The 206,378-nt window shown below is 35.5% G+C and overlaps 11 protein-coding genes and 3 long non-coding RNA genes across 43 annotated transcripts; 8 read left to right on the top strand and 6 right to left on the bottom strand.

Moving 5' to 3' along the window:
• Positions 1-31,023: 31,023 nt before the first annotated feature.
• On the bottom strand, positions 31,024-41,809 carry LOC132794878 (uncharacterized). 8 transcript variants are annotated; one of them, XR_009633350.1, is made up of 6 exons: positions 41,182-41,809; positions 38,844-38,949; positions 38,192-38,413; positions 38,009-38,134; positions 37,728-37,931; positions 31,024-31,471 (listed from the first exon to the last, which is right to left on the bottom strand). It is a non-coding gene; the product is annotated as an uncharacterized LOC132794878 (long non-coding RNA). The 8 variants fall into 8 exon arrangements; XR_009633352.1 differs by lacking the exon at positions 31,024-31,471 and adding an exon at positions 37,504-37,640 and having other exon boundaries at positions 38,192-38,410; XR_009633347.1 differs by lacking the exon at positions 31,024-31,471 and adding an exon at positions 37,507-37,640.
• On the top strand, positions 32,773-50,003 carry LOC132794874 (growth/differentiation factor 8). Of its 7 annotated transcripts, none has more exons than XM_060805160.1 (7): positions 32,773-33,010; positions 34,419-34,449; positions 41,759-41,801; positions 42,538-43,603; positions 47,004-47,431; positions 47,496-49,616; positions 49,722-50,003. In XM_060805160.1, the coding sequence occupies exons 1-6, from the start codon at positions 32,989-32,991 to the stop codon at positions 47,862-47,864; spliced, it is 1,959 nt and encodes a 652-aa protein (XP_060661143.1). In that variant the 5' UTR covers positions 32,773-32,988; the 3' UTR covers positions 47,865-49,616; positions 49,722-50,003. The 7 variants fall into 7 exon arrangements, with proteins under 7 accessions (XP_060661143.1, XP_060661142.1, XP_060661144.1 ...); XM_060805159.1 differs by lacking the exon at positions 32,773-33,010 and adding an exon at positions 33,315-33,354; XM_060805161.1 differs by lacking the exons at positions 32,773-33,010; positions 41,759-41,801 and having other exon boundaries at positions 34,227-34,449.
• A 183-nt stretch (positions 50,004-50,186) lies between these two features.
• Positions 50,187-65,440, top strand: LOC132794871 (slo-interacting protein 1). 8 transcript variants are annotated; one of them, XM_060805156.1, is made up of 6 exons: positions 50,187-50,344; positions 50,551-51,033; positions 51,849-52,184; positions 52,952-53,921; positions 53,985-54,157; positions 64,685-65,440. In XM_060805156.1, exons 1-6 carry the CDS (start codon positions 50,291-50,293, stop codon positions 64,694-64,696), a joined length of 2,028 nt encoding a protein of 675 aa, XP_060661139.1. In that variant the 5' UTR covers positions 50,187-50,290; the 3' UTR covers positions 64,697-65,440. The 8 variants fall into 8 exon arrangements, with proteins under 8 accessions (XP_060661139.1, XP_060661138.1, XP_060661137.1 ...); XM_060805155.1 differs by having other exon boundaries at positions 64,667-65,440; XM_060805154.1 differs by lacking the exon at positions 64,685-65,440 and adding an exon at positions 58,654-59,074 and having other exon boundaries at positions 50,788-51,033.
• On the bottom strand, positions 59,363-63,373 carry LOC132794879 (uncharacterized). Its single transcript, XR_009633355.1, has 3 exons — positions 62,949-63,373; positions 60,079-60,214; positions 59,363-60,008 (listed from the first exon to the last, which is right to left on the bottom strand). It is a non-coding gene; the product is annotated as an uncharacterized LOC132794879 (long non-coding RNA).
• A 173-nt stretch (positions 65,441-65,613) lies between the features above and the next one.
• On the top strand, positions 65,614-115,098 carry LOC132794875 (uncharacterized). The gene is given in 8 exon segments (XM_060805167.1): positions 65,614-65,698; positions 110,090-110,231; positions 112,416-112,696; positions 113,001-113,117; positions 113,181-113,308; positions 113,311-113,632; positions 114,245-114,680; positions 114,799-115,098. Coding segments are annotated over 7 exon segments (1,536 nt in total). The 5' UTR covers positions 65,614-65,698; positions 110,090-110,210; the 3' UTR covers positions 115,030-115,098.
• On the top strand, positions 65,638-79,121 carry LOC132794889 (RNA-binding protein MEX3B). The gene is made up of 3 exons (XM_060805180.1): positions 65,638-65,698; positions 67,455-67,907; positions 79,033-79,121. The coding sequence occupies exons 1-3, from the start codon at positions 65,638-65,640 to the stop codon at positions 79,119-79,121; spliced, it is 603 nt and encodes a 200-aa protein (XP_060661163.1).
• LOC132794876 (uncharacterized) lies at positions 72,443-80,520 on the top strand. The gene is made up of 2 exons (XM_060805168.1): positions 72,443-73,014; positions 79,033-80,520. The coding sequence occupies exon 2, from the start codon at positions 79,142-79,144 to the stop codon at positions 79,760-79,762; it is 621 nt and encodes a 206-aa protein (XP_060661151.1). The 5' UTR covers positions 72,443-73,014; positions 79,033-79,141; the 3' UTR covers positions 79,763-80,520.
• Positions 96,766-105,135, bottom strand: LOC132794877 (calsyntenin-1). Its single transcript, XM_060805169.1, is given in 15 exon segments — positions 96,766-96,954; positions 97,029-97,152; positions 97,765-97,895; positions 97,956-98,039; positions 98,096-98,110; positions 98,112-98,657; positions 99,316-100,351; positions 100,353-100,403; positions 100,405-100,497; positions 100,558-100,620; positions 100,622-100,666; positions 101,397-101,897; positions 101,963-102,105; positions 104,347-104,497; positions 104,921-105,135. Coding segments are annotated over 14 exon segments (3,036 nt in total). The 5' UTR covers positions 104,477-104,497; positions 104,921-105,135; the 3' UTR covers positions 96,766-96,880.
• Positions 115,099-121,132: 6,034 nt separating the features above from the next.
• On the top strand, positions 121,133-125,052 carry LOC132794931 (uncharacterized). The gene is made up of 5 exons (XM_060805250.1): positions 121,133-121,223; positions 121,520-121,636; positions 121,700-122,153; positions 122,769-123,204; positions 123,323-125,052. The coding sequence occupies exons 2-5, from the start codon at positions 121,558-121,560 to the stop codon at positions 123,551-123,553; spliced, it is 1,200 nt and encodes a 399-aa protein (XP_060661233.1). The 5' UTR covers positions 121,133-121,223; positions 121,520-121,557; the 3' UTR covers positions 123,554-125,052.
• An 11,616-nt stretch (positions 125,053-136,668) lies between these two features.
• On the top strand, positions 136,669-152,579 carry LOC132794949 (uncharacterized). The gene is made up of 3 exons (XM_060805280.1): positions 136,669-137,595; positions 137,664-137,872; positions 152,415-152,579. Exon 1 carries the CDS (start codon positions 136,777-136,779, stop codon positions 137,533-137,535), a length of 759 nt encoding a protein of 252 aa, XP_060661263.1. The 5' UTR covers positions 136,669-136,776; the 3' UTR covers positions 137,536-137,595; positions 137,664-137,872; positions 152,415-152,579.
• On the bottom strand, positions 145,675-146,673 carry LOC132794915 (uncharacterized). Of its 2 annotated transcripts, none has more exons than XR_009633373.1 (2): positions 146,014-146,673; positions 145,675-145,965 (listed from the first exon to the last, which is right to left on the bottom strand). It is a non-coding gene; the product is annotated as an uncharacterized LOC132794915 (long non-coding RNA). The 2 variants fall into 2 exon arrangements; XR_009633374.1 differs by having other exon boundaries at positions 145,675-145,956.
• On the bottom strand, positions 147,052-176,942 carry LOC132794948 (ATP-binding cassette sub-family D member 1). Of its 5 annotated transcripts, none has more exons than XR_009633389.1 (9): positions 176,845-176,942; positions 171,068-171,727; positions 162,563-162,661; positions 162,336-162,475; positions 150,077-150,249; positions 148,231-149,108; positions 147,565-147,654; positions 147,365-147,509; positions 147,052-147,254 (listed from the first exon to the last, which is right to left on the bottom strand). XR_009633389.1 is itself a non-coding variant. In XM_060805277.1 (9 exons), exons 2-9 carry the CDS (start codon positions 171,652-171,654, stop codon positions 147,155-147,157), a joined length of 2,193 nt encoding a protein of 730 aa, XP_060661260.1. In that variant the 5' UTR covers positions 171,655-171,727; positions 176,845-176,941; the 3' UTR covers positions 147,052-147,154. The 5 variants fall into 5 exon arrangements, 4 of the variants coding, with proteins under 4 accessions (XP_060661260.1, XP_060661259.1, XP_060661261.1 ...); XM_060805277.1 differs by having other exon boundaries at positions 147,365-147,490; positions 176,845-176,941; XM_060805276.1 differs by lacking the exon at positions 176,845-176,942 and adding an exon at positions 176,624-176,760 and having other exon boundaries at positions 147,365-147,490.
• A 2,462-nt stretch (positions 176,943-179,404) lies between these two features.
• Positions 179,405-191,132, bottom strand: LOC132794947 (uncharacterized). 4 transcript variants are annotated; one of them, XM_060805273.1, is made up of 5 exons: positions 190,946-191,132; positions 190,582-190,712; positions 188,956-189,555; positions 183,855-184,093; positions 179,405-183,795 (listed from the first exon to the last, which is right to left on the bottom strand). In XM_060805273.1, the coding sequence occupies exons 3-5, from the start codon at positions 189,447-189,449 to the stop codon at positions 180,008-180,010; spliced, it is 4,521 nt and encodes a 1,506-aa protein (XP_060661256.1). In that variant the 5' UTR covers positions 189,450-189,555; positions 190,582-190,712; positions 190,946-191,132; the 3' UTR covers positions 179,405-180,007. The 4 variants fall into 4 exon arrangements, with proteins under 4 accessions (XP_060661256.1, XP_060661255.1, XP_060661254.1 ...); XM_060805272.1 differs by having other exon boundaries at positions 190,952-191,132; XM_060805271.1 differs by having other exon boundaries at positions 190,582-191,132.
• Positions 191,133-193,319: 2,187 nt separating this feature from the next.
• On the top strand, positions 193,320-195,096 carry LOC132794909 (adapter molecule Crk). Of its 2 annotated transcripts, none has more exons than XM_060805203.1 (6): positions 193,320-193,464; positions 193,632-193,754; positions 193,842-194,016; positions 194,119-194,247; positions 194,497-194,655; positions 194,725-195,096. In XM_060805203.1, exons 1-6 carry the CDS (start codon positions 193,433-193,435, stop codon positions 194,980-194,982), a joined length of 876 nt encoding a protein of 291 aa, XP_060661186.1. In that variant the 5' UTR covers positions 193,320-193,432; the 3' UTR covers positions 194,983-195,096. The 2 variants fall into 2 exon arrangements, with proteins under 2 accessions (XP_060661186.1, XP_060661185.1); XM_060805202.1 differs by having other exon boundaries at positions 193,842-194,046.
• Positions 195,097-206,378: the final 11,282 nt, after the last annotated feature.

The following is a 206,378-nucleotide window of genomic DNA, read 5'->3' as shown; positions in this document are numbered from 1 at the left end:
TAGTATGTACATGCCTAAGGACGCTATTTAACGGGTGAAGTGAAGAAATATATTACAGTATTACTGGCAATCCGTATAAAAGTAAATCTCCTTCTCGGCAGGAAGTTGTGCCCAATCTGTTGAAGACTGTTTTGCCACGTGCCGACACTGGAAATGATGGAAAAGGATATTTTAGGGTTGCTGGGCAGAGCTTTTAAGATTTTGTCTGCATTGAGCCGGATCTCGATACGGATTCGTATCCGCCTCCTGGACCATGGTGTGACGGACGTAGATAGATTCGCTTCAATGATTGTTAATATATGAAAAATATAAAATATAATAATATAACTTTTAGTTATACATGGGCTTTCCAGAAAAAGGCCTACAGAGCAAAAAAAGAGATTAATTCAGTTAATTAACTCGAAATTTTATTTACGCAATAAAATCCAAAAAGGGAGTAATTGTTGATCTAAACAAATGGCAAAAGTAATACAATACAATACCATAGTTTAATATAAATAGTGTAGTTTAATTCTTGTGTTAAACCACTACAAAGATGTATCGAAATATTTGCAACCAAAAGTCGTTTTCATTTTTAAATATTTTGTTGTACGATTGTAACGTGACGACACATTGGAAATGTCCATAAAAATATACTTTGGAGTCGATTTTTGGTACACTCAAGAATAAAAAATATATTTCAACCGATGCAATTAAGACCCGACAGCAGCAGCCGTCTTTGACCTTACGTAATTCCTTCTAAAATAAGTTATAAGTTATTGTAATAAATTAATAAAAATTTCAGTATATGTATGCTGCCAATTTTACGGTTTAATCAGGGTGCGGATTAAATGTATACAACTAATGTTATTTAGAATGAAATAAAAAAAAAACAATTTAACAATATAATTTAAATAAAATTTGATATCTATGAAAACTGTTTTTGAATGGCTCGTAAGAAATCAAATATTATAGACCTAAAAAAATACGTTGAAGAATACTTTTTATTTTTACCCTATGGATAGCGGGGTATAATAACTTTGTGCCTGTCTCTTGTTATTTTAACACGCAAATCAAGTTTGTATCAAACTTTTGACACGCCCACAATTGATCGAGTAACAAGCGTAATTTGAAAGTTAGAGTTCTGATTATTTATGATTCCTGAGATATTGGACAATCAGGTCTTAGTTGCATTGGGCGACAATCTGAAATATTATGTACACTATGTTATATTTGGAATGTAGTACTACAACGATACTATATACCAAATACGCCCTTTGGCATATTTTTGTATTTTTCGATATTTTAAATTGGTATATTAATGAGAACATGATTTTATTGAAAATAGGTAACAGGAAACAGGCACACTGTAACTTTCTTACTTGTTTTGTACGCTGTTAAAACCTCTTTAAAGTCGTATTATATAGCTAATTCGCTCCACTTAACTTTAGCTTTATAACTGCGAAAATCTGCGAAACAATGGGCACATGATATCCTGTAGACCAGCACGCTCTATTGCTTTCGTCAAATTTCGCTCAAAATGTCACTGTTGCTTGATATGGTCGCCCTTTAAACGAGGTCCTCTGCGTGAACTCTTGCGACCAAGCGATAACGACAATGCCCCATTATTTAAAGTTAGCAGCCAGCTGAAGCTGAAGTCGATCAAGATATTTATGTTGGATTCGACGCTTACGCACCCACACTCTCACAATTTAAACGATACTATTTGCTCTAACAGTCTTTTGTATATTAATATTTAAAGAGGCAACTGATTGAATACTTGATTAAAATGTATATGGCAGAAGGACAGAATTTGTCCCGTGCGAGACTCTTTACAGTGCACTGCAGTGAAAATAACATAAACTGAAACAATTTTAAAAATAAAAGAATGTTATTCTTAAAGCTTTAGATAAGCACTATATTTAGAGCTGAGATTGATTTTAGGAACTTGTTCTGTTTTACGATAATATATATAGATTCGTTCATTTTTTGGTTTTGCGTACGAATTTGTTAATTTTTGCAATTATCAGAACAGAAAACAAAACCGAATGAAAATTCAAAAACCATTCTTAGCTCTAATTGAAGTACTTATCTAGAGCTATAAAAATACCCTTTTCTTATTTTTAAAATTGTTTCAGTTTATGTTATTTTCAATGTAAAGGGTCTCGCACGGGACAAATTCCGTCATGGAATTACCCATATCATGTTGAAGTAAGTATTGAAGCTGCCATAAATATTGTAACTCATGATATGGCTCACATTTCACGCAGAAGGGTGACACTTCTCCAAATACAAAGAGAGTATGAAATAATTTCGGTAATGGTCGTCTACTATCAAGTAGTAGTAGTAGTTTTTAGAGCTCATGCAGGAGTAAATGCAAATTTGTTGATTTTGAATAAAAATGCATGAGCATAAAAGTTATATTCTTGTTTTCAGTAAATGTAAATAGTGAGTGCTTAATACATAATAAATCAGTACAATTATCACACTTTAAAATCCTAGCTAACTCAACATAAAGCGTGTTATATTTATCATCTGAAGCTAAAGCGTTTGTTCCCCTCGGGGAATTCAACTAACGAGCCATTAAACAATTAGAGTATCGTTCACACAACTCGTGGCAGCAGAAGCACCAATTTGGTTGTCAGAGAGGAAGCCGGTCAATTCTATGGCTAGAGGGACGCATTTGACCAGCCAACCAAATGCAAACAACCAAAAACACATATCTGCAATACAAAAAGGAGGAGGGGGATGAGAGATGGAAGATGACAGCGGGATGTTAGCAAACAACAACAACAGCATAAATTTAAAACTCGCATACCGCTCTTTCTGGGTCTTCGCGACCGCTCCCACTCCTATCAAGTATATGAATATGCTTCAATTATTATAAGCATTCCATGTAACCTCCTGAGGTACATACATATGTATGTATGTATGTATACCTCGTGCTCATTGTGTAAAGACAACCACTGAGCAAAAGCCTTTGCTAAACTCCCGCCCCCATACTGAACCGGTTATTTTCCTACAATATCAGTATATGGAAAATTAAATAGAATATGAAAAAGGGGCGTTGCACAGGCCGATGAGTGGCAGTTAAGTATGCGAACGTAATTAAAAGGACCCATGCTGAGTGCAGCCAGTTAAGAATAAAAGTTTACAAATATGTATCTCAATCTCGTATTTAGACCATTCGCTGCATGCAAATTCCTTCCCAAAACTGTATCAAAACTTAGAAATTGTTTTTGAGCTGTTGACACTAATCACTTAGAATATTTTATATACGATAACGAGGTTGGCGTTTTTAATTGTAGCCTTACTCGCAGATATTGTTCTTGATTAAATCATTTATTGAGTAATACATAACATAAGAATAAGAAATGCAAATCTCCAAAATACCAAAAGGTATATTTGTTTTAACGATATACGAATAAAGTCCCAATATGCCACCAGATTGTTAACCAATGCAATTGTGCTACAGCAGCTGTCGTCTTAAAACACTTCTAGTTTTTCTATTTGATCGGAATCATAAAGAACACCATCCATGAATCGAAACTTAGACATTCTTTTCATTTCGTTCCAAAAAAAATTTGATTTCCGTACAATAATAACAAATGTTGTCAAACAAATAGTAGCTCAATGTCATATATGTAGGTCTGAAATCGATTCCTACATGGTTGTAACGTCTAGACTTGTGACGTCGATCAAGAATATGTACATATGCATATACAGTTTATGGTGTCGGTGTCGGGTCGTTAACAGCTAATGTTGCCATAATACAAATATGAAATCCCGTCAACCAATAATTAAAACAAAACCTAATAAAAATAACTGTTGACGAAAAACGGAAGAACTTTTTAAGGTAGTCTCATAAAATTACGAATAGCAATATTCCTCAAATAGCCGAGACAATGTGAGACGTTGTGATCCGATAAAATTTGTAGAAGTTTTTAAAGAAATCATTTTATATAGAAAACAACTGCTGCTGCAGAGATCTGAATTGCTTTGGTTGACAATCCAGTAATATTTTTACTGTGTATTTTAAATGTTATGGTAATATGTAAATTTGAATTAGCTCTAAGAAATGTGTACTATACACGAAGTTTTATTTTTGCTGACTGCAAGTACATAAGCCTACAAAAAGCCAATTGCAATTAGAGTAAATTAATTGTCTATTGTTTTGTTCCTATATGAATCCGACGTTCAAAATCGTCGGCTGCAAACAAATTTAGTAATGAGCATGAGAACAGGGGAGTAACACAATAATACATACAACTAATAAGGCTTTGTAGTATTAATGTACTCATAACATACAAATATTTGCAATTTAATAATGCTTCAAAATGAAACATTTGTTTTAAGAAACATGATTACGGATTGAAGATTTGTAAGTTTTCAGTTATAATTACAAATCCTACAATGGATATTAACAGTGTGACGTGTAATGTATTTGATATACATAAGTCATAACATAATCTTAGATTAAATGTAAAAATATACATTCTCAATCAGCGTCAACAACTGAGAAAAATTTTAGAGTCTATAGCACATGGCAAACTCTTGTTGATGCATACAGCAGATAGCATTATGACACGTTTTGAATGGATCATCATTTAAATTTCTCTTTGTCAATCCCATACGCCAAGACTGCGGGTTATAGTCATAGTCGCCAATGCAAATTTTATGTATTTTCGTTTAAATTTCAAGAGGCTTTAGTTAACTTTTAAGCGTTTCGAGTATTTAAAGTATTTAGTATTTAGATTATTTTATTATTATAATAGTAGGTATATATGTACATATACTTCATTTCTATGTCTTATTAAGGAACGACAGCAGGTAAATACCATATTAAATTATTTTTTGAATGATTTCATCATTATTAATATCAATCGCAACCAAATTATGAGAAATCATAAAAACGGCAGTTATTATTGTGTGTACCATAACTTATTTCGATTTGTGGGGGCGAAAGTGCGTGTGGTCTAAATCTAAAACAAACTTATGTAACAGCAAATACTTTGAGCAAATAGTAGCACTGTCTCTATATTCTCTGAGAACTATGTGTTCATACGCACAGACCGACAGTCATAAGTACATCGTTTCGGCGGTTGACACAGATCAGGAATGCATGTATTTTACACCTATTATGTGTAAAGGGCTTTCTTGATTTAACTTTTGTGAGCTCTTGTTATTTATGCAAAATATCAAACTATTTGATCTTGGAGAAAAATGTGTAAGGCGCGCAGCGTGTGTTGTGAAACCAGCGTGATATTTACTGGATGAAATGATTTTTTTATGTTATTTTAGAAAAGGAATTGCCAATAGAACCATTAAGCATCCCTCTTCCAGAGAAAATAAATTCAAGAACAAGACTATGGCTATCGATTCTCGTGTGAAAACATGCAATTACGGTTTATTTGTATATATTGTTCGGACTTATTGTGTTCTTAAGTTTTCGTGTATTTAATGCATGCGTTAAGGTTACCTGGTGAAAAAAAACAATAAATAAGGAAAACAGTTATAAATGAACCTTAAGGGACTTAAAGCATATTAAATCAGTATAACTATTTTAATTTGATGTTAAGTTTATACGACAAAGTTAAAGAAAACAAGTGAGTAAGTTACAAATGTCCTCGACATTAAGTTGACCAGAGGAGGTTTATCGTCGACAAGCATCTACATATTTCTCAAAATTCCTACTCGATTTTATGTCAAAGGAAAATTGAAAGGCTTTATAGCTACTTGGATTTTTAATCCCTGATAGAACCATTAAAAGAAATTCTCAGCAGATATTAAATTAATTAAAATTCAATTATTTGGAACTTTGATTTAGTAAGCAACTGAAAATGTTAATAGTTAGACAAAGGTCTAGTTGTAATAAAATGTGTATATTTGTTATATCGATATAGTACCACATTCAAAATATACCATAGGCGGTACAATATACCAGATTGTCGGTCAAAGCAACCCAGACCCCTAGTTGGGCATTTTTGCCCATACAAAAGTATTTCTTTAATAACTTCCACAATTTTTATCAGATGGCAATCAATTTCAGGAAACATAAATACTATAGTTATTATTGTATACACCAAAATTTGCAGCTCTCGCTTTTAAATTACGCTCGCTATTCGATTTTTTTATTTGCGGGGCGGAAATGGGCGTAGTAAAAACTTGAAACAACTTGTTCTGCGTGCAAACATAACAAATGAAGTCGAAAAATTATAGCTTTATTTCTTATAGTCTCTGAGATCTAGGTGTTAATACGGACAGGCGGGAAGACAGACAGACGAACATGGCTAGATCGTCTCGTCTGCTGACGCCTAGATCGTCTCCTTCTACCGGTTACATATATTTCCTGCCGGCACAAAGTTCTAATACCCTTTTACCCTATGGGTAGCGGGTATAAAAATATTGGAACCAATTGAAAATAAAGCGCTTTTCCCCGATGCCAGATTAATTATGTATATTGTATCGTGATCTTTTTAGCAGCCGTTGTGAATGGTAAAAAATTCATAGCTACACCAACAAATTGCAGGTGCTCGTGCGCAAATAATAATAGCCCCCGTGCTACCTTGCACTCATCATCTGAAACAATCGTTTATTAAATAAATTAAACAGATAAACTCAACTTCTTTGCCTATTACTATGGCTACAATATACACACAATATTTTATGGCAACGTGGTTGCAATATTTGTTTGATTTTAAATTTTATATGCGTTTCCAGTTTTTTAAACTTCCACATGCTTTTTTCAATGCTTTTAAACAACGTTGTCGATTCTTTCGTCTGTGGAACAGCTGATTTGATCCACATATATTCCTAAGGGGTAGAAGGGTATTATAACTTTGTACCGGCAGGAAATTTATGTAACATGCAGAAGGAGGCATCTGGAACTCTGACTCGGCCTCAACAGCCGCGACGATATAGCCATGTCCGTCTGATCGCCCCCCAATTGTGTTTCGTGTCATGCCAAGACCGAGACTGCAAGAATTTTCTGTAGATCGTTAGATGACTCGTCTTGTAGAATGCTTCTTGCAATGAGTCTTAGCGCAACGCGAAATTTCCCTAACGCCTACTTTTCTCGAACATGTGCAATTTTGTGTATCATTTGTCATTTGTTTTGTGAGTGTTGTACAAGAAAGTTGATTTTTTCCTGCGCGTCTTTTATAAAACAATAAGAGGTAAGTTGTTAATATTTTTAAACTTCTATTCTAATCTGATTTAAATTAAGAAATATATTCGTATTTATATTTACAGTTTTGAGGACCACGAAAGATCTATGTTGGATGATAAAAATAGAAACTACAAGGCATTGTCCAGGGCGAATTAATTTTTTCTTTTAGCTATTAGATTATTTAGTTATAAGTAAAACTGTTTAGATAATATATAATTTTAAGTACTTATTGTTATAGTTTAAATACATTTAATTTGAAGTACAATAAACATTTTATTTACTGCATATATTTTTGAGCGTATTTTTATTTTGCATATTCTGAACTACGCACTAGAATCTAAGTACAGATTTTCGGCAAGAGCTGGACCGCATATTTTCTACAAGAAACGCCGAGTACAAATTCTGCCAGCGCAGCCGAGGGAAATTTAAATTTCCCTCTGCAAGAATTTATACTCGACGTTTCTTGAATAAAATCAGTTCCGCATATACGGCAAACTGAAATGATAAAGTCATTTCGCATCTTGTGTCTACACATGACGGGACTGGAAGAAAACTTGTATATTGGCTACGAATAAAACACAATCGGGCCGTCTGTCGGTCCGCCAACTTCCGCCCCCGCAAATAGACAAAAATCGAATAACAAATGAAATTTTAGAGCTAAAGTCGCGAATTGGTAATTGGTACATACAATAATACAGTCTTTATCATTCAGTCGAAGATATTCAAGAAAAACTCTTGTATCGAGAAATCGGCTTCTTTCTAGATGTTTTAGTTGCTTTGTCTGACCATCTGGTATATTTTTCACTATATGGTATACACTACTATATCAATAGTTTGCGGTGTATTATTTTGGTATATTGGTTGTTGCGCTAGGATTGTAAAAACGAAATGCCACAGCGCACAGCTGTTTTGAAGGAACAGCGCAGAAATAAAGCGTTCTAGTATATCTGGAACCAGCGTTGCCGCGTAGACTTTTTTATATGGAGTTGCACAAAATTACAGTTATTTAGTTTATCTAGGAACAGCACTTAAACAGTAAGGTAATTCAAATACTAACATAAGTTAACATAAGAATTTGAATTAATTAGACATATTTTATTACACATAAATAGTTGATTTTTAATTAATTTTTATTTTCGGCGCCTTGCCCTTAAAATTGCTCAGTGCTGCTTATATGCTGTTTGGACTGACCTGCATCATTGAAATTTCCGTTGAGTAGAACCTTCCCCCGCATTATTTCATAATCGCCTGTAAGAGAGTGTTGATTCTGAAAATGTGGCCGTATTTTGGTTAATATTTTGGTATATTTATCGAAAAAGTGCGATATCGATTGAAATCAGATAACTCCACTTTTAAATTTTGGCGCCTTCAAATTATTCAATATTTTATAGCAATTCTTTAAATAAATTTTTAGTAAATATATAGAAAATGTTAAAAAAAAAATGGACAAAACTATCAATTTGACCACTTTATACAGAAATATAATCATTTCAGAGCGAACCGATTGAAATCAACTGGGTTATTCACTTGCGAGATTTAGCGCCTTAAAATTATTTCAAATTGTTTTGCAATACTTAATAAAAAACCAAAAAAAAGAATGAAAATAGACGGAGGGCTAAAAAAAAATGTTAAAAGACAATAATTAAGATGATCAATTTGACCATCCTGTTGCTTATTATAATGTAAACCGAAATAAATAGAGTCAATTGATAAATAATAAATAAAATTTATATATATATTAATTTTTAAAAATGGCCTCAGTGCCGCATAATTTATTAAATTTTTAATTTTTGGTTGATTTGTTTGAATTCATTTTGATATTCTTCTTCTTCCTGGCTGAGCTTGTTTACTTTTTTCCCTAAACAGCTGTTCAAGTGATGCAGTTTTGGTGCCAAACACTTCCATCGTAGGACTGCATTATTGAAGCAGATGCACTTGGTCAACAATATTATTATTAGCTGCTTTGCCTGACTATCTGGTATATTTAGACCTCTTTGGCATATTTCGAATGTATAACTTCATAAATTTACCACGCACGGCCATCAGTTTAGATTTCAGTATATTTGAGTTCTATTATTTGGTAATATTAGCTTTCCTATTTGTTTTTTATGGAGTTGTACAAAGATAGGCCGATTTAGTTTTTTTTTGCCCTAAAAATTATTTAACATTTTTCTTATTTGTCTTTTAATTCAGTCCTGCGTTCCAACCGTTTTAATAAATGACATTTCTCGTCTTTTAATTGTCTTTAAATTTATCATGTTTCATCATTTATATCATAGCGAAAAAATAAGTTGTCTATTCGTTTGTCTGCGGAACAACCGATTAAACATCCACAATCATTCCAGTATCGGAGTATCAATACCCTTTTTCTATTTTTTGTTTGGAAGGACTGACAGAAATGACGCTTCTAACTTTATTGACGTGCGTTTTTGTTTTTGTCATATGAAGTTACGCGGAAAAACGCGATTTCGCTTATCTGGAAATAGTGCCTATACGAAAGTATTAACCAAATACGGCCACATGCTCAGAACCATTGCAGCATTAATGATGCTGCACCATTAACGGAAAATTCATCTCAACCGAAATTTATAATGATGCTACAAAGTAAGCAGGTATTAGTTTATCCGTTAACAGCGGTTATAGGTGAAAATTAAGCGATGATTGTAATATCGATATTTCTCAGACTTAAAATTAAAACGCTACAAAAAAATGAATTTATTAATTAGGCGAATGTTTCAGTGGTGGTTTTACTATTTCCGTGCCAATTGTAATTGCACAAAGGTGCTAAAAACTTTAGTTTTTTTCGTAGGCAGCTTTAGTGGCAAAACTGAAACAATCGACGCTAGAAATATATGTACCTATTCCAAAATATATTACATTCACTAAACTTGCATTTCAAATTGAAAAGAGTTATGAGTAAACAATTATATTGTGTAATAGTTTTATAATAATTCAGAGTGCATGTGCTGACGAACAGACGTTCGACGAAATTTCTATGGACTTCGACCATTAACCATATAATACATGGTTATATGGTTAGTGCTTCGACCTAATTAATATACAGTATAGACTAGCTATATCATTAAAAAATTCTAAAAAAGTAACCTTAGTGGCATTGTTCGATAAACAGCTCTGTGTTGTATCCTTTTTCCACGTTTCGAACCGACTTTTTTTTCTTATGGGTTTTTACATTGAGCGAACGTAACATTCGACCTGAACGAAGAAAAACCGAGGTTTTCTGGTGCAGTGGAAATAGGCTATAAGAGAGAGACGGTTGATGAAGCCTCATCACTAATATTGCGTTGTTAGATTTATCGAAAATGCGTTATCGATAGCAATCACCTTATTACTGCAAGAAGAAATTGTATACTCAATTTAGATTAAGTGCATCCGCTTTATACTCTATTTAGACTAAATGCATCTGCTTTATACTCTATTTATATTAATATTATTATCATCTAATTCAATGATATGGTTGTACGTTGCAAGGGCTTACTCCAAAACTACGTCATGCGAACAGCTGCTTGGGGGAGAAAAAGTAAACTAACCCAGGCAGTAAGAAGAAGAATTTCAACGTCAATAGAAACAAATCAACCAAAAATTAAAAATTTTATAAAATAGTAGTATATATAGATTTTATTTATTATTCATAAATTGACTTTTTTCTTCCAATGTACATCATAATAATCTGCAACGATCATATTTCTATACAAACATTTCTACAAAAATATTTTCTTATGACGCTGACTATTTCCTTTCATTTTGTTGACATTGGACTATTTTTTAAGAACTGCAAAGCAATATAAATAAATCATTTGAAGGCGATATCTCACAATATACCAAAATATTAGTCTAATACCCTCTTTGCACTGGGCTGCATAATTAAAAGACTGGGACGGCTGCGTAATGATGATGCGAGTGATGATAAGGCAATGATTCTGAAAATGTATCTGTATTTTGAATAATATTTGCCATCGAGGAATGGATTCAAGTTTCGGATTGAACTTGAAGAAGGAACCTGCTGCTTGGACTGCAGACAGTGATATTCCTTCGGAAAGATTTGTCGTTGAGCCATGACGACTAGTCGCTGTTAGACTCGTGACAGCTCGTCCGCTTGGACCACGGTCGAGCTTGGAACTGCCAATTTCCGAATTCTATCGATAAACATGAAAACCTAGGCGGAAGTGCGAAGTGCTCTGCCAAATTAAGAGAACTTACTCAGGAAATCAGGAGTAGAAGGTAACTTGGCGAAGTTACACCTAATCCGCTGCTCCAGCAGAGCCTCCGGAATGGGATTTGGAGATGTTGGCCATTGGTCCGGTTGGAGATGGAGCCACTCTGGTCCATACTACCACAAAGGGTTATGAATCAATTCTTGTGGCAGGACACCTCGGCTTCCAAGATCTGCCGGATTGTGCTCGGATTGCACATGCGACCAATTCTTGGAGTCGCTGGCTTGGACTATTTCGGCCACACGATTGGCCACAAAGGTTGTCCATTTGCAGGGTGGCTTGTTCAACCAAGCAAGAACAATTGTCGAATCAGTCTAAAAGAAAGTCTGGAAACTTTCTGCTGGAAGATTTAGGAGGAGGGCCGAAGATAGCTCAGCCAACAGGACTGCGCCACAAAGTGACTTGGCAGGAGCCACCCACTTGACCCAAATCCACGTACTCCTGGAGAACGGCATTGTACTGCTCCTTTAGAGAATCGGTTCTTGACAAACAATTCTCGTTCTTGAGGAACTGATCCAGCGCTATGGATCTGGAATGACCCAGTTTAATGCCATCGGGCTTCCAGAATGAAAGAGTCACCCGATGTCTGCCACATTTGCTACGAGAAGTAGTCTTCACGAAGTTTTCTTCGCAAACGAAATCTGACTCTATCATCAGCTTCGCTGGAATATCCTCCACTTCCCAAAATTTGGAAATTAGTTTGTCGAGCTGTTCGTCTGCTTGGAGGGCGACTCTTCTCGAAAACGCAGAGACAGCTGTCGACACATTCTGGGACACGGGGCCGTTGAGAATCGACCCAAAAACGGTTTCTTACCCAAGGACTGACGGAAGGATATCCGCGCCACTCTGTGGACGGGATGGTTCAGCAGTCGCGTTCTGTGAGTTGGCAGTTTGTTTCACGTCCTCAATCGCCTCGAGCGTACAATAGCGCTCGTTGAGGAACGTGCTCATGTCCTGCCATGCGAGAATTTTGGACTTGTCCACCAAAGATTGCTCCCTCAACGAGAGTGTGAGCTTGGAGAGTTTGGATGAGCAGAGAAACACTAAGATGCAGTCTGCGAAAAGACTACAGACGAAAATGTCTGAATGCTCAAGAGCGGTCAAGCAACGCTGAATCATGCTCTGCAGCTCCTTAATCGCTGCCCCCGACTCTTGTGAAACCGTGAACAGGTTGAAAAGTATTTTTAGTTGGCTCGTTATCAACAAGAGCTTGTTTTCAACACGCTCGCAGAGAGCACTGCAAGCCGACGCGAAACCATCGTTCGTCAGCGCGGTCATCTGCGGTTTTTGAATTGAGATGGAAAAGTTTCTCAAAGATCACGGAAGGCGGCCACCGCAAGTAATCCCCACGGAATACTTCGGTGTTGACTGGAGGGAGCCGGCAGCCACTGTCAAAGGAGGAGCGGATGCTTCACTCCTGACTGACCCGGAAACTTGGGTAATTGCCCCTTCACACGGGCGAGACACCGCTCATACACTGCATAGCAGTGGTCATATTTTGCCTCCATGCCTTCGTTGTCGACGTCTCGATGCAGTGCATCAGCTCACGAGGCATAAGTAGCCTCGATATTGTCACAGAGGACTTGCAGCAGGTCACGACGGATCTCGTGCGTGTGTACATGGTCGTCTTCAGCTGCAGGCCCTCTGACCCGACTCTCGAAGTGCACCACTCTGTCAGAGACGGTGACGAAATTGCTGAGAGTCATCGCACGGGTTTTGCTAAGTTTAGCCTGGACGGATTGTGTAGTTGCCTGACTACGCGCAGCAGTTGGAAATTTAGGCAACGACGGAGCTTTGGCCGACGAAGAGGCAGATGACGACGGACGATATACTTTAATACGCAGTTGAGCGGCAGGAGTGGCCTTTCCCTTAACGGATTTGGACCCCGAAGGAGCGGGCGAAGCGAACGACAGGCAACGAGCTGTGGTCGGAAGCTTGAGTGAGTGCTTGGAATCTTTCTCACCCTTTTGGCTTTCTTACATACTGTGCTTCGGCAGTCACTTTACAGTCTTTTTCTCGACAAAGACTCAAAATAAAGCAGACAGCCGACAGCAAGCACAAATTGTCGAGGAAATTCGGTTATCACAGGATAGTGAACAAGGCCGACAGAACGCAGACGGAAATATCGCTGTTGGAAAAATGTTAAATAAAACACAAACAGCAGCGTGAATCTTTATTAACTCGATTGATTACAAGTTGCTGCTGTTTATATAAATATATATATGTGTGTTATGGATGTAGATGTGTGAATATCTGGATATATATGGATAAAAGTATATAAATGTAATATATGTATGATATGGATGATGTATGTATGTGCGTGTAAACGGACGGATGTAAATGTGTGGTTGGATATATATATATGTCGTGTATATACATATGTATAAGTTAAGCTTAACAAAACGGTCTGAGTTCGCTGACCGAATACGATACTGGCCAAATAGCTGAATGAGCATTTGACCGGATGTCGTTGCATAGCCGGCAACCACTGCATATTTGCCGCTATGAAGCGATCTCGTAACCATAAGTTGCGGGATTGCTTTGCTTGACATGTTATGTTAGTTCTTTTCTTGACTTAAGCAGAGGCACATCGGCCCTGCAATAAACGATAATAAAGAAAACACTCCGCCTTTTTAACCCCAAAATCTTGGTTTCAGGCGTAATTAATTTAATCAAATTCATTGGTTAAAATTAAACAATTTAATTGGCGCCCAACTAGTGGTAATTTTGATTACCCGCGCGTGGGTGAATATCGCGTTTGTAAAAACAAAACAAAAAACAAGAAATCAACAACGTTGTTCAATCAGCAACGGCAATAACAAAGTGACAACACTGAAAGTAAAAAGCAACAAACACAGTGACAACATTAACAAGTAAGAAAGCTACAGTCGAGTGTACTCGACTGTGAGATACCCGCTACCCATTTTGAACAAAAGCTATATATTTTGCATTATATTTCTCAAAATATACCAAATATACTGCAAAAATTCTAAAAAATATACCAAATGGTATATGTGGTATATCGATATAGTACCGCATTCTAAATATACCATAGACGGCACAATATACCAGATTGTCAGCCAAAGTAACTAAGACCCCTAGTAAGTAGGCGTTTTTGTCCATACAAAAGTATTTCTTTAATAACTTCGACAATTTTTATCTGATCGCAACCAAATTTTCAGAAATCATAATTACTATAGTTGTTATTGTATAAACCAAAATTCATAACTCTAGCTTTAAAATTACGCTTGTTATTCGATTTTTTTGATTTGCGGGGGCGGAAGGGGGCGTGGCAAAAATTTGAAACAAACTTGATCTGCGTGCAAACATAACAAATGCTGTCGAAAAACAATTATACCACTATCTCTTATAGTCTCTGAGATCTAGGTGTTCATACGGACAGACGGACAGACACACAGACGGACATGGCTAGATCGTCTCGGCTGTTGACGCTGATCAAGAATATATATACTTTATAGGGTCGGAGATGCCTCCTTCTACCTATTCCTGCCTATTTCCTGCCGGCACAAAGTTATAATACCCTTCTACCCTATGGGTAGCGGGTATAAAAATAAAAAGCAACAAAAGCAGTGACAAATACTGAAAATAAAAGACCAAAGTGACAAACACTAAAAATAAAAAGCAACAACCACAAACCAGTGACTGCTGCGCGGGAACTATACCCTACAACAATAACCACAAACCGGCGACTGCTGCGCGGGAACTATACCCTACAACAATAACCCCTATAAAATTCTCTTAACAAATCATGTAAGTGGAGTTCCTTGTAGCAAAGTGTTTTTAAGTCTGCAACTTAAATCTGTTAACTAACATTAACCATAAGCCCTATATTTTGTAACTCACAGTTTAATATTCATTGTTGAACAATAAACACCTTCTTTTGGTTGATTGTGAATAGGCTCATATTTATTTTTAACATCAGCAGATTATACGTTCAGTGCATCAACTCATGAGCTCGCCGTTCCGTAATTACAGAAACCGTGAACAAGCAGTTCAGGGTCAGACTCTGAAAGCCACATTAGAATTCTTAGAGGTAGAGTTATTAGAAGTAGGCACAGTCACAGAAACCCTCAGGCAGCCATGGACCCAGAGCAACTTAGAATTGTAGTCGAGGCAGCTATCGCCAACGCTTTAGCTGAGCAGGCAGCCTCAAGCCAGCGGGAGAAACAAGAACTGGTAAACGTTTCGCGTTGAGCAACCAGAAGTGCAGACATATGCTGCAATAGAGATAAGAAACGACATACGTTGCGACGAGCCATTGGATGCCGTCAAATGCCTGCAAGAATTTGCAGGGGTCCAAGAGTCGTTTGTCTCTTGGAGACAAGTGGCGTTGGCCGTCTACGACATTTTGAAACCATATAATGGTAGTTCGCGCTATTATCAGGCGGTAATCATAATTACGAGTAAAATTCGAGGCCCTGCCGATGCAGTTCTTGCCTCTTTTGGTACAGTTTTGAACTTTGAGGCAATCATAAGTCGCCTTGACTTCACATACAGTGGCAAGCGCCCATTGCATGTCATTGAACAAGAACTTGGTACGTTGAGGCAGGGTAACATGCCACTTCTCCAATATTATGATGAGGTCGAGAAAAAACTCACTTTGTTGATAAACAAAGTCAACATGAATTACGATCCAGTCCTAGCGGAGGGCTTACGTGACAAATTCCGTGACGACGCATTGCGATTTTTTGTTTCCGGGCTTAAACGTAATCTCACAGATGTACTTTTTGCTGCCTACGGCTTTGGCCCTTGCGCAAGAGATTGAATCAAATCACGAAAGGTACGCTTTTGCGGCTAACTTCGCTAAAAGCTTAGAGGAAAAAGCCAACAGAGCGGAACAAAAGATTCAAGGGAAAGACCAAAAATCGAACTCGAAACAGTCCAAGTCCACACATTTTAAGCAGCAGCAGAGTAGCAAGCAAGGTGACCAGGCACAAAACAGACCAAAAAGTTCAGACACGCCTGAGCCAATGGACGTAGTCCAAGTTTCGACAACAAACGGCGTTTTCAAAGCCAAGTCCCTCGGGTAATAACTACACCCAAAACCAGAATCGATCCGCTTCTCAGCGCACGTCTGGACAAGCTCAGCGACAAAGAGTCGATCACATTACACCAGACACATCACAGGTACAGACGTTTCCCTCCTACACTGAAACAGCCACTGCAGCCGTCAGCAATTTTTTAGGGGAGAGTCCCTGCTACCGTTCATTCAGCGGGGTCAGCAGAAAATTTTTAATCGACACGGGCGCTCCAAAGAGCTACATAAAGCCATTTAAGCAACTAAAATCCATTACCCCTGTCGATAAGCCATTCTCGATTTATTCAATCCATGGCTCAAACAAAGTTACCGAAAAATGCTTGTTACAAATCTTCGGCGAAACCGCCCCATTTTTTTTTTACTAAACAACCTGTCAACATTTGATAGCATTATAGGCCATGACCTCCTAGCTCAAGCAGGAGTCGAGTTATGCTTAAAAAGCAAACAATTAAGGGTAGGCTCCAAATCCGAGACTATCCAGTATCATAAATGTGTAAGCGTTAATCTCACAACAGCAGCAGATATAGAAGCTCCATCATGCTAAAGCTCAGGGTCAAGGCATTCGCCGACCCAGACGAGGCATTACCGTTCAACACTTCGGTTGTAGCGACCATATGAACGGAGGACGAGGAGCCTGTATACTCTAAGCTTTACCCTTACCCTATGGGCGTGGCCGACTTCGTCGATTCGAAGGTAAAAGACCTCCTTAAAGAAAAAATCATACAGAAGTTCAAATCACCATATAACAACCCAATTTGGGTTGTTGACAAAAAAGGTGTGGACGAAATGGGTAACAAGAAAAAACGTATGGTAATAGATTTCAGGAAGCTGAACTCAAAAACCATTGCCGACAAATACCCAATGCCAAACATATCAATGATATTGGCGAACCTCGGACAAGCAAAGTACTTCACAACACTGGACCTGAAGTCAGGCTACCACCAGATAACTCTGGCGGAACGTGATCGTGAAAAAACCTCATTTTCCGTAAATGAAGGCAAGTACGAATTTTGTAGGCTTCCGTTCGGTCTGAAGAACGCGGGAAGCATCTTTCAGAGAGCCATCGACGATGTGCTCCGCGAAGAAATCGGTAAGACATGCTACGTTTACGTAGATGTCATAATTTTTCCAAAAAACGAAGACGATCATGTCAAACACGTTGGCGGGATTTTGAAAAGATTAAGTGAAGCAAACATGAGGGTCGCTAAAGAAAAATCTAAGTTTTTCAAAACAAGCGTAGAATACCTTGGTTTTATAGTCACTGATCAGGGAGCTAGAACTGACCCCGAAAAAGTAAGGGCCATTCAGCATTACCCTGAATCAAAAAACCTATACGAGGTTAGATCCTTCTTAGGTCTAGCCAGCTACTATAGGTGTTTTGTGAAAGACTTTGCTGCCATCGCAAAACCAGTGTCCGACATCTTAAAAGGTGAAAACGGCACAATCAGCAAATACAGATCAAACAAGTAAGAAAGCTACAGTCGAGTGTGCTCGACTGTGAAATGCCCGCTACCCATTTTGAATAAAAGAAAATATTAAAAATAAATATGCATGTTGGCGTTTTTCACCTTATAAAGGCATCGACCAGTTCTCGGTCGGGTGCTTAAGGAGCGGCCAAATAATTCCCCCCTGCCCATGGGTCGGGTGGTAACTTAAAACTCAAAAAAAAAAAAAATAAAAATAAATATGCATGTATTTTCGATCGGGATTTGAACTCGACCACCACCACCGACCGGGTGGTTAAAAAAAAAAAAAAGTTTGTACTTCGAGTGGGTTTGAACCCGGGCACCACAACATGCTCGGCTTGTACTCTACCACCTGAGCTATCGCATTGCTTATGAACCCCCTATGCATACAGATGCTAATATAGACGAGCATGTATATACGTATACGCATACATACACAGCAGGCGGTTTTGCTCATACAAAATATTTCTTTAATAACTTCCACAATTTTTATTTATAATTGTTGTAAATACGATTAAAAAACTTTGTACCCCGAGCGGGCTCGAACCCGAGTCCGTAGGGGGGACTCCTTCATACGGACAGACGGACATGGCTAGATCGTCTCGGCTGTTGACGCTGATCAAGAATATATATACTTTATAGGGTCGGAGATGCCTCCTTCTACCTGTTACATACATTTCCTGCCGGCACAAAGTTATAATACCCTTCTACCCTTTGGGTAGCGGGTATAAAAAATATGTGTTTTAACGAAAAACAGCGCAACGCTTTCGAAAAACTGAGAAATATTCTGGCATCCGAAGAGGTCATGCTAATGTATCCTGATTACAAGCAGCCATTCGATCTGACCACCGATGCCTCGGCGTACGGCATTGGGCGGTCCTCTCACAGAATGGCCGTCCAGTCACAATGATTTCTAGAACTCTCAAAGACAGAGAGGCGAACTACGCTACTAACGAGCGTGAACTCCTAGCAATTGTATGGGAATTAGCAAAGCTTCGACAATATGAGAAAAATCAACGTCTATACAGACCACCAACCTTTGACCTTTGCAGTTTCTGAGGGTAACCCCAATGCAAAGATAAAGCGTTGGAAAGCCCGGGAAAGAAAACCACGTAGCTGATGCACTATCACGGCAAAACGTGAATTCCCTCGTGATTGAGGAGGCAAAGTACCATTTAACAAGGAAAGTCATATTGTTCCGAGAAAAAAACACGGCATACGCTTCATTTCGTAGACAGGGAATCCTTAATTAGGGAAATGAAAATTGCGGTCAACCCCAAGGTGGTCAACGCGATCCAGTCCCTTCCACACGGGGAATATGTTACACATAGACATCTTTTCCACTGACAAACAATTTTTCCTCACCTGCATTGACAAATTCTCCAAGTAGCCCATTCCGTCAGAACCATTGAAGATCTGAAGCCGGCGCTTCTTCAATTGATGAATTTTTTCCCAAAAGCTAAGACAATCTATTGTAACAATGAGCCGTCGTTGAACTCACAAACAATTTCAACAATGCTGGCCAACAATTTCGGCGTCAACAAATACTCCACCGCTGCACAGTGTTTCGAATGGGCAAGTAGAGCGCTTTCATAGCACCTTGCTAGAGCTTGCTAGGTGTCTAAAAATCGACAAAAAAAAAATGAGTGACACAGTAGAAGTTATTTTGTTGGCGGCAACGGAGTATAATAAATCGATCCACTCTGTCATTGACAGAAGTTCAGGCGCGTTCGGACGAACCGCAAGACCAAATCCAAAACAAAATCAGGAACGCTCAAAACGCGCTAAGGAGCTGGGAAAATGCTTCGCGGCAGAATAGAGTCTTTGAAGTTGGCGAGAAAGTTTTGATTAAATCCCACAGAAGACTGGGAAACAAGCTGACGCCGTTGTGCGAAGAAAGAGCGCTGGAAGCGGACCTGGGGACCACGGTCCTGATTAAGGGGAGGGTGGTCCATAAAGACAACATAAAATGACCCCTTTCTTTCTTTTTTTTTAAGCCACTAGGCATTTATATTTTTTAACCACTAGGCATTTATATTTTTTAGCCACTAGGCACTTGTATTTTTTAGCCACTAGGCATTTATATTTTTAGCACTAGGCACGCTAGTATTAATCAGTAATAGATTCATCAGCCACTAGGCACATTTGTATTTAGCCACCTTGGCATAAGTTCCTTCAATCTTCCATTTGGTGCTGGGTAACCTCTCTGCAGATAAGAAATAGCCAAAGTAAAAATAAAAATAAAACACATTTCACCCTACAGGTTTGAACTCATACATGTCTTTTTTTTTTTGTCGCTGGCTTCGGCGCACATCACCGACTACTCGCACGCCAAGTACATCCCCATCATAGATGAACAGGTCCTGGTTTGGGAAGAATTTGCTTATGTCAAACATTCCGCGAACTTATCGGAGTACGAACGAGTTGTAGAAGAGACAGTCAAGCTCATTGACGTTTTCCCACAGTCTCATATGAAGAAGCTCCTGGTCGTAGATACAGTGCATCTGCAGGACTTGCTGAAGGCCTTGGATACGCACCACAGGGTCGCGAGAAGCATAGACTTCCCAGGGTCCATACTAAAGGTTGTGGCAGGTACAGCTGATGCAGGTGATTTAGAAAGGACTTGGTTCATAGAGATGCAGTTGATAAATTCCAACAATAGGCAGATAGAAATAAACACTAGAGTTCAGGACTAGATAAATAAACTAATCTCCACAGTCAACCAAATTTTAAAAGTAACTCAAAATTCACAAATCGACACAAGCCACCTGTACGAAACTTTATTGGCTCGAAATAGAATGTTGTCGATGGAGATGCAAAATTTAATGTTGGCGAAAGCTAACATAGTTAGCCCTAACATTTTAGATCATACAGACTTGAAATCAATTTGGTTAGAGGAACCCACCAACAATCCGATAGGTGACCTTATGTCTGTCTCGTCCGTAAAAATTCTTCAGTCCACCAACTCATTGCACATCATTATTAAATTTCCCAAAGTCAAATTTTCATGTAAAAAAGTAACTATTTACCCTGTCGTCCATAAAAACTTCATTCTGAGAATGCCGGACAACGACATAGCCGATTGTGATGGAGAGACTCATAATCTTCAGAGCTGCACCGTTTCGCCTGGGGCCACATTTTGTCGCTTGGCGCTAGAGACCTCATGCGCAAAGGAGATACACGCAGGGGGCACGGCGCATTGCGAGATTCCTAGCCTAGCGACCTGGAGGCTAATCCAGCAATGATTCAAGTCGACAACGGTACCGAGATCAGAGTGCAGGGCACACACCTCATCACCTTAAACGACAGAGCCAGAATCAACGGGACTCTATTCGTCAACCACAACAACGCCCAGGGTAGAGTCCCTGGGATCGCCAATTTCCCTATCTTGAATATCACCGCCCGCCAAGATATTCTGAGCCTCCCGTTCCTTCATCGACTAAATGAACGAAACCTGGAGATCGAGAAATTCAAGGAAGCAGCCGGAACGCATCGCATCTACAACGTGGCGGCCGTGTGTTGCGCGCTCATCTGTGTCGGCCTCGCCTGTCGACGCGCCATCACTGCGAGGAAGTCTGCAAAGCGGCTGAGCCACTGCATATTTGCCGCTATGAAGCGATCTCGTAACCATAAGTTGCGGGATTCCTTTGCTTGACATGTTATGTTAGTTCTTTTCTTGATTCAAGCAGAGGCACATCGGCCCTGCAATAAAGGATAATAAAGAAAACACTCCGCCTTCTTAATCCTAAAATCTTGGTTTCAGGCGTAATTAATTTAATCAAATTCGTTGGTTAAAATTAAGCAATTTAATATGTATGGAGTGAATATACGCGCGTTTTCGGATGATGCAAACTTTATTGTTATTTAGTATAAAACAACACTAAGAGTTTGCACTGGAGTGTGTTAATAGCAGACAAACGCGCAACGACAGAAATGTAACTACAAAGTACATACATACGGCCAAGCGAAAATATAAGCGAGTTCTTTAAACTATGTAGATATTCACACGTACATATATATGTATATATATATATATATAAGGTACGCGGAAAAAATGGCGCGAACACGACATTTGAAAAAAATGTATAGAAAAAAGTGTATTACTTATCTTGAAACCAATGCTGTTGCCGGGGTCGAGCGATCCGGCTCGAAGGACCAAAATGTGTAGGGGGTGTCTTCAAAATAAATGTAAACACTTGCACTTTTATATTTTTACTTTGTAAAACTTTACAAAGCACGTTTTTATTATCTCCCTTGAAAAAACACTTGTAGCGCACAACGAAAGTAGTGGAGAACATATGGTAAAAAAGGAAAAAGCACTAAAGTATCCAGGGTGACCATCACGAGAGGAAACCTAGATCAGTATAGCTGCGCACAGCATACTAGCTTTTGTCGCTATCGAAAACACTCGATCGCGACCACACTGTCAGCTGGTCTGAGTGGTCACACCTGCAGTCATCTGTCATCAACACCAGTATTGATAACGGTTCTCTCTTTGTAGCGAAAAGTCGTGTTGTTGTGATTATCGCAATATCTTTGATTGTTTGAATAACCGGTGTTCTTTTAATCTTAAACATTATAAAAATTTTAACCTGCTTGCTACTCGTGGATCATTTAAAATATAACTTTTTAAAATCGCAATTTTTACCTCATTTGATTTATTGCGCCCAATTTTCTTTTACTTTGCAATATTTATTTTTCTGAAATTTTGCACAAGGCTGCTTATCATTTGTTGTGAAATATTTAATGTTTTCAAAATTGTTGGCAAACTTTAATAAAAATTAAAATTTATGAAATAATCAAAGCTTGCCTGATGTCTACTATTCTTGACCCTCTGTCTTTTCAAGTTCTTGTGCACATTGCTGTAGTGGTCGCTTGGGCCGCACCTATTTCTTTGATTAGTCTAATGGAAAAACTCCAGCGCCACGGCTTTGTCTTTATAAAAAAAGTAGTTAATTTAATATATTTATTAAAGCTATGTTTATACATATATGTTAAAAATACAATTTTTTTCAATTAAATGTTAAATGTAGAATAATTGTTAGTGTTAGTATAAACTTTTAGGATATTTGTATTTTGTAAGCCATAAATTTGTGAGCGTCATCTATGTGTGGGGCTTTGCAACATCGCTTACAGATTTTTATCGATAGATGCATCTTAAGGCAGTGAATGTCAAAGAATGAGAATATAAGAATGCATCAAAGTTTAATGTCCTATTGACATGGCACCTCTTTTTCTAAAAATCAGAACGGCACGCAGTCATACATTTTTCTTTAGCATGTTGAGTTCGAATTTAAGCCACCAAACGAATTACTACATCCACTCCGCATCGTCACAAAAGCTTGTAAAGCTTCAGCGGATCAGCTGATAGCCGTGAGCTGCAAGCAAGAGGCCAATTTCTGTGATCTGGCAGAAATTAAGAGGAGGGATTTGCAGCGATACTGCGACGACGCCACCTCAAATTTCACTGGGAGTTTTCTCCGAGAGGGATAACAAAAACGCCAGCATTACCACCCTGCAGTTCTGAGCGCTAGTTCACTGTTGTATTGGTGCAATTGGCCGTACGACCAAATGCATAATTGTCTTCGTACATCCCGGGATTTGGCGCAGCTGATGTCCGTGCTTATGGATGTTTTTGTTATTTAATGTACATCGGCGTTGTTCTTTTTGGGCCTTCTGCCATTTAAATAGTGCGTCTTTCTATTCTATTTTGTCCAATTCATGTATTGTTTGCGTACATGAATATATGGTAGCCGAAAAACTGTTTTCGAATTTGAAATGGAATTCCCAAACGCAGAAACTCGGGCAATTTTAAAATTTTATTTCGCACAGGAAAAAACTGCTGCGGAATCTCGCAGACAGATAGTTGCTGTCTTAGGAGATAACAAACTTTCGATTCAAACCGCCGAACAGTGGTTTAGACGATTCCGAAGTGGCAATTTTGATACCGAAACACCCACGCCTTCCGGACGACCAGTGACCGTTAATACGGATAAAATCAAGGAAATAGTGGATCGAGATCGTTATGTGACTATTAGAACCATCGCAGAGGAGCTGCAACTAAGCACGGAAACCGTCCATAGGCATTTAAAGTCGAAAAATCTTTTCGACCGTGTATCAATCTGCGAATCTTTGTTGCACCGTAATAAACTCGACTCATTTCTGGATCGGTTAGTCACTGGTGATGAAAAATGGATCACATATGACAACATAAAGCGTAAATGATCCTGGGCGAAGCACGGTGAGTCGTCTCAAACGGAGGCAAAGCTAGGACTGACGGCTCAACAGGTGTTGCTGTGTGTATGGTGGGATATCAGAGGAATTATCCATTATGAAGTGTTGCCCTATGGCCAAACCATCAATTCTGGCCTCTACTGTGAATAACTGGAGCGATTGAAGACTCCACTTAAACAGAAGCGGCCAGCCATGGTGAATCGTAAGGGCATTGTGTTCCATCATGACAGCGCCAGGCCCCATACATCTTTGGTGACGCGTCACAAGCTGCGGGAGCTTGGTTGGGAAGTGTTAATGCATCCACCTTATAGACCGGACATTGCCCCAAGCGATTACCATCTGTTTTTGGCCATGCACAATTTTTTTGATGGACAAAAATTGAGTTCAAGGGAGGATTGTGAAAATCGAATCGCCGATCAGATCGTTGTCAAAAATCAATAAAAAACCGGTATGTCATTACCAAACAACCTAATATTTTGCCCGTAAACACTTTTGTTTTCTGCGAAGATTTGCGATTTTAAAATTGTATTTATATTTGTTTACAAAACAAATGGAACGTCTGTCATAAAAGCTCAGATCCCCATCTAGTAGAAAGCTTTTGTCAGAGCTTTAAATTTATGCTCCACAGCTGACACAACAACAACAAAACAACACACACCCACACACATATCACCGGCTGTGAAAGATCTTTCGCCACTGGAGAATGATGTAAGTGAGCTTTTCATACATATCTTTTTCACATATTGTTCGAAACATTGAATCTGTTGAATGCAAGATTTACAGTCCGTAAGAAGTTTTTTGTGTTGCTAGCAGCTTAATTTCGGTGCACCTGAGAAACCTTAAGTTTCTTGGGAATGAGCATTTGCCGGTGGTCCATTGTCAAGCTATGATATGGATTCATATTTAAATAGTTTTTTTTAATTGTATAAAAACTACGAGTAAATATCCATATCTAAATATTGCCGTATGAGTGATTTTCTATTTATATCTATAACGCATATTTATTCTATTTATCTATTTATTTAGTTTTAAGTATTTAAGATTTATAGGCATGCTCCGGTATTCACTTTTCGTTTTCGGTTTGAGACCAAAACCGAGATTTTCGTTTTTGGGTGCACCGGTTTTCACAAGTTTTTGGTCATCGTTTTGCTATCGGAACGTTGCATATTTTACTGCTGAAACAGCTGACTTGTGTTTTGGTCAGAAGTAAACAACGCGAAAAATGCCCTTCGTTTGTCCAATTTCCTGCGTGGATAGAACTCACTTAAGCATATTTTTATCCTGCATAGTTTATTTATGCTTCCCCTGAATGAAATATATTTGCCTTTTGTCTTTTTTGCAAAGAAAGATTTGAAACTTTCTTTAAAAAAATCAGTTGAACGGCAATCAGCTGTTTCCCACAAAAAAGGGGATGCCACCTTTTTAATGGATTTCATTCCGGTGATTTCAACAATTTTTGTTATACAGTTTTAGCACATAAGTAATTAAATAAATTAATTTTTAAAAAACATATTTTACCCAAGTATTTTTAACTTGCTTTTTCATTCCATCGAAAGTATGGCAGCTTAGGCGATAACTCATGGTGTCGGACTTATCGGTCGCTCACCAAAACGAAATTTGTTGTTGTCGACGGCAAACTTTTATTTTAAAATTTGAGGTGGGGTCAGAAATAATATTGAAAAATACATTTACTTTTCATTTCGGCAAACAAATTTTCTCGTTTTGCAAATCGAAAGAATCTTGTGAAAGTGAAAACGGGAGCACCAATTTTTTCATTTTCATTTTCACAACGAAAACCAAAAGTGAAAACCGGAGGATGCCCCATAATTTAGCTTTAATATTTCCACGTATTTCTTTCGTATTCCGTCCATGTTTTCTTTGGTTGCCTTAATTGCCGTTTCTTTATGTACATATCTTAGTTTAAATAAATTGTTTTTTTTGTTGTGTTAGTGATTTTTCAAATTTGGAACCATGTACCGTTTGTGTGAGGAGAGTTGAGTGACGAGGAGTTTCTCTGAGGGATCCTGTCATTTAAATTGATTTTTACGTTGGCTTTGCAGGATCATGGTAGGGTGGGCGTTTGCACCAATGAGTGCACCGCAAAGGAGAAGTGCTCCAAGTCGAAGGTAGATCCCTAACTTGTCTTTCCTCTAGTTTTCTTCCAACTCTCTTGTTTACTGTCCTTGAATGCCCCTTCCCCTTTTTCCTCTCCAACTTAGGTACGCAAATATTTTAATAATGTAGTTAATCTATGGAAGCATAGCGTTACACTTACACCAGCTTCACTCAGCGAACCACCTTCGTTACACATTAAATGTTTATGCTTCTCGCGTGTCTATCGTGAACCCTTAGTGTCTCCGTTAACGTCCTAATGTCTTATAAGTCTTCAGTTATTATTTGTCTTAGATGTATTTGTTCCACTAAGGTCAATTGTTTCTCTGTCTCTTCACAAATACATCGTATGAAGTCAAGTTCGTCGAATATCCAAGGTGTCTGTACTCGTCGCAAACTACTACGACCCCATCTACTATCGGTATGTAATTAGCATTAGAGTAGTCTGTCATAGTTAATTCTGATTCCGTCCGTGCAATAAAGGTCCCTAGTCTCCAGACGCTTTGCGTGGTTTATTTATTTATTTACTTTAATTTAACTTAATTTAATTTAATTTTGATGTCAATGGTCACCAAGTTAACCGAATGTTATTGTATTTATTATTGTCTTTTTATTTGTTTGACATGCGCGAAGGCGCACACTAACACACACTGTTAAGCGCGTATTTATTGTGAGATTTTTACGTACGGTGTTCCGTGCGCACAAAGTTTAACACGTACGAATTTTAACCCGTTGGGCGCCAATTAACTAGATTCGAATATAAGTTTTAAAAGGTTTACTTTTTATTCTTTATTGAAAGCGACTGCTATGGTTATGGGTTCGGTATAAATTAAAACTTGACAAACTTCAGATTCATTTATATTACCCATGCCCATGCCAACGGCAACCACCAGCATCAGCACTTTTTACTAGCTCTCTCTGAGCCGCCAGTAGCAACGGGATATGTGTCAGAAATACGTTCGGCAATGACGTAAGTTGCATCAGTTGCGGCGTCAGCCGCTTTAGCTTGCCCGTGGCCTTGGTTAGCGAGAATTCGTTCCAAAGCCAGCGCAAGCATTTTAGGAGTCAATGCACTTAGGTTAACTTATATAAGGAAGATTTGTAACAATTTTTGTTGAAATCGTTACAGCGGTTTTTGAGAAAATTTACCTTTTGTTAACCCGCAAAATCAAGTTCATTTCGCAGGTGCATGAAATTGCTGGAACCAGCGTTGAACAAGTCAGGCCAGAGCGGACTCAAAGCGGAAAACTTTAAGTGTTAAATAACACCCTTTGGACTTTGGCGGGACTTAAAATATTTGCAGAAAATAACTAAATTAAACAACTATAACTATTATTTAATATTTCACTTTAATATTCTATTTACATATACATTGATTTATTATAATTAAAATATATACGCATTTCATAATCGTATTTAAATCGTAATTTTTCAGTTCACTGTTAGCGGCAAAACAATATGTTAACACTATCAAATTATTCTTCATATTTGCAGAACTTGTCGGCCATGTCGCGCTTTTTTATTCTATTCGAATCAAATAGACAAATATTTTGCTTTTTTTTATTGAAATTATTAGAGCAGTTTTCGAGAAAATTCAACTTTTGTGATTATTGCGAAAATTACAAATCAATTAAATTTGGCATCATAGCAACGCTTAACATCCGCGAAGCTAGTACAAAGTTAGCGTCGAATTTTTGTTTTGCAGATTTTTCAATATTTTGACTATGTACATCTGTATATATATTTATGTATATACACGTGGCCCTCGCTTAACACGGGGGTCACGTTCCTAAAAATCCTAGTGTTAAGCGAAACATGGATTCAGTACAAAATAATGGGTTACGTTCGCAAAATTCAAAATGCATAACATTCATATTTTCAAAATTAAAAGTTGGTATTAAATTAAAAAAGTTGCTTCAGGTGTTATCTAACACTAAAGTTTTCCGCTTTGAGTCCGCTCTGGCCTGACTGGTTCCACGGTTCCATCTATTTGATGCACCTGCGAAATGAACTTGATTTTGCGGGTTAACAAAACAAAATTTTCTCGAAAACCGCTGTAAGGATTTCAACCAAAATTGCTACATATCTTCCTTATATCTACGAACGCATAATGCGCGCTATGGGCGACAACAAATTAAAAAAAAAATGGCCATTAATCGGCAAAGTTAATTTTTTGTGCTCTTTTTGTATGGGACTGGAGCTGAGGATATTGTACTTTTCCAGAAATATCGCGAAAACGGCTCTAGCGAAATTTATGAATTTAATGGGTATTCATAAAACTATACTCTATAACTTACTTGTCATAAGCCGATTTGGTCGACAACTCGTCAAAGTCGAGATATAGGCAAAAATGTTGCAACTTCAATTTTTCATTTACGATTTTAGTGCATAAATACTGCATGCAATTTGACGAACACGGATTTAATAACTTTTCTAATTTAAGATTAAATATCACGTAAAAAAGCGAAAATAAAAGGTTTTTTTATCCGATATTTTTATACCCGCTACCCATAGGGTAGAAGGGTATTATAACTTTTTGCCGGCAGGACATGTATGTAACAGGTAGAACGAGGCATCTCCGACCCTATAAAGTATATATATTCTTGATCAGCGTCAACAGCCGAGACGATATAGCCATGCCCGTCTGTCCGTCTGTGTGTCTGTCCGTATGAACACCTAGATCTCAGAGACTATAAGAGATAGAGCTATAATTTTTTTCGACAGCATTTGTTATGTTTGCACGCAGATCAAGTTTGTTTCAAATTTTTACCATGCCCACTTCCGCCCCCGCAAATCAAAAAAATCGATTGACAAGCGTAATTTTAAAGCTAGAGTTGCGAATTTTTGTATAGACTATAGCTACTATAGTAGTTATGATTCCTGAAAATTGGTTGCGATCAGATAAAAATTTTGGAAGTTATTAAAGATATACTTTTGTATGGGCAAAAACGCCTACTTACTAGGGCTCTTAGTTGCTTTGGCCGACAATCTGGTACATTGTGCCGTCTATGGTATATTTTGAATGGTGTGCTGTATCAAACATACCATTTGGTATATTTTTAGTATTTTCGGTATATTTTTGAAAATAATACCGCAATATTTTGCCCATATTAAAAATGGGTAGCGGGTATCTCACAGTCGAGCACACTCGACTGTAACTTTCTTACTTGTTTTGTATCGATATGTGACGGTAAAGTTGCGGTGCTATCTTGACGTACGTCGCAAATACATTTAAAACTAGAGTAGATGAATTATAAAATAAGCTATATTTCAAGCTATAAGCAAATTTTACAAGCTTTTCTATTTTCAAATATGCTAGAACTATATAACTAAACTAGCAAAACTGGTACAAATATATATTTGTTTGTGCCGATAATTTTATATAAATCTGTTCAAGGCAATATAAACAGCAATATAAAAAGAATTCCATATAATGCATCACCTGTACGTGATCATGCACATGAGTCCTTAGGCTTTTTACATAGCTTTCCTGGTATCACAAAATTCTAGTAGCGACTATACAAGAGATCCTGCACTAAAGGATGTTTTCCAATTTTTATCACTGTTGGGCTTTGGAAAAATCACGAGAAAGTATAGAAAACGACGAAGCGACACAACAATAGCTTTGCACTATGGTCCAAGAGTCCGATTTTTTGGCATAAAGTCGAAATGTTGATGATAATGGTTTTTATTTTTGATAATTTCTTAAAGTTAATATATCAAACATATAAAATCTTAAAAATATAGCTTTAAAGGCTTAGCTGAAACTTTTTATGAGCTTTTAATGTACACAATCGATTAGCTGCTTAAGATTAAACAAGTAAGAAAGTTACAGTCGAGTGTTCTCGACTGTGAGATACCCGCTAACCATTTTTAATAAAGGCAAAATATTACGGTAATAATCTCAAAATATTAAAAATAAATATGCATGTATTTTTGTTCGGGATTTGAACTCAAGCACCACCGACCGGGTGGTTAAAAAAAAAAAGTTTGTACTTCGAGCGGGTTCGAAACCGGGCACCACAACATGCGCGGCTGCACTCTACCACCTGAGCTATCGCATTGCTTATAAACCCTAGCTTTCTTACTTGTTTTTATACCCGCTACCCATAGGGTAGAAGGGTATTATAACTTTGTGACGGCAGGAAATGTATGTAACAGGTAGTAGGCGGCATCTCCGACCCTATAAAGTATATATATTCTTGAAATACTTTTGTATGGGCAAAAACGCCTACTTACTAGGGTCTGAGTTGCTTTGGCTGACAATCTGGCACATTGTGCCGTTTATGGTATATTTTGAATGGTGTACTATATCGATATACCAAACATACCATTTGGTATATTTTTAGTATTTTGTAGTATATTTGGTATATTTTGAGAATAATACCGCAAAATATATTGCTTTTATTCAAAATGGGTAGCGGGTATCTCACAGTCGAGTACACTCGACTGTAGCTTTCTTACTTGTTTTTTAGAAAACTAACATGCATCATGGAACAAAACTAACAGTGAACAAAACTAAAGCCCCAACCTCTACTAACAAGAGCAAAGTACGACAGCTTGTACAGATAAATGTCATCATTCATTGCTAATTTACACTTTTCCCCCTTTACTTAAAGTTTCACAATATTCAGGAACGTTCGAGCTTTATCATAGCGATCTTATCGATATGCGGCTGTGCCAAATAATCGCAAAATATCGCCCTTGTCAGATTGGATTTTCGAAAAATTTACAAATGAAAAAGGACAAAAACTTAGATCAAATAATAAATAAATAAACAACGGAGGTTACGTCATATCCTTTTTATATACCGAAATATTTTTATTTTATTCAAAATGGGTAGCGGGTATCTCACAGTCGAGCACACTTGACTGTAATTTTCTTATTTGTTAAAAGAAAAACTTGTAAATTGTAACTATATGGTGGAACGTTTTAAGTCAAAGTGTGATAAATGAAATAAATTATTTTGCATTGAGTCTTAATAATAATGTGGAGCCAATGTGAAGTAGCAATTTCATAGACCATAGTGCATTGGTTGGTTTTGCAGTGTATACGAGTACAAATACAAATGCAGAAATTCAAGGGCAAGGGATTCTGTGACACTTCTACTTGTTATGTTGATTTCTTTCTTTTTATACCCGGTACCCATAGGGTAGAAGGGTACTATAACATTGTACCGGCAGAAAATGTATGTAACAGGTAGAACAAAGCATCTCCAACACTATAAAGAAATATAAAGAAATGTAAATATTAATGTAATAAATATAATTGAACACGTACAACTAAAATATGTTACCAATCAAAAAAGCAAAATGTCGACAGATTCTTTATTTCAATTGCCAAAGCTATTTCGACTCTGAATTACAATTACAACTTGGTAACCAAAATAATCGAAACCAATATACACGCAACATACTGACAAAATAATCTATACGTAACGAAGTTCGAATGTTGCTTTGCACCGTTGGGCGCAATCAAGTTTTTTCTGAAGGCCAACAAATGGCAATATATTCGTTTCCTGTTTGAAGTAAAATACAAAAAGGGTTAAGACGCAAAACCAGTTAGGTCATCAAAGTGTCATTATCGGACCAAATAAGAAATAGAGAATACATATGAAAACCAAGAAAATCAGTAAGAAATTTAGAGCAATAATAAGCAAAAATAAAACATATGCATGTATTTTTAATTATCACGACAGTCCCATGATTGGCTTTGTGTTTTCCAATCCGATAGATTTGTATAATTTTGAGTTCGGATTAGAGATGTTTTAACTGGCATCACTTACTGCTAATTAGTTAAAAGTATTAGATAATTTTTATTAAAAGATGGGGTACAGCTCAAATCTAGCAACATCGTGTAATCACCAAAAATCACTTGAAGCAATAGCTTGTAAGTATGCTGAATAGAAAAACAATCAGTGTATAATGACTAATGTTTATAAATGTAATTTATTTTTTATTATAATGATAGAGTTCCATATCACTTTGGTTCACAGATATTTAAGAGAAACATTACAATCTGCAATGTAATGTCAGGCCAACCCGAATACGAATACGTGCATTATGACTGATGATATGCTTTAAAACTCCCTGTATTTTTGTGCAACAATACAAATAAAATACAGTATTTAATGTTTATGACTTAGTGACCGAAAATATTGACTTCAAATTCATTGCGAATTTGAACTTAGGCAGGGTATAGAGTTCAGGAGCGTATCGGAGGTAACTTTCACTTCATCAAATCATTTAGGTATTGACTTTATTTAAACTAGGTACATACGTTTAATTTCCGAACCCTAAATACAGTTGTATGTATATATATAAATATATATTAAAGCGATGCATATGTGTATATATATATATATAATAATAATAATATATATTTATATATATATATATATGTATATGTGTATGTATGTCTACAACTACCCACTACCCAAGACCGAACGGAGCGGAGCTGATCACATATTCATCCTCAGCAAGCATCTTGCTGTTGATGGCTGTGGGATGTGGGATGCGAGTCCGACAGTTAGTCAGTTGTATGGCACGATCAGCCTCTGTTCTGTCTGTTGTTTGTCGCAGAATTTTCGTTTTCTGTCGCTGAAGCTACTGCTGCTGCTGTTGCTGTAGTCTGCTTGAATGTGCGTGCCTGTGCTGTGTTTTTCTTTTACCAAGGCAAAAAACGCGTTGCGATTCAATTTAAACCAACGAATAATTGTCACATACCGTACACCCATACATGTGTGTATGTATGGACATGTGTATGTAGTGTACTTATATATTTGTATGTAAGCGGGCATGTACTCTTATGTTTAAACATATATAAACATATGCATTGAGAACACATGACAAAATGTACAAAATAGATTACACCTGAACTGTCCAACTTATATATGTATATGTGTATGTACATTGAATATTTAAGCATATCCATAATATGTATATAGTTATATATATATACATAGATGGACATATATGTATAGTAATATATGTTTGTATATTATAAACAAGTATACAAAAATATGCGATGTGTGGAAATAATTGTTCTCTAGCAAATAAATGAATCAATGTGTGCTTCGTATGGCGTTTGTGTCTACATACAATCGTATGTTTTTATTATACATATGTATGTATATTCTCGAAATAAAAAATTGTCATTTTTTACATTGGTATGGTATACGTATATATTTATGTACTTACATACATATTATGTACATTATGGGTACTACCCATATACATATGTATGTATGTACATATTTTAAATAGACTTATAACTTAAATAAATACATACATACATACATATGTACATATGTAAGAGTAATGAGTGTAATGCACAACCATTTGTATTCAAGAAATGCTGCACTTCCAGAATTGAACTGAAGTTCAAGAGCACAAAAATGAATTATAAATGGTTTTAATTGAATACAATAGAGTGCGAGTGACCATTGTGAATGAGTGCACAGTAGTCACATACTTACATTCGTATGTACATAAGGACGTATGGATATGTACATTGACACGTAAATACAAACATGTACGTACAATGTGTATCCATGCAACCTCCATGCATACACAGTGTGTATTACACACACGCTGATATTGCATACACATACATACATCATATGTATATAATTGTGCATATTTATAGCATACAATAAAATTAATCGTTTATTCCACGCATCCACTGGCATATTCGAACGTGATGTGTAATATATGTATGTATATACATACTGATACATATGTATGTATAGCATGTGTAGTATTTAATTTTATTATAAAAATTGATCAAAAATAATAAATAACAACAGATAAGTGTCGGGCACATGCATGTACATATGTTGGTACATCCATACATACAACATGTATGTATATGCATGTTTATATAGATCGCTAGATGCAATTTTGACAACGCACATATGTATATATGTACATACATGTGTAAATACAAACAGATGTACCGGTGTTCGAAATAAAAGAACATATTACTATATAATATCAATAAAAATACACAACATACATATCTACATACATACATACATATGTATATGTCAACATTCATATGCATGCAGCCCGTTGTATCCATACACAGTAACGGATATGTCAACAATTTAAAAACAAAATCAACAACATATTAAATATGTATGCCAATCAATCATTTCTCAATTAAAGCTGCTGAATATTTAACTCGGATGGAAATAGAGTGAGTGTAAAACAATTGAAGCTCCCTAATTTTTTAAATTGGATAAAATATTAAGTGAGTCAAAACCTAGACATACATAATTATGTTTTCGGCTAATTACAATAACAATACACTAGTACGAAGAAAAATCCATTTTTATTTTAACAATTGCCGGCAAAACTGTAGTCTAAGTTATGGTAAAAAAAAAGTTATGTTAAAAAAAAGTTGTTAAAACATTGTTCTTCCAAACAAAAAAAATAAAAAAAAAAAATCTGTGTAGTAACGAAAATTGGAAGGTTTAAGCATAAACCGCGTTTTGTCAATTTCATAAAATATTGAATTTGGACTAATTCCACAGGAACATATTGGGCGCATTGAAAATCCTTAGTAGTCTCAAAGCTCTTTAATAGTCAGCTTCTATTACGTCGACTCACAAAAACAACCATATTAGTTAAAAACGAAAATTTGAATGATTTAATAATTTTTTTTTTTTTATTTTCAAAATAATTTGAACACTTTCTACCATATGTTTTCCCAATCTATAAACTTCGTATTCGTCTAATTTTGCATGCTTTGGTAAACAGATTAGCTTGCATTCTAATTTAATAAGTAAATTCTTCAAAGAATGCTCATTCAATGATGAAATTATGGAAATTCGCTTTCTTTTAGCAGAGTGAGGATTTTGTCTAACGATTTGTTGCAGAAGAAACTACCTTATTGATTTGCATTTTGTGAGTAATAATTTTATTACATCATTAAGATTTATTTTTTGCAGAAAAGAATGATTTACCTGTTACCCGTCTGTCCAATGAACACCTAGATATCGGAGACTTTAAGAGATAGAACTAAAATTTTTTCGACAGCATTTGTTATGCTTGCACGCAGATCAAGTTTGTTTCAAATTTTTGCCACGCCCACTTCCGCCTCCGCAAATCAAAAAAATCGAATAACAAGCGTAATTTTAAAGCTAGAGCTAGAGCGCATTTTTGTGTATACAATAATAGCAATAGCATTTATGATTTCTGAAAATTTGATTGCGATCAAATAAAAATTGTGGACGTTATTAAAGAAATACTTTTCTATGGGCAAAAACGCCTACTTACTTAGTTAGTTGTTAGTCTTAGTTGCTTTGGCCGAGAATCTGGTATATTGTGCCGTCTATGGTATATTTTGAATGTGGTACTATATCGATATAACAAATATGCCGTTTGGTATATTTTTAGTATATTTGTATTTTGGTGTATTTTGAAAAATTACCGCAATAGTTTGTATAGTAGTTAAAAAAGGAGCCCATCAATTTTTAGCGTGTTAGCCAACACAAGTTTGCATGTACGTATTTACATATACATACACATATACCAGTCAACTGAGTCCGCAGCTTCAATTGCTTTCATTTTTAATGCAGAGTAAATTCCTTTTATTTTTCTCAAACTAATAAATTTGCTTGTTCACGATACTCTTATTGTTGTCAGAAAATTGCAATGTTCGTTATATTCCTCGGTACATACAAATCAAAAAGGAAAAGTACGAACTTGTTGCTCCAATTCCAATTAAAATGACTTATACCGATTGGGTATTGTAGATACATATGTTTATTTGCAGTATGCAAAACACAACCAAAGCAAAACGATATATTTATATTTTGTTATTGACATTGGTATTGGAAATAGAGCTCTTGTGCTTTGGAAAAACAAAGTTTTATGTATATACGAGTGCAAGCGAGTGTGCTCGTTGATCATGTCTGACACAAAGATGCACTCAAATATTAGATTAATTGTTCATCTGCATTGCAAAAGCAGAGAACAGATCTCAACTGCTGAGAGAGCAAAGGGACTATTATGTGAAAACATTTGAAGCATTTGCAGAACAGTTTACGAAAAAAGCTACTTATGATAGTATGCGCGTATACTTTTCACTTTAATTCATTGTAAAGCAATTAACTTCCTATGTACTGCCGTTTGGGCTGCAGTTTGACAGCCACCAGTAACTGTAACTAGTCAGGACAAAATTATTTAAATACTATATGTATATATGTATGTATACTAAGTCACTGTCGAAAGTGATATTAATTACACAGAGCGATATGTGGGGCCAATGTGTTTGCAATGGCTGGGCGTACTGAGGTTGCCAACATTTTTTTTTAGTAATGAAGTATATCCTTATGAACATACATATGTAAATGAATAGATGTAGGTCTGAAATATATTTAATTTCGCGCTCACCTTATAAACCGAAGAGTGTGCTCGATAGTATCTCACACTATCTACCTATTTTGAATAAATGCAAAATATTCCGGTATTATTTTCAAAATATTCCAAAATTGTACTATAAACTACTAAAATACCAAATGTTATTTTTGTATATCGATATACCATAGACTGCACAATATTCTCAGCCAAAGCAACTAAGCCCCTAGGAATTAGTCGTTTTTGCCCATACAAAAGTATTTCTTTAATATTTTCGACAATTTTTATGTGATCGCAACCAAATTGTCAGAAATCAAAATTACTATAGTTATTATTGTATGTACCAAAATTCGACGATACGATTTTTGTCAATTTCTGCGTGCAAACATAAAAAACGCTGTCGAATGAAAATTATTGCTCTATCTCTTATAGTCTCTGAGATCTAGATGTTAATACGGACAGGCGGTAAGACAGATAGGCGAACATGGATCGTCTCCTTCTACCTGTTACATATATTTCCTGCCGGCACAAAATTATACCCTTCTACCCTAGGGGTAGCGGGTATAAAATGTACTAATATACCCAAGGCTAAACTTGGTATATCGATATAGTACTTGTTGATCCGCGAGCAAACGTTACAAGTGCTGTATCTCTGATGGTATAGCTCTATCTCTTATAGTTCCTGGGATCCAGTGTTTCACACGTTAAAGCTCTATCCCTTATTGTTATTGATATCCAGACAGACGGACATGGCTGCATCGTATCGTCTGTTGACTCTGATCAAGAATATTATTCTTTATAGGGGCGGAGATGCCTTCTTACACACGAACAAAGTTATAATACCGTTCTACCCTATGGGTAGAGGGTATAAAAATATAAACAGCCAAATTATCAATATCAAATTGACCCGACAGCAGCAGTCAGCCCAGTTTTGCATATGTAATTATTTATTCTTCTTCGTTTGTATCATATCGCAACCAAATCAGGAATCATCATTGTATGTATGTAAAGTTATTGTTAGATTTTCTTGTATAGAGAAGGAAGGGCGAATGAATAAAATGTGATCAAGAATACATACGTACATATATACAATTTAGGAAATTAGTTACATACATTGGACTGTAGAAGACCCGTTGTATTATTTATTTTTAAGTTCGCACCTACAAAGGTAGGTAGATTGGTAGGACCGGCTGCACCTACTAGGGGCAGAGCATAGACCAGTGGTCCGTAGTCGTGCCGGTATGACGTATCTTCTTCTCAGAAGTCGTACAGTATTGATGGATTTTTAGCAAAAGCCGGCAGCAGCCTAGGTGGTAGCTGTAAAACGTCACAAAAATCATTAAGGCACGGCGAATCGACTAGTTAAAATGCCGAGAGTTAGCCTGTAGTCTTACCTTGAAAGCTGTAGGACGTATTTGATTTAGTTAGTGTTTATTGAAGCACACATCAGCCTTGCAGTTTTGCAACAGTTGCTATTGCATCAACTCATGTCCCACTGAAGCACACTTCAATTTCTCTGCCTAGAGATTTCAGACATTAATAGTACAATCTGTTCAACTTAATTGTAGTACATGTACATTGTTTGTATATTAATTCAATCAATTGCTCTCTTTAACTCAATTGTCTCATTGAGTGTGATCCTCGCTTTCCAGTCGCTTTGCTTTATGTCTTAAAAATTATTAAACAAACACCCTAAAAATTTCGACAAATATACACTAGTAAACATATATATTCATATTAGCTTCTTAGATTAAACTGTCATTCATAGCTGCATAATAGCCGTCAACTCGTTTTGTCTTCTAAAAAAAAAAAACAAAAATAAAGAAATCGATCTACTATTAATTTCAAATTACATCGAAGATTACAAAATATAGTAGAAAAAGCGCCAAAAGGCATTTTGCAGTCGATTGAAACTGAATAGAGAGATACCCGCTACCCATTTTGAATAAAAGAAATATATTTTGCGGTATTTTTCTCAATATATACCAAATATACTACAAAAATACTAAAATATACCAAATGGTATATTTGGTATATGGGCAAATCCCAGAAACAGTCCACCAGCGACTAATTTTTAAATTTCACATTTTGTAATGTTTCTTTATATGGAACATTAAAGTAGATATCGAATTTTAAGAATTTAAAGCAAAAAAAGAAATTTCGATCATTATAAATACAAAAATTTTTATCAAACCCAATTTTCATTATAATTTTCATAATTTTACTTACATTCGTGCTCTGCGCACACCTTCAAATCCCTTTTGAATTCATCACAATTTTTTGCCTCAGCTTGGGCTCATATACAAATCAAAAGTAAATCACGTTGAAATAATTGCTAAGCACATTTATGAATATAATAAATAATGTTTAGTTTAAATAAAAAGATTTTTGTCTTATGTTTATGCCAGCGGAAAAAGTGTAGCGTGCGACACGTAGCGTGCGACACAATGGGTTTACGGCTTTGCTAAAAATCTATAAACATTATTAAGACCAAATGATCGGTTTTTGTCTTCTAATATTCTTAACTTTCTTTAGGATATTAACTTTCATAGGGTTTATTTTGCAGAATTCGCTAAAAATTGCGTTTGAAATGAAAATTTTGAAACTAACTTCCACTATGTGTAGCGTGCGACACGTCACAATTTTATTAATTATTTTCAAAACAGTGACTCCAGTGAAATTGAATCTTATACCCTTCGAAAGTACTCTCAATTCACTCTAAACACATAACAAAAGTTTACGGTAAATCTTTAAAAAACCTCCCAAAAAATTGATTTTCATTAGCTAAAATCGTGCGAATGTAGCGTGCGACACGTGGGATTTGCCCATATACCGTATTCTAAATATACCATAGACGGCACAATATACTAGATTGTCAACCAAAGCAACTAAGACCCCTAGTAAGTAGGCGTTTTTGCTCATACAAAAGTATTTCTTTAATAACTTCGACAATTTTTATCTGATTGCAACAAAATTTTCAGGAATCATAACTACTATAGTAGTTATTCTATATACCAAAAAAGAAACTCTAGCTTTAAAATTACGCTTGTTATTCGATTTTTTTGATTTGCAGGGGCGGAAGTGGGCGTGGCAAAAATTTGAAACAAACTTGATCTGCGTGCAAACATAACAAATGCTGTCGAAAAAAAATTATAGCTCTATCTCTTATAGTCTCTGAGATCTAGGTGTTCATACGGACAGACGGACGGATGGACAGACGGACATGGCTATATCGTCTCGGCTGTTGACGCTGATCAAGAATATATATACTTTATAGGGTCGGAGATGCCTCCTTCTACCTGTTACATACATTTCCTGCCGGCACAAAGTTATAATACCCTTCTACCCTATGGGTAGCGGGTATAATAAAATATTTGTATTGTTTTTTTAACTTTCATTTTACACTTTACAAGAGTTTCAATTATTTTAGTTTAGTTTTTATCGAGCTTTTTGGTAAAAATGACTTTCTATTTATTCATTTATATAATTAAAAAATAAAAATATTGATTTGTTTTATAACTGTGGAAAATGTAGAGGATTCACATAAGAACTAAAATCTAAGGGGCAATTTCATATACAAATTTTAAAATTAGCATAATTCATAATTACACGCTGGGAAAACAGAATATCAGAAATATTAAACTTTCTTTATGTAAAAATCCCAGTAATACAGAAAGTAATGTCAAATGAAAAAATGTAAATTTCGCGCTAGTTCTTCTGGCCGAAATTTCATCTCAATGCCAAAGATGGTCGGGAACGTGTTGTTGACTTGGAGCGCTCCCGACGACCATCGACGTCAGCAGATGACTAACACGAAAACACCAAAAGAATTCATTCTCAAAAATCGTCGGTTGATTGTTAAACTCTTACTGATATGATCAGATAAAGATTTCATAAAATTTTTGTCACGGAAGTAAATCCGCCCTCGAACGTCGATAAAAATCCAATAATAATAATCCAATAAGTAATTTTGAAGCTAGAGTTGCGAATGGACAATAACAACTATAGTATAGACAATAATATATGTATATAGTATTTATGATTTCTGAGAATTTGATTGCGATGGGATCAAAATTGTATAATATAGCAAAATAGTCCTACTGCAATCGGGACATAGCTGCTTGGCTGACAATCTGGTGCAGTTTGACCTTTATGATATACTAGTCGACCCGGCGAACTTTGTTCCGCCCTTATGAAGTTGTTTTTTTGTATACCCGCTACACATAGGGTACAAGGGTATTATAACTTACTGCCGGCAGGAAATGTATGTAATAGGTAGAAGGAGGCATCTCCGACCCTATAAAGTATATATCCGTCCGTCCGTCCGTATGAAACACTGGATCTCAGAGACTATAAGAGATAGAGCTATAATTTTTTTTCGACAGCATTTGTTATGTTTGCAAGCAGAAATTGACAAAAATCGAATAACAAGCGTAATTTTGAAGCTATCGTCGAATTTTGGTGCATACAATAATAACTATAGTAATTTTGATTCCTGAAAATTTTGTTGCGATCACATAAGAATTGTGGAAGAAATACTTTTGTATGGGCAAAAACGCCTACTTACTAGGGTCTGAGTTGCTTTGGCTCTGGCACATTGTGCCGTTTATGGTATATTTTGAATGGTGTACTATATCGATATTATTTTATTCATTATTATTGTCAATTTTTACATTTTTTCAATTTCCAAGATTTCGCCGATTTGTAATTTTTTTAATTTCCAAAACTTGGCGATTTTACAATTTTTTTCAATTTTAAAAATTTTTTCCGATTTTTCAAAATTTCCACAATTTTTGCCGATTTTTACATTTTTTTAATATCTAAAATTTTGCCGATTTTACAATTTTTTCAATTTTTAAAATTTTGCCAATTTTTACATTTTTTTTAATTTTCAAAAATTTTCCGATTTTGCAATTTTTTCAATTTCCAAAATTTTCCCGATTTTAAAATCTTTTTAATTTCCAAAATTTTGCCGATTTTACAATTTTTTCAATTTCCGAAATTTTTTCGAATTTTACATTTTTTTCATTTTTGCGATTGTTAAAATTGTGCCGATTTTACAATTTTTTCCGCTAAAATTGCTCGCTCACTCAACCATTCATTATTTTATTTATTTTTATTTTATTTTCTTTTCATTATTTAAGATTCGATCGTCTTGCTCGCGGCATTGCTGACTGTAAAATAAATGTAAATGTATAAATACATATTATCGTAATATCGTGTATGATACGTTACGTTCACAGCCTACTTACTGTTATTCATAACGCTGTCGAACGGGATAAAAGGTATCCTATAGGAGTCTCTTGGCTCTAAACCTCCTTACCAATTAGAATATCCAGCATACACCTGACCCCATGTCGTATTAGCCTCTTCTTATAAATCTCCCCTTGCTCCGATCGTAGAACTATGCTTGAACTAATGTTTTTGCACAAATAATTAATGGTGAACTCGATTTCTCTGAATTGACTAGCCAAATCAATTTTAAAATTAAGATTAGAAACACATGAAATTTTTTACCAATTTCCCTTCTGCCATTTCCAATTTGGGCCACTTGATGCTGCTGTCGACTGACACTTCACTCCTTCAAGTATATATATACATATGTATATTTATAGTCTCTACCCATTGGGTAGAAGGGTAACAGGTAGAAGGAGGCATCTCCGACCCCATAAAGTATATATATTTTGATCAGTGTTAACAGACGATCCATGTCCGTCATTAAAAATATCCTTCCAACGGTTAAATATTGAAGATGTATATTAACCAGTCTCTGGGATCTAGTGTTCAAGCAGAAAGACTGCCAAGCGATCGTGGTTCTAAGTTATGATGCTGAGCAAGAATAAAAATAATTACCCATTATTTCTTATTTAACTATTTAATAACTAAATTTACCTAAAAACATAATCTTTTTCTTTTATTTTAGGCACACAACAGTTCTGTTAACACCATGGCTAACATTGATGTCGCATTTGAATTGACTAAAGATCAAAGAACTAGAAATGACCATTTTTTTGAATTTTCAGTTGATCGTATAATTATTGTGGAAGACTCCAAGTCAAAGTTTTATTTAACAAATTTGTTTCACAATAGTTTTGAAAATCTTCCTTTGAATAACACCTACTGCTATTGCCCCAAAACCGAGCAACAGCTAATCAAAACAAGATGGCGATGCCGTATGCTTATCGCACGGTATATGACTTTGGCTATAATTTTAATGATGTTTATCTTGGCATCTGCACAGAATGAAAATATAGAGACTATCGTTGCTAATTCCAATGTGTTTAATGGAAGTAATTGGAACTCAAATAAAAATCAATTCCATTTTGATACAGATACGCAAAATGATAGTGATGCATTTACTAATTCAAATGCAAATAATAATCAAAATCATAACAGTAACAATGGAAAAATGACTTCAGGGCCCGGTACTCAGGGTGTCACTGTAAGCCGCAATACTTTGATTAATGGTGATACTATTTTGCAGCGGCAATTGAGAGAGAAAACTAAACAAGATAGCTTACAGTCAATTAAAATGCATATCTTAATGCGTTTGAATTTAAAAAAACTGCCAAATATAACGAAACCAATTTCAGTACCACAAAATATAATTGAACATTTTTATAAAAAGTATAATGCATCGCTTTTAAACTCTATAAGGGTACATGAAAAAGCAGAATTGGAAAATTCAGAAAAGCTATTATATGTCGAAAGGAATGGAAACAATACAGAATCAACTGAATCTAAATTATTATCTTCAAATTGGACAACAAATAGTCAGCATTTTATAAACGATTCCAATTTATTCAGACCCATCACAAATTTGACAACAGATGAAATGCAAAGTGACGATCCCAAACAGTTTGATGACTATAGATATAAACATATTATTGATCTTAATAAGGAAAAAGAAGCGAGCGTGATTGAAAATGATAATGGCGAATATGAGAGTATTTTATCACATACAAACAGCATATATGTATTTCCAGAACGTAAGTATACTTACGTATGTACGTATGTTGACCTTGACCTACTACATATGGCAAAAACGGCATTCAAAGGCAATACAAGCTACTGAATTGCGGGAGCTACCTATTGTTGATTTTGCGTTGGTTCAAATTTCATTTACTCATAAGTTTCCTAAGCAATATAAAACAAGTAAGAAAGCTAAAGTCGAGTGTACTCGACTGTGAGATACCCGCTACCCATTTTGAATAAAAGAAATATATTTTGCGGTATTTATCTCAAAATATACCAAATATACTGCAAAAATGCTAAAAATATAACAAATGGTATATTTGGTATATCGATATAATACCGCATTCAAAATATACCGTAGACGGCACAATATACCAGATTGTCAACCAAAGAAACTAAGACCCCTAAGTAGCCCTTTTTGCCCATACAAAAGTTTTTCTTAATAACTTCGACAATTTTTATATGATCGCAACCAAATTTTCAGGAATCATAACTACTATAGTAATTTTACCAAAATTTGCAACTAACTTTAAAATTACGCATGTTATTCGATTTTTGATTTGCGGGGGCGGAAGGGGGCGTGACAAAAATTTGAAACAAACTTGATCTGCGTGGAAACATAAATGCTGTCGAAATAAAATTATATCTCTTATAGTCTCTGAGATCCAGTGTTTCATACGGACGGACGAACAGACGGACATGGCTAGATCGTCTCGGCTGTTGACGCTGATCAAGAATATATATACTTTATAGAGTCGGAGATATCTCCTTCTACCTGTTACATATCCTTTCCTGCTGGCACAAAGTTATAATACCCTTCTACCCTATGGGTAGCGGGTATAAGCAAGTAAGAACGTAGCAGTCGAGTACGCTCTACTGTGAGATATCCGCTACCAATTTAATAAAAACAAAATACAATTTACAATTTACAAAAATGATAAAATTTTATAAATCGATGATATAATACCAGAATATACGAAATTGTCTATCAAATTGAAACCCGGTTTTAGCCAAGGGAAACTATAATATTCAAGACTGAATTTAATATGTAACAAAAATCAAAATTTACCTTTAAAATTACGCTTGCTCTTCGTTTATGCTTAATGTTAAAAAAAAGTTAAATGAAAATAAAAATACGCTAGATTTCAGCCTATAAGCTTTGGGTAAAATGATAAGCTTCTCCATTCTTAACAAGTAGGCTATCTACACTGACGAGCAAAACTGTAACACGAGTTCATTGTTGCAACTTCAAATCTGTAACTTTTTTTCTAATGCACGCATTTTAAAAATTAGTCTTAGTCTTGTTTTATTGGTCATATCATTTACTATTATTAAGCAAAATTGAAAGCCATTTGTTATGAGTTAAACAAAATGACACGCCAAACTGTAAAAAAAAGTCAAATGTTACAGTTTTGCACACACAATGGCAAAGCTTTGGTTTTTAGCTCTAAAGCTAAGTTAACCGCTAATGTTTATTTGTTTACATTTTACTCGCTGAGTTTTGATATTTTAAAGCCTAATGGTAATTGAATTTGTAATGGCTAGTGAAAAAAAAATAAGATCATTCTTGATATACTAGAAGCTAGTGAATCTGTCCGAAAAGTGGCTAAAAAAATTCGGTGTGACGGTGCAGCGAGTAAAAAAACACAGTCTAGGAAACAGAAATTTTAATTTATGAAGTGGCCACCACAATCTCCCGATATGAATCCGATTGAAAACTTGTGGAGACACGTGAAATCGCAGCTGGCGAAATATGCAGTTCCTCCAAGTGGAATGAAGGAGTTGTGGGAACGGACACAGGACGTATGGAATGCTATTCCCCCGCAAATGGTACAACGGTATACCCAAAATATGCCCGATCGCATAGAAGAGTTGGAAAAGTCCAAGGGGATGTGGACTCATTATTAAAAAATCATTAATAAAAATATTTGTTAAAAAAAAAAAACAGAGTGCAAAACCGTAACATTTGACTTTTTTACAGTTTGGCGTGTCATTTTCATTAACTGATAACAAATGGCTTTCAATTTTGCTTAATATTAGTGAATGATATAACTAATAAAACAAGACTAAGATTTTTAAAATGCGTGCATTAAAAAAAAAAAATTTACAGACCTTTGAAATTGCAACAATGAACTCGTGTTACAGTTTTGCTCGTCAGTGTATTTTCAATAAAAGCATAACATTGTGGTATTACTTTTAAAATATACAAAATAAATAATTCCCAAATGTTATATTTGGTATATTATACTATTACATACATATATCACATCGAACAAGATATACCTGATTGTCAACCAAGGCAACTGCCGCATCCCGTTTATACCATATCAAGTTTTTGATAAATAACTTTAACAATTTTTATTTGGATACAAATAAACCAAATCAAAAATCATAAAGACTGAAGTTATTATTGTTCGTACCAAAAAGCATAACTCTATCTTTGCTTGATTCTATTTGATTTGTGGGGGCAGAGGTGGGCGAGAGAAATATCTGTATCATTGCCTTTTCGTCTATGGTGTTGGAGTTGGTCAAGAATATGTACACTTTATAAAGTCGGAGATGCTTTCTTTTGCCTCTTACATACATTTTCTATAAAATCTAAATTTTAATACGCCTTTCTGTACCGGGTATAACAAGTAAGAAAGCTACAGTCGAGCACACTCGACTGTGAGATACCCGCATTTTTAATAAGGGCAAAATATTGCGGTATTATTTTCAAAATATACCGAATATACTGCAAAAATACTAAATATATACCAAATGATATGTTTGGTATATCGATATAGTACACCATTCAAAATATACCATAAACGGCACAATGTGCCAGATTGTCGGCCAAAGCAACTCAGACCCTAGTATGTAGGCGTTTTTGACCATACAAAAGTATTTCTTTAATAACTTCCACAATTTTTATCTGATTGTAACCAGAAAATTTCAGAAATCATAACTATTATAGTATTTATTGTATATACCAAAATTCGCAACTCTAGCTTTAAAATTACGCTTGTCATTCGATTTTTTTGATTTGCGGGGGCGGAAGTGGGCGTGGCAAAAACTTGATCTGCGTGCAAACATAACAAATGCTGTCGAAAAAAAATTATAGCTATCTCTTATAGTCTCTGAGATCCAGTATTTCATACGGACAGACAGATAGATAGACAGACACACAGACGGACATGGCTATATCGTCTCGGCTGTTGACGCTGATAAAAAAAATATATATTTTTTTATTAACTCCTCCGTACTTATAAATTTTTATGAGAATGCAGTGCAAATATTAATTTTATTTCAATAGTGGTATGGGATATCTAACAGTAGAGTTGCCTTATCTGTAAGTTTCTTACATGTACATACATATTTCCTATTAATACGTTTTAATGTTCATGTTTTTATTACTTTATTTATTTGGCTAAGAATCCCATACACGACATAACCGAAAAGCCGACGTACTCCGGTTTAAATTTGATAGCTATACGGAAGTATCGTATGTGAAATTGCATTTATATCTGCGTGGATTGGACTGGATAAAGGCGAATATACCGAACATTATCGATGGATTTGACGATAACTTTGAAGACAACGAAATTGTTGTGGATGTACATCGTGCCATACGCCATGTGAATAGCACACATAAAGTGAAAATGTTTGAGTTTCGTCACAAAATTCCAGTCGGATTTGGTCAATGGATCAGTGTTGACTTAAAACCCTTGTTCATAACAGGAGAGGATACAATGTTTAATCCTACCAGGACGAATAAAACTCAAGAAATCGTCATCAAAGGCGTTGAGCCATGGATGAAACCCTTAGTCGTCACTACGGATAACACTTCAAAAAATCCGTTGGTATACGCGCATACATAATAATATTTAGTAGTAACATTTACGAAGTTTGATTTTATTTTTGTAGACTGTCCACATTGAAATTGGTTCACAGAAAAAGCACCGCCGAAAAAGAAGCGTTTTTATGGACTGCACTGAAAGTGATCACGATATGCGGTGTTGTCGTTATCCACTCAAAGTGAATTTCACGAGTTTCGGTTGGCACTTTGTGGTGGCACCCACATCTTTTGATGCATATTTTTGTAGCGGTGACTGTCGTGTGGGTTATTTGGAGCAATATCCACATACACATTTAGCAGCGCTAACGACATCGGCTACGCCATGTTGCTCTCCGACAAAAATGAGTTCGTTGAGCTTGTTATATTTTGATGACAACCATAATCTGGTGTTGAGTGTTATACCAAATATGTCCGTCGAGGGATGCAGCTGCTCGTAGCCGATTGGGATAAACGGAACCTAGTAAACAACTTTTTATAAAAAAACTTAGAAAATAAACAAAGAATGTATAAACTATCCATTCATTGTAGATGCATAAGCAATATACATATTTGGGTTTATTTTTAACGGAATCTCACTAACATTAGTTGTGAAACATATGTACATACATACATACATACATATATAACAAGATTTTATTGTATAAAGTTTATACCAAATTGAAATGCTTCTAACAGCTGTTTAGGTGTAACAAAAAAACATTTTCAAACAAGAATATCACCGGAAATATGAATAAGTCAACCGAATATAAGTTTTTTTAAAAGTAATGCGGCAATGGTGAAATAAAAAGTATATGTATGTTCATATATATATGTATGTACATATACTTTTTATTACGGAACTAGTTTAAAAACAATGCTATTGAAAAAATTTCGCTAATTTATTTTGTTCCTTACAATTTTAGAAAAGATACAGCAACTACAGTAGAATCCGGTTATAACGACTCCGCTTATAGTGTCCGTCCGGTTATTGCGACGAAAAGTCGATAGCTTGGTTGGTCCCCATACAAACTTATATGAAAGAGCCGCCTCCGCTTAGTACGTCTCCGCTTTTAGCGACAAACCGCTTATACCGACGAAATTTTTCGCAATTCAACCGGATATTGCGACGAAAAAAAAAATACAGCGGAATAATGCCAACAAATTTAAGTATCAAACGACGCTGTAATAAATGTATGCATTTATCAGTGAATGGCACTCTTGCTTGCGACACAAAGGTTCTAACATTCTCACTACTCTCGGTTAATTTTAGCTGACGCCTTAGCTTATGCTAAGGAACATGCAGGTATACGATTTATTATGGAAAAACCATGCTATTAAATTGAATTTATAAATTTTTTGTTTTGTTTAAAAATTAATTTGTTTTATTTTAAAAATCTATTACGAACATGGCAACCATAAAAAACAAAAATTAGTTTTGCTCCTTTCGGTTAGTGCGTCTTCCGGGTATAACGACGTAAAATCGTCGGTCCCTTGAAAGTCGCTATAACCGGAATCTACTGTATATGTATATTTCAAATAAATATAGTAGGCAGGTCGAGTAGCACATGCCATCAGCTGTAGTCTTTCATGCACAATAATAAAAGTAATACCGTATTTATCTAACATTCTATTCGTTGTTTTTTTTTAATATTCATTGAAAAAAAACTCCATAGTAATAGTAATCATTTTGATGCTTTAAATTGAATTTAATTACAATTATTAAATTAAAAAATAAAAGGAAATGGACCGAAACAGAAAATATTTATACAATATAGACAAAATATTAAAATTGACCTATTATATGTACAGCAATCTGATCGTTTCAGTACGAGTTGCCTAATATGATGCCAGTTGGGAGTACATCGTTTTAATGAATATAATAATTTTATAAAATTTATAAACAAATACTATTTTTATTACTTATACATATTTTTTTTAATTGATGTTCTCATGTTTGATTGACATGATTCTATTACTAATAACCATATAATACATACATAGATACTCCAAGTTGCGATTAGAACCCCAGAGCCTTTTCGGCTCATTTCGACACAACGTACATTTCACACTCAGTTCACTAGCAGTGCACGGGCGTATTTCGTTGCGCTGTGCGATTTACATTTTTGTATTTCTTTGCTATCTTACTGACAGAAATAATATCCAATTGCGCTTTGATTTAAATTTTGTACATTTAAATATTAAAATGAAGGGTAAGTAATTTTTGCAAACATTTTGACATTTAAAAAAAATGTTGAATTTTTAAAAATTAATTTATTCATTTGCTACATTCTTCAGATAAAATTTTTTCTTCGTAGGTTTGACGAAGTTTGCTTCGCTGGACAACTATTTGAGTGATGCCACTTTAGTGAAAGTACTTGCATCATAAAAATGCATAATTTAAGCGGATGCGTCTGGTGTAAGATATAAAGATTCGGCGCGACTTATATGATTCTTTCATTTTAAGCAGGTTATTAAACTGAAATTTGACATCTATGATTATTTCAGTGATTCGTTCAGTATACACAGCATAAGGATAATAAGCTGCTATTACCTAAATTTAAGTAATTGAATAAAATTTATTTTCATGAAAGAAATTGCCATTCGTCCAAAAAATTACAAAAGTTTTTTCTAATAATTTTGCAACAAATTACATCCTCGTTTTTGAATTTAGAGACTTTATTATTGCCAAACTATAGACTGAAATTATTTTGAAGTAAAAAATTTATCGCAAAATACTGTACAACAGAAAATTGGCGACATTTTACATTATGCATGCTTTGGTCACACTAGATTAGATAGTAAACGATGTCTGTACTTGTGTTGTTATGTGGGTGTGGATTTACATCACTGCATCGAAAATAAAATAATGTAATTTGTTATCAAAATGTGCTCTAATAACTGTGTTAGCGTTGTTGATTTAGACTATGTTCTAATAAAGGTAAGTTTCAAGTACACTGATGACAATTACATGCAATTTATACAGACAATTCACTTGCATGTGCACTTATGTATTAGTCGAAAAGAATATACATTTTTTATTCTCAAGCAATATCGATATATTTAATATATCGATATCCATAATTCCTTTACATGTAAATTTCTGTAAAAATTGTATTAACCAAACAATAACAAAATTTGTTTCAGCTTAATGGTAGCGACATTTCATCGTTGTCGAGTTATGAGGTGGTTCAAATGTTCCTTCAATCTAAAGAAAATCTAGTAGTCGAATTGTCCCGAAAAACAAACCATTTACAATTTTCCGATGCAGAGCAAAATAAGTTCGATATTTATACAAAACATGAAAATATTCTACAATTACCAAAAGATACAAGAGATGGCTCACAACCCAACACAAATTCCATTTCATTTCCCCTGCCACAGAAAAATGAAATCATATTAACTTTACGTGCATTTAACAATGTCAATGTCGATGCCGAACCATTGTTAACAGATGTTGAACACGCCACCGTAGTATCAAAAGGAACTCAAACCACAACCGAAAATGGTTTTGACATTAAGCAAAATATCGATCACAACAAAGACATTGTGCAATCGATAGCTGATCATTTCATTGAGCAACAGCACCATCTATTCGAACAATGCTTGGAACCAGAAATTGACATTGAGGTGAGTAATTTTTTTTTTCCGGTTTTACTTTTCGTTTTCGTTTAGGGACCAAAACCGAGATTTTCGTTTTTATGTGCTCCAGTTTTCACAAGTTTTTGGTTTTTGGCTATCGCAACGTTACATTTCTTACTGCTAAAACAGCTGACTTGTGTTTTGGTTAGAAGTAAACAACGCGAAAAAATGGCATTTGGTATGTTCAATTTCATGCGTTGATACAGCTCATACAAAGATGATTTTATCTTGCATAGATAATTTATGCTTTCTCCTGAAATAAATATATTTGCAATAAGTTGTTTCCCACAAAAAAACGGGAACCGATTTCATTCCGGTGATCTCAAAAACTTCTTTATTCAATTTTAGCATTTAAGTTTCCCCAACTCCAACAAAATGAATGCCATCCGCCTCAATATACAAGTATTTTGAACTTGCTTTTTCATTCCATCAAAAGTATGGTAGCTTTGGCGATAACTCATGGTATCGGTCGCTCACTAAAACGAAAATTTTTTTTGCTGACGCCAAAATTTTATTTCCAAATTTGAGGTGGGATCAGAAATTAGTCGTTTTAAAAATAATTACATGCCTAATTAATCTCTTGGCGATTTTTAAAGTACAACAATAAACCAAGAGTCAACTACTTTTGCAAATAAGATCCGATTTGGTGTAGAAAAAGGTATTTACTTTTCATTTCGGCAAGACAAACTTAAACGTTTTGTAAATCGAAAGAATCTTTCGATAGCGAAAACGGGAGCATCAATTTTTTCATTGGTATTAAATTTATCACAATTATTTTGAAAAGTTTCTTGTTTGTTTTTTAGGAAATAACGCTTATTAATAAGGACTCGATTGGTGGCAATTTAGGATTAAGTGTTAGTTGTCCCAACGACTTCGAGGAAAGTATTAAGCCTGTGATACGCAACGACAACAGTAATAATACAGACTTGACAATATTAGATGAACATGATGCCTGTGAGGATGTCTTCATCAGTGATATTCAATCTGAAAGTATTGCTGATATTGATGGACGCTTAAGGCGTGGTGATCAAATTCTACGTATTAACGGTCTCGATATAAAAACTAAAAAGCACGCTGAATCGCAAATCTCAATGAACGGCAAGGCTGTTACGTTGCTTGTCAGTCGCATTTTGTATCCCGTAAGTGATATGAAAAGAACTTAATAGTTATTTTAAGTTTTATTAAACATTTAAAATAATTTCATAAAGAAAAGGCCGAAAATTCACTAAGGGCTCGTTAGTAGCGACAGGAAAGTTTTCTTTTTCTCAAAATAAATTGTATTACTTTTATAACCAATCTCCAAATTCGTTGTTTTTGCGAATTCGCCCATGGTCGGCTGTTATGTTCGAAATATGCAGCCGAGAGGATTAAGACTTTACATGTAGTCGGGTGTGGAAATTGGAACAAAAAAGGTAGTGACATGCTCACCGCTCAACTGAAGAAAACTTCCTAATGTTTTACACACAAGTTCGGTTTACAAATGGCTGCAGATCGTAAGCAGCTGATACAAAAATCAAAAGTAGCAAAAAGTCGAATGCGTTTGATTTTCGCGACTGTAACTGCCGCCGACTTTCAAAAGTCGCCGAGCGCCGCATCTGCGATTTATGTATACGATCAAAAGCATCATCAAATAGAAAGCAAAAAAAGAAAAACGATGACTGTTGATAATTCTTGTTTTTGTAGCTGTTTGAGTTTTGCCTATGCTTCAACTACGACTTCTGATTTTTTTCAAAAGAAGAAAAATCATTTGAAATTAACACTTTTTAAGCACTACACACACATAAAAAGTAGTTACAACTTAAACTTTAAAGTTTAAATACTACAAATTAAAAAACCAAGTTATTTTTTTTTACATTTTTTGCAAATAGCAATCATAATAAAAATTTTTCTCTCATTGAATATTAAGGGAGAGGACGAGGACGACGATGATGATGATGATGATATTGACAGCAACTTTGAATATGCAAACCGATTATTGCCTGACGATTATACAAATGTTGTTGATAAATTAGATACAATTCTTTTGGCCCAACAACAGCAGTCTGTACTAACCGGAAATAACTTAATTACTACTCAAACTAACTGCAAATCGGCTCGCGTTAATCCAGACGACTTGAAAAATGAAACTCAAATAAGTACTCTGAGTTTAAGAGATGAGGAACCAACGAAATTGCCGAAATTGCATCTAAAGTCAAAGTTGCAATCTGACTGTCCCTGTCAATTATCAGAAAAAAACCTTTCAGCTAGAAGTGGAGATAAGGCTTCAAAAACAGCTAAATATGGGTATGATGAAAGCGAACATATTTATGAAACAATACCAGAAGATTCGGAATCCGAGCCGCTTTACTGTTCACCATATCAGAGCTCGAACTATATGACGGCAATGGGCTCTTGTTCATCGGCTGATGTGTTGGAAATGCAACAACAAACCCAGCGAGTAGCTCAATGGCTTGGCCTTAAAAAAATTGGTTCGAGATCAATACACACTTTATCTGGACGTTTAACTAAGCAACAAAATCGATTACCAAATCGTATATGCACATTAACCAATACTACGAGCGGCTCAAGTAGTAGTGGTGCTGCATATAGTGCTTGCGGATATATTAATATTGACAGCGATCATGCAAATCAAAATCTACTCGTCAATCAAAATAAAGAAGAAATTGACACCTCATCAAGTGCTTATAATACAGGTGGCTCGAATAACAGTGCTTCTCCACGCCAAAATGGTCCGATAGCAAATCTAAACAATGAAAATTCTACAAGTTTTCAAATCATCTCAGGTGCCTTAAAGAACACTGCATCAACCATTGAACCATTTGGTAAATGCTCTCGAATACACTGTCCAGCACATGTGTCGCAAAAAGAGCAAATTGGTATGTTATCTTGAAAAATTGTTATATTTTATTAATATGAATTGTTTTCCCAATTTGTTGTAGCAAATATTTCGCAAAATAAATCACATACAGACGAACCACATACAGGCCCCTTATCCGCAAAAGCAGACGTAAAAGTTTCGCGTTTGCAGCCTACGGAGGAGCAACAAGTTCAATCCTGTCCACAATTTAATGCTCCGAACTTAAGCAGATATCACTTTGTTAGTAGCCAAGAGGTATGCTTAAACCTTTTTAAAATAAATTCATTAAGTATTTTCAATTCACTTGCGTAGTAGACATGGGATATATGGTTCTTCATCTGGTGACGGATAGATCATTCATAACCAATCAAAAATAAAGAAGATAGCTACATGTGAATGTGAGATACGTGCAATTCAATAAACATTGCGGTATTATTCTTACAATATACCAAATTAATATGCCAACAAAATTTCAAATATCACAAAAGCCATATTTGGAATATAGATATACCGTTCAAAATATACCACAGAGTACAAAGTACATCAGATTTTCAACCAAAGAAACTAAGGCCCGACACCATATAAAGCTATTTTTAAAATATTTTCTACAATTATCTGATTGCAACAAAAATTTTCAGTAGCCTTAGACTGTAAAGAATATTATGTGCTGTAAAAAAATATATCTCTATCTCTTGTAGTCTATGAGATCTACGTGTTTAAACGGGCAGGCATACAGACATGACTATATCGACTCGACTGTGTACACCTGTTCATAACATATCCTGTATTCACAAAGTTAGAATACCCTTCTTCCTTATGGGTAACGGGAAGAAAAAATATTATCGTTTCTTAATAAAAACGCGAACGTTCAATTTTAATGTTTTATTGTCGTGGTATATATGTTCGCATATGTAACCAATTATAATTTTGGCTGTGGCATGAACAAGAGTACAAGAATACAAGTAAAAATGCAACAAGTAAGAAAGTTACAGTCGAGTGTACTCGACTGTGAAATACCCGCTACCCATTTTGAATAAAAGCAATATATTTTGCGGTATTATTCTCAAAATATACCGTATATACTACAAAATTACTAAAAATATACCAAATAGTATATGTGGTATATCCATATAGTACCGCATTCAAAATATACCATAGACGGCACAATACACCAGATTGTCAGCCAAAGCAACTAGTAAGTAGGCGTTTTTGCTTATACGAAAGTATTTCTTTACAAACTTCGACAATTTTTATCTGATAGCAACCAAATTCAGGAATCATAACTACTATAGTTATTATTGTATACACCAAAATTCGCAACTCTAGCTTTAAAATTACGCTTGTTATTAGATTTTTTTCGATTTGCGGGGGCGGAAGTGGGCGTGGCAAAAATTTGAAACAAACATAATCTGCGTGCAATCATAACAAATGCTGTCGAAATTTATAGCTCTATCTCTTATAGTCTCTGAGATCTAGGTGTTCATACGGACAGACACACAGACGGACATGGCTCGGCTCGGCTGTTGACGCTGATCAAGCTGTGTGCTCCTTCCGACATATGTATATCACAAAACATTTTTGGTTTTGACAAATGGCGTTAATCTAGCCGTAAACAAGCTAGAAGAACGTCTCAGTTAACTAGAAACCTTGCGTTTTATCCTACAGAACTTTTTTTTTTTTTTTTTTATTTATTTTTTAAATATATAATATATATCAAAATATAAATTTAATTTATTGTTTTTGTTCATGATTGACTTTTTCAAATATATGCCCATATAATGCTAATAACACATTCAGCCATTCAAATGGTTTGAGAACAAAAAGTTATTCTCTTGTTTAAAAAGTACTCGTGAGAAAACTTTACTATTTAGATGCCAAATTTTGATTTGTATAAATATCATTATTTCATATAAATTTTTCCTAAATATATATTTAAATTAAAGTTTTCTTTCAGTCATCTAAATTAATTGCTTATAAAATTAAATGTAAATTAGAAATTTTAAGTTTATTTTAATAACCGCGGGGCTCCGATTCTTACATTCACAAACGTGTTTACTTTCGAAAGATTCTTTCGATTTACAAAACGAGTAAGTTTGTCTTGCCGAAATGAAAAGTAAATGCCTTTCTGTACACCAAATAGGACCTTATTTGCAAAAAGAAAAAATTGTTGACTCATTGGTTTATTGTCGTTCTTTAAAGACCGTCAGCAGATTTATTAGGCATGTAATTATTATTAAAACGACTAATTTCTGACCCCACCTCAAATTTTGCCGTCGGCAACTACAATTAAATTTGTGGAAGTTGGGTAAAATATGTTTTTCAAATTTAATTTGTTGAATTGCTAAATTTGAATACCAATTAAATTTGTTGAAATTTTTTAAAAATTAATTAGATTTATTTAATTACTTAAATGCTAAAATTAAATAAAAATAGTTGTTGAAATCACCGGAATGAAAAGGTGGCATACCCGTTTGATTGCCGTTTCACCGTTTTTATTTTTTAATGTAAGCTTCAAATCTTTATTTGCAAAAAAGGCAAATATATTGCATTCAAGGGGAAAGTATAAATCATCTATGCATGATAAAATTATTCTTATGTGAGTTTTATCAACGCAGGAAATTTGTTTATTTCTGACCAAAACACAAGTCAGCTGTTTTAGCAGTAAGAAATGCAACGTTGCGATAGCAAAACGATACCAAAATCTTGTGAAAGCCGGAGCACCTAAAAACGAAAATCTCGTCTTTGGTTTCAAAACGAAAAGTGAATACCAGAGCACGCCTGTAATATTTAAATCCTTATGATTAAAATAACGTAAAATACACGATTCCAAACATTTTGTGGTCCCAGCTACTTCATTGCTGTCAAATTGCCAAGGAATACGACTTTATTTATCCATTATTTTACCACACTTGGAGTATAAGTAAGTTTAGTTAAACATATTGATATAATGAGAAAATTGCATTAGGAGGGTGCGTTTGTTTTCAATAGCGTAGTGTTGTAGTAAAGTAGCGTTGTATTTTATAAATAAGAAAATAATAATTATAAGTAATAAATTAATTAGTTTTTTCTACAATACTCTAGTACTATAGTACTCTGACAACACCATCAGCTTATGATGAATGGTCGATTGTCTCTGAATAATGCCTATTGCTACACTGGTAGCAAGTTATTTGATTTAATCAAAGAAATCATACAGTATCCCTTGGCGATATCTTTCAGGATTAGCTTAAATTCCAGTAATAAGGTATACTGGTACATACTAAGGTATGCTGTACCTTATTCTGAGGCACAAAATATATACACAAAAACCAATCAAATTAAAACCAGCGTAACACAGCGTGCCCAGAGCAGCTCGGCGAAAAAAAATTTTGTTTGACAAAAACGTGATTTAAATCATACAAGAAGAAGCTTTCGTTAGCTACTTATTGCTTTTATAATGTCAAAACGATCCAAGGGTTTGTGACCCATCTTAAATCTCAATCCGTGCAGAAGCAAAACATTTTCCAGAAGAAACCTTTATTCTTAATGGATAAGGACCGCAAAATTAATATATATATATTTATTTTATAATTTGAGCACTAGAAGGTAAAATATTAACACATTTTAAAGATACTTGCAGTCTTTTCATCCTTAAAAAATATGTTTATAACAATAATTTCAAATATTTGTTTACCTAAAGCGTAGATCGAAAATATCGCCATTTCAAAATAGGACATAATCAAATGATCGTAGTATTGCAGACTTATTTGCGGACTTTTTCCAAAAAAAAATTCTGCTTCATGTTTTAAAAATATTTTCTCTTATTCTCTTATATTCTCGTATTCTTGTTTCTTTCATTACCAAAAGATGATAACTGAACTTATGGCTAGAAAATCTGTCTTTTCTCGCGAGGCAGCTACTTTGCTACTTTCTAATACCCAATGATATAGGGAGCCTGCTATTTCATTTAATTTCAATTTACGATCATTCAAAATAATTTAGTGATTTTTTTTACCACCCTGTATTGGGGTCCATTGAGTTAGCCGTCTTCGGTACTTACTTCGCCACGTCTAAACTTACTATACCAGTCAATCATTAAGCCTGGTTTCTGTTTTTTCTCTTCAGAAAACAATATTTTAACAAAATTTTAGTAAAAAGTTAATTTGCCCAGTTAGGTAACAGTTATTTAATAAAAAAAAATAAAGTTACTTACAGACATTTATAAATACGTCTTTTAACGGTTAGGACTAAATAAAAATCATTAGGATTTGACTCTAGAGGCGCCATCAGTGTGTCAGGCCGGGAACTTTTCAATTGGCCTGTTATGTATCTAATTCCATATAATAAAAGTACGCATATAACAATTCTTTAAGGGGTCATATGGGGTAATTATGTTTTATTCCTATTTTTTAAAAACCTAAAAATTGACTTGTTTTGTTTTTATTAATTTTTTTTAAAGCAAACTAAGAACAAAACGCAATTGTTTGCTGGAAAATACAAAAGTGGCTTAATTATTTTTTTTTTAATTGCAATCATTTATTGTTTGTTAATTAAGTGTACTTGCGTAATTTACTTAAAACATTGTTGATAAATGAACCATCTACGTGCTACCGTTTTGCTGTGAATTGGTAGCAAATAACCAGTCAATTCAAATGACTTTTTATATAGATACTTTCTATCAATCTCAATTGCAATTATTTCCATAAGTACATTAGATATACTTACAAATCAATTGTCTTAAAAATCTAAAAATGTATATATGTATTGAATAGGTATCCAGTAAAATTGTGTCGGGAGTATCAAAACCTAACGCAATTCTTGTGCATACCGAAAATGTGTCGGAGGAAATTCCAATGGTATGGAAAGTGAAACGTCGGCCTGACGGAACCCGATATATTGTTAAGCGTCCAGTGCGAAATCATTTACATTTGGGCATAAGGAAAAATCTACGCAACGGTGACTTAACCACAACAGAGGATGATACTATATCAGAGGTAAAAATTGGACGTTACTGGACTAAAGAGGAGCGAAAACGCCATATAGAACGCGCACGTGAAAGACGGCATCATCAACAATTGATAAATCAACCACAATATCCAACATAATAACTATTTACTGCTTATATATTTACGTACACATTTAAATTTTAAAATCCACCAATCTACCTGTAAAATAAATTAATCCTTTTAGGTATATGTATGCGTGTGTTGCTGTCGGGTTTCAATTGCAGTTCATTAAATTGTAATTGGTAAACATTTATAATTAGCAACAAAATAATATGTTAAATGTATCGGGCAATAATATTAGTCAAGTGTCGCCACTTGCATGTCATAGTGAATTTTAGTTATGAGCAGTATTGAGCGATAATAGCCTATATAGATAGTGACATTAATTAATTAAATAAATTTCAAAATGTTAATTTGAAACAAAAATGTCATTTAAAACTATTTAAAAGAACTTATTGTGACATCTAAATACCAATTCACATGTATTTGTATGTCAATGTTTTTATTTTTAGCAAACTTTTGAACTGAAACAAATTTAAAAAGATGAGATTTTTCATAATGCCATGGCAAAATCTTAAAACTCCTGACTTCAAAATCTTATTGAAAACCATAAAGTTGATATACATTGACGAACAAAACTTTAACACTGTAAACCTGTAAACCAAACAAGAGCGATTTGGTTCATTAGCAGCAATTGAGTGGAAAAGATAACAGCCCATGCTTTCTTGATCGCTCTGTCTCTATATCTCACTCATGTAATGGAGTTAGTTGTCAAACTCTTCTTTACTTATGTTTTTAAAGTAGCCAGTAGAACAGTAGTCTGGAAAATTCAGACAAATTCACGAGCACCTTCTCTGCACAATTACTAAAATAAATTAAATATAATAAAATCAATAAATTTCGTGTTTCTGAAAGCGAGTTTGCCAGACACATTTGGTCGGGAGCCTCAATGCCGCCTCGGTTGGTGAATACACGAACGCTGTATCACATCTCGAGCAGTCCGTCGGTCGTCGCAGTCAAATCAACAACACTACCTTTTGAAGGTTTTGTTTGTTAGAACATACACTTGTTTCTCGAAATTTTGAAGCCATTTTATAACAAGAGAAAAATTGCTAGAGAATCTGGAAAAAGTCAAATGTTACAGTTTAGAAATTTAAAAAAAAAAAATTTTAATATTTTTGTATTTTTCACTTTCTTAGTTCTCCTGCGCAATTTGGCATACTCTGGGAGTTGCGTTGCACCAATTCTGGGGAACGCCCTCAGTCGTCTCGCATAGCTCCTTCGTTCCACTTGAGGGAACTGCATATTTCGTCAATTGCGATTAAACCTTAAATTTTTTTAAAAGTTTGCATTTTTAAACGCTATGTGCTATAGTCTAATATTAGTGAGTAGCAGAAAAGTTTTGATGCAAAATTTGGTGTATACTATATATGTTATGAATGGTTTCTTTTTCATTTCTTTAGCTTTCAGGCCGAATATATTAATACTGCGTCGAATTGCTCAAGCACTGGAATTTAAATTAAACAATGTCGCCGCTTTTACTGGCGATATGTCGGATTTCTCGTTATCAAGTTGGTCACGTAGCGTGAGTCACGACCGCTTATTCTAATTTTGAAATTAGAGTATTGAACTCGTGTTGCAGTTTTGCTCGTCGGTGTAATTGCCACAAAAATATTCTGCGGTATGCTTTAATTGATTCACATTCAAACCCATTTGCAAATATATCTGTGCAATTAGCCCAATTACAAATGATCCTGTTTTTTTATTTGTAGTTTGGCATTGTTATTAATTTATTATTATTTTTATACCCGCAGGGTAGAAGAGTATTATAACTTTGTTCCGGCAGGAAATGTATGTCACATATATGTAACAGACAGAAGGAGGCATCTCCGACCCTATAAAGTATGTATATTCTTGACCAGCGTCATCAACTGAGACGGTCCGTCTGTCCGTATGAACATCTAGATCTCAGAGACTATAAGAGATAGAGATATAATTTATTTTCCACGGCACTTGTCATGTTTGCAGGCAGATCAAGTATCTTTAAATTTTGCCATGCCCACTTCCCCAAAAATCGACAAAAATACAAGTCCTATGCTCGCCAACTTGAATTTCATTTGCCCACCAACTAGTGCCAACACGCTCGCGAATATCATTTGTCGGGGAATTTTCAAGCAATCAATATTTCAACGGATAACGATAGCGGCAGTATAATTGGACTGATGGCAATACATATTTGCTTAGAAAAAAAGAAAAAAAAAATTTCTTCCAATGAACAGTTCTATATATGAACAAGTAAGAAAGTTACAGTCGAGTGTGCTCGACTGTGAGATACCCGCTACCCATTTTTAATAAAGGCAAAATATTGCGGTATCATTTTCAAAATATACCAAAGAAACCAAAAATTCTAAAAATATACCAAATGGTATGTTTGGTATATCGATGTAGTACACCATTCAAAATATACCATAGACGGCACAATGTGCCAGATTGACGGCCAAAGCAACTAAGAGCCCTAGTAAGTAGGCGTTTTTGCCCATACAAAAGTATTTCTTTAATAACTTCCACAATTTTTATCTGATCGCAACAAAATTTTCAGGAATCATAACTACTACAGTAATTATTGTATATACCAAAACTCTAGCTTTCAAATTACACTTTGATTTTTTGATTTGCGGGGGCGGAAGTGAGCGTGGCAAAAATTTGAAACAAACTTGAACATAACAAATGCTGTCGAAAAAAAATTATAGCTCTATCTCTCATAGTCTCTGAGATCTAGGTGTTCATACGGACGGACGGACAGACGGACATGGCTATATCGTCTCGGCTGTTGACGCTGATCAAGAATATATATACTTTATAGGGTCGGAGATGCCTCCTTCTACCTGTTACATACATTTCCTGTCGGCACAAAGTTATAATACCCTTCTACCCTATGGGTAGCGGGTATAAAAACTGTTAAATTTTGTAGTGGCCAAAGTTATGAAGACCTGAAATTCTTAACAGGAATTTCTCCCCAGAGCCTTGGGCGCATAATAATTGAAATATAATAATATAATAATTGATTTTGCAGACAAAAATTGAATTATTGCATACATTTTTTGCTCATTTTGAGCTTCGCAAACACGTCTTCTCTCTACTAAATGATTTCACAAATGTTGTTCGTGCCAACGTTGCCATCCATTGGCGAGCATGTTGGTGCAAACATAGACAAGATAGAATAATTTTAATCCTATGCGAACATTTTGGCGAACACGAAATTTGACGACGAACGCTACCATCCACGAGAAAAATTTCGTCGAGCACAGCATATTCGCCAACATGCTCGCCTGTGGATGGCCTGCTTTAGTTGCTTTGGCAGACAATCTGGCATATTGTGCCGTCTATGGTATATTTTGAATGTGGTACTATATCGATACATCAAATATACCATTTGGTATATTCTTTAGTATTTTCGGTATATTTTGAAAATAATATCGCAATATTTTGCTTTTATTCAAAATGGGTAGCGGGTATCTCACTTGTTTCAACTGGCAATTTGCGTGCCTTTGGATTTTGGACAATGCTGCTTTGCTAAGGTTGCTGTAAGAAGAGCAAGTATATTCCAATTTGTTCTTATAAATAAATGCCTTGTAGAGAGTTAAGCTTTGTGATGCATGTAAGCCGAAAATAAGCTTAGGAACCGAAGAAAGGTACACGCTTTGGTTGTTTCATAGATCGATGAGGAGCTAAAGGCTGAGACGACTCTGCCAAGGTATTTAATTTGGCTAACTTATTATAAAGGCATGTTTCGATGGTAAATGAGGAGAGGTCTTTAAGTGCTAAAGTGAATCACGTTGGAGTTGGCTGCGTTGAATTGTAAATCTAAGCTATTGCAAATAATTTGAAAGCTGTTGAAGTAGTACGGCTACAGAATTAAAATATGTGTGAAAGCGAAGTAAAAAAAATCATCCGCGTATTGGAAAAGAGTGCAGTTTGAACCATTTACATACATAGCTTATGGAGTCCTACCGTATACTAATTAAAAAGAGTTGGGCTGAGGCAACTACCTTGGCACACACCTTTACTTATTGTCACTTTACAATTTCCTTTGACTAGAGTTCTTCTCTGGAGGGTGTCTATGTTCACGAAGGCAAATACTTTCTTGAGGTCTAAACAGGCTGCTAAAACTTGGTAAAACTTGGCTTGGACTTTAGCGATTGAACTGTGCTGATTAAATTGTTTGATGCACAAGGCTGTAAATCTATGGGATTATCGAGTTTGTGCGAATGTGTGCTCCTCCATTCTTTGTTTTTCTAGCCTCTCTAGTATTTTAAAAGGGTCATTGTTGGCCTGTAGTTGCTTACTATTGAGGTGTGCGAATCTGTCTTAAAAATGGGGACTACTCTTACGCTTCTCCAGCTTTCAAGAGTCTCGCCCATGGGCCATTTCTAGAAAACAATTATTCCTTCTCAGGTTCAGTCCTTGGATCATTCATAAATTTTAGTTTTTTACCATTTCCGTGCCAAATTAAAGTTCTAATAGTTGCCAAAAACTGTCACTGTTGAATTTGTGGAACTTTCGAAATATATTGCTTTTCAGCACGTTCAAAATTTTAATTTCGTGGGAACAGCGCTTTATATGGAGTTGCGTCCAAAAAATGCGATACAAACGCTTAATGTGTTTTAGCTCTAAAGAATAGTCGATTAATTCCAAAGAATATCGATATTTACAAAAATAAAAACAGATCTATCGATAGTGTCACGACGTTCACCGCTTTTACTGTGAAACTTAGAGATTGTTTGTGCAGTCAAAGCCGGCAACTATTTGAGCTATTTAAAAAAATAGGATAAAGTGTAATTAGCAGTGATCTTTTGGGTTAAAATTATTGAAATGTGATTTGAATATACGTGCATAATGCTGTTAGTGGAATTTAAAGATTGTACCTATGGCTTATATATACATACATGCCTATGTATGTATATTTCAATGCACAATTATATGTACACACGCATTATATCGAGAGGCGTTGCCGTGAATTGAGTGCCGGAATTTATTTATTTATAAGTATTGATATTTATTTTTATTTATGTCAATAAGTTTACTTAATTTACTGTCTATAGTGAAAATCTAATCCATGATTAAGAATGTTTTAAGTAATTGTCATTTGAATTGAACATGTACATACAGATATGTACGTAGTACGTACAATCTTGTCAACATATACAGATAAATAGCTCAGTGTGACTGCAAAGGGAGCTCCATATAAAAATATGCATTAATATATATGCATATGTGAACATATAACTTTTCTGAATAATGTTAAAAGGGAATACCTAATATGTACATAAGGACGTACCTAAAAAGTGAACATTTATTCAATTTGCTATACAAAATTCAGTATTTTGAGTGTGCACTGTATTTCCCCATACAGATCAAATTTGATTGAAGTAATAAAGGGTGAGTGACACAAGGCTTACATCGCAAGTGTTAGGGGTTGTAATGAGATGGCGAAAATAACGCGGAGTATTATGACATCAACATAGTTCAAACATGATCTAAGCTATAAGAAAATCTAAATGACTACTGATCTCGCGGTAGTTGCTTGTGATTTTTGTATACTTATTAAAACGTATAAAATGATACAAATTATTTTTGGTTTGACCTTTGGAAAATACCCGAAGAGCGGCGCAAGTAAGTATATTTATGTTGAGATAAGAATGGGTGTGTTTGAAAATGTGTATGTCTATCCATGTCATGTATGCGTGTGTGTATACTAAATATACCAAATGCATTTCAGTATTTTTATCCATTGCAGAAAAACGACTAAGGCAAAACGAAGGGTAAAAGGAAATGGGTGGCGTAGTCCAGAACAAGAAGTGAGAAAAAGGAATATATATGCCACTTAAAAAAATTTCTGAGTCTTGAAAAACAACAAAATAAAAAAGTCGAATATAAAATCGTATGTATTATGTATTATGAATAAGAAGGCCAGCTATGAATGAAAACAATCTTTAATACTTTAAAAAAAGTGGAGTTTGGATTTTCATTGAAATATTTGTCGAACTGTGTATGTGCCTATCTAATTTGATGATTATTAATGAAGGAAATTGTAGCCATTTATAAATGATATACCAACGAGTTAAATAGTGTAAGTTTATCTACTTATCACTCCTTTGTATATCGCCCACATCCAGCTAAAACAATCCAGCTACAGCGTCAAGTTCATATGAAGGGAGCATTGAAATTAAAGATGTTTGACTAATGTTCAATCACAAATTCAATTTGAAATATCTAAATTTAAAACATTATCGAAGCAACAATCAATGTCATCGTTATCGACATTATCATCATCAACAATGTCTAGTAATGCCGTCTCAGTAAATACAAATACACAAATGCTTAATGATAATAACATTACTAAAAATGCAGCATTTCATAAAATTAATAATCAGAATACTCACCATCAAATGATACAAGTACAACAACAAAAAAGTACATCAAATCCCATTATCGGAAGATCCACGCACGTTGCAATTGGCATTGGAATTATCGTTAGTTGGATTGAATGAACATCAACACAATAACAATCCAAATAGCTTTGTTCATCCATTAGCCTCGCAGGGTGATTATGAATTGGCATCTATTAATTTAGTATCTGCCGGCTATTCTGCGAAGACTGATATGCCAATAAATACTGGGTTCGGATCTGGGTCTAGCATCTTGATGCCATCAGCCGGGTTGGATGATAGATCGAAAAAGTCACAAAACATGACGGAATGTGTTCCTGTACCAAGCTCTGAACACGTTGCCGAAATTGTAGGTCGACAAGGTAGGTAAAAAAAAACTCTGACATACCTTTTAAGTATATGTCACCAAGACAAAAAACTTTATTAAGTTTTAAAATGTGTATAACATAATATGAACATACATGTACACGTATCTTAATTTAAATAAGTAAACAGTACTGTCTTTCCTAACCTTTGTTAATCTGGGTTTTATGTACCCATAAAAGACAAAAGTATTTAATTTTAATAAGGAGGTGTTTTAGGTTTGCTTAACACTATTCTTAACAAAATGTTCTATCCAAAAGTAAGCTAAGAGAATCGGAAAAGTAATATGATTTAAAAAAGAAAGTGTGATCAAGACGTACTTTTGTGTTTTTAAAAATAAGCTTACAACCGACATTCCATATTTGGTAACATGACTTTTGGGTTTATGTTGAATATCCATTTGGTCAAATTTATATTATTTGTATATTTTTAAAATATATTTTTTTAAGTTTTTTCTTAACAAGATAAAAATTGTTATAATTGCCTTTAAAAAGCATTTTTGAACCTGTGTGTCGACCTTAAGGTACCACTTTTCACAAACATATAAAAGGAGAATACAATTACTATCTACATATGTACATACTGTACATGAAAGATTCCTTTTTACTATCGGGATAACAATATAAACATTCAGCCGTGATCCCGTTTTTACTTTTACAAGATTCTTTCGAATTGCAAAACGAGCAAGTTTGTCTTGTCGACTTGAAAAGTAAATGCCTTTCTCTACATCAAATCTGATCTTATTTGCAAAAGGAAAAAAATAGTTGACTCATTGATTTATTCTGTTTCGTTTAAGACCGCCAGAAGATCAATTAATTATTATTAAAACGACAAATTTCTGACCCCACCTCAAATTTTGAAATAAAATGCCGTTGGCAACAACAATTTTCGTTTTGGTGGGCGACCTACTTTTGGTGAAATGAAAAAGCAAATTACAAAAACTTGTATAATCAAACGGAGGCCATTAAATTGGTTGGTTTTGGTCCCGAAATGAAAACGAAAATTGAATACCGGAGCACGCATGATTATCAAGTTTTTGTGATCGCAAATCGTATTTGTTTTTTTTTAATGTATTGTAAATTTTAGTCATTGTAAAATTTAATTTATTTTTTTTTATCAAAATGATGGAAATAAATGTTTTTTATAAATAATTATATATATTTTTTATTTTTTTTTTAAATCTTGTTTGCTAAGTATAGAACAAGATAAGCACTATAATTTAGTAGCGCTATTGTTTCTATTGGAAAATATTGCGTATATCCCTTATTCAGATATTTATTCTTAGTTTTTAAATTTGTCGTTTACAGAAAATATGTTTTACATGGGAAAAACAATTTGAAATAGCTCTGTTATTTAGCATTCGACGTTGCTGTTGAACGATCAGTCTTACTATAGAACGGTAAGGTTAATAATATCGTTCTGTTAACAGTGCTAAACGTCATGAAGAAACAGCGCAACATTTGAAATAACAATTTTTTTAAATCCTTTTTTCTAAAAATGTGAACGTTTCCCAAATTCAAAGCCTCTGAACTGTAGTTTTTTCGTATTTAACTTTATTTTTGCACTTGAGGGCAAATATTAACTGGTTATTTCTAAGATAAAGTTGAATATTTCGACTATAGTTAAAAACTTTATTCCACAACTATAAAAAGTTTTTCTTATTATTAGGATGCAAAATTAAAGCACTGAGAGCAAAAACAAATACTTATATCAAGACCCCAGTTCGGGGTGAAGAACCTGTATTTGTGGTAACAGGACGCAAGGAGGATGTGAACAAGGCTAAACGTGAAATACTCTCAGCAGCGGATCATTTTAGTTTAATTCGGGCGTCGCGCAAGCCCTCGATGGAAGGTTCAAATAGTAGCAGCACCGCTCTAACGGAAAATAGTACAACGTGCTTGTCCTTAAATAGTTGCATCGGTATTGTTGCTCGCACAACCCAGACGGGTCCACCATGTTTACCAGGCCAGATTACCATACAGGTTCGCGTACCATATAGAGTGGTGGGCTTGGTGGTTGGACCTAAAGGTGCAACCATCAAGCATATACAACAGGAGACACAAACATATATTGTCACGCCGTCAAGGGAAAAAGAGCCGATATTTGAGGTAACCGGACTGCCCGAGAATGTCGAAACGGCACGCAAGCAAATTGAGGCGCACATTGCATTAAGGACGGGTAACAACAGTACACAGGGCAGTGAAAATGGTACTGAATCAACAGATTCGTCGACTGACTATACATCAACTCTGAATACTATAAATACAATGTCGCAAATATTGAACGATGACATTAACGCGGATATACTATCTTCTATGTATGCGATTGATTCAGATGCAATGTCGTGTAATTTCACTTCTGCCAATAACACACAAAACATTTCGAATTTAGTTACAACTTCAACAATTACAAGTTTGTCAAATTGCTTTGAAAGTGTTGAACTAGTGGACATTGCTACTGCTGTAAATACGTCAATTTTGCCACCTTCGTCAACTGTTGGTGAACTAAATGATCCCCCAAATAAATTAAATGAAAATTTGAATGCCAGAAATCATTTAACAAACTCGAATAATAGTGCGAAGTCGAGTAGCTCATGTCGCAATACGACACATGGTATAAATAGGCACAAGAGCTTATCTTTTTGTTCGCCTGCATCTATATCTGTATCAGCTATATCGAGTGCAAATGCAAACGTAGCTGCTCAGTGCAATTTAAGCTCGGCTAATATATTGACTCGATCCTGCTCATCGGCCTCATCGACAACATCAACAAAAAGCACAAATAATAGCGCCAATAGCAGTCAAAGTATGAACAATACACCTCCAGAGCTCTTAAACATTTGGAAGAATTTAAGTGATTCCATTGACGTAGATGAGGGCATTGGTGATTCGCCGAGCATTTGGAATCAGCCAACGACTGGAGTTAATGTAAATGTGGTCACAACGACGGCATCGCATTCGCATTGCTCGCCCACTGCTTCGATAAGCCCAACAGACTCACTTTTTGCGGAACAACACATTTTAAAGACAACGACAAAGAGTCTTGTTCAAGATTTACCATCATGCCATAATCTACTGCTACGCCCTTCAGGCAGCCCTCTTAAAATGCATCAAGTACATCGCGAATGCTTTGTGTGCAATAAAAGAGAAGTGACTACAGCTTTAGTTCCTTGTGGACACAATATGTTTTGCATGGACTGCGCTAATCAAATCTGCGTCTCTATGGAATCTATATGTCCAATCTGTCACTCGATTGTCTACCACGCTATGCGTATTTTAGCTTAAATCGATTGCATTAAATCATTTGCAGCATATAGTCTTTTTGATTTGGTTTGTACACGCAATGATTCAAAATTCAAACATTTCAACAAAGATTAGAAATTCCACTCGCATATTATTTATGAATATACATACATATATAATTACTCATAGTATTATAGTAGGTATTGAACCAAAGTTTAGATTGTTTTGAATAGGCTGAAAAGAAAATACCCTTGCAGAAAGTTCCTAAACTCTGGTGGCGACATATTGATAGAATTCAATTTCAAAATATATTTCACTATCGATCTTTAACAATATACGTATGTTTTCAATAAGTCCAAGATTGAATAAAGTATCTTCTGCGAGGGTATATAAACAAAGATAATTAGTTATGCTGATTAGTCAGGATATAAATAATTATTATAATGAAAAGCCGATCATATCGCTATATGGAATAATCTTATTATAACGCCAAATACAAACGACACAATTATATTTTTAAGTTTTATTATTCGGTTGGATATAACATAATATAAATACATTTTTAATAAATTGACATTTTATACTTACATATATCTTCTACAATTATTTTATTAGATGATATTAGTGTGTATATAACAAGATACTCTGGCTACTTATTGATTTTAATTAAGAATCTAATATACTTCCAATAATTACCATGCGTAATCACAAAAATGTATTTTCATAATCCTTTGCACCATGCTATAACAGGGTATCATGAAAATTATATAATTTATTTAGCAGGCTAAAATGAAAAAGCGCTCATTAACATATTTATGTAAATGTATATATATATATATATATATATATATATAATAGTGACTTATTTATTTAAATGTATATACCAATATTAAAAACAATTTAATGGCATAGCATTTCATGAAAACTGATTTAAAAAAAATATTGAAATTTTAGAAAAATACTATACAATAATTGCTTTCAACGACTTTATTTATGATAAAAATATAAATCAAATTAAAAAATATAAATGTTCAATACAAAAAAATAATATTGTCATTCGAATGTAGTAGACTTGAATGTACTATTGATTTTAATATTAAGATTTAATAGGTTTTTGGCTTTCTATAATTTCGTTGTCAAAACAAATACAAAAAAATAAAACGTATTAGGATAAGATGACTGATAAATAAGCAGATAATATTAAGTAAATCACATATATACGAGCATATATTACATATAATATTTATAATATCCATATATTTATTTCTTTAAATATGTGAAATAATATGCAAGGATAAACAATATATCTACATACATTTATAATTTATACATTGCTTACACTATTAATGTGAATAATAAGACTTATATATTTACAGCCAATCAGATGAAAGATTGGTTCATACCAATAGTATATCTTGCAGTGAGAATCAGATTAGTTAATGAGATATTAATGATTTTTTTTTAATTTTGTGTAAGAATTTTTTAATTTGTCTTTCGTCCATTTTTAATTTAAAAAAATATAAACTAAAAAAAATCGTATCTAAAATTATGAATAAGAAGCAGAATATATATTTTTATATATTAAGACAATTTACATAGTTTTTTTTTTTTTAGTTACTTGAAACCCTTAAAGCAAATAAAGAGTGAGAGAATAAATTATTTAATAATTACTCAAGAAAAATGCATTTCTTTCAATTAATAAAATTTATTTCATTAAAAGACATTTTCTATGTCTGAATATAAAAAAAAAAAAACTAAAAATTTATACATTTGACTCTAAGATGTAGATTTAAGTTTTAATTATAAAATTGATAATAAATACAAAGAGTAAAATTATTTATACATTTTATGAAGTACTTATAAAATGTTAAAAATTATTTATTTTATTTATAGACAAATCGATTGAATTATTTTTTATCATTTAATTTTAACTAGTTGTTATATTAATGATTGGCAGAAAATATATCAAAATAAAAAATTAAATTTTTTGTAACTCCGATGGTTGGTACCTAGTTATTTATTTTTTTAGTTTCTTATACATTCTTTCTACTATAACAAGGTGTTTACTTAAATTTATTTTCCAGTTTATTCTATATATTGGAATAACTAAATATTAAACTATTTGTACCCATGCATTCAGAATTGCATGGACAATATTTTTTTACCAGAATAAAAATATAAGCTTTTACATAAATTGTGTAGATGGCAGTTAAAATATTTACAACGAATATTTTATAAATGTTTCTTATTAAAACCGAAAGATACATTTGTAACGGTAAAATAAAACTAAAATAAATAGTAATCATAATGAATATCCGCATTGTGTTCGTAAGGAAGTATATCTCTAAAAATACATTTCATATAAATTAACTTTAATCGACATTAACGGCGAGAAATATTACTGATGTCGATTATAAAAAAACTTTACACAAAGTATATATTATATAAAAATAAATATATACATTATATAAACAATTACTACATGATTATATAATAAAAATTTTCGAAAATAATAAAATGTATTCAAAATCGTGGAAGATGTGGAAAAGGTGTACTAAACTGTCTTCGAAGTAGAATATTTAATATTGATTTTTAATTTTGAAAACTTTTGATTTTGATTCGTTTTTGATCGCGATCACTTGCAAATTAATCGGCATGTGTCTTGCCGGACTCAAACCCATCTATATAGAACTTAATAATTATAAATAGTTCTTGATTTTTTTAATGGAAAGTGTAAAATTTTCAGAATGGTTCAAGCTAGTTACGCGAAAAATACTTCTACATTTGATCGTGAAATAAATATATATGTATTGACTGTCTACAGTTATTATGAAGATTTTAGTAGTCTGTCTGTCGATTTACAGGGAAGCCAGTTGGCATGACGAAAATCTAATACAAACTTGATCTTCATTCAAAAATAACGTGTTGAAAAGAAAAATAACAATAAAATCATATTTTTATGTTTATGCGGTCAGAGGTGACTTAATGAATTAAGAACGATGGTTCTTTGAATTTATAAAAAATATAAATGCGAGACAAGCTCGACTTATTTTATTGATTCCAAACTATAAACTAAACATTAATTATGATTTGATAAAGAATGAAGACACCTCTGCTTGTTGTTCTGCCGGCGGCGCTGCTCTGTCCATCGTTCCCATTGCTTCTTTATTGTTGTTCTCGTTTCCGTTGTAATTGCAGTCGTTGCAATTATTATTGCTGGTTCGTGGCTGTTATCCTACCGCTGCAACTGCTGTATCTGTAGTTGGCGGTATTGCGTCTTCGCTGGTGTGGTTGTTGTTGTTGCCGTTTCCGCTAGCTTTTAGAGGATCGGGTTACCGTCTGGTTCCCAGACGTTAATGACCGAAATACAGCTGACGCCGCGCACGTGTCGTTGGTTATGCGCTGCGGTGTGTTTTGTAACTTGCAGTTCTATGCAACCAACGCTGGTGTTAACTTATGTAAACCGTCGGCTATTTGAAAAGAAATAGCTACAGTCGAGTTTGCTTGACTTGGAAATGCGATCTATAAAATCTTCAAAATCAAAACTGTGCGATACTAAATTAATATAGTGAAATAAATTAAAAGCTAAAATTGGTATATCGATATACTATTACATTCAAAATATACGAGTACAAAATATTGCAGTGTCACTGCAGAGGTCGTGTTCTGGTATTGAGTTATTTCTTAGATAACTTCTAAAACGGTCTAATAACAATCAACTTTTCAGGATTCATAAATACTCGTAGGTATGCATGTGTATATACAGGTTATTAGGGAACGTATTATCTAATTTCACATAATGTATTGCAGCGTGGGCGAGAAACCTTGTGAACCTCAACGTGATATACATATAATATATATGCGTAACGCGAATGTTAAAAAAAATAAAACAACGATTTTATATATTGGTTCCGCCTCAACCATAACCACAATCACACACACACAGTCATACTGCTCTCACGGTCGCGCGCGAATATATTACAACGGTAGTCGGTCATTGCTGTGTCTCCTCGTTCTATTGACAACTTTGTGTTCAAGTGCAGTTTATTAACTTAACGCATTTGTTTCCAATGGTGAGCAAAACAGTGCGAGAAGTAAATGCTAAATCATTCAAGCAAAAGTGGGCGGGACTGAAGCCTCAATTAGCTACACTAAACGCTTTTTTGACTGAAGAGCGATTGGAAACTGTGGAACAGATGAACACTGAGTATAAATACCGTCAATTTGAACTTGCTTGAGTTTGCTTGCGATGCAAGATCGGATTTTGCGCAAATTTACGGGGAGGTAATGCTAAAGTAAGAAAGTTACACATATTCAATAAATCTAGATCTGTGGGAAGAGGGGATTTCACTGCAGAAGTTACTCGAATTTACTGTGAGACCAAGGTGATGCTGCGAAAAGGAGGATTTCCCATTCGATAGTGGTACTCTAATGACCCTAAAGTGCTAATTGGGCCAGAAATTTCATGATGTATCGTACATTGCTAAGACACTGGGAATAGCCTTGATTACCACATGTATATGTAATAAACATATGTATGTAAGTTACAACCTGAAATATTACGACCTGCAACTCCCACACATCTAATATCCAAAATTAGCGTCTGTCCAACTTTCTGCGCGCTCCTGTAAGATTCCAAAAAGACCAAAAGCCAAGTTGGCCAACACATCCAGCACATGTCTATGGAGCCATGTTGGGGATATTTGTTCTAAATAGCGTTGTTCGGATCTTTCCGTTTCTCTTAGGGATTCTGATAGTCTGCATGTACCTCATTTTAGTTAGGATTTTGCAGATGTTGATATATGGGACGTCTTTTAGCTCTCTCTGATCCTCGCTTTATGGTTGCTGTTGTAACAAGTTGCCATTCCAAGAACATTACGAAATGCAACCAACTTACCAATCAGAAGACAACGCCACTGCTGAAACTCACAGCTTTATATAGACACAACTTTAGAATTATTCTTTAGTCTTTAATTTGAATCAATAAAGAATAGTTCCAATTGGAACCTTGCTCAAGTATTTTGTTGTAAATATGTTAATTTAATACAAATCATCGTATCGAAAGAGCAAACCATTTTTAAGCGCGTCGAAGAACATTTCGGTCAAATCGCGTATCGATAGAGCAAAACAGTTTCTTAGTGCGTGATAACAAATTGTGTACCGAGAGTGCAAGACGTCTACTAAGTGCGCTAATCACATAAGATTATTATCCCAAATAGAGATCCGTGATCATCAAAGGATGACAGGAAAATAACAAGCCACACCAAACCGAGTAAGTTAGCGGGTGAGATTAAAAGAATTGCATCGGCTAAGCATAAATTCTGTAAGATTCGATCACAGAATTCTGGTAGCAGTTGCCAAAAGAATCAACCCAATCCTATCATCGAGAACAAATTAATAAAATGAATAGCGAAAATCAGAATTAGCAATAGAAAAAGCAAAAGTAATTGATAAAGCATACAAGACTCATCGGAGTCCATATAGAATATGGTAAGTTAAATCAGTAAAGGAATACATTAATCTGTGTAAAACGATTAATTAAAAAAAAAAACGGTGATATAATAACTTCCAACTTTTCGATTCCTTAGAAGTAGGAGTAGAAGGAAAAAAACATCTACTGGTTATAAACTAACAAGTAAGAAAGCTACAGTCGAGTGTGCTTGACTGTGAGATACTCGCTACCCATTTTGGATAAAAGTAAAATATTGTGGTATCAAAATATACCAAAAATACTCAAAATGTACCAAATTGTATATTTGGCATATCGATATAGTACCGCATTCGAAATATACCATAGACCGCACAATATTCACGATTGTCAGCCAAAGCTAATAAAACCCCTAGTAAGTAGGCGTTTTTGCCATACAAAAGTATTTCTTTAATAACATATCTGATCGCAACCAAATCACAACTACTATAGTTATTATTGTATATACCAAAATTCGACTCTAGTTGTTGGCGCAGTTGGTTGAATTAATTTAAGAGCATCAAAAATGAAGTTGTTAAAATTAGGGCGAAGCGAGAGCGCAATAAAGCCTTCAAGTTGCTCTCTGAGCGAATTCGCCTCGCTTCGCCGCTTTAGTTAAATTAGACTTAATGTAACTTAACATTGAAATTATAAAAGCAGTTAAAAACAGAAGTTACAGCTCGTCGTCATTTTCGTTATCGTTCTTGTTTCGTTGCTCAACAACAATTAGGTCCATTTTACTTCGTTCGCGAGCAAAGCGGAAAAATATATTACAAAAACTCTTTTTGATTTTGCATGGCGCTCCCGGGTGGCGCTCCCTAATTGTTGTTGTACGCCATTTGGAATTAAATTAAATTAAATTTTCAGGAATCACAACTACTATAGTTGTTATTGTATATACCAAAATTCGCAGCTCTAGCTTTAAATTTACGATTGTTATTCGATTTTTTAAATTGCGGGAGCAGAAGGGCACGTGGCAAAAATTTGAAACAAACTTGATCTGCGTGCAAACATAGCAAATGCTGTCGAAAAAAGATTATAGCTCTATCTCTTATAGTCTCTGACATCGTCTCGGCTGTTGACGCTGATCAAGAATATATGTACTTTATAGGGTCGGAGATGCCTCCTTCTACCTGTTACATACATTTCCTGTCGGCACAAAGTTATAATACCCTTCTACCCTATGGGTAGCGGGTATAAAAAAAAAGTGTTTCTTTTCTAGTTTTTTTTGGCAAAGGCAAGGCTGAAGGCGGTGGTGAAATTGTTGGCCGATACATCATCCACCAATACATCAATTCAGCCGATTGCCGCTCCTCGCACCCGTCTGCCTAAGCTGTCATTGCCAAAGTTCAGCGGAAAGTATTCCAAGTTTAAAAATGTTATCAGTTTGTTTGAGACTCTTGTTGACAATGACCATTCGATTCCGCGCATTGAGAAGTTCAATCATCTCATTGCATGTCTCTCTGGTGAGGCTCTTGGAATGGTGAGAGCGTTTCAAGTCACTGAGGACAACTTTGAGAAAGCAATGGCAAGTTTGTAAGGAGTATATGACAATGATTGTTTGATATTTAATGAAAATATAGCAGCTCTTTTCAACTTGCCAAAGATTTCGCAGTTCTCCGCTTCAGCGTTGAGATACTTGATTGGCACTGTCTCTGCGATATATGGAATATTGTTGTCGACAGGTGATGATAAGAAGATTGAAAATGCAATTCTTATTCACCTGGTCATGCACAAAGTTGATGCAGTGGCAAAATAAAGTGGGATGAGCAGCTATATTACGAAGATTCCATTATGGAGTGAATGTGAAACTGTGCTTAATCGTCGATATCAGCACTTGTTAGCTAAGAATTCGAGAAAGTCTGATAGTCAAGCCGAACAGCTTAATAAGCAAAAGACCCAAATTTACTTGCTCTATGTTTGCTGCCTTGGCATTTAAACATAGACCACGCAAAAACAACTGCATTATGCATAAGTTGTCTTCGGATGGGTCACACTGTCACCAAATGTAAGCCAAAATAGTGTCGTGTGTGCAGCCGTTCACATCATACGTTGCTTCACATATATTCTGCAACTACAAATAGTAGTGTTACCACCCCCGAGTCCCTCCGCTGTTTAGCCTGAGCGTCCATCCACTTCGCATGCAAGGCATGGCCACAGCAGTCATAAAAAGAAAGACGAATTCAGGCGATTTCGTCTTAGCCCGAGCTTTGCTGGATTCTGGGTCACAAATTAATTTTGTGACTGAGGAACTAGCTCAGCGATTGCATTTGCGTAGAGAAGACTCGTGCCTCAGTTTGCTTGGCATTGGTGAATCAGGATATTAGCCAGATCACACTGTGAATGTCAGTGGCTGGAAGATACCTGATAATCTTCAGCTAGCGGATCCCTATTTCTTCAAACCGCAGAAAATTGATATTATCGGTGCTGAACATTCTTTGACCTATTGTCCGTTGGCCAAACCAAGCAAGGTCCAGAGTGTCGAATCCTCCAAACGACAAGCCTTGAGTGGATTGTCTCAGGGCGGTAAACTCCTGGTGAAGAATCTTATCAGAAAATGACTGTCAATCTGAGCTATCAGGAAGAAAGTTTGAGCTCGATTGACCAGACCTTGCTGAAGTTTCGGACTGTAGAAGATGTGCGCTCTCCCTCAAAAGAACTTTCCGCTGAATAACAAATTTGTAAAGATAATTTCAGGAATAATGTGAATATATTGCCGTCTGGTCGTTTTGAAGTAAGGCTGCCGTTTAAATGCGATTGGCACCAGCTTGGGTGCTCCTTTGAAGTTGCTAAACGGCGGTTTTTGTCGCTTGAAAAACGCTTAACTCGCTATCCCTAGTTAAAGCGAATGTACCTGGAATTCATGGAAGAATATGTAGAGATGGGCCACATGTCCGAAGTGAGTCACATCCTTCCAAGTATTCCACATTATGTTATTCCGCACCAATGTGTATTACGGCCCCAAAGCATTTCGACAAAGCTGAGGGTCGTATTTGATGCTTCGTGTCGCACTTCGACACATAAGGCGTTGAGTGACATTGTTATGGTCGGAAGAGGAGCTGTTTTCGACTTTGCTTCGTTTTCGATTGCATAAATATGCATTCACGGCCGACATCAAAAAGATGTACCGCCAAGATATGGTGCACGAGGCTGATAGAAACTATCAGCGATAACAATCTCAGACTGACACAACCAAGATTCTAGGTGTGATTTTGTTGCCAAATGAAGACGTGTTCCAATTCCGGATCATTCATGGGTCTTAGAGCGACAAAACGGAACATTTTCTCGGTGACATCGCGGTTATTCGATCCGCTTGGCCTGTTGAGTCCCTTAATTATAAAAGCAAAGATACTGCTTCAAGAGCTCTAGCTCCAAAAGTTGGAGTGGGACGAATCCATGCCATTGTGATTGGATACATAGTGACAGCAATTTAATTCAAATTTGACGCAATTGCAACACTTAAAAGTGCCACGATATTTGTTTGCAGAGCCTACGGCACCGATAAGGATACATGGCTTCTCCGACGCTTCTATAAGAGCGTATGGGGCGTGTATTTACGTTCGCGCTCATACTGCAGAAGGTTGTAAAACATTGTTACTAGCCTCCAAATCAATAGTAGCACCCATTAAGACTAAGACCCTTCCAAGACTTGAGTTGTGTGCAGCTCACCTTCTTGAAGAACTCTGCCACCGCATCCGAAGGCTAATCCGATCACCAATTGAACGGAAAGTTTTTTGGTCAGATTCAAAAGTCACTCTTCATTGGATCTGGTCACATCCTTCCACTCTCGCGACATTCGTGTCGAATCGAGTGGCCGACATTCAAGAGTGGTCAGAGAGCTTGGAATGGCGTCATGTTCCAACTAAGCAAAACCCCGTAGACATTGTATCGAGAGGTTGCGATGTAACTGAACTGGGCGCGTCAATGTGGTTCAGTGGTCCGTCATTCTTAAAAGAACCACACGACGCATGGCCAATTAACCACCATTTCGTCTCTGAAGAGTCGTGAAATTTGGAAGTGCGCAAAACAGTTGTTGGACTGAAAGCTATGGTGGTAAAGTCAGATCTAGTGGAATCGATCGAAAATTCTTCGTCGCACATAGGTCTGTTGAGAGTTCACTTATGTGTTCCGTTTTATTCGGAGATGTAAAGACAAAACAGTTCAATTTGAACATGTTCCAACGGCATCAGAACTGAAAGAAGCATTCAGTAAAATCGTAGAAGTTATACACAATTTTCCCGTAGCTATGTGAGGTACCTTCACTTGACCAACTGTCACGCTGGCCCAAGACCGCTCGTGAGCATTCTTAGAGAACGACTTTGGTTAAGCAATTCTCAAGAGCTCTGCCGTCAGACAGTCCGATCATTCATTCGTTGTTTTAAATGCAAACCTCTTCTGCTTACCCAGATTATGGGAAATTTGGCTGATGATCGGCTCCGAGCGTTCCGCCCATTTTCAATTTGTGGCGTAGATTTTTGTGGCCCAGTTGAGACCTCCTACAGGATTCGCGGAAAGCCGCCTTACAAGTCGTACATAGCGTTGTTCGTTTGTTTTGCGTCAAAAGCTTTTATTTAGTAATTTTGTCTGATTTGTCCTCTAATACATTTCTAACGGCTTTCCAAAGATTTGTTGGTCGATGAGGATGCCCGCGCCGAGTCCATGACGACAACGCGACGAATTTCGTCCGAGCAAGTCGCCATCTGGAGGAGCTAAGGAAGCGAGTCAAGAAGCGGATGCGAATTCGCGTTCATACCGTAGAGGGCTCCTCACTTCGGTGGACTATGGGAGGCAGGTGTAAAGTCTGCAAAGTATCTACTCAAACGGACGGTGGGCAACGCTCTGCTCACGGTCGAGGAACTGCAGACCGTGGTCGTGGCGGTCGTGACGGTGCTCAATTCCCGCCCGCTAGGGGCCGTCAATCAAGACCCAATCGACGGCGAGGCATTAACCCAATGGCACGTACTGGTGGGCGGCCCACTGGTGGCACCGACAGCGTCGCGGACACTGGACCAGAAGGATCTGAGCTGCTTAAGGCGATGACGAGCTGTCTCGACGCTCAAGCGAGCGTTCTGGCAGTATGTGCTGGGCCTGCAGGCACGGGCCAAGTGGGACCAGTCGCAGCCAAATCTTCAAGTCGGAGAGCTCGTCGTCGTCGCAGAGGACAACCAGCCGCCGATGCAGTGGATGGTGACACGAGTCGTGGCGGTGTACCCACGGGGCGGTGCGCGTCGCAGACGTGCGAGCTGGCGCGGGAGGAATGTTCAAGCAGCCAATACACGAACTGGCGCCTCTGCCAGTTGTATGAAGGCACAGCCGTTCATAGGGGCTTGTATTGGCGCAGTTGGTTGAATTAATTTAAGAGCATTAAAAATGAAGTTGTTAAAATTAGGGCGAAGCGAGAGCGCAATAAAGCCTTCAAGTTGCTCTCTGAGCGAATTCGCCTCGCTTCGCCGCTTTAGTTAAATTAGGCTTAATGTAACTTAACATTGAAATTATAAAAGCAGTTAAAAACAGAAGTTACAGCTCGTCGTCATTTTCGTTATCGTTCTTGTTTCGTTGCTCAACAACAATTAGGTCCATTTTACTTCGTTCGCGAGCAAAGCGGAAAAATATATTACAAAAACTCTTGTGATTTTCCACTAGCTTTAAAATTAAGCTTGTTTTTCGATTTTTGTTGATTTACGGGGGCGGAAGGGGGCGTGACGAAAATTTGAAACAAACTTGATCTGCGTGCAAACATAAAAAATGTTGTCGAAAAAAAATGGTAGCTCTATATCTTATAATCTCTGAGATCTGTGTGTTCATACGGAAAGACAGCCAGACGGAAATGGCCTCTCGGCTGTTGACACTGATCAAGAATATATACGTAAGATGGAAAGGACGATGAGTCGGTGAAAACGGACATCGATATATCGGTGTGAGTAAATATCAATTGGTCGACGTGAGAAAGTATCGAGGAGCCGCCGTGAGCAGAAATCGGAGTCGACAGAAAGAACAAGCAGTAGTACGAGCAGAGCCGTGATCGGCAGTATCCCAGAACACCCGTGCGTGTCATCATTTTTAGCAATATTAAATTGTCAATTATCTTAAACTTACCTCATATAAAACTATATTATAATAAAACTAAGGCAGATAGCCTTATATTTGGGGGGGTCGTCCAAAACAACATTATTAAACAAGTAAGAAAGTTACGGTCGAGTGTGCTCGACTGTGAGATACCCGCAACCCTTTTTGAATAAAAGCAAAGTATTGCGGTATTTTTTCAGAATATACCAAAAATACTAAAAATATACCGAAAGGTATATTTGTTCTATCGATATAGTACCAGATTCAAAATATACCATAGACGGCATAATATACCAGATTGATCGCAACCAAGTTTTCAGATATCACAACTACTTTTGTTATTATTGTATATTCGCAGCTCTAGCTTTAATATTACGCTTGTTATTCGATTTTTTTAATTTGCGAGGGCGGAAAGGGCGTGGCAAAAATTTGAAATAAACTTGATCTGCGTGCAAATAAAGCAAATGCTGTCGAAAAAAAATTAGAGCTCCGTCTCTTATAGTCTCTGAGATCCCGTGTTTCATACGAACGGACGGACAGACGGAGAGACGGACATGGCTAGATCGTCTCGGCTGTTGACGTTGATCAAGAATATATATATGTACTTTATAGGGTCGGAGATGCCTCCTTCTACTTGTTACATACATTTCCTACCGGCACAAGTTATAATACCCTTCTACCCTATGGGTAGCGGATATAAAAACCTAAAAGTAAATTGCAAGTGATTGTGTAATTCTTGGAAAAAGCACCTTTAGAGCTGTGTGTATATGAGTGGAACAAATTAAAAAAAAAAAAACAGAAGAAAAGCAAACCAAAAAGCCGCCAGTGCAAGCGAGATAACATACTCGCTGCGATCGCGCAAGAGGATATCAGAAAAAAAGAAGCTGGAAAAAGTGTAGAGATGATGGAAAATAAAGCTGAGAAGGCAGAGAGCAAAACAAAACAAGCAGATATGAGTATAATTACCGAAAATAATGAAATGCTGCAGCAGCTGGTACAGCTGTTAACCTTGAAAATCCGAGCTGACGAAATACAAAAAGATGAAGAACAGCTGGTAGTGGAAAACTTTGCAAAAATTATACCCGAGTTCGATGGAATAGCATGCAAGTGGTGGCATGGTTTCAAAACTTTGAGATGAACGCAGACGCATACGGACTAAGTGATAAGCAGAAATATGTCCAAGAGTCAACTGCAGTGTTCGAATATAATACATTGCGAACAAAGTTGATTGAAGAATTTGCTAAGGGAAATGTGTCAAGCGCCGAAATTAATAGGAAATTAGCTGATCGTGTGAAACACAAAGACGAAAGTTTTCACGATTACCTGCTGCAAATGAAATGTATTGCTGCGCATGGAGTTATAGACATACAATCAGTGATAAAATACGTCGAAGATGGTTTGAATCTCAAAAGCGACTTTAAATTCACTTTGTACGGATGTTCATGATTTAAAGAATTGAGAGAAAAGTATGAGTCTATGAGAGTAACCAAACGAATGAGAAAAAAGGGAAACGAAAAAATCAGCCAAGCAAAAACAAATACAGCGCACAGCCTAAAATTGAGAAGAAGCAGCATTGTTTTAACTGTGGCGCACACGACCACCTTCGAAAAGATTGCCAGAGTGAGCTTAATTGTTTTCGGTGCAACGAAAACGGGCACATGTCAAGAAACTGCAAGGCTGCACCTAACATGAAAGTTGTCTACAAGGACCGTCGACTAAAAAAGCTGCGAATCGCTGACGTTGTGGTAGAGGCTCTAGTGGATTCTGGAGCTGACGTCTCAATAATTAAAGAGGCAGTCAACAATAAAATTAGTGGCGTGTTTTAACACTACGAGGTCTTAAAAGAGGTATGACTCGCCCTCTGTGTCAATTCAATGCAGAGGTGAAGATCGACGAAATGCAGCTGACACACAGGTTCCTAGTTGTTCCGCAAGATGCCATCGCCTGCGATGCTTTACTGGGATACGACTTCGTGGCAAAGTTTCCCCCTGCTGGGGAGGAAACTGTAGAACCAAATCAGTTAAGTATTCTTAATATTTTAGAAACCAACACTGATATTGATACCTCTTCGCAATATAAAGGAGCAGTGAGGAGGAGTGAGAAAACAGCTCAGTGTCCAATTCAACTCAAGATCGTGCCGGATACCAACATTATGCCCTTTCGGCAGGCACCCAGTCAACTTGCTGTTGACGAGGCTGAAGCGGTAAAACAGAAAATCAACGAGTGGCTGGATACAGGCGTAATTCGGCAGTCCTCATCTAACTTTCCTAGCCGCCTTGTTGTTGTTAAAAAGAAGGATAGAGCAACCGCATTTGTGTCGACTATCGCCAGCTCAACAAAATGGTTCTCAAAGACTGCTTCCCGGCACCTGTGATTGACGACGTGTTGGAGAAACTGCAGAGGGCCAAGTTTTTCACCGTTATGGATTTGGAAAACGGGTTTTCCACGTGCCGGTGGAAGAAAATAGCAAGAAGTTCACAGCTTTTATTACGAAGGAAGGCTTTTTCGAGTTCAACCATTTTGATTTTGTAATTTTCCAGCGATCTTCATTCGATTTATCAACCATGTTTTTCAAAAGCTTATAAACGAAGATGTTTTAGATCTTTATATGGATGACATAATCATACTTGCAGTCACAGCAGACGAATGCCTGAAGAAAATGGAGAGCGTGTTTACAAAGTCAGTAGAGTTTGGCCTGAAAATTAAATGGGAAAAAGTGTCATTTTCTCCAGACGAAAATCTACTTTCTCGGCCATATAATTGACGACGGGAAAATCAATCCAGGAATAGAGAAGACGAAAGCTATCGAAAAATTTCCAGCACCTCAGAATATTAAAGCCCTGCAGTCTTTCTTGGGCCTCACTGGATTTTTTCGCAAGTTCATACGAGAATATTCTTAGATAGCAAAGCCGTTAACAGATTTTAGTATGAGAGTTTCCGAATGGGGCCTGCTGAGTTGCAGTCGCTGCAAAGGTTGAAAGACGCACTAACCTCGGAGCCTGTATTGAGAATCTATGATAGAGATGCCAGCACAGAGCTCCACACAGATGCCTCGAAAGATGGGTTTGGTGCCACATTGCTGCAGTGCACAGTGGATCCGCTTGTATGGAAGAGCGGCCAAAAATACTAATAATGGTCATAACGTGCTGAAATTTATAACAATAATTTAGCAAATTTGTCTAAACATATAGCAACAAAAATCGGACATATCGATCGGCTATATCCTATAGCTCCCATAGGAACAATCGATACCGAATTATAAAAATAAATTTGTTTAATCTAATTTATTACGATTTTGGTATGGAAGATATTTTTCGTAGTTATACATATTCTTAAAAAACTAAAATAAAAATCAACAAACAAAATATAAATGAAACAAAAATTATAAAGCATCATCAAGTAATTCGTAGACAGATGTAAGCAAACTCGACCTATCTTTTTTAGGAAGTTGTCTCTGTCCTGTTAAAAATGGATCTGAACGCAATAATAAATAGTTTATGACATCTGTGTTTGTTAAAGTACGAGATACTTTCCGACTGTATTGAAGTCTACATTTTTTTAGTTCCTTGTTATTGGACTCTGCTGCTTCCTCTGAAAGCTCTCCTATCGACACTAATGCATACTCTATTACAGCTGAACCATGAATTAAGGCCTTATGGACGGTAGCCGGTAAATAGTACCATGGATATGCAGCTATAAGATATTTGGCTGTATCCAGCGCGTAATTTTCAAATTTCTCCACATTAATTTTGAATCCCGATGCCATGGCTTGCAATAATGTTGCACATCTGTGAATCAAAGATGCATCGATTCCTGTTATTTCGGAGCTCAAATCTGCATTACAAAAGAATTTCCTTGCGATATTTCCGTCGTTTGAAGATCCTCTACCTCCACTAGTATTCCCATTTTTTCGCGAAATTCCTCCTGAATGTGTTTCTTCCTGTTCAATACTTGCATCTTCTTTTCTTCATCGCGTACTTGCCACATTTTGACCTCTAGCTTATATGAAATATGTAAAAAGTATTCAAAGAAGCGTATATAAGAATGTAGTGGAGATAAGCCAAATTTGTAAAATCTTGGGCGAACTTCTTTACTCAAACATTTTTGTATATTGTTCATTTCTGTTGGCTTTGCTCCACATATATAACACGTTGCCGAGGATGATTCGCTGATTGCGTGGCACACCTTTCCATCAACCATTGTAAGATGCAAGCTATGGGTGATAACAACTTTTTTATTAGAGACGCTTAATTCTTTTGGCTTTAATTGTTTAATTTTTGCGTCAAAATATTCTGCTTCGTCTTTCGACACTTTCGCGGTCTCTTAAATTGAAATCTTATTGGTCGACAGTAACGAGTCGATGATGGCCGGGGGTTTTTCCAAATTATTGTGTTATCTATTTGAGTAACCAGTTGGAGAGGTACGTAGGATGTTACAAATAACCTTCTGTCGTCCAAATCACCCCCATTTTCCAATTAAAGTTAAATTCGTAACTATATTTTCAGGCATAGTTTCAATGATGTTGTTTTGAAGCTCTATTATACTAGATGCCGTATTGTCTAGTAAGCTTTGTAGTTCGACTTCCGCACGAGATTCGTCTATATAAATACCATCAGGGTATCTTATTTTTTTGAGACTTAGTACTCTTTGGTAACTGGGAAAAAATTCAAAGGATATTTTACTATTTACAAAGTTTCTTATCAGCAAATATTGGTGCTTCGTCATGGAGGTCTCCATTAAAAGCGAAATAACTTCCATGGGATCTGCCGGCAGGAAATTTTGATTTCGATCATCATTGCGTAGAGAAGAAACAGCGGATACATCTATTTTAATGAGCTGACCTACACGTCGTCGCTTTGTTCTCTCTGAAGCCTCCTCAAAATCAAGTTTAGGACGGCCCCGATGAGCACTTTCCTCTATTTGATTTGATTTGCAATAGGGGCGTTTTATTGGAATTGATTCTTTTTTTATTAAGCCATCCAGATTGATATTTAATAACTGCATATTTTGTCCGTTTGTAATTTTTCCAGAAAGTTACAATTGTTTTGCAGAGGTTCTCAATTTTATTGGATACTTCGCTCAACTCTGGAATAATGTAGCCGTTGTTTTCAATATCCGCTTGCACATCGGAAATCAATTTCCTCATTTTTTCGGCATTGGTTCCATTACCTGTGCACCACATATTAAAACTATGCAGACGTGGAAAAATACATTTTTGCGATGCACCTATCAAAATCCAAAATCAAAATTTAAATAATAATTTACAAATTAATATTTTTGCAAAAACACAAACCACTAAAGACGAAGACAAAGCAACAGCGCAAAAGCGCAACATCACAATAAGCAAAGACTCACCTTTAACTGCTTTAGTAATATTAGTAGAAAACACACATCGGCAAATTTCGGCAGCTAATTTTAAAATATTTAGTTACCTAAAATAAGACGATCACAAAAACATTCATACCAAGTTCTGGGTTTTCTTGGAACATAACTAAAAGTCTAACTAAACATAAAATATACTTTCAAAAAATACACAAAAAAGGGTTATTCGATCAAATTAGTTTTACGAAAAAAACTTTTTCAGGAAAGTTAATTATTAATATCTCAATTTAAAGTAAATATCTTCAATTTCATAATTCATGTTAAATTATTCAAATCGGAGCACTGCAGCGTACGTCTGATCATTTTAAAGGGCGAATTGAAAGAGAGAAATAACTTCCAAAGCGCAGCTGCGTTGCCAAAATGAACACGTGTTCACGATTGCAAATCTATTTTTAGAAAGTACCGTCAGATTTCCAGTAAAATCCGGCATGCCAAAGAGAAGTTTGGACTTTTAAGAGACAATTTTGATACATTTTGCTTAAAAAATAAGTCATCACATTTTTTGATTTTTGGCCTCTGACGGAACCACTGCAGTGGTACGATGATCAACTGTATCCTGTCTGCTACTGGAGTAAGAAGACTACAGAAACCGAGTCGAGAAAGCACAGTTATATATTGGAAGCAAACGCAGTTTATTTGGCGCTTAAAAAGTTTTCCCAATACCTGTTGGGTATTTCTTTCAAGCTGACTATCGACTGTGCCGCCTTCAAGCAAGCCCTTAAGAAGCAGGATGTGCCTCGCGAAGTGGCAAAATGTTTAAGTTGCTACCCACCTCACGATGCTACCCACGATGCTACCCATCGACGTCGATTGTTTAAGTTGCTACCCACCTCAAATAATGATTATTTCTACTGAAATTTCTGCCAGACTGAAGAAGAGATCTTGTCCAGCCGCCCATTTGAAGACTTAAAAATTAAGGGATGGCTATTGTACAAAGCTGTCGAAGGAACGGATGTGCTGGTGGTCCCAAAGTTTATGGAAAAGGAGATCATAACAGAAGCACACAACGCTGGCAATTTCGGTACCCAAAAGACTATGCAATCTATACAACAAAACTATTGGATTCCATACTTGGAGGGAAAGGTATCCAAGGTCATCAGTAACTGCGTCAAATGCATCATACAAGTATAACACAAAAAATTAGGCAAGGAGGGATTTCTTTATAAGATCGACAAAGGAGCGGAACCGTTGTATACCGTACATGTTGGCCATCTGGGAGTAATGGATCACACGACTAATCAGTATAAAATTTGTCTGGTTGTATCCAACTAAAACCACGAGCAGTGAGGAAGCTCTGCAGAAGCTGAGGAATTGGTCCGACGTTTTCGGAAATCCTTCCCGAATCAAAAGCGATCGTAGATCGGTATTTACTTCAGCTGCATTTGAGACGTATGTATGTATGTTAAGGAGAATGGAATGGAATTTTTGTTATATATAAAATTTTGTTTTACTTTTATTTTTTTTAAAGTGCAATTAACAAATTTCATATATAAATTTTATCTTAAAAATGATGGGATTGATGGAAAAAAAAATGGAATGACTTCTGAGTGCCATACTAAAAAAAGATCCCTTTTTTCTACTAACACTGTGCCTAAAAAGTAGCATAGTTTCATATTACACATTTTGGACGCCACTGATTCACACTTTCGGCTAATAAAAGAGTTAGACTGAATCCACTTGAATCCAGTAAGTTCGACTGTACGCTAATCCGAACTCGTTGCTAATACACTGAATTACCACTACGTTTTATGAGCTACACATTTAGAGACCGGTCACAAACATTGATTTTTTGTGTAATACATACCTTGAAGATAATAAAAAGCCAAACTTTTATCAAATTCAATAAAAATCGTAGATTTCCGAAGAACTCGAAATTAATGCGCGAAAAAAGAAAGAATTTTGTAGAGCTCTTTGCAAAATCATATGGTGTGTTTGTCCGTTCACAGCTGATGATCGGTTGATCGTAGAGCTTTTAAAACGCTTTGATAAATCTAATCAAAGCATCTGTTGTCGACTTGTGAAAAAATATCAACGCTTTTTAAATTTCAAAATTTGAATTAAACGCCGCTAGCGAGACCAAATCGCCCACTGTGCAACACCGGAGTCCCAAGAGGAAACGGCCAAGTCGAACGCGTTAATCGCTCAATTTTAGCCATAATCTCAAAGCTGTCTGCAGATAAGCCCGACAAATGGTTTAAGTTTGTACCAAAGGTGCAGCGAGTCATCAATGCACAGTGGTACGGCTTGTATGGAGCCGCGGCCATAAATACATCTAGTTGTTGTATCGTTACAAAATTTTCCCCAAAATTATAAAAAAATATAACAAATATATTTTATAAATATTGGCCATATCGTGCGTCTATATGATATAGCTGCTATAGGAATGATCGGTTACAAATACAAATTTAGTATGAAAAATTTTTTATTTTTAAAGATATGTTATCTAAACTCTTAGTTTCATCTAATAAGTTGAACATAGATTCAAGTAACATTGATTTATCCTTCTTTCCATGCTTTCTTTGTTCAGTTATAAATGGGTCCGACCGTAAAATGAGTGTGTTCAATATGTCAGTGTTTGTTGCAATCCGTGACATTTTTCGTGATACAGTCTACATTTTTTTAGTCAAATGACTCAGCTGCTTCCTCGGAAAGCTCTTCGATTGATACGAGTGCATGCTCAATCACAGAAGATCCATGAACTAACCTTGTGGACTGTAGCTGGCAAATAGTACCAATGATATTCTTTTATCAGTTCCTTAGCAGTGTCGCTGGCATAATCATTAAATTTGTCCAAATTTATTTTGTACCCCGAGGCAATAGCTTGGAGTATAGTTGCACATCGATGAATAAGGTTTTCATTAAGCCCTGTAATTTCAGAAGCTAATTTGGGATTTGAAAAAAATTTCCTAGCCACATTTCCATCGTTGGACGATCCTCTACCTCCGTCTCTGGGTTTGTCCACCAATATTCCCATTTTTTCCCGAAAAGCCGCTTGAATTTTATGCTTTTAGTCTAAAACTTTAAATTTTTGCTCCGGACCTCTAGCTTGCCACATTTTGATCACGGACTTATAGGAAAGATGTAGAAAGTATTCGAAGAAACGTATTTTCGCATGAAGTGGTGATAAACCGAACTCGAAATATTCTTTGTTCACTTCTTTCTTCAAACATTTATCTAAGTCGTTCATCTCTTTTGGATTTGCTCCACATATAAAACATTTTAAAGAGGATGACTCACTTAAAGCGTTACATACCCTTCCGACTACCATAGTCAGTTGTAAAGTATGCTCAACAATTATTTTTTTTGTTATACATCAAAAATTCTGTAGGCTTGAGTTGATGTATTTTTTTCCTGAAGTATTTTTCTTCTTCGATTGACAGTTCAGTTATCTCTTTTTGAACTGAAAACGAACTGGCCTGCAGTAACGTGTTGATGAGGGCCGCGGATTCTTCCAAATTATTGCATGGCTACTTCTTGAAATTAGTTGGTGAGGTACGTATGATGTGGCAAATAGGCTCTTGTCCTCAGAGTCGTTATTTGCAAATCTTTGATGGGCCTCCTCCCCTCCCCACACAGGAGGAAGTGTCTAGTCCAAACAACTGGCTCTTCATATGTGTACCTGCGGTGAAATCCAAGGGGGCGCTGATCAACGCATAATTTTTAACGCTAAGCTCAGGCTTCGTGGGATTAAGCCAACATGGCAGGTGCTCACGTTAAACTCGAGTGTATATATATGTACTCGTGGCCCGTACTTCCATCAAAACCCCCAATATACTCGATGCTGTACTATCCAGTTAACTTTGCAACTCAACTTCAGCATGAGTTTCATCTACTGATATATTTTAGGATATCTTTGTTTTTTTGCATTTACTATTGTTTGGTAGCTTGGAAATAAGTCGAATGATATTTTGCTATTCACGAAATTCCTTATAAGCAAATATTGACTTTTGGACATGGCGGTCTCCATTATTAGGGAAATTACTTCAGTGGGATCTGGTTGCATTAACGGCTGTTGCTGATTTTCATTGCGCAAAGCAGAAACAGCGGACTCATCCATTTCTATTAGTTGAGCTATACGACGTCGCTTTGTTCTAGATGAAGACTCCGCAAAATCAACCTTTGGACGACCACGAGTAGATGGACTTTTGGACTTAAGGACAATTGACTCCTTTACATTTAGTCAATCATATTGATAGTGTACAATTGACGACTTTTTCCGATAGTACCGAGTTCGAAATTGTAGCCGTTATTCTCAATATTGTATTGAACATTTTCCATAACTTCCGGTAATTTCGCAGCGTTGCTAAATTTAAAATATACTGCCGTGAAAATACACAACGATAGGAATAACCTTTGGGAATGCAAACAAAAATTAAAAATAAATCGGAAAAATAATTTGAATTTGATGTAAAAGCAATTAACTGACAAATAAAAGCGGTAGACAATCACAAAAGACGAACACAAAGACAGAGACGCAAAAGACGACACAGCTGTGCACAGGGGCTCCGCTGCGGAGCGCTGGCAAAATGTGACCTTGGAAAAATAAAAAGTCGTGTTAGCATATTAACGATTACAAATACATCCGCCACTTTCCGCACCTAACCTAAAGATTTTAAAATCTTAAAACTATGACAAAGATAAAAAATTATAATTCTAATGTGGAATCGTGTGGCAACACAACTAAAACTTTAGGTTAACACATTTAAGACACACAAAAAAGGTACAAACAAAAGGGTTTCACATATCAAGTTAGTTTTAATTAATTTTATATCAAGTTAGTATCAATTAATTTCATAAATTGAAATAAATACCTTGGGCTTTAAAATCCATTTTAAATAATATAAATTTATAAACTTTAATAGTTACCAGCCCGATTTGAAGTGCGCTTTCGCTTGCGAAATATTGCACCATAGCTGCGATGCGCTGTTGAAATGAACACGTGTTCATGCTTTTGATTCTATTTTTAGAAAGTACCGTTAGGTTTCCAGCGAAAACCGGTTTGCAAATTGAAAGTTTGGACATTTTAGAGACAAACTGTGTAAATTGAGTTTAAATATTTTCTGATCGGTTTTTTGGTTTTTGGCCTCTGGCGGAACCACTGTGCATCGGCAGCTCGGTTGCCAAATACACCGAACTTTCTGGAAAAGCTAGAGTGTTAGCGTTCGTCGCATCCTAGTGTGCACTCCGGAGACATGTCGCTGATAAAGCAGGACAATCAACTCCCACTGAAGCGGCAACTAGGACGAATCTACAGGACGAATGTACAGCACTATCTCGGGAGAGAACGACGTTGCTCGAGTAGCTATAACTCGAACAAGAAACGGCTTGGCCGAGAGAGCTGTTACTTAGATTCTTCTTCTTAGCTTCTGTTCTGGCTCTCGAGACAACATCGATTGAAAACCAGCGACTTTCAACGGAGGGTGCATGTTCACGGCAGAATACCAATTTATCGCATAATAGTAATTAGTTAATAGTACTCTGTAAGGACACTCATGTATATTAAGATGTTATGTTAACATCATTCATTCCGTTTTGTAATCTTGACTAAAGAACAACATATTTTATATTTATTTTGCGACTTAAAGTCTTACGGGTGCTAATCACATGCCTTTGTAAATAACCACTTACAACAATTTATTTTTAAACAAGTAAGAAAACTATAGTCGATTGTGCTCGACTGTGAGATACCCGCTAAATACTCGCAAAATATTCCGGTATTATTTTCAAAATATTCCAATAATACTAGAAAACAAGTAAGAAAGTTACAGTCGAGTGCGCTCGACTGTGAGATACCCGCTACCCATTTTTAATAAAGGCAAAATATTGCGGTATCATTTTCAAAATATACCGAAAATACTAAAAATATACCAATGGAATGTTTGGTATATCGATATTGTACACAAAATCAATCAAATTTTCAGGACTCATAAATACTATACTCTAGCTTTAAAATTACGCTTGTTATTCGATTTTTTTGATTTGCGGGGCGGAAGTGGGCGTGGCTAAAATTTGAAACAAACTTGATCTGCGTGCAAACATAACAAATGCTGTCGAAAAAAATATTATAGCTCTATCTCTTATAGTCTCTGAGATCTAGGTGTTCATACGGACAAATTTTTTTTACAAGTTTTACATAAACAGGATCTTTTTTGCTTTCTAACTCTGTCTGAAAATCGTTCAAAAATGCCGAGAAAAGCGACTTCTCTTCAGATGAGGATGCGGTTGAAAGAATTGATGTAAATGAGGAGTCAAACATCGCTTCACGCACAGGAGTTTCTAGCCCTGGAACATTTTGTGTTTGTGCCTTAAAAAATAAGGCAATAATAATGGATAATAAAAATAATGAATTTTAGTTTAGTACAATTATTAGTTTTTGACGAATAAAATTTTAATTATTAACTTAGTTTCTCAAAATTACAACATAAATAAAAAGGACCCAAATATCAAATATTCTACCACATACAGCTTACTTCTTCTAACTCAAATAAACGAAAAGCTATTATTTTTAAATTAGGCTTTGCTAAGAATTTCTAATAGTTTATCAACATACAATTTACCCGAGGATCCATGTAAATCGCTGCCAACAATACTTCATTTTCTTACAATTTTTTTTTTCTTATTTTTAGTGTACCAATTGTTCGTCTCTATCCAATCGCAATCGGCATATACACAAATATAAGACTGCGTAACCAGGAAATCCTTTCAGTCCAATAATTTTAGAATTTAATAGGTTAAATTCCACCTTGTAGCAACGTCGAGCGCTGGTATGTTTCTTTCGTTCTCAATTAAGATACGTCTGCATAGATTTTATAATTAGTATATATATACAGTAGAGTCCGGTTATAACGACTCCGCTTATAGTGTCCGACCGGTTATTGCGAGGAAAACTCGATGGCTTGGTTGATCCCAATACAAACTTATATGAAAGGGCCTCCGTTTAGCACGTCTCCGCTTTTAGCGACTAACCGTTTATACCGACGAAATTTTTGAGAATTCAACCGGATAAAGCGACGAAAAAAAAAAAACAGAAATAATGCCAACAAAATTAAATATCAAACGACGCTGTTAGAAATGTATGCAGTTCAGTGATGGACACTCTTGCTTGTGTGACAAGCAGCGATACGAAGGTTCTTACATTCTCACTACTCTCGGTTAATTTTAGCTGACGCCTTAGCTTATGCTAAGGAACATGCAGGTATACGATTTATTTTGGAAAAATCATGCTATTGAATTAAACTTTTAATTTTTTTATTTTGATTAAAAAATTTATTTGTTATACCCGCTAGGGTAGAAGGGTATTATAACTTTGTGCCGGCAGGAAATGTATGTAACAGGTAAAAGGAGGCATCTCCGACCCTATAAAGTATATATATTCTTGATCAGCGTCAACAGCCGAGACGATATAGCCATGTGCGTCTTTCCGTATGAAACACTGGATCTCAGAGACTATAAGAGATAGAGCTATAATTTTTTTTTCGACAGCATTTGTTATGTTTGCACGCAGATCAAGTTTGTTTCAAATTTTTACCACGCCCACTTCCGCCTCCGCAAATCAAAAAAATCGAATAAGAAGCCTAATTTTAAAGCTAGAGTTGCGAGTTTTGGTATATACCATAATTACTATAGTTATGATTCCTGGACATTTGGTTACGATCAGATAAAAATTGTGGAAGTTATTAAAGAAATACTTTTGTATGGGCAAAAACGCCTACTTACTAGGGGTCTGAGTTGCTTTGGCCGACAATCTGATATTGTGAATGGTGTGCCGATATACCAAACATACCATTTGGTATATTTTTAGTATTTTTAAGTATTTTCGGTATATTTTGAAAATGATACCGCAATATTTTGCCTTTATTAAAAGTGGGTGGCGGGTATCTCACAGTCGAGCACACTCGACTGTAACTTTCTTACTTGTTTTATCTTAAAAACGTATTACGAGCATGGCAACCATAAAAAAAAACCAAACAAAAATTTGTTTTGTTCCTTTCGGTAAGTACGTCTTCCGGGTATAATGACGTAAAATCATCGGTCCCTTGAAAGTCGCTATAACCGGATTCCACTGTATATAATTGTGTTTTTCGCGTTACATGAAAGGTAAAGAAAAATAAACCAAACGATTTTATTTTAATTTACTTTTAGACGAACTTTATTGGAATTGCAAGAAAGTGGGCTACGCGTTTTGTCTGAGAAAAGTGTCTTTAAAAACTAAAAACTTTGAATTTGACCAAAAAACTTCTTATTGCGACTTAGAACTAACATATTTGTACTGTTTTGTGTATGTGCTAGTGTTTTAATGCTGAGTCCTCAAATTGCAATGCAAAATTTTAATTGATCTTTGGACTTTGAAAGTGGCGTGAAGTGGCACTTTTTGTTTGTTATGATTGGTCGCTGTCGCGACAAGTTTATGTTTAGAATATATTTATGTGAATGCAAGAGGATCTTTTGGAAGATAGGGGAATAATTAGGAGAATGTGTCACGTACGAGAAATGAGTGTGGTAGTGGTTATGTCACTACATATATATCTATATATATATATATATATATAACATACATACATATTTATATACAACTTACTATTACTAAACTATATGTTTTTGGAACTTATTTTATTGGCGCTCTCCTTTGTGTATATTAGCAATTTCAATACAATCCAGTATATTCAGAAGATTCTCTCTTTCTGTATCTTCTTCAAAAAGAGACTCCTCTGTGGCATCATTTAACACTTGGACTTGGCTTTTATCATATTTCGCCCATTATCAGACGTAATGCTATGTGCATGAATATGAAAATTCTTAATAATATGTAGTGTTTACCTGTAGATTTGATCTAGTGATATTCCATAATCATCTAAGATTTCTAGAATTATGTTCTTCATGTATATTCCAGAGTCAGATTCTCCGAGCTCAATCATGCCTAAAGTCCTTGTAATAATATCGGTTTAAGCCAGGTTTGCGTGGACCATTTGCATGGTGCATGCCAAGTGCATTATATATTGGATCCATTATTTCTTTGAACTCTTTACTGTCTAGAAAGATAAATAGTTTTCTGTCCGTGGTTACTATTTTAATAAAAGATGAAACAATTGCTTTTTCGCTCATTTGATACGATATTCTTCGTTTTTCTTCACATTGGGTTAATTTTGAACATCCAGAATTGTTCTAGTCATTTAAAATGTCCATATGTTTCGTCTTAGTTGCTTGACCGACAATCTGGTATATTATGCCGTATGTGGTATATTTTGAACGTGACACTATATCGATATACCAAATATACCATTTGTTATATTTTTAGTATTTTTGTAGTATTTTCCGCAATATTTTGCTTTTATTTAAAATTGATAGCGGGTATCTCACAGTAGAGCACACTCGACTTTTCTCACTTGTTAAAATAAAATGCAATACAAAATAGAAACAACTTTTAATTTGAACATTTACTCCTTTTATTTATAGTGTAAATGTAAAAATATTCCTGGAAAAGATAAATTAAGGCGATTAATACATTTTTCAGAATTTTACAATACCTTGAAGTTAGAAGTGACAAAAATGTACCCACATGTTGACTTGGACCTGCATTTCGAAGAATTGCAAATAAATCAAGGCAAACATCACTAAACAATCGTTGGAAAAGACATACATTCATATGTATAGCATGAATTTTAAATTATTATTATAAATGGTTGGTATACGACTGTTATAACTGTAGATTTTGTTATAACATTAAGCTATTTTACCAATATCTAGTGCACTGAAATATGTAGATGCCAAGCGGCACTGTTTATTTATGTGTAAAAGACGGCATGGTTTAGTTCACTAATCAATGAAAATGTTATTAAAAGTCAACCAAAAAAAATATACATATGCAATGCCAATATTGGAACAGTTTTTTTTATATTAAATTTCTAATATAATATTAATTAATGATTTTTCTCTGAGCTAGAAATGCCTCAGACGGTTTATTTTTAATTTTTTTTTAACTATCCATCTTAATGCTGGAACTGCTGATTTGACATCCTGCTTTCCAGTATCGGAGAATCGATACGCTTCAACATTAATTTTATGCTGGCAACTGCGAAACAAAATGGCCCTGCAGCTGAAAATTGCGCATTAAGGGCGAAAAATACGGTACTAAAACAACCATTCATTTCTTTTTATGTCAAGATAAAGTTGCAAGAGTCTGATAATGTACTTTTGATCCACCCACCGTTTAATTTAGACAAAGCACCACCTGAATATTATTTTAGCATTATTTGTCGAAGCATTGTCGATAATAACACGATTTCGTTTAAATAATTCATTTTCACAGTATAAGAAAACAGTTTTATTTTAACTAAAAAAACATCAAATTTTTGGCAGACCAAATGTGTTTACTTTAGACTGTTTATTTAGAATGTATAAGTTTACTGTTTTTGACCATTGATGTTTTGTAATTGTACTATATGCTAGTTACAGTTACATAGATTATTTTTATCTGCACAGTTAATTCGATATGAATGACAGTACATACACACCTAAAGAACCCACCAATGTAATTGCTATACATTTATTATCAAGGAAGCTGTGCATTTTGAAACATACTATACATACATACATACATATATATATATATATTTTTTTTGTTGTGGAAATATTGGTACACAAAAAAATTAACAAATGTTATAGTTAATTCAATTTTAATACAATGAAATGCAATTATTTTAATTACAGAAATAATTATATTTTAATTATTTCAATAAATTATAATTAATTGAATATTAAAACTTTTTTAATAATTTGGAATGTTAATACCTCCAAAAAAGTTATTCCACATTTTTCTTCTATTTTGCAGCCATGATTAGTATGTTGATTTGGTTACATATGTATGCACTGATGTGCTGGCACCCTATAGAGGAGTATATTAGCGGGTTACTTTAGGATAAATAGATTGTGTAATTTTTTATATTTTAAAAGCACATTTACATATTGTTATTTGTAACTTTTTTTTTTATTGATAATCGCATTTTCATCTCACACGCACGTACTCATTAGTTTGCTGATGAAAACATATTGGTGTTGTCCCATTCAAGTTGATTAATGTGTGCGAATCCATCTTTTATAACTGTCGAATATACAAAATACAGATAACTTAGATAATACATCAACAACATATTTATATCTTGCGAATATACATACCTTCTTCGTCATCCGAATCCGAATTCTCAGAATCCGAGCTATCTTCAGATGTAACATCTGCTTGCATTGGATTTATAGTAATAGTCAATGCAGAATCATCCCAGATCAAACCTTCATCAGCAACCTGTAAACAACACAACAAAAAAGACCGAGCGTTTTTAATATTGATTCGCAATGTGGGAAGAATATACGATTTAATTGTATATGATTTAAATTTCATATATAGCACAAAATTTGCAGCATGATACAGGAATTACCTAGCATTTTAATAAAATAATATGTTCCATGAATATAAAATTGTGTCCAAAATATCTACAACTTAAATTATACTGATAAAACATATACATAGCATATGGGGAGTTCTGAGTCCCAATTTAGATTTTAGGTGAATACAATAATTTTATTTCCCATTTTAAAAACATTTTTTTTCAGAGTGTTATTGTTAAGTCGTGGTTGCCTTGTTGTCGTCTTGCCTTGATGGCTGAACATAAACTGAGTTGAATTTCTCTTGTAAGAAAGCTACGGCGGAGTGGATACCCGCTACCCATCCTCGATAAATATATATAATTAATATATCGATAAAATACTAAAATATACTATGACTATATTAGGTATATCTGTATACTATTACATTCAAAGTATACCGTATAATATAAAAGTCAAAGTAAGTAAGAGCCGAATGAAGCAGATTTTTATTGACAAATTAAATAATTTCTTATATGACTGGCATAATTACCTTTGGTATAGGCTGGTGACGATCCGCATACTTTTGGTTATTCCTTAAGCGTGCAATCGAAACGCCACAAATCACAACGACGATAAAGACACAGATCAGTATAATAAGCATGGTTGGATGTGATGCTTCAGCTTCAATTAAAAATAAGTACATCAATTAATTATTATGCGTTGTTGTTTATCAGTACTAACCTCGGGGCACAAACGAATGGACATGTAATTTTGGCTCCTGAACAATATTTGTATGTAACAATGAATATGAGAAAAGCTTCCCATCTGCAAGATAATTAATATGTAGGCGGAAATAAAGTGTTTCAAAATTATGTATTTACCTTGTGTTTGATCTGCTCCACTTCCACTTGGGGGGATTATTATGTAGAGAAGCTAATAATTTGTTGTTGCCATCTAAATTTGTTAGTGGCGAAGATGATGATGATGATGGTAAATTTGTAGTCTTTGATTGTGATTGTTTTGGATGTAGGACGGTCAAGGTTAACGTATAGTCGACGTTTTTATTTTGTAAATTTAATTGTATGCAAGATAGCTTAAAAACACGATTTAAATAATAAGCTGGCTTTTTATTGCTATAAACCAAAGCCCGCAGTACGCTTAAATAATTTATAATTAAATCAGATCCAATCATTTCGACGCCATCCTTATTGATGTTTGTTCGAATATCCATGGTGGATGACAAAGATTCATCGCCATCAATTTGAATCTCTTCATGATCCGGGTTCAGTGACGGAAATACAATTACGCTGCATGAATCCAAACTCTCTTTCCGGCTTACATTTTTATTATATTTGCCATCTATTGAGAAGCCAATGTGAATGCCATCCAAAATTCGTACGCCTGTTTTGATTTCCTGATACGAGACTAGTTTATTTTGGGCGCCTAAGATACAAAAAGATCGTAAATAGCACATATGTATGTATTAATATAAATTATTGCAGTTGAATACATTCCCGTTCTTAATTGTGAACTATTACTTTCGTTCTGCAACTAAGCTGTCATTATCGAAATGTTTAGTTTCTCTGTGTTGACAATAGCTCTGGTACTTTTTTCCTAATTCATTTTTTAGTTTTTATTAGTTTTTTTTGGAATGCATTCATTGATATTTTAGAATATTTTGTAAATTATGGCAACTTTTAAAACTGATGGTTTGCCCACCAAAAATTATTTTTGTAATATTGTAGTAGATTTTTGTTATATGTATGTATATGTTGTAACAGTAAAGATGTGTTTCTTTCACAGTTAGTTACCTAACTTGTTTTATTGAGCTTCAACAGATTATGCCAGCTTTGAATGCATTGAATATTTTCATTTTACTGAATTTATTTTTCAATAATCATTGTGATAGAGAAGGTTTATTTATTCTGAGCTTTTTATTATTATGACTTTTAGTTGAATAACTAAATGAAAGCCACAATAACAGCCAGTTATAATAATGCTTATTGACAATAAAACGGGTATTCATAGGTAAAATAATTAAGCGCTTAAAATTTCGCTGTGCGTGAATACTTTGTTATATTATAGTTAATTGGTTAATTACCTGTAATCGTGATCTTTGCTAATGTCAAAAACTTGGATGGCACGTCATTTTCTGGCTTAACTTGAGATTCGAATTTGTCGACTTTATAAATAACATTAAAATCACTGGAGGGAGATTTTCCACTTAAATTAGTAGAGAAATTTTCTGTATAAACTGATTCAGGAGCAATAATAGGTTCGTTAACCATAATGTAAGTCTCAACTGTTGCGAGGCGAATTATACTATGATTGGCACACTGCATTTTTGTTCGAACTTCAATATTACGTCGACCAATTGTGGGATTCTTTTTTTCATTAATATATTGAAGACTACGCATCAACTTCTCAATGTGTTGCTTGCTCTGTGTTTGAATATAAATTTCATTCATTTGTGCATTAACCTGAACTTGACTATCAGATGAGTCAAAAGACTGGTCCAATTGAAGTTCAGTTGATGGCAGCAAATGCTCAGCACAGCTTGTGCCACATTTAATTTCTTCGACTGAAAGTACACTGTTTAGAGAGATCTTCACTTCCGAGATGTCTCCATTAAAACCATGTTTTAAACGATTTTCAGAACTTTGATAACAAGCACCTACAGAGAGCGTCGTGTTCACTCCATGTGCAGCATGTAGCGGCCAATCATCGATCACCTCTGGATTTGTATGGCGTTGCTCCTCTATAGAACTTTCAAAGCGTATGCCATCAATAAATAGTTCAACTTTGGATGAATAATTAATGTTGATAACATAATGATGCCATTCATTATCGCACACTTGCGGTATTTTCCACCGCCATTCAGCAGGGCTGAAAATGTTCAAATCTCCATCGTTGAAATTCTTACGAAGAAGCAAAATGAGACGGCAATTACGCACAAATAGTGCCATATGGTGACGATTCATTTTATGGTCATCAGCACTGCATACTATGTGCTCCTTTACGTGTTTATTGTTCGAGCTTTGACTGCTATGTCGGAAAATTGTAATGATGCTGAATGGAAGTAGGGAGAAGTCATGATGTCCAATCAAATTATTGGGCACAACAGCACCTGTTGATCCCAGAGAAATGAAATATCGGTTCACGGCCTTCATCATAGCTCAATTCTTTAGTCCCAGATAGCATCTTGTGGCAAAAGATCCTTTAAGTTGGAGTTACTTGAACAATTGGATATATCTCGATCACATCCAAACGATATGTGTTTGGTCTATAAATTATTTATGCTACAATTATTTGCATTACAACAATATCTTAGAACTACGCTTACCTTTAGAGCAATTGTTGCATTAATAGTAAGGTCCTCAGTAGTACATAATATATTGCAGAGATCCCAATCGAGCATTAGGAAATAATTGCAAATTTTCAGTGCTACCAGACTGTAAATGATCAGAAATAAGTATTTCGAATATTTACGTAGATTTTAAATTAATTTAAAAAAAATAGTTTTGTTCAGAAAATTAAATATGTTTGTTTGCTTGTTTTAAAGTCTAACCTAATCTACTAAAGACAATCTATTGACAATCTAAATACAATCAATTGTAGTGTAACAGATCACAATACAATTCTACTTCCAATAGAAACTACTGTGACCGAAAAGACGGAACAATAAGCGTAGTACTGAACCTCTGCATCTAAGGATAACACCTCAAGGATTTCTGAAGCGAGGAAGAAATAGAGAGTGCCCAACACCGTTTCTGGGAATCTCTTGCATTTCTTTGGAGACGATTCCAATTCTTCGGAAAACCATGCTTTTAAGAACTGAGCAGTCATGCACAAGCTACATCGCTGACCACCGGCCTTGGTAAAGAAGTCCCTTCCTTACATTCAACACATCACATTTATTCCATATCTGTTTTTATTTTTGAGGTCGATCGACCTAAGCCCATCTTTAACCTAAAATAAACTAAAAATTTAAATTCTTATCAAAAGTTTACTTAACCAATTAATTTCAAAAACAAAATTAAATAATTCTCGATGTTTGATTCTTTAAATTTATAAGTGATTGGATTACGATAAAATATACATCCTTCTTTAATTTGTCCTATACATCTAATAGGTATTAACTGAAGAAACAGACACAAGTCGATTTTAGATATAAGCACTTACGGTGTAATCAATGCGTTCCGGAATACCAAGGAATTTAGCGTCGCAAACACGTCGTACTTTGATGCTGACCATTATTGGTATTGATTCTTTCATGGCACAATCAAAGGCTACCACGGATAAAATATGATTGTGGGATATTTTATGCGAAAGCGGTTCAGTGTTTTTAATGGAACCCTCGTTATCTATGGTGAAGGGTTCATCACTGTTTAATATCTCATATTTGCAGACATCGCCAAAAAGAGGCGTGCAGTCCTTGTCCGTAGCTTCGACGCGAATTATTTCATTGTACAATCGCCCTTCGTCGACTTCCGTTACATATGATTGTTGAAGAAAAGTTGGCGCATATTCATTAATATCAATAACAGTGATATGCACATTGGCTGAATTTGATGGCATTCCATCGCAAAAAATCGCAACAATTTCAAAATGGTAACTTTTACGTTTCTCACAATTCAAGGTTCGCCGTGCCTTTAGAATACCCAAATTGTTGATCAACTCAATCTAAAATTTTAATTAAATTGTTTTATTTTAAAATTGATTTGAATAGTGTTGTTAATGTAATTTACTTGAAAAGGAATTTCGTGATATGGCTTCTTAAGAATGCGAAAATTGCAGATTTTTTCTTCGTTGACTTTAATTAAAGGTGTTATTTCCACATATGTTTCATTTTCTCGAATCAATCCATGATACGAATTCTCCAATATATTTTCTGCAATATATTTTAAATTTCGAAATGTATCAGTAACAATTTAGCAGTTATTTAGTTACTCTAATATCCTATTTAGACCAAGTGCATCTGCTTCAATGATTCGATTCTCTGATGCAAGTGCTTACACCAAAGCCGCATCATGCAAATAAAAGTTTGATGGTGAAAAAGTAAACAAACTTAGGTAGGAAAAAGTACAGAATCAAAGGCAATAGAAGCAAATTAAATGAACACTATAGATTTGATTTGTGGGCCAATGTAGATATGTATATGTATATATCGACATAACTTATTTCAGTTTTAGGAGTCGTTCCCAGATGCGCGAAATCGTGTTTTACCGTGCAATTCCTATAAAAAGAACGACTTTCCAAAATTTGTTTTTCATTTTGTTCCGCAGTTCCCAGAACAAATAAAATTTTGAAGCGTATCGATACTCCGATACTGGAGTGTATGTGAAGGTCAACTCAGCAATTCCAAATGTGAAAATATACAGGCATGCTCCGGTATTTACTTTTCTTTTTCGTTTTGGGACCAAAACCGAGATTTTCGTTTTTAGGTGCTCCGGTTTTCACAAGTTTTTGGTCATCGTTTTGCTATCGGATCGTTTCATTTTTGACTGCTGAAACAGCTGACTTGTGCTTTGGTCAAAAGTAAACAACCACGTGGTTCATCAGGCCTGTGACAGGAACGAAGTCACCCAGTCCATTATACGCTACACATCCCCAGAACATCACACAGCCTCCACCATGGCTTACTTTTTGGCAAACGGGCCGCCCTTTCTGCCTTTGTTCCATTGGTAATCTTACAACAAATCTATTTTTTGATGATTTATACACAAAGGAGCTTTCATCTGTCCATAGAACGCTCCTCTGGAACTGCTTTCCTTTGCAAAAGTCAGTCTTTTGAGCTTGTTTGCTTTTGTTATATATGGTACTTCCATGACTTTATAAGTCTTAACCACATTCATTTAATCGTCGACGGACTGTGCGCTCACTAATTGGTGTTTTAGCTGTCAAATTAAATTGATCTGCTGCGGATTGGGGCTTTAGAAAAACATTTTGTTAAATTCCCGTACAAGGGCTCAGTCTTCACTGAGATCTGTTTTGCGCTTAGCACCTGATCTTCTTAAAAACTTCTTCTTTTTAAACTTTTTAATTTGGTAGTACACAGTTTGGCGCGACACTTTAAACTCATTGGCAATGTCTTTGACTGCTATTCCAGCGTTAAACTTTGCTACCATTGAGGATCTGGTAACCAAACTTAGCTCAGTAGTTATACCCATTTAATTTATTAATTTTTAATAACTTTCTATTTTACTAACAACGTTGAATATTGCTCAAAGAAGTTATAAAATATTTCCATAAAGATGCTGTCAAAATACTTGTGGCACGCAAAAAGGCGTTGTCTGCATGCATTCTTATCAGCAGAAAGCGAATGCAAAAGGTAAACGAAATAAAATTTGGCGTGCACATAGCTAAAAATAGATTCTTTGTTTTGCGCCTCATTTTCGCACCGGTTTTTGACGATTTCAAGCAAAGTTAAGTTCAATAGTCAAAAAAGAGTTTCGTCAATTAATTGTGCCGAGTAGTGTAATTCAATAACCTGAGTTTAACTACATAGTAGAGAACATTTGCTTATACCGGGGATGCTGCTAACGACTTTAGTTCTGTAGTTAGAATTTTTAGATACGAACATAACAAGTTAGAAAGCTGCAGTCGAGTATGTTCGACCGTGGGATGCTCGCTATCCATTTTGAATAAAAGCAAAACAATGCGGTATTATACGTTAAAGAAACAAAAATACTGAAATATACCAAAAAATACCCGCTGTAGCTTTAAAATTACGCTTGTTATTAGATTTTTGTTGACTTGAGGGTCGGAAGTGAGCGTGGCAAAACATACAGACGGATATGGCTATATCGTCTCGGAGGTTGACGCTGATCAATATATATACATATACTTTACATACATTTCCTGCCGGCACAAAGTTATAATACCCTTCTACGCTATGGGTAGCGTCCAGTCCGTTTCGTAAGTTCAACGCTTTACCGTATGGGTTTGCAGTTTTATTCAATCAATTTGGAGAAATCACATTAATATAGAATGTTTACTTATATTATGTGATAAAGTAAATTAATATATTTTTACAGTAATTCAACTATTACATACTACGATACATTCTGAAATACTTAAAATTTAAAAACGTACCATAGTACTTTTATTATGTATTTTTGTAAACACTAACCTCTTCGTGTTAGGAAGTCCTCTTCGTTTTCGTTTGAAGTAACCATTCCACTAAAAGATGCTGATGAATAAAGTGCAAGGCTTACTATTATGCTCAGGTTGATGTAAGCGGTGATACTTCGAGGCATCATATTTGCAGAAAAGTTATAGATCTGAGAAATTGCAAAAAAGTGGCTTTGAAATTTTATCTGCAAGGGTATGAGATTTTTAACACACAAGATGAATTGCAGATAAATTCATTGAACTGTTATATGTGAATATACATATGTACATATGTCTAAGATGTTTAAGCGCATATATGTACATACATACATATATACTAATATACACATAAGTAGATATATGTGCATGTGTTAACAGATGTGTGTATCAATATAAATACATTTGAACCGTTGCACGAACTCATGAGATACACATTTACAAGATACACACACATAATTTTTATTAATAGATTTTTTTGTTTTTATTATTTATTTTTAATTTAAGAGTGAACGACAACAATATGATCGTATTTTAATGTATTTGAAATTAATTTAAATGTGTATAATATTTATTGAACAGAATAATTCATTTACTTAGGATCTGTTCAGTTTTTCAGTCACAGCAATTGCTAAAAATCAATAAATTACGAACATTTTGCCTTTTCCTTTTGCTATTACTGTAAGAATGTTAGTTATTGAACTAGCGCAATGTTTATTATATTTTTAATTTAATAAGAGATTGATCACGTATTTGTCAATTGTTTATCCGACATTTTTATGTATTTGACAAGCAAAATGAATCGAACACATTAAAATGGTTTAAAAAATCCCGATCAAATGAATTCTGTATATTCGGTATTTTTGTTTTAATTTTTTTTTTTTAGTAAAATATTTATTTGACAAAAAATTGTATTTTGGGTAATCCAATGCAAAAATTTTAGATCGAATTTTGAAAGACTTAAATTAATGTATGAGTTCACAACTGCTTGCCTTAATAAAAAAATTGTTATCGATAAATTTACATACAATATAAGTAACAGTTAAGCAACCTTAACGCACTTTCAATTGTGTGTAAATAACAAACATTGACTTAAAATTTACTTGGTAAGAATTGGTAAATGGATCTCTATCCCGTAAATAAATATTTCCGATATGAACAAAACATTTAATATTATTAAAATAACTTAATATTTTGAAATAACATATAGAAGTTGTACATTTCTAACGGTAGACAACTGCAGATAATTGGGGGTTTGACTTTAGTATAAGTATTATGTAGAGCCTTGCTAAAAATTATTGGTCAAATATTCATTCACGTGCGCGAACTTTTTTCGGAAATATGTATGTATGTATGTATGTATGCATGCATAAATTTGTGTAGGCTGAACTGAACAAATTCGACCCGAATCGGAAACTCAAACCGAGCAATTGGAAGTATGTGGGAACTTGTGGGTTTTGTCAGGGATGCTGTGTGGATTCTGTGTCGAAGTTCACATGATAGGAAGGAACATTTAGTCCAGTTTTCGTGACGCGTCGAAGCGGTTCACTAACATAAAGCAGGCTATATAATAAAAATGCAAATCAAGTTTTCAAAGTAGTTACAAATTATTGAATTTGTAAAAAAAGCTTGCGTAGAATTTCTGTAATATAATTGCGTGGCTATAAATGTAAGTATGTTGTGAAATTAAATTATATGAAGGACAATGAATGAAAGCCAACATACATTGACAAATAAAATGCATAGTATATTTAGGACTACAAAATATGAACACAGTATACATACAAATATACGTTCATTCATATTTAAAGAGACATTGGTAATGAATGTTTGAAACATCTATATACATGCATATGTATGCACCTTTGTCGTTGTTTTACATATCCAAATGTACATATGCCAGCATGAGAGTGAGCTTTATATAAAGCTTTTTATGTCTGAATGAATATTTTCTGAATGGGCAGTCAGTCCATCAGTTGGCTACTCCTTAGCTGGGTTTCAAATATATACCAACGCTCTAAGTAATTATTAAGATTTATTATTATTAGTAGAAAATTATTTTATTAATTTGAAATATTCTTTATATTATTTAAAAAAAATTATTTCAAGCATCAATGAATTTGATTTTTTTTAATTTAATTCATTATATTTTTTGGATGTTAATTTTAAAATTAAGAATAATACAAATGTACAATATTTCAAACATTTTTTTTAATGACATTATAATTAAAATTGATCATTTATTCTAATTAGTTTGGGATTTGAGTAACAAGTAAGAACATGTAAATGTGAAATTAAATTTTCCCTACAGCTTGAATTATGGCTGAGACTTACGGTAATGCGTCGCACTCAATATATACTCATAAGACAACAGAAAATTGCGATGCTATGCGACTGTCAGCGATGTGCAACTTATTTCGATTTCGACTTATAATTTACTTATTTATTTGGAAAACCAATAAAGCAAAATGCCAAATATGATAAAAACAGAAAAGTAATTCAAATTTTTTAAAAATTAAGTCACATTTAAGTTAACTCACGATCAACTAAGTGCACAAAATGTTCAATTGTTTTCTTATCCAGCACTTGCACAAAATGAACTTAATTTACTAATTGTAATCGTATTCCTAGTACATATTCTTTGTAACTCTTCTTCTCTGCCAATATTTACATATACTCGAACATATGGCCATTTTTAAAGACAAATTAACAACTATGATAGCTAAGCATTATAAAGAAATAATAACAAATTTTAAGGTTATTAATAACATAATTTGCTCTGGATGATGAAAACGAGAACTATGTTTTTAATCAAGTATACGAAAGAATAGTTTTCAATACTTTAATTAATCATTTAAATTCTATAATGTGTTCAAATCAAATCTGCATTAACTGCGACATGCTTAGAGATATTCTATATATTTAACTCTTTAAATAGTCCTATACTGTTTTTAAAGGTTATTTTTAAAGGTGTACTCTTCGTGTCCGAGGACACCGTAGGGAAAAGGGTATTATAATTTAGTGCCTACAGAAAACGCATGTAAACGGCAGAAGTCATTTCCAACCACATAAAGTATATGTATATATTATTAGCCGATATGGCCCTGGTGCATAATGTTAATGTAATAGTCTATTAATATACCAGAAGTAGCCGTCTTAAGAATACTTAAAAAATGGGTAGCGAGTACTCGTATCTTACATTCGAATACCATGACTGTAGGTTTTTTACTTCTTTTTTAATCTTTAAAGGATTAAAGTCACTGGTTATACCAGCTGAAACGTCGGCATTACTTCTCACCTTTTTCATAATTTCTCCTGTCTTGTGATTGCCTGAACGGGTCTGGTTCAATGAATCACACCCCAGACTGTTGCTCACTGATGCTTATCGATACATGCGAGCAAGATTTATGACACATCTCCCAATCGGGCATACTTCTGCTGGGAATAATATGATTGATTTCTCCAAGGTTTATTGCTCAGATAAACACTTTTTAAATGTGATATATTAGACAAAATTTTAGAAGGAACTGCATTCACATATTGAGCTTTGGACTTAGAGCCCTTTTGTCATTGAGGTTTCATTCCTATTTCTTGTACTGCTCAAGCCATGGCATAATTGATAAGGGTTCGTATCTGACAGGCATACTTCTCAATATAGAATAGGAGGCTTTTTCCACGGGGTTATATCACTGTTCGAAATATTGCTTGGAAAGAGAGTATCTTATAGAACTCGAAGACGCTAATCAATGTCGTTGGAGATGATGCCATTTTATGCTTGACTACTGAATAGAATCTCATATCTTCTTCCGTTAAGCATTCCTAATTATTTGTTATTTTGAGTTAGGTTACTTTTATACTCGCTCCACACTACTTCTTTTCGCTTGATTATGTTTCCCACCAATAGGCATTTCAGCAGCTTTTATCAAAGGCACCTGTTATGTTGATGGGTTAGAACTTTACACTTCCGTCTTTTTCGAGAGACTGACATCGACGGTAAGACCTTTGTTTCTAATGTCAGTTCAGAACCTACATAAATATTTTAAAGTTATTATTACAAACGAAGTCGATAAGCAAATAACCATTATGATGAGTATTGACATCGTATCCAATACGATTGGGATGTGCTTTCTTTCGAAGTACTCGATAAGTCCCGCAATTGTCACAGGTCAACTCGGTACATAGCCAGGAAAGTAGACTGATGCTACAACAGCAGTTGAGACCAGTGCTGCCAGATTCTCCGGAGTAAAAGTTGCTAGATTTGAGAAAAAAAAGTTGCTGAAAATTATAAAAAAAAATTGCCAAAAAAAAAATTGCTAAATCTTTTAAATGTTCTTTTTCAAATAGTATGTACATTTTTAATTAATTTGAGAATAAAATATTGCAATTAAAAATCAAAATTAAAATAAACAGGATTTCATATCTTCTTTTGTTAACATTACAAAATACTTAAAATTTCGCCCAATTCTTCTGCTTCCTTACTATCCGGGTACTTTTCGTTTCCTGAAATTTTAAGTACTCGTAGGGAAGTACATCATTATGGCAACATTGTAGTCCAATACATATATAAAGTTAATATTTATTTTTTTTTTAATTATTTTTTTTTTTTTTTTTTCAAATAATTAGCTTCTTTATTAAGTATCGAACCAGTACAGCAGGAAGAAAATAGTACTATAACAACACAGGTAAAAAATGTATTTATTTGGACCAAACCTCATATTAGTTTAAGGAGTTTATGTGAAGTTTACGATTGGTGAACGTTTTCGCAAAACCTTGACGCTTCAATCGCCTCAACGGTCTGGCTGGTAGGAGTCTCCTAGCGAGTCTGCTTCTATGGGTTAGAAACCTGTCGCTATATCGGCTCGTGTTTTAAATTATTTAAATTCAAAACTAACCTTATATGCAATATCGAATTTAATGTTTTAAGGCTCATACAGTTGCGTAATTTATTTTTTGCTATATTCATTTGTGAGAATATACGCTCAACTTCAGCGTTCGACCATAGCAGGGAAAAGATTTTGAGCGCAAAATCTGCTAAATCACTAAAAGGGTTTTGGTTCAAGTAGCTCATATAATCGAACCGTTGAGTTAAATACAAGTTCAGATTTCGTTATGAACTATTAATCGCAATTTTTGCAGTGAATAGGAAAAAGGGTATATAAATAAAAAGGCTTTAAGTAAAGTATAAATGAAAAATTGCTAAAATAGCTAAAATTGCTAAAAAAAAAAAAAAGTTGCTAAATTTGTAGCATTACAAAAAAAAAGTTGCAATTTTTTTGAAAAGTTGCTAGATCTAGCAACTAAATTGCTAAACTGGCAGCACTGGTTGAGACATCTGCAAGTGCCTTAAATACGCCGATTTACCAAAAGACATCATCATCATGCTATGCGCGGGCTCCTCCACCGCTGACGGTTATTAAGGATATGATGACCTTCATGATGGTGGTAGGCACTATGTGGTGGGAGTTGTGCGGAGTTTATGAATCTACTTTGTAGATTTTCTATTCGCAGCTAACTTTCATGTTTGACATCGTTCTCTATCGCCATCTAGAAGCCTTAGCCTTAGCCACCTCACAACCATCTACAAATTCATTAGGCCGAGAACATTCATGCATATTTATATGATAGCAATTTATGATATGTTTTTATAATACTTTTTATTTATTCAATAGGCTTAGAAGTATAGAATTATTGAATGCCTGCATGCATGTAATAAATGTCTTCGAAGTGTACTAATATATTTTAAATTTCACTTTGTTACCCTGCAGATAATATATATACTGGATTGTCAACAAATATACAACTATATGAATTGGTACAACCAAAATTGACTTTTATCTTTTCATGAATTACACGCATTAGTGGATATTTATTGAATAAATAATTAAAATGTTTATTAGTTCAAATTTGGTAAGTTTACTAACAATAATATTACTTTCAAACATATTCTTTTATTTGTTACAGGGATACAAATACTGATAAATAAGAAAAAACATTTAAATTAAAAGGAAGACAAGTGAAAAGCTTAAGTTGAAAGCGCGCGACAACAAATTTCTTCTTTCCTTTGACCCGTTTAATCTGAAAACAAACTAATTTAATATTTGTTTTTATTAATTAAGTCATCAAGCCCCTGCAGCTACATACGTATGGTTTATGGCAGACTGCTCTCTACTTGTTATTTTTTATTCATTCGACCTTTTTTTCTATCGCTGTTTACTACACGAGACCTTAATCAATCCCAATTCTACTTTAGGAACTATTTAAAAAAATCAAATTCAATTAGAAGTATTGAAAAGAAAAGAATAACTAAGGACTGGTGCTTTAAAAAATTTTATTACATCTTGGCGTTAAAATTATAAGCATCATAAATTTATTTAACTTAGATATATTTTTTTTAATTTGAATTTCCTACTTAATAACTTAAACAAGTAAGAAAACTACAGTCGAGTGTGCTCGACTGTGAGATACCTGCCACCCATTTTGAATAAAAGCAAAATATTGCGGTTTTATTTTCAAAATATACCGATAATACTACAAAAATACTAAAAATATACCGAATGATATATTTGGTAAATCGATATAGCACCACATTCCAAATATACCATATACGGCACAATATACCGGAAGACCTCTAGTAACTAGGCGTTTTTTGGCCATACAAAAGTATTTCTTTAATAAATTCCACAATTTTTATCTGATAGCAATTAAATTATCAGAAATCATATTTATACACCAGCTTTAAAATTACGCTTGTTATTCGATTTTTTGATTTGCGGGGGCGGAAGTGGAAGTGAAATAAACTTGATCTGCGTGCAAACATAACAAATGCTGTAGAAAAAATTAGAGCTCTATCTCTTATAGTCTCTGAGATCTAGGTGGTCATACGGACAGACGGACATGGCTAGATCGTCTCGGCTATTGATGCTGATCAAGAATATATATACTTTATAGGGTTGGAGATGCCTCCTTCTACCTGTTACATACATTTCCTGTCGGCACAAAGTTATAATACCCTTCTACCCTATGGGTTGCGGGTATAGTTATCTACTTTTTGTATAGCGTTTGGCGTAATTTTAGTAGCGTTACGTATCTAAAAGTACTTGAAAAAACATAAAATATAAATTATCTTTCAAATCAAATAATATTCTTAGTCAATTTTTTATCTCTAAACAAGAAAATGTATGTATTTTTCTACAGTTTTCTTTTAGAAATAGACAAAAGGCCTACATCGGGCGATAGAGCAGGCCTATCACTGTATCGTTTGAATTACAATAGCAATACTTGTTATATTATTATAACTGTGCCGTCAGTAAATGTATGTAACAGGCATAAGGAATCTCCGGGACGATCTAGCCATGTCCGTCTGCTGGCTGTCCGTATGAACAGCATTTGTTATTTTTTTTTTTTCTAAATAAAAAAATTGTAAAATTTTACCCAACCAACGATTAAAGATTATTTGGCAACTCTCGGATAAAGATGCATTTGGTTGTTAACGACTGTATTTAAATTAGGCCGGTCTAAATATTTTGATTGAAAATTCCAATTGCGCCATTAATGGCAATCGAAGAGCACAAAAAAAAAAAGAATCTGTGAAATTGATCCATTTTCAGAATCGAACGAAACGGATTTTTTTTTTTGGCCTATCTTTAAATTATTTAAAATTAAATTTCTTTAATTTAAACAAAAATGTTTGTAGTGCTCTTCTTCTACAATTGCTTTGTTTTCGCAAATTGCACCCAGAGACAAACATAAAAACGCAAGCTTCTTGTTTCGAATTCAATCAGCAAAATAAATCTGTTTAGCAAAAGATTAAAAGGCTTAGTTGGCACGGTTGGTAATGTGAGTTAGCATTTGAAAATTTTGGAATAACTTAAACTTAAATTACTATTTTAGTATAATAAGGTTTGGAATTTTAAAAACCAACTCTTATTGCCTGTTGTGTAAAAATTACATTCTTATAGCTCTTAACGTTTGGTCTGTGGTGGTTAGCTCAGTCAGTAAATTAATAAATCAGGCAGGACAAAAAAGCTTTATATATAATATATAGAATACAATTTTCAATTTTTATTTATATATACATCTTTGTCTTTTAAGAAATCAAATATTCACATATACACATTAGTCATCTTAATATGCCAAGCATATGGAAATGGTAGCTATCTAAATGGACGTAATGGAGACTATGGAGTGCAAAGAAATACGCAAACCAATAAATTAGTGAATGCTAATGGAGATGGACAAAGGCCAAACGTCAATAACGGCTTGGTAACAAACGATGGCAGCGCTCGAAGTTCCGTTGGCGAAGTATTTGTACCAAAAACATTTTCGCTTAGTTCGCAGGAGCCATCATGTGAACAACTTCGTGCCATGTGGATGTGAGTTGGTATTTAAAATACTCGATTTATGTTTAAACTTGTTACTAACCAATATATATAAATATAAATACATATTATTAATATATGTATAATATATAATCATCAAGTACAATTGCATCTTTGTATGGTAATTTACAATTACGTCAATTGCATATAAAATAGTTTCAAATATGACATAATAGAAATACAAAAATGTACTTTTGAGATGATCACCTTCATAACCTTTGTACTTAATTTAACTCTTTCTTGAAATACACAGTTAAGATGTTTTCTATGTTTGATATATACCAAAAATATAATGTAGATTTTCAAAGAGACAATCTCGGGCAGCAGAAATAACAAATGAAATACCCACATATCGCGACCCGTTTACATATAATATTTGGGATCCGATATACTCCAATTCTAGACGCTTTGGATCGTAAGTATTATATAAAAAAAAAAATATTTAACATGACTAAACTGTTCAATCTGTCAATTTAAGACTTCGAACGGGATCAAGGGATCGAGCCCGCTCACCTGTTTTCGGCCGAGTCGTTAGTCGAGAACCCACAATTCCTCAGCATATCGGAGGAGGACTTGAGCAACGTCAGCGTCTTATTGTTGATGGTAGTCTTTTAATCCTGGGCAGACTCGATTATATAGTTCAGAAGCACGTCCAATCACTAGTGCCTCAGGCGTATCCCAAACATCGTCTGCACTTTCGTCGTCTTCATCGTCAACCCGTCGAGCAAGTAAAAACCGATATATGGGTGTACCGTATAACTCAGGCGATAATTTAAGTGGCAGCCAAAATTCAGCAGCAGTTCAGGGTAGCTTTCAAAAGCTCAAAGAACTCATCTGGACAGAGAGGGCCAAAGAATTAACGCAGCAACGGCGTGCCGAGGAACTGGCGGCGCGAGCAGCTGTACTGAAGGAAATTGCAAATGGCCAAAAGTAAGACAGTAATAAGAGACAAACTAGTTTTAAAAGCAAAATCGATTTTTCTAATACCAAAGTAAAACTTTTAGTCTTGCGTTAGTAAACCTTAAAATATTTATTTACTTAAGCTTCCAAATTCATTTTGCTGTTGATACACAAACTTTTATGCAAGCATATATAATTTGATGATTTATGCAAGATAGTAAATCTATTAAAGACTCTTTGGTGCAAGTGCTAAGCTTAAAAAACGGAGCGATGAAATTTAAACAAGTATTTGCTGTGAATAGTGTAGATGGGTGACAATGGCAATGGAAACTGTACTGGAAGAGCTCATCCATCCCATTAATTCAATCATTTTATTTATTTATTTAAAATAGATCTGCGGAAGTGGGAATTTGTTTGGGCATTCCCCTTTTGGCTCTCACATACATTGTCTGTCGGCACAAAGTTATAACTGGCCAATGACATTTCTTTTATATATATGTAGTTATTCAAAATTTTATTTTGGCTAAAAAGCGCCGAAACGAATTAACGAACGCCTAAAAAATAGTCAATAAATTGCTTTTGGAAAGTCAGGCTCAGAAATAAAAATTATATAATAGTTATTAATTAATTTACTAATTTCAGCATGCAAGGATCGTACAAAACATCTTTTAATAACTTAGCTGACTCATTGCTGATGGATGAAAACCGCAGTCCAGATAATAGTGGCAATCAATATATACATGCCAATCGCCTGTCGATTTCAAGCGGCCAATCTTTCGATGTCAAAAATGCCAATAATAAAAATTCTGGGCATCGAAACAGCGCTGGTGGGAGAGCTTCAACACGACGAATTGGAAGTAATTTTGGAGTTGCAACTCATGCTACTGGACCAACACATAAAGAAGTCAGTTTTCTAAGAAAGTCTAGTCCGGCAAATACTATCGCTCGCACTTCGATTCCAGTAACAGACGTGGATTTGAGTGAATTATTATCAGATCATGCTGTAATGGGCATACCAATGACATATCCAATTCGACAATCCCATTTCAGGGAAAGAAATCGTTCTCTTTTTAAACAGGTATATCTTAAATAAATTATTTTTAATTTCATTTGCATCTTTTTATTAGTTTTCATTTACGAATTTCGAAAATTCATACATCTAAATCGTAAATTAAAATCACAATTTTTAATTATAGAATACTAACGGTGACGACTATTTTCATCGAGAGAATAGAAAATTGGGATCGAATAGGGAGTTTGAATTTCTTAAAGCATATTTAAATGAGAATCAGCTAAGACCATTAAAATCAATTGAATATAACATTATGAAGCCTAATGTTCAATTATATTCCGCCGTCGAAAACGATCAAGCAATTGATCGTCCCCATATAAAAAATAATTATATTGATTCTTACTATTATAATTAAAAAGATCTCTGCTCATAAATAATTATCTCCTATATCTTTTTTTTATTTTTAGCAATGCTAGTTAAAATTTGTATATAATCGAATATATGTAAATATTTCATAAGTTTATTTTAATGATTAAACACTGCTAACAGGTAAAACGGTTATATATTTAGATGCCATTAAGATTTTTTTTGTTTTTGCAACATTGCACTTAGACGTATTATTTTGTTAAGTATTAACTTACATTTCTTTATAATTTATGTATTAAAATACTAGACATTTTGCTTAAACGTTAACAAAGGCTTCCAATATAAAACAATCATCCATAATAAAAAAAATTCAAGCGTGTAGTGTGTGGTGTAAAATGATCCGTAAATAGATAGTTTTTCGATTAAGTAGAGATTGAGTGGTTGATTTGTAATGTAGCTAAGATTCAGAATTCATTGATGAAAAAACTACCAGTATGTAGAATAAAATTATTATTAATTAAAATTGACTGCATACTTTGCATAAATAGTACAGACACTGGTCACGCTTATACTACACATTTATTTCCATATGGGTATGTAAGCATAAAGCATAAGCTGACTGTGCCTGAACTTAATCATATTAACGAAATAGCATACACAATCAAGAACAACAAAAAATGACAAATATAATTGAAAACAATCCAACAAAACAACTCTTATAACTATTTAACATCTTTTATAAATATTACATTTTCTTTATCATATATGTATAGTGGTTACTTAACCTGAAAACATATTATACTTGTTTTCGTTGAACATACCATATCCATGTTTCCTATGTATGTATGTACGGGTTTTATTTTTGTTTTATTCATTATTTTAAAATATTTATTCAATATTATTAATAAACGTACATATGAAATAAATGTCAATTTAACATATCGAACTTAAACTATTTCAATACAACAAAAACAAGAAAAGGAGATACTGTATATTGCGGCTAAAATTGCGAACTTATCTACTACGTAACAATTATTGGAATAATATTACTGAAAAGATATTTGTGGTAATGTGTAATATTATAAAACAATAATCAATGATGGGTATTATCAAGTGCTAGTAATCTTTATTTATTTATTATACTCAATTGTGTAAAATATTTGCTTCTAGTAGACAATGAAAAACACACAAAAAAATGTATACAAAACGTATCAATAAACACCTGACAATAAATCTTTAAATGTAAGTTCCGTGACAATAAAATATATTCTGAACATACACAAATTATTGATATATTCTTATCATAGCATACAAGTATAAATACATATTTATCAACACATATTGTATGCCTAATATATATATGAAATTCTCTACGCATGGTTGATGATTTCGAGCATATGGAAAATACACAAGGATGACATTGTTAACTATTATAAATATTAAGAAATGCATATACATGTATAATCCTAGGAATATATTGTGAATTTTATTACATAATAATTAAACATTGTAAACAAAAAAAGTAATCTTATAAATAAAAGTATACCTACAAAATTGATTGAGTTGAATCTGTAACTAAGTTATATGTACATTCTTGATACGGAAATTTTTTTCTAGTAAAATCTACTCCTTATACAGACGTGACCGCAAGGTACGTCGTGGTGGTGGGGTTTTAATTGCAGTAAATGCTCAATTTTCTTCAGAATTCATTGATCACACTTCTGATATTGAGCTAGTTGCTGTTAAATTATCCTTTGGTAGTTTCAACATTTTTATTTCTTGCTCGTATATCCCCTTGCTTCAGATGATGCTTTGTATTTATCTCTTTTTTTTATAATTAATAACATTTCTAACATGGTTTTTGATCGTGATCACTTTATAGCCCTTGGTGATTTCAATATTGCTGGTATATCATGGCATTCGGCCAAGAATTTTAATGGACTTTGCCCCTCTATATCCCATGTTTTTATTGATAGTCTTTTCGGAGTTCCATTGTCTCAGATTAATGGTATTCCAAATTGTTTAAGCAGGTCTCTAGACCTTATTTTTGTTTTAGACCCAGATTCCTGTTCTCTATCGAGAACATCTCCCATATCTTCGCCCGAAGACCCTTACCATCCCACTTTAGAAATCACGTATGAGCTCCCATAAATTGCGACAGAGTCTAGTGTACGTTGTGGTGAGCGTCTCGTTATTTTTGGAAACCCGATTTTGAGAAACTTGTCCTGCTTATATCTCAAACAGACTGGTGGCAACTTTCTTTGTCTACGAACTTGGATATAGCGGTTGAATTTTTTTATGCTACTTTGAACTCGCTATTTGATGCTTGTGCTCCATCAAGAATTCAACATTTGTCTGATAAACCATTATGGTTTACTAAGAAATTATCGAATTTAAAAAATCGTAAGTCGAGAATTTACAAAAAGTTGCTTTTCGCACTCATAACAATGAGTGTTATAATAATTATTTTAGTAAGTGCAGAATAAGATTTCAGCGTGATCCTAAACGATTTTACGACTTCGTTAACTCGAAGCGTAGATCCGCGTCATCGTCAACATATATGTCTTTGAAGAATATGACAGTATGGTCCTGGTATTGCCGATTTATTTGCGGACTTTGTCCAAAAGACATATTCTGTTCCAAGTTTTCAAAATTTCTTTTCTTATTCTTATCAGTTAAATTCATCTAATTGTATTTTTGGTCCTTTGGCTATAAAACTGTTTTTCGGCAGGTCGGATGGAGTGCCTAGTTGTGTGCTAAGGTATTGTGCTAGTAGTATCTGTAAACCGCTTTTTAAATGGTTTGAATTGTCCGTAGACTCATGCTCTTTACCAAAAATCTGAAAAAAGTCATACATTATACCTATCTTAAAAAAAGGGTACAAATCTAAAGTTCAAAATTATTGCGGTGTGTGTAAATTGTCTGCGATTCCGAAAGCATTTGAAAAAATCATAACTTGTCAACTGCAACATCTGTGTAAATCTATAATTTCACCTTACCAACATGGGTTTGTGAAATCTAGGTCCACTTCTACTAACTTATTGGAGTTCTCTTCTATCGTAATTAAAGGATTCGAGAATAAAATGCAAACAGATGTCATTTACACCGATTTTAGCAAGTCTTTTGACTCAGTAAGTCATCACCTCTTATTATATAAACTTAATCTTTTAGGGTTTCCTCATAGCCTAATTGAGTGGATCTCCTCATACCTATCAAACAGAATTCAGAATGTTTATTATAATCGCTTTGTATCTAAATGTTTCGAAGTTACTTCTGGTGTGCCCTAGGGTAGTAATTTGGGTCCTCTCTTGTTCACTTTGTTCATAAATGATCTTCCTTCTGTTATTGAGCATTCCCGTGTACTTATGTACGCTGATGACGTCAAGCTTTGCCTGACATTTAATGATAGTCTTGCGATGTCACTGTTGTAATGTGACCTTAATGGTCTAGAATCTTGGTGCAGAGTAAATATGTTACATCTCAATAGCAATAAATGTAAGTATATGACCTTCTGTAGGGGTTCTTCCAAGGTAAATAACTATGTTTTATATGATACTCATCTAGAGCGAATTGAAGTTGTGAATGACTTGGGGGTTCTGCTTGATGCTAAACTAAAATTTGATAAGCATATTCTGTCTGCTGTAAATAGGGCCATGGGTGTTGTGGGATTTAAAACACTGGTCGAAGGAGTTCAACGATCCCTTCATTACCAAAACTTTGTACGTCTCACTGGTTCGTCCTATCATTGAGTACGGATCTCTTGGTGTGACCACTCAGGCCAGCTGACAGTGTGGTCGCGATCGAGTGTTATCGATAGCGACAAAAAGCTGGTATACTGTGCGTGTGACCTTGTCACTGATTTGATTTCTCTTTATGCTGGTCACCCTGCCCTCTTTTCTGCATTCCCACATAAATTCAAATTTTCTTGCGCACATGACAAGTGTCTTTCCAAGTGTTTGAATAAAAAGTAATTAATAAGTTACAAATTCTACAAAATTCAAAGTGAAAGTGTTATTTATTTATCAACTCGACGCCCCCCCTAAACATTTTGGTCCTTCGAGACGGATTGGATATATCGCTCGATCCCAGCAAGCTTTGGTTCTTTCAAGATAAGTAATACACTTTCTTCATATGTACATTCTCCATACATTTTGTGCAAGTGTCGTGTTCGCGCCATATTCTTTTTTTTCCTTGTACCTTATACAATATGTATCTGACACAGCGTATATATAAGTACATAAGCGTTCCACCGGCATTTTTTCCGCTATCTTTTCTACTTTGTGTATACGTTGCACAATATATATATATATAAACTGTACTATATATATATATATATCCTTATATGTATATGTATGTGTAAGTATCTATACAGTTTAAAAGAGTTCGCTGATATTTTCCGTTTTGGCCGTTGTTGAATGTACTTTGTTACATTTCTGCCGTTTCGCGTTTTGTCTGCTTTTTATACCCGCTACCCATAGGGTAGAAGGGTATTATAACTTTGTGCCGGCAAGAAATATATGTAACAGGTATAACGAGGCATCTCCGACCCTATAAAGTATATATATTTTCAAAATATACCGATAATACTACAAAAATACTAAAAATATACCGAATGATATATTTGGTAAATCGATATAGCACCACATTCCAAATATACCATATACGGCACAATATACCGGAAGACCTGTAGTAACTAGGCGTTTTTGGCCATACAAAAGTATTTCTTTAATAAATTCCACAATTTTTATCTGATAGCAATTAAATTATCAGAAATCATATTTATACACCAGCTTTAAAATTACGCTTGTTATTCGATTTTTTGATTTGCGGGGGCGGAAGTGGAAGTGAAATAAACTTGATCTGCGTGCAAACATAACAAATGCTGTAGAAAAAATTAGAGCTCTATCTCTTATAGTCTCTGAGATCTAGGTGGTCATACGGACAGACGGACATGGCTAGATCGTCTCGGCTATTGATGCTGATCAAGAATATATATACTTTATAGGGTTGGAGATGCCTCCTTCTACCTGTTACATACATTTCCTGTCGGCACAAAGTTATAATACCCTTCTACCCTATGGGTTGCGGGTATAGTTATCTACTTTTTGTATAGCGTTTGGCGTAATTTTAGTAGCGTTACGTATCTAAAAGTACTTGAAAAAACATAAAATATAAATTATCTTTCAAATCAAATAATATTCTTAGTCAATTTTTTATCTCTAAACAAGAAAATGTATGTATTTTTCTACAGTTTTCTTTTAGAAATAGACAAAAAGGCCTACATCGGGCGATAGAGCAGGCCTATCACTGTATCGTTTGAATTACAATAGCAATACTTGTTATATTATTATAACTGTGCCGTCAGTAAATGTATGTAACAGGCATAAGGAATCTCCGGGACGATCTAGCCATGTCCGTCTGCTGGCTGTCCGTATGAACAGCATTTGTTATTTTTTTTTTTTTTTCTAAATAAAAAAATTGTAAAATTTTACCCAACCAACGATTAAAGATTATTTGGCAACTCTCGGATAAAGATGCATTTGGTTGTTAACGACTGTATTTAAATTAGGCCGGTCTAAATATTTTGATTGAAAATTCCAATTGCGCCATTAATGGCAATCGAAGAGCACAAAAAAAAAAGAATCTGTTAAATTGATCCATTTTCAGAATCGAACGAAACGGATTTTTTTTGGGCCTATCTTTAAATTATTTAAAATTAAATTTCTTTAATTTAAACAAAAATGTTTGTAGTGCTCTTCTTCTACAATTGCTTTGTTTTCGCAAATTGCACCCAGAGACAAACATAAAAACGCAAGCTTCTTGTTTCGAATTCAATCAGCAAAATAAATCTGTTTAGCAAAAGATTAAAAGGCTTAGTTGGCACGGTTGGTAATGTGAGTTAGCATTTGAAAATTTTGGAATAACTTAAACTTAAATTACTATTTTAGTATAATAAGGTTTGGAATCAAATATTCACATATACACATTAGTCATCTTAATATGCCAAGCATATGGAAATGGTAGCTATCTAAATGGACGTAATGGAGACTATGGAGTGCAAAGAAATACGCAAACCAATAAATTAGTGAATGCTAATGGAGATGGACAAAGGCCAAACGTCAATAACGGCTTGGTAACAAACGATGGCAGCGCTCGAAGTTCCGTTGGCGAAGTATTTGTACCAAAAACATTTTCGCTTAGTTCGCAGGAGCCATCATGTGAACAACTTCGTGCCATGTGGATGTGAGTTGGTATTTAAAATACTCGATTTATGTTTAAACTTGTTACTAACCAATATATATAAATATAAATACATATTATTAATATATGTATAATATCAAGTACAATTGCATCTTTGTATGGTAATTTACAATTACGTCAATTGCATATAAAATAGTTTCAAATATGACATAATAGAAATACAAAAATGTACTTTTGAGATGATCACCTTCATAACCTTTGTACTTAATTTAACTCTTTCTTGAAATACACAGTTAAGATGTTTTCTATGTTTGATATATACCAAAAATATAATGTAGATTTTCAAAGAGACAATCTCGGGCAGCAGAAATAACAAATGAAATACCCACATATCGCGACCCGTTTACATATAATATTTGGGATCCGATATACTCCAATTCTAGACGCTTTGGATCGTAAGTATTATATAAAAAAAAAAATATTTAACATGACTAAACTGTTCAATCTGTCAATTTAAGACTTCGAACGGGATCAAGGGATCGAGCCCGCTCACCTGTTTTCGGCCGAGTCGTTAGTCGAGAACCCACAATTCCTCAGCATATCGGAGGAGGACTTGAGCAACGTCAGCGTCTTATTGTTGATGGTAGTCTTTTTAATCCTGGGCAGACTCGATTATATAGTTCAGAAGCACGTCCAATCACTAGTGCCTCAGGCGTATCCCAAACATCGTCTGCACTTTCGTCGTCTTCATCGTCAACCCGTCGAGCAAGTAAAAAACCGATATATGGGTGTACCGTATAACTCAGGCGATAATTTAAGTGGCAGCCAAAATTCAGCAGCAGTTCAGGGTAGCTTTCAAAAGCTCAAAGAACTCATCTGGACAGAGAGGGCCAAAGAATTAACGCAGCAACGGCGTGCCGAGGAACTGGCGGCGCGAGCAGCTGTACTGAAGGAAATTGCAAATGGCCAAAAGTAAGACAGTAATAAGAGACAAACTAGTTTTAAAAGCAAAATCGATTTTTCTAATACCAAAGTAAAACTTTTAGTCTTGCGTTAGTAAACCTTAAAAATATTTATTTACTTAAGCTTCCAAATTCATTTTGCTGTTGATACACAAACTTTTATGCAAGCATATATAATTTGATGATTTATGCAAGATAGTAAATCTATTAAAGACTCTTTGGTGCAAGTGCTAAGCTTAAAAAAACGGAGCGATGAAATTTAAACAAGTATTTGCTGTGAATAGTGTAGATGGGTGACAATGGCAATGGAAACTGTACTGGAAGAGCTCATCCATCCCATTAATTCAATCATTTTATTTATTTATTTAAAATAGATCTGCGGAAGTGGGAATTTGTTTGGGCATTCCTCCTTTTGGCTCTCACATACATTGTCTGTCGGCACAAAGTTATAACTGGCCAATGACATTTCTTTTATATATATGTAGTTATTCAAAATTTTATTTTGGCTAAAAAGCGCCGAAACGAATTAACGAACGCCTAAAAAATAGTCAATAAATTGCTTTTGGAAAGTCAGGCTCAGAAATAAAAATTATATAATAGTTATTAATTAATTTACTAATTTCAGCATGCAAGGATCGTACAAAACATCTTTTAATAACTTAGCTGACTCATTGCTGATGGATGAAAACCGCAGTCCAGATAATAGTGGCAATCAATATATACATGCCAATCGCCTGTCGATTTCAAGCGGCCAATCTTTCGATGTCAAAAATGCCAATAATAAAAATTCTGGGCATCGAAACAGCGCTGGTGGGAGAGCTTCAACACGACGAATTGGAAGTAATTTTGGAGTTGCAACTCATGCTACTGGACCAACACATAAAGAAGTCAGTTTTCTAAGAAAGTCTAGTCCGGCAAATACTATCGCTCGCACTTCGATTCCAGTAACAGACGTGGATTTGAGTGAATTATTATCAAATCATGCTGTAATGGGCATACCAATGACATATCCAATTCGACAATCCCATTTCAGGGAAAGAAATCGTTCTCTTTTTAAACAGGTATATCTTAAATAAATTATTTTTAATTTCATTTGCATCTTTTTATTAGTTTTCATTTACGAATTTCGAAAATTCATACATCTAAATCGTAAATTAAAATCACAATTTTTAATTATAGAATACTAACGGTGACGACTATTTTCATCGAGAGAATAGAAAATTGGGATCGAATAGGGAGTTTGAATTTCTTAAAGCATATTTAAATGAGAATCAGCTAAGACCATTAAAATCAATTGAATATAACATTATGAAGCCTAATGTTCAATTATATTCCGCCGTCGAAAACGATCAAGCAATTGATCGTCCCCATATAAAAAATAATTATATTGATTCTTACTATTATAATTAAAAAGATCTCTGCTCATAAATAATTATCTCCTATATCTTTTTTTTTATTTTTAGCAATGCTAGTTAAAATTTGTATATAATCGAATATATGTAAATATTTCAAATAAGTTTATTTTAATGATTAAACACTGCTAACAGGTAAAACGGTTATATATTTAGATGCCATTAAGATTTTTTTTGTTTTTGCAACATTGCACTTAGACGTATTATTTTGTTAAGTATTAACTTACATTTCTTTATAATTTATATATTAAAATACTAGACATTTTGCTTAAACGTTAACAAAGGCTTCCAATATAAAACAATCATCCATAATAAAAAAAATTCAAGCGTGTAGTGTGTGGTGTAAAATGATCCGTAAATAGATAGTTTTTCGATTAAGTAGAGATTGAGTGGTTGATTTGTAATGTAGCTAAGATTCAGAATTCATTGATGAAAAAACTACCAGTATGTAGAATAAAATTATTATTAATTAAAATTGACTGCATACTTTGCATAAATAGTACAGACACTGGTCACGCTTATACTACACATTTATTTCCATATGGGTATGTAAGCATAAAGCATAAGCTGACTGTGCCTGAACTTAATCATATTAACGAAATAGCATACACAATCAAGAACAACAAAAAAATGACAAATATAATTGCAAACAATCCAACAAAACAACTCTTATAACTATTTAACATCTTTTATAAATATTACATTTTCTTTATCATATATGTATAGTGGTTACTTAACCTGAAAACATATTATACTTGTTTTCGTTGAACATACCATATCCATGTTTCCTATGTATGTATGTACGGGTTTTATTTTTGTTTTATTCATTATTTTAAAATATTTATTCAATATTATTAATAAACGTACATATGAAATAAATGTCAATTTAACATATCGAACTTAAACTATTTCAATACAACAAAAACAAGAAAAGGAGATACTGTATATTGCGGCTAAAATTGCGAACTTATCTACTACGTAACAATTATTGGAATAATATTACTGAAAAGATATTTGTGGTAATGTGTAATATTATAAAACAATAATCAATGATGGGTATTATCAAGTGCTAGTAATCTTTATTTATTTATTATACTCAATTGTGTAAAATATTTGCTTCTAGTAGACAATGAAAAACACACAAAAAATGTATACAAAACGTATCAATAAACACCTGACAATAAATCTTTAAATGTGAGTTCCGTGACAATAAAATATATTCTGAACATACACAAATTATTGATATATTCTTATCATAGCATACAAGTATAAATACATATTTATCAACACATATTGTATGCCTAATATATATATGAAATTCTCTACGCATGGTTGATGATTTCGAGCATATGGAAAATACACAAGGATGACATTGTTAACTATTATAAATATTAAGAAATGCATATACATGTATAATCCTAGGAATATATTGTGAATTTTATTACATAATAATTAAACATTGTAAACAAAAAAAGTAATCTTATAAATAAAAGTATACCTACAAAATTGATTGAGTTGAATCTGTAACTAAGTTATATGTACATTCTTGATACGGAAATTTTTTCTAGTAGATTTTCCTTATACAGACGTGACCGCAAGGTACGTCGTGGTGGTGGGGTTTTAATTGCAGTAAATGCTCAATTTTCTTCAGAATTCATTGATCACACTTCTGATATTGAGCTAGTTGCTGTTAAATTATCCTTTGGTAGTTTCAACATTTTTATTTCTTGCTCGTATATCCCCTTGCTTCAGATGATGCTTTGTATTTATCTCTTTTTTATAATTAATAACATTTCTAACATGGTTTTTGATCGTGATCACTTTATAGCCCTTGGTGATTTCAATATTGCTGGTATATCATGGCATTCGGCCAAGAATTTTAATGGACTTTGCCCCTCTATATCCCATGTTTTTATTGATAGTCTTTTCGGAGTTCCATTGTCTCAGATTAATGGTATTCCAAATTGTTTAAGCAGGTCTCTAGACCTTATTTTTGTTTTAGACCCAGATTCCTGTTCTCTATCGAGAACATCTCCCATATCTTCGCCCGAAGACCCTTACCATCCCACTTTAGAAATCACGTATGAGCTCCCATAAATTGCGACAGAGTCTAGTGTACGTTGTGGTGAGCGTCTCGTTATTTTTGGAAACCCGATTTTGAGAAACTTGTCCTGCTTATATCTCAAACAGACTGGTGGCAACTTTCTTTGTCTACGAACTTGGATATAGCGGTTGAATTTTTTTATGCTACTTTGAACTCGCTATTTGATGCTTGTGCTCCATCAAGAATTCAACATTTGTCTGATAAACCATTATGGTTTACTAAGAAATTATCGAATTTAAAAAATCGTAAGTCGAGAATTTACAAAAAAGCTGCTTTTCGCACTCATAACAATGAGTGTTATAATAATTATTTTAGTAAGTGCAGAATAAGATTTCAGCGTGATCCTAAACGATTTTACGACTTCGTTAACTCGAAGCGTAGATCCGCGTCATCGTCAACATATATGTCTTTGAAGAATATGACAGTATGGTCCTGGTATTGCCGATTTATTTGCGGACTTTGTCCAAAAGACATATTCTGTTCCAAGTTTTCAAAATTTCTTTTCTTATTCTTATCAGTTAAATTCATCTAATTGTATTTTTGGTCCTTTGGCTATAAAAACTGTTTTTTCGGCAGGTCCGGATGGAGTGCCTAGTTGTGTGCTAAGGTATTGTGCTAGTAGTATCTGTAAACCGCTTTTTAAATGGTTTGAATTGTCCGTAGACTCATGCTCTTTACCAAAAATCTGAAAAAAGTCATACATTATACCTATCTTAAAAAAAGGGTACAAATCTAAAGTTCAAAATTATTGCGGTGTGTGTAAATTGTCTGCGATTCCGAAAGCATTTGAAAAAATCATAACTTGTCAACTGCAACATCTGTGTAAATCTATAATTTCACCTTACCAACATGGGTTTGTGAAATCTAGGTCCACTTCTACTAACTTATTGGAGTTCTCTTCTATCGTAATTAAAGGATTCGAGAATAAAATGCAAACAGATGTCATTTACACCGATTTTAGCAAGTCTTTTGACTCAGTAAGTCATCACCTCTTATTATATAAACTTAATCTTTTAGGGTTTCCTCATAGCCTAATTGAGTGGATCTCCTCATACCTATCAAACAGAATTCAGAATGTTTATTATAATCGCTTTGTATCTAAATGTTTCGAAGTTACTTCTGGTGTGCCCTAGGGTAGTAATTTGGGTCCTCTCTTGTTCACTTTGTTCATAAATGATCTTCCTTCTGTTATTGAGCATTCCCGTGTACTTATGTACGCTGATGACGTCAAGCTTTGCCTGACATTTAATGATAGTCTTGCGATGTCACTGTTGTAATGTGACCTTAATGGTCTAGAATCTTGGTGCAGAGTAAATATGTTACATCTCAATAGCAATAAATGTAAGTATATGACCTTCTGTAGGGGTTCTTCCAAGGTAAATAACTATGTTTTATATGATACTCATCTAGAGCGAATTGAAGTTGTGAATGACTTGGGGTTCTGCTTGATGCTAAACTAAAATTTGATAAGCATATTCTGTCTGCTGTAAATAGGGCCATGGGTGTTGTGGGATTTAAAACGCTGGTCGAAGGAGTTCAACGATCCCTTCATTACCAAAACTTTGTACGTCTCACTGGTTCGTCCTATCATTGAGTACGGATCTCTTGGTGTGACCACTCAGGCCAGCTGACAGTGTGGTCGCGATCGAGTGTTATCGATAGCGACAAAAAGCTGGTATACTGTGCGTGTGACCTTGTCACTGATTTGATTTCTCTTTATGCTGGTCACCCTGCCCTCTTTTCTGCATTCCCACATATGTTCAAATTTTCTTGCGCACATGACAAGTGTCTTTCCAAGTGTTTGAATAAAAAGTAATTAATAAGTTACAAATTCTACAAAATTCAAAGTGAAAGTGTTATTTATTTATCAACTCGACGCCCCCCTAAACATTTTGGTCCTTCGAGACGGATTGGATATATCGCTCGATCCCAGCAAGCTTTGGTTCTTTCAAGATAAGTAATACACTTTCTTCATATGTACATTCTCCATACATTTTGTGCAAGTGTCGTGTTCGCGCCATATTCTTTTTTTCCTTGTACCTTATACAATATGTATCTGACACAGCGTATATATAAGTACATAAGCGTTCCACCGGCATTTTTTCCGCTATCTTTTCTACTTTGTGTATACGTTGCACAATATATATATATATAAACTGTACTATATATATATATATATCCTTATATGTATATGTATGTGTAAGTATCTATACAGTTTAAAAGAGTTCGCTGATATTTTCCGTTTTGGCCGTTGTTGAATGTACTTTGTTACATTTCTGCCGTTTCGCGTTTTGTCTGCTTTTTATACCCGCTACCCATAGGGTAGAAGGGTATTATAACTTTGTGCCGGCAAGAAATATATGTAACAGGTATAACGAGGCATCTCCGACCCTATAAAGTATATATATTCTTGATCAGCGTCAACAGCCGAGACGATCTAGCCATGTCCGTCTGTGTGTTTGTCCGTCCGTGTGTTTGTCCGTCTGTGTGTCTGTCAGTCTGTCCGTATGAAAAACTGGATCTCAGAGACTATAAGAGATAGAGCTATATTTTTTTTTTTCGACAGCATTTGTTATGTTTGCACGCAGATCAAGTTTGTTTCAAATTTTTGCCACGCCCACTTCCGCCCCCGCAAATCAAAAAAATCAACTAAGAAGCGTAACTTTAAAGCTAGAGTTGCATTTGCAATTTTGGTATATATAATAATTACTATAGTATTTATGATTCCTGAAAATTTGGTTGCGATCAGATAAAAATTGTCGAAGTTATGAAAGAAATAATATGGGCAAAAACGCCTACTTACTGGGGGGTCTTAATTGCTTTGGCCGACAATCTGGTATATTGTGCCGCCTATGGTGTATTTTGAATGCGGTACTATATCGATATACCAAATATACTATTTGAAATATTTTTAGTATTTTTGCAGTATATTCGGTATATTTCGAGAAAAATACCGCAAAATATATTTCTTTTATTCAAAAAGGGTAGCGGGTATATATAAAGTATATAAGTAATATATACGGAGTGTATATGTGTGTAAGTGTCGTGTATGAAAGGATAAGTGTATGTATATATATATATATATACATATACATCCACACGACACACATACATACACTTATCCTTTCATACACGACACTTACACACATATACACTCCGTATATATTACTTATATACTTATATATACTTACTTACTTTTATATACTTACTTACTTATATACACTCCGTATATATTACTTATATATATGTATATCATATCATATCCATATATTCCATATACATTACATATATATATTATCCAAACTTTTTTCATATTTGTATATGAACAGCAGCAACTTGTGATCCAACGGGTTTAATAAAGATTCACGCTGCTGTTTGTGCTTTATTTAACATTGTGTTTTTCTCAACACCGAAAATATTTTTTATTTTTTTTCAACAGCGATCTTTCCGTCTGTTTTTTGTGTCGGCCTTGTTCAGTATGCTGTGATAGCCGAAGTTCCTTTAAATTTTGTGCTTGCTTTCGGCTGTCCGCTTATCTTGAGTCTTTGTCGAGAAAAAGACTCTAAACTTTCATTAAAGCTTCCGACCACAGTTCGTCGTCTGTCGTCCACTTCGCCCGCTCCTTCGGGGTCCAAATCCGCCACTCCTGCCGCTCAACTCCGAGTCAAAGTTGATCGTCCGTCGCCGACTGCTTCTTCGTCGGCAAAGACTCCCTCGTTGTGTAAACCTCCCACTGCTCCACGTAGTCAGGCAACTACCCGTTCCGTCCAAGCTAAACTTAGTAAAACCCGTGCGATGGCTCTCAGCAACTTCATCGCCGTCTTTGACAGACTGGTGCACTTCGAGAGTCTGGTCAGAGGGTCTGCAGCCGAAGACGACAACGTACACACATACGAGATCCGTCGTGGCCGGCTGCAAGTCCTTTGGGACAACGTCGAGGCCGCCTATACCACGTGCGCTGATGCACTGCATCGAGACGGCGACAACGAAGGCATACAGGCCATGGAGGCGAAATATGACCACTGCTATGCAGTGTATGAGCGGTGTCTCGCCCGTGTAAAGGGGGCAAATTACCCAAGTTTCCGGGTCAACCAGGAGTGAAGCATCCGCTCCTCCTGTGTACTCCAGTGGCTGCCGGCTCCCTCCAGTCGACACCGAAGTATTCCGTGGGGATTCCTTGCGGTGGGCGACCTTCCGTGATCTTTTCACGGCCATCTACGTCAACAATCCGAGGCTGACTCCGGTTGAGAAACATTTCTATCTAAATTCAGAGACCGCAGATGAAGCCAATGAGATTGTCCGACCGTCCGTATGAAACACTGGATCTCAAAGACTATAAGAGATAGAGCTATAATTTTTTTTTTCGACAGCATTTGTTGTTTGCACGCAGATCAAGTTTGTTTCAAATTTTTGACACGCCCACTTCCTCCCCTGCAAATCAATAACAAGCCTAATTTTAAAGCTATATATTTTGGTATATATTTTGGTAAATACAATAACTACTATAGTAGTTATGATTCTTGAAAATTTGGTTGCGATCAGATAAAAATTGTGGAAGGTTTTAAAGAAATACTTTTTTATGGGCAAAAATGCCTACTTACTGGGGGTCTTAATTGCTTTGGCCGACAATCTGGTACATTGTGCCGTCTATGGTATATTTTTACTACTGGTGTACTATATCGATATACCAAACATACCATTTGGTATATTTTTAGTATTTTTAAGTATTTTCGGTATATTTTGAAAATGATACCGCAATATTTTGCCTTTATTAAAAATGGGTAGCGGGTATCTTACAGTCGAGTGTTTTTTAATGGTATATACAATAATTACTATAGTAATTGTGGTGTACGAGTATATAATGTATATCGGTCTTGATCAGCCCCAACAGTCGAAATGAAATCGCCGTCTTCATCTGTCCGTGGATCTAAGAGACTATAAGATATAGAGCCATAATTTCTTGTCCTATAGCACTTGTTATATGCACACATAACAAGTTTTTTTCCTGGGTAGTACCAACTTGTCTACTATTGTAGTGGTCGTGTTGTCATCGGGCCACTGGAGCTGTGTAAACCAGAGAACGGCACGGGTATACAAGTTAAGAAGCAACACTTCCCAACATTAATTGAGCAGCCCTCGCATGCGCGGGCCGGCAACTTATTAAGCGACCCGCGCGCATAAGTCTCATGTGCCGCAATGCTTGTGCACCGTTATCCTTAGCAAGTACCGACGGATTTGTAGGAGGAGCCAGTACTTTTCCACTTGCGATGCTTAGCTTTAGCTGTAGAGGTTTATTTTATAAGTTTTGGTCTTGTTCTACACAGCAGCCTTAGCTGACGAATAAACGCTCCGGTACTTATCGTTACATCGACCTAACATATTTTTTATTGAAAACTTCACTGAGCCACAAGGCCAGTGATTAAAGGGTAATAGTTTCCTCCACCATACTTCATCACCCAGGATTCCCAGCGGACATCAAAATCACAACACTGGAGCTGATGATTTTAATAACTTACACACACAACCGATGCACCGGTTATTCATGTGCCTTTCGACAGACTTATAAGTATGTACTTACGATTTATGTACTTATGAGTATGAGTATCAAAAAATTCACATAGTCATGACAACGGTTGTCAAAAAAGGAGCATACTCATGAGTATAAGTCTTTTTAGACACCGGCTTATACTCATGAGTATGGGTATCAAGAAAGGCACGACACTTATTGTGCGAGAGCCGAGGCATACTCGGCAATTTGCTTTGTGTGTTTCTACACACTCGGGTAAAGCCGGTACCTGTGGTTATGGGTGCGTCTATCCGGTAGGCACAAACAATCGGTAAAAAATTATGAGTGGACAGGCACAATCATATGTATGTTCTGCCGAAGTCTGTTCGCTCATTATCGAGAAGCGCGTTCCGATACTTTCACAGGCAATTGCATGAGCACACTGCTCTCTCGATTCTTTACTGCATACGCCATAGCCATCGAACCACACTCGGCTACAGTGACGAGACGCTGTCGCACCGCAATAACTGTACTTGTCAAAGCGAAAAAATGCAGATAATCAATCACAGCGCAAATAACTCTCTTAATTACGCAGTGTCAATGTTCCGATACGCACATGCAACCAGTCTTGCCAGAATTTCATGAGCTGAAATAGCTAAATTGATAGAAAAAATATGCTAGAAATAGCTCAAAAAAAATATGAAACTGCTAAAAAAAAATTACTAATTTTTGTGTTACTTTTAAATGGTTTTTATTAAAATAAAACAGAAATTCGGTCTATATCGATGGTGTCCTCAACCGAATCTTTATATTTATCTGATTCAGATATCATTTTTAAATATTTTGTTGGCAATGTGTAGTTATTACAACACATTCCACTTCTTTTGAGTCCATATCTGTAAATGAACATTCATTTTATTAGTGTAAATCTTAGAATTGTAGTTATTAATGTAGCCTACCTTATGGCTAAAATAGCATTTAGAGTTTTTAAATGCCTTCCATTCCTCACTTTAGTTTTAACAAGTTGCACTTGGCTAAATACGACTTGATGTCATGCAGCTTCGCGCCTTCGTTGTATCTGTCACGTCTTAGCGTATCCAATCCTTAAACTCTTCATTCTGCAACCACGCGTCGTGAAAATGTTGTTTATAGATAACTTTCGACATTATCTAACTTGTCTTTTAAATATTTCCACCAGTATTTCGCTTAACAGATTCTTCACCGTTTAAAAATTTCACAATTTGTATCTAGCTCATGAGTGAACGAACTAAGTTCGCACATGAACTATAAACGGAATCGATAATGCAAAATTTTTGAGTGAACCTCAAAATACATCCTATCGATATCGCACATGAGCTATAAAAAGGATCGATAATGCAAATTTTTTGAGTGAACCACAAAATACATCCTATCGATAGAAGCGATATCGGTATTATTTAAAAAGTGCCAAAAGTAGCCGAATCTAAAAAAAAATGCTAGAATTCTAGCTAATACCATTTCACAAAATCTTTTAGCTTTTGCAGTTTCAAAATAGCTAGATCTAGCAATAAAATAGCTAATATGGCAGCACTGCATGCAACTACGCAGTGTCTATGTGCCGACACTAGATGCTGCATTACTCCCTCTCTGACATACCTATATAATTACAAAAGGGTATTTCGCATACTAGTATTTCCACAATTTCCATAAATTTCACGAAAAATAACCTGATATTTTGTTTGACCATTTGTCAAAGTAAAAAACACCCAAAAGTCATTGCAAGACGTCAATGGTCTTAAAATCCGAGTGTCTGAAAAACTTGAGTGTTTTTCAGAATTTGAGCAGATACTCATAAGACACAAGCCATTTCGTCATGATCGGCTGCACAAAGAACAACCACCGGCAAGACAGAAGTGTTTACATGCAGAGTATCTAAAATGATCGGATGCCGAAAAGGCAAAGGCAAGAAAAGCTGTACTCACATGATTTTGAGTGTGTGTTTATCTCTTACTCTGCTTGCGAGTGCTAAGTAGCACCCAAAAATTTATGGGTGTGAGTGGAGTGTCGAAATTTGCCATCCTTGATGTAAACTGAGGTAAGGCACTTCCTAATGGCGTCAGTTGACACATTATTGAAGAAACCTGAAATGTCAACGAAAGCCCCACACAACATATTCAATTGTTGCCAAATTAGCTTTTTCCCCGCTAGATCTGTCAGTTTTCAAAACCAAAATGCGGGATAAATTGAAAACTAGCGGCTAGCGGGAATTATGGCCATTTTCAAAACAAAACTAAACGGAAATTTGGTTTTTTAAAAACATCTGGTGCCTTCTTGTATTTTTATGTTTTACGAAGCCACAATAATTAATTTAATAACTTGCAGTATTTTTGGTAAAAAACAGCGATATGCCAAAAGATCTTTACATTTTTAACGATTTTTGCCAGTTTTATATAATGACCATCTGAGTATTTCACAATTTCCTAAACGATCGTGTGTGACAGTTAAAATGCCCATGATTTAAAAACAACAAGTAAGAAAGCTGTGAAATAAAAGCAAAATATTGCGGTATTATTTTCAAAATATACCATAGACGGCACATTATACCAGATTGTCAGCCAAAGCAACTAAGACCCCTAGGCGTTTTTACCAATACAAAAGTATTTCTTTAATTACTTTCATAGTTTTTATCTGATCGCAATCACACACAAAAATTCGCAGCTCTACCTTTAAAATCACGCTTTTTATTCGATTTTATTGATTTGCGGGGGCGGAAGTGGGCGTGGCAAAAATTTGAAAAAAAAACTTGATCTGCGTGCAAACATAACAAATGCTGTCGAAAAAAAATTATAGCTCTATCTCTTATAGTCTCTGAGATCTAGGTGTTCATACGGACGGACGGACAGACGGACATGGCTATATCGTCTCGGCTGTTGACGCTGATCAAGAATATATATACTTTCTATATAAACTTTCTAGGTGCTATTTTAAGCTGCAGTTTGACAGCCAACCTTCAGTGATGATCGGTGCTTCTACTTAGATTTGTTGTTGTCTTATTTGTTTAAGGGGCAACACCACTGTAATCCTTTTAGAAGTGGTTCCTTGCAATTTGTTTTTAAGCGGAAGCAATGGTGGTAAATAAATGATATTTGGGTATGTTGTGAAACACAAATTTAAAAGTACAATTAAATTTTTTTTTGCATGAAAATGAAATAGTTTCCACTTTAGGGTCGACGAACCGTAACATTTATCTCCCAATCGTTAAGAAAAACCCAAGAGACTTACCACAAACCTTCACGAATATCGTGATTGACAACAATCCCTAGTTATAACAACGGAGAATTGAATTAAGAAGTAATTCGTTTTTAACTTCAATAAACGACGCAAGATATACTATAGAGTGCAAAATATACCAGGTTGTCAGTCAAAACAACTAAGAACATCAGTAAGTAGGCGTTTTGGCCCATACAAAAGTAGTTCTTTAATAACTTCGACAATTTTTATCTGATCGCAACCAAATTTTTAGGAATCACAATAACTATAGTTATTATTATTATACCAAAATTCGACTCTAGCTTTAAAATTAAATTGTTATTCGATTATTGTGAATTTTGCTGTATCTCTTATAGTCTCTGTAATCCAGTGTTTCATACGGACAGGCAGACATATATACACTCGAGTTTAACGTGAGCACCTGCCATGTTGGCTTAATCCCACGAAGCCCGAGCTTAGGGATCAAATTAAGCGTTGATCAGCGCCCCCTTGGAATTCACCGCAGGTACACATTTGAAGAGCCAGTTGTTTGGACTAGACACTTCCTCTTGTGTGGGGAGCGAGGCCCATCTAAAACCTCTTCCGATTTTTGGTTATCGGCAACCGGTTGATTGTACGCAACTCCACGATGAGTATAATCCTCATTGTCCGCTTTGGACTACCACAGCCACCACGATACTCCCCGAAGGGCCGCAACCAAATACCAGGACGGACAAAGTCCGCGGGGACCTGGTTCCCGTGGTACCAGAAACTCACCTCTGGTCAGGTGTCGTACTTGTCAATGTACTACCAATTAAACTCCAAACAGTTATCGTTGGTGCCGCACCTCCTTAATCGCCTTTTACGATAAGTGGGGGTCCACTGTGGTTGGTATTCTTTACAACATCCACCCAGCCGCCAACCACAGGCAGACAGACGGACATGGCTAGATCGTCTCGGCTGTTGACGCTGATTAAGAGTATATTTATATACATCAGGGGTGCTCAAATTCGTCTTATGGCAGTGCGTTTACTAACACACCCACAAGAAAACGTGTACATATGTAGCGGCGCGTTTGTGTTGGGGCGAAGCTGTGCACTGAGAGAAAAAAAAAGTTTTAAATATTTATTTTTGGTTTTTTTTTTTTTCTACATTTGGTTTAAAAAAGATTCAATATTTATATTAATTTTAGTGGTTGATAATTTTAATTTTTAATTGAAAAAGCGAATACATCATTAGAATTTTATTCCGAAGAATCTTGTATTTTTTCGCACCTTCGGATTTCCAGAAATCCAGTCCTTTAAAATTGCATGACTTTAATTCAAAGTCACTTTGAAGATCGCACTATTCCAATTGAAACTCAGGACTTTGATCAATTATTTTACATGTCATTGGGTTGAAAAAAATGTCAATAATTTTCTTAACGCTAAAATGGCAAAAATCCTCTGCTCGGGGAGGGTCCGAGGGTGCTGGCTGGGTAGGATCTGTATTACCTCATTGTCAACGGGTAGCAGATCTCTACTATACGTCGATATTTCAGGAACTGCAGATCCTCGGGCATCTGTCTGAAGATAAGTAGCAGAATCCATGGTACGAGGTGTCTGGCGGTCAGACTGAAAACGCTATGGGGGGGCTCCCAAGAACAAAATTAGCCAAAAATGGTCTCAGAATGGACTCATTAAACAATTCAACCCGGCTGGGATGTCAGCCCAAACGTCGGTGGAACGCGTGACTGCTACCACCGGCGGGCACGGGGGGAGAGATCCTCTCTGCGTGTCGCCAGCGGTCACACCTCTGAGGCGGCGGGAGCAGGCCGTATCAGTTGTAACAACACTGCCACCAAAAATTCGAGGTTGGTGCGCGCGGGTGCTGTGGTCTTAACCGGCACGGACCAAAAGAGCGCTGCGCCAACTTCTACGGTGGAGGGGGAACGTCTTCCTCTTCAGTCACCCCTGCCTATCGCCAGCACCTCCAAGGTTGCGCAGCGGGGCACGGGGGGCTGAAGGAGAAGGCCAAAAATAAGGCGGCGACCCGTATTCACGCAAGGCTTAGTGGCGTAGCTAACCTGTCCGTCAAGGACCAGGAGAGGCTTGCCTGGGCCAGCACGTGGATGCGGGAAAACCAACTTAGCCCCCTTCCAAAAGACACTAAAGTGCAGAACGGTTCTACCGGCCCTGCCAACAACAAGGTGGAGTCCATGGCAAGCAAGCGCCAACGGTCCGCTAAGAGTCCCAAGCAAGGGGCCCCAGTGAGCAAGAGGCTGCGAGCACCTGGCTCCACCAACACGGACTCGAACAAGACGAGACAGAGAGCAAAGGTTGCTGAAACTGCCAGGCGGCATCTCGCCGTTGCTCTCATAGACAGAGGGGAACCTAACGGGAAAATGTCTGCAGAGCGGTGGCGGTTGACCCATAGTAAGCTGGTCGACGCACTGTTTGTCAGGATGGAGAATGTCCCAGACAGTCAAATGCCTACATTCGAAGGCACTGGCTGGATGAATGGTGTCAAGATCCTGACATGCAAGGACGACCCAACATTGCAGTGGCTGCAAGCGACCGTACCCAAACTGGACGGACTGTGGGAGGGGGCCAATCTGGACGTGGTGGACAGGAATAATATTCCGTCCATGCCGAAGGCGAAAGTCCTTTTCCCAATAGTTGTTCAGGGAGAGCGGGCGCTTCAGCGGCTTAAAAAGCAGAACCCGGCCATACCGACGAGTGATTGGTCCGTGCTGAAGGTTGATGAACCTTTACCCAGTGGTGGGCAGCACGTGATCATTCAGATCAATAAGGAGGCCGAGGATCTGCTATACAAGCGCAATGGGAAGATGGCGTGGGGCTTAGGGAGCGTGTACCTTCGCCTCAAAAAACGTCATCCCAACGACGAGGACACACACACGCTGAGGTCAGGGGAGGTTGAGGCAGATCGCGGTCTTGAGAGCGTGACCGACGCCACCCAGTACCTCAGCTTGACTGACAAGACGGAGGAGGTGAGGGAGGAACTGTCCATGCAGACGGGCCCCCCCGCGAGTTTGCTAACCTCTAACTCAACCTCCATAAATCCAAAACGGCTTCGGCGGAGCTACTCCTTGCCCTGGAGGAAGTGTCCGCCTACGCGGCTTTGGTCCAAGAACCGTGGATAGCGTCGGAATACGGTGGCTGGGCTGAAGTCGCCTAACAATGATTTGTACGTCCCGACATTGGTAAGTAGATCGAGAACTGCCATCCTTGTGAAGAAGGGGCTAAAAGCTCATCTACTACCTAATTACAGCAATGACGATCTAACCGTGGTGGTGCTGGAGAGCCGTGAAGGATGTTTGCTGCTGGCATCCTGCTATATGGCCCACGACAAGCCGGCTCCACCTGACGAGCTGCGGAGACTGGTGGACATGGTCTGCTCCTCCAATACGCATATTATAATCGGAACGGACGCCAACGCCCACCATAGCGTCTGGGGAAGTCCCGACATTAACGACAGGGGTGAGTCAGTTCTTGATTTTATCCATAACCATAAGCTTAGACTAGCCAACAGAGGTGAGGTATCTACCTATGTAGGTCCCACCTCTAGTAATGTGCTGGACTTAACGATTGCGACTGAGTGTACCAATGTAGAAGAGTGGAGGGTCCTGGATAGACCCTCCTTCTCGGATCACAAGTACATTCTATTCACCATTCCTTTTAACAGGGTACCTGCGGCTCAGCCGTTCAGAAATCCCCGTAACACGAACTGGGCGAAATTCTCTAGCCTTGTTTCCAAGTCTCTTGGTCCGCCGGGTAACATCAACTCGGTACAGGATCTAGAAACTACTGTCAATGTCCTCTCAGCAGGACTACTTTCAGCGTTTCGGCAATCTTGTAGGCTCTTAAGACCGACGAGAAGATCGAAGCCACCCTGGTGAAACCCAGATCTCTCATCGCTACGTGGGGAGCTTACTAGCATGTTTCAACTTGCTAAGAAGGCGGATAACGAATATGTCTGGGACGAGTATAGGTCTCTCCTGAAGTCCTACAAGAAGATGATCCGATCATCCAAAAGGTCTTCATGGAGAACCTTTTGCTCGGACCTGGATAATATTAAAGACACCTCCAGACTGAGGAAGCTGCTGTCCCAGCAGGCTTTCAGTCCTAGTCTGCTCAAGTCGGGCGATGGAGCGTGGACGGAGAGTAGTGCTGAAACTCTTGAAGCACTGCTCTCAACTCATTTCCCGGGATGTATTGGAATAGAGAATAGTGACTGGCAGCTCTTTCCTAATCTCCCAGTTATGAGACCCCCTACCGGTCTAATTACAGATAACAAAATAATTTGGGCTATCGACTCCTTTGCGAAGGTCAGGTCGCCCGGTCTCGATGGACTTTCGCCAGCAATGCTGCAAGCCAGCAAGCCCACGATTGTTCCGTGGCTATCGGGTATCTATTCGGCGTGCCTCGCATGAGGTCATATCCCCACTCTTTGGAGGACCTCGAAAATCATTTTCCTGCCCAAGGCGGGAAGTTAAAGCATGGGCCGAATCAGCCGGGCTCAGCATTAACGCGGACAAAATGGACCTTATCCTCTTCACAAAGAGGTATAAGGTACCTGCGTGGTCCCCCCCCAAAAATAGGCTGCACTATGCTAAAGCCGAGCCTAGCAGTAAAATACCTAGGTGTGTTCCTGGATAGCAAACTGTCATGGAAGCTCAATGTGTTAGAAAGGGTGAAGAAGGCCACCGGAGCCTTGTACATGGCGAAAAAGATGCTTAGTTGCACTTGGGGCCTCTCTCCTAATCTAATGCGGTGGATATACATCTCAGTTGTTCGCCCTATCCTCACCTACGGTGTTCTAGTGTGGTGGCAGGCCACGGAAAAAAGAACGTACCTATCCATCATGGAAAGGACACAGCGTCAAGCGCTACTGTGTATCACAGGCGCTCTCAGGTCGACGCCAACTAAAGCCCTCGAGGTAATAGCTGGTGTCGAACCATTAAACCTATACGCGCAATCCATAGCCGCAAAATAGTCCTTACGGATTGCCGCAACTGGCAATCTGGGTCTGCTAGGCTATGGTCACAGCGCCATTGGTAGGGAGACTAGTAGAGACTTGGACTATACTTTCCCCTTACCAGTACTGACCATATTAACACAATATTCTTGGAACCGGAGTGCTGGCGGGAAGGGTTATGCATTCCCGAAGCCCTCAACCTTTTCACCGACGGGTCGAAGATGGATGATGGTGTCGGAGCGGCCGTATACTGCCCAGACCCGGTCTCCAAACAATCCTATAAACTCCCAGACCATTGCAGCATCTTCCAGGCGGAAGTTTTTGCCATTGGCAAGGCTGCCGAATTGGCTCGGGGTTTACAGCGTAATCACACCTCTATTAACATATTTGTTGACAGCCAGGCTACAATAAGATCAATGCACTCTGATGTGGTCAAGTCCAAAGTTGTCCTGGACAGCAGAAGAGCAATTGAGTCGCTGAACGCATCTGCGGTCGTGCGTATCTATTGGATCCCAAGCCACCAGGGCATCGATGGCAACGAGATCGCAGACACTCTCGCCAAAGAGGGAGTGGGGCTCGATGTCGGTAACATGTGCAATGTTTCGATATCCCAGCGAACTCTAGGCAGTGAAATTGAGGTGCGCTCTAGACTTCAGTGGGACGCGAGCTGGCGTAATGCCAACTCGTGCAAAACTGCAAGGCTGATGTGTGCCTCTACTAACAAAAACTTAACCAAATTCGTCATGCAGCTTTCAAGGAAAGACTGCAGGCTAATGCATTTTAACTGGTCACTGTCTGTCAGCTGTCCATGTTGTAAAGCTGGGCATCACGAACAGTGATCGGTGCAGGAAATGCAACAAGCCCGGGATTAAGGAAACACTTGAGCATCTTCTCTGTAGATGCCCAGCGTTATCCCGACTCCGGTTGAAATACCTTAATTCGCCGTGCCACAACGATCTTCGGGACGTTTCACGGCTACATCCAAGGATGCTGCTGGTTTTTGCCAAAAATGCATCCATACTGTGCGACTTCTGAGACGAAGATACGCTACCGGTACAGCTACGGACCTCCACTGGTCTATGCTTTGTCCCGTACAGGGGCAGCCGGTCCCACCTAACCTAACCTTTTTTGTTTCTAGTATCTCTAATTATTATATTATCCTAAATTTGTGGGATCTAGCTTACGTCCCTTTTCACTTCAACATTTTTATATTTTTCGGCTTATTGTTTTCCAGTATAATTCGCTCTATTATATGCTACGTCTATATTTATTTTTTCTAGCGTAATCGTCTTTATTTGATCGTGGGGTGGCGTCGAAAGAATAAGAAAAACTCCTCTTTTCGAAACATCACTTTTATTTTTTCTTCCCGCAAAACACTTGTCGTGCACTTGTAAAAGAGAACATATGTATGTAAAAAAGTACAAAAAGTGGACACAAGGAGAATCTCGATCCGTGCGACTTTGCGTGGCACAAGGCCACACGCACAATACACTAACTTTGTCGCTATCGAAAACCATTCGATGTGGATCACAACAACACTTCAGTGCACTGTTAACTGGTAAGTGCGGTCACATCTGCCATCAACATCCTCCCACGCCGACGGGTGGTACGGCGGCAAGGTTGGGGATCAACTTCCAGCAGCATCTTTCGACGGAAGTCGGATGTACGTGACCGTATGATTACTCTATTGGAAGTAGTATCAGCTTAGCGCTAGGTCTGCGACGACTCGGACTTTAGTGTCGGTGCCTGGGCACGACATTAGCACCCATCGGAGGCGCAATTCGTTGGAGAGAAGGTTGTCGCCCTTAACTAAATCACCGATTTGCAGGTTCCGCGTGAGGAATTGCTATTTGGTCCGATTATGCATCCCCTTTAGGTATTTATCCTTCCAACGGAAACAGAATTGTTGGTGGAGCCTTCAGTCGCTGCTAACGATTCAGGATGGAGGTGGCCGGTTGATTGGATAAGTGGGTCACCTATTAGGAAATGGCCATAAGTCAAGGCCAGTAGGTCCGTAGGGCACTCGGACATCAGGGAGACCGGGCACGATAGGATAGCTCTTCGAACTATTGTTCGTTGAAGTCGTCTTGTAAAACCTTAAAACTTTTCATGCCGGCTTCTCATAACTGTCCCATAGGTGGGGCGCCTGATGTAGAACCAGGATAGGTTCTGGTGGCCATTTTTCGAGTTGACGACCGCTCTGGTCGCTTCCAAGAATTCGGTCACGGTCATCTTTTTGGCTCCATCGAAGTTCTTGTCGTTATTAAAGTGCATCTTCTGTTGACAGCCACGCCGTTCTATAAAACGGGAAAACGCAGCAAGGAATTTCTCTGTCGTGAGGTCTGACGTCGCCACAATGACGCAGACGTACTTCTTGGTTATGAGGCAGGCTCGGCCGGTGTAGTTTTTCACTTTGAATATGAAATGGTCTCGAGAAGGATGTAAAAAGAACCTTAAAGTTTTAGGTATTAACTTTAATAAATTCTTCTTGTGATGTTTCTTTTGTGTTTGTGGACAAATTTCCATATTTTTTTCGCTCATTTTTATGATATCATTTTCAATAGGAAGCTTGTTTTAACTGCGAGATTTCACGCATGTATGTATGTACATCTTTGATCTTTCTTGCACAGAAGAGGGTACAAATGCAAAAAAACTAGATTAACTAGTTGGTAGAAGAAAGCATAAAAAACAAAGGCTACGCAGTTGACATGATAAAACTTGTAATCACGAAACACCAATACTTGCTTAGTCGGGAATTCTTCAATAGTGAAGCTTCATGCAATATATTGCCAAGCTATAAGAAATCCTTTTACAACAAGTCAATGAAATTTACCAAAAAAAAAATCTAAATTTTTTTCCTCTACATTTGATTTATTAGAAGATTTTTGTTAATCCTTTTTGCAATAAGTGCAAAAAAATTAATTTTTTGTGATTTAAATACATTTATTCCTATATATGATTGAAAGAACTAGAGAACCCCATTTGATTGTTGAAGATAATTTAAATATTCATATCTTGGATGCTATTATATTTACGAAATTTTAGTACTGTACCTCAGCCCCAAGTATTTTGGCGCACCATCGACATATAAACCATTCTAACGTCGTATGGGAGCTATAGGATATAGTCTTCCCATGTAGCCAATTTTTTTACTATATATATGTATAAAATATTTTATTAGACTTTTGGGGAAAATTTCATAAAAATATCTTAAGGAAAAATATTTATGGCCGCGGCTCCAAACAAGCCCAACTCAAGGCCATGTAAGGATATTTGATGAGTGAAAGGAACCAATAGTCGGGCAAAAGAGGAAGAAGAAGAGGAGAAAGTAATTGAATAGCTTTTACCATAGCGCAGTGAGTGAGATGCTCTTAGACACCCACAAGCCCGTAGAATTCCCTTACCATTCGGACCGAACTTAAAGGACTTTTGCTTGGACTGCTTCGGAAAGGTTTGGATAGCCTTCAACACGCTTTTGTCGATTGCCGTCCATTTCCTCAGCGGAAAGCCAGCGGTGTTCACGGCTGCACACACCCGTAATGGACAGACCCTTCTTTGGTGTGTGTCTTTGCTAGTACGTCGTCCATGTTCATACTGTCGGAAATGACTTGGCTTGCGAGAGGATACTGCAAGCGCATATCATCATCGAGTTGCTGGAGGACCCGTAGGCCCAGACGCGCAATTAACACCGAACGTAACAGTGTTTAACTCGATGTCACCGATATCACCGATGTGCGAAACAGAATACGTGTGTGCTTCGAATCCACAAAGAAATTAGGAGTCGTGACCACTGCCTGCGGTGAGATGGGTGTCATGTGACCCAGGTCCACATACTCCTGCAAGACGGCATTGTACTGCTCCTTTAGAGTATCGTTTCGGGTCAAATGATTCTCATTCTTGAGAAATTCGGCTAGCGCTATGGATCTAGAATGACCCAAGTCAATGCAATCGTGTTTCCGGAATGGAAGAGTCTCCCGATATCTCTGCTGCTTCTAAATTGCTGCCCCGACTCTTGTGAAACCATGTACAAGTTGAAAAGAATCTTGAACTGGCTCGTTTCCAGTAAGAGCTTGTTTTCGAAGCGCTCACAGAGAGTACCCCAAGCCGACGCAAAACCGTCGTTTGTTAGCTGAAACTGATATGGAAAATAAATGGATAAATTTGCGTGAAAAACTTCAGTGTCCCGCGGAGGGAGCCGGCAGCCCCCAAAGGAGGCGTGAATTTTTCACTCCTGACTTAACCGGATACTTGGGTAATCTGCCCCTTCAAAGGGGCGAAGCACCGCTCGTGCACTAAATAACAGTGGTCGTATTTAGCCTCCATGCCCTTATTGTCACCGTTCCGTTGGAGTGCATCTGCGCACGTAAGCGGCCTCGACATTGTCACGACGCATCTCGTACGTATGTACGTCATCGACTTCGGGTGCAGGACCTCTGACCCGACTCTAAAACTGGACTAATTTGTCGTGACTGTGACGAAACTCTTGAAAGCCATAATTTGGTTTCTGATCAGTTTCGCTTGGACAGCTCGTGTGGTTGCCTGATTTTGAAGCGGAAGCTTCGCTGTGGCGCATAGCGAGTCGGCTCAGCGACTAAGGAGTTTTTGCAGACGAGGTAGCAGGCGGAGACGGACGATCCCTTTTGATGCGAATTTGAGCTGCAGGAGTCGCATCGACGAGAATATCGTTTTGGACTCAGAAGGAGCGGGCGAAGCGGACGACAAACAAAGAACTAGAGCGGTTGGGACCTTGAGGGAGAACTTGGACTCTTTATCAGCACCCTTTTAGCCTTCGGTCATATTATGCTTTGGGAATTACCTCAGAGTCTTAATGAAAGTTCGGTTATGCCACAGGGCCCAACCGAAAGCAACCGAAAATGTATATATGTCGGCTGTAGGAAGCAACACTAATAATTGTTAAATAAAACTCCAATTTTTTGTGCAGCGTGAATCTGTATTGTTTGCACTTGCGCACGGAATGAATTCAATGTATAGCTTAATTTAACTTAATTTATTTCGGATTGCGTGTTAGTTGCAAGCATGACATATGTATATGTATATAGAGGAGTACAGTACATAAGACAAGGTACATGTCTATGAGATTATAGCCTAGTATATTGTTATTTAAGTTAAATAACAGTACGAGTTATTTCTTCCAATCGCAGTTTTTGAGGACGAGAAACTCGTATGTGAAACAAAAACCAAAAAAACAAGTTTATAGGGACAATAATTATGTGCCATAGACGGAGTTGTGTTGAAACTGTATACGAAATATTGCATTCATACGTCCCATTCAATTTTATCAACCGATATGTATGAAAGTCTATATTCGTTATAAGTTATTTGACTGTTCCAACTGTCTAGTAATGTTGTGCAATAGAAGTTATATTATTTTTATTCAGATAATTGTACAAATCGCTAATTATTTAATTAATATTAATAATTGTTATACTCGGTTCGCATGTCGGTATTGAACGTATTTATTGGACCGTACTTAGAATAAAAGTTTCAAATATTGCCATCGCGGTATTGGCATTTTTATTTGGTATCGGAATCGCGACTAAGTCGCTTTGAATAGGTTTTTGCAATGCCTGTGTGACCTTATATTGGGTCACTGGGTTAAGTAGCGCTACTCTCAATGATTTTGTTATTTTGTTGTTAAAAATTATCAATTGACTCTTGTTCAAAGATATTTTCCTAACGCAAATTTTGTCTTGGCTGATTTCATGAATACACGCTTGCTTTACAAGCCTTTGGAAAAACTGACCTAAGTCTAGAAGTCCACTGGTAAACAATTATTATTTTGGCATATAAAAAATAAAAAAAAACTCCAGATAAAACACTTATTACATTTATGTGTTGTCTAAGACTGCGAATTGTGTGTAATGTCCAATTAATGCGTATTTTTATAGAAATATAACATGAGTTCCTTGTGTTTGTGGGTTAAAACAACCCAACACCCAACGTCCGCTAACATAAACAAAGTATAGTACGTGTCAGTTTGTACCGATAAATTCCATTGTTCATTGCTAATTAACACTTTTCCCCGATCGTTCCCCTTTTCCCAATATTTCCGATATCAGTCGCAGCAACAATCGCAAAATATCCCAAGTGTTAGATTGGATTTTCGCAAAGATGACTTTATTCAAATAGACAAAAACACCATTTATTATATTATCTAAGTATATCGATTGTTGGGAATGTTGCTCACACTGATGTGCTCTCTCTCACTTCGTCCGTAATTTTGAAGAGTGTGCATGTGGTCTGATGTTGAGTAAAAATAACTAAATAAATAATAACTAAATAATTAAAATAGAAAGCTCGTGTATTTTATTAATATAATTGGGTGTATTTTTCAAAAGGGTTTTGGCCCAGAGGATGTCGCACTTGGGTGACTCATTTTTAGGTTTTGCATCTAGTGGTGCCACAGCTCGTGAAGTTTTCAAGAACTTAGATGCCGTATACGAACGGAAAAGTTTGGCTTCGCAACTATCAGTGCGCAAACGACTTCTTACACTTAAACATTCGAGCGAGATGCCACTTTTAAATTTTTTCTTTATTTTTGATGAACTCATCGATGAGTTGTCAGCTGCAGGCGCTAAAATTGATGAAATGGATAAAGTTTCACACCTACTGATCACATTACCTTCGTTATACAATGGCGTTATAACAGCAATCAATTCGGTGCAGGACACAGAAACATCCGTGATTACTCCGTGGTGAGCTCACTAGCATGCTTCAACTTTCTAAGACGGCAGACAACGTCTATGTCTGTGATAAGTACAGGTTTTGTCCAGAAGTTAGGACTTCTAGACGAAGATGATTTGCTAATCGAGAAGGTTTTTATGCGAGCCTTCTGCTCAGGCCTAGATAACAAGAAGACACCTTAAACTAAGGAAACTGTTATCCAATCAGGTTTCCAGTCTCAATCAAATCTTATTCACCGGGATGGTGCGGAACAGGGAATTACGACTGGCAGCTCTTTCCAAGTCTCCCTGTTATGCTTCCTAGAACTACTAACTTTGCTTACCATAATCCCTTCCGTCTTCTGTGTGTGAAGTATAATAATATCAATAATCAATCTTATTATTAGCATATTTTTCGAGTATTACTTTGTTTTCTTTTTTTATATCCTAGCATAGTTTGCTTCCCTATTAATATAGTATTACTATTGTATTTAATTAGCTGCTCAGCGTCTTTTTAATATTTATTCGCGGTTTTTGATTGATGCATGCTGTTCACAAATTTATTTTGTTTTGTCCGCGCGTCAACAACCCCTTGGTATCGCTGGGTCACTTGATGGTACGCCGTTAGTACGTCAACGTCCAAAGATATAAATATAAAATATATATATGTATGTATAAAGGTAAAATCATTGCTAAATTTGACGCCTCACATTTTTTTTAAACATTTTTAGACTTGCAATTTACTAGAGGTAAAACTTATTAAAATGTAGACTGTCTGAGAACTTTTTTTTGCCTGCTACATTCATTTGCATTAACATATCCTATATTTTTATAGTTTTTCATGGAAACAGAGTATAACAAAATCTGAAATAAGTATCATAGATAATATCAATTTAAATGTCGTCTTTTCCGGTTCTGCTCTTTAAAAAAAAAATATATATAACGCTGTTGATATCACTCATTCATTTAAATAAACCACTTATTATAAAAAACAATAATTTGCAAAGCAAGCTTGCAGATATTTATTTTAAAATCGTCGTGAATACATCATTAAATGTATGACTTTATTTACAATATGCTCTTTCTAATACATCATGAAGCTTAACAAATGAATTGATCTTTCTGTTCTTCATTGGTTTCCATTTTCCTAAACATCCAACTTCCTTGACCGTCAAACTCAAGAATATGAGTGTGAAATTTCCTTCATAAAAAAAAATTGTTGACAAAATTATGTTATTAAGAATAATAATTTATAATCTTAATGCTATTTATATACATTATAAATTATAAATTATAATTATTTATTCTTACCAGAGGGTGGGTCTATGTGTTATCGTCAGCAGTGTAATACCCATGTTTTTTGCTTTTTCATATATAGAGCTCTCAACGTCAATTGATACTGCACTTGTACATTCATCAAGAAGTGCATACTGGGGTCTGCTCCAAGAAAAATTTACTTATCAATTCTAATTACTTAAATCATCAAAAGGATTTATCGCCATCAGACTTACTTGTGATAGAAAAGTCGCGCTACCGCCATTCTTTGTTTTTCACCTCCCGATAGAATATCCTTCCAATCTCGTATAACTTCAAAGTTGTCACTGGCGAACAAACAAATATAATGTCGTCTAATATGAATATTATTATTATTATTATATCCCTACAACCCACAAGGTAAAAGGGTTTTATAATACATTTTTTTTTTAAATGCAATACATGAGCAGGCAAAAGAAAACATCTCTGATACAATAAAGTTACCAAATTTTAGGAGCACGCGAGGGATAAGATTTTGTTAATCTAATGGATTCCGAAATACTTTTTTTTAACTTTATTTAACTTTAGTCATTATTTGTATTTTATTATTTTTTTTTATTTGAATAAAATGTATAAAATAACTAAAAAAGTAAACAAAATTTGTTGGAATATGGCTCAAAAATTTGGGTAAATCATTGCTAAATTTGGAACACTATATAAGGAGTATATTATAAAATACTTCTTTTGCCTGCTACATATGTACATTCGCATTACCGTAATATACAATATTTTTATAGTTTTCATGGAAACAGGGTATAATAAATTCTAAAATAAGTATCATAGATAATATCAATTTAAATGTCATTCATAAAAAGAATGTAATAGTTAATTAATATGTAAATTTGTATTTATGTTGTATTTACCGTTGCGCAATATGCTCTAGGCTGACCATTTTTAATATGCTTCTTAATTCATTCTCAGTGATTCCTTTGCGCTTCATATCATCTCTAGTATCTGGATATATGATTTGATCACATAAACTGCCAATGGACATATATGGTCGTTGGGGAATGTAAAACATGCAGGGTTTGTTTTCAAATGGGCGCGGAATATGCAATTCACCAGCATAGATTGGCCATAATCCGCTTAAAATACGAAACAAACTTGATTTTCCACATCCATTTGGTCCTGTTATCAATACATGAACACCAGGTTCAAAACACAATGTCAAGCTTGGAACAACGATATCACAATTGGGTGTCACAACCGGTACTGCACACAAATTAATCGACATCACATTGTTATCAGTATAGATAATACGACCCTTGGCTATCGGTTTGCCGTTTCTATACTCAATGATTCCACTTGTATCCCGATTATGCTCAGCAACTATTGCTTTGCTATAAATGCCTTGTGATGTTTCTGTAAACACATCCAACATTCCTGCAACCCGAAAGGTGTATCCGGCCAATGCAACAACTTCTTTATATGATGACATTAATCGTTCTATAGCGTCCGCTGCCGAAATAAGTAAATTTCTAGACGTTGTTAGATATTGTGTTCGCTCGCTGATATGTGAAGCATTCGCTTCACTTGGCGATGTTGTCGTTGATGTGGAGGAAGAAGAAGGAGTTGCAGAACCAGTTAGTATTGGCAGAGAGACCATCACCATGCCAGTGCCAGACCAGAGATATTTCATAAAGAATTGTTCGAGCATAACGAACCACAGCTTCTGAGTAAATATGTTATTCATTTGGGTAACTAAGCGATTGTATGCCTGTCGCAACTGCTGAAGCTCCACCTAAATAGTGAAAATAAATAGATTATTATTATTATACTTGAGATGATACTTTTATACCCGCTACCCATAGGGTAGAAGGGTATTATAACTTTGTGCCGGCAGGAAATGTATGTAACTTGTAGGAGGCATCTCCGACCCTTTAAAGTATATATATTCTTGATCAGCGTCAACAACCGAGACGATCTAACCATGTCCGTCTGTCCGTATGAAACACTGGATCTCAGAGACTATAAGAGATAAAGCTATAATTTGTTATGTTTGCACGCAGATCAAGTTTGTTTCCAATTTTTACCACGCCTATTTTGGTGTATTTTAAGAAAAATACTGCAATATTTTGGATTTATTCAAAATGTGTAGCGGGTATCGCACAGTCGAGCACACTCAACTGTAACTTTCATACTAGTTTTTATCAGCGTCAACAGCCGAGATGATATAGCCACATGCGTCTGTCTGTCTGCCCATAGGAAACAATATAGATAGAGCTAAATTTTCGACAGCACTTACTCTTTGGCGACGCGAAGACAGGATGCCAGAGGTCTGATGTTGTGCATTCAGACCCCGTCCATCGTAACAATATTCACAAACAATAAACCGAGTAATATGCGCGTAATAGCGTTTTCATGTTTTCACAATCAGTAAATCTGAAGAAGTGCCTTGAAGTATTGGCTTCACATACAATTCCGTCAACAAATATGTTGATAGTCAAGAAGCCATGAAATCAATTCACTCTGAAGAGGTAAAATCGAAGGATGTCCTAGAGAGCAGACGAGCTAAACGCAATTGCGATTTTGCTTTAGATGTAGGCGTAGCAAATTTAAATGCTCATCGCAAGCAGTGGTAATATTTTGCCAAAATACAAGAAATAAGGCTACACTAAAGTTCTGCAAACAATACCAGCATAAACGGTTACACGGTTAGAAAATTAATACTTACGTACTTATTGATTCATAAAGAATATAAAATCTCACCTTGTGTCCACCATAAAAGGCAATTTCTTCTGCGTTTGTTATAATACGGGAATGTATATGTCTAAGGTAACCGTAGCGATTTGCCTCCTCCGAGACGAGTTGTCCAAATTTCGGAGAGACAATCCGTAATATATGTGCCGTAAGTGCAATAACTGTTATCGACAGAGCAGGTCCTATTTGAAGATTAATACGTAAAATAAAGAAAAAATACTAACATTTTAGTCCAGGGTTTAAAAAGCTTTCGAGATCTTATGATGAAAATCGTATAGTTTCGTTAAAAACATATTTAATTGTTATATAATTTAACTCTTGTCCGTTGCAGGAGTGCGACCCAGGATTTCCCAATTACAAAGTTAAATTCTTCTTAAAAAGAAAGTAAATATATTGGGGTAAAATAAACATATTTTGTTACAAATCCAATTTCAACACTAGAATCAGTCGTGGGTACGACAAATGTACTTAAAATATTGAAACTTAACAACAACATATTGCAACTTCGGGACCCACAAAGAAAAAAGGTGAAAGTAAACGAAATTATCATTTAACAGAATGTAATTTCCTAAAATGAATTAAATTTTGCGGAGTGTTTTTTCGTTAATTTTCAAGTACCGGATTGAGGAAAACTTGTATTGAACTTGTTCTCAAATGTAAGACTTTTCTGCTGGCAAAAAAATATTCAGTTTTAATTTCAACTTAAAAATTCAAATTTGTCGACTGACGAAGACTTGACAAATAAGCCTACTGTATTACAAAAACATTGTCATTTTGTTCCAGGAGACCACTTTTGTTGGTATTTATTAATAACTCCTGAACTTCATAAGATTTTTTGGTGCGGTTTGTTTATTTCAACTAAGGACGGCCCTTAGAATAAAATTGGTAAAGTAAGCGTGACCATGAAAATAGTTTTTTTTTAATACAAATTAAAAATTTCACGAATTTAGACCTAAGTTTGGAGTGATATATAAGTCAACGTTCTCAAAAATGCTGAACTGAAAGCGACACCACGAGTGCTGAATAAGCATTGCACCAATGCATTGGTCCGGATGTCGTTGCATAGACGTCAAGAACTGCATATTTTAGCGACTGCTATGAGACGATTGCCAAACTTTTATAATACAAAAAATTATAACAATTAGTCTTGAAATTGTCTTTGAAACAAATAGATCGCTTCGATTCATTAATAAACAAACCAAACTTCAATTCTCAATCTATTTTACTCATGAACAAAGTTCGAGAATCTAATCGGTATCCATCTAAGTTACAGTGAGTAACAAATTCAATTAATTTATATATGAAGATTGGTTTATTGCTTCCTCACATTGGCTTCGAATCATTAAGCAATTAAGATTTAATGGAAAATCCTTACTTAAATCATAAAATATTTATTGATTATAAGGCTAAAATCAAAAGTATTGTAATTCTCAGCCTTATCATGCTAAGCAAAAGTAAACACATTCTATGCGGTCGTCTAACCTAGTCAAAAATCTACTCACAAACTTTAAAATTTCAATTGACATGTGTAATTACAAGTGTTTTAATATTCTATATATGTATGTATGAGTTCCCATTTAAGATCACTAATATCAGCAGAGCCATATTTTGCTCATTGAAATTGAAAATATCTTACATTTCACTATGGGCCCCATTTAGCATGACTTAAAACGCTCCACCATTTTCAAAGTTTTTCTTTTAAAAAGGATTTGAAGTAACTTATTTTTTATGTATTTCTAATTTTTATCATCTTCCACGTCGTAATTGGTTATTTATTTATTCGAAAATCTAAAATAGAAAGCATAAGAAAAAATCGGTCTCTTGACCATTACATACAAAGTTTTTAATCAAACTTTATATCTTTTAATTAGTAACATACCAAACATGTTAGATTATGATTATCTATGTATTCTATAGGTTCACGACCAATTAACGTGTTTGGTATGGTATGATACGCAAGTCCCAATTATTATTTTTTATTCATATTTAACTGCTCATCTTTTATACACATAAAAAGACGAAAAATATAAAAAATATAATATAATATATTTAATACCTCACTTACTATAAATATAATAATAATACAATTCCGGAAGAATTTTTTCCAAATTTTCGATTTTACTAATTTTTTAAATTTTTCGATGTTGTTTAAGCTTGTATAAACATACTATATATATGTAATACATAGATATTATTTACATATGTTGAAGGTTAATTAACGCTCCAAAGAACTATGGACACAAATTCAGCTTTTTTGGAATTTTTACCATTTTTAAAGATAAAAATATGAAACTTTGTACATATACCTAAAAAATAAAGATAGAATTTCGGATTTATTTTTTTCCAGTTGGACCACGCCTTCCTTCCCGCCCACCTTACCATAAGGTTAAAAATTTCGAATTTTGTCTACAAATTTGTTTTAAAATTTAAATTCATTGCGCTCGTAACTTGCAACACTAACCGATTGTCATGAAACCTTAACGAAGTCAGTCACAAATAAAATTTCGTACATAGCAGACGTGCTCGGCGATCTTTTTCTTTCTATACATACACACACACACAGCCAAGTATAACTTTTACAGGTTATGGGCTCAGGCACGCGCGGTGCTTTTGTGTATGTATAAGAAAAGTTGGACTTGTTAACGAAAAAGGGACGCGACCGAAAGTGAATTTTTAATACCATTAAAAAATGAATTCTCTATATCAAATTGAAAAACTTGAAGAAAAGAATTACGATTCTTGGTGCATTCACATGCGGTGTGTTTTGGTACATACGGAATTGTGGCAGCTGGCATCGGGTGCTCTGAAGCTCGAGGATGCTAGTGAAGGATTTGATTGGCATGACAAAGACAGTAAGGCCTTGGCCATGATGACACTAAGTGTGAAAACATCACAGTTGAGTTATATAAAGAACTGTACAACGTCGTTTGCTGCTTGGACAAAACTTAAAGAAGTGCATCTGCCTAGAGGACCAGTACGGAAGGTCTCACTGTATAAGAAGTTGTTGGGACTTAAGATGTCAGAATGTGGAGATGTCAGTGGACACTTGCAGACATTTGGAGAAGTTTTTGATCAACTTGCAGGGGTTGGTATACAGATTGGTGACGAGCTACGAGCAATCATTCTGCTTTCCAGTCTTCCAAGAAATTATGAGGATTTCGTGGTGGCGATCGAAACTCGCGATGAATTGCCAAGTTATGAAATTCTATGCATAAAAGTGAGGGAAGAGGTAGAGCGCAAAGCGCAGGCAAACCGGCAAAGCAGCGACGAAAAGGTATTCACCGTTACAAATAAGAGCAACGGCATAAGGAGGAATTCAACAAAAAACGTAGTTCGCTTTAAGTGTGGCAAGCGTGGTCACAAGAAAGCAGAGTTTCGAAGCGAATGCTTGCAAAAGGAAATTAAAGAGAGCACGAACAAAGGAGACAATAATAAAAACTATAGTTTGCTATGTGCAGCTGACTCTCCTTTTTTCGAACGATCAAAGTGGTGCGAAGACAGCGGAGCAACAACTTGTTGCCATTTTAGCTAATTTATTGCTAGATCTAGCTATTTTGAAAGTGAAAAAGCTATAAGATTTTGTGAAATGCTATTAGCTAGAAATCTAGCATTTTTTTCAAAGCTTCGGCTACTTTTGGCACTTTTTAAAAAGTTCCGATAGCTCTTTTACCGATAGGATGTATTTTGAGGTTTACTCATAAAATTTGCATTATAGTTCGATTCTGTTTATAGTTCATGTGCGAACTTAGTTCGTTCACTCATTAGCTAAATACAAATTGTGAAACTGTGAAGCAGTGCTGCCAGTTTAGCAATTTAGTTGCTTTAGTTAATTTGCAACTTTTAAACTTAAAAATGCTATTAGCTACAAATTTAGCAACTTTTTATTTCTCTTTTGGCAATTTTAGCTATTTTACTTCAATCCTTTTTATTATGTATTCCTTTTGTCATTCACTGCAAAAATTGCGATTAACAGTTTGCAATGAAATCGGGGCTTGTATTTAACCAAGTGGTTCGATTATATGAGCTACTTGAGTTCACTGACTTGAAAAGTTAACTGCATTTCAAGTGTAATATTTGCCCCGTAAGTGTTAACAAAATCATAAAAATACGAAATCCTGTTTTTTATTTTTAATTTCAAGATTTTATTCTTAAATGAATTAAAAATGTACAAACTTGATGAATAATGTCATTAAAAATATTTAGCAATTTTGTTGGCTATTTTTTGTATAATTTTAGCAATTTTTAGCAATTTTTTTTTCTGAAATCCAGCAATTTTTGCTCCAGGGGGTCTGGCAACACTGGCAACAAGCCATATGTGTTGCGAAAAGAGTTGGAAGAGCACTCTGAGAGGATAGGTCTAGCTGGTGACGTTTTCCTAGTTGCGAAAGGAATAAGTAAAGCTGAAGACAGATCGGTATACGATTGTTATGAACAACGTATTAGTGCCAGAGATAAAGGAAAATTTCATCTCGGTTAGTCAAACTGTGGCTAATGGCAATGTAGTACATTTCGGTGAACATCAGGCGAAGATCATACAGAATGGAGAGTGCATCTTGCACGTAAAGAAAGTTGGCAGCTTATACGTTTTTGAAGGCAAAACAAGCAAGTGTTTTTGCGCTGCTAATAATGATGGATCTTTATGGCACAAGCGGTACGGTCATCTCAACTATCGTAGCTTGTAGGATCTAGTAGAAAAGAACATGGTGCGTGGACTGGAAGGAACTAGCTTCACATCCAATGGGTCAGATGAAACATGCATGTTGAGTAAAATACATATTCAGAAGTTCCCAGAAGAGGGCGAGCGAAGTATTGTATCTGGTTCACACAGATGTTTGCGGGCCATTCGATAAACAATCGATAGGCGGCAATCGATACTTCTTTACGTTCATCGATGACAAGTCACGGCCTATATTTGTGTATTTCATAAAAGGCAAAGACGAAGGATTCACGAAGTTCGTTGAATTCAAACAACTTGTTGAACGGCAAACTGGCAAGAATATAAAATGCATTCGCAGCGACAACGGCCGCGAGTATGTCAACAAAGCATTTGACGAGTACTTGAAGGCGAATAGCATAGCACGGCAACTGACGATGCCGTACACACCGCAGCAGAACGGAGTTGCGGAGAGGGCAATTCGGACATTAGTCACGATGCTTGCTGGTACAATCTGGAATGAAGATTTCACTGTGGGGCGAGGCAGTATACACAGCGGTGTATTTGCGGAATCGTTGACCAACTAGCGCTCTGAAGAACATGACGCCAATGGAAGCGTGAAATGGTAATAAACCTTCAATTTCTCATTTGACAAGCACCAAAAAGAGTTGTTGTTAACATGAGCGACGAAAAAGACGCCTTGGAGCTGGCTAAGAATTAAACCTAAATCAAAGGGAATCAAAAGAAAAAATTCTCTAATTCTCCTAAAGCTCTGGACATGATAGCTGAAAACAACATTGATGAACCTGCCAGGCCGCCACCTATCTTCTTATCGGATGTTAGTGATACAAATAGTATGCTAGCCTACCTCGAAAAGAAAATTAAAAAAGAAAATTTCCTTTATAAATCTCAACGAGATGGCCAACTGAGAGTTATGGTTAAGTCTATTGATGAATACAGGTCCCTCGTTAAAATTCTTGCTAGTGATTTTGTCAAGTTTCACACATACCAGCTTAAACATGAAAGAGCATTTAGGGTCGTTATAAAGAATTTGCACTTCTCCACGGATATTAAAGTAATTAAACAAGATGCGGAGTCCAAAGGTCACTCTGTTAGGAACATAAATAACATTAAAAGACGTGGAACTAAAGAACCACTAAACCTATTCTTCCTCGACATTAAATCCAACAAAAATAACAAAGACATATATGAAATTAGGCACATTAGTAACGAAATTGTTAAAATAGAACCCCCTTATAAAGTAAAAGACATTGTTCAGAGCCACCGTTGTCAGAAAATGCTCTCGTAAGCATACCAGCGATCTATGTCCAAAAGATAAAGAACAACCGGCAAAACGTGCGAATTGCAACGAAGATCACGCTGCCAGCTACAAAGGATGTAGAGTTTATAAGGAGCTCATATCTAAAAAAAATAGCTACTGGTCGAAAACAGATGCATTACAAGGACCATGCTAAAAATGATTCTGCAATATTTCAATCACCTATTGTGCCGACCCAACAACCAAAAGACTATCAATCATACGAATACCTCTCTCTCTCTCACCAATAACATACTTAACATGATAATGTTACTGGTCAAAAAATTATGCAAATAAGTCTAGACTTAGGAATCTGGAACGCCAATGGGCTTTCCAACCATGTTAATGAGATATCTCTATTTTTAAAAACACACTTCACCAGTAAATCCTTTTTTAGAGTAGTTGGGTATGACACAATACGAGCTGATCATCCGTCTGATAGAGCCCATGGAGGCGTAGCAATTCTTGTTAAGAAGGGTCTGAAATTTAAAATCATGGACAGCACTAGAGAAAATGCTATGCAGGCTGCCACAATTGAGATTAACAATAAAAGAGCTCGATTTTAAGAACTTTTTCCAAGGACTGGGGACAAAGTTTATTGTTGGAGGCGACTTCAATGCCAAACACCCATGGTGGGGCTCCAGACTAATTAACTCAAAAGGATCTGAATTATATAAATGCATACGAAACAATAATATAACAACTCTCTCAAGTGGTAAGCCAGAAATTAAATGGTTGAACAATAAACAAGTAATAAAGCTACAGTCGAGTGCACTCGACTGTGAGATACTCGCTACCCATTTTGAATAAAAGAAATATATTTTGCGGTATTTTCTCAAAATATACCAAATATACTGCAAAAATACTAAAAAAATATACCGAATGGTATATTTGGTATATAGACATAGTACCGTATTCAAAATATACCATAGACGGCACAATATACCAGATTGTCAGCCAAAGCAACTAAGACCCCTAGTAAGTAGGCGTTTTTGCCCATACAAAAGTATTTCTTTAATAACTTCGACAATTTTTATCTGATCGCAACCAAATTTTCAGGAATCATGTAATACTATAGTTATTATTGTATATACCAAAATTCGGAACTCTAGCTTTAAAATTACGCTTGTTATTCGATTTTTTTGATTTGCGGGGGCGGAAGTGGGCGTGGCAAAAATTTGAAACAAACTTGATCTGCGTGCAAACATAACAAATGCTGTCGAAAAGAAATTATAGCTCTATCTCATATAGTCTCTGAGATCTAGGTGTTCATACGGACAGACGGACAGACGGACGGACGGACAGACGGACATGGCTATATCGTCTCGGCTGTTGACGCTGATCAAGAATATATATACTTTATAGGGTCGGAGATGCCTCCTTCTACCTGTTACATACATTTCCTGCCGGCACAAAGTTATAATACCCTTCTACCCTATGGGTAGCGGGTATAAAAATCACCAGGCCAGGATAAGATAGATGGCATCACTCTTAAAACTCTACCATTCAAATGCATACGATTTCTCAAGCTAGTATTCAATGCTATTCTCAGGCTAGACTATTTCCCAAGTCAATGGAAATGTGCAGAAATCATTATGATCCTCAAGCCAAACAAGCCTGAAACTGAACTACCATCTTACCGTCCCATTAGTCTGTTGACAATATTCTCGAAAGTATTTGAAAAAATACTACTTAAGAGGATGTTACCAATTTTGAACGAACTTGCCATTATTCCTGAATATCAATTCGGATTTAGAAAAGGCCACGGCACCACTGAACAATGTCATAGGGTTTTCAATGAAATTGTATCTGCACTTGAGAACAAAAAATACTGTACTGCTACGTTTCTTGATGTTCAACAAGCGTTTGATCGTGTTGGGCATAATGGATTACTCTACAAGATAAAGAAATGGCTACCTGTTCCATACTATCTATTACTGAGATCCTACTTGTCTATGAATGAAACGTCAACACTATTTCTAATAAACGCAGGTGTTCCTCATGGGACCTGTCCTTTACACTCTATACACGGCAGATATGCCAGCAAAAACAAACAACTACACCATTGCAACGTATGCTGACGATACAGCCATTCTGGCAACAAGCTCATCTCGAGACGAAGCATCTCAACTCTTGCAATGTGAGCTTAGTCTGATTGAAGCCTGTATTAATCGCTGGAAAATTACAATTAATTCCCTGAAATCTGTCCAAATAACTTTTGCTTATGCCCAAATGTCACACTCTACGTCTCAGCAATTCCAGAAGATACCTTAAGTATCTTGGCATGTACCTCGAACACAGACTAACATGGAAACCGCACATAAAAGCGAAATATCAAAAAATCAGAAAAAAAAAACACTGAGTAGAAAATCAGCAGCCACTTTGGAAAACAAAATTCTCCTCTACAAAGCCATTTTGAAGCCAGTTTGGACCTACGCTATCCATCTCTGAGGAACAGCTAGCAATTCAAATTTTCAAATACTTCAGCGCTACCAATCAAAAACATTGCGACAAATTGTTAACGCTCTATTTTATGTAACCAATGCAAATATTCACAGAGATCTAAATATTCGAACTATAAAAGAAGAGATAAACAAATATAGTAAGAAATATACAGACCGACTTCACAATCATGTAAATAATCTAGCCCTAGGTCTATTAGACAATAGCTCAACTTATAGAAGACTCAAAAGATTTCACAGTCTTGATCTTCCTGAAAGGTAAATTTATGTAAACAAGAAGTTATATTTAATAGCAGCTCTCATTGGAAATCTGATATTCCTGTTGTATAAATATTAGTCATTAGTAAATAAAAATTGAAAGAAAAAAAATTTTTTTTGATACCAAAAAAATCGTGCCGTTCTCTGGTTTGAATATTGTAACTTCGCCTATTGGAAATGTTATAAATTATATAATCAGCAACAGGAGGGATATATTAATAAAAAAGTTAGAATCTAAAGCGTAATTTTACAGCCAAGGCAATGTTATGAATAGGAAAAAATGTAATTGTAATGTAAATGCCTCTTACATTTCTATAGCCAACAAGTCAAGAGAATGTTAGTTTATTGAATTTGCAGAGATAGTAGGAGTTTTAAAATTAAAACTTCTTGCTAATATTAGGAAGCCAATTTGGAGATTTTTCTTCTTCAATAAATTCTTTAATAAATAAGTGTTCCGGCCAAAATTCTTTGTAAAAAAATTTTGCTAAATTACTACATCACCACAACTAACGTGTTGAACAAATAAATTAGAATCATGAGGTTATTCTTCAATAGTTGAAAGACTGATGGTTTTAACAGATGATTGTGAAATGTCCTTATGTGTTACCTAAACAACTACCGAGGCTTGAATGAAACGGAAAACTTAATGGCGATAGTTCTGAAAGCAGAAAGCTTTCTCGAGGCAATGACAGCTCGTTTTGCCTTTTTCGCTTCGGAGACTCAGTTAAACCCAGAATCTAAAGCGATTTCGAAAGCTTTTTAAAGCATACGAGTAAGAGATGTACTACTATAGCAGGAGGAAGATAACAAAGTGAAAAATTAAAAACTACCCTGAGTTAAGTTGAATAGATTTTTACAGAAAGCCATGAAAATAAACTAATTGAATTCTAATGGTGAGGCGTGAGGAGAATTAAGTTTTTAGAAAACCCTTACAAATCAAATTTTTTTAAAGCTTGTGGTTTATGTGGCTATGGTTAACAGAGATCAAAGCCTTACTCGAGTCATTGTATGTTGCAGTTTTGACTTTTCGGGTTCGTAGACAGCATTGATATTCGGTGATATAGCCCGTATATCACCAATAAATTATTTTTTTAAAACGTGCGTATCGTTATATAAACCACGCAGGTTTAACAAACCTGTTTAGTTTTTTTTGACTTTAATGTACATTCTCAAGTGGCCCAAGCGACACCAAGCAAATGTTTGTTAAGCGCGGAACCCAATTGTAAAAAAACCTCCCCTCTCTCATATGAAAGCGGAAAGAATGTTCAATTTATAAATATAAATAAAAAAGTTTTTGAACGCATTCAATTCGTTCTTGGTGCAAAAAAATTGTGGCAAAAAATCTGACGAGCAAGACAAGTATAAAATGTCTATACCCGTTACCCATAGATGGGTATTATAACTTTGTGCCGGCGGAAAATGTAACAGGTAGAAAGAGGCATCTCCGACCCTATAAAGTATATATATTCTTGTCTGCGTCAACAGCTGAAACGATCTAGCCATGTCCGTCTTTCCGTCTGTCTGTCCGTTATTGTAAAGCTACTATTGTCACGAATTTTCATATATACAATAATAACAATAGTAATTGTGATTCCTAAAAATTTGGTTGCGATCAGATAAAAACTGTCGAAGGTATGGAAAAAATACTTTTGTATGGGCAAAAACGCCTACTTACTAGGGGTCGTTGTTGCTTCGGCTGACAATCTGGTATATTGAGAAATCTATGCTATATTTTGAATGTGGTACTATACCAAACAAATTGCTTGTTATTTTTTAGTATTTTGCAGCATTTTCAGTATAATTTGAGAATAATACTTGAATATTTTGCATTTATTCAAAATGGGTAGCAGGTACCCAACAGTCGAGCAGACTCGACTGTAGCTTTCATACTTTTTTGTAATATATTAGGTTAGGTTAGGTGGGACCGGTCGCGGGGGGCGAAGCATAGACCGTAGCGCACAGTATGGATGCATTTTTGGCAAAGGCCAGCAGCATCCTGGATGGTAGCCGTGAAACATCACGAAGTTCGTTATGACACGGCGATCAAGGTATTTCATCCGGAGCCGGGATAACGCTGGACATCTACGAAGAAGATGTTCAAGTGCTTCCTTATTTCCGGACTCGTTGCATTTCTTGCACTGTTCGCTGTTCGTGATGCCCATCTTTACAGCATGGGCAGCCGACAGACAGGGACCAGTTAAAATACATTAGCCTACAGTCTTTCCTTGAAAGCTGCATGACGTATTAGGTTAACTTAGTATTAATTGAAGCACACATCAGCCTTGCAGTTTTGCACGAGTTGGTATTACGCCAGCTCGCGTCCCACTGAAGTCTAGAGCGAACTTCAATTTCCCCTGCCTAGAGATCTCAGGCATATCGACACATTGCACACGTTACCGACATCAAGCCCTACCCTCTCTTTGGCAAGAGTATTAACGATCTCGTTGCCATCGATGCCCTGGCGGCTTGGGATCCAGTAGATACATACGTACGACCACGGATGCGTTCAGCGACTCTACTGCGCTTCTGCTTTCCAGGACAACTTTGGACTTGACCAAATCAGAGTGTATTGATCTTATTGCAGCCTGGCTGTCAACAAAGATGTTAATAGAATTGTAATTGTGCTGTATACCCGAGCCCCTTCTGTATCCTTGCCAATGGCGAAAACTTGCGCCTGGAAGATGCTGCAATGGTCAGGGGAGTTTAAAGGAGTGTCTGGGTTGGGGCAGTATACGGCCGCGCCGACTGCGTCATCCATCTTCGACCCGTCGGTGAAGAGGTTGAGGGCTTCGGGAATGCATTACCCTTCCCGCCAATAGTCCGGTTCTACGTACATATATCGTATTAATATGGTCAGCACATGCTAGTCTATGCTAGTCTCCCTGCTAATTGCACTTGGAGTAATATTTTTTAAATAGGTTGTTTAATCAATTAATCCGAATTGCAATCAATTCATTTGTTGGTAACGTAAAGCTAGCTAAGATAAGATGTGAGATACCCGCTACTTATTTCAAATATAGCAAATCGCCAGCCAAAGCAATTAAGAACCCTAGTAAGTAATTTTGTATGGGGAATACAAAAGTTGTTCTTTAATATCTTTGACATTTTTTATCCGATCGCAACCAAACTTTATAGTCTCTGAGGTCTTGGTGTTCTTACGGTTAGACGGACATTTCTATATCGTCTCGGCTGTTGATCCTGATCAAGAATATATAGGGTCGGAGATGACGCCTGTTACATACACTTCTTGCCGGCACAAAGTTACAATACCCTTCTAACCTATCATATAAGTAGCGGGTATAAAAATATAGTGATGTATAGCATGAACAAAATACTGCGGCAAAGATAAAAAAGATGTTGCTATACAATTTAAGCTAATTTTAACCACTTATTTGTTGTAAAATATAACTTTAATATACATAATTTTAATACAATATATAGAAACTGGGTTTTTCTCAAACTGAAGTTAAGCACACGTTATGTAATTTGTTAGAGTCAACTATGTATGAATGAAATGGTATACAAATATAAAGGAATGGTATACAAATATCTTCTTAACAAAATTAGGATTTTTACCTGATAAAATGTTTGCTTTCATTTGTCTAGAAGATCTCATTAATGCCAAACCAATTAACATTAGATCGAAGCATGGCTTAGTTAAACTACTGTATAAATGAGCTACAGAGCTTGCAAAAACAGAAATATCTTCGGTAAGTCTGAAACAAAAGCAAAGAAAAATTTCTTATTATCAGTCCAAAATATTACTTTAAATATTCTAGACTTAAAAATGTTTAGTTACTTACCTATGATCGGCATTTTCGATGCGTCCATCCAAATTTGACACCCTGTAGTAATTTTGGTTTTTGAAATACAATCGATATGAATGCCGCACCAAACGAGTCCTGTTTAACAAAAAGAAAGAAAATAATTTGAGATAATTTGTTTTATATACACTGCTGGTTAGACGCACCCACTCTTATTTTAAATAAAATGCTATATTTATAATAATGCTTATTATAATTGTCCAAAAAGCTTTTCTTATCATAGTTCGAATCTTGTTCGAAAAATATTTGCTCACAGCTAGTTGATTTGCGAAAAAATAACTGTACATTCGAAGATTCCAGAAAGTTCTATGGCAATCACGCGTGTTTTCGGTTGGTCAATGAAATAGACGCACTTTAGATTTCTTGTGTTGCATAAAAAAGTGCAGTTTTTTGTATTGATAAAATATTAAAAATAAACAAATAAATTGTTTTAGAGCTATATTTAAAGTAAAAATGGGAAAAGCTGGTGTTATGAGCTTATTAGAACGTCAAAAAGTAGACTTTTTCACTCGCAAGGACTGTCCAATCGAAACATTGCCAAAAAGATAAATCGCAGCTCCATAACTGTTGATAGATATTTAAAAGATCCAGAGGAATATGGAAAAAACTTCAAAGGAAAAAAAAGAGCACTATCTGAACAAGCAGTACGCAAAATTGTTAGAATTGCATCAAATTCGACTAAGTCCGGAGCTAAGATTAAGGAATTAGCCGGAGTAAAAGCAAGCCTTTCAACTGTTCAGCGTACAATCAGAAATGCAGAACACCTAAAGCGACTAAAAATCAAGAAAAAATCTCCTCTGAATGCAATACGCAAAGAAAAACGGCTTCAATTCGCGAAAGAATACATGACGTGGAATGTTCAAACAGACACTCGGCTTAATTATTGGCGTTCTGTTGTTTTTACTGATGAAAAACGTTTTAATTTAGATGGCCCCGATGGTTTTCAATATTATTATCATGATTTGCGAAAAGATGAGCTATATTTAAGTCGCCACCACAATATAAATCAAATTTGTGTGGAAAATTGAGTGCGTCTAACCCAAGACCAGCAGTGTATTGTACCAGCAAGCTTGTCCCTTATCATTTTTATACCCGCTACGTATAGGGTGGCGACCCAAAAATATTATATATTCTTGATCAGCCGAAATGATATAGCTATGTCCGTCTGTACTAATGAAACGCTGGCTCCTTGAGGCTATAAGAGATAGTTATCAATTTTTTCCTTGCATCACTTGTTATACGAGTATTTGCACGCAGATCACTTGTTATGTTCCGCACGCAAATCGGCAAAAATTTAATAGTCAGCGGAATTTTGAACTACAGTTTTATTTATTTTTTTTTTTTATTTCTAAACATGTATCAAACGGTATATTTGGTATATCGATATAGTACCACATTCAAAATATACCATAGACGGCGTTTTTGCCCATACAAAAGTATTTCTTTAATAACTTCCACAATTATTTATATATTTGTATATATATATTGTATATTTTCGCAGCTGTAACTTGAAAAGTACACTTGTTATTCGATTTTATTGATTTGCAGGGGCGGAAGTGGGCGTGGCAAAAATTTGAAACAAACTTAATCTGCGTGCAAACATAACAAGTGCTGTCGAAAATTATATCACTATCTCTTATAGTCTCTGAGATCTAGGTGTTCATACGGATAGACAGACATGGCTATATCGTCTCGGCATACATATGTACATATATTCTGCCAGCACAAAATTATAATACCCTTCTTCCTATGGGTAATCATTATAAGTTTTTATTCATTTATTTGGACGTTGACTTACTAACGACGATACCATCAAGTGGCCCAGCGATACCAAGCACGGGCTTGTTGACGCGCGGACTAGACAAAATAAGTTTGTGAACAGCATGCATTAATCAAAAACCGCGAATAAATATTAAAAAGACGGTGGACAGCTAATTAAACACACTATGTAGTAATACTATATTAATAGGGAAGCAAAATATTAGGTTGGCCAAAAAGTCTTGCGGTATTTTTATTGAATTTTCAATTGTTCATAAAATTGGTTAGAATAATGCGATTTAAGTCAAATATGCGCCGTTTTGTTCGATGACGAGTTCCCAACGAGATGCCAACTTCATAATGCCCCTCTTATAGAAGCTCGCTTTTCTATTGGTAAAAAACTCGGAGAGCCAATTTTCACAGGACTCTCTTGTGGCCAATTTCCGACTACCAAGGTCGTTCGCCATGGACAGAAATAGGTGGTAATCACTTGGTGCGAGATCCGGACTATACGGTGGATGCAATAGAACCTCCCATCCGAACTCCCGGAGCTTCTGGCGCGTCACCAAAGATGTGTGTGGCCTGGCGTTGTCCTGATGGAAGACAATTCGGCCTCTGTTGACCAAAGATGGCCTCTTCTGCTTGAGTGCTGCATTCAAGCGGTCCAGTTGTTGGCAGTACAGGTCCGAATTGAGCGTTTGGCCATAGGAGAGCAGCTCATAGTGGATGATTCCCTGCCAATCCCACCAAACACACAGAAGAACCTTCCTGGCAGGCCTTCCGGACCGTGGCGCATCTTCGACCACCTCCGCACCAGAACGAAAACGTTGAAACCATCGTTGTGCGGTGGAAATGGAAACTGTATCGGGTCCATAAACTGCACAAATTTTATTGGCAGCATGAGTTGCATTTTTGCCTTTATCGTAGTAGTACTGTAAAATATGCCGTATTTTCTCTTTATTTTGCTCCATGTTTGTGACGCTATAACTCACGAACGACTCAAGACAAACAACAATAAATCAAACACGTGTTAGCGCGGGAAAAGAGCTTTCCAAAAAGGTATCGCATGAACCGATTCGATAAATAGAACTAGAACTACGCGCTTGCAAAGACACCTATCGGAAATACCGCAAGACTTTTTGGCCAACCTAATATGTTAGGATATATGTATAAGAAGATAAAAATAATTGAATACTCGATAAATATGCTAATAAGAAGCTTTTAAGCAGAGGAAGAGATTTGCCGGAGCAAAAGAATACAAAAGGGATTATGGCAAGCGTAGTAGTAGCTCTACGTGAGATGAGAAGAGGAAGAAAATTCCTAGTAATCCTGACCGGAACCGCAAAACTAACTTAACAGCTCCAAAGTGTCTATTTAACCATTAATTAGTCTCTGACTGAAAACAGCACCTTGCATAGTTCTACGGTCAGAGAGAATGAAGGTTTAGTAACAAAAGTCTACTGCGATGGTAATCTAATATTAGGGATCCAATTTGAGCTACGAAGAGCAAATATTAAAAACTGTTTCTGCACCGAGTCAATCCTATCTTAATAAACCCTATACTGGGGATTCCAGACAAGAGATCCGTACTCAAGGATAGGACGAACCAGTGAGTTTTAGTCATAAGCTTATATTTATTGCGATTGAGATGTGTTGCCGTTTTATCCTTTTTCCGGACCGATCTGTCCGGTTTTTTAACTGCGTCAGCCGGAAAAAATTTAAAAAATTTTGGTCTGGCCTTTTTTAATCTGCTTTTTATTTTTGTGTAGTGCTGAAAAGTAATCCAAATATACATTACTTTTATATCGATAGCAGCACTTTTAAATTAATGCAACCCCGTTGTAATCGTGAATCGTATATATCGATAAACAGTGCTATCAGTTGTTACTTTTATTGTGAAATTTGTGCGGGAAAGATGCCAAAAGAAGTTTACAAGCATTCATGGCTAAATCAGCCGGATCTGGTGCAGTGGATGTGTCGTGATCAAAAATGCAGAAGTTGAGCGTTTAGCCAAGCTAATTTTGTAAAAACCAAATTGCGCAACCGACTGCAAATAAAAACTTTAAATGCGATTTTATCGATCAGGTAAATATTTTAATACTCTTTTGTTTCACACATTTATTAAAATTGTTTTTTCCTTTTTTAGGTTTGGGCTACGCCGGAAAGGCGTATATTGCCATGAATATGAAATTCCTGAGCAATATTTAAAAATGATTGGAAGCAACCAATCTACAAAAAATCAAAGTTTAGAAGCTTGCAATGATGACATTGACGATGTTCTCTTTTCGCTGCCCACGTCAAAACGCAGATCTTCATTAAAGTGCACAGACACTGTATTTTTAATAAGTGGTGGCAATAATAATAAGGTAAGTTCGACTCCACGAAAGACAGGTGTACGCTAATCCGGACTCGTTGTTAATACACTGAATTACCACTACGTTTTATGAGCTACACATTTATAGACCGGTCACAAACATTGATTTTCTTGTAATACATACCTTAAAGATAATAAAAAGCCAAACTTTTAACAAATTCAATAAAAATTGTAAATTTCCGAGGAACTCGAAATCAATGCGCGAAAAAAGAAAGAATTTTCTAGAGCTCTTTGCAAAATCATATGGTGTGTTTGACCGTTCACAGCTGATGATCAGTTGATCGTAGAGCTTTTAAAACGCTTAAATCTAATCAAAGCATCTGTTGTCGATTTGTGAAAAAATATCAACGCTTTTTAAATTTCAAAATTTGAATTAAATGCCGCTAGCGAGACCAAATCGCCCACTGTGCAAAGGCGGGCAAAAGCAATCACGTGCTTTCGGCCAATCAGCCTAACCGCTTTCCTGCTAAAAACCTTGGAGAACCTACTTCATATGCACATCAGGAGCAGTTCATTGCATATGATTGCCCCAAACCAGCGTTCATACACAAAGTGCAAGTCTACAGAGACAGCTCTTTATGTTCTTGAAGTCTCCATTGAAAAAGTAGACCATTTCAAAGTTCGATCGATAGATGGATCAACCGATTTCTTAGCGACAGGCGGATGGTGGCCAAGTGAGGCAATTCGACCATTACAAAAGAAGTGCGATGTGGCACTCCCAAGGGTGCGGTTCTATCGCCTCTCCTTTGAAACCTGGTTGTGAATAGCCTATTACAAAAATTCACTAGACGGGCTCCCAAGTTAATTGCCTATGCGGACGACATAAGCATTCTGATAACTGGGATATGCCCAGCCACTCTCAGTCCCGTAATGGAACTTAATGTGCGGGAAGTTAAGGCATGGGCCGAAGCAGCCGGGCTTAGTATTAACGCGGACTTATCCTCTTCACGAAGAGGTATTAGGGTCCTATGTACCTCCTATAAACTCCCTGACCAGTGCAGCATCTTCCAGGCGGAAGTCTTTGCCATTGGCAGCCATTGCGCATCTACTAGATCCCAAGCCAACAGGGCATCGATGGTAACGAGATCGCCGATACTCTTGCCAAAGAGGGGGTAGGGCTTAAGATCTGAGATCTCTAGGCAGAGAAATTGAAGTTCGCTATAGACTTCAGTGCGACGCGAGCTGGCTTGCAAAACTGCAGGCTGATGTGTGCTTCAATAAACAATAACTCAACTAAATTCGTCATGCAGCTTTCAAGGAAAGATTTTAACTGGTCACTGTCTGTCAACTGCCCATGCCGGCCGGTCTGATATAACCTATGTGTAGGGTACTATAATACGGTGCCAACAGAAATCATGGGATACAGACAAAAGGAGGCATCTCCTTACATTATATATATATAATGTAAGAGATCGCCGATACTCTTGCCAAAGAGGGGGTAGGGCTTAAGATCTGAGATCTCTAGGCAGAGAAATTGAAGTCGCTATAGACTTCAGTGCGACGCGAGCTGGCTTGCAAATCTGCAGGCTGATGTGGGCTTCAATAAACAATAACTCAACCAAATTCGTCATGCAGCTTTCAAGGAAAGATTTTAACTGGTCACTGTCTGTCGACTGCCCATGCCGGCCGGTCTGACCTAACCTATCTGTAGGGTACTATAATACGCTGCCAACAGAAATCATGGGATACAGACAAAAGGAGGCATCTCCTTACATTATATATATATGAGTAATTCTCTGGCGAAAAGCATTTTTTTATATTGAGTAAAGATAAGTCTTATAGCTCTTGATTTACACATTAATTAGAGCTAAGAATGAAGTTGAAATTATTTTTTGCTGTTTTAATATAATTGTAAGAATGAACAAATTCGTTCATTAGCCAAAAAAATTATATAGTTTATGGTAAAACAGAAAAAGTTACTAAAATTAATCTTAATCCAGAGCTAAAGAAATACCTTTTAAGTTTTTAAATGGTTTCAGTTTATGTTTCTTCTACTGAAAAATAGTGCCGCCCGTGACAAATTCCACTGGAGAATTACCCATATGTACATTCTTCATCAACGTCATATTAAAGCTAGGATCTCGATTTTGCGATAAAAAATAAATTATAAATTATTCAATAAGTACACTTGGCCCTCGCTTAACACGGACTCTTTTAGCATGACTCTCACACGGTTATAAATTTGCTGTCATTCTCCTTTTAGCACGCTAAAACCTCGTTCTTACACGATTTTTTGATAAGGAGCCACAAAACTGAGACAACATGTTGAAACAAATTGGCTTTGACTATAAATGAAATCAAATGCATTTCAAATTTGATAGAAATAGAAACATTAAGTTTCTATAAAGTTTAACTTGTTAATTAATTATATGAAGCAACTTTTTTGATTTAATACCAACTTTAAATTTTGAAATTATGAATGTTATGCATTTATTAAAGGTATATACATAATAACTTTTGGTTAATTTTGGACAAATGTAAATAAATAAAAACACACCAAATTTGAACAATAAAAAAAATTTTTTTGCTACCAATTTTGAATTTTGCGAACCTAACCCCTTATTTTGTACTGAATCCATGTTTCGCTTAACACAAGGATTTCTAGGAACGTAAACCCGTGTTAAGCGAGGGCCAAGTGTCTTTCATACCACCTTCAAAAATGTATTACCAAGTTAACACCGCCTCTTGAATTTATAACTGAAGATTAGATTAAAATGTGACATTTTTCATAAGTTTTGTAGTTTTAAGAATTTATGAATAGAAAAATCTAGCTGCGATCTAGGCTACGGGCCAGCTGGTTAGTTAGCTGCTTCCCTGTTAACCAGAAATCACATCAGAAACAATAATTGGCCTACACGAAACAACGCAAAATATGTAATATTAGGGAAAAATTCCGTTCCCACCTATGACCCAAGAGTTGAAGAATTAAGACGCTCCTCTAAAAGAAGCTTTCAAAAACTCCATGAAAATATGTAAATAACATATAACTTTGTTCCGCCCTTAAGAAGTTGTTTTTTTTTATTATTTCATTCATTGTTATTGCCGATTTTTACATTTTCTTTCAATTTCTAAAATTTTTCCGATTTTTAAGTTTTTTCAATTTCCAAGATTTTTTTTCAATTTCCAAAATTTTGCCGATTCTTACATTTGTTTCAATTTTCAAAATTTTGCCGATTTTACAATTTTTTCAATTTTAAAAATTTGCCGATTTTAAAATTTTTTTTTAATTTTTAAAATTTTGCCGATTTTACTACTTTTTCAATTTCCAAATATTTTCGATTTTTCCTTTTTTTTTTAATTTCCGAAATTTTGCCGATTTCTACATTTTTTCATTTTCCAAAATATTTCCGATTTTTAAGATTGTGTCGATTTTATAATTTTTTCCGCTAAAATTACTCGCTCACTCAACCATTCATTATTTTATTATTTTTTTGTTTGTCAAAATTTGCAAATTTTTACATTTTTTTAATTTTTAAAATTTTGCCTATTTTACTATTTTTTCAATTTCCAAATATTGCCGATTTTTACTTTTATTTTTTAATTATTAAACGTTTGCCCAATTTAACATTTTTTTCAGTTTCCAAAATTTTGCCGATTTTTACATATTTTTTAAATTTCCGAAATTTTGCCGATTTTTACATTTTTTCATTTTTTAAAATTTTTCCGATTTTTAAAATTGTGTCGATTTTATAATATTTTCCGCTAAAATTGCTCGCTCCCTCAACCATTCATTATTTAATTTTATTTTATTTATTTATTTTTATTTTTTTTTTAATTTTTAAGATTTGATCGACGTTGTTGTTGATAGATAATAGATAGAAGATTTAAAACTGCCAAATTTTTTTTTTTATTTTATTTTTTTTTTTTCATTATTTAAGATTTGATCGTCTTGCTCGCGCCCTTTCTGACTGTAAAATGTTATTTGTTACTATAAGTGCAGCCATGTCGGTAGAGTAAAATTCGCGCTGTGAAAAGTATCCATAGCAGTCTCCTGGCACTAAGCTACCTCCCTACCAATTTTCCCTCAAATCTGTTCTGCCGTTCTTGATTTATAAGTAGTGAAACTTTATAGACTTTCTTTTATATACATATATAGAAGATTAACAACAAATGACAGAGTCCGAACCATAGGAATCGGTTGGATGGTTTACTATCGTATATATATATATATATATATATATATATATATATATATATGTATAAACACAAAATTGCTGGAAAGTAAAAAACCAAAATGAACTTATCTACGTGGAATGCAAAAAGATAATAAGAAATACTGAAATAAATACATATTTTCGCTAATTTCACACATCGCATTTCGAAAATATTATAATTGAAAGTTGTACTCTTACCGGAATGCTAAAGCCAGTTTGCTTTCCAGAAATCGTATCATGGAATTGACGAATGTTGCTGGAATCGCGATACCAAACCATTTAAGCAATACAAGGGCAAATTGTTTAATTTCCTTGCGAACAATGAACTTAACAATCGCACCCTCCAATGCAGCCACATAAATGCTGAGGAACGTGCGTGAGATGAGACACAATGTATGAATAGTTAGCAGTCCGGTTTCGTAGCATAGCTTTTGCGGAATCATTATCTGAACAAGCGCACTGAGTTGCTTTAGGAACTCCTTGTTTAAGCCCGGCTCAACCATTTGCAAATTTGTTTTTTTTAATTCCTGTTGAACCAACAGCTTCTCAGCCTCAGCCAACTTCATATCATCATCAGAGCCATCAATGGGTAACGGCGTGTGTGGCCCTTTGTTAATTTTATATTTGTTGGAATTTTGTGTGTTTTTCATGTATGGGGCTGTTAACTTAATGGTTAATGCACATAATGCTGAGCCCACTAGAGCATAACTAAATGCTTGTATTGACAATCCAGATTGTTCACATTTCTCCGCTATGCGATCAACATATTTTGATATTACTGCCATTGTCAGTATATATGAAAGTAAAACTATCCAACCCAAATTTTAAAATCAGGGAAGACTAATGTCCAATTTATCGCTGCAAATAAATAATAATGAGTCATATTAATATATATTTTATAGCAAATGTTTTACAGTTATAGCAGAAATCACTTTGCTACTTTTTAGCTTTTTAAGAAAATGTAATTTCGTATTTTTAACTCGTTTTTAGTCTCTACTCCACAAAATAATAATATATACAAAATTTATCTAATCAAAATAATTCTTAAAAACAATATAATAATAATAATAAACAATTTAGAAAGCACACTCGACTGTGAGATACCCGCCACCCATTTTGAATAAAAGCAAAATATTGCGGTATTATTTTCAAAATATACCGAAAATACTACAAAATACTAAAAATACATCAAATGGTATATTTGGTATATCAATATAGTAACACATTGAAAATATACCATAGACGGCGCAATGCACCAGATTGTCGGCCAAAGCAACTAGGACCCTAGTAAGTAGGCGTTTTTGCCCATACAAAAGTATTTCTTTAAAACCTTCCACAATTTTTATCTGATCTCAATCAAATTCCCAGGACTCATAAATACTATAGTTATTATATTATTATTATTAGTTATAGACCAAAATTCGCAGCTCTAGCTTTAAAATTACCCTTGTTATTCGATTTTTTTGATTTTCGTGGGCGGAAGGAGGGGTGGCAAAAATTTGAAACAAACTTGGTCTGCGTGCAAACAACAAATGCTGTCGAAGCATTTCTCTTATAGTCTCTGAGATCTAGGTGTTCATACGGACGGACGGACAGACAGACAGACAGACGGACAGACAGACGGACAGACAGACGGACATGGCTAGATCGTCTCGGCTGTTGAGTCGGAGATGCCTCCTTCTACCTGTTACATACATTTCCTGTCGGCACAAAGTTATAATACCCTTCTACCCTATGGGCAGCGGGTATAAAAAGGCTACAGTCGGATGTGATCGATTGTGTGATACCCGTTGCCCGTTTTAAATAAAAAACATATCTAAAAATATACCAAAATTGTATATTAAAAATATGGTAAAATATACCAAAAGGTTATATTTGGTATACCAATATTGTTCTACATTTAAAATATACCATTGAGTATGAAATATAACAGATCGATTGACAAAGCAACTAACACCCGAGTGCAGTAGGCATTTTTTGACATACGAAAGTATTTCTTAAATAACATAACCATTTTATCCGATCGAAACCAAATTTTCAAAAATCATAGTTATTATTATGTGTGTACCAAAAAATTCTAGCTACGATTGCTTTTTATTAGTTTTCGATCTACAGGCGCGGAAGACAGACGGACATGGTCAGTCAATATTTAACAAAACAATGACCCGCAGAATTATTATATTTTAACACAGATTTATACATACATATATTACTGAAGAACTAAGCTTTTTATACGACGATGTTATTAATTGTCAAGAAAACTTTATACATATATAAACTTTTGAATATAAATTGCAGAGAAACTAAAACTACTCACAAGGGATTATACGAACTGTGCATAACTATTTCAAAAAAATTGAGCTATTCCTAATAGGTGCAATAATACATGGTTAGATTACTTTAATCAACAATAGCTGATAATTTTTTTTTTTGGATTAGATTACTTCTTTTTGCTTTCTTTGCAGTTCTTGGTCATGTTATTGATCTTTGAAACTTAGACTATTCAGTATAGATAATGGTAACTAACCCCAATTTCAGCGGACTCATGATATATTTCCAAATCATTAAATATTTACAAACCGCAAGAAAATGAAAAAAAAACAAGAAAGCTACAGTCGAGTGTACTCGACTGTGAGATACCCGCTACCCATTTTAAATAAAAGCAATAAATTTTGCGGTATTATTCTCAAAATATACCAAATATCATGCAAAAATGCTAAAAATATTATTATTATTATTATGTAGCCATTACAACCCTTTTATCGGGTCTCAGCCTGATATATCGGTGTAGTACCGCATTCAAAATATACCATAGACGGCACAATATACCAGATTGTCAGCCAAAGCAACTAAGAGCCCTAGTAAGTGGGCGTTTTTGCCCATACAAAAGTATTTCTTTAATAACTTCTAAAATTTGCATCTGATCGCAACCAAATTCTCAGGAATCATAACTACTATAGTTATTATTGTATATACCAAAATCTGCAACTCTAGCTTTTAAATTACGCTTGTTATTCGATTTTATTGATTTGCGGGAGCGGAAGTGGGCGTGGCAAAAATTTCAAACAATTCTGTTTCTATGTTTCTGCGTGCAAACATAACAAATGCTGTCGAAAATTATAGCTCTATCTCCTATAGTCTCTGAGATCTAGGTGTTCATACCGACAGACGGACGGACGGACAGACGGACATGGCTAGATCGTCTTGGCTGTTGACGCTGATCAAGAATATATATACTTTATAGGGTCGGAGATGCCTCCTTCTACCTGTTACATACATTTCCTGCCGGCACAAAGTTATAATACCCTTCTACCCTATGGGCAGCGGGTATAAAAAAGATTATATTAGCATGATTTTACCGCATCTTAATCTGCTTTGGAATATTTTCATAATGTTGACATTTAAATGCAAATAATTATAAAATTTTGCTTTTGAATATTTCTTTAAAAAAAATAATAAAAAAGAAACTTCTACTAATGTCCTCTAAATACTTAATTTTAAAAATTTATTGAAACTTTTTTAAAGTTTAAATCCAACAAACTATAGTCCTAATTTAATAATAAACATGTAAGAAAACTGCAGTCGAGTGTGCTCGACTGTCAGATTCCAGCTACCCATTTTGAATACAAGCTAAATATTGCGGTATTATTTTCAAATTATAACAAAAATACTAAAAATGTACCAAAATGTACATTTGGTATATCGATATAGATTCAAAATATACCATAGACGGAACAATATACCAAATTGTCAGGCAAAGCAACTAAGACCAATAAGTAATTAGGTGTTTTTGCCCATACAAAAGTATTTCTTTAATAACTTCCACAATTTTTATCTGATCGCAAACAAATTACAATTACTACAGTTATTATTGCATATACCAAATTTTGCGACTATAACTTTAAAATTATGCTTGTTATTCGATTTTTGTCAATTTGCAGGGGCGGAAATGGGCGTGGCAAAAATTAGAAACAATCTTGATCCTCGTGCAAAACATGACAAATGCTGTCGAAAAATTATAGCTATATCATTTATAGTCTCTGTGATCTAGGTGTTCATACGGACAGACAGACGGACATGGCTAGATCGTCTCGGCTGTTAACGCTGATCAAGAATATATAAACTTTATAGCGTCGGAGATGCCTCCTTCCGCCTTTTACATACATTTCCTATCGGAACAAAGTTAAAATACCCTTCTACCCTATGGGTAGCGGGTATAAAAAAAACCAGCAACTTATCTCAATTTTGCTAAAAATTTGAAATCATTCCCCAAATTTCAATTTATAGATTCATTAAAATATGAACAAGTAAGAAAGCTACATTCGAGTGTGGTCGACTGTGAGATACCCGCTACCCATTTTGAATAAAAGCAATATATTTTGCGGTATTATTCTCAACATATACCAAAATTACTAAAAATATACCAAACGGTATATGTGTTATATCGATTAGTACCACATTTAAAATATACCATAGACGGCACAATATACCAGATTGTCGGCCAAAGGACTAAGACCCCTAGTAAGTAGGCGTTTTTGCCTATACAAAACTATTTCTTTAATAACTTCGACAATTTTTATCTGATCGCATTCAAATTTTCAGAACTTATAAGTACTATAGTTATTATTGTATATACCGAAATTCAGAGCTGTTTTCGATTTTTTTGATTTTCGGGGGCGGAAGTGGGCGTGGCAAAAATTTGAAATAAACTTGATATGCGTGCAAGCATAACAAATGCTGTCGAAAATTTGGACCTCTATCTCATATAGTCTCTGAGATCCTGTGTTTCATACGGACAGACGGACATGGCTAGATCCTCTCGGCTATTGATGCTGATCAAGAATATATATACTTTATAGGGTCGGAGATGCCTCCTTCTACCTGTTACATACATTTCCTGCCGGCACAAAGTTATAATACCCTTCTACCCTATGGGTAGCGGGCATAAAAGATTTTTTTTTAAATCATTAAGATATAGATATGTGAATATGTATGTATGTACATATTTTGAGATTTCAGAAGCATGTATTCACTAGGGTTAGTGGTATTTTAAAACTGAGAACGATGGATCGGTCATGACTAACAGCGAACAAATAAATGTTCAATTATTATTTTAATATTATCAGCGTGCAATAATTATAAATAAATTTGTTTGTTTGCAGCCGTTGCATAGAAATGGAATAAGAGTACTATCCAACACTAACAGGATCATGACTCTCAAATTAAAGAAATCACTAATCTCAACAAAATTTTTGCTTGAAAGCGCTCTTGTTTCAAGAACTTTTGCGATTTATACATACATAAGTCTATATCTATTACCATTTGAGCTGAGCGTTAATTCGGTAATTCAGGACAAATATGTACATATGTACATACATATATGAATCTCTTCGCCAAAATTCTTTCATTTACTCACATCAAAGCACAGTCCAAACAGCAAAATTCATGAAAATTCATTCCTTCACTAACAATTACAGGTATTTTTGTATGTATGTATGTATGTACATCTTTAAATGCTGTAGGTAAACAAAAATTGTCACCAATGCAATCTGAGCCAGAAACCGGGCGAAGCTGCCTCGTAGGTACAAATGTTGTATACAGAAATGTATAAAGTGTGTGCTAGTTTTAATGAACTTTGAATTTTCTGTACTTTTTTGATAAGAAAAGTATAAGCAGCGTCATAAAAGACCAACATTAATTTTGAGATTAATCAACAGAAAAAACTAATTGAACTTTGAGACTTATAATACATACGTATTTTTCGGAACATATGCATGTATTTATGTATGTACATAAGTACTGCATATGCAATTCTGCACTAATTACAATGCAACTTATAATTACAAACAATTTTGCGTTGATGTACTACACACTTCATGTTATATACTTTTTTCGAATATATCTTTGTATGTACACATCCGCATACGTATATGTGTAAACAGCTAAATGATTTTTGTTTATTATTATTTACTGACCGTACAATATGCGTCTTTGACTTGAAGCTTACAGCAATCAGCTTTTAGTCTGACACAATCAGCTGATACACTGAACCTTTGTACATGCGTATATTTTTGTTTCGATTTTCATTTTTGATTTTTTTTCCTTACACTTTTGTCTTTAATAAAATGTTATTTAGTTAATCTAAAAAAAAAAAAACTTAACGGCAATAACCACTTTTTCAATTTATACTGTATTTTTATATTTGCTTACATACTGAATTGGAAAGGTTTATGTGTGTAATCTTTGATAACACATATGTACATACATACATATGTACATACATAATTCACTACATCCCACTAAAATATAAAAAAAAGTGTAATTTTTATTTTCAGACAAACAAAGCAACAATACCACGACTCAACTCTACAGAAGCTTTAAGCTTAATGTAAATACTTAACATGGGCATACATCATTATTTTCAGTACATTGTTCAACATTTTGTATGCTTCGTGAAATTAATGAACGTGCAACATCACTTTCAGGTATCCAGATTTTGAAAAAGTACATATTTTGTTCTTATTGTCCAAATCATGAGATAGTACTATAATTTGTCTCAGTATTCTAGACGAATTCTAAAAACTAACAACATTCGCAAATATAATACCATATTATCTTTATATGTATGTATGTACATATGTATGTTCTTGGCTAGAATCTAAAACAAACTTGATCTGCGTAGAAAAGTATCAAGTGCATTCGAAAAAAACAGCTGCTCTATCTTTTATAGTCTCTGAGTTCCAGTGTTTCATGCGGTCAGAGAGACATGGAACGAGCAGACGGACATGGCTGTATAGCCTCGGCTGTTGTCGCTGATCAATAATATATATACTTTATGGGGTCGGAAATGACTCCTTCTGCCAATTACACACGGGTAGCATACATAAAAATCGTACAGTAGTTTAACAAATTAAAAATGTATCCAACTCTTCGCTTAGATTTGCAAAAATGCAAAACAATAAAAAAAACGTATAGAAAACAAGTAATAAAGTTACAGTCGAGTGTGCTCAACTGTGAGATACCCGCTACCCATTTTGAATAAAAGCAAAATATTGCGGTATTTTTTCAAAATATTCCAAAAACACAAATGTACTAAAAATGTACCAAATTGTATATTTGTTATATCGATATAGAACCACATTCAAAATATACCAAAGACGGCACAATTTACCAGATTGTCGGCCAAAGCAACTAAGTAAGTAGGCGTTTTTGCCCATACAAAAGTATTTCTTTAATAACTTCCACAATTTTTATCTAATTAAGTAAAATTTTATACTATTGTTATTATTATATACACCAAAATTTGCAGCTGTAGCTTGAAAAGTACGCTTTTTATTCGATTTTATTCATTTGCGGGGGCGGAAGTGGGCGTGGCAAAAATTTGAAACAACCTTGATCTGCGTGTAAACATAACAACTGCTGTCGAAAAAAATTATAACCCTATATCTGAGATCTAGGTATTCATACGGACGGACGGACAGGCACACAGACGGACGTGGCTAGATCGTCTCGGCTGTTGATGCTGATCAAGAATATATGTTATATACTTTATAGGGTCGGAGATGCCTCCTTCTACCTGTTACATACATTTCCTGCCAGCACAAAGTTACCCTATGGGTGTCATGTTATATTAAACTAACTTCAAAGAGAGCCACCATCTTCATTTTCTCGATCACTAACGGTAATCACTGTTTTTTCTATATAACTTACTTTCTAAATGCGGACGCTTACGGAAAATAAAAATTTTTTTTTAATACGTTTGTATCCATTTTTATTAAATAGAGTAATTGTTTAATATACATGTATTATAGTAAATGGAAATACTTTATTAATATAATTATATTATAAAAATGTGTTCAATTCAATTGGTATATCATGTAGTGCGCCTTGATTTGAATATATTTATTTTTTGTAATTATAATTTGAATTAGTTTTTTCTTTTATTCTCATTTCAGATTTTATGGATATAAATATTTTCCAATGCGCCGTCCTTAAAAGCACGTTAAGTGTAATGTGCGAACATCGATGATGAAATATGATTTACATTTAATTTTTACATTAAAAATGCAGAAGCCTTTTCCTGATCAGTAGTAATAGCGCTAGGATTTTATAAGAATGTTCATCAAATTAAAGGTAGTTATTATATTTTTAAATATAATTAATGTTTTCATATAGACAACTTAAACTGATTCGTTTACAAAGCTTCTCCAAAAAAATGTCAGTCAAAAATATTATATTTCATGTAGTATCATCAAAATGTAAGCAAATAAGTAATGTATATTAATTATTTCAGTGCACTTGAATACATTTTACATAAATTAAAATTCGTAATTAGATTTAGTTAATTTAATAAAGAAAATAAATGTTTAAATATTAAAAGTTTCAGCGTTATACTTTTTCATATTTTATTCTCATACATATGTATTTTAATATGTATTAAATTTGTGATGATAAAATACAAAGTTAAAATAAGGTGTATTTTTCTATTCTTAAAAGTTAATAGGTTCAATATACATTATTAATATTTACATTAAATTGATTTCTGTAAAACTATGAAATAAACCTATATACTATACATATATACCTACATAGAATTTAATACACTCTGTACTTACATAGTACTTACTTACTTAGTATGTACGGATAAGTTGTCGTTTTTTTTTTTTTTTTTTGTAATGTTATAATTTTTAACTAATACGCATTTATAGGTATGTAGTATGATATTTGAAAGAAATGGATGTGTACTGAATAAGATGTTAAAACGTACACATTAAAGTCTCGACCATTATACTACATATTTCTGTTGCGTTTTTTAATTTTGTAACATTTTCATCATCCTTATATTGACAATAACCGATTAATTTATTGTAAGCTGCCGTTTCTTCACTAATATTTTTAAATGTATTCGGTAGCTTGTAAGTTTTAATGTTATATTTATTTTTATAGATTTCTTCGTTCTTTATATATGTATGTATATCACAAGTTTGAAGAGAGTAGAAAGTGGCGATATTAACTATATTGGCAGTAAGCGGCAGCAGTTGGCAATCGACGCAATTTTAGCAGACATAAAATATTTATGTTGCGCATACAGCATAATCTATAAACTATTTCTGATTATTTAGCTGTCTGTCGATGCCTCTAGCAATCAATACCATTGCTATTTATTTGCAATAAAGAGGTGCTGGGAATGCTATGAGTTGGTTGATGCAGCACGTTGTGAATAGCATGAGTTCGAGCTCCTAATTGATCGACATTTTCGTCATCATTATTAGCACGAGATCTCCTATAAGTCTGATCAGAAACCATCAAATTATCAGTGGCCATTGCTGTTACTGATGCCGATCCCAAATTCACACTCAACTCTGGCATTTCCAATGGATTCTGATGTTGATGATGAATGGATTTTGCATTGCTCACATTTGGTAGGTGATGATGCAGATGGACTGTAAGTGGATTAGATGTGATGCTATTGTTGTCATTATTTGTTATCAAATTTGCGCTTTCAACATTGCAACCAGGCATCATTTCGTCATCATCATCCTCCTCTTCTTCCTCATCTGCTTCGTCATCGGAGTTGTGATGATTGTAATGTTGCTGCAGTTGTTGTTGCTGATGTTTCTTAAGGGACAATTCATTTTGAGCCGTCGGAGTTGATGGGATTGGTGCAGCCAGTTCAAAATCATTGCAACGATTTCTGCTTTGTTGTGCAGTACTGCGCTGATAATAATGCGAACGTTCATTCAAAGTTTGAGTACCATTTATGGAGCGCTTGCCGCATTGCATCACTCCATGACGTTGAGCTGGTCCTTGAGGAATCATTATTCCCATTGTCGAACCATTCACAATGTTGTTAAGAGTGCCGCTCTTTCTTATACCATCATGATGTTTACGTTCATATGAATTATAGCTCGCATACCGGCTACTGACGACGACACCATTATTTGAGGAAGAGGAACACGAATTTGTTGAATTGGAACTGCGTCGTTCCTGGTTATCATATGTGGTTCGCTCTAGATTTCCAACGTTATTTTGCTTGCGACCCTTACACTTCTTGTGTTTCTCTCGCTCCCGATCCCGCTCCGGCCAACACTCGTCGCTGGCATGGGACTCTTCTTTAAATATGGGCCGCTCAAAATTATGGAATTCATAGCTAGAGTTCTCTTGTAGGGGCTCGGAGTAACAGCTGTCACTTTGTAATAACAACATTTGTTGTTGTGAAGTACCTGAAGAACCTGAACCAGATCCTGAACCACATCCAGAACCGGTTACTGATGCCGACCCAGAGCTAACAGTATTTTTGCTCAACTTCATACCGCAACTTCCAGCACTGGCACCGCCTCCAGGAACAGCAATTTCCACTCTGCCACCCATTGTAGAGGAGTTGGTTATTAAATCAAAATTGGGGTTCTCATAATGATCCGTTGTCGCATCTGTCATATAGCCGGTGGTAGTTATATATGTAGCTTGTTGATGTTGATGATGATGATAGCGTTGTGAAGTCTGAGCGGATTTCATATTATGATTGAGAGCGCTACGAATAGATCCCGTATCATAAGGTCTTTGATACGTTGGCTCTTGCATCTGATATTCCGGCGAGACAACGACGCCAACTGCTCCAGCCCCTGCACCAACTCCAGCGCCTGGTCCACCTAATGAGTGCAGCGCATAGCTATCATCATAAATGAGCTTCCCCGTACGCATTGTGTATGTATGTAGATTTGTATTTGCATTGCAAATCGTTGGATAGTCATTTTCAAATTGCTCCTGACTCGAACCTGATGTACATGGCAAAAAGAAATTGGCGACATTGGAGTGCTGATGTGCGACGGCACCATGCTTTTCTCTTATCGCAGTCCCAGTGCCAACTGCAGCAACCGCCGAGTGGCCAATCATATGAACATCGCCATTTACAGCGCTGGGTGCATTTGAATTAGTGCCGTTCACATTGTGCTTGAGACCCGTGACCCAAGAAATCAACGTAATTATAGCAATCTCAATGAGACGCAATGAAAATTGATAGCCCCACTGCATCCAATCTACATCGACTTCGCCAAGACTAGTACGCACCGACGAGATGCAAACCGCGCCAAAGATTTGCAGCGTGGCCAACAAAACGAATAACAACGCGGTTGCAATAGTAATATGAATAGCATATGACAGATTCTGATAGCCATGTATATAATTCTGAGATTTACTGCGCAGTATTCGCTTAAGTATGCGATATAAATAAAGGTACAGTAAACCTAGACTCAGGCAAATAAATATATAAATAATTTGGCAGATAAGTGAAAGAACGCGAGGCGGAGGCTGTGGACTAGCCAAACTGGTTGATGATAACATTGTAATTGCTGACCCTGATGTAATAGACGTTATTGTTGCTGAAGATAATGACTGCGATTGGTGCTGCTGTTGCAACTGTAACTGTTGGAGCTGTTGTTGCTGCTGTTGCCGGCGAAAATATTGCTGCTGTTGCTGCTGCTGAAAGTACATGTGATGATTCTGCAAAGTATACGATTCTACATAATGCAACGTTATACAGAGCAACACGTGAACACCACATCCGACAACTACAGTCAAAGGTCGGACTAATGCCGAATATCGATTGTTTTTGTGATTCAATGATTTCAAAAATAAAAATAAAATTAAAACTGAAAATGCAACCGTTAAAAACGTCGCTGGCAAATTTAACAACAGCTCAGAAACAAATATATGAAAAGTACCATGTACATTGTATGCATCGAAGCATAAATAAAATATTCGCATTATGCAAATTGCAATTAGAATGAGATGAATGTATACAAAATATGATTGAGCAAATAAGTGTGTCAATTTGTTGTAAGTCAGCAGCTTGTACAGCGAATAAACTGCGAGTATTGTAAATAAAACAACGGAAAGATAGATGTGGACGTGCCATGCCCACGTCCAAATTGTAGCTGCGGCAGTGGATGCTGTTGATCCGTCACTTGATGATGCTTTTCGTGGAACATCTTTTGCGGTTATTGTTGGCTTCGCTTGCTGCATTGTCGCTGATGTGAAAGATGTGGCAACTGCATCATCAATGGCAGCAGCTGCCGCAGATGGTGTGGTAACTCCAACTTTGCTTATATTGTTAGCAAATGAATCATGAGTTGCAAAATCATTGTGATCCATTTGCTTACTCTTATTAATATTTGAGCCAGCACCATTCGTAGATTCATCATTATTATTCTTTTCCTTAGTGGTTTCATCAATATTTGTATGTTCATTTGCCGTCACAGCAACAATTGCCGAAGCTGGCGGTTTTTGGTAGCTGACAATGGGACGCTGAGTCACCTGACGTAACAACACTGCTGGTATATCGCTTTTTTTGCCATTTGAACCAAGAATTCGTCGTATATTTGGCAACACTTCTTGCCGCTTTATCGCATTTCCATCACTGACATCTTGGCTTGATTTGTGATCAATATGCGTATTAATTTTATGATTAATGTCTGTTGCTTCGACTGCAATATCTTGCTCATTACTGGTGCTGCGGGATGGCGTATTCAGTGCTTTTTTGCGATCACCTGTAAATTCAGTATTCGATGAAGCATTTGCCTTCTTCTTCACGTCTAGAATATGGCTTGAGTAACTAATATTTGGATGTCCATTCACATTTGATTCACCAGTTAAATCTGGGGGACGAAATGGTATTCTCTCATGACCAGGCGTCAAACTTGGAGGTGGAATAGGACGTCGATTATTATATTGAACAGTATTACCGGCAATCAGACCTTCGTTGTTGGTGCCTCGCAGTGTTGGTTTATCAGCGAATGGATTTTGATATTCGGGCGGCAATGGAGGAGTAAAAAATGATCGGGATGGCGGTGAATACGATGGTATATCTCCTGGGTACATAGGTATTGTTGGCTGTCCTTTTGGGTGGTTCTTCTTTAATAAATTCGGAACTGAAAAAAAAGTATTTGACGTTAATTTAAAAAATTTAAAAACGCAAATGCATAATTACATGATGGCATCGGTGTTGAATTATATTGCATTGTATGTCGATGTCGATCTCTGTCATGATTATTGGTACTACTGCTATGATGACGATTTGGATTTGGATATGTTGGATTATTATTGCTCTTCAATATGTCGGCGTTTGGCGCAGATGTAGGAAGCGCATGATCTCTTTCTAAATCCAATTCGTAATTCCTATGACGACTGTTGCTCGTAATTTGTGGTTTATGGTGGGCCAATTGATACCTAGACATATTTCAAGCAAAATTAATAGTGCACCTGTCAAAAATTAACTAAATTTGTTTAGATGTGAACTTTGAAATAGCAGTGCTAGCGACGACCTGTGCGTTTAAAATAGAAAAATACTGTTATAAATACAAATTTCAGATAAAATGTAGTTATAACAGCTTAAATAATTTAATTTTTAGTAATTAACCACTTTTTTCCATTTGGCTAATTCAATATTTTAGCGAATATGGATAATAACAAATGAAATTGGGTGCTTTATGAATAGCTTTGAAATAACAGTGTCAAAAGAAAAATTTTAAAATATTATATAAATAACTTAATCCTACCACATTACGAGTTAAATACGACCTTTTCATTTTTTGTATAGTTTTTTTTGATTATTAGAGCCTCACACCTACGTGGCATGGAGACCACCAAGTCTTCGCAACGTTCGCAGGGATTCTGGCCCTATACCTCCTGCACAACTTGTCGAAGGTGTGGCTTAGATGTAGGGGATTTCTTGGCAACGTAACGCTTAAAGTCCCCCATCAGTTCCCAATCGGATTTAAATACGGGAACTGTGTGCAATATTTTGCTTTTATTCAAAATGGGTAGCGATTATCTCACAGTCAGGCACATTCGACTGTAGCTTTTCTACTTGTTTTTTCTTGCTTAAACCACTCCTTGACCAGTTTGCCGGTGTCTTTAGGATCTCTGCTGAAAAGTCCACATTTCATCCTGAGAATACTTCAGCATGACGATTCTCAATATATTTTCATAGACTTGTTGGTCTATGATACCATCGATCATATTTATAGGTCACACACCACTGTATGAGAAACATCATGATTTTAAGACCACCATGGTTAGCGGTGTTAAGGGTATAGTTTAGGTCGTTTTCGGTGTTTGGTGGTCAACGGACATATTGTCATGTACCTTTCCACCAAATAACACCAGTTTAGACTCATTTGTCCAAAGGATATTACGCCATTTGGATAGTGACCAGTTTTGAAATGTCTTTCACCAAGTAATGGCACCTCCCTGGACTCCAGGTACTCAAATTTATATCCACCAGTCTTCGGCTAATAGCCACATCACTGATTCTCCAGACCAGCTCTTATTTAATATCCTTAGAGGATGCAAAAGGATTAGTTTTGCTGAAGAGCGCTATGCATCGGTTCTCTAAAATTGTGGTTTTCCGTATCGCACCACGGTTTACGAGCTTCAATTCATAATTTGGGTCACTGAAAAAATCTTGGTAAAAAAGTTTAAACGACATAGAACTTTTTTATACGTTTTTCCCTCTTTCCTAAGCTCATGAAAGGACCTACTCTCTCCCTTGGAGCAATAAAATCCTTTAGACATAAAAATAATATTTTTTTTTGAATAGTTATAGTCATTGTCATATAAATTGCAATGAACTAAATTAAACTCACTTTTTATAAAATTAAAACCAATTTCGGCTCTTTTCGTGGAAGAAAACCAAAAACTGCAATTTCAAAATGCATCCAACATGTGGTGCGCATATGTTAAAAGATCAAAATAACAGAAAAACAAAAAAAAAAAATGTTTGCATAAAATTTAACTCTAAAATTCTAGAACAATTTTAGTCCTCACGTAAAGCTAACATGTTTACCCATATTAACAATTATAATAATAGTTTGCCTTTGACCTAATGACTGGCTGAAAGATTGAACCAACAATGCTTAGCCTAAACGCTAGGACGATACAAATTTGCACACCTAAATCTCGGATACTATAAATAATAGAGCTATAAGTCGGGTTTTAGTTGCTTTGGTTGATAATCTGGTATAAAAACACTAAAATAAGATATATTTTTTTTATATTGTAATACTGTTGTTATACCCGCTACCCATAGGGTAGAAGATATTATAACTAACAATGCTTAGCCTAAACGCTAGGACGATACAAATTTGCACACCTAAATCTCGGATACTATAAATAATAGAGCTAGTATAAGTCGGGTTTTAGTTGCTTTGGTTGATAATCTGGTATAAAAACACTAAAATAAGACATATTTTTTGTATATTGTAATACTGTTGTTATACCCGCTACCCATAGGGTAGAAGATATTATAACTTTGTGCCGGCAGGAAATGTATGTAACAGATAGAAGCAGGCATCTTCGACCCTATAAAGTATATATATTCTTGATCAGGGTCAACAGCCGAGTCGATCTAGCCATGTCCGTCTGTCCGTCTGTGTGTCTGTCCGTCTGTCCATATGAAACACTGGATCTCAGAGACTAAAAGGGATAGAGCTATCATTTTTTTCGACAGCATTTGTCATGTTTGCACGCAGATCAAGTTTGTTTCAAATTTTTACCACGCCCACTTCCTAAGACCCCTAGTAAGTAGGCGTTTTTGCCCATACAAAATTATTTCTTTAATAACTTCTACAATTTTTATCTGATTCAGGAATCATAACTACTATAGTAATTATTGTATATACCAAAATTCGCAACTCTAGCTTTAAAATTAGGCATGTTATTCGATTTTTTTGATTTGCGGTTGCGGAAGTGGGCGTGGCAAAAATTTGAAACAAACTTGCAAACATAACAAATGCTGTCGAAAAAAAATTATTGCTTATAGTCTCTGAGATCCAGTGTTTCATACAGACAGACGGACTGACACACAGACGGACATTGCTATATCGTCTCGGCTATTGACGGTGATCAAGAATATATATACTTTATAGAGTCGGAGATGCCTTCTTCTACCTGTTACATACATTTCCTGCCGGCACAAAGTTATAATATCCTTCTACCCTATCGGTAGCGGTATAATTACGCTTGTTATTCGATTTTTTTGATTTGCGGGGGCGGAAGTGGGCGTGGCAAAAATTTGAAACAAACTTGATCTGCGTGCAAACATAACAAATGCTGTCGAAAAAAAATTAAAGCTCTATATTTTATAGATCTAGGTGTTCATACGAACGGACGGAGAGACACACAGACGGACATGGTTAGATCGTCTCGGCTATTGATGCTGATTAAGAATATATATACTTTATAGGGTCGAAGATGCCTTCTTCTACCTGTTACATACATTTCCTGCCGGCACCCTATGGGCAGCGCGTATAAAAATCGAACAAGTGTTATTTTAAAGCTAGATGTGCGAATTTTGGTGTATACAATAATAACAATAGTGTTTATGATTCCTGAAAATCAAATCAATCCTGAAAATTTGCGATCAGATAAAAATTGTGGAAGTTATTAAATAAATACTTTTGTATGGGCAAAAACGCCTACTTACTAGTGGTCTTACTAGTGGCTGCCAATCTAGTATATTGTGACGTCTATGGTTTGAATGTGGTACAATATCGATATACCAAATACACCATTTGGTATATTATTATTTGTGTAGTGTTTTAGGTATATTTTGAAAATAATACCGCAATATTTTGCTTTTATTCCAATGTATAATAACGAATACAATTCTCTTAGTTATTATTGTATGCACCGAAAGTCGTGAATCTATTAGGTTTTTTCGATTTACAATGGAGGTAATGGGCAGACAGACAACGGACATGATGATCAAGAAGAAATACATTTTATAGTGCTCGACATTCTGCAAGTTACATACATAAATTTTATATAGACATAATGTCATAACACCCTTCTATCCGGTATAACTGACTGACTGAAGTAACCTTTAGCGACTTTAACCAATATATAGAACAAACAGTTGATATACTCTTTCAGTCAAGTCAAAGGCCGACGCGAGTAACTTATTAATTTCAGGCAAGAAGCTTAGACATCATTCTGACTAGCAAATCTCTCGCTGAGAGTACTAGAAATAAAGGGCTGGATTATGAAATTTATTTTCTAATATACCGTTAAGCCGTCCTACCAAAATCTGGTTTGTGGAAATGGGCAAACCATTGAAAGATAGCCACGGTCTCGTAATGAAAAGGGTAATGCAATTGTATAATAAGTCAAATAAATTAATCATATCAGCGATGCAAATATAGGACGTATAGACGTTTAGCCTAAAACGGTTAAAACCAATTTTACAAAGCTGGCTACAAATAGAAACTAGGTATATGGGTTAAGCGCAACAAACAGATCACTAAACATCTATTTGACAACCATTCATTTTAAGGCGTTTGAATTGATTCCGCTAACGGCAATTCCGTTCCCAAAACCAGAAATTTTTGAAAGTTTTTAGCAATTTTACCAACTATTTCGAACTTGGATCTCCATGGCTGTCATCTGTCAAATTAAATATCCCTATCTTTTATCGTTTTACAACCCTTGGTTTTAATTTTCTTATTATTCATTTATCAAATTAACTGATAAATTTAAATTCATAAAACATTTAAAAGTTGTCTCGAAACACATGAAAAGTAACTCAAGAACTTTATAACATATTTACCAATTTCGAGGAACTCTTTGTGATTGGGAGATTCAATGCACTCAAGATGTAACCTGACAAAAGCATAAATTCCCTCAAATATTTTCACAAATTGCACAATAATTAAAAGATTTTTGTAATTAAACTTGTTCATGCATATTTTGTTCAATACCTTACATCAAATTTCGATTGAAAAAACTATGAAAATATACCACTATCATAGAAGTGTACCAATGAGTACAGAACGAAACACACACGGACGAGTTGTCAACCAAAGCAATTAGTTTCTGTATTTATATTACAATTTTTCAATTATTTAATAATTGCTTACTTAACGCAATACTAAGAAAACAAATCATTTGCTGATAAACAAATTGGATGAAAATATTAATATTCACAAAAATAATTACAACGTTTTAACATATAGTAAAAAGAGATACTGATAGAACTAATCAGAAAAATTAAATTGTTTAATGCAATTCCGGTCTCATATCTTGCAACTTACCGGAGAGTGGTTAAAGGAGGTGTTGCAACAGTGGTCAACCCCAAAACATAGCTGTTGTCCGGAATACTCCGTTTGGTTGTTGAAGTTGTACCATAAGCGACTTTAATTATCACAGCCGCTACACTCCGTTCCATATTGTCCAATTTGTCCAAATATGATTTCGATCCTACTCCGGGTGATGAATGAATGACATTTGATCCAATATTATTGGTAGTATTCATGCCATTATTAGAGAAAGTTGAACTATTGTTTGTATTGTTATTAGGTGATGAAATTGCCATTAGCAATTCTTCCGAAGCTGTTTTGTGCTCTTCAACTAATATGCATTGCGTTGAGCATATTAGATAAAATGAAATTATTAAGACAAATTTCATATTGTATTTGATTCTTTCACAGTTTGCTCTACAGGATGGTGGCATTGCCAGGATGTAATGGTTTTTGAAGCCACGGAGTTGCCTTTTACTACAACTGTTAGTCTCGTTTTCTTCGCTCATCGTTTTTGCCAATTTGCTCAAAATATTGAAGACCAAACGCTATTGATGTAATCTAATCCAGCCATTTAATTTATAAATTATATTTCACTTTCGGGAATATACAACACTGAAAATATAAAAAGAATTGGAATTTTTTTTTTAGAGATTTAATACGTTCCATAAACCATAAAATGTTTATTATTGAACTATCGATTTTATTAAAATATAATATATAATATATATATATATATATATATATATATATATATATATAATATAATACTTTAAACGTGAGAAATATGTTAAAACTTTGGCTTCATTCTAATGCTCGATTTTTTCAACACATTTTTTCCGATACGACAGTTTTATATTTGTGAAACCAACATAGTATACAAAGATTACAACAATAAATTTTAGTGATATAACTAAACTATTGCTTTCAATATATTTATATCACCTAGAATATGTTTAAATCGGTGGTTTTTTAACAAATTTTTTGCCCGAAGTTTTTTTTTCGCATTTGAGGCAGCTGTTTTGCGTGAGAGCGGTCGCCCTTAAAAGTTACCTTTTGCTTTGAATCTAGCAATACTAATCATGATCAAAGGTGAATGAAAATGTGAGGTCTCTGTGGAAATCGAGTCTTTTGTCGAAAATGGGCCGTTAAAATATACGATGTATTTGGTATACTTAGATGACGCCCAAACAATCTAAAACATACTATATAAAATGTAAACAAACACAAGAGTACTATTAATACTGTTATCACGCCGTTGATCCATATTTTATGGGTTCACGTTCGAAAAGCAGCCTTCTGCCCGTTACGTAAAATAAATAGTATTTTTACTACAAAGTTGTAATAGATGTGCCAAATGCATTTGAGCTTTTTTATTTTAGATTCCATAAAATTACACTGACATTTATTTTAATGATTATTATAAATCAATGCTACATGATCTATGAAAAATTAAAAAAAATTCTATAAGGTTCAGCAATTCATACATACTTAGATTCTCATGGACCTTAATAATTATTCAAGTGTTAAACGATTTTAAAAACAATAATAGAAGCAGAAAATACTATTTAAAATAAAGTATGCCACAGAACATACATACATGTTATATTCACATATGCATACGTATGTAGGTTCACTTACTTGTCATCTTTACACTATATTGTAGGAATAATATATATCCAAACTTCCACTAATTGATAGGCAATCGATGCAACATTCGTATAGCATTGATTAATGTTCGTTTCATTTTATTATCGCATAAGTCTATAAATCTATTTGTAAAATAACATATATTTTTTAAAGTTCAGTATTTTTTGCATTCAAATGCGCATTCACATAATAACAGATTTGTGCGTACATATGTAGATACATATCTACCAGCAAACAAGTTTAATTTTACATGTATATGCATTTCCAAATAGTGGTCTTATGCACATAAATGCATGCATACACACACATATACATTATGTACATATCAATCTAAGGATGCATTGTTACAACATACACATACGCTAGAAAAGTATATGGGTGCTTGGCATCCTGTAATTATTATTCTTGCACTTTAATTTAATTCATTTAATTCACAGGGAAAGACATGATTAATCGAATTTGATTTTATTTCATCGGTAATTAAATTGGTAAAAACTTTGTTTTCTTAATTTTTTTCTTCTACACAAAATGGCGATGCTTATAAAGATGAACAAAAAATAATCGACTTATCGATTGTAGTGTAAACAGTTTAGCCACGATATATTTTTCCATAAACTATATCGATGTTTAAGCTAATCTAGTTCACATATTGTCAGCAGATTAATAATTACAGAATATTAACTTTATGTTGGTATAATTTACACGTACAATTGTTAAAATTTAACCTACCAGCATTGTTGGGTTTCAGTTGCTTTGCATTTTTAGACTAATTTGTCTATTTATAACTTTTGAGGCGAGTATGTGCGCTCTTTCAGCAATAGTATTATTCAAGAATTATTCTAAATTATTTCCAACAATTGACAAATTAGAAACTTAGTTTACAGCTTCTGGGCTTTTTCTCGAAAATCTTGTTCGAACATTGTGTGCGTATAAGTGTGTTTAGTACATGTTTTAATTAATTATAACGTGACGAATAAATATTTATGACCACACCACTGCAACAATAAAAAAAAAACATGAAATCACATTCATTGCCTATATCTTTTGCAACACAATCCCAAACAAATGTTGTAACTTGCAATATTTTTTTGATTTTAAATTTCTAATGCAGCCTTGCAACTCCACAATTTTAAGCAAAGCTGTTTCAAGAGAAAATGCAGCGTTTATTTTTAATTTTTTTTAATTACCAGTCTTTATGTTTGTGTTTGGTTTGCCGATATAAGTGCCGAATAATAGGTTGTGTTTTTTTTCGTCTGTGAAACAGCTGATTTGATATCTACATACATTGCAGTATCGGAGTATCGAGCTGCAAAATTTTTAGTGCGCTGGGAACAGCGGATTGAAAATGACTGCTGTTGTTTTTTTTTGTTTATGGAGTTAGGCGGAAAGAACGCGATTTCGATCAATTTTGTGTGTTTCAGAATTCGACCCACTATTGTATGAGCTAAAAGAAATTTACAGTCGATGTAACCCATTTTGAATTAAATCAAAATATTGCGATATATTTCTCAAAATATACCGAGAACTCAAAAATGCTAAAAAAAATATATATATATACCAAATAGTATATTTGGTATATAATTATAATACCACATTCAAAATATACCATAGACGGCACCATATACTATATTGTCTGTCAACAACTAAGACCCGTAGTAAGTAGGCGTTTTTGGTCATACGGACAGACGGACATGGCTAGATCGCCTCGACTGTTGACGCTGTTACCTGTTACGTACATTTCCTGCCGGCACAAAGTAATAATATCCTTTTACCCTATGGGTAGCGGGTATAAAAACATTATATATCATTCTGTATTATATTGCGACAAATTAATCCCATTAAAAAAAACATATATATAATTTATATTATTAACGTTTTATGATTTTTACAAATAATTTTTACAATAATAATAATAAACTATACAAATTTTCAGAAGCATACAAGACAAACAACTTTATTCTGATCCAAATGCAGTTAATCTATTCTTCCCGAAAAGTACATTTTTTATTTATGTCGTTTTATATCTTCATACAATTAATAGTGTTAACAAAAACAATTTAAAAATGTAGATATTAATAGACGTTTTTTAATATCCAAATTACGATATTATTCATTTCGAAGTTAGTAACAGCGAATAGCATACGTCATACATTCAGTTCAGTCACAGATCGCATAAAAAACGATGTGTATGGGTGCATTTCGTGGCGCTGTACTTTTGTTTATATGGGATGTATATATTGGGATGTGTATGCATGTGAAGTTTTGCAACGCGCAGTTGTATAATAACTTTTTAGAAAATAGAATATTTAAAATAGTAAGTAGTAAGCTAAACTTTTAAAAATTATAGTCGGTAAAATCCATTTTAATATTCACATTAAAAATGTAATGTATCTGATATATTAGTTGTTTTCGTAGTTTCACATGAGACCTTCGACTGAACCTAGTGACGTACGCTGTGCGCTGCGTTAGAGCCTTGAATCTCAAAATGAGCCGAAGAGGCTCTGGGGTTCTAATAGCAGCGCTCAGCTTTTCTAGGGTCGCAATAATACTGTTGCAAATTATACTTTTTGATTCTAGACTTGAGTATCTATGTATTATTGAGTTAGTGCCTTTATGCATTCTTTTCATAATAATTGATGGATGAACGTATCCATAAAATTGAATTCTTCAAAAAATATCGAAATCGAAACATTTGTAATCGAATATCTATTAGCAGTATCGAATTGAAACTGAGACCAAAAATAAGAACAAGAGTTAGAGCATACACAAAGAAAAAATTATAGATTTCATTCTAAAATCGAACTGTTGCACGCCAAAAAATCATTATAAATTCTATTTTAATATGGATACATTTGATGTATCTGATAGAAGCAGGTAGGAATGTTCAATATGTATATGTACTTTATATTAAAAAGTAATATAAATTTAGTTTTGTTTTGTACATAATTTGCATATGTATTGACATACACATATATATTATAAATAGTATATATGAGTTTAAAATTTATGAACTAATTGGTTAATCGCGATGTATATTGTAGTTGGTACTTTGGATCCATGTCTCGGCAAGAAGCAACTGAGGTGTTAATGAATGAACGAGAACGTGGAGTTTTTTTGGTTCGTGACAGCAATTCAATAGAAGGCGATTATGTGCTTTGCGTGAGGTAATCGTAAACAATACTTATATACCATTATACAGTAGTTAGGTATTTATTATTGATTTTGTTGTTTTCAATATACATTTAATTTAGAGAAGACACTAAAGTGAGCAACTACATTATTAACAAAGTGCAGCAACAAGACCAAATTGTTTTCCGCATCGGTGATCAGTCATTTGAAAATTTACCAAAACTGCTTACGTTTTACACACTACATTATCTGGACACCACACCATTAAGACGACCAGCTCTGAAAAAAATTGAAAAGGTTATTGCCAAGTTTGATTTCGTTGGCAGTGTATGTACAACAAAAATACCATCAGTATTTATTGAATTTGAGATGTATTAGTAATTGTCATTTCCTTGTAAGGATCAAGATGATTTACCATTTCAAAGAGGCGAAGTGCTTACTATAATTCGAAAAGATGAGGATCAATGGTGGACTGCTCGCAGCTCTACGGGACAAATTGGACAAATACCGGTTCCCTACGTTCAAAAAGTATGTTGCCTTTTTACACAAATTTCTTAATTTTATGCCATATTCACTTTAAATAAAATCTAGTCATTACGCAATTTTCAGTGGAATTTATATTTTGTATTTTAGAAAACAGGTTTGCTACATTTTAAGCAACCGCGATACCCAATCGATTAACAGATTTCTCATTATGATGAAATGTTTAACAATAGTTTCATTGATTGAACCATTTCTATTGGAATAAATATTTTCTTTTATATTATAACTTTTTAGTTCTATGATGACTCTATAGGGGAAGATAATGTGGATCAGCCGACAACATTAAATATCAGTTCATGTTTAGCACGTACCAATATTTCATATAGTGTTAACTGCGACCCACCTACCGTATCGACTGGTCAGTTTAGTACATTAAAACGGACAGACTTAAACGTAAGTAAATGAATGTAATATTTGCCCCATGTTTTCCTTTGTATTATCTAATAAAAATGTTACTTTCAGCGAAAGCTCCCAGCCCGAGCACGTGTTAAGCAATCAAGAGTACCAAACGCGTATGATAAGACTGCGCTCAAATTGGAAATTGGTGATATCATTAAAGTCACTAAAACCAATATTAATGGTCAATGGGAAGGCGAGTTGAATGGACGCAAGGGTCATTTTCCATTTACACACGTTGAGTTTGTTGAGGATTGTGACTTAAGCAGTAATTGTACGAATATCCGATTTAATAGCGCTAACGATTGGGTTGAACAACACTAACAATATAATTATATATGTATTTAAGTTAAGGAAATGTATGAACGAATAACATTTAAGTGGGGCTTATCAATTGTTAAACTATGAAATATATTGATTGATCATAGATAATTGAAATTCAGACGTTATTCCAAATTTTATATATAATCACATATATGAATAAGGTACAAAATAAATAAAATGGGCCCATCTCCGTTAATTTATAAATTAAATCTGCAATTATATTCACATTTTCACATTGCTTTAAAGTAAGAGATAAAATTGTTAGCAATGTTTCTAAATATAAATAGAAATTATATGAATTATTAGTTGAGAATAGGTATGTGTACGACAAAAGAAACTTCTCGGACGAAAAGATAACCTGATATCTTCTTTGATGGGTTCTCTTCCTTCTCACTTTAATTAACAAACTATAATATTTGGATTTTTTTATTTGTAATTTCTATTTTCTGGGTTTACAGTCTTCGTGACTACATATACAACTGCATACATGGCCTTTAGACTTCCTTCTCGACTGTGGGTACCCGGAACCCATTTTCAATAAAACCATATTCTACAAATATACCGAATTCATATACCAGAAAATACTAAAATATACCAAATTCTATATTTGATACATAAATAGAGTACAACATTTAAAATAAATCATAAAATATACCAGATTATAACCCAAGCCAGACGTCTTTTGCCATACAAAATCGTTTCTCAATACCTTCTACAATTTGTATCTGATCGCAGTCAATTCTATTTATCTTAATATATCATAATTATCACAATATATTTATTGATAAATACCAATACCAAGCAACACAAAAAAAACAAGTAGGAAGATACAGTCGAGTATGCTCGACTGTAAGATACCCGCTACCCATTTTGAATTAAAGAAAAATATTTCGGTATTCTCAAATTATACCAAAAATACTAAATTTATTTGAAATGTTATATTTGGTATATTGATATAGTACCATATTCAAAATATACCGTTTCTGTCCATACAAAAGTATTTCTTTAATAACTTTGCAATTACTATAGTTATAATTATATATACAAAAATTCGTGCCTAGCCTTAAAATTATGCTTGTTATTCTTTTATTTTATTTGCGGGGGCGGAAGTGGGCGTGGCAAAATTTGAAACAAACTTGATCTGTGTGCAAACATAACAATGACGGACTTGGCTAGATCGACTCGGCTGTTGACGCTGATCAAGATTATATACACTTTATAGGGTCGGAGATGCCTCCTTCTGTTACAAATATTTCCTGCCGGCACAAAATTATAATACCCTTCTACCCTATGGATAGCGGGTTTAAAAAGTGTCGAAAATTATAGATTTTATAGTCTTTGAGATCTAGGTGTTTATACGGATAGACAGAGTCTCAGACTCAGCTATTGACGGTGATCAAGAAAATATGTAAATACTTAATGAATATAAAATATATGTATATAGTAACATAACATACCCAGTAGAAGCGTACTACTAGACATTTTATGTTTACCTAACATATCTGGTCAAAGCTCCCAACAAACAAGTCACATACATATTCCAGACTACAAAGTAATTTACATAAACAAAGCAAGTTGCATACATATTGCGGACTACAAAGTAAGTTGCATAAGCAAAGCAAGTCGCATAATGCTTATAAAGCATATTCAGCATGTGCCGCCAAATCGCACATAGCTTAACCACGAATTGTACACGCGCGAATATGAGCCGCATACATGACAAGACAGCAAGAGCCATAAGCCCTTATTCCCGAAAACTGTCCGATTAGTCGTTAACCGTAAACTCGTTCAGTAAAAGAAAAATAATCTAAACAATAAAATAACTTAACTGAACTTTACCTGTGTAAAATTATTTAACTTAATTTTCAGTGTTGACCTTAGGCGGAAAATTATAATTACGCAAGTATATACCTTGTTGCTAATCTCAAATTAGATTAGAATCTTTAACAACGATTTGTTCAACTCTTAACTCTCAACTCTACTTAACACTTGCAAGCCAAAAAGTGTACACATTATATGTTAAGCAATAAAACATTTAATCAAATAAATGATAAATAAAATTATCTACGTTGTATTAATCCAAAAGGAAAGCGGAAAAAATTATTAAGGAATAACTGCCTAAATACATATATCTAAAAGTCAATTGCTTTAGTCCAATTTTAATTGGAATTGAAAATATTTTTCAGAATTTGAAGAATGAAAACCATTAATAATTTCATAGCTGAAAGTATGTAGCATACCGAAATCCATCTAAAATTGCATAGTCAGCACGGCGAGAAGCACTTGCTTTAAAAGTCAGCCATGCACTTCGTCAAGGATCGAAGAATGCTCGGTAAAATTTAATTTATACCGAGACTGGCTCCTTGTATCATAACCGCCAAGACTACCCCCAATATATATAAATCTTTTTCCGCCTGGTTCAATGGATATAAATCTCTTTCCCAAGGGTCCATGAGTATGAGTGGCGTCAAACCTATACACAATATTTGGACGCCATAACTATCATCAAGTCGCCTAGCGATGCCAAGCATGGGCTTGTTGACCTGCGGACAAACAAAATTAATTTTTAAAACAACATGTATTAATCAGAAAAAGCGAAGATTTGTTAATACTTTGGATAGCTATTAAAACCAGCAACAGAGTCTATTGGTTATCAAAGACCCAAGCGATCTAAGCCATGCTCTGCGTTTATCATATGCAGTTTGTTACAATACCAGAAACACCGAAACTCTTTTTCTCCTAAGTCTAGGCAAATACCATCTTCACTGCCACCTAGTCAGGTGCAAGACCAACCATCGAATTGTCAATTGTCCAACACTGACCACAAATTTCATACATCCTTATACTATATATCCATTAATCGACAAAATTAGGGACCTCGACCACAAACATCATAGCCGAATTCTGCTTTTCATCTGAGCCTTTACATACCTTTCCCTTAACGACAAAATGACCCACCAATACAATAGGGAGCCATCTACAGACCAAGATTCGCTTCACCACCGCGCTATTTGCTTCGATGGCAAAGCCTAAACCAATGGCAATGGAAGTATGCCTATGTTTTTGATCCAGACACGTGCCTGGATTATATATAGATATAGATAACATTAAAATTTTTCCGAATTCTTCTCAAGCCCAGATACTGACCTTCTGCTTCAGATGGTACTGTGTATTTAGGTAATTTTTCTATAATTAATAGTATTTCTAACATGCTTTCTGATCGTGATTATTTTATAGCTCTTTGGGATTTTAGTATTGGTGATATCTCATGGCATTCCGCCAAGAATTTTAATGGACTGTGCCCCTCTATATCCCCTCTCCAATATCCTCTCCTGAATATCCTAACCATCCCACCTTAGTGATTTTGCTTGAGCTGACATAAAACGCTTTAGAGTCTAGTTAAACTTTCTCGTTGATTTTGGAAAACCGATTTTGATAAACTTTCCCTGCTTATATCTCAAACTGACTTGTCGCAACTTTCTTTGTCTAGGAACATGGATATAGCTGTTGAATTATTTTTATATTACTTTGAACTTGCTATTGTGTGTTCCATCAAGAATTCTACATAGGTCTGATAAGACCTTATGGTTTACTAAGAAATTATCGAGCTTAAAAAATCGTAAGTCGAGAAAAAACTCAAGGAAACTGGCTCTTCCCTTAATTTGCTGTTGCTCAAGCAACTTTCCGCACTAATAACAATGTGTGTTATAATGATTATTTGAGAAGGTGCAGAATAAGATTTCAGAGTGATCCAAAACGATTTTATGACTCTGTTAACTCGAAGCGTATAGCCGACAATATCTAATGGTCCTGGCATTGCAGATTTATTTGCTGACTTTTTCCCAACGACATATTCCGTTCTTATCCCCATCAGGTAAATTCAAATTTTATTTAATTAATTAATTAATTAATTAATTAATTAATTAATTTAATTTTATTTTTGGTTCTTTAATTACCGAAAACTCTATTTTAACTTAACTATTGGCTATAAAATCTGATTTTCCCGCAGGCCCCGGATATATTATTATTATATTGTTTAAATTCTTTGTTAATTCATGATCTATTCCAAAAATCTGGAAAACCCGTATATTATACCTATCCTTAAAAAAGGGAATAAATCCCATGTTCAAAATTATCTAATTTTTCTCATAGCCTAATTGAGTGGATCTTCTCATATTTTTCCAATAGAATCCAGAATGTGTATTATAATGCCTTTGTCTCTAAATCTGTCGAAGTTACTTCTGGTGTGACCCGGAGTAATCATTTGTGTCCTCTCTTGCTTATTTTGTTCAATAATGATCTTCCTTCTGTTATTGAGCATTTCCGTGAACTTATGTACGCTAATGACGTTAAACTTTGTCTGACATTTAATGGTAGCCTTGCGAGCTCACGGTTGAAATGTGACCTTGATCGTCTAGAATCTTTGTGCAGAGTAAATACGTTAAATCTCAATTGCAATAAATGAAAGCTTTGGACCTTCTTTAGGGGTTCCGCAGGTAAATAACTCTGTTATCAAGATAGGATTTTTATTTTAATGTACTTGCGGTCAGGCAGGTAAAATCCTTTACTGAATCCTCCACAAGGGTGCCTAACTGGTAGCAGATCTCTTTTATTCCCCGATGTCTCAGGTTTTTTATCGAACTGACCAAGAAAACTTGCCGTCAATCTCTATGGATGAAGACGAACGCCTCTTTCGGTCTTCTAGACCAAAAACAAAGCATCTATCCGCATTCGGGCTCGGTTTGATGGCGTAGATGGCCTATCTGCACAAAACAAAGAGAAACTTGCCTGGGCCGACGTTTGTCATGACAACCACCCCAACCTCCTTCCAAATACTACCAAGAATTGTCCACGATGAACAACGTCCTGCTGAGAGCCCCGAAAAGGACCTCCAAAGGTAGCAAAACCGTTCAGAGAATAGACAACAAGGATTAAAAACCTCTTCGTAATTGTTCAGAATGAGTGAGCGCTTCAGCTCCTTAAAAGCAATATTCGGCATTTTCAACGAACGATTGGTCCATCTTATATAACAATGGCGGATAGCACTTTCTCCTTCATATCAATTAGAAGACTGAGGATCTGTTTTACAAGCACATCGGGTAAAGTGGTAACTAGATCCATCCTTGTCAGGAAGGAGTTGAAAACTCATATACTATCTAATTTTAGCACTGGTAATCTAATTGTGGCAGTGATGGTGAGCTTTGAAGGACGAATGCTCATAGCATCTTGCTATGTGGCCACTTCCCGTTCTGCGGGACATGCCTGCTCCTCCAAAAAAACCTTACTTACACTTCTATAGCGTTTGGGAAAATCCAGACGCTAATGAAAGGGGTAAATCAGTAATCGATTTCATTCCAGTCAATAAGTTGATGATAGCCAATATAGAAGAACTATCAACAACATTTTTGGCAGGTCCGGATGGAGTGCCCAATTGTGTGCTAAGGTATTGTGCTGGTAGTATCTTTAAACCGCTTTTTAATATGTTTGAATTATCCTCTAACCCATGCTCTTTTCCAAAAATCTGGAAATAGTCATAGATTTTACCTATCCTTAAAAAAGGGAACAAATCAAAAGTTCAAAATTATCGCGGTATATCTAAATTGTCTGCGATTCCGAAAGCATTTGAAAAAATCATAACTTCTCAACTGCAACATTTGCGAAAATCAATAATTTCACCTTACCAACATGGCTATGTGAAATCTAGGTCCACTTCTAATAACTTATTGGAGTTCTCTTCTATTGTAATTAAAGGATTCGAGAATTAAATGCAAACAGATGTCATTTACACCGATTTTAGTAAGGCTTTTGGCTCAGTAAATTATCACCTCTTACTGTATAAACTTAATCTTTTAGGGTTTCCTCATAGCCTAATTGAGTGGATCCCTCATACCTATCAAACAGAATTCAGAATGTTTATTATAATCGCTTTGTATCTAAATGTTTCGAAGTTACTTCTGGTGTGCCCTAGGGTAGTAATTTGGGTCCTCTCTTGTTCACTTTGTTCATAAATGATCTTCCCTCTGTTATTGAGCATTCCCGTGTACTTATGTAAGCTGATGACGTTAAGTTTTGCCTGACATTTAATGATAGTCTTGCGAGCTCACGGTTGAAATGTGACCTTGATCGTCTAGAATCTTGGTGCAGAGTAAATATGTATGTTACATCTCAATTGCAATAAATATAAGCTTATGACCTTCTGTAGGGGTTCTTCACAGGTAAATAACTATGTTTTATATGATACTCATCTAGAGCGAATTGATGGTGTGAATGACTTAAGGGTTCTGCTTGATGCAAAACTAAAATTTGATAAACATATTTTGTCTGGTGTAAATAGGGCCATAGGTGTTCTGGGATTTATAAAACGCTGGTCGAAAGAGTTCAACGATCCCTTCATTACTAAAACTTTGTACGTCTCACTGGTTCGTCCTATCCTTGAGTACGGATCTCTTGTCTGGAATCCCCAGTATAGGGTTTATCAAGATAGGCTTGAGTCGGTGCAGAAAAAATTCTTGTAGTGCAAATTGCAATCCTAATATTAGATTACCACCTTATCGCAGTAGAATTTTATTACTAAATCTTCCTTCTCATTCTGAGCGTAAAACTAGGCAAGGTGTGCGCCGGAGGCGCTGCTCAAATCTCATTTCGCGGGATATTGGTGAGAATGATGACTAGCAGCTTTTTCCAAGTCTTCCAGTTATGACACCATTCCTTAAGGTGTTCAGTTTGGTGATGGTCTCTTTCGAAAGTAGGCATTGAGATGTCTAGCGTGTTTTCCATGCTGACAATGACCGGTTTGCCATGAGGCAACTGCCACCGCTCTGTCGATATTTTCTCATTAGGGTTCCATCTGCTAATAAGAGCAACGGCCAGATGAAGCCATTATCCTCCATTATCCTTTTCCATCCACACCTCAACTCCGTCCATTGTCACATTGTATGTGTGTTAATCTGCCGCGGTCCACCGGTGATAATACCCAAGATTTTTGATTGGGCTCTGTGCGTTTTCGCACAACTGACAGCCGTGGAAACCAAACGGCTTCATAAAGAAATGTAAGTTACTTCGTTTACTTCCGGGAGAGTGGTATTATTCACTTTGATAGGTATACGGTCTTGCCTGTTTGGGATAAATTTAACTTTAACTAAAATTTTTGGTCGTTTTCTTTTATTTGGCTGTATGCACACTGTATTCTGTGTATAGTGATTACCAGCATGGTCCTTGCGTTGCTCTCTTCAAGCCAACGCACTACATCTTCATGGTTTTCTCAGAATTATCTCTCAATGCCCGTTCAAATTCGCATCGGGTTTCCTAAAACTTTAAATTAGGCTTTGGCGTAAGACTTGAGATCCATCAATAGAAAAACATAACATCGGAAAAGACTAGAAGTGTTGACGAAAATAATAAATGTACTAAGGACCGGTGCTCCTCAACAAATTGTAAGGCTGACATTATTGCTATCCACGAAATGCGAGGGATATCTACTACAGCTGTCATCCAGATTGGCATGAGTTTAGTTGTGCCAAGATACGGTGCCGAGTCTTATATTTTTTGCCAAAGAATGAGAGACTTGCAACGATCTGAATTAGTGTAAAATTTTCCAGCATCGCCCTGATATGTACGCACGCCATTACCTTGCTGTCTATAGTCGCTTTTCATCTCATAACTCTAAAATTCTGCTTGTTTTAAATGGCAAAGTTGAGTGAGAAAGTATCTTTGACACAACAGTCGGCCTAATATGGTCGTTCGTAGTACTGAATTTCACAAGGCATCTAGGCTGTATCATGATCGTCTGGCTCGAAATAAGATTGATTATGTTGTAATTGATTGAAAGCATGCATCTAGCATTCTCGGCATACAATCGTGTCGTGGTCTAACCATCTACTTTGACCACTATATTGTTGCATCCAAGGATCGCAGACGGCTAAGTGTGTCGAAGAATGCACGTCGATGTATGCTGAGAAAGCTGGAAATCGCAAAACTGCAATCACAACAACCAAAGGGTACGTCCACTAGACTCTCGGGCTCCCTTAGAGTTTCTGCTGAAGAAATGATTGTATTTCACCCATAAGGAATTCATGGTTTATGAGGAGTGCCGTAAAGCTCATCCACGCTGATGCTACACGAGCTACTGTTAAAGTTTACAAGGCAAGGAAGAAAGAAGAAAAACTTCTCTTTAGACGCAAGAATCGAGAGCAAGAAAGGCGGGAGTGTGAAAGCGTGGAAAACAGCAGATGCAGGAATGGCGCTCGCAACTTCTATGCGTTAAGCGTCTGACCCTAGGTTTTAAAACTAGTAGACATGCATGCAGAGTGATGACGGAAACCTGGTCACAGAAGCAGAAATCGCACTTGAGTGCATAGACTTAAAAACAATATAGAAAATGGTGCGGATGGCCTATCAGATTAATTGTTCAGGGCTGGCTGCGATGAGTTGTTAGGGAGGATGCACCAAGGGCCATGCCACTGGGCGTGCTAATTATCATGGCTTAAGCCTGACTCCTGTCGCATATAAGGTTGTTACGAGCGTATTGGGGGATAGACTGAAACCACACGCTGAGGCACTTATCACCTTATCACCACGTACCATATTTTTGTCTTTTTGTAAAGCTGTTTTTGATACCAAGCGAGGACTCGGAAAATGTTGCTCGCTTTCTTGTATACTTTTCAGTATGCAGAGCATTATGAATGTGGGGGTGGTGAGTTCAGTTAGAACATCTCAACAAAGGTGAAGTGGAAAAATTAAAAAAGGTTTTACACGAATTTCGCGACATCCAGTACAGGGAAAGTGACAATATGACTCACTAGTACGATCAAGCATTCAGTTCAAACAAAACATGAAGATCCAATATACAAGAGACCTTATAATTATCCACAAGCTTATGATCATGAGGTCAACAAACAAATCAATGAAATAATAGAGCAGGGTATAATTAGAAAATCTAAATTCCCCTGTTGTTCACCAATCTGGATTGTCCTTGGGCTTAAAAATGCTCCAGCGACTTTTCAACGCTGTATGAATAACTTATTTGAAGACTTGATCTTCAACTATTGTCTTGTATATCTAGATGATATCATTATTTACTCCACTTCATTGGAGGAACATATATATCTATTTCTAAAGTCTTTTCAAGGCTTCGAGAAGCCAATTTGAAATTTCAACTTGAAAAATGTGAATTTATGAAAAAGGAAACAGAATTCGCTTGTGCATATAATTACCACGCAAGGCAATAAAACCAAACCCAAACAAAATCAAATTGTTGATTTTCCAATACCAAAAACGTCAAAAGAAATCAAGTCAAGGATTTTACCGCAAATTCATTCCCAACTTTGCAAACATTGCAAAGCCAACGATACTTAAATTAAAGAAAAACGCAATTATAAATATTAAAGACCCAACATATGTGTGGCAGCATTTGAAAAATTCAAAGTTTTAATCACATCCGATCCAATATTAGTTTATCCAAATTTTGAGAAACCGTTCTCATTAACAACCGATGCTAGCAATTTTGCTATAGGCGCTGTTCTGTCACAAGAACATGAACCAATCTGCTATGCAAGTCGAACCCTAAATGAACATGAATCGAATTATTCAGCTATAGAAAAAGAACTATTAGCTATTGTGTGGGCAACTAAATATTTCCGTTCTTACCTATTCGGTAGAAATTTCCAAATCTTAAGTGATCATAAACCATTAGTTTGGCTCAGTAATATTAAAGAATCTAATATGAAATTGGAAAGATGGAAGATCCAATTAAATGAGTATGATTATGAAATCAAATATTTACCAGGAAAGGAGAACAATGTAGCAGATGCTCTTTCGCGTTTCAAAATAGAAGAAAACTTCCTAGGAGAAGATGCAGTTGGCTCAGGAGCAACTATACATAGCGCTCAAGCAGATAGTCAATATCACATACCTATAACCGAAAGACATTTAAACTATTTTGACAAACAAATAGAATTTCTAAAAGGTGATGATAACAAAGTCGAGACAACTCGCTATTTCCATAAATTAAACATGATAAAAGAATATCTTTGCTCAAAAAAGAGTATTGTCTATTTTCACAACGAAATAGATTTTCCAATTTTTCAAAGAGCTTATTTAGAAGTAATAAGTCTGAATAATTTAAATAAAGTAATGAAAACAAGTTTGAAATTAATTGACTTACAAACCTTTGCAGAATTCAAAGAGTTAATATTGAAAACACATAAAAAAAACTTTTACATTGAAAAAACAATTAATTGGTTAAAAAAAAAATACTTTTACCCTGACTATCAGAAATTAATACAAAATTTAATCAATGAATGTGAAGTTTGTAATGTAGCTAAAACTGAACATAGAGACACAAAACTTACTTTCGAAATAACACCTGAAGTTCTTAACGTTAGAGATAAATATGTAATAGATTTCTATATGATCGACAAAAAACAATTTATTTCTTGTATAGATGTAAAATCGAAATTCGCAACATAAATAGAAGTTCAAAGCAGAGATTGGTTAGAAGCCAAAAGAGCTTTATTAAAAGTTCTCAATGAAATGGGAAAACCCTTAGAGATAAAAGCAGATAAAGATTCAGCATTTATTAGTACAGCTTTGCAAATTTGGTTACATGAAGAAAATATAAAAATTAACATTACCACAAACAAAACTGGAATATCCGACATAGAAAGGTCCCATAAAACATTAAATGAAAAGTTACGAATAATAAGAATGATAATGATGTAGAAAACAAATTAACAAAATTTGAAACAATTTTATATACCTATAATCATAAAATTGGTTGGCTTTCATTCGTACAGAGTAAAGTTTCTGATTGCGGTCAACTTGGCGGCCGCCAGTGCGATCTCTGTCTCTACGAATGATTGCAAGTTGACACACAGCCTCCTCGTGGCACCGCCTGGGTAGCTATCTTAGCATCCCCTAGATAATGAGCTAATGTGTGCAGCGAGTCATCCGGACGGTAAATGGTTGAGCGCAGGGTTTGGAACCCGCCTCGGAAAAAAGAAGCCCAAGGAAAACCAAAGCGAAAGCCTCGGATAGGATCCCCCCTTATGTTGACGACCACCCCAAAATGAAAAAGGACTACGATTTAAGGATATGCACCTGGAATGTCCGAACCCTTAATTGGGAAGGTGCCTCTATCCAACTGGCGGATGCCCTCGAAAAATTAAAGGCTGACATTACCGCCATCCAGGAAATGAGATGGACAGGACAAGGTTGCTCCAAGCGAGCAATCTGCGATATCTACTACAGCTGCCATGCGGAGAGGCGCGAATTTGGATGCGGATTTGTAGTAAGCCGGAGACTTCGCCACCACGTCTCCAATTTCACCCCAGTGGGTGAACGGCTGGCTACAATCCGCGACAAAGCTAGATTTTTCAATCTTAGCATAATTTGCGCGC

The sequence above is a fragment of the Drosophila nasuta genome, chromosome 4 (assembly GCF_023558535.2).
Source record: "Drosophila nasuta strain 15112-1781.00 chromosome 4, ASM2355853v1, whole genome shotgun sequence".
Taxonomy (NCBI): domain Eukaryota; kingdom Metazoa; phylum Arthropoda; class Insecta; order Diptera; family Drosophilidae; genus Drosophila; species Drosophila nasuta.
This window is presented reverse-complemented; position numbering and strand designations above follow the sequence as displayed.

Excerpts from the sequence above, each read along its gene's own strand:
- LOC132794874 (XM_060805159.1), top strand. The coding sequence starts at position 33,330 with ATGGCGTTTGTGTCTACATACAATC. Across the intron at positions 33,355-34,418 it reads GTTTGTGTCTACATACAATC|CTGCTGAATATTTAACTCGG; the intron begins GTATGTTTTTAT and ends TCTCAATTAAAG. Across the intron at positions 34,450-41,758 it reads TTAACTCGGATGGAAATAGA|ATTCGATCGTCTTGCTCGCG; the intron begins GTGAGTGTAAAA and ends TCATTATTTAAG.
- LOC132794871 (XM_060805151.1), top strand. The coding sequence starts at position 50,291 with ATGTGCTCTAATAACTGTGTTAGCGTTGTTGATTTAGACTATGTTCTA. Across the intron at positions 50,345-50,550 it reads TAGACTATGTTCTAATAAAG|CTTAATGGTAGCGACATTTC; the intron begins GTAAGTTTCAAG and ends AATTTGTTTCAG. Across the intron at positions 51,034-51,848 it reads AACCAGAAATTGACATTGAG|GAAATAACGCTTATTAATAA; the intron begins GTGAGTAATTTT and ends TTTGTTTTTTAG.
- LOC132794889 (XM_060805180.1), top strand. The coding sequence starts at position 65,638 with ATGACGGAATGTGTTCCTGTACCAAGCTCTGAACACGTTGCCGAAATT. Across the intron at positions 65,699-67,454 it reads CGAAATTGTAGGTCGACAAG|GACGCAAGGAGGATGTGAAC; the intron begins GTAGGTAAAAAA and ends TTGTGGTAACAG. Across the intron at positions 67,908-79,032 it reads TACACAGGGCAGTGAAAATG|ATTTGTTGGTCGATGAGGAT; the intron begins GTACTGAATCAA and ends GGCTTTCCAAAG.
- LOC132794876 (XM_060805168.1), top strand. The coding sequence starts at position 79,142 with ATGCGAATTCGCGTTCATACCGTAGAGGGCTCCTCACTTCGGTGGACT.
- LOC132794931 (XM_060805250.1), top strand. The coding sequence starts at position 121,558 with ATGAAATACCCACATATCGCGACCCGTTTACATATAATATTTGGGATC. Across the intron at positions 121,637-121,699 it reads AATTCTAGACGCTTTGGATC|ACTTCGAACGGGATCAAGGG; the intron begins GTAAGTATTATA and ends TGTCAATTTAAG. Across the intron at positions 123,205-123,322 it reads ATCGTTCTCTTTTTAAACAG|AATACTAACGGTGACGACTA; the intron begins GTATATCTTAAA and ends TTTTAATTATAG.
- LOC132794949 (XM_060805280.1), top strand. The coding sequence starts at position 136,777 with ATGTCTGCAGAGCGGTGGCGGTTGACCCATAGTAAGCTGGTCGACGCA.
- LOC132794948 (XM_060805277.1), bottom strand. The coding sequence starts at position 171,654 with ATGGCAGTAATATCAAAATATGTTGATCGCATAGCGGAGAAATGTGAA. Across the intron at positions 147,491-147,564 it reads GCGCGACTTTTCTATCACAA|ACCCCAGTATGCACTTCTTG; the intron begins GTAAGTCTGATG and ends TTCTTGGAGCAG. Across the intron at positions 147,255-147,364 it reads ACACATAGACCCACCCTCTG|GAAATTTCACACTCATATTC; the intron begins GTAAGAATAAAT and ends TTTTTTATGAAG.
- LOC132794947 (XM_060805271.1), bottom strand. The coding sequence starts at position 189,449 with ATGAGCGAAGAAAACGAGACTAACAGTTGTAGTAAAAGGCAACTCCGT. Across the intron at positions 184,094-188,955 it reads CCTCCTTTAACCACTCTCCG|GTATCAATTGGCCCACCATA; the intron begins GTAAGTTGCAAG and ends AAATATGTCTAG. Across the intron at positions 183,796-183,854 it reads TTCAACACCGATGCCATCAT|TTCCGAATTTATTAAAGAAG; the intron begins GTAATTATGCAT and ends CTTTTTTTTCAG.
- LOC132794909 (XM_060805202.1), top strand. The coding sequence starts at position 193,433 with ATGGATACATTTGATGTATCTGATAGAAGCAG. Across the intron at positions 194,248-194,496 it reads CGGTTCCCTACGTTCAAAAA|TTCTATGATGACTCTATAGG; the intron begins GTATGTTGCCTT and ends ATAACTTTTTAG. Across the intron at positions 194,656-194,724 it reads TAAAACGGACAGACTTAAAC|CGAAAGCTCCCAGCCCGAGC; the intron begins GTAAGTAAATGA and ends TGTTACTTTCAG.